This window comes from Anabrus simplex, chromosome 5 (assembly GCF_040414725.1).
Source record: "Anabrus simplex isolate iqAnaSimp1 chromosome 5, ASM4041472v1, whole genome shotgun sequence".
In the NCBI taxonomy this organism is placed as follows: Eukaryota; Metazoa; Arthropoda; class Insecta; order Orthoptera; family Tettigoniidae; genus Anabrus; species Anabrus simplex.
Genome location: NC_090269.1, coordinates 358,309,838 through 358,560,148, shown reverse-complemented (window position 1 = coordinate 358,560,148; position 250,311 = coordinate 358,309,838). Strand labels below are relative to the sequence as shown.

At 38.2% G+C, this 250,311-nt stretch overlaps 1 protein-coding gene across 3 annotated transcripts; it reads right to left on the bottom strand.

The window, feature by feature from the left end:
• Nucleotides 1-6,856: 6,856 nt before the first annotated feature.
• Nucleotides 6,857-235,459, bottom strand: LOC136874115 (tax1-binding protein 1 homolog). 3 transcript variants are annotated; one of them, XM_068227663.1, is made up of 13 exons: nucleotides 235,320-235,459; nucleotides 209,400-209,532; nucleotides 197,031-197,238; nucleotides 189,426-189,763; nucleotides 176,185-176,352; nucleotides 158,561-158,728; nucleotides 149,121-149,181; nucleotides 119,223-119,869; nucleotides 106,175-106,369; nucleotides 85,149-85,409; nucleotides 35,577-35,794; nucleotides 33,086-33,225; nucleotides 6,857-16,553 (listed from the first exon to the last, which is right to left on the bottom strand). In XM_068227663.1, exons 2-12 carry the CDS (start codon nucleotides 209,529-209,531, stop codon nucleotides 33,099-33,101), a joined length of 2,523 nt encoding a protein of 840 aa, XP_068083764.1. In that variant the 5' UTR covers nucleotide 209,532; nucleotides 235,320-235,459; the 3' UTR covers nucleotides 6,857-16,553; nucleotides 33,086-33,098. The 3 variants fall into 3 exon arrangements, with proteins under 3 accessions (XP_068083764.1, XP_067003771.2, XP_067003772.2); XM_067147670.2 differs by lacking the exon at nucleotides 33,086-33,225; XM_067147671.2 differs by lacking the exons at nucleotides 33,086-33,225; nucleotides 35,577-35,794.
• Nucleotides 235,460-250,311: the final 14,852 nt, after the last annotated feature.

Sequence of the window (250,311 nt, the reverse complement as noted above, 5' to 3'; positions counted from 1 at the left end):
GGTTATTTTGAAGAAATGCAACATAGCAGAGCCCGCTGTGTTTTTATTCAAAAAGAGTAAAATACGTCAGCAGAAATACTTCTGGGATGATCTGACACCTAAAAACACATAATATCACTGAAGGGGAATCGTCACAAAGAACACTTCCGGCCCGGCCTGCATCACGAAGCTATCCTCCCAAAAACAATTGTGAGGTATACAGGTAGGTGTACATCCTATCTACAGTTATTTACAAATTATGCAGTGTTATTCAGTTAAGATGTCCACCTCAAATAACTCGTGAACTGTTTAAGATACTGACATTGTGTTTTCACTTTCGTTAATGATATTAAGGAGCTCATAGTTGAACATACAGTATTTTTCTAGGCTTTTGACAAAATTTATCAGCACACACGCTGATGGTATACTATGAAGCTTACGCTTGTAGTCTACAGAGTTTTTGAATAAAACCTAAAATGAAGAAAGGCAAGAAGTAGACCGAAGAATGGAAGGAAGTTCACCGGAGGATGCGGGAGTACTGGGTGAGTGTTAAAGCTCAAGACAGAAAACTGATTCAATAGTGTGGTCGAATACTGGCCGAAATGAAATAATAATAATAATAATAATAATAATAATAACAATAATAATAATAATAATAATAATAATAATATACTATAGTTACATTTCTGCAAAGGCTGATGACGACACCAGAATATGATAGAAAGTTACAGCAAAACAAGCCAGCTGATGCAGTGGCAGTGTATTGTGCAACACCACTCTCCTAGGTTTACCAGCAAGGAGAGAACCACATGAGGAGTACATTAATATAAGTTAAAATATTTCAACAATTATTAGAAGAGTGTAAATGGTTTTACACTTCTTAATCATATTAATCAATTCATAAAATAATAATCAAAAGAAAGTGTGATTTGATAGGATCTGATGATGTTCTTTAAAGAATAAAACACGTCATTCTATTTTAATTAAGTTGTTTCTTTTTTCAGGTATAATCTGTTGTTAAATGTTTTCTTTATCAAGTATTTTCTAAATTTTATTTAATCATAAATTAATTTTGACGGATTGAAGCATCTAACAGTTACAGATTCACGAAGAATGGCACTAGTCACATTTTCATTTGGAGTCGACAGCAGTAGTCTCGTCCTCTCCAGATTCAGATGATGCCCCATTCTCCTCAAATAAACAGTCACTCTCTTCCAGCATCTCTAAAACTGTACTACTGTTCCTACACTGTTCACACTTCCATTCACTCATGCTGCAACTTTGTAAATACACGCAGACACAGAGAACACGATGTGATGAATTGTCATGAAAATTATTAAGGCATGTTAAGTACTCAGCAACTAAAAAAGTACAATGTAATTCTATGTATTCCTAACAGATGGTTCTATGTACCCGATCAAAGAATTCAAACAAACACCAAAAATCTTCAATATCAAAGATACATAAAAGTTCATGCGGTCTATCTCCGGCATACAAGCTGTATAGAAAAACATTAAGTCGGGCAGTGACCAACTCATGAGTGATAAGGGATAGGGAGTCAATGAGTATGGTGACCTGTTGTTTGATCTCTTAATGTTTGTGACATTCTTGTTCTAACAATTCAACACTGGACAAAGTCAGCAATCTAGCAAGTACACCCAGATTTGTGGGTTTACATTCACACCTTTATGGTTTGTTTAAAAACAAATAAAAATTCCATGGCACAACAGCTCTATCCCACGACCACTGCTTAGCCCCAAGGCCTGCAGATTACAAGGTGACCTGTGGTCAGTGCAACGAATCTTCTTGGTCGTTATTCTTGGCTTTTTTTGACCAGGCTCACTATCTCACCATCAGATAGCTCCCCATTTGTAATCACATACACTGAGTGGACATTAAACCAGCTCTCAGATCCACATAAAAATCCTTTGTTTGGCCATGCATTGAACCAGGGGTCTCTGGGTGAGAAGCAGGTATGCTAATCCTAGCCCACAGGGCCTGTTTAAGTTGGTCTTTATAACATTTCATCAGGGCACCTTGGGACTTGACTAGAGCAAAGGATTTACAAAGGAAGCCTAATTTCACTCAGACAGCATATATGCCCTGTACACCTAGGTTGATGACTCCAGTGTTGAGACAAATGTTCTCAAGAACTGAAAGATTGGAAGCATAGTCCTGCCACTTGGACGTTCACGGTGGAACAAAGTTTCTATTGGTGAGAGCACTCAAGTCTTGATGTTGCAGTGGTACAGTCCATAGAGTGGTGTTGAGATTAATACATCTATTAGATAATAACAATCTTATTAAATGATAACTCTCCACACAAACTGTTGCTTTTTTTTTTCTAATTACTTTTTTCATGTTGCCTTCTTCAAAGAAATGTATAAAAAGTCCTACATATTCCAAGGTTTGAATAAGTAGTATTTAGTAATATTTCATTCTAATCAAATAATGTTTTTTCTGGAGCTAATATTTTAAGTGATTTAAACCATTCAATCAATTGTTTTTGCTGTAGTACTTGTAATGAAATATTTAATCAGAAACTGAGTGGAATAGCCGAGTATGTTAATGCCCTATGGCTATGGAGTCAAGCTCTGCATTTGGGAGACAAGTGGGTTTGAACCCCACCGTCGGCTGTCCTGAGAATGGTTTCTGTTGTTTCCGATTTTCACTTCACAACAAATGCTGGAACAGTTCCTATTTATAGGCCACAGCCAATTCATTCATATTCTTACCCAGTTTCATTCACCATCATTCATTTCATCTTCATTAGCTCAACTGAAGTTGGCATCAGGCCATGGAAACATGCCATATATTTTCATCTCACCTCATCCCCAACCCCATATTAAAAAAATGGGACTAAGGGGTAGACATACATTTAATCATAAAACTGAAACAAAGAACACAAAAATTCAATTATACACAACATACACTCAGCCTTCTGTGAATTTCACAATGCATACCACTTCACAGATATCAGCACAATCTTAAAATATTACACATCAAAATTAATAAAAATCTTTAAACATAAGTAGTCAATAGACATTCAAATTGTGAGAAATATCAACCAGAATAACCTCAACAATCGCACACACCTAAAAAATTCCCCTTACTTCACTCTGAAATTTGTGCTGGTGTTATCCATACAAATGATTACAAAATATTGCCACTGAGAACTTCATGGTTCTTACTACCCAAACCTCTCCCCAATCTGTACAGCTGTTGCCAACTGACCAAATGTCAGTCAGAAACAAATCCTGTAATCCAGTGTTTCTTTAATTAATAGTAATTTTTTTGGAAGGTTATGGCTGGAATATATTTTTTTCTGAAAAGTGAACTTTTCAGATAGGAAATAATCTTCTAATTGTATTGTACAATTAATAATTTCAGCTTTATCTGTCTTTTGACTTGTAGCAATTACATATCAAGGCTGTTTCAAGAATGGAAACAAGCAAAGTGATTTCACTGGACAGCATAATATGAGGGTCCCTCAAAAAATAAAACAAATTTTTTTTACAAAGCCAATTTTTATCCAGTGCCTTTGCTGTTTTTACAATATGTTGCTATTGTCCAACAAGATGAAGTAAAACTCTGATGGGTGGGTATTGTTAACCCTAGTTATTTAAGGGAGTGAAAGCACTGGACTTTTCTTAAGCAGGACCACATAAGGGACAGTCTGTGTCTGCTGTTCAGTATTGCTTTATCAAAGCAATATTCTTCTCCCAGTGCTATACACTGACTAAAGAAAACTGTCAGCTTGTATATTCCTTAACCTTAGGAGAAGGAAGTGCAAGCAAATATTGTCCTATTGGCTACTTTTGTAAACACACCCTCCCCCAGAAATACAGGATTGGTGGCACCATATCCTCTGTATGCGTAGCAACTAGGATATGTTCGGGTGGGGAGGGGGAGGAGGAGTAGGAGAGGTTTGAGTAACTCACATATTTGTTGGGGTTTGAAATGAACTTGTCAGGGTATCCGTCCTTCAATCATTTGATGTCACTTGTGCATAACTTTTGTCCTTTTCAACTGCCTTTGCCACCATAAACACATGTAACCTTGCACATCTAAGCTATTGTGCAGTAGCCATCACATTGCCATGCTGGCATTTTTGGTACCATGAACTGGTAAAGGTTGGGATAGTAGCAGAGGAAAAGTTTCAACTTTATGAACCTAGTATGGTGGAGCTACATTATTGGGTTGAGACCTAGTGAGCAATGGTGTTGAAATAGTAGTACCAATGTGCATGACCTGGTTTTTCATAGTTTGGATAACCTTTGGAATTTGCACAATGAGCTTGGTTACAATTGACAGAAGTTGGGGATACTTGTTTGGGTTAATTGAATGTACAATAACGATGACTGATTGGTCATTTGATGTACCGTAGACTTAGTCTGCAGAAGTCCTTGGTGTGACCATACCTTTGGCATAGAGTGCAGTGTGATGATGATGATGTTTGTTGTTTAAAGGGGCCTAACATCTAGGTCCTCAGCCTCTAATGATACGAGACGAAATGCAATGACAATTTAAAAGTTCAAAATCATCCACTAATCAGAATTTAAAAAATGTAATGATGAATGAATGGATAGATATGAATTTAAAACAATCAATGGATCCGACCCACAATGCCCTACCTTCCCAGAAACTATCATAAACAATAGTATTACTGACCAAGAAACTGCTTCTAAAGCACAATCCTGAATTGAGAAGGCTTGTTGTCTAAAGGGGTCCAAAATCCAGATCAACGGCCTCTCATAATGGTACTTATCGCTAGTAAAGTAGAAACATGGTATTTGTCATGTTGCGCTACTAATCAAAACTAGCTTAGACTCACGGTGTTCCACACATTATGGTACTGCTCACAAGTATTATATGTTGCACTCAGACCTATGATGTTTCTCACATAATGGCGCCACTCATAGGCAATGCAAACCCATGGTGTTTCTGACCTAGGTGTACTAGTCAGGGGCGCTGGTATTCCTATGGTGTTCATCACATAGCGGGTGCTAATCACAGGCAACGCCCAGACCTGTGGCGTTTCCCACAATAGTACTAATCACGGGTACTGGAAAACCCTTACAGATTCACCCTCTTTTGCTACTAATCACAAACCTATTGTGTACCTAACATAGTGGTACAACTTGCAAGTAAAGGCGACCCATGGTGTTCTGCAAGCGATGATACTAATCACAAGTAGTTTCATGGTTCTAATACAATCATCCCTTGGTCGCCCCTTTTAGTCACCTCTTATGACAGCCAGGGAATTCCGTGGGTATTGTGAGATGTCTTGTGCTTTGTGACAAAATTTTATCAATATACTAGCACTCTGAATGTATACGAATTTAAACATTATTTTTGTAAGTTCCACGTTGTCTAGTTCAACAGTGCAAAAGCGGTACAGTCTGCTTTTCTTTGAAAAAAAAAAAAAGGCTCATAACTTTGCAAATGGGTAAGTTAAACTCTTGTGGAAATTTCACATCGGTAACAGAATAAGGAACACAATGAACTAGTACTTCCAAGGTTCTTGGATATAGGGCCCTGAAGTAGTATGAAACTGAAGTTCAGATCCTTCCAGAAATTGACTAGCCAACCCAGAGCCCTGACTTCAGTTTTATGAAACACCCCTGGGATGATCTAGAACAGTAAGTTTACTCCACACCCCAATGGCCCACATCACTAACTATGTTTGCTGCATTAGTACAGGAAGAATGGTTTGTCATTCCTCTACAGACTGACTTCTGGAGGACAGTCTCCTTCTCACAGTCCAAGCTGTATAATAATAATGATGATGATGATGATGATGATGATGATGATGATGATGATGATAATAATAATAATAATAAAAAATACAGTCCAAGGTAGGGGTGTGCCCACCCTATTTACTGTTGATCAGATAGAGTATATCATCATCATCAGTGGAACCTTTCAGCAAGACTGGTAGGATCTATGAAAAGTCTCCATCTGTTTCTGTCCTCATAAACTTCTTGCATTACATCTTCCAATGTCTCTCCCATTTTTGTTAATCTCTTTAATATTGTCCAACCACAGCTAATTGATATTTTTCTCCAGTCATCATCCGCTCCAAGTACTTCTTGGGAATCCTCATCTCCTGCTTTCGCTTTACATGGCCAAACCATTTCAGCTGTGCAGTTCTGTCTTTCCTCCTTTGTCGAGTTCATTCTTCTGCATTGCTCTTAAAGGAACTGCCTCATCTCAGACTAGATTCTGCGCGTAGTAGAAGTAGTTCGATCTTTTGGATAATTTCATACTTCTAGTTTAACATTCCCATTACTAAAGACAACACTTCCATACATTCAATTATCTCTCCCCTAGTGTGAAGTTTGTTACACCGACTGGATGTTCTATTCATTTTCATTGCCACTGTCTTTTGCTTGCTCACAGTTAACCTACAATCTTTAAACTTCCTGCTCCAACAATCTAACCTCATCAGCAAAGACAAATTAATTCAAATCACTAGACTCCACTGCTTTCATCTCCTTGATGACTGTAACTGTGAGTGTGTTAAAGAGTTCAAAAACATTCTGACCTGCCTACTTGAACAATGCTCTCACAACCTCCATAGAACTTTGGATCCCTTAGTTTGTCTAGGCTCTCTCGTATTTTACTAATATTGTTCATTCTTTTGTGTAGTTTGCAATTTTATTATATTTCTATAAAAACTGATGTATTTACTTGTAGCTTAGTATAAACTGAGGTTTTCCACAGGTAATAAAATTAAAGTAACTGGAACTGATATATACTGTAATACTAACAATTAGTTTTATAATATTATAATAGTACTGATTAGCTGAATATTAATTCATAGCATGGACAGCAACAAACTCTGCACGAAACAGTATATTAAAAAAACATTACATAATTTTTGTATAATATTTATTATATAGTTATAATTTTTACATTCTATTTAGGCATACATGTATTCCATGATGCTATCATTCACCTTTGGAAAATGTCTAGGGAGTGAACATTTGCATAACGCATGTTATGATGACTATACATATTATAATGTTAAATAAAATGCAATATACAAAGGAGTGCTAAAAGAATTATACTGATTTAAAAGCCACTCACTATAATAAAAAAAAACAGCACACAAAGATTTTCAGCAATAAACCAGAGGTATAACCTTCAACAATCTGTGCCATTCTTTTAAGGTAGCATATGACATACCATATTTGGAAAAGGGATAGTTCTGAATAAATTCTCACACAGAACTTCATAATTATTACTATCACAGCTAGTTTCATTTACATGGAGAACAATATTTTTGAAATAATGAAGTAAACAGTATCTGGAAGTTAGCATTTACAGATACCATAAACTTTATATACTTGCAATACTGATCAAATATACAAAGACCTGACCCCAAAGATACACGAATCAACAAGAAAGTATCCTCTATGCCATGACGATTCACAATCATAACACTACAACATGCCTTCATTTTGCTATGTAGGTAAGAGGTACGTCATTTACATTATATTATTTTGAAACAAATTTTGAGAAGATGTAATTGCCACAATGGGCATAGAATGTATTTTTGACATACGGGGGGGGGGGGGGGGGGGGCAGAACTTTCATAACATTTGCATTAAAACCTCAAAGAGACAATGTTTGTTTGGTATTTTTTTATTTTTACACAAAAGCTTGAAGGAATGTACTTCCATTATACTTGACAAGATTCCCAATATGTGATATTTCCCACAAATGAGAAAAGTTTATTTTTCATGACCTTAAATCTAGTGACAACCCGTATTACTCACAGTTTTACATGGAACTGAACCATAAGGATGCAACTTTCTGGTTTGAATAACACATGTGCATAGACCATTAATGAATTGCAACTGCCTTCTTACCGAGTAAAAGAAGTACATAAAGCACAGGAAACAAATATCATTATTATTACGTCTGCACCTGGATATACTGTAACATAATCTTGGAGTACTGACCATTATCATTCCATATGATGAACACAAGAATGTACAGAGCTTTAATTTTGCACCAAATAATCCCAGACTTTAGTACTCTTAGCCTGTCAAAAATTCTAGACTGAGGGGTATTCTGAAGAAGTATTAAGAAAATAAGATGATGTCCTAATTGTATGTTCTGTACACACAACACAATTCGCAATTTTCATATATCAAATCTACTATGTTTTTAACTGTACAACTCTACAAGCTTCACAGAAATTTAAGATGAAATTTTATCTCAGAAGATAACATACTTAAATGGCAATTTCAAATTACTTGGAGAGACAAAACACAAATAAAAAAGAATTTTAAAAAAATAACTGGGCCTACAAACAAATTTTAAAAGCAACTGTAACTGAGAAATTATTTGCTCATATAAAATAGTAGATGAAATACATCTATTACAGAAATGGTAAACAATTACAGTTTAATCTGAAGTAAATAATAATAATAATAATAATAATAATAATAATAATAATAATAATAATAATAATAATAATAATAATAATAATAATAATAATAATTTCTTGATAAAATAGAATGGAAAGGATTTTTTTAAATATTCTCTAGGATTTGTTCTGAAGAAAGAGGTGAATCAGAAGAGAGATGGTAATTTTATGATTTTATTACATTTTTGCAACTATTTTACCAAGATAAATTTTATATAATGATGTTTATTTCAGAGAACAAAATGTAAGGTTACAACCCCTGTCAACGATAACTATGAAGTCAACAATGAGTGCCTTCTTCATAAATTGAAAAGCTATCAGTGCCAAACAGTGATAGGAACTTAGTGCACTGACTTTAAAAGTGGAGAAGGAAAAATCCTTGTTTGTTCAATTGGAGTCAATAACAAAGCAACAATATTTTATTTGCTAGTTGCTTTACGTCGCACTGACACAGATAGGTCTTATGGCAACGATGGGACAGAAAAGGCCTAGGAGTGGGAAGGAAGCGGTCGTGTCCTTAATTAAGGTACAGCCCCAGCATTTGCCTGGTGTGAAAATGGGAAACCACGGAAAACCATCTGCACGGCCAACTCACCTGGTAAAGCAAAGATAAGATACTTGAATGTTCTAATGCAATTAGGCAGGAACCAAATATATATAGCCAAAGCAAATGGGTCTCTCTCAGTTAACTGGTGAGCTGATATTCATCTGGACAATTTCACAAGTTATATCTACTGATAATTATTATTTATTATTTATCATCATTATCATTGATTTGTTCAATAAATACGTGTGTTCTTTTATTTGTTTCTGACTTGGTTAATTTCTTCTCTCACTTAAGCATCCTAAAGCTCTTTATAGTGTTCTAGATCATCATTAATCTAGTCTATCTGACAGAAACACTTGAACCTTTAACTCAGGTCATATTACCAGCAGTCTTCTCATACAGTATATCAGGAATTACAAGAAACACAAATGACCCCTTATAATAATTTATATCAGTATTACATTTAAAAACTTAAAATTCTGTATTGGTACACGTTTTTAAATATGCAAAGACTTACTCTGAAAGTCTGTCACTTTCAGTGAAATAATACATTAGTATCCAGTATTCGGGAGATCGTGGGTTCATACCCCACTGTCGGCAGCCCTGAAGATCGTTTTCCGTGGTTTCCCATTTTCACACCAAGCAAAGGACACGGCCGTTTCCTTCCCACTCCTAGCCCCTTTCTCCCTCATCGTCGCCATAAGAACTATCCGTGTCAGTGCGACGTAAAGCAAATAAAAAAACGATATCGTATTGCATTGTGTACTTACTAAGCTTTGTTTGAGTTCATTTCATTGCTGTTTTGTTTACACAATTTTTACGACATGAAGATGGGTCCAAGAAAAGTGTTGGCAATACTGGCTGTAATAATTTGCTCAGTCTTCATAATGGTTGCCAGCTGTGAGCAGCACATGGTTGATGCTGTGACGCTTGTGTCACCACTTAAATAGTGGGGGAGAATTAAGTAAGAAGTCTAAACAAATTGTTCTAAACATTTACAATAGCCTACGAGATGAGAATCTGCTGTGGACTGTGGAAGAAGTGGTGAAAAAACCACGCAGCTGACCGGTGTTTCTACGTACAGTGTTTACATGGCTCATGTGGAATTTAAAGGAATTTGTATGTTTTCTTGTGGTATTATATCGTATGTGTTGCCCTGTGGCTGTTTACATATATGTCGTTAGTGTTTCTGACGACACATCACCCTCAAGTCGCTGAAAATTTAGTTTTAGTTATAAGAAAGTGTCTGAATTATGTAAACAAGCAATCAAGGTGGTAAGGAAAGTAAAACAAAATGTAACTCAGCTAAGCTACATGTCAGATTTATGTGACGGAAAATGTTTGTTCGCTTGGCTGTTGATCAGCAGGCCTATGTGTCAGCTCAGTTCGATCTATGCACTCGCCGTAAGTAAAGCAGGAAGGACCTTAACATGATATAGGTATAGGATCATTAGCGTGATCGAAATAATAAATAATTTGTACCCTACTTTATATTCGTAACTGTCCTCTACCTGCAGAAATGTTGTCACGAGGAGGTCATGAGTTCGTTTTTACCTTCCAAATGACGAGACAATATTTACAACATTCCTAGAAACATTGTATTTTGCATTCCCACTCGCAGGTGGGTTTTCAGCTTGTTGAACTGTGAGAAAGTGTCACTGACAATCGTTGCACAAGTGCAGAACTGTACACTTACGTCATCATACTTTTCGTTATAAGTCCCCATATGCCTCACACAAATTCCATTATGAAATAAAAATAAACCTTCCGTCTCTTGTCTCGGTATTCGTCAGTAATATGTAGACTGTTCATGATTAATAAAGGAATAAATAGGTACAGTACGTAATCGAAGTACAATGGTGTGAAAGGAAGTAATTTCTTTTGATGCTACACTATTTGAGAATGAAGTATTTATCAGATAGATGCTTGACGTTAATAATGTTATACTTTACCTCAGCTCTTGAGTTGTCTTTCACGATATAAGATTATAAGCACTGTCTTCCACTCTGGATATTAAATAATGATATGAGTAAAAAAAACAAACCTGTTATGTTAATCACTGATGTGAAATATGCAATTCACATCATTCACAACATATGAACATTTATAGAAACAGAGAAATTCTGAATTTCAATTCTGAAAGGTTGGTGCGTTTCCATGCCGCATAACAGAATTGAATCACAATCTCTAGGGGATCTCTTTGGGGATCAGTGAAGGTTTTCTTCAATTGTAAGAAAAATGTAAATGCTATTCCCTAAACACTCTTTAACACATTGGAGACGCCGCCTGTAGTTTCTACGGGCGCATGATTTCATTGCTACTGATGGCGCTCGGAGAATCTACGAGCGCGTTTTCACTGTGGCTAGGAAGAGAAGACGCTGTTCCAGCGAGCTCTTACTTCACCAGGATGCTGCCTGATGCTTCTAGTGAGCATACAGTTCACTAGTTATGAGCTGAAGTCAAGAGCTCTTTTTTCAAAGTGTTGATAACACACCTGCGTTCCGACATAGCCTGTGGCTGCGTCATCGCTCACTCAGCTGTGAAACGAGCGGGAAAGTATGTGCGTACGAACAGGAAGAGAGTGTGTGTCAAGAGCTTGGCTTGTTTGTGTCTTTCTTGTGGCTATTACGTCTAATTCAAGTGTACAAAATGTAGACGATGAATCCATACTGGATATTCTTATGGAAGACTTGGGTTCTGAGATGGAGGACAATGATGACAATTTCATACAGAGTGACCATGATGATTCTGACACTTCAGGCAAGTACATTTATTATTTAGCTAATTTCAAATAGGTACAAAGTGCGTTCTGTAATATAGTTTTATTCTGGGTCCCTAATAATTTTGGTTGTTTCCTGTGTACAGATGACAACCTGCAGCAACCTGATGCAAGCCCGTCATCAAGTTACGAACAGTGGGAAAAACATCAAAACAAAGGGAGGAAGCGTGCAGTTAAGAGACCCACTATTGATGATGGATGGTCATCTACCAATAATCTTCCTCAATTACCGGTATTTCAAGAAAAAAGTGTAGTCAGAATTCCAGTGGATAATAACAATGATGCATGGGAATGTTTTAGTAATTATCTGAAGGTAGATATTTTTAGGAACATAAAATCAGAAACAAATCGTTATGGAAGCGATGCAATAAAAAAGAAAAGAAATCGCAGTGAACAGATAAAGTAAAGATCTATCTTTGGCTCCAGGACTACAGTTACATTGAGGGAGATTTATCACTTCTTTGCAATAATCATTCATATGTGTTTGGTCGTGAAACGAAAGTTGACAGATTATTGGGCAAAACTGCCGATTCTTCAAGCTCCTTTCCTGAGGTCGCTCCTTTCCTGAGGTCACTCCTATCCAGAGATAGATTTTGAGCGATTTTGTCATATTTACACTTGAATGACAATCGAACCTATGTTCCAAAAGGTAAACCCAACCATGATCCCCTGCATAAGATTAGACCGATTTATGACCATTTTATTACAAAACGTAAAGATGATTTCTATCCCACTGAAAATTTGACAGTTGATGAGGACAGATGTCCCTTCCGAGGCTGGGTAGGTTTCGGTGTTTACATAAAGAATAAGCCAAACAAATATGGAATCAGGCTTTACATTGTCAGTGATGCAGAATCTGGTTACATTTACAACTGCGAAATTTATATAGGGTCGGCTGGGGGAACAAATAACACTGTTCAGGAACTAATAAATCTGTTGTGCGTACGTATTTCAAGCAAGGGTCACACAATTTATATGGATAGATTCTTTACCAGTGTCCCATTGTTTCATCATTTGTGGAGCAGAAAAACAATGGCAGTTGGCACTGTTCATAAAAATAGGAAAAACCTACCGACAATTTTCAAAACAACTAAATTGAGAAAGGGTGAAGTGTTATTCAGATGTAAACAACATTTACTTGCACTCAAGTGGAAAGACACAAGGGATGATTATTGTCCTTCATCACAACACAGGACAAAAATGACAAGTGTTCAGGTAAAATGTAAGGGAGGAAACATAAACCAAGAAAAGCCCGATCTAGTATTAGATTATAATATAAATAAAACTGGAGTGGATAATGGGGATCAGTTCCTTAGTTATTATCCATTCCAACGTAAGCAACTGAAATGGTGGAAAACAAGTATTTTTCCATACTTTTTGTATCACTATTATAAATTCCTTCATAATTTACAAGAAAACCCAGTCAAATCCAAAGAAAGCACATTTAGAGGGCTTTATGATTGAATTAGCAAATAAGTTTGTGGAAATGGGAGGCACTGACAATCCACTACCCAGCATGAGTAATGTCACAAATTCTGCTGCACGACTGACTGGGAGGCATTTTGCTGTAAGAATTCTGCCCACTACAGGGAAGCAGTATGCATCTAGGTACTGTAAAGTATGTTCAGACAAAGAGCAAAAGAATAATGGAAAGAGAATTAGGAGGGAAACGCAGTGGTTCTGCAGCATTTGTTCTCAATATTTGCAAGATTTTAAAATATTATTATGACTGGTATCCATAGCAACATCAGGAAAATTTTTTTTTTTTTGCTTGTAAAACATACCATGTTCATAAATGTATAAAAAAAATAAACCGCTGTACGATTATAATAATTAAAACATATTTTTGTGAAGAGGAAAGTATGGTCTTTCTAATTATTCCAACAGTTTTTACAACCATCGTTTTACCTAATCGTGAAAAAATGTTTAAAAATGTAAAAAAAAACTGCGATTTCTGGAGGATAACAGTTTAAATATGGCCGTCTCTGATGTGTTAAACAGAAGAGCTAGGTCATTATTTTCTTTCTTTACTGCAATACATATACCCAACTGAATAAAACCAGTATCTTTTTAGTAATTTCAGAGCACAAAGACGCATGGGCTTTCTACAAGAGAGTATTTTAATATCTGAATTTATGTTGATTGCCACAAACAACTGAAACTTTCCAATGAATTTAACTAAACTTATAATGATGCACGTAAGATTTCTTGCTTAATATCAACCAAAACAAAAAACACAGCTGTTGTACAGTGAAGCACAATCTACTAGCAGCAGCTTCATCATTCCAGGCAAGTATGAAGATCCTCTTACATACACTGGAGGGTCATTATTAAAAAGTTTCAATGTCTGGAGAATAATGGTGTTAGGTTCCTTCTTGATGTCCAAACAAAGATGGGTAAAACATTTTTTTCATTTACCCACAGAACTTAAAAAAAGAAAAACTACCAACAATATATATATTTTAAACCACTGCTTCTTGGCAGTTAATTTTCATAAAAACATTTACAGCCATTGTTATAGGTTTACACAATGCTGTAAATTTATAAATTCTCTGCCAATGATTCATACAGGAATTGAATCACACCATAGATTTCCTTTGTGATAGTTGGTAACCTTCATTATGAAATGAAAATGGGCTTTATCTCTTGTTTTCAAAAGTTCAGTATTTCATTTGGGTACAATGCACAAGTGTTTATCTTAGACAACTTATTTGAGGAAAAAAGTACTCAAATTGAAGAGAATGATTCTCTTATCCTCCATGAAAGATTAAAGGTTAAATCTCTGTTTTAAGAAGACTACATTAAAAAATAGTCACCTTTATCTTCTGAAGAGACATTTCAACCAAGATTAGATGAAATAGACAAAATAGGACTTCATCTAAAATATATATCTACATTATAATAATCGTCACAGTTTAACAAATAAATAAAAATTCAATGCTATGAACCTAAACTCTACAACTCTATTCCTCCTTTGCTGATATCACAATTATAAGGACATTATATAAAATGATGGGAGAGGGAAGGAGACAGAGAATAGCTTACTTCATCACCAATGACATAACCATCTTCAATTACTCACTAAATCACATTTCAGACCACAAAATAATAGTAACACACTCTCATTCATCCACCAGTTCTTTCATGTTAAAATTTAAAAATCTATCTAAATATTTAAAACAATTTCGTTCAATTTTCAAAATATGAAGATACTCTACCAAGATTTAAAGGTACATCCATAAAGTAAATAGCATTGTCAACTGGCTGGTATTTTACTGGCAGGGGTGGAAATATTACTGCTCTTTTAATTAAGGCCAGTGGCTGGTATACACATCTTGATCGCTGTCTGTATGACTGGTATTTTAATTTTTAATCCATAATAAGATAACCATGGGAAATTTACTGCCACTTAATGTACAATAAAAAGTTTTATTTGTAAAGTCAATCGCACATAATTTTGGACTTCAAATTGATGGAGGATCTCCTCTTGCTCAAGATTATACAATTACAGGTGCTGAAAAGTGGGTCAAATATGCACATCAGGCAACTCCCCTCAACTATGTAAAAGCAACTGTTTAACTAGATCATGCAATCTCAGTCTGCAATACCTTTGTTGAGCACTATTTTTGGAGTTGTAAGTAATTTCTGGACTGATGAGCCAAATCGTTTGAGTGTAAATAGCGTTGTCAACTGGATGGTATTTTACTGGCAGGGGTGGAAATATTACTGCTCTTTTAATTAAGGCTATTAGTCAAAGTAAAATTGTGTACATGAGATAATTTAAAATTTACTTATATGGCATTTTGTAGATATGTTGAGAATGAAAAAGAAACTTTTCAAAGAAATTTCCTCTAGTCAAAGTCTACATTTAAAAAGTAACTTTAATTTCTGAAACCTAATTTTTTGTCACGTTCTGCAATATTTAAAGAATTAAATTGCAATTAGTTTTATGAATTTAACAAATTTATACTTTTTTCATAAACTTCAAATCTGTGTATCCACTAACTACAGGCCAAAGTGAGGATACACGTACCAAACGTAATTTGTGGGGAGTGGGCTGCCGGTAATTTTGTTTTTCCATGATGCCAACCCTAAATGTAAAGGAATTATATTCTTCTGAATGTATTTTATAAGTTATAGTATCTCTTAAAATGTGAGGAGAATCTCAACAAAGAGGAACAAAGATAATTTCTTTAAAGAACAATAAGATAAAACAATTAGATATAGGGATTATAAGTAAGAGTAATTTGATCAAGTGAAAAATGATCAACTCTGATTAGTCTCCAACTCTCTGAAAAAATACAAAATTGGTAGAGTTTCAGAGAATTGTATAGTATTTTTCCTCCTTGGATCCCTGCTGTCATCAACATCAAGTTTAAACTCAGAAATTTGATCAAGTAAAACTGATCAACTCTGATTAGTCTCTAACTCTCTGAAAAAATAGAACATTGGTAGAGTTTCAGATAATTGTATAGTATTTTTCCTCCTTGGATGCCTGCTGTCATCAATGATATCAATTCTAAACTCAGAAAGAACTGTCTTGGAAATAAAATAAAAGATGCAAGGGAACACATATTTTACAAGAAATATTCTTCATTTTTATAAACACTTATCACAACTAAATTGTACTATGAAGTATTCTACCTCCTTCACCATATTGTTCTAAGGTGATGAATAACAATTCTTTTTGATCTCTCATAGTAGTAGTTATGAACTCATCTACTAGTCAACAAAAAAAGTCTTAATACAACCGTTCTAAATACTGGTGTTCTGGACATGTTGCTCCTGATGAATGTACTTGTTCATTCCTGGAAAAGAAGCATACAAATGTCAGAAGAACAGCACAATTTGGTATATATGTATCAGATTATGAGCGATATTTTATTGCAATGAGTGCTACATATTAATACAAAAATAGAGATAAAAAGACTTTACAGAAAGGAAATCACGACACATTTAATAATATAAATAATGGAGACTGACTATCTTAAGGTTTACAAACAAAAGACAGAAGAGCTTCGTTATGTATAACATGTTCACATAGAACAACTAAAATAACAACAGACTGAACAAATTACATGTATTCAACATACTACTAGGCTAATAAAAATATTTGTGAAGGGCAATTTAAAGATATTTCAATAAAAGACATTATGTAGCTGGTGGCATTATGGTAGAGGTGGTTTCATTTTTATCTATGGAAATTTCAGTCATCATCCACGTGAACTTCCTCTATAATAAGATCTCTTATCTGATAACACATCAGAGCGAGAGAGCTGGGGGGAGGGGGGGGGGTTAAGGGAGTGGGGGAGGAATCAGGGCTAGAATTGAGAAGGAATTTGCCATGACCATGAGGAAGATTCTATCTCAGTGTTTTTCCTGGAAGTGAAATGAAAAATCATTTCAAAGTTTTGATACTGATGGACGAAACCCACAAGTCTCAAAGTCCACAGATATTTGGTAAATATTCTAGCACACTAATTGAATCAGTAATTTTAGTAACAGTGTAACTCCATTTTTAATAAAATCAGTTTTTTACTTTGTATGGTTCTTTGATGATAACAGCATAATTCCATACAGAAACCATGCAATTTCTGCTAATAGACATGTTATGATAGCCTCTACAATATTTCTATTCATTCTAGAAACTACAATACTGTTATTTCTACTAACACTGGCAGCTCCATCGTTACAATATTCTAATATTTACAATGCATTCCTGTTAATTTCCTCCACTCTAACAATGCATCTGTATTCTACTAGGACTGACAAGAAGCAGGATTATTGTAGTTCATAATAACAGGGAGGTTGAGTTGAAATGAGTAATACCTAACGTAGGAAAGAAGTCAAACACAAAAGTGAAGTAATTAAAACATGAGCCAGTCCTCTGTCTCAGTATACGTTCTGAGCCTTCTGGTCTTGAATTAATAGGGCATACTGTTAATGTCCACTTTAGGTAATCCAACTAGGTTTCTTTGGTCGTTCAGCACGGCTTTGGAACGATCTACCCACCAACATTAAATGCAGAAATGTAAATATAGTTAAATGTTATGTTAGGAAGCACATACGGTGAGAAAATGCATGTGAATATGTGGAAGAATGAATGAGGGAGTGAAAAGTTGTATAAATGAGAAATATGTATATATTAGGCTATACTTTGTTACTTTACCTGTAAATAGTGTATATGACTGTTTTACTTTAGGATTTAGGTAATTATTTCAAAGGTCAGGGGGCACTACGTGTAGGAGGCTTGTCCTTTTCCCCTGACCTTCCATAGATGCTGTAAAGGTTTATGGTAAATAAATAATGAATGAATGAATTAATCTCTATGTATGTCACATTTCGGCCACCAGATGGCAGCAAGAGTCCAATCTCGAGGATATTATGATTTTAATCCTTTCTCATCCCTGTTTCGAGATTATTATTCTTATTCTTATTCTTTTTTTACAATTGGCTTTAGGTTGCACCAACACAGGTCTTATGGCAGCGATGGGACAGGAAAAGGCTAGAAGTGGGAAGGAAGCGGCCGTGGCCTGAATTAAGGTACAGCCCCAGCATTTCACTGGTGAAAATGGGAAAACACGGAAAACCATCCTCAGGGCTGCTAACAGTGGGATTCTAACTCACTATCTCCCGGATGCAAGCTCACAGCTGCGCGCCCCTAACTGCACGGCCAACTCGTCCAGTTTTTCAAGATTCCTTGAGGTTTCTGTTCAGGGCCTATTTGGGAGAGAAAATGGAGGTTCTAATCTCTAGTGTCATATTCTTGTGCTACTACTAAATTTTTTATCATTTCAAGTCTTCAGTAATGGGGCGACTCACGATTCCCTGTATCCTTTTTTCTCTTCTTGGTTCTGTAAATAACACTGCTATATGGATGTGAAACCTGGACACTTTACCATGGTGACATAAAGAAACTGGAACACTTCCATCAGCAGAAACTTAGATCCATTATGTACATCAAATGGGATGACTAAATAAACAATGTGGCAGTTCTTGACAATATGCATATGAACAGCATAGAAGCCTTCATCATCACTCATCGGCTTAGAGATGGGTTGGTCACATCCAGTGTATGAATGATAGCAGACTGCCTAAAAAACTTCTCTACAGTGAGAATGGTCATGGCAAAAGGCCTCAAGGTGCTCCTTGAAAATGTTATAAAGACCAGCTTAAGAAGACTATGATAGCACTAACATAAATGCTAACACCTGGGCAACAACTGCACAAAATCGTATTCTTTGGCGTTAGGCTACTGCAAAAGGTGTTTCACTGTTTGAGCAGGCACATCGCAGACAATAAATTAAAACACATGAAAAGCGGAAACTACGTCAGATCCAACCATGTCCTCCACCCACCTTTAGATGTGACCTGTGTGGCCGCATGTTTCATGCAAAGATTGGCTTGATCAATCATCAGCGACATCTCCACAGAGATTAAGAGATAAGATTCATGATTGAATGCAGTACCCTTAAAATTATGCAGTGCCTTATAAACTGCAGCTGATAAATACTCGTTTTAAAGTGCTTCATAAACTGCATCTGTCAGTATCATCTAAACTTCATATTTTTACCGGTGCATCTTTCACACACATTACTCTCTAAAGATTTTAGTGCTTCACTATCAGCAACCTACAGAATTCTTTATACTTTGCAATTTATTTATCTGTGCATTTTTTTTACACCTATTTGTGATCGGCTGATGATGATAAAAAATACTGGTCGAAACTGGTACCAATTTTAATTAAATAGAAATGTAAACTTACATTTCTTATTTTAATAGTATTGAAAGTTTGAACCATTTTATACTTTCTTTTAACTTATTGGTGATCGCCACAGAGCCAACAGATTTTAAAGAGAAAAATGTATTCTTGGAAACGAGTAGTGGCCGACGGCAATTAGAGCCTGGATTTTTATGTAATATCAAAGTAGAAAAAATGTACATAAAAATTTAGTAAATATCAGTGAAATATGTAATTACATATGTATAGAAATATGTTACATTCATAAAAATATGTGTTAGTATTAATGCATTGAACAAAAACGTCAGGTGTATTCCTTTTATTATGACTTTCAGTTAAGATATGAGACAGTAAAAATTGTTTTAAACACCTCACTTTTACAATCAAGTTATTGCTGTTGCTTTAGATAATTAATATAATCCACTGTTCTCTAATTTTACTAGTTACTTATTACAGTAAATAATCAAATTGAAGTCATAATCAAAATACTTCAAAAATTTTAAAAGAATGCCTTACATGTAAATCACAGCGAGTATATTCAATCCTTGTCCCATTTTACTACGGGGTTGGATATGAAGCAACATGAATCATCGTAGCGACAATGCCCTTTCTGGTATCAACCTCATCAGAGGAATTAATGAAATGAATGATGTGATATATGATAGCAGGAAGGGAGAGAGTGAAACCCGTTGTGGGCACACAGCCTACTCCTGTCGAATAGTACCAAGGGGCCTGTTCAGGGTTTAACATCTTCATTTGACAGACGAATCACCATCAACAGCGTCATATGCCCTCACTTCATATGAACCATGTGGGAGGTTTGGAATTAAATCCAGGCTTCTGACATGCTATCTAGTGATTACCCCACCACCTTTCCTACCTTGCCCGCCAACATTCTGATGGTGAAACTTCTTTCGACCAATGGGACTTGAATCGGCTGACAACAGTGTCAGACCATTATAGCCTTGGCACCTTAACCCATTTCAGGACAATGGGTCATACACAACCCATAGTTCTTGGATTTTATTTCTCTCGTATAATGCCATCTTTCCACATTAATGATCACTCAGTAATACAAAAGAGACATTCCGGAATGGATATAATTATTTTCAAGAAATGGTCCCAAGCATGTAGGCTTTGGAGAGTGCTGTATAAGACCTGTTTTGAGGTTACTGGAAGACAGAGTTTTGATATTAATTCCAGTTAATTTTAACATATCACTTTTATTATCCTGTCGGCATGGAGACAAATTATCGATAAAGGTATGTTGCAGTGCTTTGGAAGTGACATTTAATGTGTAGTTATGTCGGTAAATGTCAAACTGAATGCTGGGGTCAAAAACAACCCAAGCTGTAAATACTGAACTGTCTCAATTATTTTTAAAATTCCTTGTTATTTGCAATAAATTACTCTTAAATGAACGGATAGTAACAAAAAACATGTATTTTGTAATTATTTGTAACCTTGGCCTAAAATGGGTTAAGGATCATAGCTACCAGGTGGGCTGCACTGTAAATCATGGGAAATTTTACATAATTTATTATTGTACCTAATTTCCTATTGCCCTCATGCCTTGAAATTGAAATAAATGTTACTAAATACAGTTAGTATTGTTTATATGTACAAAAATGTTACATTCTTCACATAATACGTAAAATACATAATATTACCAAGAATATGTAAAAATATGTAAAAATGAAACCCAACATTGGTCACAACTCCAAGCAGGACTACTACAAACCACAGAAAACATACCACCACTGAGGGCCAGAAAACATGCTTGGTGGATACACGAATGTGACAAGCTCATACAACTAAGACAACAAGCTTGAAGTAATTGGTCATGCAACAAACATCCAATTACATTTCAAAATATTAAAAATGTTAGAAGGACAGTAACAAAATCTATAAGAAAAATTCAAAAACAAAGTGAAGATATAAAACTGCAAAATACAGAAGAAGGCTTTAAGAAACACAATTCACAAAACTATTACAGAACTTTTGAACAGAAGTTAACCAAATATTTGCCACCATCACTCCATTTTGCCATGAACATGGAGAAATTGCCTACACTAACAGTGCTAGTTGTGAAATCCTGGCAACATACTTTACTTAACTGTGAAACACTCCAAGTTTATGTTCAACTTTATGCAAAGTAACCCAGATTAAACACCACCGTGTGTCCAGGAAATTAAGGAAGTAATTAAATCACTGAGAAACAACAAGGCTTCAGGGCAAGACCAAATAGTGGCAGAACTATGAAAAAATGCAAGAGAAAACTTTATCATGAAACTTATACCAAGCTGGATATAGAAAAGGAAGGCCGTGCAGTGAGCAAATTCTTAATTTGAAGAATACAATAACATACTTCCGTACCATAGCAAACAAAAACTATGTGATCACATTCGTTGATTTCAAAAAAGCATATGATAGTATAGATCGAGAATCACCCTTTAATGTTTTATCAGAATTTAGACTATATCAAATAACAAGACATATTATCAAGGAAATGCTTACCAAAACTACAGCTAAAGTAAAGTTTATGGATGAATATAGTCAGGAATTTCAAACAAACATAAGACTGTGACAAGGGGATGGGGTATCTCCATTACTTTTCAAAATTGTGCTCTTGGAAAGGTTGTCAGAGAATGGAGGAAAGCAGGTGCACCATTTCACCATTTAGGACCTAATAAAAGTATAAAAATTGACTGTGGAGTCTTTGCTGCTGATATGGCACTTACTGCCAAAAACATACCAGATGCACAAAAGCAACTTGATATTCTACAAGAACAAGCAGCAAAAATCTGACTTCAGATATACGAAAAAACTAAATATATGACTGACATAAAAAATGCACCACAAGAACTAATCATTGGCACTAACAAAATCTCAAGGGTGAATGAATTCAAATACCCAGGTGAATGGATTACAGAAAATTGTGATGAAAGGAAACGCATAACTTCAAGAATTCAAAAGATGGAAATTGCTTTCCAACTAACAAGAATCGTTTATAATAAACAAGGTATTTCATGGAACAATAAGATCTGACATTACAATACAGTAGTTAAACCAGAAGCACTCTATGCTGTAGAAACTCTCAACCGACAACAAAAGGGATTAAAGGAACAATTAGAAATTAAAGAACAAAAAAATCATGAGAAAAATCTTAGGACCAAGACTCATAAAGGAAACTCATTACCCTAAACCTAATAGTGAAATAAATATACAAGCATATTTCCAAAATTAGAGATGCAATTCGAATGTGACAAATCATATTTGCAGGGCATTTGGAATGAATGAACCATAACAGATTTTCACATAAAATTTACAAATTTCTAAAAAACAAGGCCACTAGACCAAAGAGGTACAAATTATTAGAGAAAGGCCTCATTGAATTAGGATCGCCAAATCTAAAACACTGAAAAGAAATACAAAACATCATGCAAACACAGGGATTTGAGGAACAAGAAAGGAAACACACACGATCGGCATGGTCGGAGGACCGGAGACGTGCACAATCAACGAAGGTGAAGAACTACTGGGCAAAAAAGAAAGCTGAAAAATGTTCATTCCGCGTGGTCCTAGGTGACCCATTCGAGAAGAAGAAGAAACCCAAATATAACCATTCAAAATCTCAATTTGTTGACATTTTCATTGGCCTGTAATATAGATAAGAAAAGGTTCCACCTTATCAATACCAATTTTATTTATATAAGATTAACTTACAGGACCGGTTTCGACTTTTTGAACAGTCATCAGCTGTACATTGGTACCTTTACATAAGTCAAATATTGGTTGAATTGCCTTTCCAAATGGAGAAGTTGTGGGGAAGCACTATGTCCAAGCATTCAAATTGGGCATGTTTAAGAGTAAAAGTTGGTTATATGGTACAATCTAGATAGCTGAAAGTGAGTTGTTTTTTAGGCCTAAAATTTGTGTAAATTAGCTAATTTTTAAAAGTACAGGTATATTAAACACACTAAAATGCATAACACATGTTAAAATCACATATTAAAATATACAGTGCGTGTTAAAATCCTTTATAATAGCTCAGATCACTTCATTGGAATGGATTTATATGTCTTGCATATGTCTATATTCTTGTTTGAGTCCAATGTAGATGAAGAATGTCAGTGCTTGCGTTCATGGGCAGTGCTCTCGTGGGGGTTCTACTATATATTAAGATACTGTATATCCACTTGTATATTTGATAGGTTTATCATATTGTTAATAGCAATTCCAGTATATGAATGGAGATAGATATGTGCAGCTGTGACTGATACATTGACTAAGTATTGAATGTATTCTCCGTTGTGCGTGAATATTTCAGATGCAGGTTGGTGGCTCTTTTCTCGTCTATAATATTTTGCTGATGTGTGTCTGTAAGAGACAAAAGTAGTGTGAGAAAGTTATAATCTGAAAAATGCCTGCTTGTGTGTGTGTTAACGTGATGAGTCCTTACTATTGCTGTCGTGGTTGGGATGCATTGAGTTTGGCTGCCTGGCGTGTACTGTATCGCGCTCTCTTTGGGCTTGTGTCCGCTGCTGTAAGGGGGATGAGGGGTGGGTGAGGAGAGTTACTGTCGTAGGGGTACGGGTGGAGCTGGGCGTGTCGGTCATCTGCGCTGTAGCGCGTGCTGAACTCTTTTTGTTGATTATTTTGAAGTAGTGGTTTTTTAAAGCGGGGATAATTTTATTATATATGGTGTTGGTTTTTTCTGTAATTTCATTTATGTTGTAATTAGGATTGCCTATTGATCTAGTAGTATGTACAATTCTTCTGTTATATTGAGCAAGGGGCCTTTAGGGTTTATATTTAATATTTTAATATCATTTGGAATGTTTGTGAAGCTGTGTTTGTATTCATCAATGTGCTGGCCTATTGCAGAAAAATGATTATGTTTTACGGCATTTATGTGTTCATTATATCGGATTGCGAAGTTCCTACCGGTACGTCCTATATAGCTAGTCTCACAGTTGTTGCAACTGATTCGGTATACTCCTGATTGATGGTACTTATTGTTACTGTTGATTGTCTTGGTGTTTTGTAAGATGTTAATGCTATTATGCGTGGTCTTGAAGGCTATTTTTAAGTTATATTTTTTTAAAATATTGGTTAATGGATATATGTGTGCATTATTGAAGGTAAATAATACATAGTCCTTTTTAGGTTTATCTATTTTGGTCAATCTAGTTTTTAGTTGAGATTTGATTTTTTGGATGATCGTATTTGTACCGGGCGGTACACCTCTACTCTGTTTATTTAAAAGTTGCGCCAGTTGAAACACCTCTTCTGGAGGAAGGTTGAACTTTATCTATTCTATTAATTCTCTACTTTCTCAGAAGATGTCACCACGTGGAAAATTTTGAGTTTTTGAACTGTGTCACTTTTGATGTGTTTTTGTTTCGCTTGAAGTAAGAAGTGGGAACTTTCTCTTCTAGAGGACACTACTGAAGAATTACAATAGTGCAACCTAGTGCGAAATCAAAGAACTATTTTGTTGGAGAAATTTTTATTTCAAAAGTTTGTTTCTTGTTAAATTTCTTTCTGTTATTGTTTAAGTTGGCTGTATACCCCTCTTTTTCCCCTTAGTTTGGATCTAGCCAATCCCGAATTTCTTTAATTAATTTTCCACCAATAATGTGTTTCTTTTTCCTCTATGTAGGGGTTTCTTTTCCCGAACCAATAAAGATTTTGTGGGAGGGTGTTTTATTTCCCCTAACGCCTAGAATCTTCCGCGAGAGGATATAAACTGCTGATTTTGGGGTCTCCGGGCCACTTCTGTTCCATCTTTCAGTGTATTAAGTACATAGCAGGAGGCGGGAAGCGCCTCTTTCCTCGGCAGCGATCTACTACCAGGTAATGGCCTATTAATATCTTCTTTTCTTGCTAAGTCGGCAGTTTAACTCTCGCGGCAGGTTCGAAGCGTTTTCCATCATGTAACCTTTTCCTAAAATGTAACTACTCTTTTCTTCTTTTTCTTGTAAAGTTACATATTGGGATAGAGAGTGCTAACCCTCTCGAGCTCCCACTCACATTTGTTTTGAGGTGAACTTATTTTCTCAAACTTTTCTTCGTTTATGTAATGTAAAGTGTTCTTCTCTAAGTCACCTCTGTAGTATGGGATTAGCCCTTGCGTTAGTGGCCCAGAGCCAGATTAGGTTTTAAAAGCAAAGTGTATTAGGAGTGCAAGTTCGCCTCCTCTCAAGTTGTATTTTAGAGGTCATGTATTAATCTTTTCTCACCTAATAGACCTCAGTAGGTTGGGTATTTTACCCCTGTGTATATGTCCTTTGAGGACAACTTGAAAGTTGAGTTTGGTGTGGCCTGGGAGAGGCTTAACTTTAAGAGCGAGTGGCTCTTTTCTAAAACTGAGAGTTGTATGCCTCGAGGAGGCTTTGCTGTGTAATTTGGAGCAAAGGCTCCAGGGTTTGAGTGGGGTCTTCTGCCCCTTTTGTTAAAATTGGTATATCGTAAAGTTGAGCTAGTTGCTCAAGAATTGTGTTTTCAGGGCTCGAAGCCCAAATTCTTTAATCCCTGTAATTGTACATTTCAAGTTGTATTTCGGCTACTAAGTACCTGTTCTATTTGTTGTTACCTAATTTTGAAAAGAAAATATAACCTTGTTAAATTTTAAAATTTAATTTCTCTTTAGTAGCTTGAGACCTATTCACCACCCAGCACCTTCTTTCATGCTTAACTACCACAAAAACTCGGTAACAGTATTGATCATTTCTTTCTTGTAACCATTATTTTTAGCTGTATCTCTTCTTTTAAGTCAGTTTCTGATAATGGTATATTGAAAGCCCTGTAGATCATGCTATAATAATCTGCTTTTTTGTGAGTATTGGGATGGATGGAGTCTATTTTGATGGTATTCGATGTGTGTGTGGGTTTTCGGTATATTTTGAAAGACAAGTGGTTTTCGTGCCTGGTTATTGTTAAATCAAGACAATTTAAAGTATGATTGTTTTCAGTTTCTTTTGTGAATTTTATGCAGGGGTCTATTGTGTTAAGTCTTTCCAGTATGGTATTTTCGTTAGTGAACCTATTATCAATGATGACGAAGATGTCGTCGACAAATCTACACCAAAAGAATATATTGTCTATTTTGCTAATGGATGTGTGTTCTAAATAGTCTATGTAAATGTCAGTGAGTATGCCGGAAGCAGGAGACCCCATTGGTAGGCCTTGTTGTTCGTAGATTGTGTCGTAAAATCTGAAATAATTGTTATTAGTGGCGAATTCAAGTAATTTTATAAATTCTTTGATCTCTAAATTGCTCAAATTGCTATGGATTTTTAGATTAGATTGAATTATTTCTCTAGTTTTCTTGGTGGGAATGTTGTGATACATATTAGTTATGACAAATGAAGCGATGGTATGGAATTGCTCTATTTTCAAACAAAACTATACGAAATTCAATAGATTTTTGCAATAAAACCAAAGAAGTGAAAATAGAGCAATACCATACCATCGCTTCATTTGACATAACTAATATGTATCCCAACATTTCCACCAAGAAAACTATAGAAATAATTCAATCTAATCTAGAAAACCACAGCAATTTGAACAATCTAGAGATCGAAGAATTTATAAATTTACTTGAATTTGCCACTAATAACAATTATTTCAGATTTTACGACACAATCTAGCAACAACAAGGCCTACCAATGGGGTCTCTTGCTTCCGGCATACTTGCTGACATTTACATAGATTATTTAGAACACACATCCATTAACAAAATAGACAATATATTCTTTAGGTGTAGATTTGTCGACGACATCTTTGTCATTATTGATATTAGGTTCACTAACGAAAATACCATACTGGAAAGACTTAACACAATAGACCCCTGCATAAAATTCACAATAGAAACTGAAAACAATCATACTTTAAATTGTCTTGATTTAACAATAACCAGGCACGAAAACCACTTGTCTTTCAAAATATACCGAAAACCCACACACACATCGAATACCATCAAAATAGACTCCATCCATCCCAATACTCACAAAAAAGCAGCTTATTATAGCATGATCTACAGGGCTTTCAATATACCATTATCAGAAACTGACTTAAAAGAAGAGATACAATTAATCCACGAAATAGCTAAAAATAATGGTTACAAGAAAGAAATGATCAATACGATCATCCAAAAAATCAAATCTCAACTAAAAACTAGATTGACCAAAATAGATAGACCTAAAAAGGACTATGTATTATTTACCTTCAACAATGCACACATATATCCATTAACCAATATTTAAAAAAAAAAAAAAAAAAAAAAAAAAAACAACAACTTAAAAATAGCCTTCAAGACCAAGCATAATAGCACTAACATCTTACAAAACACCAAGACAATCAACAGTAACAATAAGTACCATCAATCAGGAGTATACCGAATCAGATGAAACAACTGTGAGACTAGCTATATAGGACGTACCGGTAGGAACTTCGCAATCCGATATAATGAACACATAAATGCCGTAAAACATAATCATTTTTCCGCAATAGGCCAGCACATTGATGAATACAAACACAGCTTCACAAACATTGCAAATGATATTAAAATATTAAATATAAACCCTAAAGGCCCCTTGCTCAATATAACAGAAGAATTGTGCATACTACTAGATCAATACATCAATCCTAATTACAACATAAATGAAATTACAGAAAAAACCAACACCATATTTAATAAAATTATCCCCACTTTAAAAAACCACTACTTCAAAATAATCAACAAACAGAGTTCAGCACGCGCTACAGCGCAGATGACCGACACGCCCAGCTCCACCCATACCCCTACGACAGTAACTCTCCTCACCCACCCCTCCATCCCCCTTACAGCAGCGGACACAAGCCCAAAGAGAGCGCGATACAGTACACGCCAGGCAGCCAAACTCAACGCATCCCAACCCCGACAGCAATAGTAAGTACTCATCATGTTAACACACACACAAGCAGGCATTTTTTTAGATTATAACTTTCTCACACTACTTTTGTCTCTTACAGACACACACCAGCAAAATATTATAGACGAGAAAAGAGCCACCAACCTGCATCTGAAATATTCACGCACAACGGAGACTACATTCAATACTTAAAGTCAATGTATCAATCACAGCTGCACATCTCCATTCATATACTGGAATTGCTATTAACAATATGATAAACCTATCAAATATACAAGTAGATTTTGCCTGCTGCCATTTCTTGATGGATACAGTACTTTTGTATCCATCTCTTGGCACAGGCCAAAGTAAAATGTAGCTTCCACCGAAGTCCCAGTCTCATCCATGGCTGTGACAATATGGAAGCTGCTGGGGTATGGGTGGTGCTGAGTAATGACATTCAGAGCACGACTAGTGCATCTGAGTGCTATGAAAGGTGTTGCTCATAGGGTCAGTCGTGCTGCAATAGCACTTGCTGACCCAGTGAGGAAAGCAATGGCAAATTACCTCACTCCTCGTCTTGCCTAGTACGCCTCATTTTGGTGCTGCCATTGGTTTTTGCGGTTTCCTTATAACCGCATAACCTTTGGTGGTGCTATTTGAGGATCCAACCAGCCTCTGGGCTGATGACCTAACAGACAGATACAAGTGGATATATCTTAATATATAGTAGAACCCCCACGAGAGCACTGCCCATGAACGCAACCACTGACATTCTTCATCTACATTGGACTCAAACAAGAATATAGACATACGCAAGATGTATAAATCCATTCCAATGAAGTGATCTGAGCTATTATAAAGGATTTTAACACGCACTGTATATGTGATTTTAATATGTGTTCTGCATTTTAGAGTGTTTAATATACCTGTACTTTTTAAAAATTAGCTAATTCACACAAATTTTAGGCCTAAAAAACAAACTCGCTTTCAACTATCTAAATTGTACAATATAACCAACTTTTACTCTTAAACATGCCCAATTTGAATGCTTGGACATAGTGCTTCCCCACAACTTCTCCATTTGGAAAGGCAATTCAACCAATATTTGATTTATGTAAAGGTACCAATGTACAGCTGATGATGACTGTTAAAAAAGTCGAAACCGGTCCTGTAAGTTAATCTTATATAAATAAAATTGGTATTGATAAGGTGGAACCTTTTCTTATCTATATTACATGTTAACTATCAATACGGAAAATTAAACTAAATCAATTTTCATTGGTCTACAAGTAAAGGAATGGAATATGTAATTACATAAGAACCCGGCCCCTAGTAATAATATATCATAATTCCTAATATTCTCTGCAAATAACCTCAGCCTTTGTGGGTGGAGTTAACTTCCAATAAGTAACCAGGGGAACCTGACTCCCCCCTACAGAACGCGTCCCCAGGTGGCGGATAGGGGGTCTCTACAGTATGTAGGGCTGGTTGAAATACCTAATACAACCCGCGGACCAACAGGTAGCCCAATTCCTCGGGGCTTTAAAATACTGGGACACCCTCTCTACAGGGGTCATAAATATCGAGGGCCCTTGCCCTGGGTTATAGGTGAAGACCTTAACGGCATCTACGGCAAAAAAGATGGACTTCAGTATGGTGGAGATGGCGGAAGGGGCGAACCCGTAGTGTCTGTACCCCAGAGGAGCGGCAACAAAAGGCGTCCGACTCCATGTTAGGAGCGGCCTAATTTGAACCTGGCAGAAGATAATAAAATGCCTTTGGGAGTGGCAAACCCATCGTACAAACAGCCTATAAAATGAGTGCGAGTGAATCGAGGCCTTGGATAATGCTGGGGCATCACCCTGAAGTGACATGCAGTTCCTGGTGCTCTGGGGAATTGTGAGAAGTGGGCTACCAGACATCACAAGAATTGGCATTATCAATGTCATGACTTTGAATGGCAAGTTAGAAAAACTGATAGACTACATGGAGAAGAAAGACACAGCAATGATGGGAAGGAGTGAGACAAACTGGAAGGGAAAAAGTCAAAAAGAATTGAAGAAAGGGTATAAGATTATATTGGAGTCGAGGAATGATGGCAGCAAATGGTATTGGTGTTATACTGGAAGAAGACCTAGCGCAATATGTGGACAAAATTGGCCAGATCAGTGAAAGGATAATTAAAGTTAGACTTGGACTTGAAGGTGGAATCAAGGATTTTATACAGGTTTATGCACCCCAATTGGGGAATGCGATTAATTTTTAGAAGAGTTTCTAAAAGAACTGGAAAGTTGTATTGAAGACAAAGAGGTTATAATAATGGGGGACATGAAAGCACATGTTGGAACAGACAGGGAAAAGAGAAGAGATAATTGGCCGCTATAGTTCTGGAAACCAAGATGAAGAAGGAGATTTGGTAATAGAATTTTGTAGAAGGGATGGATTAATTGTTGGCAATACGTGGTTTAGAAAAAAGAACTCACAAAAAATAACTAGATATTGCTGGGGAGATAGATATTGTCCAATAACGGACCATTTATATTGGTATTATAGAGCTGGGAAAGTTTCACAGAAACTTTACAGGAGGATATAAAGGGAAGTAAAAACGTTTTGCATGGTTTGGTGAAGAATTCAAAACATGAGGATGACGAATGAATGGATGGATATGAATTTAAAGCAATCAGTGGATCTGACCCGCAATGCCTCACATTCACAGAAACTGACGTAAAACAATAGTATTACTGACCAAGGGACTGCTTCTATAACACAATACGGAATCGATGATACTTGTAGTCTAAAGGGGGTACAAAATCCAAGTCATCGGCCCCTCATAATGGTACTTATCGCTAGGGAAGTAGAACCACGGTATTTGTCATGTTGTGGTACTAATCAAAAGTAGCGTAGACTCGAGGTATTCCACACATTATGGTACTACTCACAGGGAATGAAATTCGCACACGTAACACAGACCTATGGCGTTTCACACATTGTGCCACCATTTACAGGCAACGCAAACCTATGGTGTTCATCACATAAGCGTATTAACCACAGGGACTCATACTATCCCGTGGTGTTCCTCATATAGTGGGTACTAATAATAGGCAAGCCAGAACCATGGTGTCGCTCATACAGTGGTACTAATCACAGGTACTGCAAAAGCTGACAGCGCATTAGTTCGCTACTAATCACAAACCTATTTTGTACCTAATATAGTGGTACTACGCGCAGGTAAAAGCGACCCCTGGTGTTCCCCGCGTGGTGCTGCTAATTACAAGTAGTCTCATGGTTCTCATTCGATCATCCCTTGGTCGCCCCTTACGACAGGCAGGGGATACCGCGGGTGTATTCTTCGTCTGCGTCCCCCACCCACAGGGGGTAGAGAGAGAGTGAGAGAAGAAGAAAAAGAAGTAGAAGAAAAGAAGGGATCCGTCACTTCGAAAAATGAAGTAACGGATGAAGAAAGGCAAGGGCCACAAAGGGCGGGAAAATGAAAGACTCCCGAGGCCTCGAATGCTCTAATACCGTCACGGTTGGAAAAGAACAAGAGTTGACCAAGAGAGGTCGGACAGGATAGATGAAAGTAAGGAACCTGGTATAAGTAAGTGGAAGCAATGCCAGGACTCACTAAGGGCCCCGTGGTCGCCAACCCACGCTCAGAACCCCTTAAACTCCAACATTGGCTTGTTGAAGTTTTAACCCAACATGAAGGAACATTTTATCTTATTATTATTATTATTATTATTATTATTATTATTATTATTATTATTATTATTATTATTATTATTAACATCATCATCATCACCATCATCATTGTAAGTGTTTTTATTTTGTTTATGCCAATTTTTGTATCTCTTTTTAGCTGAAGATGTTCCACATTAGGAATGAAACATGTACTTTTTTAAATAGTGTAATTAGATTTTAAGCTGGAAGGTGGGGTTCTCCATTCAACCTTACCTTAGTTGAGTTGATGCCAATACTGAACCAAAAAATGAGATTTAAAAGTTGCAATGGTTGTGTTAAAAAAGGAATTACCTAAGATGATGAGCGTATGGAGAGAGAGATGATTATGATGATGATGATAATAATAATAATAATAATAATAATAATAATAATAATAATAATAATAATAATAATAATAATGCTATTTGCTTTACGTCCCACTGACTACTTTTACGGTCTTCGGAGACGCCGAGGTGCCAGAATTTAGTCCCACAGGAGTTCTTTTACACGCCAGTAAATCTACCGACACGAGGCTGTAGTATTTGAGCACCTTCAAATACCACCGGACTGAGCCAGGATCGAACCTGCCAAGTTGGGGTTAGAAGGCCAGCGCTTTAACCGTCTGAGCCACTCAGCCCAGCGAGCCCAGGCGACTGGAGTGGGACATTGATGATGATGATGAACATCTGTACACGGTTCCCACATAACTTACAACACACACATTATTTCTTCTCTAACAGTCTCGTACATCATTTAGCAGTCCTAGATTGTAAAGAGGGTTAAAGAAAGTGATTAAATCCATCCTGTTAAGCAAATTTTCTTAAAACGTCTCCTGAAAGTAATAAAGAGCAGCAAACAGGATTTGTATGCTACTTTTACATTAATCATGGAAAACAGCCAAGATGGTTAGGAAAGAAAGAAAAACATGAGAGAGAGATGGTCTTCTCAAATAAGAAGATCCTGTCAATACATAACTTGCCTGAAAAATATGTTTACGACAGGTGGTTGTCAAAATGCTGAGTAAACAAGTCGTAAGCACCCGGTGGGAAGGTAACCGAGCAGAATGGGCAGATGAAGCAGAAGTTTGGCCCACCCGTCACGCTCTGAATAGGCACCTCCCTGAGCAAAGAAAAGGGAAGTCTAACCTCTGTGTCTTAATTTAGCTATTATCTGAGAGGGAAATTATCATGTAAGGTGATGTAAATTACAATTATTCAAGATTATTGTAGATTATGACTAAAGGGTTTGAGAAAAAATAACTGAATGCAGAACTGTATGAAAACTTTGCTAGTTGTTTAACGTCGCACCGACACAAATAGGTCTTGTGGCGACGATGGGACAGGGAAGGGCTAGGAGTGGGAAGGAAGCGGCCGTGGCCTTAATTAAGGTACAGCCCCAGCATTTGCCTGGTGTGAAAATGGGAAACCACGGAAAACCACTTTCAGGGCTGCCGACAGTGGGGTTCGAACCTACTATCTCCCGAATACTGGATACTGGCCACACTTAAGCGACTGCAGCTATCGAGCTCGGTGTATGAAAACTACACAACCATATCTTCAAATTATATCAAGATGAGGTATTATAGATTTATATTACCCATTTTAAGGAGATTTTACTTTTACTTGATTTAGAAAAACTACAAAGAAATTGCAGACATTATGTTTTAGGATCCAATCTGATACTTTCTGATTCTATTACCTGTGTACATTTTGTTTTAATTAATACAATATATGCCTTGACGGTGTTTAGCTGAGAAAGGAACAAGGAAGAAAGTTTTCATAGATGGTATACAGCATCAGATATTTACTGATGTGAGTAGGAAGGGTTAAAGAAATATGGTCTAATTATTGTTCATGGGAATCAAGAATTCAATAAATCACTAAAAAGGTTCAGTTTGGAAATAAAAGACTTACCTACTTACTTTACACCTAGTGACAATATAGAACTTTGCAACAGTATATTGAAGTATTATACAGAAAAGTTGTACAAACTACAGGATTATGAATAAGATGAAATACTTTTCAATTAATTCTTCTGAATTTTTTGAAGTAAATAATGAGTTTTAGATATCGATGTGTGACAAACCAAGTAATCAATTTACCAGCTGACAAATTTGCCAAAGTTTTTTAATAATCATTAGTCATTTATGACAAATTAATCTGATATTGATTTTAGCATTTAGTGAAATTAACAGAAAAAAAAAAAAAAGGTGGGGGGGGGGCAGCATATGGTGAACACTATACAATTGTGTATATCTTTATATGATAAACAATATTATTGCCTTTACATCCCACTAACTACTTTTACTGTTTCTGGAGATGCCAAGGTGTCAGAATTTAGTCCTGCAGGAGTTCTTTTATGTGTCAGTACATCTACCAACAGAAGCATCTTCAAATACACCAGACTTAGCCAGGATCGAACCTGCTAAGTTGTGGTCAGAAGGCCAACACCTCAACAGTCTGAGCCACTTAGCCCAGCTGTTGAATTAATATGATATTTCCCATTTATTGGTTTAATTGATACAAAAGGAACTTTATTCCTAATTTTAAGGCACCTTAAAAGCACTGATTCAAACTCTGGTCATACCTCTTTAACATCTTACAACAATGAAAGTCTCCACGAAAAATGGTATAAACAATTGACATTCCAAAGATGAAATAACTATTTGAAAATAGTTGATGTGTATGCACTGCAAAGTTAAGGACCCAGCACTACCAGACAAAAAAGATGAAGCATCAACATGCCTGTCAATATATTAACTTTGTACATAATACAATCTCCTTGTTTCTTCTGACAAGCTCAGACACAGACCATTTGCCCTCTGACTAATTAGTGAGTTTTCTTGAAATTTCAAGTATCATACCAAGGTATCTTCAAGGGTTATGAACCAAGGTATCTGTACTGAAGGAGATACTTTTGGTTTATATTCAGCTCAGAGGGAGATTTATGTACCAAAAAAAAAAAAAAAAAAAAAGCTGATTCTGTTAAGATAAGCACTGGGATATCACCTGTGTTCGGAGACTCTATAGATTTCCATCATGGCTTGGTTCTATATGGATCTCTCAAACTGTTATCCAAGCCCTTGTAGATGATTTTCTTGGTGTTTTCTGACAGTTGACTATTTTTAATGCTTTTTACCAACAACAATTTTAGGGATTGTGGTATACATGTTAATATAAAATAGTAGTCTACTTTTGCAGGCTAGGATGTCTGCTTCTAACTCAGTTCTTGTAATTTTAAGAGTAAAATTATTTAAATTTTAAATATAGCATTGGTATTCAACAATAAAGAGAAAATTTTGTTGAAAATTAGAACCATTTCCTAATGCCTGTAGCCATGAGTCGAGTTTTCAGAAAGTTCACATACTATGACAACATAAAATTTAAAAATCACTTTAGAGCATAATTACAGTCCCATGTAGTAACTTCTGAATAATAATCACAAAGAAAATATTGGAATAGGCAACCTACCCTGATGTGTCAGAGGTTTGGGAGAGGGAAAGCAGGTCTTGCACCACTGTGGGCTCACTAGAGGGTTCACAGTTGCTAGGGGACGGAGCAGTTTTACGATTCAGCACCTTGGCTAGGCGACGTTCAGCCTTCTGTTTCTCATGGTACAACTTTTGGTATTCTGTTGCAGCCAACTGAAGTCGCTTCTTTAAATCCTGGAGCATATCTGCATTTATATTCTGAAATATATAGTATTAATGCAGTAATAATAAGCATATGTATCAATAATTGTACACAGGCTGTGGTTAAGAATTAAGCTTTAAGTTCAATACATATTTATGAAAGAGAAGTATCATAACTCTGAAACATGGCAAAGATAAAATTGTCACATACCCCCACTAAACTGGCCTTCTTCCATCTAGAGACAAAATTCCCCTGTCCAATTAGTTACATATTCACATTTTGAAACAGTAGGTTTAAACACCACTGAAACCTGTAATTCTAGCTAGCTACCAACCATCATCCAATCATATACTGTATGTGCAATCAGGAATGTCTTATAACAGAAAGTAGGAAATTATCTACATAAACACTACCTAGGAAAATTTAAATTTTCCTACAAGCCAACAAATTTTGTAATTGTAAAAACATTATTGACCAACTTAATGACAATGTGGTGAATATTTTACCTCCAATCACTGCTTCAGCATTAACTCTCTTATTATGTAATTATGGGACAACACGTCAAATAAACAAATTTCACACCTTCTCTTAAATCACACCTCCATATATTCCAACATTTAAGGCTGTAAACTAGCTATTTTGACCCTTTAAACCAGTGCCCAAAAACTGGAGGGCACAGAGAGTAATACAAGGAGGTGGAGTTATGATAAGCAGTTTATCATCACCATCACAATAATAATAATAATAATAATAATAATAATAATAATAATAATAATAATAATAATAATAATAATAATAATAATAATAATAATAATTTTACAGTTCCAGTTTCCAGGATACTATTGGCAAGCCTCTTCCACTCTGTCTTATTGAGCTACGTTCTGTTGTTAATGATGCCCTCCAGTGTCTTTTCCCCAATCTGCAATGTCCATCTTTGCAATGTCCATCCAGTGGGTTCTTGGTCTTCCCACCATCTGTTTTCCTGCCATATGTCTCTACAAGTTAACATACGCTGTCCTTGTTGGCTCCATCCTCATTACATGACCAGACCACCTCAACCTGGACAAGCTGACCCAATCTAACAATGATGTCTCAATCCCAGCTTCCTTTGTAAGTATGTCATTCCTTAACTTGTCCAGTTTTGTTTTTTGAATTATGGACCTCAGGAACTTCATCTCAGATGCCTGTAACTTTGATGAGTCCTTCTTAGTGAGTGTGCAGGTTTCAATACCCTAGGTTAATATTAGTATCAAGTACTGACTGAACATCACCAACTATGATTTTATTGGTACTTTAGGATCCCAGAGGAGTGTTAGTACTTGCTGGTAAAAGTGAGAGCTCTTCTGTTCTCTATTTGCCACCTTCTATTTGACTAGTATATCTCAAGATATTACATTGCCAAGGTATGTAAAGTTTTCCACACTTTCTAGTATGATGTTTGCTGTTTGTCCCTCTCTGTTCATTGCCATCACTACTGTTTTGGGTTTGATTATCTTCAGACTGAATTCTTGGAACTTAACCTTCCATTCATCGAGTCTCAACTGTACATGTTCATCAGTTTCTTCCCCAGATTATAAAGTCATCAGCAAAAGCCATTGCATTTAGATTACCAGAGGTTTTCTTGATGTTCATTATGTCATCCATGATGGTGATAATAATGAGGATAGTGCACTGCCTTGCTGGACTCCACTTTTGGTCTGGAACCAGGATGAATGTCCACCCACAGTTTATATAATGTTAAAAATGTTCTCTCTTTTGTGAAAAGTTATAGCTATTATCAGATTCTAAGTACAGGGCACCCTCACACTGTAAGTACAGTGAACTCAGGCAGGAAGTCCTTTCATTCCTATTCAAACTAGTATACATTTACATTGAAAAATGCTGCTTTATTCACTATTTCCCAAGTTCTGACCAACAGAGGCTGGCAACTAGACCCTGCCAGAATGAGTTGGGAGATTAGGTACTGCTGCATTCAACTAAACACCCTATAATGTGTAGCACTAACTTCTGACCAAATGACAATTAGCCATATGACAATGTAAATTGTCCTTGGCACAGTGCAGAAATAGATTCTTCCTCAGCCTAAAACTCGCTGTCTGTTATTAAGTGTAAAGAGAGTCAGTGAACAGAACACAGTGCAGGTGAATTATTCTGCATACTGAGAATAGTTAACCTTTCTTAGGACCTGGAACAAAACAAAGGGTTGTCATTTATTCAATGAAATCTAGCAAGCACAGCAATAACCATTTGCCTCCTGGCATTGCAACATTAATGATTTCTATTGAAGTTATGAGTATCATATCAAGGTTTCTGTACTGCAGGATATGCTCTTTGTTTATGTTCATCTCAGAGGGAGATTCATGTAAAAACACTGGTTCTGTTAAGATGAGCACAGGGATATGATCTGTGTTTGGAAACCACAGATTTTAATCAAAGCTTGTTTCTGTACTTATCTCACATAACTCTTACTGATTTCCATGGTGTTTTCTGAACAGCTGAATTTATTAATGCTTTTTTACCAACAACTATTTTACAGATTATACAAGTTAATACAGAATAGTAGTCTACTTTTACAGCCTAGGATGTCTGCTTCTCAGTTTTCTTTGTTTTAAGAGTCAAATTTGTTTAAATACAGTACAGCATTGGTATTCAACAATGAAGAGCAAATTTTGTTGAAAATAGAGACCATTTTGTAATACCCATTTGGTCACTCCATGTGATATTTGTGCTGGACACAGTGGAGGCAGGACAGGTTTTTCTCCGGGTACTCGAGTTTTGAGTCATCTTTCATTCCAGCAAAAACCTCCAATATCATATTATATAATCTCTCAGTCATTAATCACTGCCCCTGAGGAGTGCAACAGGCTTCAGCAGCCGGCACAATTCCTATCCTCATCGCTAGAGTGGGGGCTTCATTCATTCAATTCCTGATCTGGTCGAGTGACTGGAAAAAGGCTGTGGATTTTCATTTTCCTAGTACCTGTAGCCATGAGTGGAGTTTTCAGAAAGTTCACATACTGTGACAACACAAAATTAAAAAGTCACTTTAGAACACAATTCAATGGATGCACGCAAAAACGGGCTAACCATCAAATTTGTGAAAAATGGGTTAGATGTTGCCACCTACTGTTAATGATATAAACTACATTTACTGATGTGGGCTACCATAAAGGACTTATAAGAAATACAAGGCTCTGAAGTTCTTGGCTAACTAATTTGGTAGTCCATGATACATGTCTGTTTTGATACGATGTACATTGAAAATGGAATCAAAATGCAGACTTATTTTCATTTTAATAATACACTGCCTTAGAAGAGTACTCAGTGCAATAAATTTATGTAAATTATGTTGTGTTATATCATCTGTTTACAAACCAAGTAAAGATGGCTTCTACTTTTCAAGGTGATGATCATTTATGTGAACGTATAGTACTCAAGAGTTCTACCAGTGGAAGTTACAGAACAGATAAAAAGAATGTCAGAAACTGGGAAAGGGAAAAGCAAAAAAAAAAGTTAGTGGTGATTCTTATATTACATAGAAAGGTGAACTGAGGGAAAAGAAAAGCTTGGGTGGAGACTGTGAATATAGTCAAAAGTCAATACTAATCACTGAAAAATGTTAAAAGCATTTTGTGTTCTCATGTTATAGCCCAGTATCTTGTGTTCCATTCACCTCCATAGCTAAGCATATTTACTCATGCATCTCAAGACCGAGGAGCTGCAACATTCAAATCCCAGTGTGACAGCAGCTAACCTGAGTGTGGTTTTACAATGGATATTTCCATATTCCCTCCAGACAAATGTCAGGATAGTACCTTATTTCTAGTCCCCCATGATGGCAACCAGCTATCATTTGAGCAACCTTTCTTCAATGGGCTGGAATATGATTAAGTGCCTGCATCTGAACATAATTTGTTCCACTCCTGTTCTGGTTATCAATAAAATGGTTAAAGCTGTTTGCTGATGTTAAAAATAAAGCTATTTCAGATGAAAATGAAAAAATGTTCATTTTATCCTTAATCCCCCCCCCCCCCCATCAGTGAGAAAATCTCTTTTTCTCCAATTTAAGAAAATGATGGTTGGTCAGTTTTTGCATGCATCCATTCAATTATACTATCATGAAGTAACTAATACTAGTCTGAATGAGAATGAAAAGACTTCATGCCTTGTTTCACTGTACTTAGTATCTGAGAATAGCAATAACTTTTCAGAAAAGAGATGAAATTTGTAACATTGTACGAACTGTTGATCATAGCCGCACCTCCTTGTATTACTCTCTGCACCCTCCATGTTGTGGGTTTAAAGGGTCAAATAGCTAGTTTACAACCCTAAATACCGGGCGAGTTGGCCGTGCGCGTAGAGGCGCGCGGCTATGAGCTTGCATCCGGGAGATAGTAGGTTCGAATCCCACTATCGGTAGCCCTGAAAATGGTTTTCCGTGGTTTCCCATTTTCACACCAGGCAAATGCTGGGGCTGTACCTTAATTAAGGCCACGGCCGCTTCCTTCCAACTCCTAGGCCTTTCCTATCCCATCGTCGCCATAAGACCCATCTGTGTCGGCGCGACGTAAAGCCCCTAGCAAAAAAAAAAACAACCCTAAATGTTGGTATATGTGTTGGGTGAAATTTAAGAAAATGTATCAAGTTGCTGGAACAAGCCGAATTAATTGCATTCTTGAAACAAGGAAAAGAAGGAACTGAAGCCTTATATTATCGACCAATATCTCTCCTTATCATAGCTAAAAAGAATTATACTAAACTGTATCCAGGAAGCAATTGAAAGAGTCATCCTAGTTGGACAAGAGGGTTTCAGAAAGAATCATAGTTGTTGCAATTGTGTCTTAACACTAACAACAGAGTCTGAAGCAAGATTCCAGAAAAACTCAAGACCCCCGCTACTTTTGCTGACTTTACAACAGTTCGTGACACAGTCTACAATTGCTCAAGTTTGTTCAAGTCATTCTTTGTCAGAAGCTAGTATGCTTACTGAACAACATCTTATTCAACCACTGCCCTAATGTATTTATCAATGATTAAAGAAGCAGATGGAGATCTCTAAATAACAGTTTACCTACGGATTGGTGCAATGCCAGAGTTGGTAAAGATCACCAATTATGTGATGGGATGGGAAAACATGGACTTGGCAACTGTAATGCCAATGGTCTACTGCTCCTTGGTGTATGTGCTGAACATGAACTTTTCATTTTCATTACCAATACTTGGTTCCACCTGCCTAATTGCCACAAGAACACTTGGATGCATCCTTGCTCAAAGCACTGGCACATGCTTGATTATATCACCAGGCAATGGGATTAAAAAAGATGTTCTTGTTACAAGGACCACAAGAAATGTCGATGGCTGCTGGACAGATCATAAGATCCCCTTTTTTGCCGGATGAGAATTTCAATCTGTTGCAAACCAAAAAGATCCATCCACAACCTGCCCAGAAAGAAATTTGATACTTCTAAACCTCAAACTGAATCCACTGCTACAGATTACAGAAATGCAATCTCAAACAAACTGGCTCGTCATCCAGTCAGCAGTGATAGTACAAGTCAGGAATGGGCAACGCTTCAGAAGGTCATAACTGAGTCAGCTGCGGAAACAATCGGTTTTGTGAGGAAACAAAGACAGGACTAGTTTGATGAAAATAATGAAGAAATTAAAAGTCTGATCAATGCCAAACGGGAAGCCCACCTATCTTATCTTCAAGATCAGTCTTCTAATGTGAAGAAATCACATTTCTTGGAACTTAAAGGAAAATGTCAGGCACAAAGTAGGGAAATTAAGAATACCTGGTGGCAACAAAAAGCTGAAGAAGTGCAAAGACTATCTGATGCCCATGACCTGCAAAACTTCTATGCTGGCATAAAGGAGATATATGGTCCAATTCGATCTTCATCGGGGTCATTGAAGACTGCTGACAACTCCATCATTTTAACGGATAATGGAGAAATTTTAGAGCGTTGGAAGGAACATTTCTCTGCACTTCTAAATCGTATCTCCAATGTTGCTGAGGACTTTCTTCGTAATGTCCTTCTGCAGCTCCAACAACCATGAATGGCAGTTCCACCTACATACCGAGACTTCGCCAAAGCACTCAATCAACTAAAACCAAGAAAGGCTCCTGGTCCTGAACATTCCTCTGGAACTGATACAAAATGGAGGTATACCCTCGAAGACTAGACTTTTCAAACTCATCCTCTTGATTTGGGAAACTTAAGAAGTACCTGACGACTTGAAGAATGCTACCATCATCACTATCTTCAAGAAAGGTGATCATAGTGTATGTGGGGACTACCGTGGTATATTGCTTTTGTCAATTGCAGGTAAAATTCTCGCAAGAATTCTATTAAACCAGCTCCGAGTTATCTCAGAGAGGATTTTGCCTGAGTCTCAATGTGGTTTCCGAACCTCCAGAGACACAACAGATATGATCTGTGCTAGACAACTCCAGGAAAAATGCAGAGAACAACAGCCACCTCTGTATTTAGTTTTCTATGATCTGGAAAAAGCTTTTGATTCGGTACCAAGATCTTTATGCGGAAAGTATTGAGACATTTTGGATGTCCTGAATGTTATGTGGAATAGGGAACATGCATGATCCGGGGTTTTAATTAAAAATATGCTAATCTGATTCAAAATTTCATGCAGAATCCAAAAATGTGATCAGAATGTACAAATAATAACTCCAAACATGATAAAAATCTACGAAGATGTCACGTCACGCAAGCACGCGATCTCATTGGTCTGACGTCATCGTACAGGTTGACTGAATTAGCAGACGAAGTAACACACAGTGTGCTGTGAGAAGCAGGATACACTTCGCGTATTTCTACTTTACGTTAGTGTCTAGTATGGTTAAATTCGAGGTCTATACATTGGATAATAATCTGAGTGGTATATTTTAGACTTAAAATGAATCCTGCGCAGACAGTGAGGCAGAAAACTTATAAATGGTGTAGAGTTCCGATGTGCAATAGCACATCGAATACCATACCAAACAAATTGTTTATAAATGTTCCAAAGACGCTAAAACTAGGGAGAAATGGATTTTGGCGAGCCGGAGAAATGCTGGTGATATATCGGAAAAGTCTACAGTTTTTTTTTTTTTTTTTTTTGAAGATTTTTGCGTAAGATGAATTTGTTTGAATTTTCAAATCACTTTTCCATGTCAGCTGTTCTAGTGGTAAAACTTTAAATTTTAATGTATGATGCTTTATTTAAATGCTTCAATTACATCTTGGAATATGAAAGTAAAAAAACAGTGCATTAAATAATGCTGATTATTAAAGTATTCTCCAAACCTAACCTATGTTTTGGGTGATCCATGTCAAGATAATAAATCAAAGGGGTTATGAACCATTTTGACAGCTCTAATTCTACCAATATATCTTGGCATGGGACAGTTATGTATGTCTTTATTGAAGAGCTTAATTGGTAAAGAAATTTAGGCTATATCTAAATACTCTATAATGTAACAAAGAATAGGCGTGTACATCATGAAAGGAAACAACGTGAATTTAACAAATGTATAACTCTACACAAAACCAATGCTTGTCTGTTGGGGTCTTATAAGTTAACAATGCTCAATTATAATAATTATCATAATATTAATGAAATAAATAGCATAATTGCACACAGGTGAAAATAGTGATGTAGGTGTTTAAAATATTATCCAACTTAGCCTAAGTTTTAGGTTATACAAGCCAAGTCAATAAACCGAAGGGTAAAAATACCGCGCGAGTTGGCCGTGCGGTTAGGAGCGCGCAGCTGTGAGCTCGCATCCAGGAGATAGTGGGTTTTGAACCCCACTGCCGGCAGCCCTGAAGATGGTTTTCCGTGGTTTCCCATTTTCACACCAGGCAAGTGCTGAGGCTGTACCTAAGGCCACGGCCGCTTTGTTCCCATTCCTAGGCCTTTCCTGTCCCATCGTCGCCATAAGACCTATATGTGACGGTGTGACGTAAAGCAAACAGCAAAAAAAAAGAAAAAAAAAAGTCAAAGTCACAGCACCCAAAGACATTCCTGTATTGAGCAACTAAAATGTCACCGGGACACTTTTCTTTCCTGATATGCTCAGCTTGTTAAAAGCCAAATGTAATTAATGTTATTGGCTTCACGCCCCGCTAACAACTTCTACGATTTTCGGAGACGCCGATGTGCAGGAATTTAGTCCTACAGGAGTTCTTTTACGTGCCAGTAAATCTACCGACACGAGGCTGACGTATTTGAGCACCTTCAACTACCACCGGACTGAACCAGGATCGAACCTGCCAAGTTGGGGTCAGAAGGCCAGCACCTTAACCGTCTGAACCACTCAGCCCGACTTGTGAAAACTAGATGAAGTCATATTTATCTTTATCATGTTTAACTTTTTCCCTCCACAAAGATATTTAATTCTCTTTCATGGGTCCTGGAAGTGGGTAGGCCAGTTGTCCCAACCATAAATATATTTTTTTGGGGGAATGATAGATTATAGCCCTATAGTACTATGATCTTTCTTTCCTTCTTTCTTTCTTTCTTTCTTTCTTTCTTTCTTTCTTTCTTAATCAGTGTATCCTTCAGGGCTGGTTTTCTCTCGGACTCAGCGAGGGATTTCACATCTACCACTTCAAGGGCAGTGTCCTGGAACGTGAGACTTTGAGTATGGGATGAAACTGGTGAGGAGGGCCATTACCTCGCCCAGGCGGCCTCACCTGTTATGCTCAACAGGGGCCTTGTTGGAGGATGGGAGGATCGGAAGGGATAGACAAGGAAGAGGGAAGGAAACGGCCGTGGCCTTAGGTGCCTGGAGGAGAAGTAGGAAAATACGAAAAACCACTTCGAGGATGGCTGAGGTGGGATTCGAAACCCTTCTACTCAGTTGACCTCCCGAGGCTGAGTAGACCCCGTTCCAGTCCTCGTACTATTTGTTTTCAACTTTCATGGCAGAGCCGGGAATCGAAACCGGGCCTCCGGGAGTGGCACACATTAACCACTACACCACAGAAGCGGGCTAGTACTATAATGCTACCTATATGTTTGTTAGTGCTGAAATCCGATTTCTTACTTTACTAATGCTGAAAGCCCGAAAATGTAATGTTCTTCTTTAATAGGGGAATCAGTCTAGAAGGAAATGTTGAAAGTGATGTGCTATCTATCCAGGTTCGTTGTTATCCTAATACTATGGGTTACAGTACATTGCACGTATATAAAAGACGCCACTTACAAACTTGCTTGTTATCCGCGAATTTCTGCGGCCACAAAAGTCACATTTTTCAAGAATGATGACATCTACACATGGTAGATTGTCTGACTGTGCTGTTTCGAACCTTTCTTCTGTCATTTCGAAGTTATTCGCGATCGTGAATAATAAACAATCGGCTTTTAGCAACGGCTGATGCACAACGGCTGGTAGAGCTCCATGCGGTACTGGATCGTGACGTCACAGCGCGCCGCTTACGTCAGAGGCCGTTTCACTCGCCTTGCGGAAAGGCACTATTAAATATTTTTTTAATGGTAGAAAACAAGGCAACATACCACAATGTAATACGTTTACGTACTATTTCATTGGTGTACTTTTCAAAAAAAATATTTTTGAAAATGATGCATGTTCCCAATTGGTTCAAACCCTTCATGATGAGATGTCTGAACAGGTTCTTCATGGTAATTCAGTATCAGATTTGTTCCCAATCACCCATGGATTGTAACAAGGCTGTGTGCTTGCTCTTGCACTCTTTGCACTGAACATGGCTGCCATGCTGCATGAATCGTCTGTAAACAACTTAGGCATGGAGATTAAATTTCGTTTTGATAGAGGCCTCTTCAATCTGGTACGACTTTGCTCACGAAGAAGTACTCTGGTTACCTGGGTGACAGACTTGTAGTATGCCGATGACACCGCATCTCCTGCTCTAACACCTGCAGAACTACCACAGTCAGTCAACTGCTTTAAAACTGCATGTGATCGCTTTGGTCTTGCCATTAATGCAAAAAAAAAAAAAAAAACCAAGAAAAAAACGAAGGTACTTGCACAACCTGCCCCAGGATTAACTCTCTCTGAGTTCAGTATCTCCATCTTAAACACAACACCGAAACAGGTTGATCACTTTTCATATCCTGGAAGCATCTTGTCTAAACAGTGTACCCGGGAACAAGACGTTCATAAAAGAATTGGGACTGCTCATGCAGTATTCGGACGGTTAATGCACAGAGTCTTCACGAATAATGTCCTAAAAGTGCATACCAAACTCATGGTGTACAAAGCTGTTGTCATTTCCACGCTGCTGTATGGCTGTGAAACTTGGTCACACTATCGTCGTGATATTAAAAATCTTGAGCACTTCCACCAACAGAAAATGAGATTCATCTTAATATTAAGTGGGAGGACTATGTGATCAACACTGTAGTTCTCAAGAAAGCACAGCTAAATAGCACTGAGGCAACGATCATCGCTCATCAACTGAGATGGTTAGGCCATGTTCACCGCATGGGTGATATCAGGCTTCCCCGCCAAATTCTTTGTGGTGAACTTTGCTCCGGCAGTAGACCTTATGGAGCCCCTCTTAAGCGTTTTAAGGACCAGCTGAAACTCATCATGAAGACAACTGGTATAGATATACAGACATGGGAAAAATGTGCTGTGGACCGCTCACTGTGGTAGAACACTATTATGTACATCCACACTATTATGTACATCCACCACTGTCAACTTGTTTGAAAGAGAACGCCGCAGACATCAAGAGGCCAAGCGACAAGCAGGAAAACTCTGTTTTACAACCCTGCCCTCCTCCATCCATTCAGTGTGATTTGTGTGGGCGTATGTTTTATGCCAGGATTGGTCTGTTTAATCATCGTAAACACATCCATAAACTGAGTTGAACTGGTCAATGTATGCAGGAAGAAGTTATATATACTCAGATCGAGTTACAGCCGATGACGACGGTACTAGGTAGCAGTCTATTCAATTTGTACATCCATGAACTGCCAAGAACGTCTTCAAAGAACAAAAGTATAGGTAAAAGAAAGGGAAGGGCCATTAAGGGCATGAAAGACATCCTGGGCCTCGCAAACCTATTACTGTCAGGGTTAGAAAAGAACTAGAGTTAATCAACAGAGGAAAGTGGAAGAGGAAGCAATGCCAGGACTCAGCCAAGGGCTCCATGTACGCCGATCCATGCTCCCAAGAATTTTATTTTTGTTAGTTGCTTTATGTCACACCAACACAGGTCTTATGGCGACAATGGGACAGGAAAGGCCCAGGAATGGGAAGGAAGAGGCCATGGCCTTAATTAAGGTACAGCCCCCATCTTCAGGGCTGCCGACAGTGGGGTTCGAACTCACTATCTGCCAGATGCAAGCTCACAGCTGTGCACTGCTAACCACACGGCCAACTTGCCCGGTGCTCCCAAGAAAATAACCCCCGGGGCCCCTTTCAGCTGCCTCTTACAACAGGTAGGGGATACTGTAGATGAATTCTATTGCATTCATCCACAGTGAATTGAGTACAAGAGAAAATCTGCTACATAAACAAACGGGAAGCAATGTCGTGGGTACGATATCCTAACTGTTGTATGTATGCTGGGTATTCAGCCTGAAGGCTGGTTTGATCCTCTGTGCAGCTCCGCCAACAGCTGTCATAAATAGCCTAGGCGTCACTGAAGAGGCGTACTAGGGAAGTGAGGAGTGAGGTAGTTTCCCGTTGCTTTCCTCGCCGAGCCAGCCGATGCTATTACATATCAGCCTGCCAAGCCCACTGAAATGCATGCACCAACCAACCCTATAAACGATAGTTTCACACCATTCATAACAGGGACTGGCTGCATAACTGTTGTAAAACCTCTATTATGTTTAATATATTTTAATTATATTTTATTAAATGTTAAATTATCTTTTATTAAACGTTAAATATGACTAATACATGGTTTCCCTGTAAATATGTATTATAAATTTGTATAACCTCAAATACGTATCATGTATAAGTTTAACCTCAAAATCTATGTAGTCGAAAGCTGTAGAAAACTATAATGTTCGTATATTAGGCATGTTCTGCTATAATTTGGCACATATGAAGGGTTCTGGAAACTTACTGTAAGGTATATTATCCAGATACATGTGGAGACATTAGGAATGTTGGAGGGATCTCCACGTGTAATGGTAAACATTAATCGAAAGTTCGACCTAGATCCATTACTGGAGTACTCCATTTGACTAGCTGGTCGATCAATGTTTCGAGCGTGTTCCATTTAGAGTGTTGTAGGAACCCTTCCAGAAATCAATAATTCTAGACGGTTGATCAAACAGTATATATATTGAGCTGTCAGTCAGTGGGGTAGTCAGTTCAAGAGAGTGTGTGTGTTATAGTGAGCGAGTCAGTGTTTTTGATATCTGTACTTGTCACAATCGACTTCAGGGTACTCCGCTATTAAGTGTTGTAGTGTCACTTGCTATTGTGTGTAAATGTGTGTTGTGACTAACAGTGAGAATAAAGTAGTTTACACAAGGAAGTGAACGTTTTCTTGTGAGATATTTATCGCCAAATAAAATCGCACTTGAGAGCTATAGCAACTAGGTGTAGGACACACTTTACACTACTTCGCTTGCTCTTGCATACCTACTCAGCTAGTAAGCTCTGTGCTCTTGTGCGAGAAAACTGTGCATTCGACCAAGATCGATGTGCACATCAACGATGCCATAAAGAGTTCTTAGAGGCACAGTGAAGCACACTCTTATACTGTGGCTGCCAGTTCTAGCAAACACTGCTCCTCCAGATCAGAGGACAAAAGCAGCGAAAGCACAATTGTTCAAGAAGACCTTAGTACATAGAAATTGCTCTTATAGAATGCCTAACAGGATCCACCAGCGACAGTTAAAATTGCAGAAACCACCCTGGACATATCTGCATGTACATGAGTATAACAGCAGAATGGAGACAGTATTGGGAACAACATCTACCAAAATCTGATCAAGGACTCAACAAAGGAAGAGCCAGGTTTCCATCTTCCTTGACATAAATGTTCAAAATTCAACCAGATCAGAACTTACCATGGGAGGTGCCACTTTATGATGAAAAAGTAGGGATATTGTGAAAGTGTGGCACTGAGGACCATACAGTGGAGAACTGTCCACTGGCAGTACTTAAGCATGGATTACAGTGAAATAAAACCAGGTGCAGTAGGAATTCCAATTTAAAGTATATATTTTACCCTTGTATTGACGCAACTGTGATAAATTGAATTAACTTGAAAACAATATTCTCTCGCCCATGGGTAAATAATGCAAGTATCAAGCTCGAATTATTATTATTTTACGATTATTATTATTATTATTATTATTATTATTATTATTATTATTATTATTATTATTATTTACGTTGTCAGATGATCGCATTGTGTGTGAATTTATGTCATGAAACATGTACTGTATATAGACATTTATACGAGTTCAGTTAATTTTTTTTTTTTTTTGCTATTTTACTTTACATCGCACCGACACAGATATGTCTTATGGTGACGATGGGATAGGAAAGGCCTAGGAATTGGAAGGAAGCGGCCGTGGCCTTAATTAAGGTACAGCCCCGGCATTTGTCTGGTGTGAAAATGGGAAACCACAGAAAACCATCTTCAGGGCTGCCGACAGTGGGGCTCGAACCCACTATCTCCCGATTACTGGATACTGGCCGCACTTAAACGACTGCAGCTATCGAGCTCGGTATTCAGTTAATGTAAGAACCTGTACAGAATTTATTATTATCTGTATATATGATTTGTAATCCACTCCAGTATTGTGAAACACACTGTAACATCAGGAATGGCACCGGTAGACGAGAACTACGGAAAATATTCTGTACATTATATGTATGTATTAAGCACTCTAGAATTTATGAGAAGGTATTTTGTAATGTATCTTTCTAGAAGCCTGGCCAGTCACCTATATAAGGAGATAGTCTTGATGGTGGAGATTAGTTACTGTTTAGTTGGAGTAATGGTTTAACAGGAGGTATACTTGCGACCACGTGTTGTGGATGCCATGCTTGTAAGCAGTCAATTGTTTTAAGGTTGCAATCTCCATGTGGCATGTGCTTAGTGATAGGCATTTGTTAAAAATGGTGGTGTTGATGTTTTCGTAGTGAAGTTTTCTGTTTGTGATGGCTGTAATTAAGGTTATGTGTGTTTAATTTGTAAATAATTGAGAATAAATTCATGAACCAACTGACAGCATTTTGTGTGCATCGTTGTGGATACATTAGTATATACTATGTTGTATATTACAGTATGGTATGTATTATGCTCATGTATGCCATATGATTTTAACGACGATGACAATTCCTCTTAGTGATACATATAATGTCACAATTATGAATAAGCAGCTGATTGACAGTGGTAAAAAGCGATCCAATGAAAGTGATTAGTTAAAACTAAACTTAATTAAAGAATAATCCCAAGGTGGGACAGCTCTTTTTAGGCACGTCCCAATAGAGGTGAGCTGCAGGTACCATTTTACCGCATATCAACCTTCCTGCCATTCTTAAATTTCTGGCAGTACCGGGAATCAAACTCTGGCCCCCAAAACACCAGCCAATTGTGCTAACCGTTATGCTAGTGGACATTCTTAACTACAAAAAAGAAAAAAGGGACATACCACACGACTGATCCATGTTTGCAATGTGTGGGTTGGACAAACGAGACTGTTCAATTATTTGTGTGAGGTCATCAGAGCTACAGTAGGCCTATGTTATAGAGGCGGACATTTCTTAACTATGAAACAAAGATGTACCACAGGACTTTGATGCGTGTTTTCATTGCGTGGGTCAGACAGACAAAACTATTCACAAATTTGTGTGACATCATCAGAGCTGCAGTGCAGCTTGTACCTGCTTCGAACGGAATTGTTGTTGTTCTCGGACTAAATATGTTGGAGGAATCTTAATTGCGAGCCATTTTTTTTTTCATTTTCTTTGCCTTGAAAAGCCAAGGGAGTCTAATACAGGAGCTGGTCGAATACGTGAGGAAATACAGTAATTGATAATCTACACTAGATCCTTTTTGATCCTTTTTTTAAATTCTTCGTCTCGTGGAGTAGGGAAAATATTAGTAATCCACCATCAGTAAAGATCACATAACCGCATTTCAGTTGAGAATTGTAGTGTAAATACAGTATATTAGATAGTATCTTGCCTGTTAAATTCGTGTGTATTTTTGTGCAAACGGCAGGTTTCATTTCTATTACAGCATCGCAGGACAAAGTAGTACTAATATTAATCTGTATATGTGTTTAACTTTGTTGGTAATCTTTGAGTACCGTACCTACCGGTAGTTCTTGCGAATATCTAAATTTAGGCCTAATTGGAATTTTCATTTCTATTTGTGCTTAGTAAGAAGCTAGGATACGTCCGAATGTAGTTTTAACATTATTGTAGTGTAGTATAGTAACTTATTAGAAATTAAGAGTGCCTATTCTATAATTTTGAGTAGTTTTGCGAATTTCAAACTTTAATGGTAATTTTCTTTTCTGTTTTTGCTTGGTAATAACCTGCTGTAATTAGAATACGTCTGAATGTAGTTTAAAATTATTGTAGTGTATTATAGCATCTTATTAGAAAGTAGTGTGTTTATTCTATTACTGTGAAATATTTGTATAGTATAGTACCGTTTCTGTGGTATCTGTAGTAACTCTCTTACTAAAATTCTGTTGTAGTTAGGGTAGACTTAACTGCAGTTAAGAATTGTGTAATTCTTGTGTATTATTCTCTGTTTCCAGTAATTAACAGCAATTTTCATCGTGTTAGCGTGTTGTAGGAATAAAAATAGTACAATTAAGTAGTATTGTAGTGTAGTAGTAGCCTATATTAAATAACTGTCGTGTGTTCTTTGTGAACCAACCTAGACAATATTTCTTTCCTTTCATTTTTATTTTGCACAGAATAAGTTATCTTATTTTTCCTTTTCTTTTCATTATTTAGTAAAAAATGGATAAGCAGTGCGAGTGTAGGAACTGTGGGTGTGGCCAAGCATTAAGGAGTATGAGGGAGGAGATGGAGAGCTTGAGGGAGATAATTACGATACTCTCAGAGGACAGGAAGGAAAGTAGGCCTCCAAACAATGTACAGGATACAGTAGGTGTAATAGAGGGATTGGAAGGAAATGGGGGAATTGTGGAAGACAGGTGGTCTAATGTTTTAAGGGGAAGGAGACTGCAGGCTAAGGGCTCCATTCAGGATCAAAATTCAGGACAGGTGTTGGTGAGAAATCGGTACGAGTCACTGCAGGTAGAATAACTGAGGGAAGATGAGGAACAGGGAACTGTCGCTGAGAAGTTTGGAAGTAGGAGAAAGAGAAGAGGTAGGAAAGGGAAATGTGGAGTAGTGGATAGGAAAAGACAGGTGGAACTGGGTCATGGGATGGAGGAAAGGGAGGAGGAAGTAGCTTCTGCAGCTGTCAGGAAAGATAGGACTGACCAGGAGGGGAGGGGATCAAATGAGATGGGTAGGGTTGAGGCTCTGGTCATGGGGGATTCTATCATTAGACATGTCGGGAAAGTGTGTGGAGGAAAGGGTACCAGGGTAGAGTGTTATCTAGGAAATAGGTTAAGGCAGATGTTGAAGAAAGTAGAAGAGAAGGAGGAGGGAAAGGAGAAGGTGGTAGTGTTTAACGTTGGTACTAAAAATGTAAGACAAGCAGGTATAAGTACCAACATAGTTGGGGATGTGTGGGATCTGGTAGATGCAACACAGATGAAGTTTAAGGAAGCGGAGATACTGAGGAGGGATACTGACTGGAAGGTGATTGGGGATTTAAATGAGACTATGGAGTGGGCATGTGAGAAACTGGGAGTGAAATTTCTATATCCTAATGGGTGGGTAGGAGATAGGGATCTGTGCTCAGATGGCTTTCACTTAAACCGCAGTGGTACATACAAGTTAGGAAATTTGTTTAGAAGGGATACAGGGAGGTACATTCAGGGAAACAGGATGCGCTAGGCAGCGGTGTTAAGGAAGCAGGGAACTGGAAATCAAGTAGGGATGACATAAAAATGTTAGTGCTCAACTGTAGAAGTATTGTAAAGAAAGGAATAGAATTAAGTAATTTAATAGATATATACTTACCAGATATTGTAATAGGAGTTGAATCATGGCTGAGAAATAATATAATGGATGCAGAAATTTTCTCACGAAACTGGAGGGTGTATCGTAGAGATAGGATAAGAAAGGTAGGAGGGGGAGTATTCATTCTCATGAAAGAAGAATTTGTAAGCTACGAAAAAGTTAAAGATGACAAGCACGAAATTCTTAGGAGTAAGGCTCATTTCTAAAGATAATAGGCAACTAGATGTCTTTGGGGTGTACAGACCAAGAAAGGGTAGCGCAGATGCTGATTCAGAATTATGTGATAAGATAATCAGCTACGTGGGAAACAGTAAGGAAAGGAACGTGATCGTAGCGGGTGATCTCAATTTACCAAATGTCAATTGGGAAGGTAATGCAAACAACAGGAAGCATGACCAACAAATGGCAAATAAGTTAATATGGGAAGGGCACCTGATTCAGAAAGTGATGGAACCAACTAGAGGGAAGAATATTCTGGATGTGGTGCTGGTAAAACCAGATGAGCTCTATAGAGAAACCGAAGTAATAGATGGTATTAGTGATCACGAAGCTGGTTTTGTGGTAATTAAAAATAAATGTGAAAGAAAGGAAGAGATTAAAATTAGGACTGTTAGGCAGTACCATATGGCTGATAAAACAGGCATGAGGGAGTTTTTAATAAGCAACTATGATCAGTGGAAAACGGTAAATAAAAATGTAAACAGACTCTGGGATGGGTTTAAAGAAATTGTTGAGGAATGTGAAAATAGGTTTGTACTTTTGAAGGTGGTAAGGAATGGTAAAGATCCACTATATTATAACAGGGAAGTAAAGAGACCAAGAAGGACGTGCAGGTTGGAAAGAAATAGAGTTAGAAATGGCTGTGGAAGTAAGGAGAATTTGAAGGAACTTACTAGGAAATTGAATCTAGCAAAGAAGTCAGCTAAGGATAACATGATGGCAAGCATAATTGGTGGCCACACTAATTTTAGTGAAAAATGGAAGAGTATGTATAGGTACTTTAAGGCAGAAACAGGTTCCAAGAAGGACATTCCAGGAATAATTAATGAACAAAAGGAGTGTGTATGCAAGGATCTTCAAAACGCAGAAGTATTCAGTCAGCAGTATGTAAAGATTGTTGGTTACAAGGATAATGTCCAGATAGAGGAGGTGACTAATACTAAAGAAGTATTAAAATTTACCTATGACAGCAATGACATTTACAGTAAGATACAAAAGTTGAAAACTAGAAAAGCAGCTGAAATTGATAAGGTTTTGGGGGATATACTAAAGACAATGGGTTGGGATATAGTACCATATCTGAAGTACTTGTTTGATTTTTGTTTGCATGAAGGAACTTTACCAAATGAATGGAGAGTTGCTATAGTAGCCCCTGTATATAAAGGAAAGGGCGATAGGCATAAAGCTGAAAATTACAGGCCAGTCAGTTTGACATGCATTGTATGTAAGCTTTGGGAAAGCATTCTTTCTGATTATATAAGACATGTTTGCAAAATTAATAAATGGTTTGACAGAAGGCAGTTTGGGTTTAGGAAAGGACATTCCACTGAAGCCCAACTTGTAGGATTCCAGCAAAATATAGCAGATATCCTGGATTCAGGAGGTCAATTGGACTGTACTGCGATTGACTTATCTAAGGCATTTGATAGGGTAGATCATGGGAGACTACTGGCAAAAATGAGTGCAATTGGACTTGACAAAAGAGTGAATGAATGGGTGGCTCTGTTTCTAGAAAACAGAACTCAGAGAATTAGAGTAGGTGAAGCTTTATCTGTCCCTGTAAAAATTAAGAGGGGAATTCCTCAAGGCACTATTATTGGACCTTTATGTTTTCTTATATATATATCAATGATATGTGTAAAGAAGTGGAATCAGAGATAAGGCTTTCGCAGATGATGTTATTCTGTACAGAGTAATAAATAATTTACAAGATTGTGAGCAACTGCAAAATGACCTCGATAATGTTGTGAGATGGACAGTAGGCAATGGTATGATTAATTTTTAATTTCGTGTGGCTATTTCTAGCCGAGTGCAGCCCTTGTAAGGCAGACCCTCCTATGAGGGTGGGCGGCATCTGCCATGTGTAGGTAACTGCGTGTTATTGTGGTGGAGGATAGTGTTATGTGTGGTGTGTGAGTTGCAGGCATGTTGGGGACATCACAAACACCCAGCCCCCGGGCCACTGGAATGAACCAATTAAGGTTAAAATCCCCGACCCGGCCGGGAATCGAACCCGGGACCCTCTGAACCGAAGGCCAGTACGCTGATCATTCAGCCAACGAGTCGGACAATGGTATGATGATAAACGGGGATAAAAGTCAGGTTGCGAGTTTCACAAATTGGAAAAGTCCTCTCAGTTTTAATTACTGCGTTGATGGGGTGAAAGTTCCCTTTGGGGATCATTGTAAATACCTAGGTGTAAATATAAGGAAAGATCTTCATTGGGGTTATCACATAAATATGATTGTAAATAAAGGGTACAGATCTCTGCACATGGTTATGAGAGTATTTAGGGGATGTAGTAAGGATGTAAAGGAGAGAGCATATTTGTCTCTGGTGAGACCTCAACTTGAGTATGGTTCCAGTGTATGGGACCCTTACCAGGATTACTTGATTCAGGAACTGGAAAAAAAATCCAAAGAAAAGCACCTCGATTTGTTCTGGGCGATTTCCGACAAAAGAGTAGCATTACAAAAATGTTGCAAAGTTTGGGCTGGGAAGACTTGGGAGAAAGGAGACGAGCTGCTCGACTAAGTGGTATGTAAATACAAAGTATGTTACAAGTGTTATTTTTATATCCACCTATTCAATACAAAGAGATTTTTTTAGAAATTAAATATTATTATAAAATGTTAAGGGACATGTTTCACCCATATTAAGGGCATCATCAGCCTCAAACTCAAACCTGTATGGTGAAAAATCAGGATCAAGTATCAAGATGCAGCTTGATACTGCAATTTTAGCCAAGGACATTCTAACAATTTGTATGTTTGGACAGACACCTACAATGATATCATCTTTTTATGACTTGTAAGAGCAATCAGGATCCTGATTTTTCACCATACAAGTTTGAGTTTGAGGCTGATGATGCCCTTAATATGGGCAAAACATGTCCCTTAACATTTTATAATAATATTTAATTTCTAAAAAAATCTCTTTGTATTGAATAGGTGAATATAAAATAATAACACTTGTAACATACTTTGTATTTACGTACATTTCAATACGGACCTAACATGAGAATTATAACGTGTAAGTGGTATGTTCCGAGCTGTCAGTGGAAAGATGGCGTGGGAGGACATCAGTAGACGAATAAGTTTGGATGGTGTCTTTAAAAGTAGGAAAGATCGCAATATGAAGATAAAGTTGGAATTCAAGAGGACAAATTGGGGCAAATATTTTTTTATAGGAAGGGGAGTTAGGGATTGGAATAACTTACCAAGGGAGATGTTCAATAAATTTCCAATTTCTTTGCAATCATTTAAGAAAGGCTAGGAAAACAACAGATAGGGAATCTGCCACCTGGGCGACTGCCCTAACTGCACATCAGTAGTGATTGATTGATTGATTGATTGATTGATGGAGAGTTTATTTGAAGAAGGAATCATGGCTTATGTTAATATTTCCACGTCACATGTTAAAAGAGAGTTATTTTCACATTCAGCACATTCAAAAACATGTAAAAATATTTTCTTGAGGTAATTTTGTGTGTGTTCAGTATAATTAGAGTGAATCAATGAATTCCCCAAGCAGATCTTATGCTAGTAATTCTGATGTCATCTGACCATAAGTAATGCCTTTTTTTTTTACGATTGTCTTTACATTGCACCGATGCATCTTATGACGACGATGGAATAGGAAAGGGCTTGGAGCGGTAAGGAAGTGGCCATGACCTTAATTAAGGTACAGCCTAGTGTGAAAATGGGAAACCCCTCATCAGGGCTGCTGACACTGGGTTTAATTCTCTTGTTTACTAAGATGTCTTATTTATACCAGCAATCTATAAATTCAGCCAATTCATTTCTCTATCCATATTATCTAATCTACCACAATAATTCAAATGACAAAAATACTGATAGGACAACATTTAAGCAATGAAGAAATAATTCTTTCAGATATGAATTGATATGTGGCTCCAAGGGATGAATGGGATCATTGTAGAAACAGGAACTAAGAATGAGTGCTGGATTTCTCCTGAGTGAAGTGCAAGACTTTGAAGAAGTCACACTAACATTCTCTGCAGCTAAACTTTGTTCTGGTACAGCACTATTAAAAATCTGCTGGAAACTGTAACATTCAGCTGGACAATCAGAAATTCATTTAGCAAACCTCTTTCTCTCCTTCCTTAACAATACAAGGGTTTCCCCATTCCCAGTACATTGTGGTGGACAATTTTTCAAGAGGTATTTTGTAGCTACTGTTTCGTAAAAAAATTGTTCACAACATCCATTACTTAGGACTGTGATGTCTGTCATCGGGAATAGTAACAAGGCCTGAACTGATTTATAATACCAAGCGTGTAACTTCTTATGAGAGGTAACTTTTAAAAGAACCTGGTATCAACAAGTTCCTTCAGATTAAGTAAAAAGTTTGGTCGTTCATTCTAAACAAACTTCAATCAATGTAATCTTCGGTCATTAGCCACCGAACCACTCTCCTACATTCTGACAATAAGGGGGCTGTCACACCGGATCGATCAAACAACTGCGATCACCCAACTAAAGAAACAAACCTACAGAGAGCAGCTGTACCAGTCACGCAGCATCGATCGTCAGCAATCAACTACGAGCGATAAAAACCGACTGGTTTGTGAAAACAAGCGTGTTCGTTTTCAATGGCAGTCGGTCGATAATGGTGGACGTAACATTATGGTCTGTTGATGAAATCGAAACATTAATTTGCCTAGTGTATGAAAACAAAGTGTTGTATAATCCTATACTTTTTGGATATAGGAATAGGGAGACCGTGAATTTTGCATGGCACCGAGCTCGATAGCTGCAGTCGCTTAAGTGCGGCCAGTATTCGGGAGATAGTAGGTTCGAACCCCACTGTCGGCAGCCCTGAAGATGGTTTTCTGTGGTTTCCCATTTTCACACCAGGCAAATGCTGGGGCTGTACCTTAATTAAGGCCACGGCTGCTTCCTTCCCACTCCCAGCCCTTCCCTCTCCCATCGTCGCCATATCTGTGTCGGTGCGACGTAAAGCAAAAAAAAATTTGTATGGCATTCTATAGTGTCGAGAATTCGGAGGGAAACAGGTATGTAATTATTTGCTTTATTATGACTATGTTATGAGTAGTATTATCTTAGATTAATTACACTGGCCTGCAAAGATTTTCCAGCAAAGGTAATTGTATGTGATATACGTTACATTTAGTGTCCTTATGTAAAAAAAATAATACCAGTTGTTTCAGATCAGGTATAGATTTGTCACAAGTCCATCTCATATTTATGCTAATGGAGCTTTGTTGCTGTAAATGAGGTTTGGATTGGTTGTATAGAATGCAGGTATGCACATGTCTGAGAGAAAATATTGTATGTGCTTTTAATCAATGTTACTTTTAGAGAGTCTTTATCATGACATGGAAAGACTGAGTGAACTAGGTTGAAGAGTTTTCAGAGTTAAAATTCAGGAACTGTTGTATACAATGTTAGATCGAGATAGAATCTAATAAAATACATGTCCTTGAGAAATGTTATACTTTTTTAATTAAATCTGTTTTCCATCTACTTATCTATCAATATTTATTGGAATCCTCAGCGAGTTATGTATATTAGCACCTGACGGGAAAGTAACCTTAACTCCAATTTTTATTAATTATTAGGTAATAGAGCAACTAGAGGAAGAATTAGGTGAATACCAAGGATGTTTCAGACCTTGGAGAAGCTGTGCAGAACAAATCATCACTTTAAAATTAGCCATAGCATATTACAAGAAGCAAAACAAACCTCTTGTAATAACCTTTGTGAACTTTAAAAAAGCTTACGACTGTATCCATAGACCTTCAATGTTGAAAATTTTAAGAAATTTTGGGCTCCATCCAAAATTAATCAAATTGATTGAACTTACCTTAACCAACACTAAATTAAAAGTCAAGTTCAGAGGTGAATTCTCTGAGCCATTCATCATAAAAACAGGCTTAAGACAAGGAGATTGCTTGTCACCACTGCTGTTCAACTGTGCCTTGGAATATATAATGAGGGAATGGTACAAAGTAACCCAAAGAACATCCGAATTGGAAGACCTAAAGACAACATAAGTTTAAATTGCCTAGGTTTTGCCGATGACCTTGCTCTCCTATCCAACAAAATTCAGGAAACCAGACAACAAGTTATATCACTACAGGAAATAGCACAGAAAATTGGTCTTGGAATATCTTTTGAAAAGACAGTAATAATGTTTACTGACCCACCACTCAAACAAAATTGCCATAGGAAACCAAGAAATCAAAATTGTAGATAAATTTAAATATCTGGGAGAAATCATAACATATAACCTCAATGAAAAGCCAGCATGGCATAACAGAATAAATAAACTGACCAGAGCACAATATGTCACCAAGAATACCTACAATAAAAAGGGCCTGCCAATAGCAACAAAATTAAAACATTACAAAACAGTCACTCAACCAGTAATAAGATACGCAAGTGAAACCATCTTCAAAACAACTAACACTGCACAAATAGACAAAATACGTAAGATAGAGAGAAGAATCATTAGAACGTGCATCAACAAATCATACCAAAAAGATGGACACTGGAGAGTAGCTTCTAATGAAACAGTCTACAGTACAAGGAAATAGAACCAGTAATGAGCACAATCAGGAAGAAACGCATTTCATTTTTTGGACATCTAATCACGACACCAGAGAACAGGATCATCAGGAGAATAATAGAAAAATAATGGAATAGTAAGTGCAACATTAAGTGGATTACAGAAATCAAGAAACTCGCAGACAAACAAACCAGACTGCAAATCAGAATCAACAAACAGACAATAGGAAGGGTGATTTCTGATGAAGAAAGAAGGATAAGATCATAGAGAATGAAGAAGTACTGGGCTGACAGGAAGCTGAAAAATTCTTTGTATAAAGTTGGCTAGAGTGGTCCAATGAAGGCCATAAAATTTAAATAATAATAATAAATAGCATTATTATAACATCTTAATTTGTATATTTTATATGGTAGGACATTTATGGTTTACAAAAATGAAGTATTTTGAAATATTAGCAGTAGGTCATTTCTGTGTGTATGTAGTAAGCAGTTGTACAGCACAGGTGGTCTGAAACCAGACTGGTATATTGGTAGTTCTGTCCAAGAGCTGACTTCCTTCTTACAGAATACTGTTGAATGCAACTGCAAGATCATTGCACTAGGTTTGTACAGCACAGGTAGTCTGAAACCAGACCGGTGTATAGATACGAGTAGTTTTGTCCCGGAGCTGACTGCCTTCTTACAGAATATTGTTGATCGCATATGCAAGCTCATTGCACTATGTTTGCTGCACCTATATTTAATGTTGCTTACTATACTGCCATCCTGGAAGAATACACATCCTAAATACCTAGGTACTTGAAATTATCTACCTGTCCAGTTTTGTATTCTCAACCTTACATTCAGTTCTCTTTTAGGTGTCTTTCCTACTGCCATCATTTTAGTCTTGAAAAGACTAATTTTCATGTCATACTCATTGCATCTTTTTTTCACCAGACCAAGTCGTCCGCATAGGACAAACGGCTTACTACAGTTCTACCTAACTGAATCCCTCCCTGCCATCTTATACCTTTGTAACTTAGCCTTTATCTCCTCATTCCAAGTACTCTCCTGCCATTGATCATACCTGTTTGCACCAGCATTCATTCTCACTACTTTCATGTCTGCTAATTATAACTTATTAATAACATATAGGCCTACTGCGGGTATCAAGGTAGACCCATTCTTTTATTTCTTGTGATGTAGATCCATGTAAACAATGAAAAACAAAGGTGAAAAATTCATTTGTAACTACGGTATTTTGATAGGTGTTTCTACCAAAGTTTTGTAGATTTTAATGTAAAAATTAAAAAACTGCATTTTGTGTGATGTGATAGTAAGGGGATATGATGGCAGAAAATGCATTTATTAAAAATGTATTCATATGACAGTTACAAGACTGTAATAAAAGGTTGAGTAGATTAATTACCCTATAAGTTAATCCAAGATCTTGCAAGAGCCATGCACCCTACTCTGTCAAACATTATTTTATATAATCAGTATTTACAAACAATTTTGACAGCCAATGTAAGATACAGTAAAATTAAATCATTTACCCCCTGAGCAACATCCCTAAATAACATTCTACTGTAGACGGCCGTAGTATTTATATGTTAGAAAGGCATACTTTTCACTTCTAAAAAGAGAAGTCAAGGTGCTTGTTTGTTATTAACACCTATTATTATTTTGCAGTGTTTGGTCCTCATTTTTGGTGAAATTGAGGCAAAGTTTTAATTTTCCTTCAACTGATTCTTTTTTTTTTTGCTTTACGTCGCACCGACACAGATATGCCTTATGGCGACGATGGGATAGGAAAGGCCTAGGAATTGGAAGGAAGCGGCCGTGGCCTTAATTAAGGTACAGCCCCGGCATTTGCCTGGTGTGAAAATGGGAAACCACAGAAAACCATCTTCAGGGCTGCTGACAGTGGGGCTCGAACCCACTATCTCCCGATTACTGGATACTGGCCGCACTTAAGTTAGACTGCAGCTATCGAGCTCGGTCAACTGATTCATAAGGAAAGTATTTCAGGATGGATAGATAGGCTTGGTAGTGTTCACATCAGTAAAGAAGATACATATGAACAATATACAGAAAGGCAAAATCAACATTGAAGTGAGAAAGAGAGTCCTACCAGTACTTTGTGGAAAAATTTGCCACTCTGTACCAAGGAGTTTACCAGTAACTTGGATGAAAGTGCAAGATTTAGATTAATAGGTTTATTATTGCTGAGAGAGCAATTAGATCAGCTTGCCAGTGCAAAGTTTGGGGAGACAGTAGCTTACACACAGTGATGAAGGTAATAGACAAGACCTTGTGTGTAATTTACATGTAGTTGTGACAAGTATCAGTCGATTACACTGCCAATTTACTCATTAGAACAATATTCCAGAAGCTTTTCCTTTAGTTATTAAGTCAATGTACAGAGCACTAGCCTCCTCTGAACTCCTCAAGAAATGTACACGTATGTGAAAACACAGAACCCAAATGAGAATTTAAATTTTCTACTTTAGAAGAGATGTCCATAGACAACCTTTCTTCACAGCCTTTTGGTAAAATTGGCTGCTTTTAAAGCTGCTGTAGTCTTCAATGGTGTAAATTAAGACAGGATTATCATTCTTGCAAAGTTTGGATTTGGACCTGGATTCTTTGTACAGAAGACAGTACGGAAATTCAGCAACATGCTTGTCATGAAAGCGATATGCTACTATTCCGAACATGGCACAATAACAAAGAAGAGGAAAGGCAACAAGAGATTTGCAGAAAATCATGAGGGACAGAAAGAATACAGTTCTGGGGGATACTGAACAGTGAAAGGAACTCCACTGCTTTTCCTTGTTTTTCCTCAGTTTCACAATATTCAGAACATACTGCATTTTTCGTTATTTCAAAATTATTTACAGGACTGTAATGAAACTTGACACCCTATTTCTAGATTAGGTAATGTAAATTTTGATTGGAAGTATTTCTTGATATGTCTATTATTTTGGTAGGTGGGGTCTCACCAAGTGGTATGAAAAAAGAAGGTGTTAACTTCCATCTAATAAACGCCTCAAAATATCATTTGAAAAGACAGTAATTATGTCCCAAGAACCAGCATCATTAAAAAATAAGCACAAATGGTAATAAAGTCTTATAATTGAAGTACAATGAGCCATCGTCGTGAGGCTTTTGTTGCAATTTCCACCCAATCAAGAATTTTCGCTGTAATGCTCTATGAATGGCATCATATATAATAAGAACAAGTCCACTGACTATATTGTGAGCAATCCTAAATCTGTAACATGCAGACATGTATGAGTCACCTATGTCCAGAAACCTGAAGGCCTAAATAAATATATTTCTACTGTTAATTGTAGTACCTTCAAATTATGAATTCAAATTGATGTACATAAATGTATCCATTGTTTTGAGTCATTTTTAAAAATCAATACTTTATTACCAACCTATAGAATGCAACAAAATGTACCTACCACTAATCTTTTATTTGATATACTTTGCCATGGACAAAGTTATTTCGGAGGTGAACATCACTTCTAACTTTAACCCTTAAAAAATCGTTAAGAATAATAAATTTAACGATACTGTAGCCTTTCCTCAAAACTTATACTTTCCCTGTAATTTGTTTGCCTGATGTCTATTAGTGACTTCATTTTTTCTACTAATTCCTTAGAAGTATTGATGGACATTGCGGTACTAGTTCTTGAATTTTTCTTCATCATTCCACAACGAAGGCACACGCTGGTAGAATTCTCCAAGACTCTCATGTTTAAGGAAAATTTGCCTTGTCCACTGATCGTCTGGTTCTTTTCTTTCTCCTGATATATTCAAACATTAGAATAATATCTTCACCCGAATTATTGTTTTCACAATACATTCTTTTCCGCTCGTGAATATGAATACGTCTGTAGCCTGTACGGTACTGGACGGAACTATCAGCTGTTTCCGTGCAGTCGATCTCTCTCACTGACCAGCGTGACAAGGTAAATGAATTTAGCCGTTAGCACTCTATGGCAGTTGGTTGCTCTTGATTGTTCAATGCTCTATGTGACAAGGGGTTAAGGCTGTCGGACATTGTCTCTTTTCTTGATGAATTAATTTCATTATGTTCCGTATTGATATCTACCATATAAGAAAGATCCACCTGATCAATACTTATTTATTAAATTTCTTAATAACAGAACGGGTTTCGACTCCTCACAAAGTCATCTTCAGCTGTCCTATACATTTACATTAGATTACATATTCTTAAGTGTCGTGCCTTGCTAATTGAAAAAGTTTTTGTGTTTGACTGACATTAAGTAGTCATGTTTCGGAGTGGTTAGTCCAATGTTTATATGTTTAAGTTTGTTTGAAGACTTAGTACACATATTAAAATAATAACTATTTAAACACATTAAAAAGTTCACAATATATGATAAAACACTTTGCTATGTACATATATAATATTATCATCCAAGTTTTACATGTAAAACAAGTTCTTAAAATAACTTTGTCATTTTTTGTTATTATAATTCATCAGGCATAAAAAGATAATATGTTTGAGTTCAGCTGTATTATGCTCTTGTAATATTTTGTATTAGGCTTTATACCTTGTCAAATGAAAGAATATGTGTCAGAAGCTGAATTGACATTTTCCAAGTGAACAATATTATGTTCATAATGATGGTATATCAGGTAACCTGAAACCTGTTAAATGACCTATTAAGTATAAACTATATAAAGTACATTAAAATACAACACAAGGTAAAAGTACACTTCAAGATGCAAATGCCTAGTTATAATTCAAGTGAGGGTATAAACATTCATGCAGGTTTATGCTGAGTTCATATGGGGCACTTGTATTACTGCGTATACATGCTTGAGTTCGTATGGGGCACTTTGCATCATTACATTATATTTACATAAAGTCCAACCATTATATGGCTTGCAAATTTTTTAATGTTGTTAATGTGTACAGATTTGAAGATGAGTGTGTGCTGCTGCAGTTGATAATCTTGAAACCGTTGAAAGGAGATTACACCAGCGTGTAAAAGCAGTTGTTGTTGGTAGTTCTTTTCTGGTCTATGACATTTGATAATTATTATTGTTGAATGGTTGAGAATGTGCAGCTTGGCTGTTTGGCGTGTACTGTACACATATTCTTTCATTTGACAAGGTATAAAGCCTAATACAAAATATTACAAGAGCATAATACAGCTGAACTCAAACATATTATCTTTTTATGCCTGATGAATTATAATAACAAAAAATGACAAAGTTATTTTAAGAACTTGTTTTACATGTAAAACTTGGATGATAATAGTATATATGTACATAGCAAAGTGTTTTATCATATATTGTGAACTTTTTAATGTGTTTAAATAGTTATTATTTTAATATGTGTACCAAGTCTTCAAACAAAAACATATAAACATTGGACTAACCACTCTTGAAACATGACTACTTAATGTCAGTCAAACACAAAAACTTTTTCAATTAGCAAGGCACGACACTTAAGAATATGTAATCTAATGTAAATGTATAGGACAGCTGAAGATGACTTTGTGAGGAGTCGAAACCGGTTCTGTTATTAAGAAATTTAATAAATAAGTATTGATCAGGTGGATCTTTATTTTCTTTCTATGATATATTGTCTCTTTTCTTTAGGTAGAAGCTTTCATGGCTTAGAGTAATAGATCTCAGTGATACCCAGACGGCTTCTGACTACCAGTGAGGACCTGTACAATCATCAAAGAAAGAGTAATTTGGAGACAGGAATGAAAGAAGGAAACACAGGAAGAAGCTTGAAGTTTACCACCAAAATTAGTATTATAAGCAGAAATTGCAATTACCTTTTCATCAACTTTATACTTCTTTAAAACCTCTCAACACATAATTCTGAAGTAATACTGAAGTTTCTCCAGATAAATTAACCAGTTTGAGCACTTTCACCATGATGCCATTTTCAGGATGAAAATATTTCACAAGGAGATGATTAGATGTATTGATCATTAGTGATCATAAACAGAGGAAGGGGAAAAACAATTTGTTCTATAAAGTGCAACAAAAACCAATGAACAGCCTAATAAGTATTGGCTATCCTGCACATGTGGTGCACAATTCCTTACAGACTGGTTCAGATTGCTGACTTTTATGTCAAAATATAAGAGGAAAAGAAATTTCTTGATAAAATACATCATTGTATTAATTTGTAAGAAAAGACCATTTAACCTTTAGCATTGAACAGAAGAGACTGCCAAGATCCTTGACTTTGCCACTTATAAGTAAATAAGTAAATAAATAATAAATAAACAAATAAAACAAACACAAAAAGCAAAAGGTATGGGATTTATTCTGTGGAATAAATAATGTATATCAGTCTGCAGAACAAATTTCAGAAGTAATTTTGGATCATTTGTATGCACAATAGGAACATTCATTTTAAATTTTCACTAAATTTTGTCTAGAAAATTTTGATCCCCTTTGTTTTGCTTCATATTGTCTCTTTTCTTTAGGTAGAAGCTTTCATGGCTTAGAGTAATAGATCTCAGTGATACCCAGACGGCTTCTGACTACCAGTGAGGACCTGTACAATTTATTCCTCCTTATTCCTATTTTTTTTAAGTTTTTTTAAATATTTCATTTTTATATAAACATTATGCAGACACTCTACTGCAACATCTGTAAGATCTTCTCGATGTTTTTTTTTTCCACTAATATGTCATTAATCAACACTTTCATTTTTCTGTCTCCCAATTCATACCTGGTTAATCTTCTGTTTTTTTTTTTTTTTTTTTTTTTTTCCTGAACCATGTGTTTCCTATTATTAGTTGGTTCCTCTGGTAAACATATCCATTAAGATATCCCTTTCTGGATTTTTGCTGCCATATCCATATGGTCCCAGAATCTCTTCTCTTCCCAGTATCTCTCTTCCATTTGTGCATTCAGATCTCTCATAATTACTTCCTTGTCTTCAATGTATTTCTCCACTTCTTAAAGGAGTTGTTCTGCATTTTCTTCTTCGTTTCCAGTTTGTGGAGCATATACTTGGAACAGATCTCACGCTCCTGTCTCAAACTGTATCCTTGCTATGATTATTCTGTCATTGATCTTCTTCACTTCCTCCACATACTCCAGGACATCATTTCCATTGATCATTCCTACCCATTTACTGCATCTTGTCCTCCACTATAAAACAGCCTGTACCTTTCCTTCGGTTTCCTTCCCCTTCTTCCTCTCCATTCTGTTTCATTAAACCCAAGGATGGCTATGTCCTTCTCTATCATGAACTCTTATCAGCTTTTCTGTCTTGTCTGTCAGGGTCTGTCCCAATTCGGATATGCAGTAAAACCCCAATTTTGCATGACCTTGAATTAGTGTAAACCCACATTTAACAGAAGAAATTTCAAGTCCCAAAAATTATTCCAAAAGAGCAATGCAATTTTATACTCGATTTAATGTAATTCACATTAAGGCAAAACCCGCATTTAGCACAAGGAAATGTTAGAATTCTCAAGTATTTCATTACGGTTATGGGATATTAACAACCTGTGAAAAAGATGTCATAAGCTTACTAAGGATGATTCAAGGCAGAAGAGGAATTTACAGCGCAGGCACTAAGGGCTAAAGTGATATGTCAGACTCAGATACACACCCGACTGTGGCCGCTGTAGTACAGTAGAAGAGAACTCCGCTTTAATGACAATATTATTATGCCCTTCAAAAATTCCTATATTAAACTCTGCAATATCCTTCTGTTACAATGAAAACCCTTTGACTGATTCATCTGTTATGGGCAAATTCAGGGATGTTAAATTCTCCGTTATCAATATTCATACACTGTACCCCAGCATTTATATTGAATGCAATCAATCATTTTCCACATTGATTCTTCGTTACATGCAAGAGCAAGCTGTCTCCACAATTCCAACTGGTATAAACAAAAATTGGGAGAACATGTTTTCGATAAAAGTGCACTGACAGCAGTTGTTAACTCCTTACAAAAAAAAGGCTGAAGTAAACGATTGCTTAATTTTAATACTATGTACTGAAATAAAATAAGAATGTGATACTTCTCCTTCTCAAAATACAGCAGTGAGCATAACTAATTTCAGAGGTTAGGTCTCTGGTTAAATTTCAGAAAGGCTGTTCCCATATAAATTTATAGTGAAAAGGTTATCATTAGTCTACAGGGATCTTGAAATATGTTTTCATAAGACGTGCACAGTAAACTTAGGTTAGGTGACGCCGTTTGAAGTAAGAAAATGGAAGTTTGCCACAAGCCTCTGGAGTGATGCTAATTACAATTTTTAAGAATGAACCTGAATATGCATGTTCAGAATATTGGAATTAGAAACTGTTAATGAGTAAGCCGATATTCAGAATACATCCGTGAACATTTGTTAACAAACTGATTGATGTTTCATACCAAATTTAATGCGTTTTTGTGTGAATATAGTGTCTTTCTGGACTTTTATGGAAAATCATGTATAACTTTATAAAAAAAACCTTAAACCAAAGTGGTTTTGCCTTTACCAACAAAAACCTGCTGTCAAAAGGAAGGATTAACCATGGGCTCACCATTATCAGGCATAATAGTGAATATATTCCTAAATAACATCGAGAACAATTTCTTAACCAACTCAGAGATGTAGAGGGAAACCAGGTTTTAAGAGGTGTGCAACTAAAAGAAGCTACTGAGCTGGTTACAAATACAAAAGATTACGGAAGCACTTAGTTAATTTGCAGAGGCTTGCAGACTGAATGCTAAAAGGCATAACAGTGTACAATAAAGATGTGTATGTATGAGATAATGATCCACCATCTAGCAACCGCTTTTCCTTGTGTATGTGCCTTCAGCAATTATTCAGTTGGGTTCTGCAAATAGCATAGGTCTGTTAATCTGATGATAGTGCAAAGGAACAAATTTATTAGTTTGTACCCAAGCGTGCATGCATTAATTATTTATTTATTTTCAAAGAACAATCTGAGCCAAAGCTAGTTATGGTGCAATACAAGTCTCCTGCTTAGATAGCAGGGACAGTTTAACACAAGAGTAATGTTCAACACGAACAGTACAAAGCTGTAACTACAGTACAGTGTGTAGGGTAGATACCTCCTTGTTTAACTGCTGTCATTGTGTAAATAATGTGTGATGGTAGAATTTATGTTAATACAGGAAAAGATTTATGGAAAAGTTGTGCTTCCTACAGAAACCTCTATTTAAGGTAAATCCCCATTAAGGTTTAAAAAAATCAGGTCCCTGTAAAAACGCTATATAAGGGTTCTACTGTTTTGTGATACTGATTGCCCACTTCTCACAGCAAGCCTGCAGGGGACACCCTAGCATTTTCCGAGGCCTCACCATATCTGCACTCATTTTGGGCTTTTATTATTGGTTCGGCACTCCCAAAGTTGTAAGTTATAGAAAGACTCCTAAAGGAATGATTCTTGATAAATATTAAAAATGTAAACTCATCCTGACATTCACAAATCTTCCAATAAAAACTGATAGATTTATTTATCCCCAACAGGTTATTTGCCCAATTATAGATGATTCAATAAAACAGTATATACAACAAATACACCTTAAATAAATAACACTAATTTCCTAAAATAATAACCAAATTTAAACTAAATCTAGAGACATTTATATCTATGTATATAAAATAAGAGTTTTGTCTGTACATTGCTCAGAATTTTAAAAAATGGTATTTTTGTATCGGACGAATCCACAGTAACAAGGAAATGCACTTTTTAATTTTCTGTAATTTCTGTCTGTACTACAATCTAGGCTATAAATCATTTTATTCATGCTGAGTGAAATGGTAGTTTACGGGATGGCCTAAAATTTAATTCTCAAATATTTATGTTATTATTTATTTATTTATTTATTTATTTATTCACGAAGCACAAGATACAGCTACACTGAGCAAATTTCACTTGCACTGTCAACAGACTATTTAACAAACGTAAACTTTCATAATAAAATATAACAAACATAACAAAACATAAGATCAGGTACACAGCCTACTAATAACAACTGTCCAAACCATACTACATAACTAATGTCATAAAGAATTAAATTTCCGTTCATTTATGTCTTATACATTTTCACCGTACCGGCTATAATGACAAGAGATATTCACGAATTTGGATATTTTTGTTGCTTAGTCCATATCGACGCCAAGCCACGAGCAAATGGGTAAATAGTATTTAATGAAAATCGGTATGCAGAGTCTTGAAATAAGAAATTACAGTCTAGGCTATCAATAATTTTATTCACCCTGGATGAAATAGTAGTTTAGGGAAAGGTGCCTAAAATTTAATTTTTAAATACCTATGTATGTTACTGGTCCTATCGAAAAGCACTACATAACAAACGTTATAGAGAATACAATTTCCGATCATTTATGTTTTATTCAGTTTTACGTACCAACTATGGTAAGAGTGGTACCATCAACACGGGTTACTTGGACCCAGTTTTCAAGTTCTTTTCCACTTTTTGGCTTTATTAGTCAAATAAAAATTTAAAATGCCCCATACCTTTTATTTTATATCACTGTAGGTGTGATTTCAAAGCTCGGAGTAGTTTTAATTGTATGTATTGAACACAAGGTTCAGGGGAGCTTTTTGAAAATTGGGTCCAAATAACACTCGTGCTTGGGCTACTTGAATCCATGTGATGTTTTCCCATTATAAAACCGTTGTAAGTTGCACGGGGTCCAAGTAGGACTTAGGTTCTTTAATAACACCATTCGCATACACTGATACACATACAGCAAACATTTAAATAACCACCAGATGATAGGCACTAGACAGCTATTTAGATTTGAACAAGATATTCTTAAAACAAAATCTTAATACCTCTGTCTTTGTCTACTCTAATGTCGCTAATTCATTTCAATCAACTAAGAGCTTAATTCTTATTTTAATACTACACAGGTTGCAAAGTCCTACAGCTGGAGTGAAAATAAATCTATTTTAATTAACTTAGGAGGATTAATTTTCAGTCAGAAGAAAACTAAATGTGGAGGCCTACAATGTCAAAAGCTCATAAAATTGAACAATAACATTACATTGACCATTGTTTGGTGTGATGTTCTGTGTCTCTTATCCTGCCACTCATCTCCGATAGATGGGATTAGTGCTGCGTACAGAGTATAACAGCCTGCCTGAATTTTGGTGGGAAATAGCTGGGGAGTCAGATAACTTCCTTCTTTAGCATGCCTTTCCTCTGGTTCATACATGTTTTTATAGTATTGGTACATAACCCACTGGTTCATAATAGTTTTTGAGCAATTCAATCCCTACTCTGACACGCTGATTTAAATGAGAAGTATGCAAACTTAACGGAATATGGCAGAGCCTCCCCCTTCAGGGGAAGAATGAAAATATTGAGTACTAGGAGTGTTCACGGCTCTCTGCGGCTTGGTCCTGCCAGCTCTGGAACTTTGGAATGTTAGATCAGCAGCATAGCACTGTTTGTTAAAAGTGAGGAAATGTGTGGTTTTTCATTTGATCGAGTCTTTCATATGATAGCATTACTTTTATTTGCGACATTCCTACTGACGACATTGAAATGACCTATGTTGATTTCAGTTGGGAAAATCACTAAGAAATCCTTCTGAGGATGTAAAACAGGCAGGTGGAGACTGAGTGTCTGCCATTATAATGAAAATTCTCCAACTTGACTGTGAATGATGATAGGCAAGAGGGCCTACCATTGCAATGAAAATTCCCTAACCCAGTCTTTACATGAGAAAATACGCTTGGTGACTTCCCCAACTTGTTTCTGGGGTAACGGTACGAGGTATGCAATTTAATACAATCTTACCCACAATGTGTACACTACTTAATCTAGAATTCTGTATACAATGCAGTAAAATTCCGTAGCGAAGCACGGGTACATCAGCTAGTATATACATATTTACAACACCTTAAATAAATAAATAAATAAAATAAAATAAATAAAATAAATAAATAAATAAATAAATAAATAAATAAATAAATAAATAAATAAATAAATAAATAAATAAATAAAAATGAATCTCCTTAAATAATTGTCATGTTTAAACTACATCTAGACACATTTACATACACATATTTATATATTTTACAGAGAGTACCGGTACCTGACATTCATGAAGTCGGTAAGGAATGTCTAATTTTAGATAGGGACGAGTGAAAAAAGTTCACCGATTCACCCACCTCATTGAGTGACTTCAGTGTCCTCAGCAGCCACAAGTTTGCCCGAGCCACAGTTCTTACTTTAGGCAGATGGAAAGTACAAACCTTTGCATAGTATTGTGACAAGGAACATGTAATGGTATCAACTCCAACAATGTTGAGCAATCCACTCTATTCGCCAGACACTTATAACAGAAGAGGGCAATGGCACATCTGCGGTGTGAGGGCAATGTCCTCATACTCATAGTCTCACAGACTCATAATTGGACGAAGAGAGAGAGAAACACCCAAACCTTTGTAACTGATCCATTTCATGAACCTTATTTGGACTCTTCCTAAGTTTTGTATTAAATACTGCTGAGAAGGTAGCCACACCTCGCAACAGTATTCTAATGATGGCCTGATTAGAGTGCAAAACGAAGTTATTAGAGTTCTAGTTCGGCGCAGTTTCTTTTCAGAAAGCCAAGTAATTTAAACCTTTCCTAGAAATGTTGTCTAAATGTTTGTCAAAGGAAAGACCGTAACAGTCTGAAAGTATCATACCAAGCTCATTTATTTCATTCACATGACCTATTTGAAAATTACACACATGGTAAGGGTAATTTACTGGTTCCAACTCATGTGAAAATGTAATTGCATTGCAATTTGAAGTATTCAAACCAAGTAGCTACTTTTTACACCAATTACTTAGGGGGTTTAAGTCAGACTGTAGCAACTTACAGTCCAACTCACTATTTATCACCTTAAAAATCTTTAGATCATCAGCATAGGGAAGGCAATTACTGTGTTGTATAAAAGTTGTTATATCATTTATGAATATGATGAAGAAAAGAGGGGGACACTAGAAGTAGGGTGGTATAGCTTGGACGTAATACCATCAGATTTTACTATGCAAATCCTGTTAGTGAGATAGCTTCTAATCCACTGCAAAGCAGTACCTCCTATCTGTGTGCTGACAATTTGATGAGCAGAGCATCATGTTGGACTTAATCAAAGGCTTTGGAGAAGTCCGTGTAAACAACATCCACTTGTTGCCTCTTAACCTGAGATTCTGAAATGAAATTGATATACACTGCCATACTGGACATGGTAGAGCGTTTCTGTACAAAACCATGTCGAGCTATATTAATATACTGTGAAACTGAACTGTACAATCTCTTATACACGATTTTCTCTGCCACCTTTGAAATTGGGGACAATAACACAAGAGGCCTCTAGTTACCAAATACCATTTTGTCTCCTTTCTTGAACACGGAAAATATTCTGACGAGAACAACGTATTCATTATGATGCTAAGTGGCCTACCTAGCTCTAATGCACATTCTTTCAAAACAATTGCTGGTACATCATACGGGCCAAATGATTTGGAGGTATCCATATATGGAAGAACTGAAGATACCTCTGCTGGAGCTTTCACAATTGAGGTTAGGTCCATATCACATACGGACGGAGTGGACAGATTACACTTTGCGAAAGGTGAGTGATACTTTTCAAACGTGTCTGCAAAACTGTCCAAGATGCTTCTTTTGTCTTGCAGTTCTTTCCCGTCCTGAAGCATAGTAGATGGCAAGCGATATGCCCTCCATTTGTTGTTCATAAAGTTCCAAAAACACTTCGGGTTGGCAGCTAATTTTGATTCCATTGAAGTTATATAGTTTCTGTACTTTTTGAGCTGAAGACGCTTAAATTCACCGTGTATGGTCAGAACTGCAGTAATCACTACTATGGCCCGTTTCTTGAAACTTCCTTCTTGCCTTCCCCTTTTCTTTTAATTTATCTATTACCTCTGTGCCATATCAGCATCTGCATGCTAACTATCCAGGATGAAACAGTGTCTTTGATTACAGCGCAAAGGCCATAAAGTATTAACGCCTCATCGACAGAGAGGGAATCTTCAATTAAATTCCAAGGACACAAACAGAAGGAGATCTCTCATTTGAAGAAAATTGGCCTAGTCCATGCGAATATTAATTTCCTCTGAGGTAGTACGAGCTGCATTAATCACGGTAAAGATAACGTGAATTCTACAGCTCGATGGTCAGATGATACTACCTTTTCAGTCTCAAAGCAGTCGGGGTGTCCATAGTATTGCTCCAAGATTAGAACAAGGTCCAGGAAGTTCTCATTTCTTGTTAGGAAGTGACACATTTGCTTGAGTCCAAATTCACTGACGATTTCAAGAAGTAAGAAGACTTCCACACATCTTTGTTTTATAACAGGACCAGGATTCCATACCAAATCGGCCTTAGTCCATGCAAACATTAATTTCCTCTGAAATACAGGGCACATAATTTGCGGTAAAGATAACATGAATTCTACAGCTCGATGGTTGGACGTTGAAGTCTCCGCAAACTACAAGAATATCCTGTGGGTTTAAAACAGCCGTGACGTTGGCCAATGTTGCTCATAGATTACTCATCCTAGCAGTCACTTCGTCTGGTGGCAGGTAGCAGCACACTACAAACACAGCCCATCCTGGTATTGGGGTGGGCTTGACCACGAGACACTCCCAGTCCCCCGCAAGCTCTGGCCAGGAAACTGGCCCTAGAGCAGATTTCACAGCAACCGTATTCCCTTCCCCTTTCACTTTGCTACTATTGACGTGACATCTGTCTTGATGAAACGCACAGTAATCAGTAGACAACATTTCATTATCACCAACAGAATCATTTAACCAACTTTTAACTACACAAATAAAATCTTTACTGGCATCACTGAAAGCAAGGTTTAAGTTCATCAAAGAATTATACATGCTACATTTTGGTAGAAGAAATTCATACACAAATCGCTGAACCAGATATCTTCGGGCTAGAGTTCGTCTGGTGTTTTCTCGCAGACTGGTTGCCTGGTTGTGACGTCACCAGATACATAGTTCCATTTAAAGCCAGCACGTGGGATGAAATACGTAGCTCTGAGCCATTCACAAGAGCGTTTTCCCAACGTTTTCCATATTTCGCGACAAAGTCGAGTGCATTGTCATCCCGGAGGCAAACTCGAACGGACGTAATACTACACCTGAACACTACTAACAGACAAAATACACGGAGTGATACAGACACACAACTACTCCTGGTCACCATCTTGGACAGTCTAAAATTCCCTCACCAATGATTTCCCTATCTACCCTCCCACCCCTTCTCGCAGCTAACAGCTGACCTGCATGGCAGCCTTAGTAAGTCACATTTATTTTATTTTAATTTACTCTTTCTTCCCCATTCAATTAATTACCCTATATTCTACACCTTTCTCTAATTCTTTTTCCTCTCTATTTGTAGTTTTTAATCGGAGCAGCACACTGCATTAACTATTGAGCTTTTGTTCTGTGTTCACAATGTATTTTAGCCATTAGTAATTTAGTCACGGACTTCTACAATATGAGCAGCCCTCTGATTTTAAAAACTCATTGTAAAATGACTCCATACTCATCAAGCGATATCAGCGACTCAGTATGTTAGTAAGAGAATAATGCACAGTCACCTTTATTATTTTCTCTGCACGGTCACCTTTATTATTCTCTCATTAACATATCAGTGGCTCAGTATGTTAGTGAGAGAATAATAAAGGTGACTGTGCATTTAGGGAAAGAAAAACTAACTTTGGTACAGGTGTATGCACCTCAAACTGGATGTTGTCAAGAAGATAAGAACCAGTTTTTTGATGATTTGGAAAAATTATTAGTAAAGAGAGAGTAATTATTATAGGAGATCTGAATGCACAGACTGGGATGGATGGAACAGGATATGAGAACGTAATGGGACCTCATGGATATGGTGGACGAAATATGGAAGGTGAACATCTCCTTGACTTCTGTATGAGGAATGGGTTGGTGGTGAAAAATAGTTGGTTCAAGAAGAGACAGAGCCATAAGATAACATGATACAGTTGGGATGGACTACAAAAGACTGTAACTGAATATGTCATCTCAGATGAAGAAAGGAGCAGAATGGTAACAGATGTCAGAGCAATACCCAGTGAGAGCTTTGACAGTGACCACCGTCTATTAGTAGCAGACCTGAGAAACTTCTATGTGCCAAAAGTACAGAACAGGAAAATGCTAAAAATCAAAGTATGGGAACTCCAGAAAACAGATAAGAGAACTGAGTATCAGAACCAGATAAAAACCCTGTTACCAAGAGATGAAAGGAAAAATGGAGAGTCAGAATGGATCAGACTATGGGACACATTGTTTAAGGAAGCACCTGAAGTTTGTGGAAAGACAAGTATGAAAATAAGCGAGAAGGAAACACCATAGTGAAATGAAAGAGTGAGAGCAGCAATCAGGGAAAGAAATCTCTTGCGGAAAGAAAGGGATCGGGAGAAAAATAAACTGGATCTTACTAGAGACGAGGCAAAGATCAGAAACCTCAAACAATTGCACCGAAACAAGAAACTGGACATTAAAAGAACAGTTACAGAAGAAAAGACCAAGGCATGGAATATATTCACTCAGAAACTGGAGGAAGACAGCAGAAGCTGTAAGAAACTACTGTATAGTGTTATCAGAGGTAAAAGGAAACCAATGAATACCATAAAGGCACTTGAAGATGAAAATGGAAATCTGGTTAGGACAGAAAGTGACAAGGGAGAAGTCCTGAAGAACCATTTTGACTACATACTAAATAAGACCAGTTCAAAAACAAAATACAGAACCGGAAATCCAAGCCTACAATGAAGAACCTCCCATCACCTGGAGAGAAACTGATACAGCCTTATAATCTATGCCTAAAGTAAAATCTTGAGGTGCAGATGAAGTGAATGCATACATGATAAAGGCAGCTGGCATTCAGGTTATACAATGGCTGCACAGAGTACTAAATGCTGTATGGACAGACAACAAAATACCTGCAGATTGGAGCAAGGGCGTTATAATTCCCCTGTTTAGGAAAGGCAGCAGACTGAAACCCACCAACTATAGAGGAATAACCCTGCTGTCTCATGGGCTAAAAATTCTAGAGAAGATCATAGAAAGGAGATTGAACCACAGTTAGAGGAGGAGCAATATGGATTCAGAAGTAACAGATCAACAATGGATCTAATTTTTAGCATCCACATGCTGATGGAAAAGTATTGGGAGAAAGGCAAGAACCTGGTCATTGTATTCCTGGATATATAAAAGGTCTATGACAGTGTTATAAGAGATAAGATCTGGGAGTGCCTGAGGAAAAGAAATGTGCCTGATGGACTGGTAAGGAAAATTCAAATGTTGTACAAAGACTGTACTAGCTGTGTACAAATTGGGGAAAGTCAATCATCATGGTTTGAGACCAAGAGTGGAGTTCAGCAAGGAAGTGCACTGTCCCCACTACTATTTATCACTGTTATGGGCAATATAATAAAGAACGTCAAGGTAAAGTTAGATGAATTGAATGCAGTGGCCTTTGCTGATGATATCATGATTTGGGGTGAAACAGAAGAGAAAGTACAGACCAGACTCAACGTATGGAAATCCCAGTTCCAGGAATATAACCTCAACATCAGCGAGACTAAGACAGTGGTGATGATAGTCAACAGAGAAGGGCGTCCAGCAAGTGTAAAACTAGGAGACCACCAGCTAGAGTAGGTGGATAGTTTTCCTTACCTTGGAAGTGTAATCTCCAGTGATAATTTGGTCAGAAAGGAAATTACAGAGCGCAAAAGGGATCAGAATTCTACAACAAGAACACTTTTATGGGATGACATGATTCCAAAACCGGCAAAACTGATTATGTTTAACAGCTATTTTATATCAATATTGACCAATGGTATTGAAGCGTGCAACCTCACAAAAAGAGATTCATCAAGACTGCAAGCATCAGAGATGAAATTTCTTAGATCCACCATCCAGAAGACCAAGATGCACAAGTTAAGAAATGAGGAGGTGAGGAAAGAAGCCGGAATAAAGACATCCCAATTAGACCAAATCAGCACATCCAGACTATGGTGGTACAGGCATGTGATGAGGATGGAGCCTACAAGAATAGCCAGAATAAATTTGGAAAGACAGGTGGAGGGAAAAAGACCTGCAGGAAGACCTAAACCTGATGGATGGACATGATCAAGGTTGATCCAGTTACCAGGGGATGGACAGTGGATGATGTTCTCCATGACAAGTTGTATATGGACAGGAAGAAGTAGAAGAGGCTCACTGACAGTACCCGGGAAACTGGAACTGTACACTGATGATGATGACGATGACTCATCAAGATGACATAAGTGAGTGCCTTTCCATTTTTTTCTTCTATGTGGCTTTTGGTTATGATTTGATGGAATTACTCAAAATCAGGACAATAAGATTGTGTGACAATACAATGTTGACGGTGTATAGTTGTGACCTGACTATATATGATCATCCGTATATGTGGATTACATGACTGTATTGCACGGCTAAGCTTATATAATAAAGTGCATGGTGCGCTTAATATTTCCGTGTTAGCAATAAGGTGTGTACATCGGACTAGAAAGTGTACCCTAACGCTCTCTATCTGTGGACGGTGGAACTAGTAGAGTGTTTCAGACTCTGATATCCAGAGCGCGCAAGCATCTCTAGACACTCCCGCTCCACATAGGCTTCTTTGCAGAATGGTTGTCTGCCATTTGAACTCGCTGTGAAAGTACTCTGGAAGCCATGCCTCCGCTTAAGATGAGCGATTATCCTACAAGGATCGGCTAAAAGTTGTTATACGAATCCCTTTTAGGGATTAAACTTGATTTTGGTGTATTTATTTATTAAAACTTAGAATGTAGAATTGTGTGTTGTGTAAATTTGTTTAGTGTCAGTGGTTGCGAGTGCATGGCTTGGTACTGATAATATGCTATAGTTTTTCTCTTCTTTACTGTAAAGTACCTTATTTAATTATTTGTTTGTAGGCTCCTTTTATCCTTTATTTGTGTTATTGTGATTTTGCAGTGCGTATTATTGTGAGATTTGGTTTATGTTCTACGTATATTTGTTATTTGCACTCCATGTTGGTCCCATTAATATAATGTGTTATAGTTTGTCCGGCGACTGTAAGTTTGCTTTGGTCCCTTCTCTTTTCCCCTATGATATATTTTTGCTTGTTTACATGGGTTTCACAGTAGGTTTTCCTTCATGCTGGTGTTGTTGGCATTCAAATTATTGCTGGTCGTTACTTGTAATTCTTACCAGTGCTGGTGTTAAATTTTTACTTAGTCATTTGGTGTTGGTTTACCATATTTACCCGAATAATCCCCACCGTCGAATAATGCCCGCACCCTCATTTTAGTGAGGCTCATTTTGAAAAAAATTAAATGAACTAAAATTCCTTCCATCGAAAGAGTAACGTAGGCATAAACAAACATTTCGTATCACTCCGCGAGGTCCACACGGTCTTTACGTAAATATGAACATGTAAATTTACGGATATAGCTGCTTTGCCTGAGATGATAAAAATACATTATCACTGCTATGAAATATACAATATTTTCTATAAAAATGAGCAAGTAGGCCTACTTACGTGACATGTATTTCATTAATCTGAACTTGCAATAGGCTCGATTTGCTGTAGATGGGAAGATTCGTTGTCTCTTGTATCACTAGAATCCTCTCCTAAATTATTTACAAGTTCGTCACACTCCACGTCTAAAACACTTCTCACATGTGGTCTCTTTTTACTGGACAGTAACATAACTGGTGGTGGATAATTCTTTTCGTGCAATGTAAACACTTGAAATAGACACGCCAGCAAAATCTGATGTTAGTTTTGTGATACAGTAAAACCTCGTTAATTCGAAGTCTTTGTAATACAGAAATTGGACTTCCAATTACGTGATTTCGAATTAACAGCCATCTTGTAATTCAGAAATGCCAACCCTTGCCAGTTTTCGTAGATTCTGCTTTTCTGTGTACTGCCTGCTACGTGATATTGTGGTGTTCCTTAACACGCTGAATAAAAAATTAATTACAATTTCACTCTATTTTCAACTATGAAACACACCGAAGTGAGTGAAAGTGTGATAAAGCTACCCCTGCACGTTCCAGAAGACGCCTTCTATTGTGACGCAGACAAATTTTGAATTTAAATTACTCTGTAAAATACAGCATTATTTTAAAAAAATGTTAAGTCAGTTTTGAACGAAAAGTCTGAATTGTTTTCTGTTTAAGTATCACATATGGGGACAATTTTCTTCCATCTACGGTTGCACAAAGCATAACTGTACACTCAGCATCGAAAATTAGGTGAGCCAGGAGCTTGTTGGCAACCTTGACGCAAATAAAATCTGCACCCCAATTTCGTGCCTCAAATTCTTGTTTTGAAATATATTCACGTAAATACGGTATTTATTTTCATTCCGTTAGTTTTGTCTCCATTTTGCCCGTGTATTGAGATATGTGCCGCATAATCATTGGCTGTCACAATATTTTTTTTACTTAATATTATTATTAGAATAAATTTTAACCTAGTAAGGTTACATTTAAGGTTTTCAGTTAATATGAACTTCATAATTAGTACCAGAGTTCTATTCCTGTACATGTTGACATAATTCTCAGGCATACAAATATTTATTTTGTCTCGGTTTAAGTTTGTAATCTTAGAATGCAATATCTCATGAAATTATTAATTTAACACATAATGTTTGGCAGCGTTTTAGGCAATTCTTCGTGGAGGGATTTCTAGCATCCGGTATTGTTGTCTTTCCATACACAGTTGTGTTATCTTGCCTTGTGCTATTCCGTAACCGTGTCATTGTTGCTTTATTTTATCTCTCCCTGGACCTTACGTAATCGTGTGATTATTATGACCTTATCTGGTGAGTTGAGTCTGCTCCCGTGTGCCGTCGCTTAATGAGTATATTGTTCGCTCCTTACGGGAGAGTGTGTGTTTGACACAGGACGTATATTGATACATCAGGTTACCTGAAGTGTTTCGAATTGTACTGACCATGAATTTTAATTTTCTTGTTTCCTTTCTGTTGTATTTTAAATTTGGTTTGAGTTAATTCAGTTATGTTAATATTATTCTATTTTGTGGCCTGCGAATGTGTTAAATATTTTTCGTTGAGATATTCTTTTATTAATTTTAATTTGGTGTGATGTGCTACGGAAAATGTTTTCGGTCTTTTCAGGAGTAAAATTCCTCCACGCGGAATTGTCCTAAGACACTCAGCATCATTTCCCCTTTATTCAACAGGGGTTAAGTAAAACAAAATTTAAGTTAGTTTAAGGAGCTCCTTACATAATGGTCCAGAAAAATTAATAATAATATTTATATTAAAAATCTATAGTTATTTAAACTTTATTGTTTTCATTTTGTTAAAACCAAAAAGATTTCATTATATTAAGTAAAATTTGTTTATTCATATTTTATATTATATTATATATATATATTGTATTTTATTTTAACTACTGCTAAAGGTTCCTAACTTAATTTTATGTAAATATTATTTATGAAAATTATAGCGTTGTTTTGAAATATGGTGGGGTTTTTTTTTCTTTTTTTTTTTTTGGAGGGTAGCTTGTTTGGAATCCCCTTATGTAAATATTATTTATGAAAATTATAGCGTTGTTTTGAAATATGATGGTTTTTTTTTTTTTTTTTTTTTTGAGGGTAGCTTGTGTGGAATCCCCGTAGATCTTTGTCCTTTTATTTTGGGGAATGGGTCTTTCAGCACAACATTTGTACTTCCACGTATTTTTTGGTAAGTCATCTACTGTGTTGCTGTTTTGCATTTTGTTTGCTTTGTTTCCTTGTCATGCTACGTCGCCCCATGGTGTTAACTAGCCAACGTCATTTCTTCTCTAGTGTAGGGTCGCGTTACAATTGACTTTTTATGAAAGCACCTTGTGATGATATGTTTCAATATTAATGTTACATAATTGTTTTTATCTTTGTAATCTGCATTTAAGGCTGGAAAAGGCCCAACAGGGCTGAAACATGTACCTTTTAATGTATTAGTTCTTAACTTTTTAAGACATGCAGTGTACTGACTAAGGCGGAACCTTTTACCTGTATCATTTCTTGTTATAACGAGAATTCACACCAGTCATCCTAAACACGTTCTACTACTTAAACTGATGATGTGCAAATGACATGATATGTATAGTGATTCCGGGAGAGATGGCGCACTGGGTGATATGGCGCAGGGTAGGCCAGTTCGGCAATCGCCCGCTAGATCGTTCGACCACTGCTTCTCGTGTGTACAGTGTGTACGTGAGAAAAAAAACTATCTGTTGGATGTCACATGGTGCGAGTGATTTCGCCCGAAACCCTGGATATTTCTGACAAGTACGTCTTCTCTGACTTCAAAGTTTTGCTACGGCATGATATAAAAGCCCACTGACTGGGTTGTTCAAGCTAAATTAACTTTGCATTGGCACAGGCGGGTGACTAGGTTAGTCAACGACTATGCTGGTGTGATATACGCCATGTTGGGCCAACACAGTTCCTGGGGCAGGGGTGCACCATCTCTCCCCAAATCTTGGGTGAGATGGCGCGCTACATTTCCGGGAGAGATGGCACGGCATTCTTTGAATTTCCATTTAGGTGTAAAATGTGTTTCCATTCTCCGATCAACTCCTATATGTATTTTGTTTAATTCTGTGTCAAATTATACTAATTATGGAGAAGAGGAAGCAGCCACAGCCTAATCAAAGTTTGTGGTACATGCCTTTAATGCAACTTTAAAGCGTAATATCTCTAACAAAAGAGAAATCTCAGTGAACGAAAAGAATAAAGTGCAAAAAAAATTGCAACCACTGCCACAACGGGAAAGAGTAGGAAAGGAGAAAACCCTCATTCCAATGAAGCAGCCAAGATGATTCCAGATGGGCAAAGTAATGCAAAGTAATATCTGATGATTGCAACTAGTGTGTGGAGTGCTGGGAGAACTATCATTTTAAAAACATAAGGATGATTGGATTAAGTGTACCGTCTGCAACAAGTGGCTGCATGAATTGTGTTCAGTGTATACGAACTTACGTAATGATTGTGGAGGAGAGAGAGTAAGCAAAAACATATCCTAAAAGGACAGAGGGATAAATCTTGAAGTTTAAATAATTAATTGATTTATTAATGGCCAAGGAATAATAGACAAGTGAATGTAAATAAGGTAAATACATGTATTAAACCTGTAATCATAGTTTACTTCTTAATTTCTTCCCTCCTTAGCATATCAAGTACATAACGCCATCTCACCCAGACACTACGGGAGATCTCTTTCTGCAATCTACTTACATTAAGACCATGTCCTTCAAAAGGCAGTGAGGAGAGACATAAGGAATGACGTCTAGCATAAAAATAAGCTAATCGAAATGTTGGCGAAGACTTGCTGCACGATCATTACAAAATGTGCGCCATCTCTCCCCGGCTTACTCTACATGGCACATTTTGTAGTTGTCTTGGGAGCTAAGATGCCAACACAGCGGGCAGAAAAATATCGAATTTGAGATTTACGTGTCAGGAGCATTGTACCTAGCTCGACGCAAATAATACTCGTATCCCAATTTTTCGCTGCCACATTTTGAAAAAATTGTGCAGAGATTAACCACGTATATATGGTAAACCTCACTTAAGATTTGGACAATACACATTATATAGTGGTTTTAAGTCCCACCGATACAAACAGATCTTATGGCGACTATGGGATAGGAAAGGGAAGGAAGTGATCGTAGTCTTAACTAAGGTATAATGCCAGCATTTCCCTAGTGTGAAAATGGAAAATCATTTCCAGGGCTCCCAACAATGAGGGTCCAAACCCACTATCTCCCAAACGAAAGCTAGTAGCTACTTACTTGGTGGCACAAATACATATTTCTGGGATTTTACTCAAATTCATGACTGACAGAAATTAAAAAAATTATTAATAATAATAAATTATACAATTTTAATGATAGAAGTCATCATTCCTCTTTTGTAGTGCAGGTGACAACCATTCTGTACTTGTCACTCAAGCCATTTTGGACTCTGTGATAAGGGCAAGTGATGCTGACAAAGCAACAGTGAGGGCTATGGACCATATGGAGCAGTTCCTTGCTAACGTTTACACAGAAAATATGAAGCAACCTCTTCTCCAGTCTAATGTGTGACCAATAAAAACTACTAGACCATTAAATATTTACATGTATTTTTTTTAGGTATTATACAAAGTTATTTGATATCAATGCATGCCAGACACTTAATTCTGTTTCTTGACACAAGTTTGGGGATGAGATGAGACATATAGTGTTTTTTCGACCAAATGCTCTTCTTGTCACCAACATCAATTCAGGAGCAAATGAAAATTATGATGACTGATAAAATTCGATAAAAGGAGGTGGAAGGAATCGGCTGTGACCTATGAATGGGAACTGTCCTGGCCTTTGCCTGGAAGTGGAAAAGGGAAATCACAGAAAACCATTCTCAGGACAGCTGACATGGGATTTGAACCCACTCATTCTCCAAGCGCACAGCTTGGTGTAATAGCCCTAGAGCATTAACATGTGCGGACACTCTGCTCTGTTATTATTCTTTCTATTTATGTTAAATATATGTTTTGTTGTGCCAAAAATTTTCTACTGGACAGTGCTGTTGGTTCCTCTACGCAAGTGCTTTATTCAGTGGATTACTGGGATTATTATTCTTACAATGCATCGTGCACTGATTTCTCCTTGCATATGACTCGTGTGTGAGATTTTTTTGTTTTTTATCTGAGTGAGAGGTCATGTTTTCTAGTGTACTGCATGATATTGTCTTCTGAGTTATCCAATGGGAGTATTTGAATAAATGCACCTTGTTGGTTACATTTTGGAAATATAGTTTTTTCCACAGCATTTGAAAGATTTAAACTTGAATGAAAGTGAGTGCATGCATTCAAGGGTCTTAGAATGCTTTTTTTTTTTTTTTTTTTTTTTGTGATGCGGTAAGGGTTGGCATTTCTGAATTATGAGTTGATGGCATTTAATTCGAAATTACGTAATTCAAAGGCAGATTTTTTCTCGTCCCAACGACTTTGAATTAACAAGGTTTTACTTTACTGAAAGAGATCATTTAATTTGAAAATCTAGATCAGACACAGGCCAGAACATTAGTTTGTCTGTTGCCAAGGTCTCTACTAACAACACCCTATCCATTCCTTTAGCAATACCTGCAAGTCCACAGCAGAGCCTTATATAAGACTCGCTTTCTTACATACAAGATGGTAATATCAAATTATTGGGATTTTCTTGTGTTGTCCAACTCTACAATGCAGAAGTATTCTCTTCTCTACTTTTACCTTTCTTGCCCTAACTACTGTATGTTGTCAGTGTATGATACTTTTATTGATGACCTTAGGATCACTTCTCATTTATCTGTCATAATACGCAGACTATAATGAAATATAGAATCCAAGTGGAACATAACTCATTCCTTATCACTACAGACAGAGCAGAAAAATGTTAATAGAAAATTAGTCACATGCAAATTATGCTATGACAAAAGATTATACCTGCTCAGCAGAAGGGACAGTTGTTTTGCTTTCCATACTGTGGGTCATCTGAACCTCAGTTAGTTCCAATGCCTTCTTTGTCAATTCCAACAACCTTCTCTCTAGTGCACGTACATCTTCACCATGCTTCTCTCGTAAACTCTCAGACTGTTCTAGCTGTTGTTGGAGAGCTGAACGCTCCTGATTCATCTCTTCTAAACGTACATTAAGCTCAGCAGATCGCATCTCCGAACTTTCCAAGAAGAACTCTACATCCTGCAACTGAAATTAACAAAGAATAAATATGACACTTTCAAATAAATATACAGTATTTCTCCAAATTCAGGACGATCCTGAAATCAACATGACTCCCACTTTTTCCATCAAAAAAATAAAAGACCTTAAAAAAAGTGGTTTATAAAATCATAATTTTATTTATAACAAAATTAAATTAAATTTGCAAAAATATAAACACATGCCAGTATCCTAACTCCTTCCCTAATAATTTTTATAAGAGGTTTCTTCCACGCACATACCTCAAAATATCACTTTCGACTTCTTTAAAGCGTCCTTGTTGTGGGTCTTTCTTGTAAGCATTTTTAGACTATCTTTGTCTTCACACCAACGCCGAACAATGGCTTTAGTTATGCCATATTTTCTCGCAACTGCACAATTATTCTTAACTTCTGCATGTTTAATAGCCTTCAACTTAAAATTGGCACTATAATATCAAAGAGAACCCATTGAAAATTTGCCAGCAATACCTATTCCATGTGTCTCTACAATATAAAGATCCATCTCGAAAATATCCCTGTTGCCTATAATACTTTTACTAAATGTCAGGTACAACTGGTTGCTGCTAGATGCACGCCTGGCTTGCTGGTTTCGGCTGGCTTCAGCCGTTAGCGATGTATAATAAAAACTCGGACATTGAAGGTCAAGGAGTTTTGTGCGCCATGGAATAGCTATTCCACTTTTGCATTTTAGCGCACATAGCTCACAACTTCATCTTCAACTTCTTTAAAGCATCCTTGTTGCGTGCTACTGAATTTATTTTTTTGTACAGTATGCTTTTTAAAGCTATCTTTGTCTTCATGCTAATGCGGAACATTGGCTTTAGTTATGCTGTATTTTCCTGCAGCTGCACAATTAACATATTTACTCGCGTATTTACCTCAATTGCATATTTTCCACACTGTATTTTCAGGACTGAAAACCAAATATTATTTTTCCTCACAGAATTTCCCCACCCTCTGTTTAGCTCACCTAGGCCGATCAGCTGACCGGCCCCCTCAAGCTGCTGCAGGATTTGAGGGACAAATATTGTCCCAAGTTCCCAGTTGTAGAGCCGACTACCAAGCGAGATAAAGCATGAAGTTTAACTTAAATTCGAAACTAAGACTGCGCAAATCACCAGAGCAATTATGATATTCTCCTAGAGAACAAGAATTATTTTCAGTGCTTTCTTTTTAACAAATATATCACTGGAGGCCAAACAGGTTAAAATTCGGAAGAGATAATATTTAAGAAGACTGGAAGAAGAGGTGAAAATTCAAAAAATTTCCTTATAAATTGGAAGGGTTGACGAGTATGTTCTAAACTACACCACTTGCTTTCCAGGTGGTCAAGATTGCACCCCTTCCCATGCGCTCCTTTTAAAAATAACTCATACGAGTTACAGTGGCATACCTGCCAACTTTCCAAATGACCTATCAGTAAAATCCCCATACATCAAAATACGCGGGAATCTAGTGCACCAAAAGGAGGTAAAACACAACAAAATTGATCTATTTTCTTCACTTCAGATAATTAAGAGTTCAACATGCACCCGATAACATTATAAGAGACAGAATATTTCACCTCAGTTAAACAAACACAAATATCTTCAAAATGCATCAAGGGGCCAATGACCCCGATGTTAGGCCATTTTAAACAACAAGCATCATCATCATCATCATCATCATCATCATCATCATCATCATCAAAATGCATCAATGAAATCTACTTACACAATTCGGTTTAAGCACACGATTAATTAAAACACTGAAGTAAAGAGTATATTGCTGCACATAATTATATGCACACAAATTATTTACATTATTTACACTATCACACGCACATCTTCATTCTTTTTTTAACAGCTAAAGTTGTAGCTTCTTTGCTTTCTTTAGAAACATGCTTCAGAACTTATGGTCTTCAAAATGGAAATTGCTTCCAGAGTTCCATTGGACATCTATGATCTGAACTGTGTCCTGTTCTTCTTAATCAAGCTAAAAATTTGTTCACACTCTGCATTATTATGTGATATGGTAAGGACAGCATGAATCTAGAGATCCTGTCCACGGATATTCAACGCCTGTGCCCATTTTGAATCATTTGTAGCTTGGTTACTTACACAACACTAGATAACTTGTCTATTTGAAGAGCCGCAAACTGGCTTTGGAGTTACAGCGTCATCTCTTGTTTCATTTTCTCTTTTACACAAAATAATAGGAAACTTCCCCCCCACAAAAAAAAGAAATTAACAGAAGAAAACTGTGCTTATTCAATGGCATCAAGTTTAGCAACCTGTGCACGTTTTACCACATCTTAAAAGGGAACTTGTTAACCATGTAGTCACAGGCTCCACAGAAATAGTTTCTGACTGATGAGAAAAACAGCAATTTGCCTTCATCTTGCCGTGCCTTAACCAAGTTTCAGGTTTGAATGCCAATTACCAATTCTTCATCATCCTTCTGATTCTGGATTGCATAATACTGTCCATCAAGCAATGCAGACCTTTTAACTACACTTGGCTTCACAAACTTGGTGAGCATCTGTTTCAATAAAACCATCATTAATTCAAACAGTACATGGGTATGTGGGGAAGCATTCTGAAGGACTGTATTGATCTTATCAAATGACGAGATAGTCACATGCAAAAAAGTACAAAATGGCTTAGGTCAGAGGAAAGAAAGAAACAGCTTTTCTTCACGAGATGTAGTGGGATTCACGTTTATGAAAACAGGTGTGGCACATTTGGATGAACATGCCATTCTTTTGGCAGAAAATGAGGAGGAGGAGGAGGAGGGAGGATCACAAAATCTCTTAATTTGTCATCACATCAATATGTCCTTTGGGAATATTAAAAAATAATGATAAATTGGCAGAAATAATTGGAGCATACACTACCACCTCATCCTTAAAAAATGAAAGAAGTGGATCCCAATGATCTAATAATCTGTCAAAACACCTGGCTAGGGATAACCATCTTGTGCACACATGCTTCAATGACTTCTTTGTTGTTGTTGTGGGTTTTTTTTTCCATGCATACTTTGAAATTTCTGAAGATGTTCTTTTCTTCCAGCACAATTCTCCAAGTAATAGAAAATATCAACAAGAATCACATCAATTCTAACTGCTTAAGTTGCAACAGCTTTTTCAGCAGCTAAGTTAATTATATGGCAGCTGCAACCAACACCAAAACTATGAGCTTCTTTTAAAATTGCTAGAACTCCATTTTTCTGTCCAATCATAACAGGAGCAATGTTAGAACAGAATGCCAGACAGTTCTTGATTGACACTTTATTTAATTCCAACTGCAACAATAGCGCCCTGTCGAATCCCCTTCGAATGTCGATACTGATAAAACAGTACTTATAATACTTTCTCGAGCAGCATCATAAAAAGGAAACTACTATGTGATATAACTTGGAATTGGTATCATTGCTTCCATCTGTCGACAAAGAAAATGGACTATCCTGTAAACAAGTACCAATGTCCTGTATTGTAGTACGCACCATTTTGTTTAGGAAACAAGTTTTTGTGCGACCACAACCACAGTTTTTTTGTGATTTCTGATATAGAAAACATCTTTCTAAACAAAGCTCCAGCATGATCAGTTGCGCTCAATGGAATGTGTTGTTTCACTAAAATAGAAGTAAACACTCAGCCTTTATTACACCGTAAACATTATCTCCAAATTTGGCACCAAAAAAAAAAGTTTATTTTCTGATTTTCTTCCTTAGATTTCAAATTACCAAGATGTTTAACACACTTAACATGATTAGTCAGGTCGTATATGCCACCATGTGCTATGATATATCACAAGAGTACACGGTACAACAAGAGGCAAATTTGTCACCTTTTCTAGATTTCAGTATAAATGAGAAACTCAAAGAATAGGTTTGCCTAAACACCTGATAATATTTTTTCGTAGATTTACTCATAATTACCGATAAACGATGATCATAACACAAATAAGCAACAAACACAATTCACGTTACTCCACACCTACACAACCTCGGCTTCACAATATGCGGCAACAAATATCAAGCGACGGACATAATTCACATGTTTTTTTCATAATAAACAGGATAGTAAAGGTTATTCTGTGGCTTGGTTCTAAAAGAGCCAATCTTGACATTTGTTTTAAGAAGGGCCAATGTCGACTGGCCCTTTTTTCTGACAGATGGTTTTAACAAATGAAGTGTATGCCAATACAATATTAGAATTTCAAAAATTTTCCATGAGGCTACAGCAGAACAACTATGTTTTCTCAGACTGGAAAAGCTAATCAAATGCCTGTGTTTTTCAACATGCTGAAAAACACTACAATTAATAATATAGATGTACGTAGTGTGTTTGTGAGAAGTACAAGAGCAGAGAAAATGAGGTGCACAGTAATGTTAGCTATCACAGCAGATGGCAGGAAGTTGTCACCTTACACAATTTTTAAATAGATGACTCTTCCCAAAAGAAACTTTCTAACAGGAATCCACATTTGAGTGCAGGAGAAGGGCTGGATGTTCGGCGAACTGATGGAAGACTGGCTGTATACCGTATGAAGAAGTCGTTCTGGAGCCTTATTACGGCTGAAGTCTATGCTTGTTTCTGGATAGTTTCAGAGGTCAACAAGTTTTTGCGTGCACACGGGGGCGATGGGAAGCAGCGTGGTTGCCATGGTAGCTGCCAGTGGTGTTCATTGCTGTTAGGTCACGAATGTAAGATGATCCTTGATTTTTCACACAAAATTTGGAGGAAAAAAAGTCGTCTTGAATTCAGAGTAGTACAGTAAATGCCATTATAATAATTATTATTATACAAATACAATTTGCTTTACGGTGACTGACGTATAAAGATGTTAATGACACCAATGGGATAGGGAAGTACTAGGAGTGGGAAGAAAGCAATCGTGGCCTTACAGCCCCAGCATTTGCTTGGTGTGAAATTGGGAAACAATGGAAAACCATTTTCAGGGCTGCCGACAGTGGGGTTCGAACCCACCATCTTTGAATACAAGCTCACATGTGGTGGTGATTTTGTTTTAAGAGGGAGTGCAACTAGGTAATCATCATCTCTGAACAAATTTGTAGAAAATAAATTTAAAACAAAATTATTTATTCATTGGAAACGCAGTACAAAATAAAACAGAAAATTATTAAATTAGACCGAAAATTACTAACGAATCAAAAGGGAACGTGCATTCGCCGAGTAACAGTACACTTGTAATTTACATACCCTTGATTAATCCACTGTTACACATAAAGCGGATGACAAGATCAGCAGTAGTCGCGTCATCGGCTAGTATGCATTCAAGTGTTTCCTGCAGGCCGAGGCTCCATCTTAGGCCAGAGAGATCGGCGCACTCTGTGAGAATGTGGGCCACGGTGAAGTCGGCACCGCAAGAACACACTGGAGGGGTCTCACCTCTTTAAGAGATAAGAGTGCATAGGTTGTAAATGATGTACCCTCAACCTACACAATACTATGGCCCTTCTCTGTGAAGGTCGGAAAGAGGACCGCCACACGGTAGTTGTCTTCTTAATTGCTCTCAGCTTGTTGGGGGTTCGGATTCCCAGGACGCCAAGATGATTCGACGAAGCTGAGAACAAATAACTTTAGCAGGTACATTGATACATCTTGGGAGGCAAAAGTACCGCTTTCTTTGCAGCATCATCCGCAAGTTCGTTTCTTGAAATCCCAATGTGGCTTGGAAGTTACGCAAAAGTAATTCTGGTGCCACCATCACTTAACCTGGCTAGAAGGTCATGAGTCTGCTGTACCAGAGGGTGTTGAGAGAAACAGGTTTCAAGAGACTGCAGAGAGCTTAACGAGTCAGTACACATCAATATTGTTACTGTTTAGACTAGGCAAGATATGATACTTGCAGAAATCTTAAAGAACTATAGCCCTGATGATGCTTTTAACGGAAATGAAGCGGGGCTATTTTTCCAGCTTCTTCCTGATAATATGTATGCATTTTAATGTGAGAAATGCCATGGACGTAAAGTCAGTAAAGAGAGACTACAGTTCTATTATGCAGCAACGAGAGTGGTATGGAGACACTGACGCCGCTCATAACAGGGAAGTGGAAGTATCAGCACAGTTTTAAGAATGTACATACTTTTCCATGCCAGTACACAGAAAATACCAATGTTTGGATGACGTCATCAATATTTGAGAACTTCTTGTGATCACTTTATGCCACAATGGGAGGTAAACGCAGAGGAATATAATTTTGTTCAATGACCGCCAATCGATACCTCTTATTTGAGAAATGTACATGTAGCGTTTCTTCCAACGAACTAAACAAGCCATCTCCAACAGCTGGACTAGGGCATCATCAGGTGTATAAAGCAGAAATATAGAAGGATGCCCGTGCAGAAGACATTAACTTTCCTGGAAATGGCTTCACGTAAAATCTCAATTTTGGATGTCAATAATTTTTTAAAATGCGCTTGGGAATCTGTAAAGGAGACCACAATTCAAAACTGTTTCCGAAAAGTGGGTTTCACTCATTCAGCCACTGATAATGATTGAAAAGAAATAATGGAAAGCACTGATCATATGGATGAAGAATGTAGCCATATAGGGACAGATAAAAAAGAGCCAAAATTGCCATATACCGTATTTACACCAATAATCCCCGCATATTTAAAAAAATTTGAGGCACGAAATTGGGGTGCAGGTTTTATTTGCGTCAAGGTTGCCAACATGCTCCTGACTCACCTATTTTTCGATGCTGAGTGTACAGTTATGCTTTGTGCAACTGTAGACGGAAGAAAACTGTCCCCATATGTCAATTCAGACTTTTAATTCTAAACTGACTTTACATTCTTTTTTAAATAATACCATATTTTACAGAGTAATTTAAATTCAAAATTTCTCCGCGTCACGACAGAACAAGTCTTCCAGAACGTGCAGGGGTAGCTTTCCGCACTTTCACTCACTTCGATGTGTTTCATAGTTGAAAATAGAGTGAAATCATAATTCTTTTGTATTCAGCGTTTTAAGGAACGCCACACTATCACGGAGCAAGCAGTACGCAGAAAAGCAGAATCCGCGAAAACTGGCGAGGGTTGGCATTTCTGAATTACAAGATGGCTGTTAATTCGAAATGACGTAATTGGAAGTCCGATTTCTGTATTACAAAGACTTCAAATTAATGAGGTCTTACTGTATCACAAAAAAACATCAGATTCGCCGGCGTCTGTTTCAAGTATTTACTTTGCACGAAAAGAATTATCCACCACCGGTCATGTTACTGTCCAGTAAAAAGAGACCACGTGTGAGAAGTGTTTTAGACGAACATCGGAATGCACCAGTGTATCTGTTTCAAGTGTTTACATTGCACGAAAAAAATTATCCACCACCAAGTAAAAAGAGAACGCGTGTGAAGTGTTTTAGACGTGGTATGTGACAAATTTGTAAGTAATTTAGGAGAGGATTCTAGTGATGCAAGAGACAACAAATCTTCCCATCTACAGGGAATCGAGCCTGTTGCAAGTTCAGATTAATGAAATACCTGTCACATAAGTAAGCCTACTTGCTCATTTTCATGGAAAATATATTTCATAGCAGTGATAATGTATTTTTATCATTTCATACAAAGCAGCTGTTGTTGCTGTTGTTTGAGTCATCAGTCCAGAGATTGGTCTTATGCACCCTTCCATGCCACCCTATCCTGTGCTCTTTTCATTTCTATGTAACTACTGAATCCTACATCTGCTCTAATCTGCTTGTCATATTCATACCTTGGTCTTCCCCTACCGTTTTTACCACCTACACTTCCTTCAAAAACCAACTGAACAAGTCCTGGGTGTCTTAAGATGTGTCCTATCATTCTATCTCTTCTTCTCGTCAAATTTAGCCAAATCGATCTCCTCTCACCAATTCGATTCAGTATCTCTTCATTTGTGATTCGATCGATCAATCTCGCCTTCAGCATTCTTCTGTAATACCACATTTCAAAAGCTTCTGTTCTCTTTCTTTCTGAGCTAGTTATCGTCCACGTTTCACTTCCATACAATACCACGCTCCACATGAAAGTCTGCAAAAACATCTTCCTAATTCCTATTTCAATGTTTGAAGTGAGAAAATTTCTTTTCTCAAGAAAGCTCTTCCTTGCTTATGCTAATCTGCATTTTATGTCCTCCTTACTTCTGCCATCGTTAGTTATTTTACTACCGAAGTAACAATATTCATCTACTTCCTTTAAGACTTTATTTCCTAATTTAATATTTCCTGCAGCACCTGCCTTCATTCGACTGCACTCCATTCTCCATTACTTTTGTTTTGGACTTATTTATTTTCATCTTGTACTCCTTACCCAAGACTTTGTCCATACCATTCAGCAGCTTCTCGAGATCTTCTGCAGTCTCAAATAAAATAACAATATCATCGGCAAATCTCAGGGTTTTGATTTCCTCTCCTTGGATTGCGATTCCCTTTCCAAATTCCTCTTTGATATCCTTTACTGCCTGTTCTATGTAAACAGTGAAAAGGAAAGGGGACAAACTGCAGATTTGCCTCACTCCTTTCTGGATTGCTGCTTCTTTTTCAAAGCCCTCAATTCTTATCACTGCAGACTGATTTTTATACAGATTGTAGATAATTCTTCATTCTCGGTATCTGATCTAAATCACCTTCAGAATCTTAAATAGCTTGGTCCAATCAACATTATCAGCTTCAACTCGTTTTTCCATTCTTCTGTAAACAATATGTGTTAAAATTTTGCAGGCATGAGATACTAAACTAATGGTGCGATAGTTTTCCCACCTGTCAGCACCAGCTTTCTTGGGAATAGGTATAACAACATTCTGCTGAAAATCGGATGGGACTTCTCCTGTCTCGTACATCTTACACACTAAATGGAATAACCTTGCCATGCTGGTTCCTCCTAAGGCAGTCAGTAATTCAGACGGAATGTCATCAATTCCAGGTGCCTTGTTCCCATTTAGGTCGCTCACAGCTCAGTCAAACTCTGACCTCAAAACTGGGTCTCCCATTTCATCAGCAATAACAGCCTCTTCTTGTTCCAGAACCAAATTATCTACATCTTCACCTTGATACAACTGTTGGATATGTTCCTGCCATCTTTCTGCTTTGTCTTCTTTCCCTAGAAGTGGCTTTCCATCTGAGCTCTTAATATTCATACACCTAGATTTCCTTTCTCCAAAGGTTTCCTTGATTTTTCCTGTATGCAGCATCTACCTTTCCTACAACCATACAACCTTCGACATCCTTGCACTTCTCCTTCAGCCAGTCTTCCTTAGCTACTTTGCACTTTCTATCCACTTCATTCTTTAATCACCTGTATTCTTTTCTGCCCTCTTCATTTCTAGCATTCTTGTATTTTTTTCGTTTATCAATCAGGTCTAGTATCTCCTGATTTATCCACTGATTCTTAGTTGATCTTTTCTTCCTTCCTAACATTTCTTCAGCAGCCCTGCTGACTTCATTTTTCATGACTATCCACTCTTCCTCTATTGTGTTTTCTTCAGCCTTTTCATTTAGTCCTTTTGCAACATGTTCCATGAAACAATCCCTCACACTCTCTTCTTTCAACTTGTCTAGATCCCATTTTTGCATTCTTTCCTTTCTTCAATTTCTTCAGCTTCAGATGGCATTTCATGACCAACAAGTTGTGGTCAGAGTCCACGTCTGCTCCTGGGAAAGTTTTGCAATCCAACACCTGGTTTCTGAATCTCTGCTGAATCATAATGAAGTCTATTTTATACCTTCCAGTGTCTCCAGGTCTCGTCCAAGTATAAAGCCGTCGTTTGTGGTGTTTGAACCAAGTATTGGCAAAGACTAAATTATGATCAGTGCAGAATTCAACCAGCTGACTTCCTCTTTCGTTCCTTCGTACTGTATTACCTTCTCTTCCTTGGCCTACCACTGCATTCCAGTCTCCCATCACAATTAGATTCTCGTCACCTTTCACATATAGTATTAAATCTTCTATCTCTTCATATGTTCTTTTGACTTCTTCATCATCTGCTGAGCTAGGAGGCATGTAGACCTGCACTATTGTGATGGGCATTGGTTTGGTATCTATCTTTACGACAATATTTCTTTCACTATGCTGGTCGTGGTAGTTTACCTGCTGCCCTATTTCCTTATTCATTATTAAACCAACTCCTGCATTTCCTCTGTTTATTTTGTGTTGATAATTCGGTAGTTGCCTGACCAAAACTCCTGTTCTTCCTGCCAACGTACTTCACTTATACCAACTACATCTAACTTGAGTCTATCCATCTCCCTTTTCAGATTCTCTAAGCTACCACAACGATTCAAACTTCTAACATTCCACACTCCGACTCGCAGAATGTCAGTATCCATCTTCCTGATGATCGCCCCTTCTCGTTTAGTCCCCACCCGGAGATCTGAATGGTGGACTAGTTTACCTCCGAAATATTTTACCCAGGAGGAAGCCATCATCAGTACATCATTCATACAGAGAGAGCTGCATGTCCTCGGGAGTTAGTCACGGCTGTAGTTTCCTGTTGCTTTCAGCTGTGTAGCAGTATCTACACAGCTAAGCCATGTTGAGTATTATTACAAGGCCATATCAGTCAATCATCCAGACTGTCGCCCTTGCCACTTCCGAAAGGCTGCTACCCCCCTTTCGATGAACCTTCGTTAGTCTGGTCTCTCAACAGATACCCATCCGATATGGTTCCACCCGTGGCTTGGCTATCTGCTTCATTGGGACACACAATCCTCCCCACTGCAGCAAGGTCACATGGTTTGCAGGGGAAGACAAAGCAGCTATATCCGTAAATTTACATGTTCATATTTGTGTAAAGACCACGTGGACCTCGCGTAGTGGTACGAAATGTTTGTTTGTGCCTACAATACTCATTTGATGGAAGGAATTTTAGTTCACTTAATTTTTTTTCAAAATGAACCTTCCTAAAATGAGGGTGCGGGCATTATTCGACGGCGGGGATTATTCGGGTAAATACGGTAAGTTAAATATTATGACAATGTGGCCACCTGTAAAGTGCACACAGTAGGCGAAATTCATAAACAGCTGACGACTGATAAAGACAGTAACGAGCAACGGACCAGAGGATGAAAATTAAACTGGTGAGAACTGCTCAGCAGTACCGATGCATTCGGCAGCAGTAGAATGCTATGGACATAATGCTATTTCAAGTGTAAAGTTTTGCCGTGGATGACAGTGTAATGAATTACATTACCAAACTTGATACTCTTGTATGTAATTTGGAATGAAAGAAGCAGCAGTCTCCTTTAGACGAATTTCCTACATGCAAATGATGATTTGCAAGTTACTCTGTGTATTTCTAAACATGTGCTTCTTTATTCTGAATCAAATTCATGACAATTTTTGTACATTTGAAAATTTTTATGTGAATACTGACGTGTATGGTTTGTGTTTAGAAAATGTACGACAGTAGAAGTCTGCTATAGCGAGAATTCATAACAGTGAAAAATTTACTCGGTATAGCGGATTGTCATTATATCAGATTTTTTGTAAAAGTTGGGAAAACCCCCATGAATATTTAATTCAGTATGAAATGGCAATGAGTTTGTTCAAAACTTGCGTTTTCATGGATGATACCCACACTACGGCTTATTTGTTTGTTATTTTTTGAAATCTGATACAGACAACCCTGATTGCAGTATGACCCCCATTTTTCCCTCAAAAGAATTTAAATCAGGTTTAAAAATTACCTTGTAAAATCATATGAATGCCTTTCTTGTATAGTACACATTTTTTAACTACCTTTGTCTTCATGCCAACGCCGAACATTGGCTTTAGTTATGCTGTATTTTTTTGCAGCTGCTCAATTATTCTTCACCTCTGTGGGTTTAATAACCATTAATTTAAAATTGGCATCATAATATCGAAGAGAACCCGTTTAAAATTATCCGGCAATATCTATTCCACGTATCTCTATAATACATTGGTCCATCAGGAAAATATTCTTGCTATCGATAAAACTGTTACTTTCACTCAACGTCAGCTACAACCGGCCGCTACACACACGTCTCGCTTGCTGGGTTCGGCCAACTTCAGCGGCTAGCGATGTATAGGCCTAATCGCAGACATTGAAAGTCAACGAACAAGTTTACTGCGCCATGGTATGGCTATTCCCTCTTGCAGTTTTCGTGCGCATACCTTATAATTTCATTTTCGACTTCTTTAAAGCGTCCTTGCTGCAGGCCACTGAATGCATTTTAAAAATATAGTACGCATTTTTAGCTCTCTTTGTCTTCACGCTAACGTTGAATATTGACTTTAGCCTATGTCATATTTTCTTGCTGCTGCACAATTATTCCACATTTCCGAGTGTTTAATAACCATTAACTGAAAATTGGCATCATAATATCGACGAGAACCTATTGAAAATTTGCCGGCAATACCTTTTCCACGTATCTTTACAACATGATGATAATCAAGAAAATAATCCTGCTGTCTATAAAACTTAATTTTACTAAGCGTTCGGGTACAGTAAACGCATTATAACTCTGCCACTGAGTCGAGGCCTTTCTAAGAATTCGAAGGCTCGCATGTTTTGATACCATTCTGCAGATTTAAGAAACGTTTTTGTAGAGGCTAGTAGAACGTCATTCTCTCTTCACTATAACTCAAGATCCAGGGATGTTACACAGAGGTACAAGGGCGCCCATACTTGGGGGGCAAGGGGGGTTGCGGCCCCCCCAACCCCTTAGCTCTCAGGGAAAGGAAAAAACCTAATATAGTCAAGTGTTTTTCTTTCAAGAAAATGATGTAAAATTACAAGTTATAAATCTCATTTTGTGTATTGGAAAGGTGGTTCATTAATTATAATAATTTGATATAATGATGTAAAAGTTGGTATTACGTAGAAGTGATAATGGATACCGAGGGTGGTATTCTACCGTGGAATACAAGTCGCTATTCATCTTCCAAAACATTAAAAATACTACATACCCCAGGTCTAGGCCTCCCCTCTGCTCCCCGCCTACAAGCTATCCTTTAAACCTAAGAATTTCATTTTTGTCCGTATTGAACTGAGAATGGATGATAGGAAAACTTAAAACGGTCCACCTTTTCAATACAAAAATGTTATAGTTTATTTATAACATGTATTTGCACTTGGAACTAGTTTCAACGCTGTTTTGCGTCATCATCAGCCAAAATGTGGGAAATAGGCCAGCATGTAGGCATTTATATTACACAAGGCGTTACATTAAACAATACACATAAGAGTTCTTCTGAGAAGAGTTCATCATTTTTTCTATGTTCCGACTAACTAATGAAGTCTCCCTTGAGTTCCTGATAAACATACACAACAGGAAATTCTCCTTCACTCTCAACAATAGCTATAAAGACCAACGGTAAAATTTAATTTTAAATATTGTGCAGAGACGTGAAAGCATGATCTTGAACATGATACAACTCCTTCATATAACCCAATTTTTTTACACAAGGTGTTACATTAAATAATACACATCTTACGAGGAGATAAAAACAGGGACGAATGTAGAAACACATGCATCGTTGAGGAAGCAAAAGTTATACATACTAAAAATAAGCTTAACCACACAACTTGCAGTGCGAAAATATTTGCCTTGAATGATTCCTGAATACAAAACGCACGCGTACACACTTCTAAAGAGCCAGCAGGCAGGAAAAAGTAAGGTGAAACCTTAAGAGTTCTTCTAAGAAGAGTTCATCATTCTTTCTATGTTCCGAATAACTAATGAAGTCTCCCTTGAGTTCCTGATAAATATACACAACAGGAAATTAAACAATACACATCTTACAAGGAGATAAAAACAGGGAAAGTTATACATATTAAAAATAACCTTAACCACACATCTTGTAGTGCGAAAATATTCGTCTTGAATGATTCCTGAATACAAAACACACACGCACACATTTCTGAAGAGCCAGCAGGCAGGAAAAAGTAAAGTGAAACCTTAAGAGTTCTTCTGAGAAGAGTTCATCATTTTTTCTATGTTCCGACTAACTAATGAAGTCTCCCTTGAGTTCCTGATAAACATACACAGCAGGAGATTCTCCTTCAGTCTCAACAATAGCTATAAAGACCAACGGTAAATTTCATTTTAAATATTGTGCAGAGACGTGAAAGCATGATCTTGAACATGATATAACTCCTTCATTTAACCCCATTTTTTACACAAGGTGTTAAATTAAACAATACACATCTTACGAGGAGATAAAAACAGGGACGAATGTAGAAACAAATGCAACGTTGAGAAAGCAAAAGTTATACATATTAAAAATAAGCTTAACCACACAACTTGCAGTGCGAAAATATTTGCCTTGAATGATTCCTGAATACAAAACGCACGCGCACACATTTCTAAAGAGCCAGCAGGCAGGGAAAAGTAAGGTGAAACCTTAAGAGTTCTTCTGAGAAGAGTTCATCATTCTTTCTATGTTCCGACTAACTACTGAAGTCTCCCTTGAGTTCCTGATAAACATACACAACAGGAAATTCTCCTTAACTCTCAACAATAGCTATAAAAGACCAACGGTAAATTGTATTTTAAATACTGTGCAGAGATGTGGAAGCATGATCTTGAACATGATATAACTTCTTCATTTAACCACATTTGAAAGTCTCTCTCTATATTACATAGCTTCATTAACACACCATCTTGTAAACTTCACAGGTCTCTTAAGGTTTCACCTTACTTTTTCCTGCCTGCTGGCTCTTTAGAAGTGTGTACGCGTGCGTTTTGTATTCAGGAATCATTCAAGGCAAATATTTTTGCACTGCAAGTTGTGTGGTTAAGCTTATTTTTAATATGTATAACTTTTGCTTTCTCAACGATGCATGTGTTTCTACATTCGTCCCTGTTTTTATCTCCTCGTAAGATGTGTATTATTTAATGTAACACCTTGTGTAAAAAAATTGGGTTATATGAAGGAGTTATATCATGTTCAAGATCATGATTTCACGTCTCTGCACAATATTTAAAATGAAATTTTACCGTTGGTCTTTATAGCTATTGTTGAGAGTGAAGGAGAATTTCCTGTTGTGTATGTTTATCAGGAACTCAAGGGAGACTTCATTAGTTAGTCGGAACATAGAAAAAATGATGAACTCTTCTCAGAAGAACTCTTATGTGTATTGTTTAATGTAACGCCTTGTGTAATATAAATGCCTACATGCTGGCCTATTTCCCACATTTTGGCTGATGATGAAGCAAAACAGCGTTGAAACTAGTTCCAAGTGCAAATACATGTTATAAATAAACTATAACATTTTTGTATTGAAAAGGTGGACCGTTTTAAGTTTTCCTATCATCTACAAGCTATCCTACGGGCGCCCTTGCAGAGGCACTGTACAACCGGTTGCTGCGGCTAGCGATGTATAATAAAGAGGCGGTCGTTTATTGTCAACAAGTTATGTGTGCGCGCGGGGCGGGGGAAGAAGCAGCGTAGTTACCGCAATAGTTGCCGATGGTATTCATTACAGTTAGGCCGCGAATGCAAGACGACCCTCGATTTTTCACATGATTCCAAGGAAAACGTCGTCTTGGGTTCGGAGAAATATGGTAGCACTCCAGAGGCTTCTGTGGCAAACATTCCAGTTCCCTTCTTCAAGTGGCATCAGCTACCCTAACCGTATATGTATCATATAACAATTCAGATGCATGTAGAGAAATTTACATGAGAATACCCTTTCCGAAATTTAACTAGACATTAAAAAATATAAACTATCCTCTAAAATCAGTGATGTACTCTGCCATATCTTGACGTGTATCCCATTCTTACTTAATTGCAGTATTTAGCATTAAAATTAAGAGATCGTTTATTCAGCCTTTATTTTTAATTTAACAACTGCCATCGGCCACGTTACTTACGCATTTATTATGAAAACATGTTATCCCCTCTCATTTCAGATTTTCTTTAGAGAACAGCAGTCAACGAGAGAGCTCGCAAATGCACAGTGAGAAAACTATACCGTACCAAAGATGATCAATCGCATTTTGTGGCAAACATTTCAGTTTTCTTATTCAAACAGCACCAGCTATCCTAACTTAACCATACTATACACCTGATGAAAACATACTTCAAGCGCTAGTAGAGAAATGATAACATTCTCGCTATAAATTTACATGATATTAGCCTTTTTGTAATTTAACCAGAATGGAAATTCTAAGTTCCCAAGGAGGGAATTAGATATTTTTCCACCAATAGAACATGTCAAAAAACAGATCAGATGTAAGGCTTTTCAGGCGTTTGCTCTATTAACCAGCGTTTCGTCTTAGGTCTGACACTGGACTCATCAGAGTGGGATGTGTCAGACCCTACCCACTGACGCTAGGGTGTATGCAGGTGAACTTATCAGAAGCCTATATAAGAGGCCAGTCTGCATACGGGAGATAAAACTCCACAAGGGAAGGGTCTGACACATCCCACTCGGATGAGTCTAGTGTCAGACCTAAGACGAAACGCTGGTTAATAGAGCAAACGCCTGAAAAGCCTTACATCTGATCTGTTTTTTGACATGCTCTATTGGTGGAAAAATATCTAATTCCCTCCTTGGGAACTTTGAATTTCCATTCGGAATTGCTAGGCAGGCAATAATTCCATTGTGGAGTTTTATCTCCCGTATGCAGTTATCAGACTGTGCCTCTTATATAGACTTCTGATAAATTCACCTGCATACACCCCAGCGTCAGTGGGTAGGGTCTGACACATCCCACTCTGATGAGTGTAGTGTCAGACCTAAGACGAAACGCTGGTTAATAGAGAAAACGCCTGAAAAGCCTGATCAATTTAACCCGACGCAAGGAAATATAAACTAACCTCTAAAATTAATGATGCACTCTTCCATATCTTGAGGTGTATCCCATTCTTACTTAATTGCAGTACATTTAGCATTAAAATTAAGAGATCATTTACCGTATTTCACGGCATAATCGTCGCCACCGCGTAATCGTCGCATCCTTTATTTTCAATACAAAAATCGGACTTTAAACCTTTAATTACATAATCGTCGCACGTCCAAATTTTGTTCACTAATCTGGTTAAAAGGTAAATGGAACTGCAACGTAAGTTGCACATGAATGCGCAATTTAAATACGTGTATGGTTTATGGGCAATTTGGCAACACAGTCACGTTTGCGACATGTTGCACAACGTATAAATAAATAATACCGGTATATGTACGACGCATGGCTTACTGGTAGACTATCGGCAGTTTGACAACGTGGTCGCGAGACAGTGTACTATTTATTCACCACCTACATATTATGCTTACCGGTAGGCTATCGGCAGTTTGACAACGTGGTCGCGAGACAGTGTACTATTTATTCACCACCTACATATTATGAGTTCCCATTTGAAATACGTAAGGCTGTTAGTTATCGCTTATCGGCAACCTCGCCAGGAAATACCGGCTAGGTAGGTTGAATGGACCTCGAACCAACCCTCAGATACAGGTAAAATTCCCTGACCCGGCCGTGAATTGAACCCGAGGCCTCCGTGTAAGAGGCAAGCACGCTACCCCTACACCATGGGGCCGGCTCCTGTGTTATTGCGCACGAAGTGAAATCCAAGACGATAACGCAGATTTCCACGGAATTATTCAGCCGAATTATTTATGATGTCTCAGTTGTCATCGCTAGACTCTTATCTTACTACTACGTCATAAGTGTCCGGGCATGGGATCAAAAGTTTTATCCAAGTAGTCAAGATAATTATTTTTTTTTTGCTAGGGGGCTTTACGTCGCACCGACAAAGATAATTATTATCCAATGCTATTAAAGTTTTATTTTATAAACTCGTCAGTAATGTAATATAAAATCATCAATAACTGGGAAGAAATATTAACCTAATTACCGTATGTTTAAAAGAAATTGAAAAAAATGAATGTTTGTTACTGACGTCTCGGAATACAGTCAACTATACAGTAAATCTACACCGCGCTAGCTAGAGCTCCGGTTTGCGAGCTTTGCGCAAGCGCAGTAGTGTGTCGCAACCAACGAGCTAAACTGATAAATTGTTGCATGCTTCCTTGCTGCCTAACAGTATTGGCTGCTCTGGAATGGACAGATCACAGATGCATTTATTTGTTTCAGATTTATGTGATTACTGTAGACATGTGTGCGTGAGAATTTAAGTTTTTAATTTGTGTTTTGGGTGTTTGCAGAAATAATTTGTTTTAATAGTGAACAATTACGGAAAGTCATTTATATCGCAAAACATTAACGTGTGAAGCATTTATAAGCGATTATGGGTAAATATAGAAACTATTCAGCGGGCTTCAAGCTAAGCGTAATTGCCTTCGCTTAACAGCACGGGAACAGAGCTGCAGAAAGAAAATTGTCTGTGAGTGAAAAGTTGGTGCGTGACTGGCGGAAAGTAAAAAACAAGCTAAAAAGCACAAACCCTTCTAGACGCGCGTTTAGAGGTCCTAAAACAGGGAAGTTTCCTATAATTGACGAAGAAGTGTTTAGGTACGTCAGTGAAATACGTAACAATGGCTGCAGTGAATCATATGAAATGTTACAAATTAAGGGACAGGAGGTAGCGCGCAAACACAACATACCGGTAACTCAGTTTAAGGCGACTCGTGGGTGGATTAAGGGGTTCATGCGACGACACAATCTGTCAGTGCGAAGGAGAACAACACTAAGCCAAAAGTTGCCTGCTGATTACACGGACAAGATTGTAAATTTTCACCTATTTGTCATACGTTTGCGCAAGGAAACTTCGTACTTGCTTTCTCAAATCGGTAATGCCGATCAGACTCCAATCTTTTTTGATATGCCTCGCAACAGCACTATTGCGCTAAAAGGATCACGGAGTGTATTAATGAAAACCAGCGGTAGTGAGAAGTTGCGATGCACGGCAATGCTAGCCATTACAGCTGACGGGAGAAAGTTGCCGCCTTACATCATTTTCAAGAGGAAAACGATGCCTAAGAATATACAGTTTCCCCGTGGAATTCATGTACGAGTGCAACTAAAGGGTTGGATGGACGTAGAACTCATGCTGGACTGGATTAAAACTGTGTCGAATAGAAGACCTGGTGCAGTACTAAAACAACCAGCTCTGCTTGTTTTAGATAGTTTCCGAGGTCACCTCGTGAACGAAGTGAAGCAAATTCTCACTACGAATAAGACACGACAGATAGTCATTCCTGGTGGCCTAAATCTGCTTTGCAGCCACTAGACGTATGTGTTAATAAACCCTTTAAAGACCACTTACGTCGATTTTACAACGAGTGGATGATGAGCGGCGATCAGCAATTGACGCCCGCCGGAAATATCAGGCGTCCACCCTTGGACTTGTTATGCTCGTGGGTAAAGAAGAGTTGGGATCTTATACCACCTGAACTAGTCTCCAAGAGCTTCAAAAGGACTGGGATTTCGAATGCACTAGACGGTTCCGAAGATGACGCAGTGTGGCAGGGAGACGAAGAATCTGATACTGGTATTAACAGAGGCGAGGACGGCGCATCAGATAGCGAAACCTGCGATAGCGACACCGAAGATTTGGAATAAATTGCGTACCGGTAAGTCCGCATTTCACAACAAAGCGATAATTTTTTGCAAGTGTAATATTTTAACTTTAATACTCAAATTAATGACAAATTAACTTAATACGTTCATTTTTATTTTCAGGTTGGTAAAACGTTCGCCGAATTGTTGCGAAAAATTATGAATTTTGTTTTAGACTATTTTAATTATTTTGATGTATAAACGCGAGTATTACGTGCATCTTAAATTTGTATCAAATACAATTTAGTTATAAATACATTTTTTTTTTTTGAGTAATACAAATACTGATATTAAATATTCATCGTATAATGGTCGCACCCTACAATTTTTTTCGAAAATTTTGGTATAAAAAGTGCGACGATTATGCCGTGAAATACGGTATTCAGCCTTTATTTAAACGAGTTAACAACTGTTACCGAACATGTTATTTATGCATTTATTAGGAAAACATATTTTATTTCATTTGGAATTTTCTGTATGGAGCAGCAGTTGACTCTGACATCGCCGTCGAATGTTGACGAGAGAGCTCGTTAGTGGACATAGGAAGGGAACGATACCGAAAGTGATCGATCGCATGCAACATAATCGCTGGGGTGCATAAATAACAGTAATGGAAAAAAAATCATGTGCGTTTAATCGCTCATAATAACGGATGCGTCAGTGGTAGGGCTCTCGCTGTAACCGAAGGATAATACACAGTTTAATATAGGAATTTTGAAGGGACAGACCAAAATTGTCGTTATAACTGGGTTCTTGTTATATGCTGTACTTGCTATAGTGGACTTCTACTGTATTTCTTTATTCATTTCATGAATTATAATTCTTAAACACTTGTTTCTTTGTTTTTATTGTTATTATTTTTACATTTAAACCTAACCTTAAATTTAACAGCTAATATATTTTAACTTTTTAGCACATTTCCTCTTTAGGAACTTTTTTTTCTGTCTCCCCAAAAACATCCTAACCAGTCTTGGCTCTAAGTAAGTAAGCAACTCCATATGAACACTGCAGAGATGTTTATAAGTGAACTGAGGCCATTGGCACACAATTTAGTGATTAGAAATTGTATTCCACACTACCTCCCCTAACTGGCTGACCAACAAACTGATGGTGAATTTTTTCCCCCGCCAACAGGACTCGAACAGGCTAGTCACAGTGTCAGACCCTACAGACCTGATGCCTTAATGATCATGGCCAGCAGATGGGCTGCTAGTTTTAAATGGTAGCAAAGAAAATGATGTGGAATTTTTTCTATGGATGATTAAAAGCACAGTGACACTAACCTCTTGTTTCGTGCAGCGAAGCTCGTGGGTAAAGTAACCACTTTCAGAAGCTGCACTGATTCCAAGACTCTCCCTTAACCTCTGCTCTTGAGCCTTCTGATGTTCTCGTAGAATGTCACGTTCCTCACGGCGTTCACGACATGTTTGCATCACTTGAGTCAGTTCATTTTCCAAGACAGCTCGCTCACTTTCTAACTAATAACAGAAAAGACTACCATGAAATTATCAGCAATAAATAAATTGGAAATTGCTTCAATCATCGTTATTGCATATTAAACTGTATAATTAACTACTAACCATCTCATAATACACTCACTTCCTCTTGTGTAATATGCCAAAGTGCAGGAGTATAACAAGAGTTTCCATACTTGAGTATTTCACTCATTTCTCTTTATTCTCAAGAAATCAAAGTAAGCATGCAGTCTAGTTAAGCAAGAGGCCAACAGTTTTATTGATGTCAAAAACTTAAACAATTCATTGCGTACAGTAATGGAGGTATTATATCCTTTATGAAGATTGAAGGTATCAAACTGCTGAGTAACTCAGATTAGCAAATTATACTTCTTATGTAAAGTAAGACAACTATAAAATATTGCATATTATTACTTAATTTTAGTACACAGAAAATAGCATCATACTAAGGCTCAACACATAGAAGACCAAGTTTGAGGAATTCAAGATCAGTGATGATGGCAATGAACAGAGATGGCCAACAAGCAAGCAGCAAACTAGCATGACCACCAATTCGAGAGTGTACAGAGTTTCATCTACCTTGGCAGTGTAACCTCCAGAAACAGCTTACCCACAAGAGAAATCACTAACAGGGACAAAAGAGTTCCCTCTTCTACCAACAAGTCAGGACCCTTCTTTGGGATGATTAAGAAAAAAACAAAGTTAGCAAAGTTCAACAGCTACTCCATAACGATCTTGACCTATCGTATCAAAACATGCACATTCACAAATGGAGACTCATTAAGATTGCAGGCATCAGAGATGAAGTTCCTGAGGTCTACTATCCAGAAGACCGAGATGGAAAAAAAATGCGGTGGTGAGGCAAGAAGCTGGCATTATGTCTACTAGACAAAGTCAGCACATCCAGATTGCAGTGGTTTGGACAGATGATGAGGATGGAGCCTACGAGAACAACTTGAGTGCACTATGAGGGAGAGGTAGAAGGAAAACGCCATGTTAGAAGATCTCGAACCTGCTGGATGGAAATGGTCAAGACTGACATTTCAGCTAAGAGAAGTGCTTTGGATGATGTCCTGAAGAACAAGACATTCAGTGACTCCAGTTCCACTTAAGTCTAGGAATAAAAGCACTATCCCCTTGATAGACACCATCCAGCATTAGAGATTTCTTTACCTATAAATTAGGCATTCAATTCCTCATCTGATTACAGTTATTATTTTGACTTTTTAAATGGAGATTAACATTGATTAAATTATCTGCCTCATTTTTACTGGAAGGTGATGTTTTCAGAATTGATCAGCTGATGAAGCAGTAGAATCCTCGTATTCAGTGCTACGTTATGGCATGGAATGTTACATCTCTATGCAGAATTTTAAGAAGCCTAAATTTCTGACGTGGTGTACTCATAAATTAAAATCACTGCGAGTGTTCAACCCTTGCTGCAGTTCTATATGGGGTCAGGTCTGAAGCGAAATGAATCCTGTCGAATATAACCAAAAATAATGTTAAAATGGACCCTCAATGAGTGTTGAAGCCCACTTTCCTGATGAGGGTGGGAAGCAGAAACGAGCTTGTCAGGGGCTGAGAAGAGATAGATGTAGAAAAACTCGGATTGAAGAGAAGAGAGCCTATGTATTCGAAGATGGTAGTTTGTGAAGATGTGAAGATTTTGTGTTCTTATGTTCATCCTTACCTCCTCTTCTGTTGCTCCCTCTTCCCACACTGACCTATCATTGTGTATGTCCTATTATATGACCATAATTTTTGTCCCCCCATCTCACCCTCTCTCTATACTGTGTGTGTATACAGAGTGGTAAGAAACAACATGAACCAGATATATGAGTGTTAGTGGGTTGGTCATACTGATAAATAATTGGGGGGGAAAAAATACATCTCTCATGCTGTTGTCATTTTATCAGCTGCTGAAGTTAGCCAATCAGATCGCTTCGTGGGCGACTTCAGATGGGCTTTGCGAGGCGGTGTTGCTAAATCTGCACGTGGGTTGTTACCGGCTTGAAAGGCTCCAGGGGAGGGACTTGAACAAGAACCTCCCTGCTAATAGGCTCAGCACATAGCAAGCACACTATGGTGGCACTGGCTGAAACCCATGGTGTGGTTGTGTTTGATACTTATTTCTCAGCATGGCTCTCAAGTTTACATGTAACTAATCTCATGTTTAGAGCCGTATTGAAATTTGCTATAATATGCTTACAATTTTCTATTTTTTGTTTTTCTATTCCACCTTTTCAATACAATTGATTTTATGTTGTTAGAAATTCATATTGCTACAACACTCTATAGGGACATGTTTCGCTTGGTTTCAAGCATCCTCAGCCTTTGTAATCATCTCAAGGTAAAGACCTGTTATTGTTAATTTGCTTTGACAAATTTGTGCATTATAATTAAGCAAAGATGATTACAAAGGCTGAGGATGCTTGAAACCAAGCAAAACATGTCCCTATAAAAGAGTGTTGTAGCAATATGAATTTCTAACAACATAAAATCAATTGTATTGAAAAGGTGGAATAGAAAAATAAAAAATACAAAATTGTAAGCATATTATGGCTCTCAAGCCCGACCAAATCACGTGCAGATTTAGCAACACTGCCTCGTAAAGCCTATTTGAATTCACCCGCGAAGCGATCTTATTGGCTAACTTCAGCGGCCAATAAAATGACAATGGAGTGAGATATCGACATTTTTTTCAAATTACTTATCAGTAGGACCAACGCTCTGACGCTCACATACTCATTTCACGTTGATTCCGACCACCCTGTATATATACACACACTGGGTGTCTCATCTAAGTGATCGGGCCCCTTTTCTCTGGTGTTTCGGAAGATATTTTCAATTTTGTTTTTGTAATATGAAGGTAGAGTCAGCCCAAACAAAGACTGCTCATCGGGTGCATCAACAGAAGACATTTTGACTTTTTAAATGGAGATTAACATTGATTAAATTATCTGCCTCATTTTTACTGGAAGGTGATGTTTTCAGAATTTATCAGCTGATGAAGCAGTAGAATCCTCGTATTCAGTGCTACGTTATGGCATGGAATGTTTACGGGACATTTATTAAAATCAACAGAAGATATTGTTTATGTTCTCACTGCAAAAAAATGTTGTTTAAAGTGTAATTTATTATTATTATTTTTTTACAATCTGCTTTACGTTGCACTGACACAGATAGGTCTTATAGCGGTGATGGGATAGGCCTAGAAGTTGGAAGGAAGTGGCCGTGGTCTTAATTAAGGTACAGCCTCAGCATTTGCCTGGTATGAAAATGGGAAACAACAGAAAACCATCTTCAGGGCTGCGGACAGTCGTAGGGTTTGAACCCACTATCTCCCGGATGCAAAAATGTAATTTTATGCATCCAATCGATAGAGCAGCCTCAAATAAGTCTATTGTGATATTCCATTCAAGGATAGTTATTGACATTGGTGGTACAAGAGGAACAGTTAGTATTTTCAGCAGCAGCTGAGTGAGGCTGCTATACGACACTAGCATGGAGACAGCACGGTGTACTACAAGGCACTAGGGAAGCTGTGCTGTCACCATTAACAAATATTCTTAAGGAATATCATAAGAGACTAATTTGAGGCTGATCTATCAATTGGGTATATGAAATGAAATGGCGTATGGCTTTTAGTGCCGGGATGTGTCCGATGACTTCGGCTCGCCAGGTGCAGGTCTTTTGATTTGACACCCGTAGGCAACCTGCACGTCGTGATGAGGATGAAATGATGATGAAGATGACACATACACCCAGTCTCCGGGCCAGGGGAATTAACCAATTATGGTTAAAATTCCCAACCCCGCCAGGAATCAAACTCGGGACCCTTGTGACCAAAGGCCAGCATGCTAACCATTTAGCCATGGAGCCAGGCAATTGGGCACATAAAATTACACTGTAAACAACATTTAGTTTGCAGCAAAAATCTAAACGACATTTTCCGCTGACAATGGATGTTGCAAGATGTACAGGATGGGCAGTTTTTGTTTGGGCTGATTACCTACACATTACAAAAACAAAATTGAAGAAATCTTTCAATACACCAGAGAAAAAGCACTTGACGACTCTTAGGTGAGACATCCAGTATATATACACAGTGAAGCCTCGTTAGTGTGTTCCTCATTATCACATAAATTTGAAGTCCTGATTCCCATCGTATTAAATCGATATAAAAATAAGTCTCTTACAGCGTCATGAATCTGTGCTACTTCTGCTTAGTATGATCACAGTTTTTCCACCCCTGAAAATGTTTTTTGACATCCCTTGTGAAAGGAATGCGATTTCCAATACAGATAAGAGCCCTTGCCACAGGAAGCACGCAAGGGAAAGGAGTGTGATAACGGGAGAAGTCCTTGTATTCCTGGAACTTCACAGGGTAGGTTGCACTTTTGGGAGCAAGCCGTTAGCGTCAGCAATATTCTGTTTCACTTGCCAGTTAGCAGTAAGACTATTTGTGCTTGTATTTCGCACTCCATTCTATGATGAGTGGTACAGTGAAAGGTAGCAAATATTTGTTGCATGATAGCCTACCTCAGATTAGGAACATAATCATGTGAAGCTGACTAGCATGGTGCATATTTGTCTTGTGATAGTCTAATTCAGGGCCTCTCAGGGTGCATGCACCAGTGCATTGCACTGTGCATGGTGCAAAAAACGACTTCACTTGGTTGACCAGAGTGCAGACCCCCCACTCCTCGATTTGGAGCAATAGCACTGTCTCTCTCTTTCCCCACGCTTGTCTCGCTCGATCCACCTGTCTCCCTCTTCCTCACTTGCTCCGTAGTGATCCAAATCCGAGCAGAGTTCAGCCGACCTTAGCCGAGTAGCCCAGAGACGAAGCGAAGAAGAAAAAAGAAATTCAATTGAGAAACCAAAATTATACACCGTTGCAACTGGATGGGCAGATTATAGAGAGAGTGAATAGCTTCTACTAACTAGGAAGCATTGTAGTGGCGAATGGAGGGGCAGGTGAAGATGTCACCAGACGTTTGAACACAGCTAAGGGTGTGTTCGAAACACTCCATCCCATATGGAAGTGTGAAGAACTCAGTATGAGAATAAAACTGCGGATCTTCTATAACAATGTTAAGCCTGTGCTGCTTTACGTGTGTGAACCTGGAAAGTGACCAAGTCTTTGACACGGAAGATTCAGAACATTTGTGAACAAATGTCTCAGGAACATCTTAGGAATATACTGGCCAGAAGTGGTGTCAAATGAGGATTTGTGGAAGAGAATGCACCAATTACCCATTGAACAGCATATCGTTGGTGTAACGATATTTGCTATATTTGCTATGTGCAAAACACAAACTTTTCAGGAGATACAAAAAACTATCTGGAGGTAAGATTGGGCATCAAATACTCTCAGAAAATAATTATTTGAGCAGGATAAGGGAGCTGAATTAAAGAAGAATTGAAAAATAACCAATAATGTATTATCACGTCAAGATATAATGAAATATAATATTTGGTAGGCACACAACAGATACTTCATTAAATTAGAATTCACATAGCAGGTTTCATACAAAATGATCTGACAAATTCAGTTTCTATAAATGACAAATAGCTTTAAGTTTTAACATGCAAATAAAATAATTGAAACTGAAATAAACAAATAAAAAAATTAGTTATGAATACTTCAATAATACATTAACATGCTCGTTACTTCTTGGAAGGAAGATTGTTGTAGAATGAGTGGTAATCAATGAGAAACAGTTTGGTTAAAGTAAGCCAACCTTTGTACTTTCCTGCAGATATTTTTGTTTGTGTTGGATACAGGACTGGTGGTACCCCCTAGGATCCTGACACAAATCGCCGTTTTCTTATTGGAAGAAGCTGGTACTCGGATGTATATCGAAGCTGGAGATGAATACAGCCATCCGTTAAATATTTCAGAATATGCTTGGATCGCCAGTAACCTTTCCTGGCTGAAGGGATAAGTGATGAAACGGCCGTGTAGTTCTTGAAAAAGGTGTGATCAAGATGATTGATCATATTCGGCTGTTTCCTTCTTGCCAGGTGAACCCTTGCAATGAAATCACTTCGGAGATACAATGGAACCTTCAAGTAATGTTCCAAAGTAATATGCACACTGTCAACTTCCGTAACTGTATGCCCTTCGTCTAGGTAAAGCTATCAATTTAAGATTTTCAAAATTTTATTAGTCAACCTATTCAATACAAATGATATTTGCAAAGTTAGGACTTACATCCTATTAAACTAAGGTCTAAAGGGACATGTTTCGCCCTTTAAAAGGGCATCATCAGCCTTTTTACACTCATGCTAAAGGTAAAAATCAGGATCCTGATTGTCGATATAAGAAAAAGTATATAAAATGAGAATAAAAATTAGAATGAATATTATACAATATGTGCAATCATGAGTTCTTAAATGACAATTGACAATTAAAAATCATTTAAAATGTTTGCGAAGAAATAAGAGTTGGTATGGTAATTACATCAGCAATCTTAAAATGATCTTATAAAACTGTAAAAACTAGGCCTTGACCAAATAAATAATAAGAAAGTCTATGGCTAAAGTTGCCGTATCAAGGTTCGTGAAATTCGGCTGGAAGCAACCTGATTTTTAAATGGAGAGCAATTAGAATCCAATGGCCACTCAAGACAAGATAAAACCTCTCTCGTTGAAAAGTAGTAATGAAACTGTAGTATGGCGCATGTAGATTATAAAGTTGTGTCCAATCAATCCATTAATTTCATATTTTACGAGACCACGATCCCACTTCGTAAAATCAAATGACGAGCTCCGTTCGCGGCGATGCACAGCTGTACATCAATCCATGTAGTTCAGTCACTAACCCACAGACACCACTTGTATGCATTCTGAGCTGAAGTTTACACATGTGGCTTTGGTTTTTCTTCCCTTTCACCGGGTTCTCACACACTTCCGGAACATGAGATAAGAGAATCTTTTTCCATATAAATTCGCTCTTGTCAGTTGCCATCATGGCGTCAAGCAGATGTGCTGGTGTGATGAAGAAGGAATACCGAAGCTAATAGATAGTGTTTTAGAGAGTGATATGGAAGGCAGCGATGTTTGTGACGACGAAATAGACCGTGAAGTCCTTAGTTCGAGTACTAGCGATGCGTATTATAGTTCTGATGACACGGAAAGTGATGCAAATAACGACAGTGTGCCGAGTCTTTTGAAACGAGCTCGTACCTCGGCACAGACTAACTTGACTGACTGGAACTGGACAAAAAGTGACTATAAACCTGTTGTACATAAGTTTAGTGAATATAGTGGGGTTAGTGAAAACTTATTGAAAAAGTTTGATATGCAGCCACTATCTGAACTCTCAGTTTTTTGTGAATACATGGACCCTTTGTTTGACAAAATATCTGTCGAGACAAATTCATATGCAGCAAAACAGTTGAGCAATCCTGCCAGAAAAAAGTTGAAAGACGATGACAAATGGTTTGAGACTACACACGACGAAATTAGGGCATATTTTGCGTTAGTTATACTAATGTCACAAGTGCGAAAGTCAAGAATACAGTTATACTAGAGTAAAAACAGGTGTATAAACACTCCTATTTTTCGTGAAACCATGAGCAGGGGAAGATTTATTATATGTTGACAATGTACAAGTCAATAGTAGTGACAAACTAAGAAAGATTAGGCCTATAATACAACATTTCTGTTCCAAATTTTCAGAATTATATTTACCTTCACAAGACATTGCTCTAGATGAAAGTCTAATGAAATTCAGAGGCCGGCTTTCATATGTCCAGTGTAATACATCTAAACGTTCTAGGTTTGGAATAAAAATTTACAAAATTCGTGAATCAAGTTCTGGCTACTGTCTGTCTTTCAAAATTTTTGTAGGTGATGATGTAACGGATCCAAGTCTACCAGCAAGTACAAACGTTGTGCTCAACATGTGTGAACCATTGTTAGGGGCCGAAGACATACATTGTTTTTAAATAACTGGTATTCTTCCCCAGATTTATTCAAAAGGCTACACGACAAGCAGATGAATGTAATTCGAACTGTTAGACAGAACCGAAAAGACATGCCTCGCGATATCAGTAAGACGAAACTAAAACGTGGAGAGTATGAGATGTGGGCTGCCAACAGTATGTTGTGTGTGAAGTGGAAAGATAACAAGGATGTTTGCTTTCTCACCACTAAACACAAATCAGCTGACATGACAGGGACAGGCAAACTCAGACGAAAAAGAGGACAAACCCCGAGGGAAGAAGTGATAAAGCCCAAGTGTGGCCTCGAATACCAGAAGGGGATGGGTGGTGTTGACCTTCAGGATCAGGTTACAGCTCTATTTCCCGTCATGCGACGCACAGTGAAAGCGTATAGGAAAATGTTCTTTTACCTCCTAGATATGTGCATTTTCAATTCCTTCACTGTGTATCACAAGATCGTTGCTAGAAGAAAGACGAGCTACACAGACTTCCAAACTAGCATTGCACAGCAGCTACTAGAGACTGTTCAGTTACCGGAGTACTCGGTTCGAGGTCGAGCTTCAGCGAGCACCACCCCAACCAGATTACAAGCTAAATCATGGGCCCACCTTCCTATGTGTATTCCCCCTACAGAGAAGAAATCAAAAATCACAAGAAGGTGTGTTGTGTGCTACAGCCGGGGTAAAAGAAGCGAAAGTTGCTGGCAGTGCAAAAAGTGTGGCGTAGCTCTTCACTTAGAAGAATGTTTTGAAGTGTACCACACCCAGCAGACATACTAAAATAGCGGCATTGGTAAGTTTATTACTTCGTTATCATGCATGAAAATTTTCAGAAAGGAATATTTACTGGTTGGTTTTGTATGATTTTCTAAATAATAGTGTGATGACGACGGCCGTAGAGCGGTATTTAAATGTGATTTCTTAGTGAACTCCTATGGTATTTAAATGTGAGACGAATGGGTTAAGGCAGAAACAGGTTCCAAGAAGGACATTCCGGGAATCATTAATGAACAAAGGGAGTGTGTATGCGAGGATCTTCAAAAGGCAGAAGTATTCAGCCAGCAGTATGTAAAGATTGTTGGTTACAAGGATAATGTCCAGATAGAGGAGGTGACTAATACTAAAGAAGTATTAAAATTTACCTATGACAGCAATGACATTTACAGTAAGACACAAAAGTTGAAAACTAGAAAAGCAGCTGGAATTGATAAGGTTTCGGGGGATATACTAAAGACACTCCAAAAGACCCGACTTGATCATGTGAAAAATGATGAGATCAGATCTAACCTAGGTCTAAATGAATCGATGGAGGAAGGACTTAGGTCATCTAGACTTAAATGGTTTGGGCATGTTAAACGAATGAATAGCACAAGGTTACCATGTGCTTATCTGGAAAAGAGAATAACAGGTAGAAGACCAGCTGGAAGACCAAGAAGAAGATGGATGGACCAACTGAGGGAAGACTTGGAGAGAAGAGGATGGAATTGGGAATCTGTCTTGGACAACGAAATGTTTTTGAATAGGCAACTTTGGAAGACGCTAGTTTTCAAACACCCTACCCGGCTCGCTGGAAGGGCAAACCGATGATGATAATGATGATACTAAAGACAATGGGTTGGGATATAGTACCCTATCTGAAGTAATTTGATTATTGTTTGCATGAAAGAACTTTACCAAATGAATGGAGTTGCTATAGTAGCCCCTGTATATAAAGGAAAGGGTGATAGACATAAAGCTGAAAATTACAGGCCAGTAAGTTTGACATGCACTGTATGTAAGCTTTGGGAAAGCATTCTTTCTGATTATATTAGACATGTTTGCAAAATTAATAACTGGTTTGACAAAAGGCAGTTTGGGTTTAGGAGAGGTTATTCCACTGAAGCCCAACTTGTAGGATTCCAGCAAGATATAGCAGATATCTTGGATTCAGGAGGTCAATTGGACTGTATCGTGATTGACCTGTCTAAGGCATTTGATAGGGTGGATCATGGGAGACTACTGGCAAAAATGAGTGCAATTGGACTTGACAAAAGAGTGACTGAATGGGTTGCTCTGTTTCTAGAAAAAAGAACTCAGAGAATTAGAGTATGTGACGCTTTATCTGTCCCTGTAAAAATTAAGAGGGGAATTCCTCAAGGCAGTATTATTGGACCTTTACGTTTTCTTAGATATATCAATGATTGAATCAGAGATAAGGCTTTTCGCAGATGATGTTATTCTGTACAGAGTAATAAATAAATTACAAGATATTGAGCAACTGCAAAATGACCTCGATAATGTTGTGAGATGGACAGTAGGCAATGGTATGATGATAAACGGGGATAAAAGTCAGGTTGCGAGTTTCACAAATAGTTTTAATTACTGCGTTGATGGGGTGAAAGTTCCCTTTGGGGATCATTGTAAATACCTAGGTATTAATATAAGGAAAGATATTCATTGGGGTTATCACATAAATATGATTGTAAATAAAGGGTACAGATCTCTGCACATGGTTATGAGAGTATTTAGGGGTTGTAGTAAGGATGTAAAGGAGAGAGCATATTTGTCTCTGGTGAGACCCCAACTAGAGTATGGTTCCAGTGTATGGGACCCTTACCAGGATTACTCGATTCAGGAACAGGAAAAAATCCAAAGAAAAGCAGCTCGATTTGTTCTGGGCGATTTCCGACAAAAGAGTAGCATTACAAAAATGTTGCAAAGTTTGGGCTGGGAAGACTTGGGAGAAAGGAGATGAGCGGCTCGACTAAGTGGTATGTTACCAATATAAATGGTCCGTTATTGGACATTATAAATTTTCCAGTGAACTCATTCCTGGTTACCAGCGCTTCGCCCCCATGTACCAGGCTGGGCTCATCAGTTGGTACCTAGCACACCTACCAAGACGCTGGCTAGTGCATACCGTGGAGGCCACTGACAGTGCCAATGCACTATGAGAGACTTTGTCTCATTACCGGAAATTGATGCCTGCTTGGCTATCAGATGATATAGATGTTGATCCCTATCATCTATATCATTAAGTGGTATGTTCCGAGCTGTCAGTGGAGAGATGGCGTGGGAGGACATCAGTAGACGAATAAGTTTGGATGGTGTCTTTAAAAGTAGGAAAGATGACAACAGGAAGATAAAGTTGGAATTCAAGAGGACAAATTGGGGCAAATATTCGTTTATAGGAAGGGGAATTAGTGATTGGAATAACTTCCCAAGGGAGATGTTCAATAAATTTCCAATTTCTTTGCAATCATTTAAGAAAAGGCTAGGAAAACTACAGATAGGGAATCTGCCACCTGGGCGACTGCCCTAAATGCACATCAGTAGTGATTGATTGAGACTGTGCATTTAATTGAAAACAGCAATTTTTGCACATAGCAGGTATTCTATTTACACCGACGATATCAAGAAAAGAAAGAGGCAGTGAATTGGCCATACACTGCACAGACCTGATCACAGCATTGCAAAACCAGCTCTTGAGCGGAATCCTCAGGGCCAGATGAGGAGAGGAAGACCTACTATAAGGTGACATGGAGATCAGTGGAGATAAGAAAGTGAGCAGCTTGCGTATACATATAGAAAGATGAAACACATGGCACATCACAGAACCAGATCGCAAAACCTTGTCTCGGCTCTATACTCCTCAACAGGAATTTAAGGAATTAACTAACTAAAAGGTGTCTCCAATACGAAGACAATATTAACCATTTTTTAAACCCTCTGCAATATTTAACTCAGGAATGAACATTCTGGTACTGTTTTGAAAGTATATGATGGTATGATCTTCTTTTAACCTTTCATGGTTCACCATTATAATAATGTTTTGCTCAGTGTTTAATTATGTGTATTCGGTTTCAAGAGGACTATTTCATGCTTTGATGTACAATATTGTATTGTTCACATTTTAATGCCTCGTTCATTTTGCTTCATTAATTTTTATTCAATGTTGGCAGCTTAAGGAGGTCTAAAAATAGGACCGAAACATGTTTTATAAAATGTCTGCATAAAAGTATTTTAGATAGATCTGAACGCTACAATTTCTATTAAAGAAATTGATCTTATTTCACTGATTTCATAAAGTGGGATTTACTGAACGAGAAGACTCAGGCGATGAAGATGATTATGCACTCAGTTGTGATGAAGAATGGGACAGTTTGGGAGAATGGGCATTTTCTTTTTATGAATACACAGACATTGAGAAGAAACTCATTCCTACGGAACCCATGACCATCAGCAAAATTGTTGAAGGCATTCGGTATTTCCACTGCTTCTTGCATGAGCATGAACTGAATATTCCTTATGTTGAAAGGAGCTTCTTCGTCTCCAACATCTTGACCCCAAAAGAGGGTAGTAAATGCCTGTTTGGTTGATGGTGATAGTTTCTATGAAACTACGACTTTTTACAATCTCCTTTACGTCATACCGATACAGATGAGTCTTAAGGCAACAATCGGATAGGAATGGACTAGGAGTGGGAAGGAAGTGACCGTGGCTTTAAAGTACAACCCCAGCATTTGCCTGGTGTGAAAATGAAAACCCACGGAAAACCATCTTCAGGGTTGCTAACAATGGGGTTGGAACACACTATCTACCGAATGCAAGCTGATAGCTACATGATCCAAGCCGCACAACCATTTGCTCAGTGAAACTAAAATAATTAAAATCCCCAACTTTGACTTGTTTTTTCAAACACACAAAAATTTGCAAAATAGACGTAACTATTAAGCACAGTGACCATCATTCATAAATAACTGATGATCATAATGACTTGTCAACACAACATCAACAACTATCGAGATCACTGTCACCAGGTCAGTGATGATCGTACCCTTATATCACAGATCATGGGTAATTATTCAAAACTAGGCAATCCTAGGTAGAAAAGGAATAAGATTAATAGTCAGAACTCACCTCATTCAGCCTACATTTGACTGTCACTATTCGTTCCCCTAAGAGCATGACACAGCTAGCTGCTTCCTTCAATTGGGCTTCAGTAGTCTTCTTCTCAATCTCAAGCTTTGCAAGATGTACCTCGAGTGAGTTAACAGATTCAGATCGGGACTTGGTTTCTTGCAGAGTCTTCTCCAAATCTGCCTTTTCAATTTCCAATTCATTAATTCTCTTAGCCAAAATTTTTCTTTCTTCATCAACTTTGGTTTGATCAATTTTACTCCTTGCTTCTGCAGAGACTAATTTTGATTCCATCTCCAACAGAATGCTTTCTTTCTCAGAAAGTTTCTTTTGAAGCAGTTTTACCTCTTCAATTCTTTCCGAGAGAGTGATATCTCTTTCATGTAGAGTTAGTTTGGTATTCTTCAGTTGCTGCTGAAGAGCTCCACACTCCTCAGTTCGCTTTTGGACAACACCACACATATTCGCAAGGTCTCGCTCTGCTCCAGCGATTCGGGTCAACTCTGCCAGTAAGTTCTCCTTTTCCTGCTGCAATTGAGCTATTTTAATAGCATTTTCTCCATCAGGAGCAGGAGCAGATTTGCTGGGTTGAGTTGAAAGGGTCTGCTCTAGGAGGTCTTCCAAAGTCTGCTTCTCCAAACCAAGTTCTAAATGCAGAGGGGAAAAAAAAAAAAAGTGTTATTTCATATTGGTTGAAAAGTCTTTGTTTTACAAGTACTTCACTATCAGAAAAAAAAAAAAAAAAAAAAATGATGATGATGATGATTATTATTATATCAACAACATATGAAAGTATACAAGCTCTTTAGGCTTTTGCACGTGAATTTACCAGTATTTCACCCCAGTCTGGCAGCAGGTACATTAACTGAAATGCCAGAGCTCTACAAGACACTGGCCACTAGTGTGCCAGCTATCAAGACACCACTGCAAGCCCTGTTTAAAGCACAATACAGTAACCAGTACACTAGATGACATATGGTGTAACTCAACTTACTATAAATGGCTGCATTGTGCTTTAAAGGAGGCTCGAAAAGGTGTCTCAATAGCGCACTAGCTGCCAGCATCTTGGAGACATTAGGCATTCCAATCAATAAGCCCAATGCAAGACTAAGGTGAAATGCTGATAAAATTCCTCAATTGAAAAACCTTAAACAGCTTTAATACCTTCAATTCTAGTAAATATTATTCAAAATGATGGAAATGACTCACTGGCATATACCAATGGCTTTCAGCCATGCAATAGTGCATCTGACACAATGTACACACAAAGCTCTTAGCCAAGTGAGCTTCATCTGGTTTGAGAATGTATTTCAGACATTCTGCCACGAGATGGCATGATACGTTATGTAACATTTGTAAAAGGAAGAATTACTTTGTTTTTTGGAAGAAAAACTACAGTACAGTAGAGTCTCGATTATCCGACCTAAACGGGACCTGGAGTACGTCGGATCACCGAAAATGTCGGATAATACGGAATAACTTTAAAAATGAACTAGAACAAACAGGAAGCCTATACTGTATTACTATGTTTTACGGTACTCTATCTCTTGACTTATCAGTTCAATTGTACAGTAGATGCAGTATTGAACGAAAACATTATAAATGTCTTACGAAAAGAAACTTGTCACCAATGTCTGCTTGCCTGCTGATTCACATTTCCTTGCCGCGAGATCCTACCATCAACGACAATCCTTCACTGTTAGTCATCGTTTTCTCCTTTTGTTCTGCAATGCCTCGTTCTTCTTCTTCTTCATCCTCATTTTCGTTAGCATTCACAAAACCAACACTATCAGGGTCGGTTAGTTCAAACTACTCATCTTGTGCACACCACTTACTCACATCTTGAGTCATAGCATCCTCACAACCAGGAATGCAATTCAATAGGGGAACAATGTTTTCCACATCTTCTTGTACCACCTCCTCTTGATGTTCAACCTCACTCAGCAATATGTTCCAAGACTTTCTAATGTCGTCGTTTCAACTCCTTCCCAAGACTGCGCTATCCAGTATGTCACGTCTTTCATGTTGTTTCGTTTTAACTTTTCTATCATGTCGTTGTCATTGTCCATTTTCTCTATCAGGGATGAAAGGAGTTTCCGCCGATATTTCCTCTTCAATGTTTCCAGCACACCTTGGTCCATCGACGGCATAATGACGTTTACATTAGGAGGGAGGAACATGACTTTGATGTCACCATTGCTCTTCATTTGGGTGTGATGGAGCATTGTCTAGAAGAAGAAGAGCTTTTCTAGGGAGATTGTTTGAGATAAAACTTTTTCTACACCTGGAACAAACTGTGTAAACAACAATCTTTTAAGAAGTCAGCAGACATCCAGGCAGCCTTTTGATTCATGTAATGGACTGGAAGAGCATTAACAGAAATGTTTTTAATGTCCTACGATTCTTTGCTTTACCGATCTTAAGCAATTTTGCTTTTAAATTCCCAGTAATATTACTACAGGCAACAACAGTAACTCTTTCCTTACTACGCTTGTAGCCAGGTACAGATGTCTTGGCTTGGGCTGCAAGAGTTTTGATGGCAGCATCTTGAAATTCAGCCCAGTCTCATGACAATTAAAAATCTGATCACTGGTTAATCCTTCAGCAAGAATTATTTATTGAAATTCCCTTTTAAATTTTACACCCTCATCAGAGTTAGCTGACAGTTTTTCTCCACAGATATTAAGCTGTCCAATGCCGTTCTGTGTTTTCCACCGATGAAGCCACCTACCATTGGCAGGAAATTTAGGGTCCCCTTCATTAAACTCCTTCTGGAAATAACACCGCCATTTCTTGCAAAATGGGGTCAGATATTGACAGGCCCTTTCCCCGGTTTTGAGTGAACCAAAGAAATATTGCTTCACTTACCTTTTCATACTCACAGTTTTCATTGTTTTTCTAATTTTCAGTGCATCGCTTGTTGCTCTGGTAGAGCATCACTTTTCAATTTCTTCTCTCTTATGTTTCCAGTCTCCCACTGTAACACGTCCAACACCATAATCTAAAGCCACTTCTTAAAGAGTTTCCCCATTGTCCAATCTCTTTAACCCACTCAACTTGTCTTCCACAGAAACAATCACTTTCTTCCGTTTACTCGCCATACTCACAGAGGATATGAAAACTGTAATATCTGCGCCCAACCAATACTACACTGAACAATGACTGAAGACTCACTGCACCTGCCCGTGAGAAAAATTCGGTCCTACCACATGACTGCCAGTGCTTGTCCCAAGGTCGCACCCTCCAGACCGGGTGTACCAGAATTGCCTCCACGTAAAGTTCAAATTAAGCCTACCACTGTCGGATAATACGGAATGTCGGATAAGCGAAGTTATAATACCAATATAAATGGTCCATTATTGGACATTATAAATTTTCCAGCTAGCTCATTCTTGGTTGCCAGCGTTTCGTCCTCGTGTGCTAGGGTGGGCTCGTCAGTTGGTACCTAGCACACCTACCAATACGCTGGCTAGTGCATACCGTGGAGGCCACTGCGTAGGCTAACTGGAGCCACCGGCAGTGCCAATGCACTAAGAGACTTTGTCTCATCACTAAAAATTGATGCCTGCTTGGCCATCAGATGATATAGATGTTGATTCCCATAGGGAATCAACATCTATATCAGGATAAGCGAAGGTCGGTTGAGCGAGACTCTACTGTACATTATCTTGACTAGTTCATGTTCTAATAGACACCAAGTTACATCCTGATTGCGTCTGACTCCATCCGACCCAAGACTGGTAAGAGTTATCATGTTGCATACAAGGTAGTTCTTAGCAAGCAGTGATATTTCTGAACTTCTGAAGAGAGCAAGTGAAAGAAAGTCAGAAATGGAAGATTGTAAATTGTTAACAGATTCAAGTCACAATAAATGGCCACATTGTTCACTGTGGAAACAGATTTAATTTGCCCACCAGTGGTTTTGAGCATATTTGTCACATAAAAACATGCATAAAACATTAACTAATGAAGATAATTCCCTCAAATTTTGCATTCATGCCACTGAAAGTTATGACTTGCCCATCATACTTCAATCCTTGAATGACTGCTGGCTGTGGTACAAATGTTTTGTTTGAAATAATTTCAAAAAGAGCAGATCTGTGTACTCTAAAAATATAGCAAGTTAGGACAGTGGGCAGAGTCTAAATTTTTTATAAGTATTTCCAAAACACTGCTGTATCCATGAAATGGATATACTGTATATAAGGATTACTTATTTTATTCTCCAATTTCAAATCACTATGGGTTTTTTTGCATCACCAGCCGCATGCTTTTGGAAGGACCTAGCGTGGCACTTTCACTCTCAATTTCTTTAATGCTCTCACACTCAAGCAACTTTCACTGTTATCACTACCCTCGAAGTCTGATTCATTTTCCAAAATGTCATTATTGCTATAATCACTATCTAGAACTGTCTACAAGTGCTTTCAAACTCTCGTCATTACCGCGATGCTGGTTCTACTGCATAATGAATACTGGAAAACAATGAAAATAAACTGTTGTTCAACAATCCCAGTGTCGCACAGAAATACAGACAGCATTGTTTCCCAACAGTACATGCCTCTAGTTCCTTACAGTGTGTATCGTGAGAACTTATATTGCAAATGTAATATACGAAGACAAGCGAGACACTGCGTGGTTGTGAGATGAGCTCATCATTTGATTGATGCATCAAAACATTGTGTGAGACAATAGCTCATCAAATGACGTGAATGAATTAACTGGCAGTAAACAGTAGTGGATCCAAGAAAAGCGTTGTTGAATTAAAAAATTCTGAAAGTGAGAATGTGATGTTGCGAGACAGAGTTCAAGTACAAAACCCAAAAATGAACAGTCAAAATGGGAGAGAAAAGGCAGCAAACACAAAAGTGTTCTAGGAATATTACTCACACAACACTGTGGTCTATGTCTGGCTCCATGGCTAAATGGTTAGCATGCTGGCTTGGTGACTGGTCACAGTACAGGGGTCCCGGGTTCGATTCTCGACAGGGTCGGGAATTTTAACCATCACTGGTTAATTTTGCTGGCACGGGGGCTGGGTGTATGTGTCTTCATTATCATTTCATTCTCATCACGATGCGCAGGTCGCCTACGGATGTCAAATCAAAAGACCTGCACCTGGCGAGCCGAACATGTCCTCGGACACTCCCAGCACTAACAAGCCATACGCCATTTCATTTCACTGTGGTGCATAAAAGTCCTTTATTTAGCCGATATCTAGTGATGGTGGTGGTGATTAATGTTTTATGAGGAAGTAAAACTGGGCAACCATCCTCTCGTAACATTAATCAGATGAAAAAGGGAGAAATCTGACACTTCAAAAAATTATGGTATCTGCAAGAGAAAGGGAAGAGCCTCAACGAGGAGCAAAAAAATAAAAGACTCCCTAGGCATCGTACACCTAATGATGTCAGGGTCGGAAAAGCATAAGAGTTAACCGTGGGAAGTCACGTACGAAAGATGAAAATGAAAGCAATGTCAGACTCAGCTACAGGATCCACGGTCACCCACCCACTCTCCCAAAATGAAAGCCCATGGATCCCCTTTTAGCCGATATGAATACAGCAGTTGTCTTGTGGTTTTGCACATCTCTGATTACTTCAGATTTTTCCAAACCATAAAAACCTACTGAGAGTTAAATTTTAAAAAAGAAGGTCTAGAAGTAAGATTAAAGATTCTTTCATTTCATTAATTAAAGTTTACACAAGAACTCACAAACAGATGTGAATCATGCAAATTAAATATTAATTCTGGGTGTGCAGAGGGCTAGAAAATTGATATGACAATGCGTTAAATTATGGTTCACTTTTTATTTTAATTGGCTTTATATTGCACCGACATAGATAGAAATTAGGGCGATGATGGGACAGGAAAGGACTAGAAGTGAGGAGAAAGCAGCCGTGGCCTTAGTTAAGGTATAGCCCCTGCAACTGCCTGGCGTGAAAATGGGAAACCATGGAAAATCAACTTTAGGGTTGCTGACAGTGGTGTTCGAACCCACTATCTCCCAAATGCAAACTGACAGTTATGTGACCCAAATCATGCAGCCACTCGCTTGATTTATGGGTCCTTATTAGGAATTTCACTTTTGATATAAAAGCCAAATGCAAGCACTGATAATAAGTGAAGGCACATTATGTCCCCTAGTACACTGTCACTATTGTGCTCTAAAGGAGACTTGCTATGGAATCTCAACAGCGCCCTACCCACCAATGTCTTAGAGAGGTGCCACATTGGGGCAAAACATTGGTAATTTCATGATTGAAAAAGTCTGAAGAACCTGAATACTTTCAAATCCTGTTGATATTATATCTCAATCTATAAAAATAAATTATGGTTCCCTGTTGGGAAACTCATTTCCACTTTTTTTTTTTTTTTTTTTTTTTTTTTTTTTGTGTCCTGAGAAACTGATTACTGATTCAATGTCTGCTATACCAATAATGGGGCACATATAGAATTTTATGAAGGAATGTGAAGAAAGTCTCATTTCTCCTCATATTTTAAGACCATAATTTCCTAAATATGTTTATTCTATTATCATTTAGACTTTCATGGCCCGTGTAACTATTCATGAGGTATATTTTTGGGCTTATGCAGTGTAATTAATTATAAACACACACTCAACGCGTTTCGAAAGGAACCTTGCCTTTCTTCATCAGGAGACACAGAGAAAATGAAACGACGCATAACAGGTTGCTAGGAGAAAGCAACAAGGAACTTGAAATGGTGCCCTAAGATGTAAACGGGACGCCATTTTATCCCCAGATAGAGACAACGAATGGCAACAGTAAAGCATTACTCTCTAATGGTTCTGATAATAGGTAGCCATGATTCACTAAGGTTGTAACCTGTATCGCGGTTGAAATTATCTGGGTGTTTACGTATTTCAACCGCCTCCCTGATAATTCTTGGGCAATATTGCTTTATACGGGCAAGAACATCAACTTCTTGGAACAAAACATCACGACCAGGTGTTAAGGCATGATCAGCAACAGCTGATTTATCAGGTTGGTTGAGTCTGATACATCTGGTAAGTTCTTTGATGCGAGTACATACTGTTCTTGAAGTCTGCCCAATATAAACCTTGCCACAAGTACAGGGAACTCTGTAGATACCAGGTTGTTGCAATTTAGGCAAACTATCCTTAGTTGGTCGTAGGAGTTGCCTAATCTTAATCGATGTTCCAAAAACAGTTCGTACATGGTACCTACGTAAGATTTTAGCAATACGATTCGTCATGTTACGTATGTAAGGTAGGTAAGCAGTTCCTTTCACATCTTTTTTCTTAACAGACGTCCGATTATGTGTCGATTTAAGAGCCGCTGAGATCAAAGCTCTGCTGTAACCGTTGCTGATCACCGCTGGGTTCCGTGGTTCAAATTCCGGTCACTCCATGTTAAATTTGTGCTGGACAAAGTGGAGGCGGGACAGGTTTTTTCTCCAGGTACTCTGGTTTTCCCTGTCATAATTCATTCCAGCAACACTCTTCAATATCATTTCATTTCATCTGTCATTCGTTAATCATTGCCCCAGAGGAGTGTGACAGGCTTCGGCAGCCAGCACAATTTCTATCCTCGCCGCTAGCTGGGGCTTCATTCATTCCATTCCTGACCCGGTCGAATAACTGGAAACAGGCTGTGGATTTTCATTTCAATGTTTATTCTACTTAAAGCAGCAATTTAATAACTCTACAACTGGCAATATTAAGTCTTGTTGCGGCAGCCTTATATGGCAGCTTTTACTTGTCTAACTAAAGTAGAAAATATTACAAGGCATGAAATAAAATTGCAAAGTTTCATATATCTGTGTAAAGGTAATAAATGTACTGAGGATTGTCATGCTGACACGAAAATGAATAACTCTTTTTACTAGAAAAATGTACATTTAGTTAAAAAAAATGTAATTCCTAAATTCAAAATAATAATAATAATAATAATAATAATAATAATAATAATAATAATAATAATAATAATAATAATAATAATGGTTCATGGTGTGGGTTACTGTAGTCACGTCCTAGTTCGTGAACCATGGGCAACGGCTGAGGGGCCTAGTAAGTGGTCCTGAGAGTCGGGATACCAGTTGCTATGGAACGGGAGTGGGCATCTCGGACATATTCTGAGTCATGGCCCTCCTTGTGCCCAGGCGGCTAGGACTACACAATTCACCGGTGGTCCATAACCAGTTAAGAGAGATCCTCACTTGGACTATGTGCAAGTAGAGTAGCATCCTGCTTCATGAATTTACCGAGCTCAGAACATTTTAAGCAAGCCTTGGACCTGTGGGAGTAACGGAGTCTCACTTCCATTTGACAGGCGCGGGACTCCTTGGAAACAACTTGGCAAAGGAAATGGAATTCGATGGGGAGCTACCAATATTAATGGAGCTTATGGAACAAAGAAAGTAGAACTGGCTGAGTCAGCAAAGATGATGCATTTGGATGTGCTAGGTGAAAGTGATATTCAGGTAAGGGGAGATAACAAGGAAGAGATAGGAGATTATAAAGTGTACTTGACGGGTGTTAGAAAGGGAAGGGCAGAGTCTGGGGGAGGGCTCTTCATCAGGAACACCATTGCACGCAACATAGTTCCTGTTAGGCACGTAAATGAGCGAATGATGTGGGTAGATTTGTCAGTTGGAGGAATTAGGACTAGAATTGTCTCTGTGTATTCACCATGTGAGGGTGCAGATGAGGATGAAGTTGACAAGTTTTATGAAGCATTGAGTGACATCGTGGTCAGGGTCAACAGCAAGGATAGAATAGTGCTAATGCGCGGTTTCAATGCAAGAGTAGGGAATAGAACTAAAGGATATGAAAGGGTGATTGGTAAATGTGGGAAAGATATGGAAGCTAATGGAAATGGGAAGCGTTTGCTGGACTTCTGTGCTAGTATGGGTTTAGCAGTTACGAATACATTCTTCAAGCATAAGGCTATTCACCGCTACACATGGGAGGCTAGGGGTACCAGATCCATAATAGACTATATCTTAATTCAAGAAATCTGTTAGGAATGTACGAGTTTTCTGGGGATTTTTCGATGATACAGACCACTATCTGATCTGTAGTGAATTAAGTATCTCTAGGCCTAGGGCATAGAAAGTGAAATCTGTCTGCAAACGAATAAGGGTAGAAAATCTCCAGGACGAGGAAATTAGACAGAAGTACATGGATATGATTAGTGAGAAGTGTCGAACAGTGGACAGTAAGCAGGCTCAGGATATAGAAAGAGAATGGATGGCATACAGGGATGCTGTAATAGAAATAGCAAGGGAATGCCTAGGAACGACTCTGTGTAAAGATGGGAAAAGGCGAACATCTTGGTGGAATGATGAAGTGAGAGCAGCTTGTAAACGTAAAAAGAAGGCGTATCAGAGATGGCTCCAAACAAGGGCCGAGGCAGACAGGGATTTGTACGTAGATGAAAGAAACCGAGCAAAACAAATAGTTGTTGAATCCAAAAAGAAGTCGTGGGAAGATTTTGGTAATAACCTGGAAAGGCTAGGTCAAGTAGCAGGAAAACCTTTCTAGACAGTAATAAAGAATCTTAGGAAGGGAGGGAAAAAGGAAATGAACAGTGTTTTGAGTAATTCAGGCGAACTCATAATAGATCCCAGGGAATCACTGGAGAGGTGGAGGGAATATTTTGAACATCTTCTCAATGTAAAAGGAAATCATCCTGGTGGTGTTGCGAACAGCCAAGCTCACGGGGAGGAGGAAAATGATGTTGGTGAAATTACGCTTGAGGAAGTAGAAAAGATGGTAAAAAACTCCATTGTTATAAAGCAGCAGGAATAGATGAAATTACACCTGAAATGGTGAAGTATAGTGGGAAGGTGGTGGTGATTATTGTTTTAAGAGGAAGTACAACTAGGCAACCATCCTCTATATAACACTAATCAGAGAGAAAAAATGGAAGGGATCCGACACTTCGAAAAATGAAGCTATCGGCCAAAGGAAGACAAGGGCCACGAAGGGCGTGAAAATGAAAGACTCCCTAGCCCTCGCAAACCTAATAGTGTCGGGGTCAGAAAGGAACAAGGGTTGACCAAGGGAGGTCGGATAGGATAGGTGAAAGTGAGGAGCCTGGCACAAGTAAGTGGAAGCAATGCCAGCACTCAGCTGAGGGCCCCGTGGTCGCCAACCCACGCTCCAAAGTTCAGAGCCCCTGAGGCCCCTTTTAGTCGCCGCTTACGACAGGCAGGGGATACTGTGGGTGTTATTCTACTGCCCCCACCCACAGGGGGATATAGCGGGAAGGCAGGGATGAAATGGCTTCATAGAGTATCTCATTGATTAGTATACCAGACAAAGTATTCACTGGCATCTTGGACGGAAGGGTGCGATCAGTCGTTGAGAGGAAGCTGGATGAAAACCAGTGTGGTTTCAGACCACAGAGAGGCTGTCAGGATCAGATTTTCAGTATGCAGGTAACTGAAAAATGCTACGAGAGGAATAGGCAGTTGTGTTTATGTTTCGTAGATCTAGAGAAAGCATATGACGGTACCGAGGGAAAAGATGTTCGCCATACTGGGGGACTATGGAATTAAATGTAGATTATTAAAATCAAAGGCATTTATGTTGACAATTGGGCTTCAGTGAGAATTGATGGTAGAATGAGTTCTTGGTTCAGGGTCTTACAGGGGTTAGACAAGGCTGTAATCTTTCGCCTTTGCTGTTTGTAGTTTACATGGATCATGTGCGGAAAGGTATAAAATGGCAGGGAGGGATTCAGTTAGGTGGAAATATAGTAAGCAGTCTGGCCTATGCTGACAACTTGGTCTTAATGGCAGATTGTGCCGAAAGCCTGCAGTCTAATATCTTGGAACTTGAAAATAGGTGCAATGAGTATGGTATGAAAATTAGCCTCTCGAAGACTAAATTGACGTCAGTAGGTAAGAAATTTGAGAGAATTGAATGTCAGATTGGTTATACAAAGCTAGAACAGGTCGATAATTTCAAGTATTTGGGTTGTGTGTTCTCCCAGGATGGTAATATAGTAAGAGAGACTGAATCAAGGTGTAATAAAGCTAATGCAGTGAGCTTGCAGGTGCGATCAACAGCATTCTGTAAGAAGGAAGTCAGCTCCCGGATGAAACTATCTTTACATTGGTCTGTTTTCAGACCAACTTTGCTTTATGGGAGCGAAAAATGGGTGGACTCAGGATATCTTATTCATAAGTTAGAAGTAACAGACATGATGGTACAAACAGGTGGGAACAATGGCAGGAGGGTACTTGGAATGAAGAGATAAAGGCTAACTTAGGCATGAACTCGATGGATGAAGCTGTACGCATAAACTGGCTTCGGTGGTGGAGTCATGTGAAGAGAATGGAGGAGGATAGGTTGCCTAGGAGAATAATGGACTCTGTTATGGAGGGTAAGAGAAGTAGAGGTAGACCAAGACGACGATAGTTAAACTCAGTTTCTAATGATTTAAAGATAAGAGATATAGAACTAAGTGAGGCCACAACACTAGTTGCAAATCAAGGATTGTGGTGGCATTTAGTAAATTCACAGAGGTTTGCAGACTGAACGCTGAAAGGCATAACAGTCTATGATAATGTATGTATGTATGTATGTATGTATGTATGTATGTATGTATGAATAATAATAATAATAATAATAATAATAATAATAATAATAATAATAATAATAATAATAATAATAATAATAATAATAATAATAATAATAATAATAATACTACAAGTTTTGATCACATGCACACAAAAATGAAACACAGCACAAACAACCTGAGATATACAGATTGTCAATACTCTATCTGTAATACACTTACAAAAGTTTCATCTCTCTGAGAATTATATTCCTGAAAATATTTGGAAAAAATGCTCAGCCGGTGTGAACTTAGACCACATTGTTACCATAAGTTTTTCTTTCTTCTGATATCTGAAGCGATCTCTTTTCACTTCCGACTTAGTCTGCCAAAAATACTTTTGAATGTAAAGATTTGCAAACTATTTGAAAAAGAAAACATGTGGTAACAAAATTATACCAGAAAAATGAACAACTTTTTTCCTTTGTCTTGCATTCCACCACTACACCATGTTGTTTGTTTCTTTCTTTCTTTCTTTCTTACCTTTCCTGATGTTCTGCACATGTTTTCTCTGTACACGTTACAAATGCACTCTAAAAATTATTCCATTCCTGTTCTACAAGACTAATATATGTCCATGGTATCAATTTTTGTAATATATATATAAAATAAGAATTTCGTCTGTACACTGCTCAGAATTTAAAAAGAATGGTATTTCTGTATCGGCCGTGTTCACAGAAACAAGGAAATGCACTTTTTAATTTTCCATCATTTCTGTCTGTTGTCTGTATGTATGTACGGGCATCACGAGAGAACAGCAGAACAGAATGAAAATGGTATGTAGAGTCAGAGAAATAGCCACTAAAATCTAGGCTATAAATAATTACATTCACACACAGTGAAATGGTAGTTTAGGGGAAGGCCTAAAATTTAATTCTGAAATATCTTTGTTATTAGTAGGGAGCGGATTTTTATGTGCTAAAAATCTGAAAAATATTTATTTTTTATGTGCTGAAAAACTTTAAAATATGTGATAAAAAATTGAAATTATTTTCCTTTAAATATCACATAACTACTCGCGCTCAAGAAGTAAATAAGTATAATGTTTTGTATTTGAATATGGTGCTACCAAACATGCGATGGGATAAAAAATTGAAATTATTTTCCTTTAAATATCACATAAATACTCGCGCTCAAGAAGTAAATAAGTATAATGTTTTGTATATGAATATGGTGCTACCAAACGTGCTCCTTAAGGCAAAATGGGTCTGTGATATGCCAGAGTAGATATTATGAATGGTTATTTTTTTAAAGGTAATGTTTTGTTTAAATATGGCAAAAGCAACCTATCATCTTTGAAAAAATAGTACCAGTTCGTACTCACCCATCACACGCTGGAATATTAGTTGCTAGAAGTAGTCTCAGAATTGCAGTGAACAACAAAAGTCATCTCCAAATTGTCCATCACAAATGCATGCCGATTATACTTAAAGAACGCCTTATACTGCGAAAACGATCGCCCCACACCACAGGAAGTCAGACGAGCATAGTTAAAGAGAGGAATGTCACCAACAATAACGCCATCAATTTCGCCAACATGAACACCCTCTTAATACATTAGAAATTTGGCACGTTGTTTGAAATCCTTTGTTTTTCCTGAACAAATTTTGATGTTTGACCTTTAACAGTCCCTGTACCTGCGAAGCCAGGAGTGAATCCAATTTATTTTCAATAGCGCGCACTTCCTTCACTGTTTCGGACAACAGGTTAGTGGATTTTTCAAGTATGTCTATAGTTTTACACAAGAAGCTTAGATTGGCAGATATAAACGCCAAATCATTTTTCAAAGAGCTGTCTTTTAGTATCTCTTGAAGAATCTCAATTGACGACGCGTCGTTTTTATCTAGCACGTTCACAACGGATGCAAAACTTTCGAAATTGTCTGCGTAGTATACCACAGCGCTAAGCCAAGTACCCCACCGTGTAACAATAGGCAGAGGAGGAAGCGCAAGATCCGGGTTTTTCTCTTTAAAGAGATCGATTCTTGAAGGTGCTTTTACGAAGACTTTTTTGCCATTAGACATTAATTTATCCACTTGAGGATACTGAGCCCGCACAGTTTCACATAAACTATGTAGAGCATGAACAACGCAAGTTACGCGTATCATTTTCGGAAAGCTCACAGAAAGGCCTTCGGCTGCCTTTTTCATGTAAGCTGCACTGTCAGTAAGGAAAAGCAATACATGGTCGTATTTTATACCTTTTGGCCAAAGTAAGTGCATGGCTTCATTGAATAACCTAGCTACAGTGACATGGTTTGCAGCAAGCATTTCTTTACGCGCTAGCAAATGAGAATGTTCGCAAGCAGTTTTGTCATTCTTCAACACACCAACTACAACATTTCCTACTTTTCTGCCACTTGAATCAGTGGTTTCGTCAATGCTCACCCACAGTTTTTCGCTATCACATACTGCCCAAATTCTCTGCATAGTTTCTTCGTAACATTTTGGGAGATAGTTTTTCCTTAATGTGCATTCGTCTGGAGGCTCAAAATTAATGTACTTTGTTAGGAAATTTCTCAGTCCCGGATTATTTATTTTACCAAGAGGAATGTTGGCGCAAACAAATGTTCTGCACACATCTAAATAATACTGGGAATATTTAGATGGGCCTGCATTTGAAGTAGCTGGTTCAGCTATTAGTAATTGTCGCGAACGCACACGCGAAGCAGCCGCAGTATGCTTATTTCCAGACAAATGCTGGGTTACTTGAGAACGTTGATCTGCACGTACTGTTTTACCACACGGTTGGCAAAATAATACTTTTCCATCGGTAGTGAAAATGCTTTTAAATTCCACTACATGTTGTTGAAGACGCGATCTTGTACTCGACTTCTCTTTTGGCATTATTTTGCAGGTTACGACACACGCATTTACGGTGAATCACTGTCTCAATAAAAAGAATAGCAGCGGACACTGAAGGAAATATTTCTTACAAATCCATACAAAATCACACGACCACGGGAATGATATATGGACCCGAACAGCTAACCTTACTCTTAGGAGTGATGAAATTCCACTACCTAATGGTGGGGCAATATTCTTCCGAGTCTCCCATGTCGTAACGGAATTACGTCACCTTATCTCTCCGTGATTGCCTTTCGCTGATATTCTATAAACAAAACCCGAGAGGGCCGACTCATAAAGAGTTGGAATGACATCATGCAAGGAAACATCTTGTGCGGCAAATCAAATTGCTGTCTAAATGAAACGACGTAGCCAGTGACCAGCAAGTTTTAGAAATGGAGGGAAGTCCATAAATAGCCGAAACATTCAGATACATGATGTTAAATACACTGTTAAAAACAATACCGTAATCTTAAAATGAAAATATGAGCATTATTTTATAACACAGAAGCATTTTCAATTTTATTGATTAACAAATATTGCCGATTTATGTGCTTATTATATATTTTCTTAAAATATGTATTTACATTTTAAAAATGTGAAAATATGTGTTTTTATGTGAAATAAGATTCAGTTTTTACACTTGGGGATGCACAATAGGAATAATGAACTTCGTAACCTGCGTTAAAACTTACGCTAGAAAAATATGTAATTACAAAAGAATCCGCTCCCTAGTTATTAGTGGTCTTATCGATAAATACTACATAACCAAAGATATATAGAATTAAATTTCCGATCATTTATGTCTTACACATTTTTACCGCAACAGCTATGAAAACTGAGAAATTCATGAATTTTGATTTTTGTGGCTAAGTCCATATCACCACAAAAATATGAGTGAACAAAATATAATGACAATAGGTTAAGTCAGGGAATAAGGCGCTGCAGTCTAGGTTATAAATAATTTTATGCATGTTGCACGAAATGGTAGTTTAGGGGAAGAGGCCTAAAATTTAATTTTTAAGTACCTATGTATTGGTCCTGTAGTCAAGTACTACACAAGAAAATTTATAGAGAATATAATTTCCGATCATTTATGTTTTAATACAACTTTACTGTACCATCTTTGATAACAGAATTCATGAATTTAGCCTTTTGTTGCTTAGTCCATATCAACGCCGAGCATTGCTAACATGGAAATAGTGTTAAATCGAGTTAACTGGCAATAGTTTTTTTATTGATGGTCTTAACGTGTAAAACTGTGTAGCCATTGGTCCATATCGACAAGAAAAATTGAGATGATGATTAAAAGAATGAGAAAAAATCGTACAGACACGATCCCTTTAAGAATAACGATTGCTTGAAGAATAAGACAAGAGGAAGTCATGAGAGAAGGAAGAAATCTCTTTACATTAGATACCCTAATATCATAGAGTCGGAAGGCCTAGAATATCGAAAGCTCATAAAATTGATCAACAATAACATTACACTGACCATTGTTTGTTGTGATGTGCTTTGTCCCTTCCACTGACATTCATCTCCGATAAATGCGATTACTGCTGTATGCTGAGTATTATCTGCGCACCTCTTCTGGATAGATTTACACCCTAGTGCTGAATAGGTCGACCTCGGCAATCTTCGAGATTCGTATTGGTAACCTTTGAACACAAACTATGAATCGAGTATGCATCGCCGTGCGACATCTGGCGTACACTTTACGTACTGGTGTTGTTTACATAACAAAGCCACCATACAGGTTAGAAGGTAACATGAGTGCGGAAAATAATCCTAGTACATCACAGGAACCACCAGGTACTCCTAAACGGAAACGACCATCAAGGCTTATACACAGCGAGGGACGTAAAATAATAGCACACGTCGTGACGTGCGATGGAAAAAAAGTAATAAACAGCTGCTCGAACCCCTAAACAAGTCTATCCAACGTGCTGCCGCGTATACGAGAAAATCCGTGGCCACTATTCATAGGATTAAGGCATTTACTGCCTCTCACCCCAGCGATTCACCATCCACACCTGGTAAAAGGAGGTGGTCTGTCTAACCAGTCTACCTAATCTGTTCAAACTAATATCATTATGGATACTAGTAGGTTGTCATGTGCAAGTGTTATATGATGTTCTCCTCTTTCTCATAGGAAGAGAACGTATGGGAAGATAGAACTGGACAATCACGAAAAACGAGTGATAAGGGACACCATCGAACACTTCTATACCGTCCAAAAAATGGTGCCTACTCTGAAGAAACTGATCCCTGTGCTGCAGAACGAAATTAAGTGGAAGTGGAGCCCAAAATCTCTCAGAAAAGTGTTGAAAGGTATAGGTTTTGTGTGGAAGAAGGTCCAAAACAAACGTGTGTTACTGCTGGAGCGGGCAGACGTCGTTGATTGGCGAGCACGATTCCTCGTCCAAATTAAACATGCTAGGGAAGAAGGCAAGGAAGTGTTTTACTTGGACGAGTCCTGGATTGACAATAATATAACAAGTGGAAAATGCTGGCAGAGAGGGCATGATGTTGTGGGTGTTACAGCATGGGGATCCTATTCGAAACGGCTAATCATTGCAAGGGTTGGATTTGAGAAAGGGTTCATTAGCGAAGCACAATTAATATTTGAAGCCAGAAGTACCCAAGGCGATTACCATGGCCAAATGAATGCCCATAATTTTGAGAAATGGTTCAAAACATCTGTGCTCCCTAATTTGCCTCCTGCATCCGTGATAGTGATGGATAATGCACCATACCATTCTCGACAGGTTGATAAAATACCATCGAGGTATGATACACGAGTGACAATGGTCCAGTGGCTACAGGGGAAAGGCATTGTCTGCGACACAAATCAAAGGAAAAAGGCCCTGTATAGATTAGTTCAGGAAAACAGGCCTCCTGAAACAAGTTATGCTGTTGACGTCATGGCTGCTGAACACGGTCACGTCGTCCTTCGTCTTCCCCCATACAACTATGATCTGAATGCCATGGAATTGGCATGGGCAAAAATAAAACGCAAGTTCAGAGGACACAATATAACGGGAGACTTGTCAGCACGAAACCTACGACGACTGACCATCCAGGCATTCAACTCAGTATCTGCTGAAGATTGGAAAGGGTACTGCAGAAAGTTGCACGAACGGGAAGAAGACTACTGGAGGCACGACGGTGTCATGGAAATAGCCCTGGACGATATTATAATTAATAGTATGGCAGAAAGCAGTGACAATTGTGAGAGTGATGTATCTGAGAATTCAACTGAATAAAGTTGTAGCAAATACATATTGGTCAATCATATCGATTCAATTCCGATTTCATTTTCATTCATTTGGCAGTACTACTGGTACCACGAGAGTTCCCTCCTTACTCCTCACCCCGGACGGAAATCTATCGATAAAAAGTGCGCAGATAATAAAACAGTCTCCATGAATATTGGCAGAAAATAGCTGGGGAGTTAGACTTTTTTTTTTAAACGTATGACATTGCCTACTTTCAAAATTGCTATCACTGCTCTACGGTTACTCCCAAAGGTTTCCTTAGGCATTGCTGTAACATCTGTAAGATCTTTCCAATGTCCTTTTTCCACTAAAATGTAATCAATCAACGTATTTGTTCTGTCTCCCCATTCATACCTGATAATCTTCCGGCTATTTTTCTTCCTGAACCATTTGTTTCCTATTTTTAGTTGGTTTCTCTGGCGAAAGTCCACTAAGATATCCCCTTATTCTTGTTGCCATATCCATATGGCCTCAGAATCTTCTTTCTTCCCATTCTCTCTTTTCCCACTTGTGTGTTCAGATCTCCATTATAATGACTTCAGTTGTCTTCAAAGCATTTCTCCATTTCTTCAAGGAATTGTACGTGGAACAGATCTCATATTCCTGTCTCAAACTGTATCTTTGCTATAATGTTATTAGCTTTATGCCCCACTAACTACTTTTATGGTTTTCGGAGACGCCAAGGTGCCGAAATTTAGTCCCGCAGGAGTTCTTTTACGTGCCAGTAAATTTACCGACATGAGGCTGACGTATATGAGCACCTTCCAAATAGCACGGACCGAGCCAGGATCAAACCTGAGAAGTTGGGGTCAGAAGACCAGCGTCTCAACCGCCTGAGCCACTCAGCCCAGTGTAACCTTGCTATGATCATTCTGTATTGATCTTCTTCACCTCCTCCACATGTATCAGGACATCCTTTCTAATGATAATTTTTACTCCATTAATGCATCCTGTCCTACACTGTAGAACAGCCTATACCCTTGCTTCTGTTTTCTTTCCCCTTTTCCTCTTCATTTTGTTTCACTAAGACCGAAGATGGTTGTGTCCTTCACCATCACCACCCTCTAATAAACGTCCCCCACCCCCTTTCTCTATTTATCATTTCTTTATCAATTACTACGGCAAGTTGTTTCGAGTTGAACCTCGTATTTCTTTCATTATTTCTTCCCATTTTTAATATATTTTTATTTGGCTTTATTCTTTTTTAACGTTTTAAATTATTTTAAAACCTATATATCCACTTTGATTTTGACGAAATTAAATCCTACACTGTTTCCCTAAGACTTCATTCACGTCACCTTTTACTCTTCGGCCGGAGAAACAAATGCCTACAAGACCTGCCTAGCAACGACTTTACATAAGTGCATACTTGATCTGCTTATGAACTTCAAATATATTTGTTTTCGGCGCAAGATAGTGATGTTCTGTTTACTCTCTTGACTGTGATTATTGTGTTTTGAACATTAACTGAATTGCCACGATGTGATACAATGTTAATATTTTGCCTGTGTTTAATATGTTAGTTATTGTTAAGATCTTCGCTAATTGGCTGATGATGACACTCTAAATGTGTTGAAACCGGTCCCATTAAACAGGTTGTAACTACTTTTTACTATGGAGTATTGAAAGGTGGATCCTTCCCTATAATATTGTACATCTTATGAACTCTACTAGCTCGTCGGTCTTGTCTGACAGAGCTAGGATGATGACTGTCCCGATTTGGATATACTGTGATACTGGTCGCCCACTTGTCATAGCTTCCCAAGTACCTGAAGAACTGTGTGTCACCTGCAGAGGACACCCTTGCATTTTCCGAGGCTGCACCATATTTGCACTCATTTTTAGGCTGTTATTACTATGGGTTCGCCACTCCCAAGGGCATTTTCGAGCTGCTGCCAGCAGGTGATGTGGCCGCTCCTAACATGGCACACAAATGCCTTCTGCAGACCAGGCTTATGGGAAAATTACAGACTCTGCTTGATGGGTTCTAGTATCATTTATTACACTAAGAGGAGCATCACCCCTACCTAAGAGAATTCATACAGTCTATTCTATTACCATAGCGGACTGGAATGGCTAGACACCCATTACAGTAATATTATTATATTAATGACAGAATGGTGTATTAATTTCAGGGCAGAAGAGGACTTCCTCCTTGGACCACCTCATGAATTCATTACTGATGTCATAAGAATAGATTGTGACAATCTGCGGCGATCACAAGTAATATAAATTTATTAGAATATAAAACCATACATGGGGAATCGTCTTTGTATGATAAAGGCTGTTGCAACCAGGAGATATATTCTTGTCACCAAGGTAATATTAATTGTGGACAAGGGTTTGGCCTGTAATAAGACCGCGCATATATTCCTGGCTCATTCTTAAACATTGGAATTTTCCTATAAGTCCGATCTTGAGGAAACAAAGCAACAGAAAAGTTGCTTCTGGAAACTGCCGAGGTCTAGACAGACGAAAGGGAGATGGCCTTCATTGTGAAAAACAAAGACATCTGCATGAGCCTAAGACAGAGGATAGAATTTCAGGATGCCCTTAGTGAGGCTAGCAAATAATTGGAAAATTCTAAATTCCCATGTAGGGAATTAGATATTTTCACCAATAGAGCATGTCAAAAACATATCAGATGTAAAGCTTTTCAGGCGTTTGCTCTATTAACCAGCGTTTCGTCTTAGGTCTGACACTAGACTCATCAGGGTGGGATGTGTCAGACCCTTGTGGAGATTCATCTCCCGTATGCAGTTATCAGACTGTGCCTCTTATAAGGGCTTCTGATAAGTTCACCTGCATACACCCCAGCGTCAGTGGGTAGGGTCTGACACATCTCACCCTGATGAGTCTAGTGTCAGACCTAAGACAAAACGCTGGTTAATAGAACAAACGCCTGAAAGCTTTACATCTGATATGTTTTTGTAGCAAATAACTGCTGCTGATTGGTGAGGCGCAGGAGTAAAGACCATCAATTCCACTGATTTTAATTTTGCACTGCCCAATAGAAATTAGCATCAGCAGTGTATTCTGAGCCAAATGGCGAAGACCATAAAATTTTTTGCTAGGGGCTTTACGTCGCGCCGACACAGATAGGTCTTATGGCGACGATGGGATAGGAAAAGCCTAGGAGTTGGAAGGAAGCGGCCGTGGCCTTAATTAAGGTACAGCCCCAGCATTTGCCTGGTGTGAAAATGGGAAACCACGGAAAACCATTTTCAGGGCTGCCGATAGTGGGATTCGAACCTACTATCTCCCGGATGCAAGCTCACAGCCGCGCGCCTCTACGCGCACGGCCAACTCGCCCGGTGATAGACCATAAAATTAACCCCACAGCAAGCATAAGTGAGGGGAAAAGGTGAATTAATAAATACTCTGATTCGCAGTATTCCGTGTCTTTCATTGTTGATTATCTGCATGTGAATATTATTCCAGCTCATTATTCTGACATTTTGTTCAGAGTGTGAACTACATTCAGTGTCTTTATGTTGAATTTATCTTGGGAGTCTGAACTTTATTTCCACATTTATTTTTCTGAGTATGATTCTCAGTCTTATTCTGTCAAGATTTTCGTGACTAGTATTATTCTGTGATATCTCAGGACTAGTATCATTCTCATTAAGGCTGTGAAGAGTCTTTTTCTAGAGCTGTTACGGACTTGTGACCAGTCTTATTTATTATGTTTTTTTCACCAGTATAATTGATTTATCGTCAAGTTGCAAAGACATCAAGTGACTAAAATATTTTGTATCACAAAGACACAAATGTAATGTCACGGGACTTACTGAAAGTTACAGCGAAGTGACAGGTTACACTTGAGAACTTGTGAGAACATTTCAAATACCCAAATGTAAGGAACTTAACGTTAGTAAAGGAACAAATCACGAGTGTAACAATATAACCTGTGATTAATATGATAAAGATGTTGATTCCCATAGGGAACCTGAAATATTTGTTCTGAATTCATAAATTTATAATACCAATATAGTTGGTTCGTTATTGGAGATTAAAAATTTTCCAGCTAATTCATTCCTGGTTGCCAGAGTTTCGCCCCAGTGTGTTAAGTTGGGCTCATCAGTTGGTAAATAGCACACCTACCAAGACGCATGGCTAGTGCATACCGTGGAGACCACTGTATAGGCTACTTGGAGCCACCCGCAGTGCCAATGCATTATGAGAGACTTTGTCTCATTTTCAAAAATTGATGCCTGCCTGGCCATCAGATGATAAAGATGTTGATTCCCATAGGTAAGAGCCCTGCACAGATGCGGATATCTGCAAAGTCAGTGTCTTGGCAGATGCAAACAGTATGGCAGTGCGGATAAATTTGCTGATAATTTCTAAATAATGATGTTTATTTATTTTCACTCAGGTATACCCCCTTTTTTTTTTTTTGCTTGTAGTTACATGACCCTTGACATTGATGTGGAAGAATGGTGATATAAAAAAAATTAACGAGACCATAAAGCCGTAAATTGACCTAAGACTAATTGGTTCCTGCCCGCAATTAATATAAGGAAGGAAGGAAGGAAGGAAGGAAGGAAGGAAGGAACAAAGACCAATACGTCGGTAGTTGTCGCAAGACAAAAATCCCTCATAAACCTGTTACTATAGGGGTTCTGGTGTATTATGTTAAATGATCTATCCGTTTCAATACCTTGGGTATAATATACTGTAGTTAAAATATTTAAAATATCCGCGGATAATAATTCCGAGCAGGGCTCTACCCATAGGGAACGTGAAATATTTGTTCCGAATTCATAAATTTAATAAATTAATACTAATATAGTTGGTCTGTTATTGGACATTATAATGAAACATGTACTAATCTTTTAGTCAATCAACTAGACTTTATGCTGAAGTATGTTTGTAATCACATGAACTAGCTATTAAAAAACAAAAAGTTTTGGAAGGTAGAATTCTTCCTTTGACCTTAACCTTAGTTGTTTATTTCTTCTTAAATAACTGTGATATTTGTGAATTTGTACTTTGCTTGTGCCTGTATCCGCCAATTACGTGTGCGATGTGTTCACTCACGGGCTAGGATCTCACCGTGGTGCGTCAAGAGTATGAGAATGAAAATCTTCTCATCTGAATTTAAGTAAAAATAATTATTATGCGGTCGGCCATCACAGTCCTTCAGACACTTGTATAGTTTTATTTAAGTTTAATTAGTGTAATACATTTTTTTGTTTTATCTGTTTAATCTCGCTTCTTCCCTTGTAGCTGTTGTTTCAACCTGATGTAGGGTTTCCCTTATCCAAAAATATGTTTTCCGTATGAAGAAAACCCCACTAAATTTACGTTAAAGTAATTAAAGAACTGGGCACGCCTGGGTTCAGAGTCTCATCCAGAACATTTTATAATTTGACACAAATGGTAACAATACGAATGCTACAGAAGTAATGTATGAGCGTAACTTAATTATCAGGAATGCTTTAGCGTTATCGAATTCCAGCCATTAAAATTAAGACATATATATAAAAGGAACAGCATTCACTGATAAGGCCCAACTCAATTATGAATCATCTCTGATACTGTAAAAATCCTTTGTCCTTAAAGAATACCTAGCTGAAACCTGTCAAGACATGATGGTCAATGGGGAATATACTGTATTTATTTGAAGGTTTTCTTTATGTACAACATTCCTTGTACTTCAGTTTTTTACAAATTTCTTTACGTCGCACCGACACAGCTAGGTCTTATGGTGACAATGGGATAGGAAATCTCTACAAGTGGGAAGGAAGTGACTGTGGCCTTAAGCAAGGTACAGCCCCAGCATTTGCCTGATGTGAAAATGGGAAACCAATAAAAACCATCATTAGGGCTGCCGACAATGAGGTTCGAATCCACTATCTCGCAAATGCAAGCTGACAGCTACATGACACAAACCGGGCAGCCACTTGCTCCGTGCATTCCTTGTACAATTACCTTTTGACACTATTGCAACTTCACTCTCTTGACATTGCAACATTTAACTGGCAACAGCTGAAAACTGGCTGAGGTAAACAGAGACCTTCATGTACCTTGAGTTTTATTGATTATGATACAGAATGCCCAGCAAAATGGAACTTGATGCCTCTAGAAAAAAAATAGAAGTGTTTTTTTGGATGATAAGTCAACTCGAGGGATTAGAGCTGTCTGTCCAGCTCTATTTTCACTTATTATTTCCAATTCTAAACAATTTTTGTACATAGTACTCCTTACAATTAGGCCCTAATCTGGTTCCGTTTAGGAGCCATTGGGAAAGGTTCAGATTTCTAAGGAACGTAACAATGGCTCCAATTTTTAGAATAAGAATACGTGGAGGCAAATCATTAATTCCAAGGAATTCAAAAATTACATTGGAAATTGAAATACAGTCAAAACTGGTTAGGACATTTTTGTGGGCACCGAAAAATGTAACGTCCTAAAGAGGGGACGTGCTAAAAAAAGGAAAAACAATTACGCCGTTAAATTTAAGGTTAGGTATGAACATAAAAATAATTGTGATGAAAACAAAGAAACAAGTATTTACAATTATAATTAATGAAATAAATAATGAAATAATACATTTTAAGAACACCAACATAGCAAAACATCAAGGAAAAACATTTTTAGAGACGCGAGCTATACACGTAACTTACAATTATGTTCAAAGTTATCATAGGAATGTCCAATATCTGGGCTATTTGTACACGTTTCATGAGTGGATTAGCATCCGATTTCTTAATAAAATTTAAATTTTCATCATTTGTAAACTGTCAAGTATATGGCATATACTTTTTATTTGTGTCATAAAACACCTCTTCATTCATGACTGACTGTTCCTGCAGCTATAGGCCGATACGCTAGGGCCGTGAAATTAAGTTCTCTACTAAATCTTCACCCAGGCCAGTTATCGCTGGTCCATTGTGCGCGCAACGTGGCCAGGAACGCTAATTTAAATTTCTTATGGTGGGAATATTAGGAACGTACTAAAGAGAGACGTAAATATGCTATCCAGGTTTCTTTAGCGTGTTTTAGGACATAAATTAAGCACCAACACCTCAGCTGTACATGTACGTACAGCAAGCCTAATTTGCGTACGTTGTTACACAATGCACTTACGATCGTAAAATTAAGCACTAACACGTCACACGAGCTACTGTTGCGGGATCCAAACTACTGAGTACATACCCAATGACTTTAAAATTAATTAATGAATTAAATGAATTAAGATTGGCAACTTTCGAGAAAATTATCACGTCTTTTGCAGAAGTGAATGTTTTACTATAAATTTCAATCACGATATCAACATGTGCTGTTAGTTCAATAACATTTGATTTGTCACCATCTACAGAGAGGTAATCACTGTTACAGATTTCTTGCAAAAATCAGCAAATTTAATATTTGTTTTATTTTTTTGGTTTTACCAGCATTTTTTTTTTAAGCAGCATATTTTGAAGAAGGGTCAAAGAGAAGAGTATTTAATACAATTATAAATAAATAATTGTTTAGCGATAAGCATGAGGCAAAACAAGCAAAACCTTTATAAAATATCTCCCAAGTACAGTTACTTTTCCACCAGAAGGAATGGAATGTCTTCTTTACCTATGATCAGTGTAGTTTTTGTTAATTAGCGATAAAACAAAAATCAAATTTATTTATTATCTATTTATTTTATGCCTTTGTATCTGGCGAAGTTAGGGCTCACGGCCCTCTCATACACTTAACCACAACATACAGTACACAGTCACATGAATTAGAAAAATAGCATTGTTAACAGTCTCTAAAAACTATCTAAATTAATGGAGTAATATTAGCCTATAACTTATTATAATTGTTCTTTTAATAATTAATATTATCTATCTACACCACCTAGCTCTAAATCATACTTGCACTCATGCACACTAACATTCATACAAGCTGATCACGTATTTAAGAGGAATTCTCAACAAGACTGTTTAAATGAGACTATTGAAGTGCTATTACGTATTCTGACAGGGAGAGTGTTCCATAGCCTTGCCCCAGACACTTGGAAAGAGTGGCTATATACAGATGAATGATGAACCAGTATCGTAAAGGTAAAAGTCATCTGGTATTATGTCAATGGATAGATGAGAGGATTTTAAAATGTGAGGATAGGTATTCAGGTGTAGATTCATTCAGAAGTCTAAAAACTAGTGTTGCAGTATGTAGATTTCTTAGTTGATCAATTTTCAGCCAGGATAGCTTCTCATAATATGGGGAAATACGTGTTATAAAGTTCAAAGAAAATATAAATTGTATGCAAGAGTTCATTGCCCTTTGAAGTTTCATAGTTTGTTCTGAAGTTGCATCGGTTAATATGACATCACAGTAATAATTTATTGAAAAAATGAGAGTTTGAATTAGTTTTGAATGGATTGTTTCACTTTTACGGGATGGAGAGATGCATATACCTTTCTGCAGACACTTGTTATATGGTCATTCAAGTTTAATGTGTCATTCATGACAACACCTAGGATTTTTATAGACTTCTGAAAAGGTATAGGTTCACCGCAGAGCATGAGAGTAGGCTGTTGTGTGATGTTCAGCGTATTTAAAAGCCTAGATGGTCCTATTATGACAGCTTACATTTTCTTCGGGTTAATTAATAGGCAGTTCTCTTTTGCATATGAGGTAATTAAATTTAGAGCGAGTTCATTTGGTGGATTACTTTGGATTTAGAGGTTAGAACGGTTTTATTTTCACATATTTACATATTTCATGTTGTCCAGGAGTGAATTCAAATCATGAAATAACACTAATTTTGTGAATAACACCCCAAACACAACCATCTGCAAAATAAAAACATTTTTCTAAACTTTTCCCCTCACACTCCAAACATTCTTGTCAACAAGCCAATATTCAAATCTGTTTGGTGTAAATTTGAGAATGATCGATTGTATTGTTTCACGAGGAGCGAGCAACACTGTGATATGTTGCTGATAGTCTTATTACACAGCGACTGGAGTATTGGAATTGGTCTTGGATACTTGCAGTGTGGCTGGTGGTGAACAGCTGTTATCTCGTGGCATGAATCGTTTGACCGACTACCTCTAAAAAGTTACGGGATTGTTGTGCAAACTGGGAACTACATTGGTAGCGAGTGTGATTCGTGGTAGAGAATTCTACATAATTTAATAAAAATTGCGCAAACTGTGCGTTATAGGTGAATTTGCGTAATCAGTTGGCGGCCACGTATTCATCGTGGTAGTTCCAAACTTAGCAGTAAGGAGAGATAAGACATGACATAATTTAATTATTAAGAAAGGAATTCAGAAATACATTTTGCATGTGATTACGACTTTACAAACTAGTGAACTGTGCCTACAATCAACCGTGTGATAATGGTGTTTGTTACTGGGCATGGGATTTTAAAATGCCGAAGGTAGTAGTTTCTGCCACGGACAAACTTAAAGAATATAAGAATGAAGCATTTATAATTCCCTGTAGCATTCTTATGTGCAAATATAGTGAATGTCAGATTATTGCATGAAAGATGCTTTAGACGAACAATGTAAAGCATTTAAAACGCTGAGAAACTTCGTGTCTTGAAGTTGGTATTCCTAGAGTGGCCACATTGAAAGATACATTATCAAATGCTAGTTGAGTGAGGGATTCAAAAGAAGTTTATTTTAGACACAACTACTTCGTTCCTTATAGCTAACATACCAGTAGAGAAACTAGACAATCCTGCTACCGTATCTGTACTTGGCTTAATATGTTCGCGGAAGTAGAGATTTACCATCAGCAAACCACATCCATCAGAAATACATCCCCACGATCGGTGAAAGAAGGAAGGGAAAAAAGAGCTAAAAAAGCAAAGACATGTTTCTGCTTTGTGACAAAATAATTTCGTCCATTTGTAACATCAGCTGAAATGAGCACCCGTGTGGCTGCCTCTGTTGTTCTAGATTCTGCCAATAGCACAAAACTCTGCCAATGCTATTTAGAAACACTGAATTCCCACGAAATTGAATGGGAGTATGTAGTGGCAGTAGTTATGGATATGCACACTACATGACAAAATGTGTAACTACTCTTCAAGGACTAACTGAAGAAGTAGGTCATGTCCAATCCTGGGCTCATAAAGTCAACCTTGTCGGCTGCATATCTGAAAACGAGCTGACCGAATTGAACATGTATAGTAAGGACAAATAATACTTCTTTTAAAACGCGAAAAAGCAACTACACTGCATTTCCAAGAGAGAAACATGAGGATGAAATTCTCTCTTTCCCAATACCTGTGTGTACAAGACGGAATTCCTGCTTTAATGCTGCAATGTATGTAGCCACACATGTGGAAGATCCGGTAGCATTATTCAGAACGCTGAAAGATTCAAATTCTGGGGTCACATTTTTCTAACAAGCATCGACTTCAACAATGAAAATTAAAAAAATTACAAGCAGTGTATGCTTCCCTTGTTGGTGCCTCTCTTATGGACTTACTTAATTTCTTGGAGGGAACTGTGTACCCAGTAATTCATGTACTGGCTGGGAAGATAGATGACCGTGAGGTAAAGCTCAAGCTATTAGGTAATGGTGCAGTATTCAACCAGACGATCCTCCAGAACTTGAAACAGATTTAATGGTTCAGTCCAAGCTCAGTATGTTGCCCAGTTAACACCAGTAAAACTCAGGGCATTAAGGGTCACGGATCCCGTCAGGAAGGCTGTAGAAGCCATCGGGCCATTGTTCGATCCTCGGCATGCACCTAAGAACATATCTCCTACAGAACTGCTCCAATTTAAGAAGAATGCCCCATTTTTTAAGAGGAGCAAGTCTCAAACAGTTTCTAGAGGCTCACAGCATTTACCTGACTGCCACCAAGAACCAGCAGCGCCAAGAAGATTAACTGAGAAAGGTAACTTGTTTTTCATTTAAAATATGTTTCAAAATGCTACATGGGAGTGAATGTAAAATTAAAATGTGCCTCCCTTATAAGTGTTTTCTAATTCTTCCATAGCCACATTTAATGGTTCACCTGCTATCTTGTTTTTTACTTTATATTTAATAATTTTATACATTTTAAAATGCACTTATTGTACAAACCTGGTCACTTCCCAAATTTTAACATTTTTTTTTTTTCTGAGAAAATAATAAAAACACGAAACATCACATTTTGATTTTTAAATCAACAAATCTCAGAAAGAAAAAGAACCACCTCTACCTGTGATGTATTTTTGAAGAGGATTCACACACATTAATGAGTGACATTTTGCCATTGGGGCTTTATCCCATATTGAGCCATGCTAATCTACTATAGACAGCTGCTTTGGAATTTTATTTTAATCCAGACACCAAACTCTCACTTAAATTTAGAGGAATTTTGAATGTAATAAGCACTGTTCAACTGCTAGGCAGCAAAACAGTGGCTATTCCTGCCCAAGTTACTGATATAATATGAAGCCCTAAATTGAAGTACTTTCTTACTTTATATCGTAAATGATTTTTTTTTAGTGCTCCCGAGGCCATTGATGAAAAATGTATTCATGCATTTGTGTTGTTTTGTTGGAACACGATGATTTCACTAATAAATGAAAGTTGTTCCTGGTTTGTTACGAGTACCATGTCGGACAAATCAAAATTGAAAATTAGCACATTAGTACAACACAGAGAATCGATTCACTTAGCTAACTACTGGAATGGAATAAGTTAACAGCCTCAGTATTAAAAATACAACATGAAGAAAAAAATTTCTCCAAAATCACTCAAGCTAACAAATATAGTGAAAGATGACATGGAAAAGGAAATGTTTAAATTTATCAAAATCACTTCAAGCACGCTAGCAAATATAAAGAGAACTATAGAAGAGACAATAAAATTGTGCTGAATACCTTCTACTCAGCCAAGCGACTCGCTACAACACAGGCTGAAGAAGCCAAAGTACAGTTAACCAAGAAGATTTCTGACTGTGCATGCGAACAGTTCAGGCAGCCTTGAAGTACTGGTGAGCACTCTGGCCAATCAGAATGCTACATTCTTCTTTAATAATTTAAAAATATATGGCAAGAAACTTTTGTTTTTAACGGCATTGCAAATCTACAAGCAAAGAGCTTTTGTCAGAATGCTTTAAGATATCAATTGATTCAGCTGTTCTCTCAAACTCACGGTCCCAAAAATCAGCCTAGCATTTTAAATATATAGATATGCTATTCATGCTCTTCTTACCAGCAATTTGCTTCTGAAGCCCTTCAATCTGATTTTTGGCTTGGTCCAAATCTTGGCGCAACTGCAACAGATGAATAAAATAAGGTAAAGATGAATTTTATCTCATGAATACAAACAATTTTCTAATATAAATTACAGTATTAATATTCTTCTACCACTCTTCCTACACCCTGTTGATGTCATGAGTGTAAACTGTCTCTCGCATGTAGAACTGGCCATATTTTACGGCATATGCCCTTCTTTTTGCTACCTGTGTGAGGAGCTACATTTCAAAATAAACAATAATTGAACATTTTAGCGATATTTTGAGGCTAGATAACTTCGGGACTTTCTGGGTTAAATGAATAATTATTCTCTTTGTATCTAAAACTATAATTATCTGTCTCAGCAATGATTTCATTTGGTTCTGTTATTTTAAATACTGAAATATGAATGGGGTCAATATATTAATCATTCTTAAGCTTTTCACTTTTTCCCTCCATTTATTTCAAATTATGTATATGAATTGTTACTTTTTCCATATTCACGCGTAAAATTGTTACATTAGTATGAATATGCTGAAAAGAAAAAGAAAAAAAAAACTGGTGAAAGTTTTCTTTTCTACAGTCCCAATAAAAAGAAAAATCTGACTTCGTTTGATAAATAAAGTTTGAAACAGAAAGGCATATGGCAGCTTTCAAAATACCAATGTGTCCCTTTCCTCAATTTGTTTTCCACTCTATTTTAATTAATTTGCTGAGCAGACTCTGCCCATTCTCATAGGCCTTCCCTTATATTCTGTATACCAGAGTTTCTATTGCACTTCTGCTCACAGAATCAAGGCACCGTGATGCCACTGTATGAATGAATGGGAAAACCCAGCATGCGGAACACACGCTCGCTACTCTTCAAAATAAGAGTTCCTATTCTATTTGGTTACGGTCAAAGGTCCCATCTAGCAGCAACATAAGGAACTGTAAAGCTGTCGTTAATGTTTACCAGACAAGACATGGATGTATTTCTAGCATGTGATGATTTATTAGTTGAGAAATATAAGTCCAAACACTGCTAGAGCATCGTATATGGCAGTAAATAATTTCCATTTTAAAAAATTCCTTGTTTCTATCATTGTTGCCACTCCATTTTGAAGTCAGGAACAATGTAGTCAACAGATCTGAGTGTTATTAAGACTTATTGTGGTGAACCTAGGCTAGCCATAAATAGTCATAAACTTTTGATTGCCGGGCTGAGTGGCTCGGACGGTTGAGGCGCTGGCCTTCTGACCCCAACTTGGCAGTTTCAATCCTGGCTCAGTCCGGTGGTATTTGGAGGTGCTCAAATACGTCAGCCCCGTGTCGGTAGATTTACTGGCACGTAAAAAGAACTTCTGCGGGACAAAATACCGGCACATCGGCGTCTCCGAAAACCGAAAAAGTAGTTAGTGGGACGTAAAACCAATAACATTATTATTATTAAACTTTTGATTATGACTGATAACCACTAATTGAAGTAATAATGCTTGCTGTTTAGTGTTGAAGCTAAACTCTGACCATTGTGTGTCCAGCTATGAAAGAAAAAGTGTACACCATCCTGGTACATAGCAAAATGTGGAGTGAAAATGTAAACAAAGTAGGCCTATAACCTCTTTAAGTTTGATAAGTCAGTTACTGACAGTTTTCACACCCTAAAAACCCTGAAGATCAGATAAAGATTTCTGTTCTGGAGAGTTTGTTGACCTGATACAGCATGGACAGTGATGGCTTGTATCTGCCAAAATCATAACTGGAAGCAGTCAATAACGGCAGGGGAGTTAATTCACCATGACTGACCTCCCTAGTAGCAGGTGGGCAAAATAAAACTGGCTCAGAAAATATGTATAAGAGTGATGCGAAATTGACCCTTGCAAATGAACAGGAGAACTGCCCATTATGTCATTATGTGTGAGTGAGAGGAGCAGACATGTTCAGTGACCAGTTGATTGCAATAAAAATAGAGCTAACGATAAAATAGTATGTCGAGTGTTACGATAAGCATGATTCGTGGAAAAACCTGTGCAGAACTGTTTGCGCAAGAGGTTTCGTTTCCTAGTTGCTTGACGTCGCACCGACACAGATAGGTCTTATGGTGACGGTGGGATAGGAAAGGGCTAGGAGTGGGAAGTGGGTGTGGCCTTAATTAAGGTACAGCCCCAGCATTTGCCTGGTGTGAAAATGGGAAACCACAGAAAACCATCCTCAGGGCTGCCAACAGTGGGGTTCGAACCCACTATCTCCCAGATACAAGCTCACAGCTGCACGCCCCTAACCGCACGGCCAACTCGCCAGGTACGCAAGAGTTTAAGACTGGAGGTGTTTTGGCAAATCCTCCAGCAAAGTTTGCAATGCAAAACTCAGTGGCAAAATGGTGCAAAAATGGGCTCAGTAGCAAATAAAAACCGTGACTATCCGAAAAGAGTTTGAACACCTGAAAACAATGCTTGAGTGAAGGAAAGCCTGGAAAGAAGTCTGACAAAATCTCAACACTGTTTATCTCTTCAAGTGGAAATTAACAGATCGTCATGCTGAAACATTATCAAAAAGGACCTGCATCTGTACCCTTACAAATTTACTCTTGTGCATGCGTTAAGGCATCCAGGTGAACCTTTGCGCGTTGAGTTCTGTCAGTGGTTTCTGAGTGAAGTGGAGTCAGAACTTTTGGATTCTCAGTTCTTCATTTCTTCAAATGAGGTCATTTCCAGCATCTTCTGTGATGATCATTAACAAGGGTCAATCCTGCATCAGTTTATTGTAAATATTTTCCGGGCCAGTTTTATTTTGCCCACCCTGTACTTTCTGATAATATTGGACTTCACTCTAAGGGAAAAGAACACCACCTTCTGCCATAACAATGCAAAACTAGAGAGAGCATGTTTCCTAACAACAACACAGTGGACTGATGATAAGTATCAGTTTTCAAAAGAATCTGTGAAAACACTACTGAAAGTTCAGTGTAATTTGGAAGAATACAAGTGTAAACATAAATGGCACAAGAAATACCTTATCTTTTTTCTCATGCTCCAAAAAACTCAATGTTTGATCCCTTATTAAGACAGCAATCATAATCATTAATTTTTTTTTTTTAATGTTCCACTTTTTCTACTTTAAATTAGTACATCTAAGAGTTGTGGTTGTCCGGCCCCGCGGTGTAGGGGGAAATGTGTCCGCCTGTCACCCGGCGGCCCCAGGTTCGATTCCCGGCCAGGTCAGGGTTTTTTAATTTCAATGATTAATATCCCTAGTCTGGGAACTGGGCGTTTGTAACGTCCTTTCCTCACACACAACATTCCACACTACCACCATTCCAATTACATGCAGGTTTATATAATATGGTGCCAGTAGGTGCAAAAGATCCATATGGGTCGATGCCCCGAACAAATAGAATTTTTTATTTTTAAAAAATCTAAGTTTGTCATATAAATAATAGGAAGATAATTTTCAAATGAATGTAACTCCAAAACATGTTATAAAGTAGAATCACATTCATATTTTATGCTCTCAGTTTTAGTGCTCTTGACAATTTCATATTTCAATTACAACATAAAATGAAAAACCGTCAATACGGAATGAAATTTATACAGTGCAAATTTCATATTTGTTATAAATATTTTGTTGTAATTGCCAGAAATGCAGGATGGTGAGCAAGACTTGCAGGATGGCTGGTTGAATGTTATTGGGCACACCAATTTAGGTAAAGTCGGCATTAACATCTTCTTCTTCTTCTACATATCCTTCTTCTCCAATAAAATCAATTGTTCTTTTACCTTTTCCATTCGTGTTTTTAATCACTCTTTTAATACATAACCCTGTGTTCATTATACTTTGTCCTTGTGGTAGCCTCCTTACGGAAGAAGTTATTATAAAACAGGTGTGTGTCTCTCTCTCTCCAGTTGTTCCACTCACGACCGAGTATCGTGACCCAAGGACTCTGTTGTTTCTTTTATACGCTGATACCATTCTGTACGTACTTGCGTTTTCCGGACAGTAACTCTCCATGGTAAGTCCATGATCTCTCTTACTTCTTACTTGATCAACCCATCTTTTTGCGATCCGTCCTCATGTCCTTGTGCCAGAAACTTTTCTTTGGACAATTAATTTTTCCAGGTTGCCATCCTCTCTTCTCATGATGTGACCAAATAATTGCAGGATTCTCTGGTACACAACTTGGCATAAACTTTCTTGTATTCCAATTTCCCGGATGACAGAATCATTTGTTCACCTGGCTGTCCTTCTCCAACACCACATTTCAAAGGCGTTGATTCGGTTCGTGTCTTTAGCTTTTATAGTCCAAGTTTCGCATCCATACAGGAAGATCGACAACACAAGCGAATGGACTAATCTTTTCTTTGTATTCATAGATATTGCTCGATCTTTCCAGGTCATCTTTAATTTTGCCATAGCTGTACGTCCTACAATAATGCGACGTTTGATTGCTTTTTCGCAGCTACTTTTATCCTTGATTATTGAACCAAGATAAGGAAACTGACAGACTCTTTGGAGATTGTTGAGGTACTGTGGCAGCTGAATCTCTGCACCTTTGTTGATAATCATTAGTTTTGTCTTGCTCCAATTAATTTCCATGCCAAGTTTGTGACTTTCCTGTTGTACATGATCCATTATCTCGACAAGCTCCTGTACACTGCTGGCTACAAGTGTGGCACGTCTGCAAAACAGAGGTTATTAATTCTTTTCCCACCAATCGAAAATCCTCCTTCCCAACTGTTGAGGGCATGCCTCATGACATATTCACCATAGATGTTAAACAACTGAGGTGATAGGATGCATCCTTGTCTCACACCTTTGGAGACTTTGAAACTTGATGATATATCACCATCAACTCTGACTTTGGCCAAGTTGTTATCGTATAAGCCTTTTATAAGTGAAATGAGATGAGATGGAATTCCCATTTCCTCTAGAACACTTCGGCCACAAAACACAATCAAAGGCCTTTTGGTAGTCAATGAGGCACAGAAACAAAGGAATGTTGAATTCATGTGCCTTTTCAACCAACTGACGTATATTTAGAACCTGTTCTCTAGTTCCTATTCCCTTGACAAAGCCTGTTCTGACGGGAGCTGGTATCTAATGTAAGGTTTCAAACATTCATTTAGGATATGCAATAATATTTTACTTGCATGTGATATTAGTGAGATAGTTCAATACTTCCCGCAGTTCCTTGTTGTATTAGGTTCATTTTACTGCACTCAGTAACTTCTGAAAGACAGTGGAATTAGTTTATTGATTAAAAAAAAAAAAAAACACTTCACATCCATTTACATGACATTTCCTTCAAACTAGTCACCTTGAGTCGAAACACATTTTTGCCAACCTGTCATAAAATTTTGTGGCCAATGAACCTGAAAGAGATCAGGCAGCAAGAAGTTTTAAGTATACTGAGGATGTTTGAAAGCAGTCACACGAATTTGTTAACAGGTATATGCATTATCATGCAGAAAAAACTAACCCCTCTGGCACTTGTTTGGATGTGAAGTGAAGTCTTTGAGCATTTTAATTAATTTTTGCTATTTGTTTTAAGTCGCACTGACTCAGACAGATCTTACAGCAACGATGGGATAGGGCTGAGAAGGTAACAACCGTGCCTGTATTAAGATATATTTGCCTGGTGTGAAAATGGGAAACCACAGAAAACCATCTTCAGAGCTGTCGACAATGGAGTTCGAACCCACTATCTCCTGAATGCAAGCTCACAACTGCATGCCCCTAACTGCACGGTCACTTGCTTGGTGCTCATTTATACTCCCTGCCATGTAAGCTTATACACTAAGGGTACAACCTTACTCTTCCCCCCCCCCCCCCCCCCCATTAATACTGAAGGGAGTGATTTATAGCTATTTTCTAACTGTTGGATTTGATTCAGTGTCACTAAACATAAAGTTTAGGGACCCTAGTTGCTGTCGTCCTACAGTTACTGTTAACTTTGAACGTTGGCACTATATAGTCACTTTCTATTTTTTGTGACTTGCAAGATTTACGTATTGCCACTGCCATATTATGAAAATCACTAGTGTTACATTTACGGGTATAAGTAAGGCATATTTTCTTTTCCTGCAGATTAAAAAATCTGTTTGGGTAATATCAGGTAAGCAGAACCGTGGCATGTTCGAATAATGCATTTAATAATGTAGTTGGTGTTAAATGACGAACGCATTTTAATAATATGGTCTTATTTCGTCCAATTGTATGTACAGAATGCAATTAGGATGTATAAGAATCAAGAAAAATCTGCAAGAACTCCTCTGAAAAGGAAAGCAACATTACCTCCTCTATATGATCAGTTCAGTTGGAATGGAAGCAAATTTTCAATATGTACCAAGTTGGCAGCAGTGATGAGCCATTAAAAAAGAGAATAGTGTGGCGATATTTGCTTTTTAATGTATAGCCTACGTGATGGGTAATATAGTAACAAATAGGTGTGAAGGTGATCACAGTGAGTCTGATACATCACACTGTGGTGTTGAAGCTGCAATAGCCAGTGACCAGCTAGATTTAGGACTGACTATATTGGATAGTACTTCAAGAAAGAGTTCTGTTCTGAGACAGAAAAGTATGAGAATGACCTCCGAGTGGACTCATAGTGAGAAATTCAATGTTCCTATCACTGAATGGGTTCCACTGCTGAGAACAGATCATGCACTAATGGAGGAAAGTGATGCTGTGGACTTTTTGAACTATTTATGAATGCTGGTATCACAGAGCATTTTGTTAAAAACAGTGTTGTGCATGCTAGATCAAAGAATGCCCACTCTTTCACTTTATCCAGTGAAGATATTGATTGGTTTATTGGTGTTCTACTTCTAAGTAGCTATGCATCCCTACCAAGGAGACGTACGGTATATGGCTAGTACAAACCGGCATTGTATGGGCAGACATTATGGGTCAACTGCAGAAACGATGACTAGATTTAAGCCTTAGACAACATCTACCTAAACAATGTCTAAATCGAGCACGATCTTCCATTGCATAAACAATGTTCAGTCAATGTTTAACTAGACATTACTTAAAGTTTCAATATCGGTTTGAAAATGGTGATAGAGGTATCTTCATGTCACTCTTTGCTTGTAGCAACCAATGAAATTTGTCAGTGCGTGCGCCGAACGCCAGTCAGCTGCGTGTCTTCCTACACATTACTCAAATATGGCTAAGCATGAGCATGACTTGTCCACAAAGAAGAGTATCGCTTTTGGTGGAAATTAAATATAATATCGACACTAAAGCGACATACCACCGTACGGGGAAGTGTAGCTTTGATTATAGCGTTGTTATAGTGAGTGTAATCTACTCATAAATGCGGTAGCTTCGACGAAGGGAAGATGAAGCAATAGTAAGTGTAACCGAGTGTGTTGTACGAGCCATATAGATGTAGCTTGCATTCTGGAGATCGTAGCCACGAAACGCATCTTCAGCAGCCCTGAAGATTGTTTTCTGTAGTTTCCCTATTTTTACAGCAGGCAAACACTAGGGCTGTTATTATGGCCATGGCTCTTCTTTCCCAATCCTCTTTTAAACAATCACCACCATTTGTCTTTTCCTATCGGATAGTTGCCGAAAACTTATATGATTATATACATTAAAAAAATCATGTAACCTACTTTTTAGTATTCACTATTATGTGTGTTTACTTGGCAGTAACAATATAAGTGAATCCCTCCCAGTTGATGTATGTGACAGCCCTCTGACGATTGGTCGAAGTACCCTATAATTCCATGGAAATTACCCCATGTATATAATAAAATATATCGGTTGCCAAGAATTGTATTCAAGTTGACAATTACTGGACTATCCCTTTGTCAGTCTCAAGAAACAAGTCTCTCGAAAAGCGAAACCTTATATTAAGATCTATCTCCCCGTACATGTCAAACGAATTGTTGCGATTTAGCAGCGGGCGACCCACAGAGAGGCCATCGGACTAACCTTTCTTCCTGGAATCGTCTCAACATAATAATACAAATGACATGTTTCATGGTACATAACCTCTGTGATTCACTCCTCTCATTTGAGGTTAAACAGTGCTCTCGGCAGTGCTTAAACATGACCGGTTGAACATTGGTTTTAGACAGTGTCTAAGTGATAAATAACGTCTCTGCAATGCAGCAGCCATACAATGTGCATTCAAGTTCTAAGGCCTCCGGTTTTTTTTCTCCAGATTGGAAAGAAATAGAAACATGTGCATTGTTTTAAAATGAGCCCGCGTTCATTGTCAAAACGTCACAGAGATGGCAGCACTATACGACAGATGGAATTTTAGCGCCAGCCGCGAGAATGAGAACTGTTTTAGATACTTAAAATGGCGACGTTTTCCTTACTTGAACAGCGTGCAATCATTCGTTTTTTGAATTTGCGTGGTGTGACACCAATTGAAATTCATCGACAGTTGAAGGAGACATGTGGTGATGGAGTTATGGATGTGTCGAAGGTGCGTTCGTGGGTGCGACAGTTTAATGAAGGCAGAACATCGTGTGACAACAAGCCGAAACAACCTCGGGCTCGCACAAGCCGGTCTGACGACATGATCGAGAAAGTGGAGAGAATTGTTTTGGGGGATCGCCGAATGACTGTTGAACAGATCGCCTCCAGTGTTGGCATTTCCGTGGGTTCTGTGCACACAATCCTGCATGACGACCTGAAAATGCGAAAAGTGTCATCCAGGTGGGTGCCACGAATGCTGACGGATGTTACGCAAACGTTTCTTCGTGAAAACAACTTTGAAGTGATTAATCATGCTCCCTACTCACTCACCTGACCTGGCTCCTAGTGACTTTTGGCTTTTTCCAACAATGAAAGACACTCTCCGTGGCCGCACATTCACCAGCAGTGCTGCTATTGCCTCAGCGATTTCCAGTGGTCAAAACAGACTCCTAAAGAAGCCTTCGCCGCTGCCATGGAATCATGGAATCGACATTGTGAAAAATTTGTACGTCTGCAGGGCGATCACGTCGAGAAGTAACGCCAGTTTCATCGTTTTCGGGTGAGTAGTTAGTTAGAAAAAAAATTGGAGGCCTTAGAACTTGAATGCACCTCGTACTTAGGCATTGTTTAACCGCAGACATTGTCTACATACCATTTCTGCAATCAGCCCTTCATTTTTATTACATTAGTAAGACAGAAACCTGAATAGGAACACGTAACAGGATAAACACAATGACAGGTCAGCATATGAAGGAGCAACAAGAAGAGATGAGGACAAACATGAAAACAAAAATACAATGAGAATCTCTGCATCTTCATGAACTGCCATCTTCACAAGTGTCCTCAGCATATTAATAGAAATCTTCATGAAAACACAAGGTCTAACAAAACAGGTCTGCTGTACATCAAAGACTTATCTCACAAAAATAAAATAAAATACAGGGTTCAGCTGAAGAAATTAATGGTATCAAATAGACTAATGTATGGAGCAACACTCACCTTGGCACTTATCACCTGCTCAGAGCGTAATTCTTGAGCAACCAACTCTTTGCTCTGTGTGAGTGCTTCCAACATAGCCTGAAGACCATCAGTTTGGTGACGATACTGCTTGGCATCAACATGTTTACTTATCTCTGCTCTTAACAAGTTTGCAAGATGTTCCTTGTCCTGCACAATACAAGCAATAAGGCAAAAATCTTTTAATAGACTATATCTACTATTTCTTCTCTAATGCTTTAAATGATCACTGATCGCTATTTTTTACATGATACAGTTATTAGAGAACAGCTGCATATCTTAAATTACTAGAATGCACATAATTATGACAATGTAATATGTATACAGTATATGAAGTCAGTATGATAACCTGAGCGGCTGTCATGACTGTACTATAGTCTGATAATCGTAAGAATATAAAATTATGGTGCGAGAGTAAAACAGCTGAACTTTAGTGCCAAAATTGCCAAATTGATCAGCTATTTTGAGGGCTACTTTTCCTATTCACTAATCCACAACTTGATGTCCATTGTTTCAATGAATAAATAATAAATTAAATAAATGTACAATAATATAAATGTATATAAGCAGTCAAGCTTACTCCCTGATAGTATATACATTCAACAGACACACCAATGGAAAAATGCAAGAAGCACTCACCACATAGACCGGCAAACAAGCTGAATATCTGATCACATTTCCAGAATGTTTACAAACCACTGTTTACAGGGGGGAACAAACACACATACAAAAAAAACACGAAGTGGTAACTCTCAAACTATTTTCTGCTTTAATTAGTCCATTTCAGTACATGAGGAGCAAACCCCAATTTATAATGAAATAACAATTTGATAAAGTAGTCCAACTACTCACTGTGGATGTAGATATTGGTGTATTGTCAAGACCTGCCACTCAAGAAGCAAAAATATCTAAATACTGCAACAATAAATATGTAAGAGTTCAGAAATCTTCCATACAATGCATTTTGCAGTTGAACCATTCAGTATTTAAAAAAATATGTTTTATCTCAACACCTTGGCTAGATGAAGAATCAGCTCAATATTTCTTCATTCTGGGAGATGCTGCCCTCCTATTTTAACAAACAGTAAGATAAAACATTTTTTTAAGACATAATGGTTCAATTGCAAAATGCATTGTATCAAATGTGAGCATAATCAACCTTATGACCCTGACAGGGAAGGCAGAAGTGGATTTTATGGAGAAAGAGGGTATAGAAATGATGGGGTTGAGTGAAGTTAAATGGAAGAGGAAAGGAAAGAAGAGAATGAGGAAAGGATATATACAGTACTGGAGTGGTGGCCGAGAGGCAAAAAGTGGAGTGGGTCTGATAATTTCAAAAGTGCTGGAGGAGTATGTGGATATAGTACAGTACATCAGCAACAGGATAATGAAAATTTGACTGAGAAGGATGAACGAAGTGAAGGACTTCATACAAGTGAACGCACCAGACAGGGAACAAAAAGGAGGATATTGAGGAATTCCTGGAGAAACTAGAAAAAGAGGAAAGGAAGAAGTAATCTGACCATATGGATATGGGAAAAGGAATGCAGGAGGGAAACTACTTGAGTTTTGTAAGAGGAATGGAATGATTGTGGGCAACACATGGGTTTGAAAAAAAAAAAAAAAAAAAAAAAAGGGAAATTACAAGATATGGCTGGGGGTGACAGAAGAATTAAATCAGTAATTGATTACTTTCTGGTGGTAAGGACAAATTGTAAACAGTTGATGGATGTAACAGCTTTGCCAGGAGAAGCAGCCGATGGAGAGCATAGAATTGGAACATCAAAAATGGGAGTGGGGAAAAAGGAAAAATTAAAGGAGATAAAGTGTGGAAATTAAAAGATAAGAATGTACAGGAAGAATTTCTGAAGAGATTGAAACAACAAATTCCAATTACTGAAGTAGGAAATGTGCAAGATGAATGGTCCAACTTCAAAAGGGCATTTGTAAGTGGGGCAGACAATGCCTGTGGTAGAACATCGACGAGAGTGAAAGTAAAGGAGACACCATGGTGGAATGAGAAGGTGAGAGAAGCAGTGAAAGAAAAGAGAGCATGGCAAGAATGGAATAGAGATTAAAAAAAGGAAGAAAGCAAAAGGAAGTATCTTGATTATAAAAGAAAATTTCAGAAATTGGTAAATGAAGAAAATTTGGGAAGAACTTACACAAAAAGCAGAAACGGATGGAGCTGGCAATAAAAGAATGTTGTATGGAGTTACATGAAGTAATAGGAAAGAAAGAGCTGATGAAAGAAGAAGGTGGAAAACTGATAACACATCCAGAAGAAATAAAGAGAAAATGGAAGAGTATTTTGATAAACTGCTGTAAGTGAGAAATTGTGCCAAGGAGATGGTAGTAATAAGGTGTGATGACTCAATAGCAGAAGATTATATAACCACGTTAGAAGTGGAATTAGCAGTCCGTAAAATGAAAATGGAGAAGGCACCAGAGATGGATGAAATTAGTGTGGAAATGATAAAGGCTGCTGGACCTGTTGGACTAAAATGGGTGTACAGATTGCGGAAGTGCATATGGAAGCAGAAACATGTGCAAGAAGAATAGAGAAAGGGAGCACCGGTAATAACACCAGTCTTAAAGAAGGGACAAAAAAAAAAAAAAGTGTGTGATAACTATAGAGAAATCACACTCTTAACACAAGTGGCAAAAATACTGGAAAGAATATAGGCAAGAGAATGAGAAGAAAGGCAGGAGGAGAGTTGCAAGATGAACAGTATGGCGTTGGATATGGAAGATCTACAGTGGACCCAATTTTCAGCATGAGGCAATTAATGGAAAAGAATTGGGAATACCGGGCGAGTTGGCCGTGCGCGTAGAGGCGCGCGGCTGTGAGCTTGCATCCGGGAGATAGTAGGTTCGAATCCCACTATCGGCAGCCCTGAAGATGGTTTTCCGTGGTTTCCCATTTTCACACCAGGCAAATGCTGGGGCTGTACCTTAATTACGGCCACGGCCGCTTCCTTCCAACTCCTAGGCCTTTCCTATCCCATCGTCACCATAAGACCTATCTGTGTCGGTGCGACGTAAAGCCCCTAGCAAAAAAAAAATAAATAAAATGGGAATATGGAAAGGATCTGGTCATGATATTCATAGATCTAACAAAAGCATAGTGTTCCCATGGAGAACGTTTGGGAACCAAGGTCAAAAAGAGACTAGGTACACAAATTGTAGAAATGGTGCAAGCAATGTACAGAAAATGTGTCAGCACCATACAGATTCCATTTGGAAAGACGGAATGTTTTAGAAATGAGACTGGACTAAGACAGGGGAGTGTGCTATCATTTCTTTTGTTTCTAATGGTTATGGACAAAATAGTAAAGGAATGGGAATAGGGCAATAAAGTTATTACTATATGCAGACAATATTGTCATCTGGGGAACAATGAAGTACAAAACAACTTGATGCACTGAACAAGAAAATTGAAAAGTAAGGTATGAAAATCAGTACAGAGAAAAGCACAACCATGGTGATATCAAGCGGAGAAAGACAAGGGAAAGGCATTGTGAAAATTGGTGGTCAAAGCCTTGAATTTGTTGACAGTTTCAAATACCTAGGGAGTGAATTAATGCAGAATAAAAGGCTGGACATGCAGATTAGCAACAAGGCAATGCATTATACTAGAGTGTAAAGAAACACTGTCTGGAATATGAAAGTATCAAGGAAGTGTAAAGAGATCATGTACAAAGTATACCATGCACCAAACATTGTCTTATGCATCTGAGACCTGGAAATGACAAGTAGAGAGGAGAGTAGAATTCTAGCCAGCAAAATGAAATAGCTAAGAAGTATAATAAGATAAGGAAAGACAGATTGAAAAACAAAGATGTGAGAAAGGAGGTCAATGGCAAACCTAAATGAGGAAACTGACAGGAGTACACTACGGTTTGGACATGCAAAGCAAATGGAGGAGAAAAGAACACCAAAAACATATGATGAAGATGAAGTTTGAGGGATGGAAGAGCAAGAGGGAGACCTAGAACAAGGTGGATCAATTTGTTAAAGAGGAGTGTAAGTAGAAGGAACCTGGATTGGGACAGAATTACGGAAGAGGAATGGTGAAAGGAGATGATGATGATGATGATGCTTGTTGTTTAAAGGGGCCTAACATCGAGGTCATCGGCCCCTAATGGTACAAAATGAGACGAAAAGTTACGACAAATTAAAAGTCCAAAATCCTCCACTGACCAGAATTCAAAGTGTGAGGACGAAGAATGAATGGATGGATGGATATGAATTTAAAACAATCAGTGGAACCGACCCACAGTGCCTCACATGCACAGAAGCTGGCACAAAACAATAGTATTACTGACCAAGGGACTGCTTCTATAGCACAATGCTGAATCGATTATGCTTGTTGTTGAAACGGGTCTAAAATCCAGGTCATCGGCCCCTCATAATGATACTTATCGCTAGGAAAGTAGAATCATGCTATTTGTCATTTGGCGGTACTAATACAAAGTAGCGTAGACTCGCAGTATTCCACACATTATGGTACTATTCACAGGTAGTGTAATGCGCACATGTAACACAGACCTATGGTGTTTCGCACATTGTGGCACTATTTACAGGCAACGCAAACGTATAAAGGCAATGCAAACCTGTGGCGTTCCTCACATAAGTGGACTAACCACAGGTACCCAAACTATCCAGTGGTATTCCTCACAAAGTGGGAACTAAGCATAGGCAAGGCAGAACCATGGTGTCGCTCATCCCATGGTGTTGCTCATATAGGGGTGCGAATCACAGGTACTGTAAGACCCTCATCCTGATTCACACACTTTTGCTAATAATCACAAACCTAGTGTGTACCTAACATAGTGGTACTACGCGCAAGTAAATGCGACCCATGGTGTTCCCTGTGTGATGGTACTAATTACAAGTAGTCTCATGGTTCTAATTTGATCATCCCTTGATCGCCCCTTTTAGTCGCCTCTTACGACAGGCAGGGGATACCGCAGGTGTATTCTACATGTGCGTCCCCCACCTGCAGGGGGTGGTGAAAGGAGAGCGGAAGGTAGAGAAGTGCCATAAATGCCCTGACCCAGCAGGAACTGGATAAGGGGAAAGGAGGAGGAGGATGATTAAGTCTAACTAAAAAGAGATTTAATACCAGTAGCAAGCACTGGCAACTCTTATCACCTAATAGCCAACAGCAACCAATTGAACAGGCATTCACTCCCACTAAATCTTATTCTTATGAATATCAGACTATAGTGTGAGTAATAATATTACTAACTTGCAACAAAGGCAAAGATTATCAATAAGAAGAGTTTTAGCACAGGAACCTCAGTCAACAAAAGTAACATTATGGCTAACTTCCAAATTTATCTTTACTTACCATTAATCATTGCAAATATGTATTTTTTAACATACAGTACTATAAAGTGAGACTATTTCTTACTGTGCTACATCAGGTCTCCCTGACATTGGTAATCACCTGTAATTACAGGCAGATTATTAAATTTAAAATATTTTTTGTTCTTATTGTGTTCAGTTGATATCATTCCATTTTAATATAACTATTTTGGATGGCCTGATATGGACACCAGCCTTATATTTTTCTATAAATAATAATCATAATAAAAATGGTTTTACATCCCACTAACTACTTTTACAGTTTTTGGAAATACCCACAAATTCTTTCTCTTCTTATTAATACCACTACAGTCTTACTAATAAACAGTAAATAACTTTTACACCAGGTTTATATACCATTTATGTGCAATTTATTACTAATAAACAACGCAAAACCCTCCTGTGTATACATCTGTTCTAGTTATTCACTGAATTGCTTATACAGACCAGGAGTCTTGTGTAAGCAATGCATAGCAGCGAGTGACGAAAAAGAAATGAGTGATTAGTTTATATTTTAGTGGTATTTACTCTTTTTTTTTTTGCTAGTTGTTTTACGTCGCACCGACACAGATAGGTCTTACGGTGACGATGGGACAGGAAAGGGCTAGGTGTGGTAAGGAAGCGGCCGTGGCCTTAATTAAGGTACAGCCCCAGCATTTGCCTGGTGTGAAAATGAGAAACCACGGAAAACCATTTTCAGGGCTGCCGACAGTGGGGTTCGAACCTACTATCTCCCGAATATCGGATACAGTGGTATTTACTGTCTGCAGTAATATAATCGTGGTGAAATATCTGACTTATCCATCAAGTACACATTGAAAGAACAGAAAAAAAAAATGATGATCTCCACAATACTTTTTAGAATAGAAGACAGAACATTTTTGAGGTTATGGAGGCTGGATATATTTGTAACACTTTAAGGCGGAGTGACCCATTTCACCTAGATGACGGAAGTTTTAATATTAAATAATGATTTATGAAGGAGTATGCTTGAATTGTCATTAACACAGTCAGAAATGACTTAAAGATCCTAGGGGTGGCTCTTTCTTAGTCTTGCGAACTTCAAATTCTCACAGCACTACAGACATGAGCGTGCAATGAGATTAGTAATTATTGTCAGTGAAAATCCATGAAGTTTATATCCTATAACTATTACTATGGAAAATTACTTTTTAATTTGAGGATCCATTGTGCCTTTGTTCTTTGAATTAAGAAACCCCATGTACGAGCACACAAACTACACAAACACAATCCATTGTCCTCAAGAATCGTATATTTATTACTGATTTTAATATTACCATTATATTATACCACTGATAAAATGAGCACTGCACTGTATACGACTGTCCAGAAATGTGCACTGTTTAGGGGATCCCTACTGGCAAATCAGCCAGCCAGCGGATTCACGCATGAAACCTAAACAAAGGAGATGTTCTTCCTATCAAATTATGAACTAAGTGAGGTAAGAACATGAGGTTTGTTTTTAAAAAAAACTTCCGTATCCAAAGACCATTAGCCTTGCTTTGACCCTGCCATGCAAAGTCAATAGTACAGACGATGGCCAGCGACTAACTTTTTGTGTTTGCACATACAAATTTCTGATCATGACTGTAAAGAAAGACACAAGCTGAATTTTTTTATCAGTTAAATTTAAAGTCAAATGTATCTATGTTGAGCCAAAATGTTTCTTTAACAGCACTGAAAATATTACAAACATAATGAAGATGAAATGGGAGTTATGACATGGTAGGTTCCATGCAATGACGATTTTTTATTTGAAATAAATTTCCATTATAGTAACATTTTCACACCCAAATACTTTTTAACATTATTTTTGTTAACTGCACTAGATGTGGCTTGAAATTCTGTACATGACTCTATATTCACCTATTTCAGCCAATAACATCATTCAGATTTATATAAAGACTAGCAAGATACCCGTGCTTCGCTACGGTATTATACTGAAATTTATAATTGAATGCTTATTGTTTTAGATATATAATCCGCCGAAATTCGCGATCTGACTCGTTCTCTGCGAGAATCCACCAAAATTCCCGATCTATTATTTTACGGCACGTTTCCTCCCATTTTTAAATCTTCCTATCCAGCAATCGATTTCGTACTTCCCGGGTTAGGCTCAGGTATTCCTCCATGTCAGTTGGGTCCGTAAATCTTTGCCATCTTTTCCTATAATATTTTTAATACGGATAAAATCCTTCAGGAGATCCGGCGTGCTGTCATACTGGGTGCCTTGGCGGCACTGAACCCGCGACCGGACTGCATTCTTAGTCATTACCCGTCCAGGAGCCGTTTCCATCGCGGTCCGCATATTGACGACGGTCCGGAATATTATTATTATTATTATTATTATTATTACTATTATGTGTTGCTGGAATGGCTGATGACAGGGAAAACCGGAGTATCCGGAGACAAACCTGTCCCGCCTCCGTTTTGTCCAGCACGAATGCCACATGGAGTGACCGGGATTTGAACCACGGAACCCAGCTGTGAGAGGCCGGCGCGCTGCCGCCTGAGCAACGGAGGATCCTTATAAGTACATTAATAACAGTAAAATCAATTGGTCTCACCTCCTTCTACACCCCACCGCCATTAAGTTTATTTACAGCCACCCCCCCCCCCCCCGAAAAAGAATTAAAAGGATGCTTGTTTCTTTATGTTTAAGGGAGATTCCAAACACCAATGTTCACGTCTATTACCTTCAGTTTTGAGATATAAGTATCCACATAAAAATAATTTACTTTTTTCACTTCATTTCACAATAATCTCTCCTCCCCCTAAATGAATTTTCCCGCAAAAAAAATACTTGTTTCTTTAATAGTAAAGGATCTTCTAAATACCAATTATCACGACTCTAACTTCTTCAGTTTTTGATTTATGTGTCCTCATGAAAGGAATTCAACTCCTTTACACTCCCGCCCTCCAAGATGTTTTCCCCACCAAAACGCCTCTTTCTTTGTTTTTAAAGGAGAACCAAATACGAATTTTCACGTCTGTAACAACTTTAGTATTAGATGTATGTATTCTCATACAATTAAGTCAACTAATGTTTCAATTCTTCCCCCCCCCCCCCCTTCATTGGATTTTCCGAGAATACGTGTTTCTTTACTTTTAAAGCAGATTGCAAATATCAAATTTCACGTCTGTAACATCTTCATTTTTGAGATATCAGTAGCCTAATTAAAAGAATTCATCACCATTTTCAGTCACTTTTACCCCCCACCCCCCCCCACCCTCCACCCAAGTGGTATTTCCGAAAACTAAAAATACACTTTTCTTTATGTTTAATACAGATAAAAAAAATTCCATTTTTCACTTCTGTAACATGTTAAGTTTTTTAGATATCCGTAAAAATTCTCATTTTAAAATTTCACCCCTTTGGGTTCCCCTTAAGTAGAGTTTCCAAAAACAAATAACCTATATTTCTTTACATTTACAGGAGATTTACACCCACTTTTTACGTCTGTAACATGTTACGATTCCAAGATATTCTGTAGATATAGTCTTTCAAAAAATTCACGCCAATTTGTCACTCCTGTTTAACCGCCAATAATTGGCTTTTCCAAAAACTAAAAAATACATGTTTCTTTATTTTTAAAGGAAATCCCATATGCGAATTATCAGTTCTGTAATATCTTTCGTTTCTGAGATATGTGTATCCTCATTAAAGGCATTCAACCCATTTTTCACCCTTTTACACCCCTCCTATTAGGACTTACTGGAAACAAAATATACGTGTTCCTTTATTTTTAGAGGAGATTCTAACCACCAATTTTTACATCTGTAAATTTTAAAGTTTTAAGATGTAGACACACTCATCTTAAAAAATTCACCCCCGTTTTCACCCCCCAATATTTGGATTTTCCAAAAAAGAAAAAATACCTGTTTCTTTACTTTTAAAGTAGATCCAAAATACCAATTTTCAGGTCTGTAATATCTTCAGGTTCTGAAATATAAGTATCCTCATGAAAGGCATTCAACCCATTATTCACCCTTTACACCCTTCCTATTGGGATTTTCCGAAAACAAAAGAATACGTGTTTCTTTATTTTTAAAGGAGATTCTAAATACCAATTTTTACATCTATAAACTTAAAACGTTTTGAGATATAGATACACTCATTTTAAAAAATCACCCCCTTTTCACGCCCCCCCATTAATTGTATTTTCCACAAACAAAAAATACGTGTTTATTTATTTTTAAAGGAGATCCCAAACACCAATTTTCAGGTCTGTAATATCTTCAGGTTCTGAAATATAAGTAGACTCATGAAATGCATTCGACCCCTTTTTCAACCTTTTCCACCCTTCCTATTAGGATTTTCCGAAAACAAAATATACGTGTTTCTTTATCTTTAATGGAGATTCTAAATACCTATTTTTACACCTATAACCTTTAAAAGTTTTGAGATATAGATACACTCATTTTAAAATATTACCCCTTTTTTACCCCCCTTAATTGGGTTTTGCAGAAACAAAAAAATACGTGTTTCTTTATTTTTAAAGGAGATCCCAAACACCAATTTTCAGGTCTATAATATCTTCAGTTTCTGAGATATAAGTAGCCTCATTAAAGGCATTCAACCCCTTTTTCACCCCTTTTCACACCTTCTATTGCGATTTTCCGAAAACAAAAAAAATACGTGTTTCTTTATTTTTAATGAAGATTCTAAATACCAATTTTTACATTTGCAAACTTTAAAAGTTTGGAGATATAGATTCACTAATTTTAAAAATTAACCCCCTTTTCACCCTCCCATTAATTAGATTTTCAAAACACAAAAAAATACGCGTTTCTTTATTTTTAAAAGAGATCAAAAGTACCAATTTTCAGGTCTGTAATATCTTCAGTTTCTGAGATATAACTACCGGTATCCTGATTAAAGGCATTGAACACATTTTCCCCCATTTTCACCCTTTTTCACCCCTCCTATTGGGATTTTCTGAAAACAAAAAAATACGTGTTTCCTTATTTTCAAAGAAGATTCTAAATACCAATTTTTACATTTGTAAACTTTTAAAGTTTTGAGATATAGGTGCACTCATTTTAAAACTTCACCCCCCCTTTTCACCCCCTTAGCAACGGAATATCCAAAAATCCTCTCTTAGCGAGCACCTACATCTTAATATGAATGTATCCCCAAAATTCCATTTCATTATGTCCAGTAGTTTTGGCTCGGCGATGATGAATCAGTCAGTCAGTCAGGACAAGCTATTTTATATATATATAGACTAGCAAGATACCCGTGCTTCGCTACGGTATTATACTGAAATTTATAATTGAATGCTTATTGTTTTAGATATATAATCCGCCGAAATTCGCGATCTGACTCGTTTTCTGCGAGAATCCACCAAAATTCCCGATCTGACTCGTTTTTTTCTTATTTTACGGCACGTTTCCTCCCATTTTTCAATCTTCCTTTCCAGCAATCGAGTTCGTACTTCCCGGGCTAGGCTCAGGTATTCCTCCCGATCAGTTGGGTACGTAAATCTTTGCCATCTTTTCCTATAATCATTTTTAATATGGATAAAATCCTTCAGGAGATCCGGCGTGCTGTTATATTGGGTGCCTTGGCGGCACTGGACCGGCGACCGGACTGCATTCTTAGTCATTACCCGTCCAGTAGCCGTTTCCAGCGCGGTCCGCACATTTGATGACGGTCCGGAACATTATTATTATTATTATTATTATTATTATTATTATTATTATTTGTTGCTGGAATGGCTGATGACAGGGAAAACCGAAGTATCCGGAGAAAAACCTGTCCCGCCTCCGTTTTGTCCAGCACGAATATCACATGGAGTGACCGGGATTTGAACCACGGAACCCAGCTGTGAGAGGCCGGCGCGCTGCTGCCTGAGCAACGGAGGATCCTTATAAGTACATTAATAACAGTAAAATCAATTGGTCACACCTCCTTCTACACCCTACCGCCGTTAAGTTTATTTACCCCCCCCCCAAAAAAAAATTAAAAGAAGGTTTGTTTCTATATGTTTAAGGGAGATTCCAAACACCAATGTTCACGTCTATTACCTTCAGATTTGAGATATAAGTATCCCCATAAAAATAATTTACTTTCTTCACTTCATTTCACACTACTCCCCCCCCCCCAAGTGAATTTTCCCGCAAAAAAGTACTTGTTTCTTTAATAGTAAAGGATCTTCTAAATACCAATTATCACGACTCTAACTTCTTCAGTTTTTGATTTATGTGTCCTCATGAAAGGAGTTCAACTCCTTTACACTCCCGCCCTCCAAGATGGTTTCCCCCCAAAACGCGTTTTCCTTTGTTTTTAAAGGAGATCCAAATACGAATTTTCACGTCTGTAACAACTTTAGTTTTTATTAGATGTATGTATTCTCATACAATTAAGTCAATTAATTTTTCAATTCTTTCACCCCCCCACCCAAACCCTTCATTGGATTTTCCGAGAATACGTGTTTCTTTACTTTTAAAGCAGATTGCAAATATCAAATTTCACGTCTGTAACATCTTCATTTTTGAGATATCAGTAGCCTAATTAAAAGAATTCAACACCATTTTCAGTCACTTTACCCCCCCCTCCTCCACCCAAGTGGTATTTCCGAAAACTAAAAATACACGTTTCTTTATGTTTAATAGAGATAAAAAATACCATTTTTCACTTCTGTAACATGTTAAGTTTTTTAGATATACTGTAAAAATTCTCATTTTAAAATTTCACCCCTTTTGAGTTCCCCTGAAGTGGAGTTTCCAAAAACAAATCACCTCTGTTTCTTTACATTTACAGGAGATTCCAAACACCCACTTTTTACGTCTGTAACATTTTACGTTTCCAAGACAATCTGTAGATACAGTCTTTCAAAAATTCACCCCAATTTGTCACTCCTGTTTAACCGCCATTAATTGGATTTTCCAAAAACTAAAATACGCGTTTCTTTATTTTTAAAGGAGATCCCATATACAAATTTTCAGTTCTGTAATATCCTTCGTTTCTGAGATATATGTATCCTCATTAAAGGCATTCAACCCATTTTTCACCCTTTTACACCCCTCCTATTAGGATTTACAGGAAACAAAAAAATACGTGTTCCTTTATTTTTAGAGGAGATTCTAACTACCAATTTTTACATCTGTAAATTTTAAATTTTTAAGTTGTAGACACACTCATTTTAAAAAATTCATCCCCCTTTTCACCCCCCATTATTTGGATTTTCAAAAAACGAAAAAATACGTGTTTCTCTACTTTTAAAGTAGATCCAAAATACAAATGTTCAGGTCTGTAATATCTTCAGGTTCTGAAATATAAGTAGCCTCAATAAAGGCATTCAACCCATTATTCACCCTTTTCCACCCTTCCTATTGGGATTTTCCGAAAACAAAATAATATGTGTTTCTTTATTATTAAAGGAGATTCTAAATACCAATTTTTACATCTATAAACTTTAAAAGTTTCGAGATATAGATACACTCATTTTAAAAATCACCCCCTTTTCACCCCCCCATTAATTGGATTTTCCAAAAACAAAAAAATACGTGTTTCTTTATTTTTAAAGGAGATCAAAAGTACCAATTTTCAGGTCTGTAATATCTTCAGTTTCGGAGATATAAGTACCGGTATCCTGATTAAAGGCATTCAACCCACTTTTCCCCATTTTCACCCTTTTTCACCCTTCCTATTGGGTTTTTCTGAAAACAAAAAAATACGTGTTTCCTTATTTTTAAAGATGATTCTAAATACCAATTTTTACATCTGTAAACTTTTAAAGTTTTGAGATATAGATACACTAATTTTAAAATTTCACCCCCCTTTTCACCCCCTTAGCGACGGAATATCCAAAAATCCTCTCTTAGCGAGCACCTACATCTTAATATGAATGTATCCCCAAAATTTAATTTCTTTATGTCCAGTAGTTTTGGCTCGGCGATGATGAATCAGTCAGTCAGTCAGGACAAGTTATTTTATATATATATAGATAACCAAAAGTGATCATGAACGTAAAGAAATATATCAATAATAATAATAATAATAATAATAATAATAATAATAATAATAATAATAATAATAATAATAATAATGTTATTTGCTTTACGCCCCACTAACTACTTTTACGGTCTTTGAGACGCCGAGGTGCCGGAATTTAGTACCGCAGGAGTTCTTTTACGTGCCAGTAAATCTACCGACACGAGGCTGTCGTATTTGAGCACCTTCAAATACCACCGGACTGAGCAGGATCGAACCTGCCAAGTTGGGGTTAGAAGGCCAGCGCCTTAACCGTCTGAGCCACTCAGCCCGGCAAGAAACACATCAGTGAACAGAAGGAAGAGATTCCTACACCTTTGAACGAGTGTATGCTTGCGGTATAGTAATACAATGCGAATACCACATTTATTAGTAAGAAATATATGCAACGCTTATACAAGGTTTATTCATACAAGTGTTAAACAAGACGTGTTGATATGGTAGGTTCCATGCAATGAAGATTTCTTATTTGAAGCAAATTTCCATTATAGTAACATTTTCACACTCAAATACTTTTTAACATTATTTTTGTTAACTGCATTAGGTGCGGCTTGAAATTCTGTACTACTCGATGTTCACCTATTTCAGCCGATAACAATCAGATTTATATAAAAAGTGAAAAGTGATCATGAACGTGAAGAAATACATCAGTGAACTGCAGGAAGAGATTCCTACACCTTGGAACGAGTGTATACTTGCAGTATAGTAACACAATGCGAATACCACATTTATTAGTAAGAAATATATGCAACACTCATACAAGGTTTATTCATACAAGTGTTAAACAAGACGTGTATAATGATTTCTTTTTTTAGTAAGACTGCTACTCTATTACTCTAACCACATTCATGCATTACTTTTATAAATTCATGCTATCATGCATCTAAAAGTCAATAAAAATACCACAGGCATGAAGAACTATGGGGACTACTTGAACAGAGTAATTATAAATTAAATGTTTTAATTTATGCTTTCATGGCCCAAAATACTGAATTTATGTCATGTGACAAGATGAATCATTGGAAAACAAGATAACACGATGACCCATGAAACCTTACTTCACTCTCTCATTACTTAATCATGAATGTTCTAATAACAATTTGAATCAAGTTTGTCTGGTTACACATGGCATAAAACCAAGCGACTATCAAGTATGGAAATTGAATGTTAAGCTGTGATTGATATACCCTTGGATCAAATTCATCTGAAATTAAATTAAAGAGTCTTATCTTCCTCTACACAGGAAACTCATTCTGAACCAGCTCGTTTCCCTCAATAATTAAATTATAGATTCTCAATTTTAGATTTAAAGCAGTCATTCCCAAACTGTGATCCGCGACGATGATCCAAGGGGTCCACGATAATAATGTAAGTTGTGAGTACTTAAAGAGCAAAATTTTACTGTATACACACAATTCATAGACCATTATACTAAATTTAGTAACTATGTCTTCACTGTTGTATAACTTACATGTGTATATGTAACTCTGAACTTGGCTGATAGATTGTGCAAGTTAACAGCAGAAAAAGAAGAAATATTACAAAGCAATGTACGTGACGTAATTGTGACACACTTGGAATTACTAGTAGCCACACTCAGACCATAGTTTCCGCTTCTGATTGAGAAAATTCCATGGATCAGAAACACCTTCTTTGAAACCGAACATGAACTGTTCTCCGCTGAGAAAGATCAACTAGTCAAGTATCTCGGCAGAGGGAAAGTGAAAAATAAACTGAAGTATGATATGGGTGGAGAATCAGATGGAGTGGCATGTTTAGCTTCAGGAAGTTCTAAAAATGTATCACAACTCCATGTCTCTGATCAATTTGTGTCCATGATATCCCTTATACCCTACAATTTCTCGAAAGGAAAAACTGCGTTTAATGCCTTTCATGACAACATACCTGTGTAAGTGTACCTTTTCTGCTCTCACAAAAATGAAAACGAAGTACAGAAACAGAGCTTATGTAGATGCTGATCCAGGCTGTGACCCAGACTGTTGTAATTATTAGCCAAGTATCACAACGTTTTATAATTTCTGTACATGTATAAAGTATCTTTATGTAAATGAAGTCAAATTAAACTTTCAAAGACAGTAAATATTAGACCTAAATTATACAAATAAAAACCAAATTATAAAATTCAAAGAATGTGAACCTTATGAAATTGTATTCAATGTAACAAGATGATTCTTCTTCTAACACTTTTTCCACACTGGTAGGGTTGTGGGAGTGAACTGTATTACAGCAGTTTTATGGCCAGGTGGCCTAGCTGACGCCAACCCTGTGTGGAGGAACGTCTATTGTGTTTTCTGTGGTGGTTGGTAGTGTGATGTGTTGCATGAATATGAAGAGGGGCAAACACAGATACCCAGACGCTGAGTTATAGGAATTAACTATACATAGTTAAAATCTCCAGCCTGGCCAGGAATTAAACCTGGGATCCTCCAAACAGAAGACCATCAAGCTGGCCATTCAGCAAAGGAGCTGGACAATGTAACATGAACTGCTGCTAAAGAAATTTTAACTCTATGCCATGAAGAAATGGTAGCTGCTTGGATGGGTAACCCATGTGCTGACCTCTATACAAGGAGTGGAAAGAAACAGGGTACCCTAACGCAAGTAAGCTCTGGCTGAGCGTGCCTAATCACGGTCTCCTGGTAGAGATGGGAGGCAATAAACAACAACAACAACTACCACCATCATCATCATCATCATCATCATCATCATGCACCATTCAGTAATCAATCTACAAGCCTCTGTGAATGAACCAAATACCTCCACAAGCCTATTCGGTTACAAGTACAGTCTCTTGTCTAGCACTGCATGTCTTACCTTGTAATGATTTAAAAAAAAAGAGTCTAACCATCTTCATCTTGGTCTCCCTCTACTTTTGCTTACCACCAAGCCTGGTTCATACATACAACTTCTATCGAGATCATTTCCAACTTAGCCTTTATCTCGTCACTGCGAGTGTCCTCCTGCCATATTTCCCATCTGCTTGTACCATCAAACATTTTTGTTATCTTGACATCAGTTACTTCCAGTTTAAGAATAAGATGTCCAAAATTCACCTACCTTTCACTCCCCCATACAGCAAAGTCAGCCTAAAAACTGAGCAACATAAGGGTAATGAGTCAGTGAACTCACTACTTTTTAACAGAATACCACTGATTATAATTGCTTTGCTTATTTGGATCTCACTTAATATGCAATTATCCTGTGAGAACACACAACCTATTTTAGGTACTTGGTATTATCCAGGTCTTCCAGCTTTATATTCCTTACCTGACATTTAATCCCCTTAGGTTTCTTTCCATCTGCGTTCCTTAACTCTTGGAAATTTTTATTTTCACATTACGCTCATCATTATATTGCTTTTCAAGCTCCAAGATATCAGAATGCAAGTTTTCAACACAGTCTGCTATTTAGACTAAATCATCAACATAGTCCAAACTATCGACTAAATTTACATGCAACTGAATCCCTTCGTAGGCACCACCTAGTCAAGGTGGTAAAGGCATGTTTGGTTCACCCCGTACGGATGTGGGTCCACCTCCCTGTCAGAAGTAGACAAATTTAAGAAATGAGACTTCTGAAGTCGCACATAGTCCTAAGGTTCACTCTGCCTATACAAAAAACGAGTACCAGGTTAATCCCTGGGGGCAAAGGCAGCCTGGCATTGAGCTAACCACACTATCCTGCTAAGTACCAAGGTTTCAGAAAGTGGAAGCCTTAACCTTCCACTCCTCAAAGGACCTTCGTGTGACCTGTAAGAGATGGCTTTGCTTTTCCTGCCATTTTACACCTTTCAGTGAATGATTAATGTATAGACTAATATGAATAATGGTGAAATCTAATCCTCGTGACTACTATGAATGAAGAACCCATTCTACCATCAATTCTCAATGCGGCCTTATTACATATAAATGCGATTGATTGAATGTAATATACTGTACCCACCCTTAATCCCATAAGTCATTTTTATGAAACTTTTGTTTCTAGGCTGTTTAATTTGAAAAACAAATGATAAAGAAAACCACAAATACTGGATGTTTACCCTTGAACATCTACCAATAAAACAGAAATGGAATATGATCCAAAGCTGAAATCTTGTAATTTGTTATTTAAGAATCACAGAATCGTTCACTGCAAGAGGATTAGAGCACAATCACAATTAGAAATGAACATATTATCTTATAGTTAATATTACCGTTGTAAGAGCTGTAATGGTGGCAGAGAGCACTTCCACATGGTGTTCAAGCTGGTGCAGTTTGGCAGTAGTTTCATTCTTCTCCTTGTCAAGCACTTCATAGTCTCGTTTCAGGTTTGCCAAAAGTCGGTCAAGGTGGGCCATTTCAGACAACTCTTTTTCTAGTGACTTATGTCAGAAAAGAAATTAAACATTAGACAATGTCTCTTTGATAGATTTCAATTTGTCTATGAAATTTGGATAGATAAAGAGGTAATTCTAATTTAAAAAATTATAGGTTGATTGTCCATCATGATGAATTATTACATATTCCTTTTTTGATGATGTGATATTAGTAGTATTGTTTCTGAATGCACGGAAATGAACCTCTATATATTTCCAATACCCAGAAATTTACAGAATGTCCTTAAAATCATACTGTAACAGAACTGGCAACAAAGATATAGACACACAGAAGAACATACTCAGTTGAGGCTGTTAATATTGTTGTTTTACCACATACACCTCCCTGTCCCTCTTCAGCCTTCTTATTCCAAAAGAACCTTAAATAAGAAACATGCCATGCTTTCACACCATACTTTGCATAAAATCACTTTTTGCCATAGGAGCCACTTTATGTACTAATATAAGACAAATGTCACATATTTTATACTTTGGGACACTGGCAAATTTATACGTCGTCATTGGAATACTGCAACGGTTATAGTGTCTGCTATTCCAATGTCTCTTTGATAGGGCTTTAGCCAGCACTTGCGACGTCACCCATTGGGCCTGTCTGATCCCTCCAACTGTACCACTCATGGATGTGCCTAAGCATAAGGCCAGCCCCCTCTCTATTCGCTTTGTGGTGGCGCGAGGCCCAACCGGAAACGACAACAAAGAACCTGGACCTTGTATCCCGCGAGGTTTCCAGATGTATCCAGCTTCCAGGCCATTCTGGAATAACTGGCCCGCTTATATAAAGGCAAGCGATCAATACGAGACAATTCAGTGTGTGGATTCTGTGAGAAGTGATCGAGAACCAGTTCAGTGTGAGCTCAGTCAGTCAGTCAGCGGTTGAGAGTGAGCAGTACAGCGATCATGACGGTTCACTTCTGTGAGGACAGCATTGAGGAGCGAGTGTGAACTCTGTACCACGAACAGACTTACGTGAAAGTGTGCAAGGGCTTAAACTGTGAATAGTGTGGCTGCTAAAGTTGTTAAGCAAACTTATTCGTGAACTATCCTGGGGTATGAAATGAAATGGTGTATGGCTTTTAGTGACAGGAGTGTCTGAGTACGATTTCGGCTTGCCAAGTGCAGGTCTTTTGATTGGACGCCCATAGGCAACCTGCGTGTCGTGATGAGGATGAAATGATGATGAAGACAAAACATACACCCAGCCACCGTGCCAGTGAAATTAACCAATTATGGTGTGTGACTGAACAGTGAGGAGGGGGAAGGGTGGAGGGGAGGGAGAGAGAGCTAACTAGTGTAATTGTGTACCTATTTGTAAGTAATTATTAGAGTTTTTAATTAATAAATCATAGAATAGAAGCTACCAGTCAAGTATTTATTTGTTACTACACCATCATCACATTACAATATTTCATTTTTAATTCAATCTTTCCACACAAAATAGAACAGAACTCTTCATAATACTGTTTTGCCTAATTTTCTTCATGTCAATTTCTCCTTTGCAATACGGTCTTTATATTTTTCATGTCAATGTTATTGATGTTTACGTCCCACTAACTACTTTTACAATTTTTGAAGAGACCTACTTTTTTTTTTTTTTGCTTTACGTTGCACGAACACAGATAGGTCTGCCAAGTTAGGCTCAGAAGGCCAGCGCTCTACTGTCCGGGCTACTCGGACCTGTACTCTATTTTTAAAAATAATTTTTGTCCTAACATTCCCATAATCTCACTGTTGTTTAATAATAATAAATAATAAACTCTTTATGAATCATCATACCGGTAATTAATAAACATACAGCACACAAATTGTGCATGGTGTAAACAAAGTTTGTCATATGTACTGTCACCTCTCACTATTACAGAAGTTCACAATGGATAATCCCCGGTTTTTGCATATAATTACATGATATCGACTGCAATGCTCACTGCACAGCTTGCAAACAGAGGTTTCATCAGGGTCATGGAAGTACTCAGTGTTGCACAGTTTATGGTGATACCCATGGACCGCCATCGAGTTAACGAAATGTCGCATGTCTTGATTAGTCTTCGTGCATGTTCTATTCATCATCGCCTCTGCTGAATAAAAATTGAGCCAAATTTCTTCCCTCTTCTTCACTCTGTCCTACAGCAATTTTTCCCAAGTGTCTGTGAATGGAAACCCTCGCTTTATTCGGAGGTCCTTGATGAAGAAGTGAATAAAATGGTACTTAGTTGACTGTAAATTTTACTATAAAACTTGTGTAATAACAGCTCTCTTATAAATAAAAAACATTAAGATAAGCAAGAATGCTTTAAGAGTTAACAAAGGACAAGCAAAATCACTTGTAGGCAATAGGAAGGACAGACATGGCACGAAATAGCAAAGACAAACTAGATTTGTACACAGCTGTCTTCAGAGATTTCAGAGGCTGAAGAGTTCTCAACAATGGCTCCCCTCAATGAGTATGGATTCATGTCTCCTTGATAAAATAATGAAGCTGAAACAAGCTCTTCAGATACAGAAAAGAAACAGATCTAGAAGAACTGGGTTGGAGGTGGAGAGAGTCATTTATGAAGGTGGTAGTGAGTGGAGTTGAGGAATTTGTCTGTTTTCCATGCACATCCTTATCTCTCTCTTCTCTGGTGCTCTCTCTAATCAATTTGATCACCACTGAGTTTATTCTTTGTGATTAATTTCCACTCTCCTACCTAGCTTCCTGTTTTTGATGTATTATTACAATGAAGGCAGAGAGAGAGAAAGAGAGTGTGTGAGAGAATGAGCGAGTGCATGTGTGTCAAACAGCAAACTCAAACAATGTGGTGACTGTGGCCCAGTTACGAAAATGTGGATAGGCCAGCAGGGAGCAAAACAATAGCACCACCGAATTGTTGTGGCTAGCCATAAGGAAGCTCCTAGAAGAAGCTGGAAGCTCATTACAAAATGGACCAGGCGCCCAGATGATATGAAAGTGGGAACGACTAGGAACTTCTATGGGCTTTTATAAATGCAACTCGCGCACACCAATCTGTCTGAAGTCAGTCAGAAGTGAGTCGGTCTTGAGTGCAGAATGCATCAATCGCGAGTAAAAATAAGTAGTACAAGGCAATCGCAAGTCCATGATGAATCATTCATCGGGAGAGAGTCCGACTCTGTGAAGGCTATCGCATTAGTAGAGGATGGACGAGCTTTCGATATTCCATTAATTTGACTGGAGCATCATATGGTGTCCAGCATGCTTCATGATGATTCTATGAACATTGTACCTATTAGAGGTGAGCTGGATCAGGCTATTGGACATCTCCAACATTTAGGGATTACATGTTCCTGGTCCTTCAGGTCTTATGAGATTGCCAAACTGCTGCACTATAGCCCAGAAATCATCTTGAAGCAGTAAGAAACATCACTGTAAGTGAGAGTACTGTAAGATTAAGACTTATGGAAACCAATTTTAGGTCAAGACCCATAACTGGTGTGCAGCTTATTCCCCAGTACCAAGCAGGACTATTAGAATTTGTGCTTCAATATCGCAACTCAATGGTGGACCGGTGGTCAGTGGGGCTCTTCACAAATGAGTTGCAATTTTGTATCCCATCACCTGATAGGGAGTATGGAGAAGGACTGGGAAGTGATATTCACCCTGAAATATCTCCAAGAGGTTGCTACTTGGAGATAGCTCCATCATAGTTTGGGGTGGTACCAGCTTTGAGGTGCAACCAGAACTAGTCATTACTGATGGAGGTACTCTGAATGCACATAAATACATTGAGAAATTATTACTAGAGCATGTAATCCACTTTGCTCCATTTTTTAAATGAATAATTGAAACTAATGTACAACAACGCCTGATCTCATGTCGCTCATTGTGTGTCAGAAATCCTTTGCAATATCGGGATACAAAGACTTCAATTCCATTGAGCATTGATGGGATATACTTCAGCAAGATGTCCAATTTACAAGTAACAACTCTCATTATTGTTCCGTATTGAAGATGACGTTAGGCATAGATATCAAGGATAATTTAATAAAAAACCACCTATTCAATACTTTCCACGTTTAATGTGGTTATTATCTACATGATTTTATGTAGACTTATTTGGTCAGGTACATGTTTCACCCATTATTTTGGGCATTTTCAGCCTGTAAACAACCTTTAGGTCAAGGTTTGGGACCTTTTTAACCAATATAAACATACCAATATATACACTATATACAATATATACATTATATACAATATATACAAACATTAACAAACTCTTAAGATGGGTAACATAAGTTAATACAGTTAAGTTTTTTGGTCCTAATCTATCTAATATGAAAAATGTCCAAAACTAAAATGGATCTTCCTTTCGGTAAAGAGGATTACATATCGGGGTTTATGTGACCTCTATATCATATTAAGTTCTTGACGTACCGTGTCTGGTGACAGGATGTGTCGTCGACAATAAGTGGAGATTTGAACTGATTGTTGCTTGTAGGTTGGTCAAGATTGAAAATATAAATTTAAATTAAATGTGTTTTAACTTGGCAGTTCTATTCTGGTTAACTTAAAATGTTCAAAAATAAAAATGTAGATAATAACCACATTAAACGTGGAAAGTATTGAATAGGTGGTTTTTTATTAAATTATCCTTGATATCTATGCCTAAGATGTCCAATATCGAAATTTTGACACCCTGAATAAAACGAGACCAGCACTATTGGAGGAGCGGATATGCATCCCCCAGTAAATGATCCAAGACCATGTGGGTAGTATGCTGAGGCACAGTGAGTTTATCATCACTAGTGGTGAAATACACATTACTAGTGAGAGAAATGAGATCAGAGACAACAAGAGAATGTTCAGTTGCATGACTGTGAATTAAGATATGTCAGGGCCCCTTAATTTTTATTCAATGAAATTCAGTGAAAATGCAAACTTCCTGGAAAAAGTCATAAAATATTGTTAAAATTACTTAACAATGAGCTTTGACCATGAGAATAATGTGCACGGGCCACAGCCAATGCAATACATTGTGTAATCAATACAAAACAGGGCTTAAGGCAAATAAATAAATAAATAAATAAATAAATAAATAAATAAATAAATAAATAAATAAATAAATATGTAAAAAATATTTTTTCAAAAACTCTGATATGATCCATTTCTTTTGCTGGTCAGTGTATATACAGAATATCAAAATTCAATACTCCAATTTGTAGGGATGATAGAAGAGAGTGAAACAAACAGGTTTTTCTTTTGGAAAATGACCATGGGCCTGAAAGGACTTAATGACTGACAAAATAGAAACTGTACTCTACGGGTATAAATTAATTATGACTCTCATTCTTCAAAACAATCAATATTATATTCTGTTAAACATGCCGTAACATCAGAATGCAATGTCTGTGCTGTGACATGCAGTATTTTCTCATTCATTTAAAGCTGAGAGAGAGTGTATGGGACTCCAATTGAATCCAAGGAAGAGCTTGGCACTTGGGTGCTTGAAGCTGAATACTCTCTAAAACACAAGCCTGAGGTTCTCTAACATGTACAACAGGAAGTAGCATGTCATTGCAAAGCACGTAGGAAGTAAGAAGACACACTTTTGAACAGTTTTTGTAAAAGATTACAAATAAATTGACAAGTAACTGCTCTTCTTTTTCAACCACATCACAACGTACTTCAACTATTGATTTCCAACATTTTAATATTGTAATTTAATAAAAAGTACCTGATATTGTCTCTTCTATCATAGCTAGAAGTTTGAGTATTGAACTTTGGTACACACTGATGCTTATGATGCTTGTTGTTTAAAGTGGCCTGACATCTAGGTCATCGGCCCCTAAAGGTACGAAATGAGACGAAATGTAATGACAAATTAAAATTCCAAAATCCTCCACTGACCAGAATTCAAAATGTGAGGACGAAGAATGTATGGATGAATATCAATTTAAAACAATCAGTGAATCCAACCTGCAACACCGCACATTCACAGAAACTGACGTAAAATAATAGTATTACTGACCAAGGAAATGCTTCTATAGCATAATACTGAATCGATGATGCTTATAATCCGAAGGAGTCCAAAATCCAATTCATCGGCCGATCATAATGGTACTTATCGCTAGAAAAGTAGAACCATGCTATTTGTAATGTTGCGGTACTAATCAAAAGTAGCGTAGACTCGCGGTATTCCACACATTATGCTACTACTCACAGGTAATGAAATTCGCACATGTAATACATACCTATGGTGTTTCGCACATTGTGTTGCTATTTACAGGCAACGCAAACCTATGGTGTTCTTCACATAAGTGGACCAACCAAAGGGACTCACAGTATCCTGTGGTGTTCCTCACACAGTGGGTACTAATCATAGGCAAGGCAGAACCATGGTGTCGCTCATATAGGGGTACGAATCACAGGTACTGTAAAATGCATCCTGAGCCACACTGTTGCTACTAATCTCAAACCTATTTTGTACCTAACATTGTAGTACTATGCGCAAGTAAAAGTGACCCATGGTTTTCCCTGCGTGATGGTACTAAAACAAGTAGTCTCGTGGTTCTAATTTGATCCTCCCGTGGTTGCCCCTTTTAGTCACCTCTTACAACAGGCAGGGGATACCATGGGTGTATTCTTTGTTTGCATCCGCTACCCACAGGGGGTTGTGTGTTTGGTCCCCAAGAGGTATTTTATTTCCCTCAAGTCCGCCGGCAAGCCAGTTAGGACCTCCCTATCCGCCACCTGGGATGCACCACGTGGGAGTATCATCTCTCCCCCTGCTACGCCAGCGCAGTAAGTTTGTGGGGTACACTCTGTATAAGAACACTTTGTTATGGTTAATTCAGGCCGATGTCAAACTAAAACATTTTAAACTGGACTCTGGAACATTTCTAAATAGAGTATACCATTAAGAGAAGACCACAACAGCCAGTTCTACAGGACTGACCTCAACTTATCATAAACATAAATTTAACACTAGAGCAAGCAAATGAAAGACTAACAAACATATGTCAAGGCATTAAGTGTAATAGAAAATTCTCCAAGCTAAACATAACACAGAGTTATGCTCATCCTACATCAACTTAAAAACATGCTGGATCTACAATATGTGGAAAGAAACAAAATTATTTTCACCTTTAAGAAATGTAGTAATATGGAAAACTACATTAACCTTTACAGAATAATCACTACAGTATCTAAAATTATACTTGTTGATCTTGAGATACTGTATTTAAATTGCAAATTAACTTTTCCAGAATACTGAACTTTTGGGTGATCTATTCATATTAATAAGGGTCTCGAACACAACATAACCAATTACTATGGTATTAACATTGCAACACACGCTTTCAGCTGCAAACCACTAAATGAAAAATTTACTTAAAAAGAAAGATTTGGAAAATGAGCATGATAACATCTATCGTGACTTGGTAGGTTAACCTAGTTTCTCATCAAATATTCCATTTTACATGTAAAATGCACTTCGAAAGGAATGAAAGAAACAAGTATTCTACATTTTCCAAACTATTGGTAAATTCTAAAAATAACTTTCATAACCAGTATCAGTTTTAAAATTTCTAGAAATATTCTAGTTGAGTGAAATGCAATTACAAATATATATAACTATTTCTAATTTAATTCAACAGACAGTAGGTAAGTGTCTGCATTAGGCATATGCTAATTTAATTAATAACTTACTCTCTATTATATTACAGCAGAAATGTAAAATTCTCTTGACGTTTTAACTTTAAAAATTAAGATAATTTTGATCAACAATATGAAACTACATTTTATCACTGAACTGTAACTAAAATCACTTAGACAACTCATCATGCTGACAAAATATTTTCCATGTTCTCCCATCACATGCTCTTCTAAATTGTAACCAACACACAAATTTTATGAATAGCCTATATGCATAAGTATTCAAACAATAAATTATACCATAATTTTAAAAAATATAATTCAATTCAAGGCCTAGTAAGGAGAGAGGAAGTACAAGCCAAGTACATCATCAAGATTAGTTGAAATATTTCAACAATTATTAGAAAAGTATACACAGAATTTTAACACAAATTATTTTTTATTTATTTTGATTTTCCCCAACTAGAGATTGCCCCTGAGAACGAAGTATACAAAAAGACAAAATGAATATTAAAAGTAACTGTGAGTTGGTTAGCACATATGATATACTGTATGTTACTGAATTCAAAAGCTTGGGAGATATTGTTCTTCAGGATTTGGATGGAATATTTCAAGGCAGTCACTGCAATTTCCTTTATTAATGCCTGATTTAGGTTAAATGATTTGTAGAACTGGACGAAAAAGAGAGGAATGGTTCCTCTCGTCCCAACCATTAATCCTATGACTCACTATCATCCAGCTGGTATTCTTATTGATAGAATGGGATGGTTGATTGTGATTTGATAGAATCTGATGATTTTTAAGAATGAAACATGTCATTCTGTTTTTAATTAAATTATATCTTTTTCAAGTATAATCTGTCATTAAATGTTTTCTTTTTGAGGTATTTTCTAACTTTATTTATCATGAATTCGTTTTGACAGACTGAAAAATCTCCCAGTTATAGACCAACACATAACTGACCGCAAGTAAGAAATGGCTGGGGTAGATGGATGTCAACATGATCTAAAGTTTGTCCCTGCGCTATGCTAATTGTCACACAAACAGCAAGATGAACACAAAATTGCTTCTTTCAAAAGAAAAGTGAAGTGCTGTGTGTGATGGTGGTGGATTATTCTTGCAATCCGAGTTCCATGACCAATCCTTTCACCAGTAATGATTTCCAAGTCTAGACAGTTACCAAATATTTCATACAATAGATCATTTCATATGGTATTTGTGGGCGGTAGTAAGTAGGCCTACATAAAGAAGAAAGTGTAAAACCTCAATTAGAGTATGTTTCCCTCACAAGGATATATGATTTCAATTTATTCAGGGTGATTTCTAATAACCCAAGAGTAGTGTTACAAAAATGTTGCAAAATTTGGGCTGGGAAGACTTGGGAGTAAGGAGATCAGCTGCTTAATTAAGCAGTATCAAACATGATAGTTTGAGACACTACAGTACTTAAATAGGAAATATAACAAGAGCAGACTGTCTTCATGAAGAATAAAGGAACATGTGAGCAAATTCTAAATATTAGACACATGATAGAAAAACTGAGAATTTAATGCCTCCTTGCAGTAAGTTCTCTAGACTCCAAAACAGCATTCAAATGTGTCAAATGGAAAGAACTTTGGGAAGTGTTTGAAGCGTTATAACACTCATCAGTAGTCTGGATTATATGTAGAATAAAAACAAGAAATATGTACATAAATATTATTTATTTATTTATATAGTTTACGCCCACATTGGAGCACTTAAATCAAACCCAAATACATTTACGTTAACAAAGAATTAACTGAAAATTTAGCTTGCATCATCATCTTCCTTTCCCAAAACCTCTTCATTCTGACTGACCTGGCTGCCCTTTCTTCATCAGATATGACATATTGTTTGTGTTGTACAGTTTTTAATGACAGTCTTATTTGTTTGTTCTTGAGAATCTTTTTTCTTCTCTATTTTCAATTTGCTTCATTGTAATATTCAGCTCTTCTAAATCATTCTGAACTTCTTTAAACGTACATAAATATGTAGCTAAAATTGACAAAATATGTAGTTAAATATGTAATAATTTAAAAATATATTACTTAATATCTAAGTTTTATTTGATGTATTCTTGTCCACAGAAAAGGAAACAAACCCGAAAAAAGTTAAAAGTGCAGATGTTATTCAAACTCTAATTTTCATTTGGGGCGCAATCAACTCATTTTTTTCCAAATTTTCTGTGGTCATTGAATTTGAATGCCTTCTATCTGTTAGGATGTTCTTATATATACAGAAAAAGACCTTTCACTTCACATGAAGTCACTGGCACGTATTTCAAATAGGGAATGATACTGGAAGATATGTTCTCATTTTCAGGGAGTTGCACCCAATACGTTTGTCATAGTTTTACTTTGGGTCTTTCTCCGCAGTAGCACCAACATGCCACTGACCCACCCTTCACACTGTACTGTTACTTCTTAAGAGATGCACAAACCATCAACATAGCTAAGGGATGCGTTCTTTGTCAGAATACTTCACTTTCTTTTCTTGTAGCTACATATATGGGAACAGAATATGTAATTACATATAAGCCGGGCTCTACACATCAGTAACCTGTATGCTGATCAGATCAAAAATTAGATGGATGGCTTTTCCGGCGTTTGCTCTATTAACCAGCGTTTCGTCTTAGGTCTGACACTAGACTCTTCAGAGTGGGATGTGTCAGACCCTACCCACTGACGCTGGGGTGTATGCAGGTGAACTTATCAGAAGCTTATTTATGAAGCACAGTCTGATAACTGCATACGGGAGATAAAACTCCACAATGGAATTAATGCCCACCTAGCAATTCCAAATGGAAATTCTAAGTTCCCATGGAGGGAATTAGATTCTTTTCCACCAATAGAGCATATCAAAAATCAGATCAAAAATTAGATGGATGGCTTTTCCGGCGTTTGCTCTATTAACCAGCGTTTCGTCTTAGGTCTGACACTAGACTCTTCAGAGTGGGATGTGTCAGACCCTACCCACTGATGCTGGGATGTATGCAGGTGAACTTATCAGAAGCTTATTTATGAAGCACAGTCTGATAACTGCATACGGGAGCAAACGCCGGAAAAGCCATCCATCTAATTTTTGATCTGATTTTTGATATGCTATATTGGTGGAAAAGAATCTAATTCCCTCCATGGGAACTTAGAATTTCCATTTGGAATTGCTAGGCGGGCATTAATTCCATTGTGGAGTTTTATCTCCCGTATGCAGTTATCAGACTGTGCTTCATAAATAAGCTTCTGATAAGTTCACCTGCATACACCCCAGCGTCAGTGGGTAGGGTCTGACACATCCCACTCTGAAGAGTCTAGTGTCAGACCTAAGACGAAACGCTGGTTAATAGAGCAAACGCCGGAAAAGCCATCCATCTAATTTTTGATCTGATTTTTGATATGCTCTATTGGTGGAAAAGAATCTAATTCCCTCCATGGGAACTTAGAATTTCCATTTGGAATTGCTAGGCGGGCATTAATTCCATTGTGGAGTTTTATCTCCCGTATGCAGTTATCAGACTGTGCTTCATAAATAAGCTTCTGATAAGTTCACCTGCATACACCCCAGCGTCAGTGGGTAGGGTCTGACACATCCCACTCTGAAGAGTCTAGTGTCAGACCTAAGACGAAACGCTGGTTAATAGAGCAAACGCCGGAAAAGCCATCCATCTAATTTTTGATCTGATTTTTTATATGCTCTATTGGTGGAAAAGAATCTAATTCCCTCCATGGGAACTTAGAATTTCCATCTGTATGCTGATAGTAAGGCAGTAGTTCGTTGGCAAGAAGACAAACTTTGGGAAAACCATTGTTCACGGAAAAGTTGAAGGATGAAGATCTCACAAAAGATGCCCAATGTAATAGGTAGACCTTGTAAAAAGGAGAACTAACAGAATGCAGTGTCAATCAAGTCATGAAGCAAACGATCAGGTGCAATGGAGACAGCTTTGAAACATGTTGCATGACAGATCCTCAACTTTCACCACTGAAAGATGGAGTTAATGATAATTGCCGATTTGATACACACCCTTTATATTCAATATTTAACTCAGCAATGTTTGCGTAGATAAGGCCGATTCCCAAGGTCAAGCTAAACAATACTGCTGCCGCTTCTGAACTTTAACATGGCATGGCATTTGAAGAAAAGTCTCAAAAATGCTCAAATTTGTTGTTATTTTAATTTGGTATTAAATATTAATTTGATATATGGGAATAAAAGTGAATGGGCAGTTGATCAATGTAATAAAGTTTGCTGATGACCAAGCAATTCTAGTGGGTAGGCCAATAACTCTACAATGTAATGCTGAGAACTTAAAAAACACTGAGAAAATACGGAATGAAAATCTAACACTGCAAAAACAAAATACATGATAATCACACACGCCTGTAAATCTTCAATTAACTATATATAACGTGCAAATTGAACACATGAAACTGTATGGACAGAAAATAAATGATGATGCAAGATGTACCAAAGAAGTATAGAAATGCACAGGCTAAAACAGTCTTTATGAAGAAATACAAAATAACTGAGCAAAAACAAAGTGTCAATCCTCAAATCAGGATGTTAGTCACTTTCGTTTGACACTATACAGCTATAAAACTTAGACGTTGAACCCTGTAGAAATCAAGAGCCAGAAAGCATTTGAAATGTAACGCTATTGTAAAATGTTGAGGATTTCTTGGAATGAAAAAGTGTCAAATGTTAAAGTCCATGATACAGCTAAGCAAAACAGAACACTGCTACTAACAATCCAGAAGCAATATCTTTCCTGGAGAGGACATGTGATGCACCATTCATGCCTGATGCAGACAATAACAGAAGGCCTCAATGAAGGGAAAACCTCAAAAGTAGTCATGAACTAAGTTATGAAGGATATTGGTGCAGACCAAGAATATAAAACTTGGGATAGCATTCATGGCAACTAACCAGTCTTGAGAGACAGAGATAGAGAGAGAGAGAGAGAGGGAGGGGGGGGGGGGGGGCGGGGGAAGGGGCACTTTTTTATTGCAAGTTAACATCTGATTTATTTTTTTGTAGTCTTTGTTCAATTTTTTCCCTTCAATTTCTGGCTCTATGTTTTAAAAGGGAGGACATTATGCTAGTAAATATGATAATGCACAATTTACTTATTCATGAAAAGAAAAATTAACAAACAAGAATAGGAGAGAGAATAAAAACTTACAGTTAGTCTCAAGGTAATACAGATATGATATTAGTGGGATACAAATCCTGAGTGAAAGTGGAACAAAGAGGGGTAACACAAAAATAAATATGGTGTATAATACAAACAAACAAACACACATTCTATATTTGAAGAGTCCACTAAAACACATTAAAGAATAAAATTAATGAATCAAAAATAGAGGTAAAAAGTTTGAGAACAGGCATAGAAGAAAGAACAGGCAACACTGGAAGAAAAATGTTTCCTACCAACCTGCTTGGCAGTTTCCAGTTGACTGACTTGTTGCAATGCTCCCTGCAATTCCTTGCTCACAATCCCGAAGTTCTCTGTTAAGTCTTGTAACTTCTTCTCAACTTCTTCCTTCTCTCTGCGCAATTCAATACTCCTCTTCACAGCTTGGCGCAGTTTTTCTTCTGCCAAAGCAGAGCGTGATCTGACAACGGCCATATCTCCAGGCCCCTCCACAACACATAAATCATCATCTTGTGGGTGGCGAAATTGAAAGGGCACACTAGCTCCCTGAACCACACATTCAGATGTGAGATAGCACAGTTGATAGAATTCATTTACATCCTTCGGCAAAGCAGAGGCTGAAATTTAAAATTTATTCTACTTCAATAACTTAAGAGATGTACACACATTAGTCCAGATACAAATAAGAAAATAAGTTGTTCAGAAATAATGGTAATAATGGTAAATCTAGAATACTTTATGTATTTATTTATTTATTTACTTAAACTTTCCCTATTTCAGACCTGCCGTATGACAAAACATAATAAACAAAAAATAAATATACTTTTACAAAATTAATATCATTCATAATCTATATATCCAAACGCATGGCTAGTGCATACCGTGGAGGCCAATGCGTAGGCTACTTGGAGCCACCGGCAGTGCCAATGCACTGTGAGAGACTTTGTCTCATTATAAAAAATTGATGCCTGCCTGGTGTGCCGAACCAAGTTTGCCTTGGTAATGCACTTCTTAGAACATGCCACATTCTTTGACCGCTATCAACATTTTTCTTCATAATCTATAAGTTTCATTTCCGTATTGATTGTAGCTACAACATAAGATTGATACTGAAGCCTCCACCTTATCAATACATTTATTTACATACCATCATTCACAGTACCGGTTTCGACCCTTCAAGGGTCATCCTCAGCTGACAATTACAAAAATGGTTCTTAAAACATCACAATGGAAAATATTGTACAGTCGTGACAATTCAATAGACCGTCTAAAATAAATGATACAATTAAAATGGTAAAATAAGTCCTCTCTTCTTGGATTGTAAAAGGGTTACGTAGTATAAAAGGACATGTCATTTGCAAATGTTTTTGTTGTTTTGATCAGCGTAAAAATTGAAACTTGCAATGCTATGTATGCACTGATAGTAGTATTCTTGAAGTGTCCACTATTTTGCGTTAAAACTTAGTTAGTTAGTATTCAAGAATACTACTATCAGTGCATACATACCATTGCAAGTTTCAATTTTTACGCTGATCAAAACAACAAAAACATTTGCAAATGACATGTCCTTTTATACTACGTAACCCTTTTACAATTCAAGAAGAGAGGACTTATTTTACCATTTTAATTGTATCATTTATTTTAGACGGTCTATTGAATTGTCACGACTGTACAATATTTTCCATTGTGATGTTTTAAGAACCATTTTTGTAATTGTCAGCTGAGGATGACCCTTGAAGGGTCGAAACCGGTACTGTGAATGATAGTATGTAAATAAATGTATTGATAAGGTGGAGGCTTCAGTATCAATCTTAAGTTGTATCGACATTTTTGTCGATCTATTCCCCGACTTGTCTTCTCCTTGACAGAGAGCGCTTCCGGCCATCAGCTGAAGTGTCTCCCAAGAGTCTTGTGCTCGCCTTCTTTGGAATAAGATCGTTAGATGGTGAAGCTAACATGGCGTCTATAAAACAATGAGCATCTTGAGATGTGAAATATTTTACTTGTGTTGTTTACTTTTCCTGCCATGGATTTATCCACTCAATTGCCCGACTCTTCCTTTGAGTCGCTATTTTGTGACTACCTAAAGGCACTGCACTCCGCCCGATTATTCAGGTAATTTCCATTTCTTGGCTTGCTATGGTGGCGTGGGCATATTAGTTACATATTTTTTTGCTAATTTCACGTTTCATTTTACTGTAGGTTTCCACTGATTTTTTTTTGTGTGCTCTATTTTTCGTGTCATATAAACCTGTGAGGATGGAGGATGATATTGGTCTGTTGTGCAGTTGTTTTGTGTGTATGTGATATGATGCTTGAGACCTACTACTTTTTTTATCATTCGTCGATTTCTTTTATGGCCGAGCTCTGGATGTGTGATGCTGTGTTTTGACGCTATGACTGGTATTCATGTTCGTCCATGGTGAGGCAATATGCATACGTTGTTGGCGTGCTGGTTATGATGATGCTGCGGTGATTTAAGTTGGGATAAGCCTTGCCTCGATGCGGCGATCCTTTATCATTCTTACGTATCTTGTATTGAGCTCATGAGTCCATGAAAGCACATCTTGCTATGCGGATTACTGTATATTCGTTATGTGTCTGGACATACTGATTATTCTGATTTACGTACACTTCTCTTGGGTCTCTATGGTGCGTGTGTATGTGTGGTTATGCTGTCTGTCTGCTTGATTAATAGTATTCTCTGTTTCTTACAGTGTTATTTTTATTTACATTTTTTTATTTTCATTCTTTGGGCTATTTGCTGGCCTAATTATTTAGTAAAGTTTGTTGTGTTCCTTTGAATGTATCTTCTTTCATTGTTAGATTTGTTTACTTGCCTCGTAACTATGGCAACCATCTTTTATCTTTCTTTTGTTCTTTGAGATGCTGCGTATTCGAGAGGGGGGAGTGTTGTGATGAATCGCGTCTCGGGTGATGCTCGTTCTTATATGCGGAGATATTTGAGTCGTGATCTGGATGTATCTAATGTTTTTGATGTGTGTGAAGTTCCTTTAGAGTATGTGCATTTTGTTATTTTACTGTGGGGAGCGACGCGTCATATGTCACGCATACGAAATAAGGTGGGGGCAATCCAACCGTACGTTGGGAGATGTCTGGCATTATAAGAGGCGAATGTGGCCATGTTTGATTTGTGTTTGATGCCTCTTGGTATCAACTGGATGTATGAGACAGACACCTGACATAAACCTCAGTGAGTAACATTTGTTCCTACTCATTTTCTTTTCATCTATCTTGTTTTGCCTTATGTTCATCAATAAACCCCCATATTTTTGATCCCGTTCTTTCTTTTGCTGGGATGGGGTTCCGGGTTCTTTCCATTCCCGTTCCTCCCCTTACTCTAATTTGGCAAGAGTTCAGCTCCAGGCTGTTTTAGTCTGTTCCAGCCCGTCCATGGCCTATTAAAGAGGTAAGCAAATAAGTATCCACGGACCTGTCGGTGTATGTACGTGAGAGTGTGTGTGTGCATATGTGCGTGTGTCCTCGGTAGCAGAGAGTGTGTGTATCCCCTGTATGTGTGGGTGTGTGCGTTTGACTGGCGATCAGATGATATAGATGTAGATTCCCATAGAGAAGCTGAAATATTTGTCCCGAATGAGTAAATTTATAATACCAATATAGTTGGTCCGTTATTGGACATTTACCAACTGATGAGCACAACTTAGCACACTGGGACGAAATGCTGGCAACCAGGAATGAGTTAGCTGGAAAATTTATAATGTCCAACGAGTGAAAATACCAACACTAACAGAAGCCCAGTTAACACAGACCCATTCAATCGAATATAGTCTAAAATTTCTCAGGACCTTATGATGACCAGGTCCGAGATTAGTTTCTTGAATGCAGACTATACCTGCAGTATACTGACTGAATAGCAGGCACAGCTCGGTAAGATGCCTGTCATAACCATTAAAATTCCACTGTAACAGTAACATACTGTGGACCTTTTAAAGGAGTTTTAGGTTATGAGCGGCGAGATGCTTCTTGACTTACACTAACATCTCCATCCAAAGACGGAGACAGGTGCTCGATGTACATCACCTCGTCACCGCATGAGGTGACGTACGCCTTTAACCTTTTAAGTGCTGAGTTACCAGTTGACTGTTTGGTACCTCAGTGCTGAGTTTTTTCATTCGTATGTAAAACAAATTGTAAAAGCCTCAATTTTAACTTATCAGTGGGGAGATTAGCTTAAAATGTTTATAAATGTCGGTTATTTATTAATCTACATGAAAATGGAAAATCCTACACTTATGTTCAATATTATTTTGAGAGTAAAAATTACACGTATGTGCCCATGCGTGCATTATCTTTATACAAAGTAAAGAGCATAAAATAATATTTCCTAAAATCAGTAGGCAACTAATACATTTAACTTCTTAGAAATATATAAGTTGATATTTTAAAATACTTTCCAAACCTGGAATATGGTGATAGTTAAATGTTTTCTACTGGTTGTTTGTGATGCCGATTTGTTCAACTATCTGCACCAACTCCACTGGCACAATGGTTTCTAAAAAATCAATGATTTTCAGGTTGTCGTCGAACACTACTTGGCCCTCAGAGCCTGTCACAGTTACCTGAAACTCTGCTGAAGAAAAGTAATCCGTCCGCCACAAAATTAGTGATAAAATAGCTTTTGTATTCACCGTGTTTTTCTTCTTTCGTTTGGAAGGAGGCTCTGTTTCTCTCTCAGATACAATATTTTCGGCACTCTGTTTCAAAATCACTTAACAATTCCTTAAAATGATCATCTCCATCATCACTTTTTGCTGTGGTTAATAACTCAAAGATTCTGTGATCCGAAATAACATCGCTGCAAGAGCAACTAAATTGTTTTTCCACCATGTTTGTTTACATCACAGATGAACAACTCCACAGACGTCTACAAAAAGCTCTGTAAGTTACTTCCCGAAGCTATAATCTCTGATCAGTTAGTTCTACATAATGCCCAACAGATGGCAGAACATGTCAGAGATCAAATTCACACTTGAGAGTGAACCGGAAAACTCAAAAAATTTAAAATTCTCGCGCACCATGTGTAGACGGGCGTAGCACTGGTGGACCGGCAGCGTCAGCCCCTCTATAGGCGGGCATAGCACTCATCGGGTTAAGCTGCTTTGATTTTTTTGGGGATCAGGCTTTCCTCCTAGGAGGGAAGTGCATAGATATTCTAGCAGGAGTATCTGCTAGCGCTGACACAGCCCCTCCATGTGGAGGGCAAGTTTCCCCATTTGCAAGAAGGGTGGGGAAGCAGCTGGTAAGACCAACCTTTTCCCCACCTTCTTTCCTACTTTAGATGGACTGGGAGATGAATTCCCAGCCCCGGGCGATGATGCTGCCTCTGCTGGCTTGGGCACGGCTTGGAATTGAATTTACGGTGCACTTTCTGGTAGAAACTACCATCCAGTGTCTTTATCTCCTGGATCTTCTTCTCACTGAGATAGACCAGACAGTTTATCCTGAGGAGAATGAAGACCAAAGCAGTTCATGAATCTGTTCAAAGGTGTGCACTCTCCTGTGCCATGTGTTTCTCTTCCACATGAACCATACACAGACTGATTTGAACAAAATACCATGTGTCCAAACCTTTGACACTGATAGCACCGCATGGGAGGCGGGATCTACAGCCTTGCATCGCAACGACAGATTGTTACCTTGACCTTCTCTGGTAAAACTGACAGATTGAAGAAGACAATGATGGTCCTGGTAGCAACATCTTCGCCGTTGACTTAGAGCGTAATGAGCCGGATGTGTCACGCCAGGGTTTTTCATGTCTTCCATCAACTCCTCATCAGTGTACAAAATGAGGTTGCAGTGGAAGATGATTCAATGAACAAGATCCAAGGATTTGTGCTTTCCCACTCTGACAGGGACTTTGCCAAAGTGGTCGCATTTAAGCAACTGATCAGCCTGAACTGCAGTGCGCGTCTTCAACAACAAACTGCCACTGCACATTTTCTTTAAGTCTTCAAGTTCGCCATAAACACCTTTGATGCATCTACTAAACAAAATAGACTTCACCAGTTTGAAATCTTGCCCATCAGTTCTAGTAGCAACTAGAAAACCAGGAACCTAGCGGAAACTCAATCCCATGCTTTCGCCCCTGCACTTGTTCCCAGGAGTTTGCAACCCTCTGAGGGAATCAAAAGTCTTAGGTGGTAGACAATCCTAGACAGACTTCAGGCAGACCGCTACAGTAGCTGTGAAGGCCCATCAGGAACTCTGAAAAACGGTGGCAAAAGGGGCTCTGGTTAAGACATGCAGCAGGGTGTTATGCTTGTTAGGTACCAAAATGGTAAAAAAAAATTAAAATGCAATGTAAATTTTAACCTTGTAGCAGTTGTATAGTATTATTTGAAGTAATTCCACATACTGCATATGAGTTGATTATGTTTGTAAGTACAGAAGATATGAGTAGAATTTTGTAAATAATTTAAATTTATTAAGGATGAGCTGCGTGTTTAATAGAAAAATTGTTAGTGTAAATTTTATAATACCATATTTTGGGAAAATGTCTTCTTTTGTTAATTTAAAATTTAGTGCTGGATAATAATGTATTTTTGTGTACCATTTGCCACTAAGGTAGACAACTCGTTTTCAAATAAAGTGATTTTGATTTTTAAAGTCGTGTCTGAAAGCATCCTCCCTCAACACCAGCCACTCCGATTAAGGGCCTCTGTAGCTGAACGAAGCAGCCAAGGCAATACCCAGCTGGTCTTGCGGGTATTGCCCAGGGTTCAATTTTGAACAATGCCTATAATATGGGCTGAATGAGGCAATGAGCACCAAGGCTCCCTTCCTCATATCATCCATAACAGTACGCAGCCCACAGCACATGAAGAGTGGTAAGTATAGATAAAGAAATAATATAAAATTGGTAATAGGCACTCGGCTGTGTGGCGACATGCGTTGTCAGGCAGACACTACTGCCAAATACATGCCACTCCCATGTGACGGGCTAGGTATACCATCAGGGCTTTCAAGTGTACTTGCACACGTATGAGGTCCTTCCCCAACCAGCACGCACATCAAATTTTGATTCAGTCTACAACCAACCCTCAAACGGGCAAAAAAGAGAAAAGGAGACAAAAATAGGGGACCGACGGCCACATGACCCTTTTAGCCACTTTCTACGACAGGTAGGGATTACCTGTGGATGTATTCAGACCCTAGGTGGTACAATTCATGTTTCCAAAGCCAAAATCTATTTCCACATCTAGGTCGCCCCTTTTAGCTGCCTCTTTCGAAGGCAAGGGATACCATGGGTGTATTCTTTGTCTGCATCCTCAACTCACAGGAGATTATAATTTGAGGATTTTAATACATTGTGAGCATACGAATTCTGAGGGGACCAACAAAAAATGTTGTATTCGACAGAAAAAGGTTGAATATGGGAATGTAAAATCAGGGTAATACTGTACTGTGCAAGTAATTAGGGTAAGAATTTGATGTTATGTATGTGGTTCCAGTAATTTCTTTGACCTATCTCAATAAGTTCTTCGCGCATTAAACCAAGATTTTCATAAAGCCAACCATACCACTCGATTAACATCACTGTCATTACTATCAACTACTAGTTTTGATGACAATATGTAAAAATATTTATGCTTTGTGAAATTATCTTTGTACATACCTAAAAAAAATTATTCTTACATGGAAAAATGTGAAGCTGTATGAAGACCTGGTATGAGGAAACTTTTTGCTAAGATTTCTTTCCCTGTCGGATAATAATGCCTGTTTTCTACTTTCTTTTGGCAACCTATCTTTAGATGAACATTACGGATGACTGAACACCATAGATAAGCAACCAGAGAACCATAAATTCACTAAAATGAAAAGTCCCACAGCATACTCGCTTACCTTTGAATAAAACCTGAAATTCTGTTTGTTTCTCAGTCTGTGGTTCAGGTGCCCACTCAAACAGTAGATACTCCTGCACTGAGCTCCATCCGACCCGGTAGAGAGCAATGCGATCACCATGAGCTGGAGTTACACCAACAGTCAAGGAATACTGACAGCACACATCAGAGTCAGTTGGGTAAGTATCAGCTATATCATGGAATATTACCTGAAAAATTAAATAGAACTCTCATACAGCAATTCAACAACATATACAGTATGTACATATAATGATCTTATTTAATCATCCAATTAAGTCCCTTCAAACAGATATGTTAAATACCAGGTCCTTCTTTTGACAATACTGGCAGAGTGACAACAATGTGGGCAGGTCAGCAGTGAACAGAACAATCCAGTCGGCAAATTGTTGAGGAACACAATAAGGAAACTCCAAAACAAAGATGAAAGGCAATATTAATAATGGAAAATGTGCCCAGAATGATCCAGAAGTGGAAAATGCAAGAATCTTCTGCAGGCCTATATAAAGAGCAATCTGGTGAGAGTGAGTTAGTCTTGTGTCATCATGAGTGAATTATGAGTCAGTCATGAGCCCTGTGCATCAGTGAATACTGTAAGGAATCAAGCCAGTCTTGTGAAATGAACTGTTCTGGAACCAAAACTGTGTTGAGAGAAGCTGTATAGTAGGAGAATGGAAGTTTGAAGTGCCAGTGTGCTCATCCACAAAGTGTTTGTGAGTAAAGAAAAAATCTGTTGAGTGGAAAACTCAACACTGAGTGAACTTTTAAATGTCCTTTAAGCAGTCATTTAATAAAATTTGGTGGATAGTAAAACATACTACCTATCTATGCAGAAATTTATCCTGAAGGACCCTGATAACCCACCACAAGTGATATCAGAAGCAGGATTTAATTGGTAGTGTTTTAGTATGAATAATATTCTAGAATAATTGACAAGATGGAGTTTGATTTACAGGCCCTCTTAGATAAGCTCAGTGGAATGGTGCGAGGACTTACAGTCAGATAGGATGAACTTCAGGTAGAACTTAAAGCTAGTCAGGATGAACTTGTCACGACTTTGGTCTAGTGAGTATGAACTTACGTCACACTTTAACCCTTAGCACTCACACAGTGGGCCATGCCCGATAACGAGAATATACCGCATAGATCCTATGTCGGGCAATGCCCGACATTATATTTTTCTCTATATAACTCCTTTGTCGGGTTACACGTGCACGAATTACAGGTACAATAAGCTACTGCCATCCTTCGACGATAATTTGAAGCCATGTATAGCTATAATCTCTTTGAAATCAGGGTTTCTGCAGATTCTTTGAAGACCATGTGAGACAATGCTCAGCAGCATGGCGGCATTCGAGCAGCATGAGGAAGAAATACCCAGACTTTTAGGTGAAAGTGACGTTGATTTCAGCAATACTGAGAGTGATTTCAATTAAGTGGTGAGGAAGATATTGCGGAACGAAACTGTGTTGGTGAGTTGAGTGATGAAAATCCTGATAATGAGAAAATTATTCTAAATGTCATTGCTGGTACCTCTACTGATCGCTGGAGGAAATACTGTGACACTGACTTTGACTTCAAAAGCCCATTCACAGGTACGTCAGTACCTGTCAAGTCTGAGTGAACTTGACATTTTCCAATTACTCATGACTGACGAGTTATTCTCGGAAATTGTGCGCAAGACTAACCGGTATGCTAGAGTAAACATTCAAAAGGTTACGCACCTCACACGTGAGTCTATTAGGAGGTCGTGGATAGATGTTACTCTTCCTGAATTCAAAGCATTTTTAGGCACAATCGTAAATATGGCAATGAACAGTAAGCTTGAATTACGACGTGAGACTGTGTTTTTCAGCAATACTTGTAGAAAAAAGCCTGGATTACATCCCGGCGAGTATTTTGGGAAGTTCCACACAATGCACTATTACAGACAAAAAGTGACTGTCTGAGATAATTTCAGGTTCGAAAATGCTGAACACTGCACCTGAATACTGTACTGTACTTGTATTATATTTATTTTATGTATGCTTTAGTTGATTTTTATAAATATGCTGTCAATATGTTTGTGCTGTCTCTTATCCCTCTGCAAGCAGATTCTTAAATGGAGCTGGAGAGGCAGGAGTGTTCAGAAATAAAGGAGGGCTAAGGGTTAAATTCAATCAGGATAAACACACAGCTGAGCTGAACAACCAACACTATGCAGCCTGTAACTTAAATGGTAGAAAGTTGAAGGTAATACCTCAAATTTTAGAGTCCAGTCTTGAGTCACGAAGGGTGAATGAAATGGAAACATTTCAAAGCAATAACTTAAATTGTGAAGTCCAGTGTTACACACTTGAGGCAACAGACGAATGAAAAGGTCGATAAGCAATTCCAGGCTATAAGTCGGATTGAGACCGGTGTTCGAGACTTGAGTGAACTGATCTACAGAGAAGGGTGATGGCCCTAGAAGTCAGACAAAGGCCTACCAATAGGGACAGCAGTTCCAGTATTGCAAAAGTGGAACTCCTAAGCTTCGATGGGAACAAAACGTGGATGATGTTCCGAAGCCAGTTCAAGATTGTGGACAACCTTAACCCTCTTACTGCCAGAGTCATTGTGAAGGATCCTAAAAAAATGAAAGAAACCTGACAGCGTCGCTATGATAAGGCACTTAGTTTCTTTATTCATTGAGAGGCTTCCAGACGAAAAATAGTGCCCAATCTTGGCATGACCATCAGAGAGCTCAAGCTACCAAGTACTGGCAGCATTCTTTTGTTTTCTCTCTATTAATAAACTCGAGCGATATTTAAAGTTCATTGACTTGTTTACATATGACTCATAAAACCGTGGCGTCGAAGTGTAGGAAGGATGGATTAAGAGAAGAGGAAATTGAAGAACTAATGTTTCCAGGAACTGTTGTGGAGTGTGTCGAGGATTGTCCCGGTCAGCATTCCTTTCTTCCCAGTCACTATTAGTATCAACATCATCACTATCACTATCTGTTGCATGGTTATATAGAGTCACATTCCTTAGCAGGTAATTCATTGTATGAGGCAAAATTGGCACTTGATTAGTCACACACAAGATCAGAATCACCGTTCACAAAACCTGAAAGGTCACCACTTGATTCGTCTGTCATTATCATTAGCTATATGGCTGTTTATTTTCACTGTCATAATTGAACTGTGTTTACTCGTGTGCTTACCATTATTGGTCTATTTTTTTCAATATGCTAGATTACAGAGTTTTGATACTCCTGCACATATTTTTAAAATATAATGTGTGTCTTGGTTCTTGTATTATGTACTGCCCTCCAATGTTCATTTGTACTCCATTTGTAGGAATGTGGTAATGAGAATAATCAAATTTCCTCATTTTTATTTTCCTGCATAAATAATTTTAATTAATAAAGTGAGGAAAAAATGTCATAATGATCTAAAAATTACCCTGAATTTAGATGACTATGTTTTACACACACACCTCCCCCCCAACTAAATTTCACTTTCATATCTCTAAAAAATAAGGGAAGGAATTACAATTTTTTTGGAAAGCCTACATTTTCCATTTAAACAGCCCGGCACTTATACACCTCGCCTTTACATTTTCGTCTGACACTAAAAGAGTTAATCGGAAGATGCCAGAAAAGAAGCCTGTACAACTAATTTTCAGGCTACATGGAAGAGCAGCGGTGTTGTTACACAGCATGCAGTTGCAAGCTGAATACAAAAAAATTGTGGGGGTCCTCAAGGGGCACTATGGTAACAACCAGCTGACAGCTGCCATCTGAATCCAACTGAAGAAGAGGAAACAGCATACAGGTGAATCAATGAAAAAATGTGCAGCGAGAGGCTACCAACACCTTTATCGATATGCTTCACAATGCCCCAATCTGCTAACATCTGATGCTAAGTGGGAAACATTGCCTCAAGCAAGCCCTCACGATCGTGCTGAAACAGGAAGCAACTGGCGAAAGCACAAGCTGTCAAGAGCGAAAAGAACTCAGAAGCCAAGCCCACTCATGGCCACAGTGATGCCAAGGCTCCAGAAGAATCATTTGCTGGCAATGCGGTGATTGCAGCAACAGGTGCAAGCCAACAGCAGAGAAGAGAACACAAATGTTTGCTCACTACCACCAGAGTGAAGCTTGCCACTGCCAGCATGCATAGATTTCAGAGGAATCATCTGTTGGCAACTGGTACAAGCCATCAGGGGAGAAGAGAACCCAGCACCCCACTTGTACCCACCGGAGCAACACTAACTGCTGTCAGGGTGGGGATCAACTGTTGGCAATATGGTACAGGCATCTGAGGAATGATTGCTGGCACAAGGCAGAAGTTTGAGAGGCAAGCTGGTATAGTAAGAGTTGTGGCAGTGGAAGGCTAGGACTGCACCAACCTGAGGAAGGAGCAACTTGCATATGACTATGTTCATAATAACGTATCCAGAGAGACGCACACGAGATGCTGTCAGTTGGTACAATTATTTTATTTACATGCATTTACAAATTAAACACACACATAACCTTGAGCACTGCTGTCACAACAAAACACTCACATCACCAAGCCATCATTTTGACAAAAGCCAATCGCTGCACATGGAGATTACAACCTTGGAACACAAAACAGTTGACTGCTTAAAAGCATGTCCACATGTGGTCACAAGCATAACCTTGCTACACCATGATTCTTCAACCAATAACTTCCATCCAATAACTCTCTTCCAACAACTCCCGGCCAGGCTTCCAGAAAGATACATTACAAGCAATACCTTTTCGAAATCTCGAGTGCATAATGCATAGATTATAATGTATGGAGTATTCTCATCGTTCTCGTGCCTATTACCATTCTGGAAGTTACATTGAGTTTCACAATTATGGATTACAATTTATATATAGGTAAGAATAAATTATAATATTAATTTACAGGTATTTACATTAACTGAACTGATAAAAATATTTATATATAGCACATGTTTCATGACATAACCTCACAAACAGCGCGATCATATTATATGTACATATGATGTAATAATAATAATAATAATAATAATAAATGGCTGTAACATTTCACAGCCATACATACAAGTATCAATCAATACTGATCTGCATTTAGGGCAGTCGCCCAGGTGGCAGATTCCCTATCTGTTGCTTTCCTAGCCTTTTCTTAAATGATTTCAAAGGAATTGGAAATTTATTGAACATCTCCCTTGGTAAGTTATTCCAATCCCTAACTCCCCTTCCTATAAATGAATATTTGCCCCAGTTTGTCCTCTTGAATTCCAACTTTATCTTCATATTGTGATCTTTCCTACTTTTATAAACGCCATTCAAACTTATTCGTCTACTAATGTCATTCCACGCCATCTCTCCGCTGACAGCTCTGAACATACCACTCAGTCGAGCAGCTCTTCTTCTTTCTCTCAATTCTTCCCAACCCAAACATTGCAACATTTTTGTAATGCTACTCTTTTGTCGGAAATCACCCAGAACAAATCGAGCTGCTTTTCTTTGGATTTTTTCCCGTTCTTGAATCAGGTAATCCTGGTGAGGGTCCCATACACTGGAACCATACTCTAGTTAGGGTCTTACCAGAGACTTATATGCACTCTCCTTTACATCCTTACTACAACCCCTAAACACCCTCATAACCATGTGCAGAGATCTGTACCCTTTATTTACAATCCCATTTATGTGATTACCCCAACGAAGATCTTTCCTTATATTAACACCTAGATACCTACAATGATTCCCAAAAGGAACTTTCACCCCATCAACGCAGTAATTAAAACTGAGAGGACTTTTCCTATTTGTGAAACTCACAACCTGACTTTTAACCCCGTTTATCAACATACCATTGCCTGCTGTCCATCTCACAACATTATCGAGGTCACCTTGCAGTTGCTCACAATCTTGTAACTTATTTATCACTCTATAGAGAATAACATCATCCGCAAAAAGCTTTACCTCCGATTCCACTCCTTTACTCATATCATTTATATATATAAGAAAACATAAAGGTCCGATAATACTGCCTTGAGGAATTCCCCTCTTAATTATTACAGGGTCAGATAAAGCTTCACCTACTCTAATTCTCTGAGATCTATTTTCTAGAAATATAGCAACCCATTCAGTCACTCTTTTGTCTAGTCCAATTGCACTCATTTTTGCCAGTAGTCTCCCATGATCCACCCTATCAAATGCTTTAGACAGGTCAATCGCGATACAGTATGCGAGCAACTCCAACCTGTCTCAACAGTGCAACGCCATCTTTGTGAACGAGGTTTAAATGGGAGCATAGCAGCCAAACATCCTTTGTTATGCAAACAAAGGTTAAAAGATTGCAATGGGCACAGCAATGTAAACACTGGAGCGTACAGCAATGGTCCAAGGTGTAATTCACGGACGAATTAAGTCTGAAGTATTTGGAAGCTATCTTTGAATGTTTGTTCGTCGACTTCCTAGAGAACATATGAAGTCAGTGTGTGACGCCAGCGGTGAAGCATGGTGGAGGGTCGGTTAAGGATGTTTTGCACGTGATAAAGTCAGTGATCTAGTGAGAATTAATGGAACATTAAAGGAAGGAAGGATATCACAGGGTACTGATCAACAATGCAGTTCCATCTGGCAAGAGACTTTTGGTCGTGGGTTTGTTCTGTAGCATGACAATATCCCCAAACATGCTTCTAAACTGTGCAGAGGGTATGTCAACAGAGAAGAGAAATGTGGAGAATTGAAAAATATTATTTGGCCAAGTCATTCACCTGACTTAAATCCCATTGAACTCTTATGGAATGAACTTGACAGGGAGGTCACAAAACTGTGGTCATCTAATGTTGAAGATCTATGGAATAATTTACAGATGTGTTGAGGAGCAATATCTGCAAAACACACTACAAAATCTTATCTCCAGTATGCCAAGAGTTTGTGCAGCTGTCCTGAGAGCAAAGTGGGATACTCTGGAGAGGCTGAAATCTAAACCATATTGTATTGTACTTAATGATAGAGAGCAAAAATATTTAGTCTTTATGATGTGATTGTACACTGAAATAAAGTACAGTACAGAGTTTTTTTTTATTTTTTTATAGGTGATGGAAAACTTTTGACTGGTAGTGTATGTAGAGTGGGAGAGAGTAGAAAGATCAAACCTGATATGGTATGGGCGTGTGGAAAGAATGGGAAGAACAAAGATTCTGAAATCAATGCTTAAGTTGGAGGTTGGGAGGGAAAGACCTAGAGGTAGACCTAGGAAACAACACTTTAAAGAAACACTTAAGAGGAATTTGCTATATATAGTTTACTTAAGAGGGAAACGACATGGAAGGAGATTAATACCAATATAAATGGTCCGTTATTGGACATTATAAATTTTCCAGCTAACTCATTCCTGGTTGCCAGCGTTTCGCCCCCGTGTGCTAGGCTGGGCTCATCAGTTGGTACCCAGCACACCCACCAAGACGCATGGCTAGTGCATACCATGGAGGCCACTGCGTAGGCTAATTGTAGCCACCAGCAGTGCCAATGCACTATGAGACTTTGTCTCACTACTAAAGATTGATGCCTGCTTGGCCATCAGATGCTATAGATGTTGATTCCCATAGGGAATCATAGGGAATCAACATCTATAGCATGGAAGGAGATTAGCTAGACGAAAAGCAGTGTGAAGAAGACCTAAGGAAGAGAATGGCAAGATTTCAAGATGACTTTGATGAAGAATGGTGGAAAGACAAGCAGAGATGGAGATGAATGATCCACAACCCTACCTATGATAAAATTGGACAAGGGGAACTATAGTGAATAATAATGTGGGGGTTATGTTGGAGGAGGCTATGGTGATAATTGCTTGCAATTGTTTGAGAGATGTGTAAACTCACTGAAAAAAAAAAAAAAAAAGAGTGTGTGCGAGTATCGGATGGGTGAAGTCTGGTGCTTATCATGGTGCGTTGGTTTTTGAAAAAAAAAAAACCTTGTGATAAATTAATCCTTTCCCACACTTAGCGCCCGACTGTTCACTTTGCCTTCCGGTCCTTAGTGCCCAAAAGCGCCCAACTGCATTATCTGCACACGTCTGCGATCTATGGGATAGTTTTGTATTTCTTTTCGGCAGTGAAGTGCTTATAAGAGATTTATGAACATGCTGGACAATATACAAGACTTAAGAAATAAAAGAAAAGCAATAATCTGTCTTGAAGTTGCCTAGGCAACGGTCCTCAACTTCCTTGGGCGTGGGTCAGCTGTTTCATTTGTAAATATGACGGGGTTGAATACTGCGGATATTGAAACTGAATACAGGCAAAGAAAGTGACACAGACTCGTTGAGTAGGGGTGGAGGTGAACTTTTAGTGAATGAACCACATATCAATGAAGATAATTTTAGTGATAACAGTGATATAAGTGAAAACAGATGTAGAGAAATCAGACCTGATGGCGATGCCGCGGCAATTCAGGTAACACAAACATATCATTTTGTTACTTCGAATGATTATATGGATGATGTTGAACCAGTCCATAATTTGGAAAGAGTATTATGAGAAATAGATTGTTTTATACGTATGTTAGGAGGAGACAAACTTATTCAGTGACACAGCCAATTGCACATATATCAATGCAGCATTCAGACAGGCATATTCCGGTAAAATAGATACAGAATGTGAAGACACTTGCTAGGAGGAAATAAAAGCTTATATACAAGGCATCATTCCACTTCCAAAAATTTTTGATAGTTGCTTTACGTCGCACCGACACAGATAGGTCTTATGGCGACGATGGGACAGGAAAGGGCTAGGAGTGGGAAGGAAGCGGCCGTGGCCTTAATTAAGGTACAGCCCCAGCATTTGCCTGGTGTGAAAAATGGGAAACCACGGAAAACCATCTTCAGGGCTGCAGACAGTGGGGTTCGAACCTACTATCTCCCGAATACTGGATGCTGGCCGCACTTAAGCGACTTCAGCTATCAAGCTCGGTCCACTTCCAAAATTACGTGATTATTGGTTTAGAGGGATTCAGACGTGAGAATGTGAAAAATGCAGAATACGTTTCTGTCGAGTATCACCAGCAGACGGGTGGGGTGGGTGGGGGGGGGGAGGTTCGAACCAACAACCTTACGACTCTATAAATCAAGAAATGTATGCGACAGTATATTTTCTAATATTACTGAATTCTGAGTACATTGTGATCAATAGTTTTTATATTTAACTTTATCTAAAACAATGCGCTCTGCTTCAATTTTTCACAAATAATAGGTTGAAACCTGGGGATAAGCAGAGTGAAAATGTGGGCAGGAAAGGGTTAAACTCCACAAGCATATTGGGGGCTCACCCGGGAACAACGAAGGCCATGACGTAGAAGAATGTTACATAAAGGCGTAGGATAAGGTCGCATGTAAGTACAAAGACAGGTGCCGAGTTAAGTGTGCAGTTGTTGCTTTCAAGATGCATTTAAGATGAATATGCCAGAGGAAGTTTACTTAAGGGGGAAACGACATGGAAAGATGTTAGAAAGACGAAAAGCAGCACAATGCTGACGAATTAGGTACTGTATCGGCAGCAACCTTGACGGGGCCTGCATCATCATGTGTCTTCATCTGGGTGAGAAAGAAGATGATTCAATGTTGAAGGTAAGATTTCTGCCTTACAATAGTGATTTACAGTGCATTTCTGACATGGAGGCATGAGGCCAAAATGAAGTTTAGCAAGTTATTAAGACACTACATATGTTCATTTTTTAAAATCATGGTGATAGAAATAACAAGAAAAGACCGTGATTTTATAGGATTTTCCTTAAGTATGGGGTCTGAAGATTTTTGAAAGAAGGCTCAGAGTGCAGATACGGTAAGAACTTATCTTTGGATGACTTGATTCTGATTTTTAATGTGCTAGGTATGGACTACAAAGGAAGCAAAGAAGAATTATTGGATCAGATTTGTTTAAATTTATTGGACCTAAATATACTAGTACATATGGAAGAAGAAGAAGAAGATCATTATGATGAATGTGACAATGAGCAATGTGAACATTCATTGAGCCAACAAGCTGAAATGGGGATTAGAGAAGTCGGATCTAGGGAACATAGCTTTCAACCGCTTATGATATATACAAAATTTACAACGAACTTTCATGATGTGGAGATTTCTATTCATCAGTTCAATGGGAGCGACACCTACAGGCAAAAGATGAATAGCAGTCTTTGAAGACTCAGTAAATCTGTTTGGGTGGAATGAAATGCTAAAGCTGGTCTTTGCAGGGAAAAAAAGAAATTATTGTATATGGGCTTGCAAAACTGTTCATTTGTTCATTCAGAGTAAAAGTAAAATAACTTTTGAGAATGTCTTTCGACAGCACTGAAGGAACAGTTCTAGATAAAAAATCAATAATAAAGGTGCATGAGATGTTAACTGGAAGAAAGATGAGAAAATAGGAAATGTGCTGAGTGATACAGTGAAGGGTAGCGAATATTTTTCACGTGATAGCCTACGTATGGATTGGGAACATAATTGTGTGAAGTTGACTAGCATGGTGCATCTTTGTGTAGCCCAGTTATGGATACTGGAAAAATCATGTCACTAATGAAGACAAAATTAAAATCTAGGAAGCGGACAAGGATCTTTAAACAGTGTCACGTATGTTGAAACTCACACCTTCGAGTTTTGACTCGAGTCGATCAAAATGTTGTCGCATTCGAGATGACGGTCAAAGTAATCCTCTCACACATGACCGAGTTCAACCTCCAAATAATTCATAGTCGAAGAGTGTGACCCCTGTGACCAGAAAACAATGTTTAATAACCCACTGGTCTGAAATATAAGACTTCAGCTGACATTTGTTTTAAGAAGAGTGCGTGGGACCGCAAATAATTCTCTGGGCCCCAGTGAAAATGTTTTTATATTTGTTGTCTGGTGTTTTACACACAGTTATTTAACAAGCCCCAGTGGGAAAGGTTTTCATATTTTTCTCGTATTTTTCACGCCTTTTAATACTCTCGTCTTTAGAAAAGGTAGATATCCTATATCCTTCACTATACCCGTACATACACCATGTAAAACGCACGCTTGTCAGAATAAGATAAAAAACAAATTAAGTGTTTACATATCCTTAGTTCTGATTCATGTATTCAATAGTACATTTTCTCACTTAACGCATTCTCTCTCCTAACCCCCTGAAGAAACATCCTAACAAGATTTCACTGAAAAACTAACCTCTGAAATCAGTCATCCACTCTGCGCCGTATTTTGAGGTGTATCACATGTCCAATAATGGACCAACTATATTGGTATTATCACATTCTTACTTAATTTCAGTACATAACATTTAAATTAAGTGATTGTTTACTGCAACCTTTATTTCTAACGAGTTAACTACCGTTATCGGCCACATTATTTACGCATTTAAAATACAGAAACATGTTCTCTTTCAATTTCAAATTGTGTTTACAGGACTCCTGACAACGATTATTGCTAATAAGACTCCGAAATCCCCTTAGAGTTTGAATTTTGACGAGAGAGTTCATTGGTGCACACAGTGCGAAAACTATTCTGAAAATGATTGGTCGCATTCAATATAATCGCTGGAGTGCATCAGTATCGATAACAGAAAAAAACAATGCATGCTAAATCACTCTTAATAACAAATGCATCCGTGACAGGGTTCTCGCTGTAACCAAAGGATAATACATAGTTTAACATAGGAATTTTCAAGGGACAGAAAAAAGCTGTAATTATAACAGAGTTCTCGTTATATGCCGTACTCGCTATAGCAAATTTCTACTGTAATAAATGAATGCGAGTTATGGAAATAAATACTTAGGTCTATTATTTTCCATTTCCATGTGTTTCATACATAATAAATTAATTCAGAACTACGCAATAACTTAGGACTGTATCCATATAATGGAAAGGAACAAACAAGTGACAAATCAACCCATATATACTGTAGAAAGGGTTTTCTACTGTTATGCAGTTTCTTTTATTCAACACTTGCTACCTGAAGATAGTCTCAATGACTGTTGATGCCTGCCCACCTGATGAAACTGATAAGCAGACAAGCTTGTTGGTGGTTAAGAAGAAATGGATATAGAATTGAGACTGATGAGCAGAGAGTCCATCTACGTGAAGACAGCAATATATCCAGATGCGGAAATAGTCCTTGTCCCTTTGTCTTTACTGTTTTATTCTTCCATTGTTCCCTCTTCCCACACTGATTTGTCTTGTGTTTATCCTACTACATGTTCTATTTATGTCCTTATCCCTCTACACACATGATAAAATAGACATGTTTAAACAATAGTCTCAATTTTGGTTATTATTTTTTTACTAAATCTATGATTTTACACCTGATTATACCAAAATTGAGATGTTAACCCATATCATACTCTACATACCTTTGCATACTGTGACTGTGTAAGAAGCGACTCAGAATTCATATCACCAATATGAGGTATGCTGTATTCTCCTATGATACCACTTATATCGTCATTCAGTGAAGAAGCTTCGTCTTGTTGAAGTTCAGTCATTCTGCAGATAAAAAGAAATGATACATTTTTACCAAGTTATAAAAAGCCACATACAGAAACATCAATTCCAAAAATACTAAATATTTACTATGATCAAAATTATACAAGGAGTTTCTGCTCAGCTTCAACTGTTCACATCAGGATAGCTGATGACTAAACTGTTAATTTTGAGAACCTCTTACTTTGTCACGTGATAAACTTCCTAGTTATTATGATAAAATAACCCAGTTAATATTAAAATCATACATTTTTTAAATATTACTAGAGGACCCATGCTGCTCTGCAGCATTCATTATAAATAGGTCAGATAACGTGTCTTGATATGAAATTGCTCCATGCGCAGCCTGGGTAATTTTTTAATATTTTCTTTTGGGATTTATATTACCTGTTAATTATGTGTCAAGTTAATTTTTGTTATCTTTATTGTGATGCTGGTTGATATTTTATGAACTATTTTGTAGTTTTAGAGTTATTATTGTATGTTTAATTCAAAGTTTTAGTTTTAGGTTATTTTGTTTTGCACGGAATTTTGTCCTTGTTGCAGCCCAAACTATCTGGGAAGTAGCTGATTTTTTCAAATAACTCATAACTGTATGTATTTATGTGTTGCGCTATGAATATGACGTGCACAATTCCAACTGTCATTGGAACTGTCACCAATTAGCTTAGTGAACCCCAAATCTGTGGATTCAACACTAATCTCAGTCATTTTAGACCTTTTTTTCAACCCTTCTGCCCCATGCCAATGGAGGCTGAACCTGAACTTAAATGGCATCCAGAATGTCACAGTTTATCTCAACAACCCCAAAAAGTATGGATGCAACACTAATATTGGTCGTTTACGATGTTTTCACATGTCACTCCTTCCCAACCGTAGTGATGCTAGAGGTGTCTTAACCCCACAGTTAAACTCAACTTGTGAGGGAAGCCATAGAGATAGAGAGCTGTGCCCAAATAACTTTAACAGGGAAGACAGCTTCAAGTTATCAAATACACTGACTGACAGAGCAAATGCAACACCAAGAAGGAGTGGTTCGAAAGGGATGAAAGTTGGGGAAAAAACAGAGACGGCACGGACGAATAATTCATGTTTATTTCGAACCGATATGCAGGTTACACAATGCGCACGGCATCGACTCAGTAGGATGTAGGACCACTGCGAGCGGCGATGCACGCAGAAACACGTCGAGGTACAGAGTCAATAAGAGTGCGGATGGTGTCCTGAGGGATGGTTCTCCATTCTCTGTCAACCATTTGCCACAGTTGGTCGTCCGTACGAGGCTGGGGCAGAGTTTGCAAACGGCGTCCGATGAGATCCCACACGTGTTCGATTGGTGAGAGATCCGGAGAGTACGCTGGCCACGGAAGCATCTGTACACCTCGTAGAGCCTGTTGGGAGATGCGAGCAGTGTGTGGGCGGGCATTATCCTGCTGAAACAGAGCATTGGGCAGCCCCTGAAGGTACGGGAGTGCCACCGGCCGCAGCACATGCTGCACGTAGCGGTGGGCATTTAACGTGCCTTGAATACGGACTAGAGGTGACGTGGAATCATACGCAATAGCGCCCCAAACCATGATGCCGCGTTGTCTAGCGGTAGGGCGCTCCACAGTTACTGCCGGATTTGACCTTTCTCCACGCCGACGCCACACTCATCTGCGGTGACTATCACTGACAGAACAGAAGCGCGACTCATCGGAGAACACGACGTTCCGCCATTCCCTCATCCAAGTCGCTCTAGCCCGGCACCATGCCAGGCATGCACGTCTATTCTGTGGAGTCAATGGTAGTCTTCTGAGCGGACGCCGGGAGTGCAGGCCTCCTTCAACCAATCGACGGGAAATTGTTCTGGTCGATATTGGAACAGCCAGGGTGTCTTGCACATGCTGAAGAATGGCGGTTGACGTGGCGTGTGGGGCTGCCACCGCTTGGCGGTGGATGCGCCGATCCTCGCGTGCTGACGTCACTCGGGCTGCGCCTGGACCCCTTGCACGTGCCACATGTCCCTGCGCCAACCATCTTCGCCACAGGCGCTGCACCGTGGACACATCCCTATGGGTATCGGCTGCGATTTGACGAAGCGACCAACCTGCCCTTCTCAGCCCGATCACCATACCCCTCGTAAAGTCGTCTGTCTGCTGGAAATGCCTCCGTTGACGGCGGCCTGACATTCTTAGCTATACACGTGTCCTGTGGCACACGACAACACGTTCTACAATGACTGTCGGCTGAGAAATCACGGTACGAAGTGGGCCATTCGCCAATGCCGTGTCCCATTTATCGTTCGCTACGTGCGCAGCACAGCGGCGCATTTCACATCATGAGCATACCTCAGTGACGTCAGTCTACCCTGCAATTGGCATAAAGTTCTGACCACTCCTTCTTGGTGTTGCATTTGCTCTGTCAGTCAGTGTACATAGAAACCTATGCTTCAGAAATATAAATGTAACACCATCACGGTACAGCAGGACACACTCCAGAAACTGTTGTCGGAGAACGGTGAGTCAGTAACTTCCTTCCCGACCACCATAGCAAAATGTGACAATCTCTGAGCCCTGAGTCCAGTCAGGAGGGGTTGGTGAGCAAGCAGTTTGTGACTCGCTCAACAGACTTCCAATATACGTCCAATGAAGCATTTCTATGGCTTACTGTTGGCAGCAGACCATCATATACATTGTCCTGACGAAAGCCAATGAAACTTGGCTGAAAGCGTGGCTTTTTGGTAAAAGATTTGTTCAAATATATATATGTCGCTTTAATCCAGAAATAATATATATTTAATAAATGATATTAATGAGATATGAAAAGCTATACGTCCACTAAATATTAGTTCTTTTTAGATAAATAAAAAATTACAGAATATGCAAGTATCAATCTTTGATATCTGATCATATTTGTCGTAAGGTCTATAATATGGGGATATTCACTAATCTATAAGTTGATACTTCTGACACGAATAAAGAAAGAAAGATTCACTAATTCAGATTCTTACTGATAAGTCATCAACAGTAAGCATCATTGATGTGGAAATATTGTTCAGCCATCATGTTAATGAAATTAACTGCCAATGGTGGTGGTTGTGGTCATAATTGTTTTTATAAACTGCAAAACTGATCTTAACGATCAGGAAAATAACTATTGAAATATAAAGAAAAATGAGAATGGACAATCTCTCTCACTCAAAACATCAGGGTAATAAGGAATGGCATTCAAGGCCTAGACTTTAATACTCCTGACCCCAGAAGAAAACAAGATGTGACGGCCTGTAATGCCGCAAGCCCCTGAAACTTATTAACAATAACATTAAATTGATCAGTGTTCTCCGTAGGACCTTTTTAATGGGCACATCACTCTGCCGTTTTTACAGACCGCCCGACAGACATAACCTAGATATGTGCCAGTTACATATTAACTCTAGAAAGCCTAACATGAGTCCTCACTACAATTCTATTTTGTGGATTGTTCAGAGTAAAAGTGTAATTTCCTTGATAAGAGTCTTCAGTACGCTTCAACAATTGAAAGATGTTAATAATGTTTCCTTTTGGATTTGGTAACAATGGTTCTTTATCTATTTGTTAAAACAAAACACCTGACATGAGTGTTGGACTCTTAAGCTCTCAGATGTCAGTTCCCTCTTGATTTTACGACTTTTGGTCAATTTGGTTGTAATATAATGTATGCAAGGTGGCAATAATGGGTCACATTCATATACTAACCATTGTGTTTGTTTGAATTACAAGTGCGCGGACTATGATTTTTGAGACAATAATTTACGATACCCTCATTCGTTGGACATATATACTTGTGTGTGGGGACGTTATCTACATTATCGACCATTGTTGGAACTGTTGCCTAACTGTGGAAATTACCAAGCAAATTTAATTCAAATAACTTTTCCCGATTGTTACGTATTTGGTGAATCAACTTGATTCGCGGGATTATCGTTTGAGTGGTGCGCGCATCACGCCGCGCACGCTTTGAATCATGGGAAATAGCTTTTTCCTGCTTGCTGAGTGTGAGCTCGAACAGTGTGTTGGCCGCTACGATCCAAGATGGCTTTGTTAGGGGTAGCTCGCAAGAAGACTGCTTGGCGTAAAGGGAAGGCAATTGCAATGGAGCCTGACTCCGGCGGTTAAGTGAAGATGTTAGGGCTATGCCCTTTTATTCTTTTGAAAGTTTTCGAGTGTGCTCCAACCTTAATATTTTCTTAATTTAACATGTGAACTTGGTGTTGTGAGTTAACCGTTACCGGTATGAAAAGTTTTAAATGTGTTGTAAGTTGGATACCCTAACTCCAAGTAAGTACTGGAAATTATAATTTATTGAAGGGATTTCGTACGACCAGACATTAAAAGGGAGTAATTTCATCGTGGATTTGACCAACATCATAAATGAACCCTTTCGGTATCGCATAACTTTTGTAAACAAAATCTGGTATCATCTTTGGACTGAATCAGTTGGGAAAAATAAAACAAATGTAATGTAGGGAGTTTGGGATCGCTAATTACGCATTTATGAGGTGGTATTTGGTCTAGGTTGTTTTATCTTATTGTTTTGTCGTTGTGCATTATTGCCTACTGCACTTCATGATGTGGATTATTATTATTATTATTTTGATACTTATGTTGAGGTGTGTTTTTCTCCCTTATCTTCCTTTGCTGCTTGCATTTAGTGTCTGATTGTGTTCCTATTGCCTTCGTGGCTGATTATTTGTATGTGACCATGATTTGCATTGTTCGGGGCGTTAATTAATGACACCTCATGTTCGCATTGTAGCGCAATCCAAGGCCCCCTCAGTTCTAAAGTATGTATATGTAAGCCGTGGGCAAACTGGTTAGCTGAAGCTAATGTAAATTGGTACCTCTTGCATAAATTATTATTATAAATTTTAATTGCGTCTAATCTTAAAATTGAAATTTGCTGGTTGACATTTAACTTAAAATACGCCGATTTCTTAACGTTTTCCTGTCACCTTCTGCTTATTGTTTTGGGCTCCCTGCCTTTGTTTTGATTACGTAATGATCCCTTCTTATCTAATCTGATGGACACCTCTAATTTTGGTGGCTTTGATGACTATTACTGAATTATGGCTTGGCGTCGGTACTGGTAGCTACTTGGGTGTGCTTCCGTGTTCTATTATTTTTTGTGAGGAACGTTCATTGTAATTTTCCTTTGATATACTGTACTTCATTTAGTTGAGACTGCTGTCGACTTTAATTTCATTGTGTTTTCATCTTGTTCGGTTATTTTATGTAATTTTTATTCGCGGTTGGAGCCACTATTTTTCTCTTTTCGCGTGTTCTTGTGTGTGACTTGTAATTAACTATTTTGTAGTGTAGCAAATTTCAATTTTACGCTATATTTGTAATTGCGGGCCCGTATACTGATGATCATCACTCTAAAAATAACGATGAATTTCTATATACTCATTTCCTAGCATTTATCTTTTAATTTATTTGAAAAGGTTGCAACCTTCCCATACTTTAAGTAAATTTTATTGAGAATTTTATTCAGTGTTGTCTGTTTTGAGTAATTCAGCATTTATTTGAGAAACCCTATCTTGCTAGCAGAATCATTTCACCTTAATATAAAATTCATTATAAAATGGTGTTTCACCTTTGAGTTTTAATTGTGTTATGATTTTTTTAAAAGAGAAGAATATATGTAAATTTAATTGTTTCCAACCTATTTTAAAGTTTTATTTTTATTTATTTATTTATTTATTTATTAAAATTTCTTCATTTTCAATTTAATCTGGTCTCTCATTTGGTAGTTAGCAATATTAGCCTGGCAACCTGTCAACCGTTAATAAGATCCAGCCCTTTCATTCGTGCTATGCCCTCCATGCTTCATATTTTGTGCTACTGCCCTTACGGTAAGTATTGTGCTTGTTTTCTTCTTGTTGTTTGTGCTGTTTTCATTTTGATGTTTTGTGTTCTTTTGGTAAGGTTGCAATTTTGTCCATGGTGTTCTACAATGTTTAGATTTAGTGATATGGAAATAATAAATAGTCTGCAGTCAGAAGTAGTGGAAGGAAATGAAGATAGTGTTGTCCTATTATCAGACAGTGAAGATTAAGATTATAAGCCCACTGAGCCAAATGATGAAGAGGAGCATTGCCAGTGAACACAGTGATGATGTAAGTGAAAGTGAAACTGAAGATGTGATATCGCAGAGTGACACTTACTAAAGAGGTGGGGGAAAAAAAAAAAAATTGAACGGCAAAAATATTAACTTTTTATGTCAAAGACAAGAGCTTCAATTATAATAAAGACACCAATACATATGGTTGTATGGTTTCTTCCAGCACAGAAAACAACAGACAGTCCAAAGGACAGTTTTGAACTCTTCATTATAACAACCATTATAAAGGACATAGTAAAGTTCACCAATTAGGACGCTGAGAGAGTCTACAGCCTGAAAAATAAAAATTCATGATGGAGAGTGTATGATGATGTGGAAATTAGTATTTTCATTGGAATCCTCATAACAGCAGGCCACCTGAAATCTAACCATGAGACTGTGTCACATATGGAGTCCCATACACAGCCCTCCTATTTTTCGTGCTCCTACCCTGACAGTCAACATTCTGGTACGGTAGTGAAAATTTTTTTGACCAAATTAATAATAATTTCTTTTTAATATTTGGCCTTACGTCCCACTAACTACTTTTATGGTTTTTGGAGATGCTGAGGTGCCGCAATTTAGTCCCACGGGAGTTCTTTTACGTGCCAGTAAATCTACCGACACGATGCTGATGTATTTGAGCACCTTCAAATACCACCAGACAAGAGCCAGGTTGGGGTCAGAAGGCCAGCGCCTCAACCGTCTGAGCCACCCAGCCCGGCTTTTTGCGACCAAAGGGGCTCGAGCTAGCTAACCACAGTGACAGACCATATAGACTTCACACCTTAACCATCATGGCCACCATGTGGGCTTTGTCTAAAATTAATGTATCAGCAAAATCAACGCCTTGGTAATGGATCTCCTCATTTTTATGTATACAGAGAATTACAAAACTGTCATTTAGAATCCATGTTGATGGCTACAGATTTTAAAATGATTTTGAAATGTTGAGTTGGAGCCTGATTTCATTAAATAAATCAACAGCTGTACTTGTCAATATGTCAATATGTTCTTGGGCACTTATCTTTACCTCAAGGATCTTATCAACTCCTGAATATCACAATGATTCACTAGATTAACTTTTGCTTCCTATATAATGTAATTATCAGTGTTATCTTATTAGTCCAAACAGTGACTAATTAGGTGAATCCCAGTTGCACACATTATTCCAACTATTCCATCACTGCTGGGCTCAGATAAGCAGCCTTTCATGCCAATTTTTTAGTAAATGAATTGAAATCTGAGTTAAACCATCAGAACAAAATAGTATGCTAGTAGTACTAAATAAGGAGTGGATGGGGTGGTGATCATTGTTTTAAGAGGAACTACAACTTTGCAAACCAACTTCTCCCAATACTAATCAAAGGAAAAGATGGAAGAGCTCCACAACTTTTGAAGAATGAAGGTATCAGCAAAACAAAAAAGAAAAGACCACAAAGGCAAGAAAATGAAAGACACCTTGCAAAGAATAAACAAGATGATCAAGGCAGGTGCCAGGGGATGCTGGATAGGAAAAATGACAGTGAGAAGTCTAACGCAATTAAGGGGACATAATATTAAACACGGCTAGGGAACCTGTGGTTGCCAAGCCATTCCCCCAGTTGAAAGTCCCAGGAGTTAACCCTTTTAATTCCCCCTTACAACAGGCAGAGGGTACCGTGGATGTATTCTATCGTCCCCACTCAGAGGAGGATTCTAAATGTATCTGAGGAAAGGAACATATCATATTCAAAAATTTAGTAGGTGTAGTACCATGATATGGTCCAATTAGGACAAAGAATTTTTTAATATTCCATTAACTAGTAGAAAATTTGTATTGTTCATAAACTAATAAAAAGTATAATAATCAGAAAAGTAAATCTTATTTAGAATTTAAATTCAGAATACACTTTATAACTTGTTTGTGAATTTCTTGTCATGATTTCACAGTGGGGGAGCTCTTGATAAATATCGTCTAGATACCAAAGACAACAATTGAATGGCCTAGTATATGGTCCTGGATGGCAGGATGTTGGGCATTATGGAACATGACCAGGTATATCAAATATATTTTGAGTTGCCCTCCAAATGCTCTCATAGCTTGGATGACCTAATCCACTAGAAAGCCCTAAACTACAGATTTGTAACTTAACTGGAACAATGTGTAAACTTGGTTCAGAGAGATTGACTGAAGTCTGTATAACTGTATAATAGGCTTCCAAATAAGATTAAAGATATTAGTCCCGTCAGTTCATTTACCACAACTTTAAAAATTCTCCTGCTGAGTAGCTGCTTCTATAGTACAGAAGAAATACATTAAGTGTTGGTAATGATGCTATTACTTATTAACTTGTAAATGTTCTTAATATCTAGTATATAGCCTTAAATATGTTAATGTCACATAGATTATGTACATATTATTAACACCACACCAATAGATTTTTATTTTGTCTTGTAAGTACTGGTTATTAATATTATTTATTTTTAAAAATTAAGATCTGCTGTCCTAACATTGAGGTTCTGGTGTTTGTTCTTTTTCTTCTTTTTTAAAATATTCATTATTGTGCATATATTATTGTTAGTATTAGGAAATCACTCTACAACTCCTATTGACGTCCGAAACGGGGGAGGAGCCTACGGTCAGCTGTTTCCAATATGGCGGCGAGATAGTGACGGGAAATGAACACGACAGTGATCGGGTGTGCGTCTGTAGGATTTATTAAGTGTTCAAAATGTCTTTGGTGTCATGTGCGCAACTGTTGAGAGTTGTCGGAGATTTCACGCGTCCATTAGTGGAAGGGGAAGAAATATTCAAGCGTAATTACTTGATATGTGTAGGTAAAAAGTTTGAAACAGAAGATGAAACTGGTGTTGTAGCGTTGTGTTTACAATCATCCCACATCGATTCAAAACCCCACAAAGTTAATGTTGTCTTGAATAAAGGGAGTGAAAATGTGAAGTGCAACTGTACATGTAAAGCGGGTTTGTCAGAGAAATGTTACCGTTGACACGCTAATGCACCTTAGTTAAGCTACTGTAATTTTCCACTATTAGAGGTTATGGAGTAATTTCTTGTTGATTAGGTCCATGCCAAAGCCTTAGCCAGGTGACGGGGAGTTACCTGTCTTGTAAACTGTAATCTTGGGGAAGAAATAAAATAATAATTCTACTAAGTAAATGTTGTAAAGCAAATAAATCCTAGGCTTTATACAGGCTTGTGTTGGAACAGCCCACATCCTAATCTTAATATTCTTCCATTTTTACCATCAGCACAAAAGTTAGAACTTAGAACCGACAACAATAAGTATAAAAATTATAACTACCTACAGAATATGCAGAGCAAAGTTTGAAAATTATAATTAAAGAATACTATAACCTCTACAGTCACAGCTGTTTGGGGTTGAAGAATACTTGGTTTGTCGAATTCTACCAAATAATTAGGTTATGGCTTCTAATTTATGATGATCGGGCGAGTTGGCCGTGCGGTTAGGAACGTGCAGCTGTGAGCTCGCATCCGGGAGATAGTGGGTTCGAACCCCACTGTCGGCAGCCCTGAAGATGGTTTTCTGTGGTTTCCCAAATGCTGGGGCTGTACCTTAATTAAGGCCACGGCCGCTTCCTTCCCATTCCTAGACCTTTCCTGTCCCATCGTCGCCATAGGACCTATCTGTGTCGGTGTGACGTAAAACAAATAGCAAAAAAAGCTACTTTATGATGGCAAAATACTACGTATTTTCTTTCATTGAAAGAAGTATTTTATAGACAATTTAAATGCAGTGTTTAATTACTACCAGTTAAAGATATTACTCACACGTAGATAGTTAATTTACTGTCTGCTGTTACACATATGAAGAAGTTTACAAAGAGCGGATTACATTCTATGTGCGGCACAGAAATATTAGGCTACAACTTTATCAGTATTTTTGATGTAGCTAAATCTTTGTGAATACAAATTAGAGACAATAACTATCAATGAGTACAATAAACAGTACCGGTACCTACGCTGTGGAAAGAAGTCGTCTTCACGAGAATGCAGACTGCACACTGTCATGTATCGCGTAACGCGTTTTCCAATTGACAGCGCGGAAGCCCATCTTTCTCTCTGAACTTTTTGTACAGGAAAGTAATGAAGAGATTTCGCATCCGTTTTATACGATTTGCAACCGTATACAGAGCAGTACCTCCTCAAATTTGACAATTTTCTTTCTATTTCCATCACAACGTCAATGCTTCGCCATGTAAATAAAGCTCACCAGTCACTATGTTGCAGCTTCAACATTCTTCCGCGTGGCTGCGCCATCCAACTTTTCTGACGTCAATACTGTTGGTGTATTTCAAAAGATGTAATTGTACAGTCTATAAAAGCTAAATAAATGAGCGAATGAATGAATGAATATGTGCATTTTATTTGTAAATAATTGTAAATAAATCCATGTACATAAGTTGACAGCATTTTGTGTGCATCACTGTAGATACAACAATCACCACAGAGTGTTGCATAAAACATTGTACCACCTCCTAATGAATCTCCCAAAGACCAAGTTCTCGTCCAATTAGGTGATCACCCAATATACCACACCAGACATTTACTCCCTATCATGCCTGAAATGCTGGCTGTCTTAGCCAGTGGGGATTTTCAACACACCAGTAGTGCATATTATGACAATTCACAGAGCCATTATTGTGAAATAGTAACTCGTCCGAAAATAAAATGAGATATACAAACTTGGGATCATTTGCCACTTGCGTCAGTATCCACGCACAGACATCAACGCAAGTTTTGAAGTCTCGTCTGAAGACCTCTTGATGTAGCTGCAGGTGATATGGACGAAACAAACTGGAATGCAAGATCCGAACAACAGATGACTGGTTGATGTTGGTCTGTTGTGCTACTGCCTGGGTACTCATGTGAGGATTCCCCCAGAAAGTGTCCTAAACCATCTCAGCAGTTTCACCGGATGTAAATGGTGCCTCTCTAACAGGAACTGTTTGGAAAAGTGATCAAGTTATACACAAACACCGCTCCACCTTCCTAAAGGTATTTGCGATTGGTTTTCGCAGTGTGGAAATCTTTCGTGGTACAGGCGCTGTGCCTCCTGTGCGTTCTGTCTTGTTTCACCACAGATGAGGAGCATGTCAATATACTCATATCTTAAATAAATAGCAAAGAAATTACCAGCACTGCTAGGGTACACCAAGCATCAGGCCAGTACACATTAAACATGCATGCTATTGGTCGATAGTGGCACGAATGGCCTTGTATTTGATCCTCAAAGCTTAAAATGTGAATAAAAATATTTAGCACTTGTGGGATTCGAACCCACTTACCAAGGATCATACATATTCTGATTACTGGTGCCTGACACATTGATTTCTATTAAGGGAATTAAACAGTAAATGTTATTGATATTGTTATGTGCTCAAGTGACTGTGAACCTTGTCGCAGCCCTTTTGCTATTACCTGAAAGGGGATGACTAAGCCAGCTTGGGGAACTTCCCAGCCTGCCCGAGGACATGCCATGCCCTTCCTGTATTGTTCCTTTCATCTAGTTTCTCCATGCGCTTTCTGGAAGATACGAGGGAAGGTTCAATCTCCAGCCAAACCCTAAATGTTCTAGTGGTCCAACATCGAGGTATAAATACAAGGCCTCTGCGAGCAAGTTGTTGCTGTACTGTCGGAGAGACCAGTAAGTGTGTAACTGGAAGCGACGGGATGAAAGACGGTGTACTGTGTGAGTGTGTACTTCTGTGGATTGAGGACCGCCGTGAATCAGCGATTGAAGCAGTTATCGTGAGTGTGAGTTTAATTGGACGTGTGTTAATATTCACTGTTGTGAGTATCGTCCTGCTGTTGGATACTACTGAGCTGTTGCCGATTGTTGTTCACTTCATGTGATTGTGTGAAGTACCGGACTATCATTGGAGTCGAACCGACGAACAGTCGTCGTATGTTGTATAGCCAGGGGCCACTGTGTTCAAATCCAGCTGTCTACTCACAGTGGTTGTACGAGGTGACTGGACTTGGGGGAAAGTGAAAGTAAGGATTGTAGACGTTCCCGGGTAGCAGCCAGCCGGGACTCCCGGGTGTGAGTACAGAAGAGAGATTTGTAAATGGACTGGTAATTAGTTTGTGGCTATTCATAACTGGTTAGAATTGTGTGTGTCACAGGAGCAAGAGCAGGGCGGAACTTGCCAGAGGCCCAGCGGAAAGTGTATGAAAAATCCACAGACAACCTAGAACGTGGGCAATGGGAGAAGCTAAAATACCTACTGCTGGAGTTTCAAGACGTCTTCTCCCTGGACAGCAACGATTTCGGCCGGACGAAACTCGTATAACATCGGAAGGATATGGGAGGCAGCGCGCCGATCAAGGCTCCATTTCTACGAGTTCTACTCGCAAAGCAACATGAAGTAGACCAGATGATCGAAGAAATGAAAGAACAGAAAGTAATAGAACCCTCGGAAAGCCCTTGGAGTTCCCCAGTAGTATTGATGAGGAAGAAGGATGGCTCTACTCGATTCTGTGTTGACTACAGAAGACATGAAGAAAGACAGCTACCCGCTACCCCGGATTGATGACACTCTGGATACGATATCATGGTCGCAGTGGTTCTCTAACGGCCTTGTATTTGATCCTCAAAGCTTAAAATGTAAATATAAAAAATTAGCGCTTGTGGGATTCGAACTCACTTACCAAGGATCATACATATTCTGATTACTGGTGCCTGACACATTGATTCCTATTAAAGGAATTAAAACAGGAAATGTTATTAATATAATGTTTTAAGGAAATGTTGAACTTCTCCGTTGATATTAGTTATATCAAGTTGTGAAAAATACAAGCTCTGATATTTTAAGATATCTTAGCGTTAATTTCATATACAATCGAAAGCTTATAATTGGCACATACTTTTTACATAAGGATGCATTGTGTAAATGTCCGACTCGTTGGCTGAATGGTCAGCGTACTGGCCTTCGGTTCAGAGGGTCCGGGTTCGATTCCTGGCTAGGTTGGGGATTTTAACCTTAATTGGTTAATTCCAGTGGCCCAGGGGCTGGGTGTTTGTGCTGTCCCCAACATCCCTGCAACTCACACACCGCACATAACACTATCCTCCACCACAATAAAACGCAGTTACCTCCAAATGGTAGATGCCGCCCACCCTCATCGGAGGGTCTGCCTTACAAGGGCTGCATTCGGCTAGAAATAGCCATACGAAATTATTATTATAATATTGTGTAAATACCTGTCGTGTATATGTTTTTGTAAAAGTTTTTACTGTGATAATGTAGCAAGTGCTTTAAAGGTAACTGTAGCATGGTATACTTCAAAGGAGAATTGACCACCAGACCACTGACTTTCGTTGGGATGCCTAACAACAGGAAAAGTCAGGCGTAGATATATAACCTGAGCAGATTTTCTGCTAAAACCAGTTCTTAAAAGTGCCCTACAAACACAACCCAGACCTCAGAGAAGGCTGCTGAAAGAAGTTTGAGGGTTCCCTCCAGGCAGAACGATAATGTTTGTAAAGGAAATAAGTCTTACTTTACCTGAAGCTCCTTCTAAGGCCTTAGAAGTATGAGGGAAATTTTTTAGATTTTAGCCCAGAGTGAGGTAGCTGATGAACATGGAATGAGTGGGCTTTATTGTTATGACACAAAACAAAGGAAAAAAACTATACATACAAACTACTACAAATACAAATACAGTAATAATAAACAATACACACAAATATTAAATTGTAGTAATAATAATAATAATAATAATAATAATAATAATAATAATAATAATAATAATAATCATAAACAGTGTAGTCACGTGCTATTTCGTGAACCATGGGCAACGGCTGAGTGGCTAGTAAATGGTCCTGAGTCGGAATACCAGATGCTACAGAATGGGAGTGGGCATCTCGGACGTATTCTGAGCCATGGCCTTCCTTGTGCCCAGGCGGCTAGGGCTATACAATCCACCGGTGGTCCCTAACATGTTAGAGGAGAGATCCTCACTTGGACTATGTGTAAGTAGGGTAGCATCCTGCTTCATGAATTTACCGAGCTCAGAAAATTTTAAGCAAGCCTCGGACCTATGGGAGTAACGGAGTCCCACTCCCATTTGACAAGCGAGGGACTCCTTGGAAACAACTTGACAAATGAAATGGAATTCGATGGAGAGCTTTCAATATTAATGGGACTTACGGAAGAAAGAAAGTAGAACTGGCTGAGTCAGCAAAGATGATGCATCTGGAAATGCTAGGAGTAAGTGATATTCGGGTAAGGGGAGATAAAGAGGAAGAGCTAGGAGATTATAAAGTGTAATTGACGGGTGTTAAAAAGGGAAGGGCAGAGTCTGGGGTAGGGCTATTCATCAGGAATACTATTTCACGCAACATAGTTTCTGTTAGGCACGTAAAAGAGCGAATGATGTGGGTAGATTTGTCAGTTGGAGGAATTAGGACAAGAACTGTCTCAGTGTATTCACCATGCGAGGGAGCAGATGAGGATGAAATTGACAGATCTTATGAAGCATTGAGTGACGTTGTAGTCAGGGTCAACAGCAAGGATAGGAGAGTGCTAATGGGCGATTTCAATGCAAGAGTTGGAAATAGAACTGAAGGAGCTGAAATGGTGATTGGTAAATGTGGGAAAGATATGGAAGCTAATGGGAATGGGAAGCATTTGCTGGACTTTTGTGCTAGTACGGGTTTAGCATTTACGAATACATTCTTCAAGCATAAGGCTATTCACCGCTACACATGGGAGGCTAAGGGTACTAGATCCATAATAGACTATATCTTAACCGACTTCGAACTCAGGAAATCTGTTTGGAATGTACAGGATTTTTGGGTATTTTTCAATGAAACAGATGTGATCTGTAGTGAACTAAATATCTCTAAGCCTAGAATAGAGAAAGTGATATCTGTCGTAAATGAATAAGGATATAAAATCACCAGGATGAGGAAATTAGGCAGAAGTACATGGATATAATTAGTAGAAAGTTTCGAACAGTGGACAGTAAGCAGGTTCAGGAGATAGACAGAGAGAGAGAATGGGTGGCATACAGAGATGCTGTAGTAGAAACAGCACGAAAATGCCTAGGAACAACTGTGTGTACAGATGGAAAAAAGCGAACATCTTGGTGGAATGATGAAGCGAGAGCAGCTTGTAAACGTAAAAAGAAGGCTTATCAGAAATGGCTCTCCAAACAAGGGCTAATGCAGACAGGGAATTGTACATAGATGAAAGAAACAGAGCGAAACAAATAGTTGTTGACTCCGAAAAGAGGTCATGGGAAGATTTTGGTAATAACCTGGAAAGGCTAGGTCAAGCAGCAGGGAAACCTTTTTGGACAGTAATAAAGAATCTTAGGAAGGGATGGAAAAAGGAAATGAACAGTGTTTTGGGTCATTCAGGTGAACTCATACTAGAATCGCTGGACAGATGGAGGAAATATTTTTAAAATCTTCTCAACGTAAAAGGAAACCTTTATGGTGGTGTCATGAACAGCCAAGCTCATGGGAAGGAGGAAAATGATGTTGGTGAAATTACGCTTGAGGAAGTGGAAAGGATGGCAAATAAACTCCACTGTCATACAGCAGCAGGAATAGATTAAATTAGACCTGAAATGGTGAAGTATAGTGGGAAGGTGGGGATGAAACGGCTTCATAGAATAATAAGATTAGTATGGAGTGTTGGTAAGGTACCTTTAGATTGGACAAAAGTAGTAACTGCACCTATCTATAAGCAAGGGAACAGGAAGGACTGCAACAACTATCGAGGTATCTCATTGATTAGTGTACCAGGCAAAGTATTCACTGGCATCTTGGAAGGGAGGGGGCCATCAGCCGTTGAGAGGAAGTTGGATGAAAATCCAGTGTGGTTTCAGACCACAGAGCGGCTGTCAGGATCAGATTTTCAGTATGCGCCAGGTAATTGAAAAATGCTACGAGAGGAATAGACAGTTGTGTTTATGTTTCGTAGAACTAGAGAAAGCATATAACAGGATACCGAGGGAAAAGATGTTCACCATACTGGGGAACTATGGGATTAAGGGTAGATTATTAACATCAATCAAAGGCATTTATGTTGAGAATTGGGGTGCAGTGAGTATTGATGGTAGAATGTGTTCTTGGTTCAGGGTACTTACAGGGGTTAGACAAGGCTGTAATCTTTCACCTTTGTTGTTCATAGTTTACATGGATCATCTGCTGAGAGGTATAAAGTGGCAGGGAGGGATTCAGTTAGGTGGAAATGTAGTAAGCAGTCTGGCCTATGCTGACTATTTGGTCTTAATGGCAGATTGTGCCGAAAGCCTGCAGTCTAATATCTTGGAATTTGAAAATAGGTGCAATGAGTATGGTATGAAAATTAGCCTTTCCAAGACTAAATTGATGTCAGTAGGTAAGAAAGCCAAGAGAAATGAATGTGAGATTGGTGATACAAAGCTGGAAGAGGTAGATAATTTCAAGTATTTAGGATGTGTGTTTTCTCAGGATGGCAATATAGTAAGTGAGATTGTTCAAGGTACAGTAAAGTTAATGCAGTGAGCTCGCAGTTGCGATCAACAGTATCTGTAAGAAGGAAGTCAACTCCCGGACCAAATTATCTTTACATCGGTCTGTTTTCAGACAAATTTTGCTTTATGGGAGCGAAAGCTGGGTGGACTCAGGATACCTTATTCATAAGTTAGAGGTAACATACCTGAAAGTAGCGAGAATGATTGCTGGTACAAACAGGTTGGAACAGTGGCAGAAGGGTACTCGGAATGAGGAGATAAAGGCTAAGTTAGGAATGAACTCAATGGATGAAGCTGTACGCATAAACCGGCTTTGGTGGTGGGATTATGTAAGGCGAATGAGGAGGATAGGTTACCTAGGAGAATAACGGACTCAGTTATGAAGGGTAAGAGAAGTAGAGGGAGACCAAGACGATAATGGTTAGACTCAGCTTCTAACGATTTAAAGATAATAGGTATAGAACTAAATGAGGCCACAGCACTAGTTGCAAATAGAGGATTGTGGCAAACTTTAGTAAATTCACAAAGGCTTGCAGACTGAACACTGAAAGGCATAACGGTCTATAATGATGTATGTATGATGTAATAATAGAAATAAATAAAACATACACTATGTGATCAAAAGTATCCGGACACCTGGCTGAACTTGACGTACAAGTTCGTGGCACCCTCTATCGCTAATGCTGGAATTCAATATGGTGTTGGCCCACCCTTAGCCTTGATGACAGCTTCCACTCACATAGGCATACGTTCAATCAGGTGCTGGAAGGTTGCTTGGGTAATGGCAGCCCATTCTTCACGGAGCACTGCACTGAGGAGAGGTAGCGATGTCGGTCGGTGAGGTCTGGTACGAAATCGGCATTCCAAAACATCCCAAAGGTGTTCTATAGGATTCAGGTTGGAATTCTGTGCAGGCCAGTCTATTACAGGGATGTTATTGTCGTGTAACCACTCCGCCACAAGCCGTGCATTAAGAACAGGTGCTCGATCGTGTTGAAAGATGCAATCGCGATCTCCGAAGTGCTCTTCAACAGTGGGAAGCATGAAGGTGCTTAAAACATCAATGTAGGCCTGTGCTGTGATAGTACCACGCAAAACAACAAGGGGTGCAAGCCCCCTCCATGAAAAGCACGACCACACCATAACACCACCACCACCGAATTTTACTGTTGGCACTACACACACTGGCAGACGACGTTCACCGGGCATTTGCCATACCCACACCCTGCCATCGGATCGCCACACTGTGTACCGTGATTCGTCACTCCACACAACTGTCCCAAAGTCTCTCATAGTGCATTGGCACTGCGGATGGCTCCAAGTAGCCTATGTAGTGGCCACAGCGGTATGCACTAGCCGTGCGTCTTGGTAGGTGCGCTATTTACCAACTGATGAGCCCAACTTAACACACTGGGGCAAAATGCTGGCAATAAGGAATGAGTTAGCTGGAAAATTTATAATGTCCAATGACGGACCAACTACACTAGCATTATAAATTTACTCATTCGGGACAAATATCTCAGGTTCCCTACAGGAATCAACATCTGTAAGAGCTCAAATGACCAAATGTCAACTGGGAAGGTAATGCGAACGACAGGAAGCATGAACAACAAATGGCAAATCTATATACACTGACTGACAGAGCAAATGCAACACCAAGAAGGAGTGGTTTGAAAGGGATGAAAGTTGGGGAAAAAACAGAGACGGCACGGACGAATAATTGATGTTTATTTCAAACCGATATGCAGGTTACACAATGCGCATGGCATCGACTCAGTAGGATGTAGGACCACCGCGAGCGGTGATGCACGCAGAAACACGTCGAGGTACAGAGTCAATAAGAGTGCGGATGGTGTCCTGAGGGATGGTTCTCCATTCTCTGTCAACCATTTGCCACAGTTGGTCGTCCGTACGAGGCTGGGGCAGAGTTTGCAATAGCGTCCAATGAGATCCCACACGTGTTCGATTGGTGAGAGATCCGGAGAGTACGCTGGCCACGGAAGCATCTGTACACCTCGTAGAGCCTGTTGGGAGATGCGAGCAGTGTGTGGGCGGGCATTATCCTGCTGAAACAGAGCATTGGGCAGCCCCTGAAGGTATGGGAGTGCCACCGGCCGCAGCACATGCTGCACGTAGCGGTGGGCATTTAACGTGCCTTGAATACGCACTAGAGGTGACATGGAATCATACGCAATAGCGCCCCAAACCATGATGCCGCGTTGTCTAGCGGTAGGGCGCTCCACAGTTACTGCCGGATTTGACCTTTCTCCACGCCGACGCCACACTCGCCTGCGGTGACTATCACTGACAGAACAGAAGCGTGACTCATCGGAGAACACGACGTTCCGCCATTCCCTCATCCAAGTCGCTCTAGCCCGGCACCACGCCAGGCGTGCACGTCTATGCTGTGGAGTCAATGGTAGTCTTCTGAGCAGACGCCGGGAGTGCAGGCCTCCTTCAACCAATTGACGGGAAATTGTTCTGGTCGATATTGGAACAGCCAGGGTGTCTTGCACATGCTGAAGAATGGCGGTTGACGTGGCGTGCGGGGCTGCCACCGCTTGGCGGTGGATGCGCCGATCCTCGCGTGCTGACGTCACTCGGGCTGCGCCTGGACCCCTCGCATGTGCCACATGTCCCTGCGCCAACCATCTTCGCCACAGGCGCTGCACCGTGGACACATCCCTATGGGTATCGGCTGCGATATGACGAAGCGACCAACCTGCCCTTCTCAGCCCAATTACCATACCCCTCGTAAAGTCGTCTGTCTGCTGGAAATGCCTCCGTTGACGGCGGCCTGGCATTCTTAGCTATACACGTGTCCTGTGGCACACAACAACACGTTCTACAATGACTGTCGGCTGAGAAATCACGGTACGAAGTGGGCCATTCGCCAACGCCGGGTCCCATTTATCGTTCGCTACGTGCGCAGCACAGCGGCGCATTTCACATCATGAGCATACCTCAGTGACGTCAGTCTACCCTGCAATTGGCATAAAGTTCTGACCACTCCTTCTTGGTGTTGCATTTGCTCTGTCAGTCAGTGTATATAAAATAAGAGTTTTGTCTGTACATTGCTCAGAATTTAAAAATAATGGTATTTCTGTATCAGTCGTGTCCACAGTATCAAGGAAAGGACTTTTTAATTTTCCGTAATTTCTGTCTGTCTGTATGTATGTATGTATATATGTATGTACATTAAGGAGTGAGGGTAATTGTTTCCACCCATTCTATACTACAACATTGTGAAGTCATTAATACATCACATATTTATTAGATTTCAACATAGGGACCGGTTTCGGCAACTGTATTTGCCATCATCAGCCATAGGAAAAATTGTTACAAGGCGTTATACAAATCTATATTAACATTATTTTAAAATATATGTATATACAAATTGAACCATACTCTTCAACTATTTTGTGTATTAAGTGTAAACCATAAAAAAAATTTACTGAAATTACTAGCATATTTCATATGCAATATATTATAATTTGTTAATTCTGTACAATCTTTTAGATATAAATAGTTAAAACGTTGTCAATTCCTTGTAGTTGTTGCAAAATGCTGATTAAGCATCTAGTTTAGTTAAAATCAATCTCTTAAAAAAAACGTTTACAGCTGCGTAAACATTAAGGGCATACAGTTTTTTTTGGCCAATTATACATTCTAGTTACTAACATAGGCTACATTAAAATAAATTCAGCTAATATCATTTTGGAACTTTAAACATATTTGTGCTTGGTATGGAGGTTCATTGCAGTACAAGTATTTGGTAAAATTTATCTCTTAAAAATTACAGCTGCTTAGGCATTAAGGGCATTCAGTGTTTCTTGGCCAATTATACATTTTAGTTATTGACATACATTAAAATAAATTCGGCTGATGTCATTTTGAAAGTTAGCATGAATTTCCTATGCCTTCATACCTTTCTTTACAAAGTATTTAATCACTGCTCGAATCTCAGTTTTTTCCATTGTCACAAATCACTATGCGGGAACAACAACAAAGAGTCGTCACTACCACACCCCTGCAGCTAGAGCACTGACGCGCCACGTGTTCACTCACAAAGGATGTGTGATTATTGCGCGGGAACCTTGTTGCTCTAGCACTGACATCTAGTGGTGATTTCGAGAACTTTTCAAACCGTCCTCGTATCTAGAATTGAGCAGGCCAGGAAACAATTCATTACCATGAAGAAATTCTTTGTGAGGTCAGATCTCAGTCTCCAGCTACAAATTCGTATTATACGCTGCTATATATTTTCTGTTCTCCTATTGTTTGTCCAACCCTTGTCCCGTTTCCCTACGGGGTCGGGTATGAAGTGAGATGAATTTGTCGTGGCGGGTTTTTTTTATGACCGGATGCCCTTCCTGACGTCAACCTCATCAGAGGAGTTAATGAGAGATGAAATGAATGACGTGATATATGATAGTAGGGAGAGGGTGAAACCCGGTGCCGGCACATAGCCTACTCCTGTCGAATAGCACCTAGGGGTCTGCTCAAGGCGTAACGTCCCCATCCGACGGACGAATCACCATCAACAGAGTCATATGCCCTCACTCCATATGAGCACTGCGGAGAGGTTTGGAATTTAATCCAGGCTTTTGGCATGCAATCTAGTGATTAGAAATTGTATACCACCACCTCCCCTACCCTGCCGGCCAACATTCTGATGGTGAAAATTTTTTCGACCAACGGGACTCGAACCGGCTAACCTCGGTGTTAGACCGTTTTTAGACTTCAGCGCCTTAACGATCATGGCCACCAGGCGGGCTATTTTCTGTTCTCCTATATGGATGTGAAAGCTGGACTCTGAATCCAATCATAGAAATATGTATTGATGACTATGAAATGTACCTGTATCGCTATCTGTTGCGGATATCTTGGGTAACGAAAATCTCAAATGTCGAGGTCCTTAGTCGGATGAAAAAGCAAAAAGAACTACTGCTCATCATAAAACAGAGGAAAAAACAATACCTAGAACATATCATGAGAGGTAAGAGGTATCAGTTCTTACAGCTTATTATTGAAGGAAAGATACAGGGGAAGAGATCTGTTGGGAAAAGAAGAAATTCATGACTGAAAGACCTTCGAAGATTGCACTGCTGAACTTCAGAAGTGGCATCCATTCTGTGCTGTCAAGATCAGAGCTAGTTACGTGGATCGCCAACCTCCGCTCGGAGATGGCGTCTTAGGAAGAAGAAAGCAAAGGAATGGTTCAACAGTGAATGCTACTGCACAAGACACAAAACGCTGATGAAATTACATGAAGTACAGCAAACTATGGATGGTACTCATTTTTGGAATATCAATCTGCCAGAAAAGAATTTTAAAACCATCTAAAATATTTAAAAAATTGGAGTATATGAAAGACAAAGTTGGAAGCTAATATACTGAATTGAAAGAGTAGTGTATCAGAAATGTTAAAGGAACTTGGGTGGGAAACTTTAAGTAAGAGAAGGGAGAAAACTAGACTTACAGGATTATATAGAGCCTATACAGGAGAAACAGCATGGGGAGATATCCGTGAGAGGCTTCAGTTGGAAAATAATTATATCGGCAGGACTGACCACAAATATAAAATTAGAAGGAATTTTAGCAGAAGCGATTGGGGTAAATTTTCATTCATTGGGAAGGGTGTGAAGGAGTGGAACAGTTTACCAGGGGTAGTGTTTGATCCTTTTCCAAAATCTGTACAGATATTCAAAAAGAGAATAAACAGCAACAGAGAAAATAAATGAAGTGTTAGAGGGCATTCGACCGGTGCAGGTTATTGTAAATAAAAAAATGTGTGTGAATAAATTAATTCCATCCCCTGGTCTAAGGAGTTTGGACAGCCAAAGTAGGGGACTGCCTGTAGGGGTGAAGTACAGTGGGGACTTCGAGGGCCCTGGGACCGCTACGGTAGCTGTGAAGGCCCTTCAGGAACTCTGAAAAGTGGTGGCAAAAGGGGCTCTGGTTAAGACGCAGCAGGTCGTTATGCTACTTAGGATCCAGAACGGGTAAAAAAAAAAAATTGTAAATAAATAAATGCAATGTAAATATTATTGTTATACCAGTTTTATAGTATCATTTGAAGCAATTCCACATACTGTATATCAGTTGACTATTTTTGTAAGTAGTACAGGAGATATTATAATTAGAATTTTGTAAACAATATAAATTTATTAAGGATGAGCTGTGTGTTTAATAGAAAACATTGTTAGCGTAAATTGTATAATATTGTATTATAGGAAAAATTTTCTTCTCTTGTTAATTTAATATTTAGTGCTTGACAATAATGTATTTTAGTGTACCATTTGCCATTGAGGTAGACACCTCATTTGCAAATAAAGAGATTTTGATTTTGATTTTGAAAACATTGTTAGCGTAAATTGTATAATATTGTATTATAGGAAAATTTTCTTCTCTTGTTAATTTAATATTTAGTGCTTGACAATAATATATTTTAGTGTACCATTTGCCACCGAGGTAGACACCTCATTTGCAAATAAAGAGATTTTGAAGAGGATCCTAATAAAATGCTCTGTGCTTGTCAATGACGATTCCTAGTAGATATATCAATGGAAATCTGGGAGGAGCACAGAGAGTATTGTGTAACAGAAACACAACGCCAGCAACGAGATTAGAGGAAAACACTGAACACAGATGAAGTAGGCAATTTTCAGTGCAAACAGCCATAGAGCAGCAGGTCTGGATGGCATCTACAACAAAACTTTATGATATTGCTTCCATTTCTAGTAACAGAGCTTTTAAGAGTAAGTGCTTAGACACAGGTACAATTCCCATGACATGAAGGAAGTTAAATTATTAAATGCCTTATAAAGGAAAAGGAGATGTAAGCAAGCCAGTCATCAGCGGCATTAAAATTATTTAAGAGACTGATGATACACACAATAAACATATTAGTATACCTGTTGTACCCAGATGAGCAATTTGAGTGTCAGAGCAAGGCAACTGACTCTGATGATGGCAGGTAGAAACCTCTTACAAGACATTCAAAATGTAATTGCCAAAAAAGTGTGGTAAAGGTATAAGTTCAGGATTCCGCAGTCACGGGCTCCGCGGCTGAAGTCGTGCATCTATACATCGTCATTGATGATGTGTTTAGAAAACTTAGGTTTGCAATAATTACAGATAATTCGAAGGAACGTACAGCGACAGCTAAATGAATAAACTGATGGTCTGATATATTTGGCTGTTTGAGATGACGTGACATGACACTAGCTTTGGATAGTAAAGATGAACAACAGGTTGCAATAGATTTAATTACTGAATGGAGAGGAAAATGAAATATATCTGAATACCAGCAAGACATAACTGGTACTCTTCAGAAAGGGAGGAAAATTAGCACAGAGTGACTTCAACCTATGTAAGAGACAGACTGAAAATCAGTAACTAGAACAAGCATCTAAGGATCATTATATAAGTAACAGGTTTAACTTTCTCGATCCATCTGAGAGAGAGAATTGTAGTGACCATGAGATCTATCAGTGACATTAAATACCTTCTGCACCTGTCATTAGAGACAGCTATGAGACTGTTCGATGTTGAAATGTTGCTAACAGCCACAAACGGGAAAGAATTAATATGGGAGTACCTCTCGAAAAGAATACTACAGAAAATTGAAAACCTGAAGGCAAGGTTCCTTAAATGAGACTTGAACATGTCAAAATATTTGTTATCCTGACTTGTTTATGTTCTTGCAAAGGAGACGTTCATAGTGGAAGATGTAAGATTCCAGTTCCTCCTGCCATCTACAGCGAGCGATAAGGAACTTCATACAAAGAAAGCTACAATATAGGACAATTTCTACATGAAATATGCAATAATAATAATAATAATAATAATAATAATAATAATAATAATAATAATCATATGGCCTCAGCTACCGTGTGCAGACATTTCAATTTGACGCCATCTGGCTGTCTGCTCATCAATTTCGATGTTCCGTTTTACTCTAGGCCCCTACCAGATGGCAGACCGAGTAAACCGAAACTCTCTTGGGCGTCTATGGCTGAGATTTAATGAACTTTGTCGGGTAAACACCAAATGTGTCACCAGAGATCTTTTACATGCCGACATCGTACGACATGGAGTGTCGAATGGACTTTTCTCCGCCCTTCAAAAATCCGACTACTTCTGCCGGGTTTGAACCCGCTATCTTGGGATCCGGAGGCCGACACTCTACCGCTGATCCACAGAGGCAGCTGACAGATGCAATGATGTACTGAGATTGGACATGAGCTGGATGTGACTTATGACATTTGATCACCAGATTTGCCGTAGGCCTACACAGATTTTAGAAGAAAGTGTGAAAAACGGTAGGTTCCATGATCCAGACCCTCACTGCATGTGAGCAAGCAGGTAAAAGATATGCTATGCACTGTAGCCTAAATGATGAGAAACTCTAACATCTATGTCAATCAGGTATCAGTGATCTTTATTTCTTTACATGTATGGTCGCTGGCTGCAATGAAGATTATTATTATTATTATTATTATTATTGTTGTACAAGCAAAAGGTCAAGGTGCAAAAATACTGCTGCTGAATTACCAGAGATATACGATATTGAACAGTGTGCTACAGAAACTATTGTTTGCTGAAGATGTATTGATTGAAGATTACTAAACAAAGAAGTACCAACTGACAAAGTAACTACCTCCCGTTATATTCCACTCCAACACGTAAAATTGTACCATTTTTACCATGTTACTATGTGAAAGATTATCTATCTCCTTTCTCTCTGCTGTCTGTATTCCTAATTCAGGGATTTAAAGAGTAGAAGGTACTTCCTGACACTCCGTCATATACCGTACATTCAAAACAGAGCCATTTCGGCCTTAAAGCAATATGTTTATCCTTCCTAGCACCCAATAATCTGCTAACAAACAAAATTTTTGAAAGATGAAAATTTCGAGGATTACCCAAAATATGCTCCATGTAGGCCTTACACGCCATTAGGATTAATTTATACTTTAGAGTGACAAAAATATACGTATTAGTAGGCAAACAATTGTAAAGGGCAAGTAACAACATACGTAATTTATCAGAATAACTATGACAGCAATTATAACACAATTTTGCAACTTCCCCACAAAAATTACCAAGTACACATAAATACGTAATTCTATTTCAATAAAATACGGCCAAATAAAGCAAGTCATACTTGTATTTCCGTTGAGTAATGGAGAAGTTCACTGTCAACTAAACGAAACTAATTTAGATCACCATAATATTCTTCATGCCAAATACACTCAACGTCAGGTCTTCTCGCGCACCTACATAGCATTTGTTATTGTATCAACTTGTCACATAATCCGGAACTCAGCTCAGCCTCACATGGAAAGCACAAGCCACCCTGGAGCTGGAAATGACCAAGTTGAAGCTCTTTGGACCGGAAACGCATGTAAACCAACATTACAAATTATTGACAAATACTTAGCATAGTATAAACATTTCTAAATAGCCCACATACAAATAATACATTTACACTTTCTAATTTCGAACGGATAGATTTCAACTTCGAGTAGCAAGAAATCCCGGACTCATAAAGAGGCATTGCTTTATGGTACTGGATATAGCAACGCCTTCATCTATTACCACTCTTGTGTGAGATAGAATGTTTCTGATTATTACGGTGATGTAGTATTCTCGTCCTATCAGTTGCTCTAATTTCGTGATGAGTATTCCTCTGTCCAAAAAGACGAAAGCCTTGTTGAAATCTATAAAAACCGCGAAAAACGTTTTTTTTTTCCTTCCTTAATGTATCATCGATGTCATTCATTAAATTCTTTATTGCATGAAGAGTTGATCTACCCCTTCTAAAACCAAACTGAGAGTCTGGGATAGAATTGTCAACCAGCTCTGTTAGTCTATTGCAAAGAATTTTAGTGAAGACTTTAAAGCCATTGTTCTCTAGGGCGATACCTCTATAGGGATTTGGATCTTCTGTGTTTCTTTTCCCTTTATAGAGGATTTTGATTTTGGAGTACTTCCAGCACTGTGGTATATCCCCTTTTTCTAAACATTTGTTGAACAGTTTTGTCCATTACGCGTGCACCTGTTCAAGTGAACCTTTTAAGTGCTCACTTACTATATCGTCGGGGCCAAGGGCTTTCGTTTTCTTATACTCTGTTATTATCTCTCCAACTTCTTGCTCTTGGTAATTCGAAACATACGTTGCATCTATTTTCATATTTGCAACGAGGTTTCTGCAAGTTTCTGCAGGTTTCTGCGAGTTTTATGCCACTCACGCCATGACGGATAAGGCGTGGACACAGTGTAACTACGAGTTAAGACATGTGGTGAGCTCGGTATGGTTGTCATGGCTTCCATCATGTAGTCTGCACTAATAAGGGATTCCATGATCCCTGTGACTGGTGTATGCGAACCGCGTGGTGAAAATTGTCAGAGATATCATTTGCAGTTTTGCAAAAAAAAAAAAAAAAAATCATTGTGTACTTATGCTAAACACTGATGCACATTGTGCGCAATTCTTTTCATAATAATAATAATAATAATAATAATAATAATAATAATAATAATAATAATAATAATAATAATAATAATAATAATAGAGGTATTACCTGTTAAGGTAAGTTAAGTTGTTTAAAAATAGCTTTCACGGCGGCAGATCTTAAAATCACACGAATAAACTTGCTTTTGGGTGGTTAGGCCGTGTGTATTTGCAGAGTTTCGCCCAGAGTTGCCATTTGGCTCATCAGTTGGATTGGCACGCCCCTCCAAGATTCTGCTTAGCAGTGGCAGACCAACTGTCTAGTTCATTCTCCCTTTCCGGGCGTGGGCAGTCAGCTCTACGAGGAGCTCTTAGGCCATTGATACATGGTTTTATTAACATTTGTTATGTTTCTTGTGGGTGTTGTGCGATATATCACACATTTTCTAAGTTGTAAAAAATGTTGTAGAATTACCGTACATAAATAAATTATTTTTCTTGCTGTTTAACATTATGTGGATAAATTGTCTTCGAGAATGCACTGTTGCACATACAAACTATATATACCTTATAAGTATATATGTACTTATATAGGACCTACACACAAAAGGTCAAAATAATAATAATAACATTAATAATAATTCCTTCTGGCTTATATCGAACAAAGCAGTGCTACTACTATTAATGAAGTTTTCATCCTCCACCCTCAGGGGGTGGGGCGGGCCACCTAGATGGGAACGCCTTCTCTCTGGTCAGGAGAAGAAGACTGGTTGAATGGAAGTCAGGAATATGTAGAATGGGACAGAAGTGAATTCAAGAAATGTGCGAGGTGATAGGGCTAAAAGCATCTTGAGTCGGGGAATAGATTTTATTAAGTTATAAATATGAGGTCATAGGTTATAAACTTCATGGTTCTGATCCGTATTGAATTATAAGTACAATATATTTATTAAATTAATGTAGTAATGGTCCACCTTTCAATACTATAATATGTAATATTCTAAATTACATTAATTAATTAGGAACTAGTTTCGGGTGGGGCTGGCCATCTTCAGCCTTAATGTAAAACATCTAATAACTAAACAAATGTACATGCACACAATTGACATAAAACAAATGAAAGAAATATATACAAATTCACATTAAAAAACTGGGATGAAATTATTATTAAATTTGAAAATAAACTAGGTTCTAACTTCTTGAGTATGCTCATCATTGAGAATATATCAAGTATTAATTCATATACACAGAAAATCTAATCATTAATAATTCAATAGTAAATGGGAACTGGCAAAAGTTGATCCCGTAGTTCGTCACAAAATCTATTTTAGTGGTGTTAGTCATATGCAAGCCATTGGACACCGCTGTAAATGACCATTAGTAGTATAATTGGATGGTTCTGCGGCCTCCTCCTCCTCCCGCGGGATATTTGAATTTTGGCGGGAAATTTGAATTCGTAAACAAAGCCACGTGCTTTTTGACAGCTGTCATCGACAACAACGCATCGCTAACCTCACTGCTGCCATCTTGACGGGCCTAAAACTCAGTGGTACCAACTAAACCTAACTAGCGCGAGATTTGAATCGGTAAACAAATCAACGTGTTTTTGAGAGCCACGTGCTTTTTGACAGACAACAACGCATCGCTAACCTCACTGCTGCCATCTTGACGGACCTAAACCTTAGTGGTACCAACTTAACCTCACTAGCACGAGATTTGAATTGGTAAACAAATCCACGTGCTTTTTTGACAGCTGTCATCCGCCATCTTTAAACTACAGAGCACCGTGCTGCCCTCTTTATCGCAGTAGCTGAAAATTCGTCACCTGTCATCCGCAGTGCTACCATCTTAACGGTCCTAAACCTTAGTGCTACCAACATAACCTCACTAGCGCGAGATTTGAATTTGTAAACAAAGCCACGTGAATTTTTTGACAGCTGTCATCCGCCATCTTTAATCAAAAGAGCGCCGTGCTGCACTCTATGTGGTGGCGGCAAAGTCGAAGTGCTTTACAAACTCACGTGCTTTTGTCATCCGCCATCTTTAATCCAGAGAGGACCGTGCTGCCCTCTTTGTGGTGGCGGATAATTCCACGTGCTCTTGTTTGGGAAACAATCTCACGTGCTTTTTTCTGACAGCTGCCATTCGCCATCTTTAATCAAGAGAGCACAGTGCTGCCCTCTTTAGCTACTTACCTTTGAAATGTGGTGGCGGATAATTTGAAAAATGCTTTTTGACAGCAGCCATCTTTGAGCACCGTGCTGCCCTCTTTAGCTAGATACCTTTGAAATGTGGTGGCAGGCAATTCTACGTGACAGCAGCCATCTTTGAGCACCGTGCTACCCTCTTTGTGGTGGCGGCAAGTTCCACGTGCTCTTGTTTGGAAACAAACCTATGTGCTTTTCTGACAGCTACCATCCACCATCTTTAATCAACAGATCACCGTGCTGCACTCTATATGGTGGCGGCAAATTCCACGTGCTCTTGTTTGGAAACAAAGCCACGTGCTTCTTCTCATCCGTCATCTTTAATCTAGAGAGCACCGTGCTGCCCTTTTGCGTCGGCTGACATCCGCCATCTGTAAACTACAGAGCACTATGCTGCTCTCTGTAGTAGCGGGTAATTTGAAAAGTTCTGTCAGCTATCATCCGCCATCTTTAATCTAGAGAGCACCGTGCTGTCATGTTTGTGGTGGTGATAAATTCCACGTGCTCTTGTTTGGAAACAAACTCACGTGCTTCTTTTTTGACAGCTGTCATCCGCCATCTTTAATCTACAGAGCACCGCGCTGCACTCTGTGGTGGCGGACAATTTGAAAAGCTGCTAAGAGAGCATCGTGTTGGCATCTTTATTCTTTGACATGTGGTGGCGGCTACGTGCTTTTTGTCATCCACCATCTTTAATCTAGAGAGCACCGTGCTGCCCTCTTGCGTCAGCTGACATCCGCCATCTTTAAACTACAGATCACTATGCTTCTCTCTGTAGTAGCCGGTAATTTGAAAAGATCTGTCAGCTATCATCCGCCATCTTTAATCTAGAGAGCACCGTGCTGCCCTCTTTGTGGTAGTGGCGAATTCCACGTGCTTTACAAACCCACGTGCTTTCTTGACAGCTGTCATCCACCATCTTTCATCAAAAGAGCATCGTGCTGCTATCATGCGGGCAATTTGAAAAGCTGCCAAGAGAGCATCGTGTTGGCATCTTTATTCTTCGACATGTGGTGGCGGCAAATTCCAAACCCGCCATCTGAGAGCACCGTGCTGCGCTCTTGATCGTAGTAGCGGACAATTTAAAAGAACATGTCAAGGAATACCTTTGTTCTAGGAGAAGAAAAGACTACAGTTTTGAACGGCTTGCGTGAGATAGCGATTGTTATAACCTCCTTTTCCCTGCTCTGTTAAGGTATAGCTTTATCGAATACTTGAATATTATATTACAAAAGAAGTGATTAAGAGTAAAATCGAACACTGTACTCGATACAACATATGATCAGAACATTGATTGATGTGTTTGGGGTGCACCTTCTTTCTAAGAGAATCGAACCCGAGACTGCTGGGTGAGAGGCAAGCACACTAAACCAAACCGTAGGAGCCGGTAATTCTTTTTCTATATATTAATAATAATTTCGTGTGGCTATTTCTAGCCAAGTGCAGCCTAAAAATAAATTCTAGTCTTGTTACATCAGGAAGGGTAACTGGCTAAATCCTGATCTTTCAGCGTCATTAAGGGCATCTAACCGTAAAACAAATTCTTGCGATTTAAACTCTTGCGTCAGGAGGGGCACTCGGCTGTAAAACATATTTTAATCCCGGTGTTAGGGACCGCATCTAGCTGTAAAAAAGGAGCTCCTAACATTTACAGTGTTAAGCTTTAGGAACAGGCTATGTGCTCACACCGGGTTACATCATTCGTTGTTCGATTTTGTTCCGCTGCTTAGAACACTGTCTTTGAAGTTGTATCAGCGCAGTCAGTCCGAGTGAAGTGCGGAATGCATGCGTTGACTGAAATTGTACGCTAGTCTTCCGGCTGTAGTAACCTTCAGCGAGGAGAGTGCGTGTATAATAAGCTACTTGTAACTCACGGAACATTTTCTTAATCGTGTTAGTAATTCCTTCTGGTGTAAGTTCTTAAGATAAAATATTATGATTGTACGGAGAGGGTATAACCTAGTGCTAGCACAGCACATAGCCTACTCCTATTGAAAGGGCCTGCACGGTACTGGCATATAGACTACTCTTGTTGAAGGAGCCTGTACAAGGTTTGACGTCCCCATCAACAGCGTTATATACCCTTACTTAATGCTGGCTTTTTGCACATCCTCTGGTTATTCGAAACTGTCTAAGAATGTAATATACAACAGTAGGGAGAGGGTAAAACCCGGTGCCGGTACATACCCTACTCCTACCGATGAAGCCTGCACAAAGCTTGTCGCCTTCATCCGACAGATGAATCACCATCAACATCTTGTACTCACAATCATTTTCGAAGGAGTCTGCACAAGGTTTAACGTCCCCATCAACAGCGTTATATACCCTTACTTAATGCTGGCTTTTTGCACACCCTCCGGTTATTTGAAACTGCCTAAGAATGTAATATACTACAGTAGGGAGAGGGTAAAAGCCGGTGCCGGTACATAGCCTACTCCTACCGATGAAGCCTGCACACAGCTTATCGACACCATCCGACAGAAGAATCACCATCAACATCTTGTACTCACAATCATTTTCGAAGGAGTCTGCACAAGGTTTAACGTCCCCATCAACAGCGTTATATACCCTTACTTAATGCTGGCTTTTTGCACACCCTCTGGTTATTCAAGACTGCCTAAGAATGTAATATCCAACAGTAGGGAGAGGGTAAAACCCGGTGCCGGCACATAGCCTACTCCTACCGAAGAAGCCTGCACATAACTTATCGCCTCCATCCGACAGAAGAATCACCATCAACATCTTGAACTCAAAATCATTTTGAAGGAGTCTGCACAAGGTTTAACGTCCCCATCAACAGCGTTATATACCCTTACTTAATGCTGGATTTCTGCACGCCCTCTGGTTATTCGAAACTACCTGAGAATGTAATATGCAACAGTAGGATCGCCTCCATCAGACAGATGAATCACCCTCAACACTCTTGTACCCGCAATCATTCTCGCTACTTCGGGAGATAGCGGGTTCGAACCCCTACTGTCGGAAGCCGTAAAAATAGCAAATGCTAGGCGAGGGACCTGCGCGATCGTCATAACGTGTAATTACATGATCTAGCCGGATGCGATCTTAGCTCAATACCTTTAAGTGCCTACAGGTAAGGAATACCGCGGATGTCGACTTCTTGCTTAGCTTAGTACCCTCACGTTTAAGTCCAGAGGTCGAGGATCGCGCGCTAACTTTCCAAGGCTCGATCCGCTGCAGAACTCTGAAATTCTGACACCCCGGCATCAACAGCAGTTTCGATCCCGGCTTAAATACGTCAGCCTGCAGAACGCAGCCTAAGACCCTCAGGAGAGCTCTTCTTGCATAAACATTTAGTTCCAACTGTACTGCAGTTGTCAGCAACTCTGATATCCGCTGGGTAAGAAGCGCCATATTTACTCGCTATAGTCTGCGTGAAGCGCTCACAGTTCTTCGTGTGTGTTTATTGCGTGCACATCCCCGTCTAAGTACTGTCTGCTGTGAATATTATTCTTCAGCCTTCAACTTAAGGTAAGCCTGAACTGTTAGTAACTGTTTGCAAAGCAACTTCTACGCTAGGTAATAAACATCTACATTCATATATTTTCTTTTCTTTTCTAGGTACAACTAGAATATTATCGTTCGAGTTACAGGCTTGAGGGTACGCATTTTATTCATCCGAGTAACAGTCTGCAGCACGAACATTTTAAGGTACGTCTGACTTCTATAGGTTGAAACTTGGTTTCTTCCGAACATCGTAACTTTAGTCTATTAGTAAATAGTTTTCCTCTTCTATCCGCATGCTATAGTAGATGTTAATCTTATAATTTCAAACTCACAGCAATGTCTGACCTGTACAGGTTCAAACTTGGTTTCTTCCAAACATCGTACCTTTAGTCTATTGATAAATAGTTATTTTCTTTAATCTGCATGCTATAGAAGAGGATAATATTATTATTTCAAACTTACAGCAAAGTCTAACCCCTATAGGTTGAAACTTGGTTTCTTCCGAACGTCGTAACATTAGTCTAATGATAAATAGTTGTTCTCTTCAATCCTCATGCTATAGAAGAGGTTAATCATATAATTTCAAACTCACAGCCATGTCTGTCCTCTATAGGTTGAAACTTGGTTTCTTCCGAACATCATAACTTTAGTCTACTAGTAAATAGTTTCCCTCTTCTATCCGCATGCTATAGAAAATGTTAATCTTATAATTTCAAACTTACAGCAATGTCTGACCTATACAGGTTCAAACTTGGTTTCTTCCGCACATCATAACTTTAATCTATTGATAAATAGTTATTTTCTTTAATCTGCATGCTATAGAAGAGGATAATCTTATAATTTCAAACTCACAGCCAGGTCTAACCTCTATAGGTTGAAACTTGGTTTCTTCCGAACGTCGTAACATTAGTCTAATGATGAATAGTTGTTCTCTTCAATCCTCATGCTATAGAAGATGTTAATCTTATAATTTCAAACTTACAGCAATGTCTGACCTCTATATGTTGAAACTTGGTTTCTTCCGAACATCATAACTTTAGTCTATTGATAAATAGTTATTCTCTTCAATCCTCATGCTATAGAAGAGGTTAATCTTATAATTTCAAACTCACAGTCATGTCCGACATCTATAGGTTGAAACTTGGTTTCTTCTGAACATCATAACTTTAGTCTATTGATAAATAGTTATTCTCTTCAATCCATATGCTGTAGAAGAGGTTAATCTTATAATTTCAAATTTACAGCCATGTCTGACCTCAATAGGTTGAAACTTGGTTTCTTCCGAACATCGTAACTTTAGTCTATTGGTAAATAGTTTCCCTCTTCTATCCGCATGCTATAGAAGATGTTAATCTAATAATTTCAAACTTACAGAAATGTCTGAACTCTATAGGTTGAAACTTGGTTTCTTCCGAACATCATAACTTTAGTCTAATAGTAAATAGTTTCCCTCTTCTATCCGCATGCTATAGAAGATGTTAATCTTATAATTTCAAACTTACAGCAATGTTTGACCTGTACAGGTTCAAACTTGGTTTCTTCCGCACATCGTAACTTTAATCTATTGATAAATAATTATTTTCTTTAATCAGCATGTCATAGAAGAGGATAATCTTATAATTTCAAACTTACAGCAATGTCTAACCTCTATATGTTGAAACATGGTTTCTTCCGAACGTCGTAACATTAGTCTAATGATAAATAGTTGTTCGCTTTAATCCACATACTATAGAAGATGTTTATCTTATAATTTCAAACTTACAGCAATGTCTGACCTGTACAGGTTCAAACTTGGTTTCTTCCGAACATCGTAACTTTAGTCTATTGATAAATAGTTATTTTCTGTAATCTGCATGCCATAGAAGATGATAATCTTATAATTTCAAATTTACAGCCATGTCTGACCTCTATATGTTGAAACTTGGTTTCTTCCGAACATCGTAACTTTAGTCGATTGGTAAATAGTTATTCTCTTCATTCCTCATGCGATAGAAGAGGTTAATCTTATAATTTCAAACATACAACCATGTCCGATTTCTATAGGTTGAAACATGGTTTCTTCCGAACGTCGTAACATTAGTCTAATGATAAATAGTTGTTCGCTTTAATCCACATACTATAGAAGATGTTTATCTTATAATTTCAAACTTACAGCAATGTCTGACCTGTACAGGTTCAAACTTGGTTTCTTCCGAAGATCGTAACTTTAGTCTATTGATAAATAGTTATTTTCTGTAATCTGCATGCCATAGAAGAGGTTAATCTTATAATTTCAAACTTACAGCAATGTCTAACCTCTATAGGTTGAAACTTGGTTTCTTCCGAACGTCGTAACATTAGTCTAATGATAAATAGTTGTTCTCTTCAATCCTCATGCTGGTTAATCTTATAATTTCAAACTTACAGCAATGTCTGACCTCTATAGGTTGAAACTTGGTTTCTTCCGAACATCGTAACTCTAGGCTAGCACACTTACCCTTTTATATCCTATTATTACTATGTGTGATGCAAGTGCTAACGCTACATTTATATATTTGTTCTTTTTAGAAAAACCACCTAGGTCATATTTCAACTCCAACTACCAAGCTGCTAACAAGTCTACCGCTAAATGATCAATTTAAAGTAACTTCACTACGAAGATTAAAAACGAAATTTGGAGAAAGGATTTTATGCGTCTGCAAAGACTTTCAAGTTTTTTATCTAATAGATTTAGCGTGCTAACTGATTTAGAAATAGAAGAACTAAATCAACGTTCTATTTTCATTATATATCACGGGGTAGAGAACTAATCTTGTGTTATTAGTTTTATTGACGCGTAAAAGCATGTACATACAAGAATTACATCGAGAAGGAAAAAGAACGCAAACAGAACTACAAGTAAAATCATTCATGATAAAACTAGTGCATACAAGATGTAAATAAATACTGTAGAATTGGCATATTCTTTTATTTTATATTAGGTATTACCTTCTCCTCCTACTCCTTCCTCTCGAAGAAGAATAAGAGCAAGAAAGAAGATGTTGATTAAATTCGTAAGTATGTTATCGTCTAGCACAGTAAGTGTGTTGAGAAGAGATTTTTCTAAACAGTGCTTGATTCTAGTCTTGCAATGCAGTGTACTACAACATCGAACTCTAATATGTATATATGTTTTTTGAACGGTAGTATGTGTTCAAGTCTAAACTTGCACACTCTCGCTTTTGCAATGCATGTTCGATAAAGATGTACCTTGGCAGAGTAAGTAAAGGTAAAGGAAGTTATACACATCAATTAATGTTCTGATCACATGTTAAAGTTAACAACATCGAGTGCGATGTTCGATTCTAGTCTTGTTGTGTTTCAATCTGATTTTCTTAGAACAACGGTATCCCCTAACATGTTCTAAATACATGTTGTATCGAGTACAGTGTTCGAATCTAGTCTTGATCACTTATCTAGTGTTTTGAACACATCAATTAATGTTCTGATCACATGTTAAGGTTAACAACATCGAGTGCAGTGTTCGAATCTAGTCTTGATCACTTATCTAGTGTTTTGAGCACATCAATTAATGTTCTGATTACATGTTAAGGTTAACAACATCGAGTGCAGTGTTCGATTCTAGTCTTGCTATGTTTTAATCTCATTTCATGTTCTAATCACATGTTGAAGTTAACAACATTGAGTGCAGTGTTTGATTCTAGTCTTGTTATGTTTTACAATCTTGTTTTTTTGCAATGCATGTTCGATAGAGGCGTACCTTGAAAGAGTAGGAAGAGTTCGATTCTATTCTTGCTATGTTTGAACCTGATTTAATGTTCTAATCACGTGTTGAAGTTAACATCGAGTGCAGTGTTCGATTCTAGTCTTGTTATGTTTTACAATCTTGCTTTTGCAATGCACGTCCGATAGAGATGTACCTTGACTGAGCAGGAAGAGCAGCTCAGTAAGTATGTTGAGAAGAGAATTTTTTGTTTTTCTAAACAGTGCTTGATTCTAGTCTCGCAATGCTGTGTTCTGCAACATCGAACTATAGTACGCGATTCCAGTTGTAATAAGTTTTAAACAGCAGTATCTGTTCAAGTCTAAACATGCATCACTGCAGTTACGCGATATGTATAAAGGTATTCTCAAACATGTCGTATCGTGTTCTATTCTAGTCTTGATCACTTATCTAGTGTTTTGAACACATCAATTAATGTTCTGATCACATCTTAAGGTTAACAATATCGAGTGCAGTGTTCGATTCTAGTATTGCTATGTTTTAATGTTCTAATCACATGTTGAAGCTAAGCAAACAATCGCTATCTTACGCAAGCTATTCAAACTTTAGTCTTGTTTTCTCTTAGAACAAATCGATGTTCTGATCATATGTTGTATCGAGTACAGTGTTCGATTATATTCTTAATCGCTTCTTTTTAAATTGTCCGCTACTACGATCAAGAGCGCAGCACGGTGCTCTCAAATGGCGGATGTGGAATTTGCCGCCACCACATGTCGAAGAATAAAGATGCCAACACCATGCTCTCTTGGCAGCTTTTCAAATTGCCCGCATGATAGCAGCACGATGCTCTTTTGATTAAAGATGTTGATGACAACTGTCAAAAAAGCACGTGGGTTTGTAAAGCACGTGGAATTCGCCACTACCACTAAGAGGGCAGCACGGTGCTCTCTAGATTAAAGATGGCGGATGATAGCTGACAGAACTTTCCAAATTACCCGCTACTACAGAGAGAAGCATAGTGCTCTGTAGTTTAAAGATGGCGGATGTCAGCTGACGCAAGAGGGCAGCACGGTGCTCCCTAGATTAAAGATGGTGAATGACAAAAAGCACGTAGCCGCCACCACACGTCAAAGAATAAAGATGCCAACACGATGCTCTCTTAGCAGCTTTTCAAACTGTCCGCCACCACAGAGTGCAGCGCGGTGCTCTGTAGATTAAAGATGGCGGATGACAGCTGTCAAAATAGAAGCACGTGAGTTTGTTTCCAAACAAGAGCACGTGGAATTTATCACCACCACAAACATGGCAGCACGGTGCCCTCTAGATTAAAGACGGCGGATGATAGCTGACAGAACTTTTCAAATTACCCGCTACTACAGAGAGCAGCATAATGCTCTGTATATTAAAGATGGCGGATGTCAGCAGACGCAAGAGGGCAGTACGGTGCTCTCTAGATTAAAGATGACGAATGACAAAAAGCACGTGGCTTTGTTTCCAAACAAGAGCACGTGGAATTTGCCGCCACCACATAGAGTGCAGCACGGTGCTCTGTTGATTGAAGATGGTGGATGGTAGCTGTCAGAAAAGCACATAGGTTTGTTTCCAAACAAGAGCACGTGGAATTTGACGCCACCACAAAGAGGGTAGCACGGTGCTCAGAGATGGTTGCTGTCACGTAGAATTGCCTGCCACCACATTTCAAAGGTATCCAGCTAAAGAGGGCAGCAAGGTGCTCAAAGATGGCTGCTGTAAAAAAGCATTTTTCAAATTACCCGCCACCACATTTCAAAGGTAAGTAGCTAAAGAGGGCAGCACTCTGCTCTCTTGATTAAAGATGGCGCATGGCAACTGTCAGAAAAAAGCACGTGAGTTTATTTCCCAAACAAGAGCATGTGGAATGATCCGCCACCACAAAGAGGGCAGCACGGTCCTCTCTGGATTAAAGATGGCGGATGACAAAAGCACGTGAGTTTGTAAAGCACTTCGACTTTGCCGCCACCACATGTCGAAGAATAAAGATGCCAACACCATGCTCTCTTGGCAGCTTTTCAAATTGCCCGCATGATAGCAGCACGATGCTCTTTTGATTAAAGATGTTGATGACAACTGTCAAAAAAGCACGTGGGTTTGTAAAGCACGTGGAATTCGCCACTACCACTAAGAGGGCAGCACGGCGCTCTCTTGATTAAAGATGGCGGATGACAGCTGTCAAGAAATTCACGTGGCTTTGTTTACAAATTCAATTCTCGCGCTAGTGAGGTTAAGTTGGTAGCAGTAAGGTTTAGGCCCGTTAAGATGGCAGCACTGCGGATGACAGGTGACGAATTTTCAGCTACTGTGATAAAGAGGGCAGCACGGTGCTCTGTAGTTTAAGGATGGCGGATGACAGCTGTCAAAAACTCACGTGGATTTGTTTACCGATTCAAATCTCGCGCTAGGGAGGTTAAGTTGGTACCACTAAGGTTTAGGTTCGTCAAGATGGCTGCACTGAGGTTTGCGATAGGTTGTTGTCTGTCAAAAAGCACGTGGCTGTCAAAAAACACGTGGATTTGTTTACCTTTTCAAATCTCGTGCTAGTTAGGTTAAGTTGGTACTACTGAGGTTCAGGCCCGTCAAGATGGCAGCAGTGAGGTTAACGATGCGTTGTTGTCGATGACAGCTTCAAAAAGCACGTGGCTTTGTTTACAAATTCAAATCTAGCGCCAAAATTCAAATTTCTCGCCTAAATTCAAATTTCTCGCCAAAATTCAAATTTCCCGCGGGAGGAGGAGTAGGCCGCAGAACCATCAATTATACTATTACCATTAGCTGACGGAGAACTGTCAGATGCTGTTTCGTCACCAATCAAGGAAATAAAATTAGATGCTCTCGTGGTGCTTGTTAAATCATGCTTAAATGTTGTTGGACATTGTCAGGATGGCACATGAAGATGTGGTAAACACAGATACATTGTGTCTGGTATAAAATTTGCTATTCATTTGCGGTGCCCATGAAGTTAACCTGAATAAATTAGATAAAATTGAATTAATGAATTGATTGAGAGAATGTGTTAGTTAGATGGCATAGATTATATGAGACTTACCTCTCAATACAGCTTGAGGTGTGTGGCCTATTGTTGTGTGTGCTTCAGACTAACTGTTGTGAGATTCAATTGAAAAGGAAGGAGAGGGGTGGGGGAAGGTCCTGAAGGAGAGTCGGGTGGGGAAGGGGTGGGGTGGGGAAAGGGGGAATTAAGGCGGGCCTGAAGGATGTGGGAAAAATGATGGCTGTTGAGGAAGGTGCTGTGAATATTATGAAAAACTGAATTATGACTTGGATTGACGTTACTGAAAATGGGAATTAGAAGGTCAAAAAGGATATTTGGCTTTTCTGAAATTTCATTAAGATTAGATTATGAGAGCATTACAAACGCAGCTACAACGCTCATTAATCTATATAACATTGACCCACATATAAAATTCACACTTGAATCCGAAACTGAACAGAAAATAAATTTTTAGACCTTACTATTATCAGACACTCAAGCTACTTAAGATATAAGTTTTCAGAAAACCCACCCAAACAGTCACCGCAATCCGTCAAGATTTCTCACACCCCCAAATTCACAAACAGCGGCATACAACAGCATGGTATACCGAGCCTTCAGTGTTCCGATGTCTAAAAGAGACCTCAAAAATGATTTGAACACTGTTCATAATATAGCTAAATCCAATGGATACAACACTTTCTTCATAGAAAAAATAATCAATACATATAAATACCGCCCTTCTACCACCTTAAAGGATAAGAAAAACAACTTCTCCCTTTCTATCTTTACCTTCAACGAACAAATCCACCAAGTCACCAACGAAAGTAGCTTTCAAAACAAGCAATAGAAAAGCACAAGTCTTACCTAATGCCACATCCATAAACAAGTTCAATAGTTATTCAAAATCGGGAGTATACAGGATCATTTGCAACTGTTGTAATTCTTCTTACGTCGGACAGACCGGAAGAAATTCTAATATAAGGTACTCGGAACACGTCAGTGCCCTAAAATACATTAAATTTTCAGCTGTAGGACAGCATGTGCATAACTATAAACTCAAATTCACAGACATAAAATAAGATATGGAAATTCTCAAAATCATCAACAAAGGACCTCTCCTTAACATTACCGAAAGCTGCTTCATACATTTACATCAATATTTCAACCCAAATCGTAATCTTAATGAAATTTCAGAAAAGCCAAATATCCTTTTTGACCTTCTAATTCCCATTTTCAGTAACGTTAAACCAACAAGTCATAATTCAGTTTTTCATAATATTCACAGCACCTTTCCTC

Excerpts from the sequence above, each read along its gene's own strand:
- LOC136874115 (XM_068227663.1), bottom strand. The coding sequence starts at position 209,531 with ATGACTGAACTTCAACAAGACGAAGCTTCTTCACTGAATGACGATATA. Across the intron at positions 176,353-189,425 it reads AACTGGAAACTGCCAAGCAG|TCACTAGAAAAAGAGTTGTC; the intron begins GTTGGTAGGAAA and ends TTCTGACATAAG. Across the intron at positions 119,870-149,120 it reads GCTTCAGAAGCAAATTGCTG|AACTTGGTTTGGAGAAGCAG; the intron begins GTAAGAAGAGCA and ends CTCTGCATTTAG.